The 288,358-nt window shown below is 30.3% G+C and overlaps 5 protein-coding genes, 1 long non-coding RNA gene and 1 pseudogene across 8 annotated transcripts; 1 reads left to right on the top strand and 6 right to left on the bottom strand.

Annotated features, from left to right (window-relative positions):
* LOC132943621 (uncharacterized) overlaps positions 1-936 on the top strand; it is a 5,552-nt pseudogene extending 4,616 nt beyond the window's left edge.
* Positions 937-6,272: 5,336 nt separating this feature from the next.
* Positions 6,273-15,486, bottom strand: LOC132943961 (uncharacterized). The gene is made up of 4 exons (XR_009664398.1): positions 15,460-15,486; positions 15,330-15,380; positions 7,146-7,190; positions 6,273-6,451 (listed from the first exon to the last, which is right to left on the bottom strand). It is a non-coding gene; the product is annotated as an uncharacterized LOC132943961 (long non-coding RNA).
* A 3,705-nt stretch (positions 15,487-19,191) lies between these two features.
* Positions 19,192-33,072, bottom strand: LOC132943960 (uncharacterized). Its single transcript, XM_061013140.1, has 6 exons — positions 33,051-33,072; positions 32,673-32,720; positions 32,066-32,083; positions 24,168-24,218; positions 19,874-19,909; positions 19,192-19,572 (listed from the first exon to the last, which is right to left on the bottom strand). The coding sequence occupies exons 2-6, from the start codon at positions 32,686-32,688 to the stop codon at positions 19,379-19,381; spliced, it is 315 nt and encodes a 104-aa protein (XP_060869123.1). The 5' UTR covers positions 32,689-32,720; positions 33,051-33,072; the 3' UTR covers positions 19,192-19,378.
* Positions 33,073-73,040: 39,968 nt separating this feature from the next.
* LOC132943620 (uncharacterized protein K02A2.6-like) lies at positions 73,041-77,124 on the bottom strand. Its single transcript, XM_061012649.1, has one exon. It carries the CDS (start codon positions 76,989-76,991, stop codon positions 73,041-73,043), a length of 3,951 nt encoding a protein of 1,316 aa, XP_060868632.1. The 5' UTR covers positions 76,992-77,124.
* Positions 77,125-84,759: 7,635 nt separating this feature from the next.
* Positions 84,760-268,314, bottom strand: LOC132944017 (cytoplasmic polyadenylation element-binding protein 2-like). Of its 2 annotated transcripts, XM_061013226.1 has the most exons (11): positions 267,534-268,314; positions 264,756-264,990; positions 264,520-264,689; positions 199,617-199,722; positions 147,582-147,626; positions 93,890-94,084; positions 93,667-93,779; positions 91,533-91,743; positions 91,080-91,261; positions 90,268-90,378; positions 84,760-89,822 (listed from the first exon to the last, which is right to left on the bottom strand). In XM_061013226.1, exons 1-11 carry the CDS (start codon positions 267,957-267,959, stop codon positions 89,706-89,708), a joined length of 1,911 nt encoding a protein of 636 aa, XP_060869209.1. In that variant the 5' UTR covers positions 267,960-268,314; the 3' UTR covers positions 84,760-89,705. The 2 variants fall into 2 exon arrangements, with proteins under 2 accessions (XP_060869209.1, XP_060869208.1); XM_061013225.1 differs by having other exon boundaries at positions 264,520-264,990.
* Positions 98,863-101,102, bottom strand: LOC132943661 (uncharacterized). The gene is made up of 3 exons (XM_061012684.1): positions 100,692-101,102; positions 100,436-100,624; positions 98,863-100,342 (listed from the first exon to the last, which is right to left on the bottom strand). The coding sequence occupies exons 1-3, from the start codon at positions 100,738-100,740 to the stop codon at positions 100,032-100,034; spliced, it is 549 nt and encodes a 182-aa protein (XP_060868667.1). The 5' UTR covers positions 100,741-101,102; the 3' UTR covers positions 98,863-100,031.
* Positions 268,315-275,746: 7,432 nt separating the features above from the next.
* LOC132942937 (alpha-ketoglutarate-dependent taurine dioxygenase-like) lies at positions 275,747-278,670 on the bottom strand. Of its 2 annotated transcripts, none has more exons than XM_061011652.1 (6): positions 278,487-278,670; positions 278,242-278,330; positions 277,884-278,078; positions 277,123-277,364; positions 276,876-277,031; positions 275,747-276,149 (listed from the first exon to the last, which is right to left on the bottom strand). In XM_061011652.1, exons 1-6 carry the CDS (start codon positions 278,492-278,494, stop codon positions 276,006-276,008), a joined length of 834 nt encoding a protein of 277 aa, XP_060867635.1. In that variant the 5' UTR covers positions 278,495-278,670; the 3' UTR covers positions 275,747-276,005. The 2 variants fall into 2 exon arrangements, with proteins under 2 accessions (XP_060867635.1, XP_060867636.1); XM_061011653.1 differs by having other exon boundaries at positions 278,501-278,669.
* Between the last annotated feature and the right edge of the window lie 9,688 nt (positions 278,671-288,358).

Below are 288,358 nucleotides of genomic sequence, written 5' to 3'. Positions count from 1 at the left end.
GATCATAATATTATTATTATTTAATATACCGAGTGATTCACCAAGCATGCTCACCCCATTTAATAATGTAGTTATTCAAAATCTAATTTTTTGTTTGAAATTGGAATTTTTAAATTAACTTATACATCATATTTTCAAATTCTTGAGATATTTTGTATAACTAATTAAAAAGAGTCTCGTGGAGATAATAACTTCTGTTTTTTAAATGATAATCCCCCTTTTCTACTGTAAATCATTTAGAGGATAATTTATCTAAAAATGTTGACGTATAGGATTAACCTATTAGAATCAGAATTTGAACGAGCAGTTTTTAATATTATAACCTAAGTTTTAGGTAACAGCTAATCTAAAAATCAGCTTTATTAGGATCACCCCTCTGTTCTGAGCAGCTGAGAATCTATATTATTTTAATACTCTATATATTTTAAGTTTAAAATAAATTCAATGTCAATATAAGTCAATGGCAACAAACTTCAACATGCATTTCTTTTTTATTATTATAGATAGAATGCAACGAAACCCATGGGAATGGTGTATGGTTACGGTTGTGCATTCAGATTTGAAATAATAAATTATTATAATTCAATATTTCCTCTGAATAAATTCTAAAAACCAAAGGATTTTTATGTACATATATTTATTTTTGAAAATAGTTGTATAAATTATTGTAATGAGAACTGTAAAATTAGGTATTGTTAAACTATTTATAATTGTATAGTTTTAATTTATTGTTATTATTATTTCACAATGTCACCAACAATTGAGTAATACACAGTCTTGTTAATAATACTTGTCAAATGAATTCATAATAATTAATTAAATACATGGTGTAATTTGTATTTAAAATATGTATTCAAATACTTTATTTTAAAAGTATTCAAAATACTTACACAAATACTTTTTTTTTAGTTCAATAAATATTATTTAATAATATAATGAAAAACTCTCTGATACGCTGTCTGTAAGGTTACGTCCTGGAACATCATTACTATATCGTTGGCAACTACGTCAATTCATCGGGTTTTGGGTCGTCCTAGGCGTCTCGTTTTTTCATTTGGGTTTTATTTATTCTGTTGATTAGCACATTTTTAATTAGCTGCCCATCTTCTCTCCATGCATGCCCGAACCATTCTAGTCGTTTTCTCCTAATAAAAGAGAGTAGTTTTTATATTTGCATTTCTTCTTCTTTCGTATGTCTTTATTTCTGAATTAAAGATTGGTCCATATATTATGGTTCGTAACACTTTCCTTTCATACGTGATAAGTCTTCTGCTATCACTTTTAGTCAATGAGCATGCTTCACAGGCGTATGTTATCACAGGTTGAAGGTAACTATGGTATTGTAGTATGTATCTTTGATTCTCTCTGGATAATAGCTTATCTTGCATTGACATCATCATTAGGTAACTATGTTCTATCACTAACAGCTTAAATTATTCGAATACTTCAAAATACTGGTAATACAGTTTACAACTCGTATACCAGATTGCATGAAGAATCTAATTAAACTTCTAATGAATCAATAATCATTAGTGAACTAATGGTCCCTTTAATATGATTTAGTTACCCATAACCGGTCCATATAATTTCATATTGAACAATTAAATCAATCAATTTTTCATGCAACCAGGAATTAGTTAAATAAATAAATATATTTAAATAGTACCTACCTATCTATTTACCGCAGCTTCACTTGTATATTAGTAATAGAGATTATAAAAATAAATTAAAAATAATGTATTAAATATTTTATTTTAATATAGGTAATATAAAATATTAATTTATAATTATATTTAATTAAAATTGTCTTATGTTTAAAGAACTAAGGTGTTATATAAAATAAATTAGTTTTTTAATGATAAAACGTGTATTTCTTTTACAAAATGTACTACTACAGTACTACTTGATATTTCACATAAACATTATAACTGTACTCCTCATATACCTAATATATTTTATTGAGTATTAAGAGGATGTCAACGCACTATTTGTTTTCTCTTTCAGGCCCCCACACAACATAGTAAATTGTACGTTCCTAATAATGATTATAATCATAATAATTTCTAAATTTAGAGTGAAATAACCTCTTATAAAATTTAATGGTAAGATTATTATCTGGGCATCTCATTTGTATTATAATGTATGCTTTTTATTATATTTTAATTTAAAAGTGAATTATGAGTATTTTAAGATGTAGGTAATATAAGGTACCAACAATTTACAATTTTAAGAAACTCATACCTCGCCTTACAATTAAAATACAATAATACACACATGAGATGCTCTAGATCAGAGTTGTCCAACCCGTGTTAAATTTTGATGCGGCCCTCACTTCAATTTGAAAACCATTAATTAATTGTATTCTATAATATATTAATATTATGAGAAACAAATTATTTTAAGAATATAAAACTACAAAATATTTAACATCAAATTAAGATAAACTTTATTAGTGTTTTATCTTTATTGGCTCCGATAGAAATATTCCGTTACCTATGTATTTATCAACAAAAATATATCTGCTCATTATTCAGTATAGTAAAATTATAAAAAATGTATTGTTGTATCATAGAATATAATTTGATCATTCAAATACTCATTTTGAATGTATTATTATTAAAAAGTATGTGGCCCACAACAACTTCTACCCATATGATGTGACCCAGTCTGGATGCAGCCAGGCTGGACAGCCCTGATCTAGATGATAATCTTACCTATAGTGCTCTGACATTCTTTTAAATCGATAATCAATTTAAATAATGGTTTGTTTGCATACCAGTGACCAGTGTCCACTGTCCAATTGTATTATATTATTATGTATCTAGTATCTAGAAGTATTTTATACAGTACTTACCTATGACTACTATTTAATACCTTATACGATATTGCTATACTCTAATAGTCAAATCGAAATTAATTCTGCCAGGTAGGTAAATACTTTTGATACCTATATACTATATATAGGTATCAAAATTATTTAGTTACTGATACAATTTTAGATAAATTTAATCCAATATCTTCAAGAACATTTACAACAACTTCACATATATTTTCACCGATAGTTTAAGCTGGTATAGATGCTAATTTTATAAGTTTTTCACGAACTTCATCGTTAATACAGAAACGAGATATTATTGAAAGACGGGCAGACGATGTTATATCTGTACTCTCATCGATGCAAATAGAAGAAAATGAACTTTGGTTTAAATCGTATATTAATTGATTTTCAATATTAGAATTCATACTTAGTATTCTCTCTTTAATAGTATTTCTACTGATTGACAAGTATTTAATACGTTGCATAATCGCATCTTTATTATCAAAGTCTTGAAAAAGGTTATCAGCACAATCTAACCAGGACATTTTAATAAAATCACCATCACTAAACGGTTTTCCCCGAACAGCGATAGACTTTGCAACATCAAAACTGGCAGACACTAAATTATCAGATTTTTTTTAACAAATTTAATTAATTTATCACTTTGTGCATCTTTATTTGATAGTGCACGTGATATAAAACATTTTAGTTTATCGGCAGATTTTGTTAACAGTGTTTTATGAATAGTTTCAAAATTACGTTTGACAGATGAAGTCCGACATACAACACTTTCTGAACACAGTATACATAACGCTTTATTATTTTTGAATTATTGTCCACCATTCTTGAAAGTTTCGACTCGTTGATTCTTCAGAACATTTCATTTTTTTTTGAAAGTGACATATTAATAAAATACTCGTATTTATTTAATTATCAATAATCACGATAGTTGACGACGGCCGACGGGTAACTAAATTATAAGTTCGTTTGAACCTTGAACGGCTGACAAATGTGCAATTGCTGTTATCGCAACCGGTCGCGGTATCGGTAAATTTAAAATAAACTTCGTAATCGAATGTTGGGTACTTTGTACTTCTATCGTAGCAATAAGAGTACAAAAATCATAAATATTATTTATTATAACATTTATAAACACATTTTATTACAAACTTATAAATTTGATTCTTAAAATTTCTCATACTAAAGTTTTAAAATATAATTTTTTTTTTTAAGATGAATAATATTTGCGGGCCACTGAAATTTGGTCAACGTACCACTTCTGGCACGCGTGCCATAGGTTCGCCACCCCTGCTATATAGCATATTAGTAAATATCATACACTTATACACTGTATTATGGAAATGCTGACGAATGTGGCTGATCGGCATGAACATAGTAACACAAATGTGTACAAATAGAATAACAATCGATAGAATATTTTTTTGACCTATTTAAATACTTGGGTGGTACTGACGTTACGGACCTAATTTGGTCGGGCCAATTTATTGAGCATGCGTCGGAAGCCCCAATAGATTTATAACGCATGCGTCATGAATGAAAAGAAAGGGCAGGATGGGGTAACATAATTGCGGTAATGTTTTAAGCATGTGTAGTGATTCTGCGCATGCTGAATGGTGACATCGGGGCCGAACGGACCGACTAAATCGGATTCAAGATTTTAAACTATAGCTCTGTCCAGTATGTATTATATAAGTGATTATACGTCACTATAATGTCAGTGTTGATTTATTTATAACGTTTACCTTTAATCCAGAATGGAATAGAATTGTAAAATAATTGTGGTAAAAGTGTCAAACCAATCGGTATCCACCAAATGGTGGAAACTCTCTCTCTCCAAGGAGAATAATAAACTAGAGTTCGAACCAGCGGAATTGCTGCCAGCAGATTAAAAAACAACTTAAAAAATGGAGTATCCTTCAAGACACCTCCACAAAATCCGATTGTGTTATGGAATAATACATGGAACACCTACTGAACTGCCAAAGCTGTCAATCTTCCTGTTTGAAAGAAGACCTTGGAGTAGCAAGATTCTGGTCAAGAATAATCTAAAACTAAAACTAAAACTAAAACAAACCTACCAACCTTGACAACTATGTTACCATAAAGTTATAATTCTATTTTTATTCAACCAATTAATGTATTTTATTTTATTATATTTTATTTACTTATATCCATATAGACTCTGACCTGTATATATCTATTTTATTTTATATATTGTCGACTAATGGTTTATTACCATTTGTTCGTATTCATCTAATTGTGGTTGTATGACACGAAAAAAAAAAATAACGATAACATTTTAATGACAGCGTAAGGGGACGGCCTATACTGGCTATAATATGATATTATATACTAAGATGTGGACTGTACACTTACGCTGCCAATTTATTTTTGTTTGATAATAATATAGGCATTGTGCAATAACCTTGTATATGTTATGGTGCTGTTATTGCAGGAAAAAAAATTAAATGGTTTTAAGAGAGTGTGCAGACTGGTGAGTGTAATCATTGAGATGTTTCGCAATTCTAATAAAATCAACTGCTATAAGTACCAATATTTTTTGGTTCATATGATATTTTTGCATTTTATAATAATTGTACTAGCTGATCCCGTGCACTTCGTTGCTTGTTAAATGTACCAACTCTACTATATGACTCAAACTTTGTTCAATTTGTTATTTAATATTCGTTGTATTGTATTCAAAACTTATCAAAACTTATCCGTTACCCGGAATAAAAATTCTGATTTGCAGCAGTATATTATTAGGTAGGCAATCTACCTGCGATAGATCGCGGACCCTGTGCTGTTTGAACGTAAAAGTATAATTTAACTCTAGAGTATCAAAGTTCTACCAAGTTTGTCGTTTTTACTTAATTCCACCTACAGTGGATTAATATAATCAATTAATACAAAATCCTAACTCAATTGTACTAAAATCCGATGAATAAAAATTTAACCCTTTTTAAATTAGCTTATTAATATAAATATATTGACAAAAAATAATAATACAAATCAACAAACGTGCCCAATTAACCAATAGCAACCAATATATTATTATAATACACTATTCTTATTTTATTCTTCAACAATAAACTAATTTTTTTTACTATTTAGTTTATTTTTTCTTTGACAGGTGGATTTAGACAAATGCTATTACGATAGAAACCTTCTCTGTGATAACTCTTTCGTTTAAAAAAAAAACCAAGAAGATCTGATAAGTCCAAAATTTACCCTGTACAAAGATTTTCATTTTACATTTATATAGTTAGAATGAATAATATCATGTTATTAATATATACTGTTATTTGTGTGTAAGTTCTGCAGGTACGAAAGGCATAAAATAGGTGTGGTAATAGGTTGACATAAAAAAAATTGGGAATTGAAAAATAAATCTTGATTTAATATTACGCAGTAAATATACAGTAACTGATAAGAATTTAATTTTATGAAAACCATGTTATTGTTATTTTTAAACATAATTATTTGGTTATTTTTTTTAAATTTTATAGGAATAAATTTAATGTTTTTCAACGTTTTATTGGAAACGTTATTTTTTTTTTTAAAACTCAACAGTAAATTTACACCAATCAAGTGGGCTTTTTGGCGATCCATCTAAAACAAAAAAAAAAACTTAAATATTTGTAAATTTGCGTTGTTTTCTTCAATTATCTAATTTGATTTACTGATTAGATTCATAAAAAAATGTTAAGAGGTATACTAGGTATGAACACTGATATAATATAACATATATATAAGAAAAAACTAGATGTCATTGAAATGTGGTGTTGGAGGCGGATGAACAGGAGAAGCTAGATTGAGAGGAAAACAACTAACGAATAGTTACTTGACATTTTTAAAGAAAATCGAATACACGTGGATGTGATTAAAGCATAAAGTTAGAAAATTGGTGGACATGCGTGTTAAGACACTCAGATTGCTGCATAATATAATATTATAGAAGGCATGATTGAGAGAAGGGAACTGGAGGGCGTCCTCCTTAAAAAAAATTTAGTTTAAGTTTAAGTTCTATACAGATTATAATCATATTTTTAATTTATATTTTTAATTTAAATCTTATGCTATACTTTGTATAATAAAATCATAAAATGTAGGTTTACTAATTTCAACATTTGATCTACTTCTTCCACTTTTATTTGGTCATTGTACATAATTTCTGGAGAATATAGGCAATGAAAACTTTTTCTACAATGACCACTGAAATTGAGCATTGTGCGCAATTCCCAATTTCCTACTTTTCCCTCAACATATATAACGAGTTACATAAAAAATTATAACAATAACTAACTTGCAGGAATATTGTAATCATTATGTTCAGCGTGACTAAATGTATCTGAAACATAGAAGAATATAATTAACGGTAATAATAACTGCGTAGGTTTAAACTGTGTGGCCAAAATATTATAATACAATATTTAAGATGCAAATCATATTTAATAGTCTCAGATCTCTGATTATAACATTTATTAAAACTATGAATAAAACGCATAATTTCCCTATTTAAAATAACATTTTATATAAAATACAACGTTTCGACAAAGATAAAAATGAATAATAAATAAACATAAATGTGAAATCAACTCACTAATAACAATAATTTATTAATATTTTAATAACAATTTGATAGATATAAACATTATATAGGTCGTTTTACAATACAAGATCCAGGATCTCCATCCACTTCACCACTTATTTTATGGCCAGTGGATATCTTTCATGGTACTTTAAATACACGAATTGGAAACTTAATAGTGGTGTGTCTAGAAGTCCCGAAGTTCGTGACCTAAAGTCACATGTTTCAAAATCACGTAGCTTCTATTTGAACATTACATAATGTCCATTTCTTCCGTGGCTTGTCCTGATAAGATTAATGTAACTTGGCTACACTGTCCGACTGATTTGTTCATAGGTTATGTCAGTATATTGATAATAGGTACGCGTTATTTTATATTATATCGTCTTTTGTAAAAGGTTATTAAAGCACTCATTTCCAACGATTTCCATGTGTGTGTTAATTTATTAATTTATTAATTTATTTATTCGTTACACCGACGAATATTCTACATTGGTGACGAAGACAAAATGGTGTACTTTTATTTTCTTGCGTAAGGTAAAGTACGATAATATTGGACATCAAAGTAATAGCTCCAGACAAATTCCACGTGTTTGGTAGTATTGGTACGGTTTCAGAATTTGAGGTGACGGACGACCGGAAATTGTACCAGAAAAGGCTGGAACATTATTTCCTAGTCAATGGCATCGAAGAAGGAAGGAAGGTTCCGATATTGCTGTCAGTGGTTGGCTTAAATACTTACAAGATAGTAAAGGATTTGAGTGTTCCGATTTTGCCTAAAGACAGACCGTATACAGAAATTTGTGAATTATTAGATGGTCATTTTTCTCCAGCAGTTCCGGTATTTCGGGACATATCGAATTTTATGATCTTCAACAAAATGAAAGTGAAACTTGTGGAAGTAGGTATGCTAAATTCAAAAATGTAGCCATCGAGTGCAAATTTATTACAAAATTAAATGGTGTACTGAAGGATAAGTTAGTGTCCAGACTAAGAGCAGGTAAAGTGTTGGACCGGCCCTGTGAAGAGGATCCTGAAACTAAAACATTGAAAACTATAGTAGAGCTAGCGCTGAAGTATGAATCAACAATTAAAAGTTCAATCAGCGATGTAAATGTATTAAATACTTGCAAGGGCAAGAATTACAAAAGCTGAGGACAGGAGGCACCTTAGTACTATAAGAATACGGGCAAGGAAACCTACTTGTGTGAAACTTAAAGATGATGGAGCAATAAATTAACCAGTTGGTGAAGTGGAGATGTTTGTTGATTATAAGTTAGGTTATATAGGTTATACACATATTTACAGTTTTGAAAAAATTAATTTAAAAGTTAAACCAGATTCAAGTCCAGTATTTATCAAACCTAGAACGATTTCTTTTGCGTTTAAAGTTAAGGTAGAAAATGAGTTAAGTAGATTAGAGAAAGAAGGTGTTATTACCTTAGTGGATAATAATGGAGAGATAAGAATTTGTGATGATTATAAAACTACAGTGAATAAGTTTTTAGAGGATGTTAAACACCCTTTGCCCAGAGTGGAAGAATTGTATGGAGCACTACATGTGGGAAAAACCTTCTCAAAAATTGATTTCCGTAATGCATAATATAATAAATTAGTGTTGGGTGAAGAGGCAAGAAAACTTCTAGCTTGGAGCACACATAAAGGGATTTATTTGGTAAATAGATTATCGTATGGAACCAAACTAAGGCTCTACATATAATGGGTATGCTACGCCACCATTTTGTGACCCATTTATCAATGATAAAATGTTAAAATAAAGGGGGAGAAATTCATATTCACATAACATTATAGTCGCAAAATGGCGGCGTCGCATACCTTTAACTATAGTGCCCTAACCAAACCAGCCTGTGCAATTTTCCAGAAAGTAGTTAAAAAAGTTTTGCTTGGTTTAAAGAACACAATAAATATTTTAGATGATGTGATGGTAACTGGTTCTACGTATGAGGAACATATTAATAATTTAAAAGGAGTTTTTAGTAGACTAAAAGAAGCAGGTTTCTGGGTTAATTTAAGTAAATGCAGTTTTTTTCAAGAAGGGATTCATTACTTAGGTTATGTAATTTGTGCTAAAGGTCTTGAGAAGGATTGCTCTAAGATGGAGGCAATTAGGTTGGCCCCTAGACCACAAAATTTGCATGAAGTAAGAGCGTTTGCAGGTATGATAAATTACTATGGTAAATTTATTAAAAACTTGTCAGGTTTAATAGAACCCATTTATCAATTATTAAAGAAAGGACAATAATATGTTTGGTCTGATAAATGTGAGGAAGCTTTTTGTAAAGTAAAAGAATTAATGTGTTCAGATGACATTTTGGTGCATTATGTCTCTTCTATGGAATTGGTGTTGAGTTGTGACGCATCTCAAAAAGGTATAGTAATGGATGCAGTGTTATCTTGTGTTTAACCTGGTGGAATAGAGAGACCTGTGATTTATATCAAGAGTTTTAAGTGAAACTGAACAAAAGTACTCAGTTTTTATTAAGGAGGCATTGGCAAATTTTAGGCGGTCCGAAAGTTGAACAGTATTTGCTAAGAAGAAAGTTTTTATTGAGGACAGATCATAAACCGTTGTTGTCAATTTTTGGAGAGAAAAAAGGTGTATACCAGCTGCCATAACAGGTATCTGTTATGGCAGCTGGTAAGTTACAACGTTGAGCTATGTTTCTGTCCAGTTTTGATTATAGTATTGTTTATGTTAAGTGAAGCGAGAATTGTGTGGCTGGCGGATTGTCTAGACTTCCTTTAGATGTGATAGAAGAGGACCTCGGTGAAGAATATTTAAATATTTTGTTAATAAAAAAGATGAGTTGTACGCTGAAGAAGGAATTATTATGTGGGGTTATAGAGTTATTATACCAAAAGTTTTACAGGAAGGACCAGTGACGGCTCGTGGTTTGGACGACGGGACGATCGCACCCCCTACTAAAATTAATTAAATGAAGACATTTAATTGAATAATATTCTTAATTTTACATTTTTAAAAAATATTGCAAATTTTTAAATATTAAAATAGTTATAAATTACCTACTAGTTACTACTTTACATTTGTCTATTACATTAATTGTCGTGTGCGAACTGGTTATTTATCTCAGATACCAGGAGCATATGGGTACGCCGTACGCATGTACACACGAGAAGTGTTTGGACGACCGGTAGCGTCGTCCGAACAATATTCGTATTACGCATGGATAAGCTATTCGCTGCAATCGTGTGCGTGCGGGTACGTTTATTGTTGCTGCAATGTTATATACGGGTTTGGACGACCGGCAGCGTCGTCCATACAGTAAAATATTTATATATTACTATATTGGGTAATTTATTTTTAAAATTAACAGCGTTGTCGGTTACAAATCGCTATTATTATTATTTTAATTTCCATTTTCTACTGCGACCCTATAAAAAAAAGTAAGACGCATGGTAAGATGTATATTTTCGTATATTAAATATACATAGGTATAGCAAATTATTTAAATTTTAAATAATTTGTTATACCTATGGCTACCGCTATTATATTTAAAGTCACACCCCAACCACCAGCACCCACCAGCCTCCACTGGAAAGTACTACTTAATGAGTGGCATGTTGCACACATGGCTACTGCGAAATTAAAGAATCTGGCTCATTTTTGGTGGCCAAATTTGGATAAGGACATTGAACGGTTTGTGAGTAGTTGTACTCTTTGTGTGGAAGCAAGACCAGATCCACCGCTAGTCAAGTTGATCAAGCGGCCAGATAGTGTGGGTGTTTTCAACAGGGTGCATATTGATTTCTTAGGTCCAGTCCCTGGAAAAATGTTTTTTATTTTAACGGATGCTTTTTCTAAGTGGCCTGAAATTTGTGAAATGCCTAGGACAGATACTAAATTCTTGATCATTGTATAAGAAAAACGATTCTGAGCGAAAACGGTCAGTTAGCCTATGATATATCCAAGTATATTTGATGATATTATTGTGAATAAAGTAATTTATATACAACCTATTTACGTGGAACCTTGTTTTAAATTTTCAATCTTTAGCTATAAAAGTTGAACAATTTATACATTTTTAACTACAAAATAATTAATAAATTATAAATTTGAATATTAAACTTTAAATTTGATAAATTTTCTTAAAATTTGAACTTTAAATTCTTATAAAAAAAAATTGTGCAAATGTATTTTTAATATTTTTTAACTGCTTTTGTAACAATATATCAGGAGCCTTGCATTAAATTTTCATGCTTTTTTACACAACAAATACAATTTTATTGATATTTATAGAAAAAAAAAGTCCGTAGACAGCTCAAAAAGAGTCAAATTATTTTCAAAATTTTATCGTGTATAGAAAATGCTAAAAAAACATCCAGTGAAATTGTCAAGTATCTACAGTCATAAGTTTTTTTATTAAAATAAAATTAGAAAACCGTTACATGAGAAAACAAGTGAATATCAAATGTTGTAAAAATATGAATTTCAAACGCTCATAAAAGTTTAATTTGACTTTCTTGTAGACTTTTTTTTTTTTGATAAAGGTAGACACACTTATAGATAATCTTGTATTACATTTTCAAATCTTAAATTTAAAAAAGAAAATTTTTATGGATACTCAACTCAAAATAATTTGCTAATTTTCGTGATTTTTTTGTATTTTGTCAAGATTTGAACTTTAAATGCTTATAAATAAAAACTGTGACTAAGATTAAAATAAAACCTTGACATTCATAGAAAAAAAGACTAATAAAATTGGAAACCAGAAAATGTTTCTAAACAGTTCAAAACAAATAAAAATATTTTGAAAATTTTATCGTATATAGAAAATGCAAATATAAACAACCAGTGAAAAATTCACAAGCAACCATTTATAAACGAAAATTTCCAAAAAAAAGAACAATGCGAAAAATATGTGCACACATTCACAGGCCGTGGTTCAAACTCGAGACCCCTGTTTAAATCCCTTGTTTGAATAAGAGGTCTAATCTCCCCGGGCATACCTCTTATTTACCTCTTTTCTCGAAAAAATGTAGCCTATATTCTTTACCGTGGTCTAATCTATCTCTGTACCTACCAAATTGTATCACAATCGGATGAACGGTTTAGAATTACATAAAGGACGAAAGTGCAAACATTTTTTGTCTTTTATATATTTAGATTACTGTAGATATTGTTTACATACGTCATACAATTCAAATATATTTAGTCATTAAAATATAAAAAAAAAACTAATATATAATTACAATTACGTCTTATATCTATACATCTATATCTATATATATTATTAGTATATAATTATTAATACAGGGTGATTCACCAAGCCTTTTCACCCTCATTTTATCCAATAATACAATTATTCAAAATCTGGTTTTTTGAATTTTTAAATATACGTAAATACTATATTTTAAAACTCTTGGTATTTTTTTTACTACTTATAGAATAACACAATGACCGTACGGTATCTGACTTCAACACCATCAACTCTAGATTAATGATAATACGTTTGGGTGTTATAGGAGCTATAGCGATTTAAAAATTCCAGTAATTAATATAAATTTATCAACAATTATTATAATTTGTGAAAATAATAATACTATATAATTAAAAAAAAATTCAATATTACATTGCATCTATTTTATATTTTTGTAAAATCATTTTTAAGGACAATTATTCTTATCATAAACATTTTAATAACTGAGAAACAATTCGTTTGAAATTTGAACTAGGAACATCAACATTTAAAAAAAAAATATCCACTAGGTAATTAATTTATATTAAAAAAGGAGCGTTCTTATTTGAAAAACAAAAGTTTGTATCATCACATGACACTTTTTAAGTAGGTAGTACAAAAATAACGATAATTTTAAAATGTGGTATATTGTAAGTATATTTAAAAATCCCAAAAGTGACGAATCATCCTGTACATGTGGAAATGATTGTTCATTTGTTAGGTATTACTCAATGAAGTATAAAAGTAAAATCACTAAAGCAATCGAAGCCATATTCATCGGATAGGTTCAGTTGGGCCTCTTATTTGGTTTTGTGTTGCCATCACTTGGCTCACTGAAGAATTTTGTTGGCTTACTAAAATCTAATATTTGTTATGACGTATATGTAGGCCGAGTTAATTCGTAAATCTCAACAATCGACATCTAAATTTAATAACTGGTTGCAGTCGGCGTCTAATTTGACTGCAGCTAGTTTTGTTGTATCTCACGAAATCATGAAATCTGGATAACCGTTCACTGATGGAGAATATATTAAAAAATGTTTTATTGGTATGTCAGAACATCTCTTTTCTGAATTTAAAAATAAAACAGAAATAATCAATAAAATAAAGGATATTCCGCTGTCGGAAACTACTGTTCGTGATAGAGCTGTTAGAATGGCTGAAAATGTCACAGAACAACAGTTTTCCGATCTGAAGTCATCACCTGTATTTTCCTTAGCTTGTGATGAATCATGTGACGTTAAAAACATCGCTCAACTCACTTTAATGGGACGGTATGTTTCGTCTACGGGTGTTCATGAAGAATTACTGGGTTTACTACCGCTCAAAGGACAAACTCGTGGAGAGGACATTTGCGCTGCAATTACAGAATTTTGTAAAGAGAAAGAAATCAATTTAGATAAGCTGATATCTCTTTGCACTGATGGATTACCAAATATGATTGGTAAATATAAAAGATTTGTTACTCTTTTTGGCCAAAATGTGAAACATGAACTACTTTCTTTTCAATGTATTGTTCATCAAGAAGCTTTATGTGCTCAAACATTTCCAGTTGAAATTAACCAAGTCATTGCACTAGAAGTGAAAATTATTAACAAAATCATAGCTTCAGCTCTGAACCATAGACAGTTTCGTGCATTACTTGATGAAGTTAATGCCCGATACAAGGTTCTTCTAATGTTCAATAATGTACGTTGGTTATCGAGAGGGGCTGTTTTGAAGCGCTTTACAGATTGTTTCGAACCCATAAAAGATTTTTTAACGAATAAAGGCATCAACTACCCCGAATTGTGCGATGATATGTGGCTACAAAAATTGTATTTGGCTGTAGATTTGACTTCATCTCTAAATCACTTAAATAAAAAGCTTCAAGGTAAGGAAAATACAGCACATACACTACTGGAAACTGTTCTTTCTTTCGAACAACAACTTCAGCTTTTTTCAGAAGATATTGACAGCGGAAATCTTGATCATTTTGAATCTTTGAAAGAGTACACGGAAACCTCAGGTTGTATTATTGATTTGGAGTATTTTAAATCAGCCATTCAATCCATGAAAAATTCGTTTAGAAGACGTTTTGAAGATTTTCGAAAATATAAATCTACGTTGAAGTTCTTGACATCACCACTCATAGTGGAGACTTGACAAATTAATTTTCCATCGTTTCCATCTTTCGCCAAAAGACTATTTTCATTGCAATTAATATAATTAAAAACCAAAGATCTTTGGTCTACAAAATTTGAGAATTTGAAAACGGATATTATTGAAAATCTGGAAAGGGAAAAAGGATTTTTAGCTGCGAACCATAAATGGACGGAACTCGCTAAATGTCAAAAAGAAAAGCAAGTTATATTTGATATATGGAACAGTCTTCCCGAAAGTTTCAGCCAATTAAAAATGGGTGCTTTCCGAATTTTGGCCATTTTTGGATCTACTTACATTTGTGAGCAAACATTTTCAAATATGAACTTTATTAAGAATAAATTAAGAAACTGAATGAAATCAGCCTTGATGCTTGTTTGAAGTTGAAAACTACAGATTACTCTCCAGAGTTGAATAAGCTGTCTGGAGAAATTCAGTGTCAAAATCCTTCAACAGTAACTTTAAATTTTAAAAATGTGTCACAATTTTTACTATACTTTTATAATTATTAATTCTTATTGAATATTTCAATACGTACTATTCATAGTTATAATAAAATCCAAATGCGCAGAGTAATCTATGACAAATTCTAAAAAAAAATCAAACATGTTCATAATATAATATCGACATATTTTAGTAGTGCCTTTATATAAATACTATAAACGTACTAGACAAAACCTGTCCACCTGCTTAAAAAAGAAAAAAACAAATTTATAAATTATATATAAATACCAAGAAACATATGAATTTTATTTGTTGTGTTGAACATTTTATGAAGACCACATTAACAATATTAAATACATTAAAGATTAATACTTATTGAAAATTAAAAATGTACCACGTATTTAGATTGAAGGTGGCATTGTCCAAATGTAGACACCTTTGTCATTTGGACAATGGTAACATTTTTAAGAATTGCTAGCTTAAAGTAATAAGCAAAATATAGGAATATATAACTTATTTTTTCGCTAATATCGGTCCATAATACGTACCAACGATATTTTTTACTTAACGACTTGCATAAATAATACGATATCAGTTTAACATATTTGTACCTTTAAGCTATGAATAAAGCGTAGAATATTAATTGAAACGTTTGTAATAAAAATGTCATCGTAATTGTAATCGTTAATTAATCATTTTACAATACGTTTCATAAATCTCATATTGTATTTTATCCAACGACTGTGGTAATAAACTCAATCATGAACCGGAAGTATTTTCTTGGTGCTAACTTTTTTCATAGCCCATCGTATTTTGTTCATCGGACATAATATTAAAAGTTTTTACAAAGCTACTTTTTAATAGGTATTTAGACTATTAATCAAATTAAATTTAAGTTTTATATAATGCACATTTATTTAGAAAATCCCCGTTCATCCTTTATTGCAATTAATGATAGACACTTACTTGAAATTTTTGTTTCTACAAGATCCAAATGAAATATTTTATTAATAACATAACAATATTAATATGATCATGTAGACGGTACTCGTGACATCTTTTTTTGGTATCAAAATACAGTGTACCTATGTATGTACAATATTTTCTACTCCGTATAGAGTATAATATATTATAATATCATAATATAGTCTTTACTCATTCCTGCAATTTGACTTGTCATTATAATTTTTATGTTTGGGGATTTCCAGACACACGGGTAGGACAATATATTTTAATTGTTCCGTTACGTTAAACATTTTACTGAATAACTTACTTATTGATGGTAATACATAAATGTAATTATCCGTAAAATGCTCATCTGAAATTTAAATCAAATTTAAAATACCGCCATACAGATGATAGCTAAACATTCAATTCATCGCTTTTCTAGAGAATTACAAACGATTTGAGTAACATATACCTACCGGTATTTAAATACATACTATTAAAATAATATTTTGTAATATTAAGGTACCTCCTAATCATTTTAAATATAATTCGTTGGCGCATCGAATACTGCTGATTTCATCCAATTTATTTTTCTTGTTATTCTTTACCAGTTAATATAACATTTACACTGTAATTTTTAATTTCTATAAAATAAAAGTTTACTATCAATGAAAACATCGTTGTCAATTTGCAATAATATAAAATGTGTAGATTACCCTATATATTTGGTACAACTAAAAAATATTTTTGAGAATTTAGTGTTGAAATACTTCTTAAATGCATTTTTTACAAAACTAACTACCTAACTACCAAGCTAACTACCAAAGCTAACTACCTCACATATAGATTTTTAATCAAAATCACCATATCAAATAGATAATATACATTATGTCTAAATAATTTATTGCATTTGTACATGTAAGGAAAATCAAAAATCAAATAATAATAATAATAATAATAATACTATTGGGTATACTTACATAGATAACCTGCATTCATTAAATCAGCTAAATATGAAAAAAAATATTTTATAATATATTCAAGTATTGAACATTGTCATAGGTATATTTATTAAATATAGATGATGTTCGGTGCATTATTCATTATTTAGATCTATAATTAACAAAACAAGATAATAATAAAAGACGAATTACTAGGTACGTCAAACATTGACTAGGTAATGAATATACATTATATTTTTTTTGGCCATAAAAAAATTTTAAAGTTTGATCTCAGCTCTCAAGTCTTCAAATCTTGAAAAATCAGTCGATGAACCCAAAATAATTGTAAGTTTCTTTTATAAATTATTCAATGAGTTTAGGTGCTTTATGATATTTTATAATATATAACCTAAGGTATCTAATAAATAAGGACTAACCAATAGGTAAGTAATATTTCGATGATCGAAAACAAACAAATTAGAATAACACCCTATCGCTTAAACACATTTTAAAATGTATATACTATACGTACATGTAATTTACTTATACGAATAATATGTAGGTAATAGGTACATTGTATAATCTTACCGTGACAAACTGCGATGAAACATAAAATATAATAAACACAATTTCAAATATTGTAATACATGGGAATCATCATTTGACATGCAATAAAATCGAACAAATTCTATTTGTACCATTGTATGAAGAAGATAATAATATTAGATAACTATTACTGTTTTACATATGTATTATACGCCCATATATAAAATATTATAGTGTGGATTGACAGATTGATTATTTTGTTTCAAACCATTTTTACTTCTAGTCTTGGTAGAATTATTAATTTGGTAATTGGTACCTGCATGTGTTGGTTCCATCTTATAAACTTTCAACATACCAAATTATAGGTTCAGAATAATCCATTGTACACTCTTGTTTTTAAAACTAGACTGAATAGGCTTTTATTGATATTTTAATTTTTAAGCAAGCTATGATTATTTTAAAATTTAAAGTTTTGACTTGCTTAGTAACTTGCTTCGTACTTAAAATATCAATAAAAGCTTGCGAGATTCTCTGGAAAATAATCTGAGCCCTAATTAGTAATTTGTGTTATGTGTCAAGAGTAAAATGGACGCTGTAACGGGGCAGGTCATAGACACTGGATGACAGCACCACCGGCAGGCGGCGGAACGGACACACGATCACTCAAGCATGGGACAGCAGAGGGCGCTATGGGCTGACGAGGTTTCGGACCGTATTCAAACACACGGTAAAGTAGCAGGATTACGGAACAATAAACTAACACGGAGAGGGACGGAATATCATATAAGAGCCAAATCCGAACGCACCGAGTCACTTTTTCCCTACCTTTGATTCTTGCCTAATAATTAACTTTATAGATTCGAATCAAAGGTGTTCCGAGATACTGGAATATATGTATATAAAATACCAGGTGGCACTTATTAGGTGACAACTTGCGTTGTCTGACTCGTAGGTACTCACTTGTCGGCACTTATTCGAGTTGTCCGTTGTGCAGATACCTTTGTCCCGCAAACCAGTGACCAACGGCGGAGAAGACCAGGACAAGCGACACCAGTCAACTACGACAAGAAGAACCACAGGAGCAATAATAACAATCGCACACCAGCAGCCGGTCCTCAGCAATCCAGCAACTCACGTGACAGGTTCACCACGACTAACCTAACCCATAACGATCGCACAAGCAGAACCATCAAAAGAAGACGAAATCACCATTATCCAAAGACGGATATTGTCATTAGTTATTTATGAATAAATAAAACCCTTTGACTACTATTACTTTAGTTATTTATTTTTTAGGAGATGGGTCTCGTACAACGTAATATTTGATATGTTGTGTATTTGAGAGATGGTGACGACACATGCACGTTTGGCGTCCTCTTAACATTAATTATTAATATAACAATATTAATAAATTAATTATATTATACCTAACGTCCTAACATTCCTAAATCAAATCGAAAAATGAAAACATTTTACATTTTCTTCATTTCAACATTATTGTCGAAACATGTGTACCTATGTGTAATTTACAATGCAATATTTTGTTTAAAGTTTATTAGTGAATGGCGAAAACTGAAGATATATAACTGAAAAAGTTAGGGGGACGCAACATTATTAGGATTTTAGCTTATGGCTGTAATTATAGTAAACAATTAGTGCAAGACTTATATATTATGTTGTACGTAGATATATTATATACATACGACTATTACAAAATATAGTAATTTTCATGATCTGCTATATTTTTCTTATAACTCAATGAAAAAAAAAACTTTTTAATAAAAATAGATAGTTTTATAAACTTAAATTGGTACAGAATTTTATAAGATGCACTTGAATAAAAAATGCGTTTACCTTGAACACCGCACCAATTTCTTAGATATCCAACTTGAATTCCAATTTCTAAATTTGTAAATTATATTATAAGCCTTAGAATATAATACAATTACCATAAAAGTATTATACAAATATACATATAATTTTAAATTTCAATTATGATTAAGATTTCTTTTATTGATCTGGACTTCACACAAATCCAAAATACATGGATTGTAGTATATTTCTTATAACGGACTTCTTTAATACCTATTATAGATACAATTTTATCGAAATTAATACACTATTGTTAAGAAAATATAAGATTGACATTTTGTAACTCGTCTGCACATTTATCTAAAAATCTATAAGCCAAATAATAACTTACGACTGTCATTGGGGTTTACTATTTGATAACGGTCCGCTAAAATCAAAGATAACCGTATAATAACATTACTATTGTGTAAATCAAAAGTTATGTTGACAATCATAAGAGTCTTCATTTAAGACTATTATTATTCTAAATTTTATTTTTACTAATTGTTTCTGTGTACAGTGTACATGATAAGTAGTTGAAATAATGCTTCGATTTTTAACTTCAAAATCTTGTTCGATATGAGGAGAATTTAGTTGGTTCATTTGGGAGGTCAAAATTTAAAATTACCAGTAGTTTTCAAAAACGCCGGGAAAAACAAAAAAAAAATAAGTTAAACTGGACATTTTTACGCAAAATCAGTTTTTGACAAAATCGATTTTGGTTTTTGGTGTAACTCTAAAAAAACTACCGTAGATACATGCAATTTTCACTGAATATTTATATTAGCATTTTCTATACATGAAAAAAATTTAAAAATATTTCGATTTGTTTTGAACTGTTTACGAACATTTTCAGTTTCCAATTTTTTTATGAATGTCAATAAAATTTTATTTGCTGGGTAAAAAAGCTTGACAATTTAATAAAAGTCTCCTAATATATTGTTACAATGACATTTGAAAAATATTAAAAGTCCACAGTCACAAATTCTTTTATAAGCATTTAAAGTACAAATCTTGAAAACGTCCTTAGATCTAAATAATTAATATATTATATTATCAACATAAAGTTGTTTCTGATCCAAAAAGTTATAATACTTAAAAATCGTTATTCATTTCATTATTGAAAAACTAATTTAAAACACCATCGTAAAAATAAAATGTTTATGAAAAACACCGTTACATATCGATAAATGTTAATATTTGTGTTTAATTATTAGGGGGATGCATTATTTTCGATAAAATAAGAGGAAGGATGGAAAATAAAAATTATAAAAGCGGAGGGATGTCATCTTACGTATCTCCCCCCCCCCCCCCTTCAACCACTAAAGATAGTTTTGAGTTCATGGATAATTACTAATTAGTTATGATTATCATGAACATCATCGAAAAATTCTTACAAGTTACAAGTAACAAAAAATTGTCTTAACAATATACACATAGATTTGGCATGACAAAACAAATGGGTATGCCAGCAACAACACAAATTCTGGTACGGCTTCAGGGGCTGGTTAAAAAAAATAGAATGAAGGAGTACTATCTTATCATTTTGTGATCCATACTTCTTAATTATTAGAATTTATGGTGGCACAACAACCATTTTAGCCCTATCATCGCGTTGAATCATTGCGTTAAATAATAATTTATGAACCTACATAATAATAATCATCAACTAACATTAATTGTAAGTTATACTTGTTGAGTGATTTTCAGTTCAGATAAGCGTTTATAGTTTGTTAGAACTACAAATTAAGATATTTAGGATACAGAATGACACCTTACTATATCAATGTTCATTTGAAGTTGGTATTTTCTTAATTTCAAATTAGACTTTTAGCGTTCTCACAGTTTTCCATTAATCAATCATAGTTGATATATAATATGCATATCCATTATCCATCCTAATTAATGAATAGTACGAAAACTATCCACCGTCGATTACCCATCGCTATGAGTCTGCAAATATGAAGAAAAGTTAGTTATCAACCGATAAGGTTTCGTTCCGTATCCTATATATTATCCGATTAACGTATCTTGCTTAGAACGACCAAAGTATATTATATAGAACTAATTGTATTGCAAAATGCATCGTTAGACGTTATTACAATTTGACACTATTAACAAATTGACTGCCTTGAGTATCATATATGATACACGAATAACTATCCAATTTCGTCCTATAAATTTTAACGGATATGCTAACCTTGCCTTGAGTATCATATATGCTTCTCACTTATCAGACGAATCTCGTCCTAGAGAAATATTGTAGTCAAACTAAGTTGGTCACACTACTTTCTTGAATAATATCGATATTTTTCTACACACGTTTATTTATTTCATGATAACAATTCATTATTTGATAATAATTAATCGGTTTGAACTGAGTATCATATTTGATACTCAGGCCCCAGTAGAATTCGTATTTATAGATTTGTATACAATTATTTGTGGTTTTTCTGTTTTTATTTTCAATTAAAGTTGTTTATAGTTATTATATATTAAATAATAAATTTATATATCAGTATGGACAACCTATTGCGTTATCATTTTAACTATTTTGTCATTTCCAAAAAAATAGTTAAACGTTTTTCGTATATTTTATTTAAAAAAAAATTAATTATGAATGAGAACAATATATCAGAGTTACTGGATAATATGTCTGATTGGTCCGACGAAGATGACACGGATGCTGATCCAGATTTTCAATTAGAGGTATATCTTCGATTGTACATAATTTATACTTAGTGTTATATGTATATTATGATACTTTATTTTATACTGTTTTTTCATAGAATGATTCAAGTGATGATTCAAATTATCGATATGACTTGTTCGCACTTGGTAATGAAAATTATGTAAATGATGTTGATATCGAGATTCCACCTACGCCTGATACTGTTCCTTCACAACACAATCAATATCACTGAGATGCATCAGAACCCTATTGGAATGATGTTGATGATGGGTTTCAATCTAACATAGTGTTCAACCCAAATAATGAGCCAGTGGGCATCAATCCTGATATCATTGAAACACTAATCGAAGGTAGTCCTTATGATTTTTATTCATTATTTTTGGATGATGATGTGATACATTTATTGGTTGAAGAGTAAAAGACACAGATATGGCATAAAGATATTCAAATTATGCATTGACAATTTCTATACTGTTGGATTCAAAATTTATGCTGGTAAGGAATCTGCTGTTGGCCAGAGAGTATCAACAAAAATTGTAACTGAAATGGCAGATGAATACCTGGATATGGGTAGAACAATGTACACCGACAATTGGTATAGCAGCTATGACTTAGCCAGTGAACTTTTAAAAAGATCTACTCATCTGGTTGGAACTCTACGCTCAAACAGAAAAAACAACCCCATAGAAGTTATAAAAAAAAAATTAAAAAAAGGAGAAGTTATTGCTAAACAATGCAATAAAGGTATAACAGTATTAAAATGGAAAGACAAGCGTGATGTATTAGCTATTTCTACAAAACACTCTGCAGCTATGGTTAAAACAACTAATAAATTTAAATCAGAGGTAGGTAATTAAACCAAAACTTATATTAGACTATAAAAAAGGTAAATCATTGGTGGATGTATGTGATCTTCGAAACTCATACCATAATCCACTAAGGAGAACATTGAAATGGTATAAAAAAATTGCATTTGAATTACTTTTAAATACTTCCGTTCTTAATGCTTTATCATTGTATGAAGAGATAACTAAACAAAAAATTGATATAACTACATTCAGAGAAATCTTGATTGAAAATTTATTAAGTAAAAATGAAGAGATTCCAACTGAAAATGTACACAAATTAGTAGAAACTAAATCAAGAGGGCGTTGTGCTAGTTGTTATAAAAATATGGTAGAACAAGGTGGACGTTTGTATGCCCAAAGAATCACAAGACAAATTAAAACTAAATGTGCTAGTTGCATAAAATTTTATTGTATTCCGTGTTTTTCTGAAGAACACAAAATTAATAAAAAATAGTGAATTACTTTATTATAATATTATTTTAAAAATTTGTTTTTACATTAAAATGTTATATTTTTATTTGTACAGGTGAAATTTGAATATCAGTATGACACTAATATAATATTACTATAATATTAATAACTATTTGTTAAATTTTTTATGCTGAAATATTTGATTTTATTTGTTAATTTAAGATTATTATGAACATTAATAAGTATAAATATTATTATGATTGTTCGAATTAATGACTTTTTTTTTTTAATTTTTAATTTTTATAATTTATAGAAAAAAAAACTAATAAAGTTAGGAAAGAGGCCAAAATACCATATGATTACAAATATTGTGTAGTATTTTATCCAATTGTTGGATTGACAAAAATTAGTGTTATGAAGTTATAATTTAACTAAATAAATGAGTGCATATATGATACTCAAGGCAACTGTGGCAAGTTGTGTTGAGAAGCAAATGTGATACACAAGGCACAATTGGTAAGATTGTGTTAATTTACATGGATGAAAATGAAAAGAAGACTGTGTATCATATTTGTATCAAGTCGATTTTGGTAAGTTAAGTGAAATTTATAGGGCAGTCAACTTGTTAACAAAGAACATTTGTAGATTCAAGCCTTGTCATAAAAATTTTTGAAAATGTATTTATTGTTACATACTTGGTTGTTTACGGAGATTTACGAGATATTGATAAAACTCATATATATATCCTAAGGCACATAGAAAAAAATTGTTTAAATATTAGTAAAAATCATATTAGTTTTCTGTTTTGGATTGATCAGTTTTTTCTATCATGATTTGTACATCCTTGACTGTACAGAATACTTTCGGTAAGTTAATTAATAAGTTTAGATAATATTATGTTAAAATCAGATATTTTAAAGTAATGTGTAGGTAACATAACATAACATTTTTATCTATGTAGTTCGTTTATTGTATTTCATCAATTAAGGGGTTTTTTTAAGTAAAACTTCTTTCTTGAGGTGTGGGTGAAAAAAAAATCGTAACGAAAAATGAAACGAGGTGTTTGTTTATTTATTTATTTTGCATGTCATGCATGGTGGCGGTGGCGTAAACGTTTATTTTTATTGTATTGATTTTTCTCACTCTCTCCCTAATTCATTTATAATTTCACGGGCTCCAATACTTATGAAAGAAGTTTTACTTCCCCAAGGCTCACACACTCGTAGTTTTTTTTATTACTTCTGTAAGAAATATTAATTTGGCATTTTCAACGTAAAAAATTGTATTCATTCAATTAGATTTGACCAAAATTATTTAATGTCAATTATTTTGTTGGTCGTGGCGTATAATACAGATACGCCTATATGCCTTTATATCTATATTATCATCCAAAATATTAAGGGGATTACACCTGATGATTTTCTGTTTTTGTCCAACACACGCGTGACATAATATTTTAGACGTGTTTTTTACCAAACATACCAATTCTAATGAAACAAAAAGAATCTAAAAACAGATTTTTTTCATCAAGTCAATACTTGAAATCGATTTTCACACGTTTTTATTTTATCCATCAATTTCCTAAAAACATTATATTAAAAACGAGTAATTAAAGAAATTGTCGTATTTCAATATTTGGAGAAGTTAAATTCAAAAAATCAAAAATGTGGGAAAATCTATTTCAAGTAGACTTGACAAAAAATTCAAATCTGTTTTTAAAATTCTTATAGCTTTATTATATCAATGGGAGGATTTTACGGAATAAACGAAATAAAAGGGTTTTTATCAAAACCAGCAAATACTACGAAAGGACAGGTTAAAACTGAACAAGTGACAGATGAAAACCGCACCAAATAAATGCAAACGGCAATACAAAGGTGTGGTGTTCATCTGGATAACCAAACGCGCGGGCCAATCAGCGACTGACTAAGTTATCAGAAAGGGTATATATACCGGACGATCTCGATAACTTAGTCACTACGATTAGTTAACCTACGATTAGTCACGATTCATACCGTCATGGGTAACCACCGCGGTCGGAATAAAAACAACACACCAGCCCACATGAAGCTACGTCAACGGGACGCACATCAGCGACCAGAACCCAAATCTCCAACACCTTCATCTGCTTCTATTAACACCGACGATAGCTCATCATTTATCACGTCAGACTCGGACTCACAATCAAATAGCTACACTTCGGCTCCATCATCTAACCCAACTCCGTCATCTGGGCCGACTTTTCAGTGTGGCGTGTTATCTGATATCAACTCTGAGCCATCTACCTCTTCACCACCACCACCTTCTGCTCAAAAAATTCCGCCGATCTTCATCCAAGGAACTGCTTGGCGCAAAGTCGCAGCCAAACTTTTATCCGATGTCCCTCCTGACAGCATTCAAGCCAAGGCATCTACCAACAATTCCATCAAACTCCAGTGCATCGACATTCAGCTATTTAGGTCCGTTCAAAAATACCTTCACAGTCACGATACTGAATTCCACACCGTTCCATCTTCGGAGGAAAGGACACTAAAAATAGTCATCCGTGGCTTACTCTCAGACATCACCGAATCAGAGGTCTCGGAAGAACTCAAATCCAAAGGATACGACGTCACATCAGTTCGTCAATTCGGCAACGCAACTCGTAAATTCCCCCTCCACATGGTGATTCTTGCTTCTTCTCCTTCCAGCAAACAAATTTTCAATGAACACTCTCTTTTTTACATGGCCGTAAAAATTGAACCTTACAAATCCACCAACCCTGCCCAATGCTTCTCCTGCCAGAGGTTTGGTCACTCCAGCCTTCACTGCGGATACACTCCTAGGTGCGTCAAATGTGCCCAGGGTCACTTGGCCAAGAACTGCCCAAAGACCCTCGAAGAACCACCTACGTGCGCCAACTGTCTCGGTTCCCATACAGCAAATTACAAGAACTGTCCTTCGCTTATTCAAGAAAAGGACAGAAGACGTCCTACCAGACCCAACACTTCAAAAACAGTCACTCAATCATCATCTCCATCAGTCAACCCACTTGCTTCTGCCCTCACGAATCCACCGACCAGTCAACCTGTCAACCTCAGCACATACGCCTCCACAACCTCAAATGGCGCTGCAGTCTCCACTGTCCCAGTATCTCTGGCCTCTCAACTCACTACCATCATTTCCAATCTTGCCTCTAACAAAATGAAGGTTAAAGATGCCTTCATTGCCTTGCTGACAATTCTGCCACTCATCCTCACCAGCCTTCAACATGAATAACACCCGCATATTATTCTGGAACTGCCAAGGCGTCACTCGGAGGCGCCTTGAACTCATAGACTTCGTTCAACAACAAAAAATCGACATCTTGCTTCTCAACGAGACCCACCTCACTGGTCAACGCTCTATCAACATTCCAAACTTCTTCACATACACCACAAATCGCCCTCAAATCCCCGGCCACTCGGCTGGAGGCGGCACCGCTATTCTCGTGCACAAGAGGTACACTCACCACTTCATCACCGTTCAAACCACTTCCTTAGAACAAACTGCTGTGCACATACAAGTCAACAACTCTGTTCTCCGCCTGGTCGCCGCATACAAAAGACCGACCAACATACTCATTCCATCCGATCTCACCGCTTTACTAGACACCACCTACAACACCATCATAGCAGGTGACTTGAACAGCAAACATCAGCTATGGTTCAGCAGGAGGACCAACACGGCCGGAAACACTCTAGCCAGATTCATAAACTCTAGAAATGACCTAACAGTCGCTTCTCCAATCACTCCTACACACTACCCAAACGCCTCCAACCACAGTCCAGACATCTTAGACATCGCCATCATTAAAGCTAACAACATTCACCATCACATCGAAAACCTATCAACCGACCTCTCTTCAGACCACACTCCAGTTGTACTCGAACTCCACTCAACCATGGCATCCTCGTGTCCCCCGGCACCCAAACAAGTCACCGACTGGGCCGCGTTCCAGCTTTTCATGGACTCCGTCACCCACTCACCGTCCAGCGGATCATCCACTAGCTCCATTGATTCAGCGATCAAAAATCTAACGTCAACCATGTCACATGGCATAGCCATTCACACCTCTCCATCTGCACTCCAAGAAGGTTCCAGAGCTCTACCCAAGCAGCTGCAGTTTGAAATTAATCTCAAACGTCGCCTACGATCTCGCTGGCAAAGATCCAGAGATCCGGACGCCAAAACCTCCTACAATCGCCAAACCACCAAAGTTAAACAACTCATGGCAGAACATCGAAATAATCAATGGAGCAATCTCCTCGGCTCTCTGAATGAAGGTCCCAACGCCTGGTCTCGCTTTTTCAAACTCAATCGGGCACTGCTTCGTAAACCTCCACCATCTCGCCCTCTCAAGGACACAGCAGGCAACCTCACCTTTGATCCGGAGCACAAGGCCGCTCTTTTCGCAGACTCTCTGGAAGTACAATTTCGTTCCCCTCCGGGAAACGACCAAATTGACTCATCAGTCCACAACAAACTTATTCACATGCTCTCACTTCCTCCCACTACTACTTCATACTTCACTCCCTCAGAAGTTTGGAACGTAATCAAGACGCTCCCTAGTCGGCGCGCTCCGGGGCCAGACGGCATCAGCAACAGCGCCCTTAAACACTGTGGTCGCAAAACCATCACTCACATATGTCGAATTCTCAACTGGTGCAAACGTGCTGGTTACTTCCCTCTACAGTGGAAGCATGCCATCGTCATCACCATTCCTAAGCCAGGCAAGGATGTCACCAACCCAGTCAATCATCGCCCGATATCACTGCTCAATACAATGTCCAAGGTTCTGGAGAAACTACTGCTCACCAGACTTAAGATCTTCACCACCTCCAAAATCCGTCCAGACCAACACGGCTTTAGAAGCTCTCACAGTACCATCACCCAATTACTCAGCGTAGTCGACGATATATCCTTCAACCTCAACAAAAGAAGGAAAACTGCTGAAATCCTGCTCGATGTGGAAAAAGCATTCGACAAGGTCTGGCATGACGGCCTTATTAGCAAACTCATCGACCTCGAAGTGCCCAGCGACCTCATCACCATCATTACTTCCTTTCTGACCGACAGACATTTCCAAATAAAAATTGAAGGCAAACTATCCACACCACGCAAAATTCTTGCAGGAGTGCCTCAAGGTTCCTGCCTCGCCCCACACTTATTCTGTCTGTACATAAATGATCTACCATCTCACCCCAGCTGCAAAACCGCACTCTTCGCAGACGACACACTGTTCTACGCAACCAGCACTTCCAACGACGCCGCCTCCAAAAAGCTACAACTGCAGATCGACGCAGCTGTAAGGTGGTTCCACGACTGGAAAATCTCAATAAATCCTCTCAAAACCACTGCAGTAATGTTCTCCCACAGATCCACCTCAAACTCCATCAACCCCACCAAAAACACCAACATCAAGTGGTCAACCTCCATGAAGTACCTCGGTGTTCATATTGACCATAAACTAAAATTTTTCAAACACATCAACTCCACTATTAACAAATCCAAAGCAGTCAAACATTCATTATATTCCATGCTATCCAGCTCAACTTTAAGTATCAACACTAAATGCTTCATATACAACACTTACATCCGATTCATTGCCACGTACGCATGACCTATATGGGCCTCCAACATCTCTAACAATAGCTGGACCAAGCTTGAAAGGCTCCAATCCACCTCACTCCGCCAAATTACCGGACAACCATGGTACGTGAATAACAGAGCGATCCGCCATTCCACCGGCTTTGTACTTCTCAAGGATCACATTCAGTCACTAACTAACTCCGTCAAAATTCAAATTCAGCAATCCCCTCACAACCACATCTCCGAAATCAGCAATAGAACTACAATCACAGCAAACTATGTAAAACGACCCATAAACTTTTAATCTACCAGCACCAGTCAAACTAAAATCTTCTGCAAGCTCCTGAGCTCAATTCATCTCACTCCTTCCACTACTTCACTCACACTACCAGAGGCTTAAAGCCTGAAATAGTGCACAACATACAAAGCAAAGCATAACTTAGTCAGAATCAGTCACAAATAGTTCATCCATCTTCACTACTCCGGGTACAATCCAAAAACAAATCGATATGCTAGCAAAGAACAAAGCACCTGGATGGGACCAAATAACAAACACAGCCCTAAAATCTTTGCCTAAAAACAAAATATTACAACTGACAAAAATCATCAATAGCTGTTTCCAACTTTGCTACTTTCCTAATATATGGAAACTATCTCATATAATATCAATCCCAAAACCCGGCAAAAACCTCCAACTACCGGAAAGCTATAGACCTATAGCTCTCCTCTCATCCATGTCAAAAATCTACGAGCGTTCAATTCTCTTTCACCTACAAAATTCACTGGCTGGTAAAATAAGAGAGGAACAATTTGCCTTCCGTCAGAACCACTCCACAACACTCCAATTAACCAAATTCATCGATCAAATTAGCGCTAACCTTAACCAGGGCATACAAACAGCCGCAGTTTTCCTCGATGTCGAAATAGCTTTTGACTGCGTAGGCATGATGGGCTTCTTCACAAAATGATGGAAATGAACATCCCTTTGCAACTCATCAAAATAATTGAGTCCTTCCTATCAGATCGAACGTTTTCCGTCAAAATAGAAAGCCAAAACTCATCGCTAAGAGTAGCAAGGGCAGGCGTACCACAAGGCTCGTGTCTCTCCCCTACGTTTTTCAACATTTACACAAATGACATGCCCACAGAGCCAAAAGCCCATGTATCGCTGTTTGCAGATGACACTATGTTCTACTGCGCCAATCATAATGCGAGATACGCAACACTCCAACTCCAACGCCAAATAAACACAGCCTCAGAGTGGTTCAAAAAGTGGCGCCTCCGAATAAACGAGGGAAAAACCACTGCAATACTCTTCGGTCGTACACAAAAATTGAACATCAAACTTGAAGTAAACAACATCGAAATCTCTTGGTCAAACAATGTGAAATACCTCGGAATTACAATTGATCACAAGCTCAGCTTCACCAATCATGCCGAACAGATAGTCAAAAAAGCAACCAAAATTCGAGGATCCCTCTACCCAGTGCTTAACAAAAAATGCCCAATCCCAGCTAGGACGAGACTAAACCTCTTCAAAATGTACATACAACCAATTTTAACCTATGCTGGTGCATCATGGACACCATTCATCTGCAAATCCTCTTGGAAGAAAATTGAAGCGGTCCAAACTATAGGTATCAGAACCATCCTGGGTCAACCGACCATAGTACAAAACTCAGTTCTCCTAAACACAGCTGGTTTTGACACTGTCAGGAACACCATTAAAAAGAATGCTGCAGCAGTGTTTTACCGATGCTCAAAGTCTCAGTATAATCACCTCAGAAGCATAGGTCAGATCATCCCCCACCACCTGACTTAAGATACACACAACGCCCTAGAGCAAAACTATGGGCAAGCAACTAAAATATAAAAAATAATAAAAAAAAAAAAAAAAAAAACCCCAACCAACCAAATCAATTAAACATCCTGCGACTATCAAAGGCAAACAGCCTGGAATAGTTAAATAGGCAAAAGCCGTTCTACCGAAGGAACTTAGTCAGTCCATTTCATTCCTTCAAACTATCAACATCTACCAAACACGTTCAGATAGAAGAAGGACCAGGACCAGAAACACCAGCCACCGACGACAGACGAAATTACCGCTCCACGGTCGCAAGAAGCATCCAGCCGACGAACACCGACGACCGCGCCGCTCAACGGCAGCAAGCGACGCCCCGCCACAGAAGGCCGACTACAACGCTGCTACCCGACGGCAAGTGTCGTTTAGCCCCGACCAGAGAAGAACACGCCGCTTCCCGGCTACCAGTGCGTCCAACCGCCGACGACCGACGACGCGCCGAACCTCCGACACCGTCAGTGCCAGTTAACCCCGTGACTGCCGCTCCACGGCATAGGACCCGTGTCAATCGATTCGTGCAGTAACAACGCCGGCCAATCCATAACCGCCATTCATATCCCGGGCCTGCAGGATTATCGGACAAACCGACAACTCACGGCGCTGCAGCATCAAAAGGCCCTTGTCAGGGCCAACACATACCCAACCTCGGCACTTATTTAAGTTGTCCGATCCGAGTCTGGTTCGTCGCCGGAGTGCCGCTTAACTAAGTTTGCACCGACGACGGCCGTCTCCCCGGCCAACCATTTTTGTAAATACATTGTATAAACCATAGCCCGTTGTATAGATAAGGTCCGGCAGTCGCCCGACCAGCACCCAAGCACCACCGATTGTGCCGACCCACTTAATTAAGTCTGGTCGGCACAAATCGACGCTTTACTCGTCCCATTATTATAAATATCATTATTAATTCACATAGCAATAGAGAGAATTGATTACCATAAATACAACTGTTGTACTTTATTCACGACGCGGGTCGTCCAATCGGACGCACCGTATCAAGGATATGTTTGGCGAAAAAACACGTCTAAAACACTATGTCGCGTGTGTGTTAGACAAAGACAGAAAATCACGGTATGTAATCCTCTTAAATAAACACCACTAATATAAAATAAACTGACTTACCACCTGTTTCTTTTATGTCTAAGAATAAAACAATTATTTATATTAATAATTAACCTATTTAACGTCCAATCCACATAGCAATATAAATAATATATCAAAACACTGTCATCGAAGTTTGACTACATTATATTATATTGGATTCTTATTACATAATTTCTACGTCTTTAAGTCTATGATGAATATTAAACAATCTGATGCTTCAATCATATTTTAACTTCATAGGTATATTATATTATACTACCTACATTACTATTGTTATTTTTATTATTAAACACATGTTTTTACATTAGTTTAATATTATAGTTCAAGGACAATATTTATTAATATTAGTATATATTGCAGTAACGCCGAATGAAATTGAAACTGGCTGTTCAAATAATTTGATTGCCCCACCCATCCCTTCCAATTTACAGCCCTTTCAAATGACTATGAATTAGTTTTACCTAATTACATACAAAAAATGTAATCCCTGTCTTTAATAAAATTATAGCAGAAAGACTCAGAAGTATACCTATACCATTATTTTATCCACCCACCCACCCACTTAACTAACCAAGTCGGTATGTGTTTGGCGCCAATGACATATTGTGATCTAATAAATACTTACGAAACGTAGGCAGCATGACGTCTTGAATATTTTGTTTAGCTGATACGTCTAAAATAACGGTTATTGGATATCATATAATTGTATTATTATAATTAATAACTGTAATTATGTGACAAAGGAAAATGTTGAAAATTTTTAGTGCTAGATACCGTATAACCTTTAGGCTTCACTAAATTATATTTGTTTACGTGGGAAAAACAAAAAAATAAATACGTTTCACCATCAATAGGTCATAGGTGGGTAGGTATATGTGGTATATATCATTATAATTTATAATATAATATACCTACCTAACATATAAATATAATATTACATATTTCTATATACTATAGTATTAACTATATACTACCTACATGAATAGCACAATTAATTAATTACCCAAAAAACCAGCATTTTTTAATGATTCTGTTAAGAGTTAGAATAACAAATTTTAATTTTATCAAAAAATAGATTAATAAATTAATATTATTATGTTTAACAAACTTTAATAATTGAAAGAATAACAATGTAAAACCCATAGTGTCTTAGCGTCAACATACTACTACAATAAATTAACAAATATCTTACCGTAACAAGCTAAAATAAGAAGACAAAAATCAACTAAATATTTAAATACATAGAACATTTCTATACATAGATAAGAAGTATATAGTTTGAAATTTCATTAGGTAACTAATTATTTCTACATTTTATTATTGTGATAACTGATAAGTGAAAGTGTATGTTATTTGTCTGGTTAGCATTATTATTTAATAAAGACATGATTTTTTTTTTTTAATCGATCAAATAAATGAAGAATTTGCAGTAAGTGTCGACTGTCGTGTGTACCTCGTCATTGGTTAAGTCACTGTAATGTGTTGAATTTGAATTCAATGATATCCAGGGCTTCAAAACGTTTTTATAACGTTATGAGTATAACGTTAAACAGTTCAAAAAACGATTGAAATCGATAACGGATAACATATCGGTAAACGATAAACGATTGAAACGAATAACAGTGTTAACATACCAGTAAACGATAAACGATTGAAACGGTTAACAGATAACATATCGGTAAACCATAAAAGATTGAAAACGGATAAAAGTTAACGAAACAGAAACGATAAACAATTTAATAATTAGTTTTAATAAATTAAAACATATAATTGCCTGAAAAAAAAAATATTTATAGAATATATAACTATCAGTAAAATATATATTATGGTTATTTTTGTAATATTATATTTTTCAAATACTCTGTTTTGTGTAAGAAATAAGCTATATCCATCAGATAACGCCAAACGCTTCATAACGTTCAGACGGTCTGTCACCCAATAATACTACCCAACGTCCTAACCCAATCGGAAATTTATGCATTACGGCAACACTCACAAAGGGCGCAGTAATGCGCCTGTATTAGCTACCCGACCATTGACTGGCCCATACGGGCACAATACTAGCCAAAATTATATCCAGTACGGCAGTACTACACTAGTACTGGAAACTAGCACTAGCAGCCAGCAGTGATTCAATACTAGCATAGGTACTATAGGTGCCGGATGAATGGTGGACAAGGGCCAGCCAGTATATATCGTAGTTTTGCCAAGCGTTGCAGGTTGAGTACTGGTACACTATACTGACACACTCTGTTCCCCTCCACCGTTAGCTTAAGGTTGGTTTTGGATGAGCAACTCGGTGTCAGGACCTATGCCAAAGTTTTGGTTTGACCCCACTGCAAAAGCGGCTCTAGAGGAGGGGACTAGGGGCCGCGGCCACCTCCCAAGCCAAATTTCTAAAAACAGGGAAAATGTTAAAACAAAATTACAAAAAAACCTATATAGCCTACGGTTATGCTCTCTCCTGGTACAGAGTATATTTATGTCAACATTTGGGTTAATATACCAACTTAACGTAGAATGGTATGAATAGGTTCGTGGTATAAATAGGAAAGAGTATAAAATTAATCTAAATGTTTTGAAAATTGCATATAAATTGTGTATATAATAATATAATAATATACGTAAAAGTTTCAAATCCCTACGAAATTTTTTTTATCGACATTTCAAGAGTAAGAATTAAAAAGAAAATAATCGAAACTGTCAATTAATGTCTATAAATAGCTCAACAAGAGTCAACATTTTTTGATAAATACACTATGCATAGAAAATGTCAATATATTGACGATATATTTGTCAAACCTTTAGGGGAAAATCTCAAGTATTGTAAGGTTATTCGTTATTGAACTACAACCAAATACTTAAATAAATCGATATAGTGAAGATTTATAAAACTGGTTTGAAAACAAAGTTTTCTATTTTACCCAGTTTTATTTTTTGTTTTTCTCAATTAGTTATAAGAGTACTAGGAAAGTTTTTATTTTTATATAATTCAAGGTAGGTATCGTAAAACACATACCATATATATTATCGTTACTATAGTGTACCTTTCTTTTAAAATAAAAATATATCGACTCATTATAATATAAAAAATGTGAAACAAGTCAATTTAAAAAAATAAAACATTCAAGTTTTATTGATGGAAAACATTTACAATATTATAAAAGTATAAAACAAAAAATTAAATTTAACTTTATAAGACTTTACTTATTTACCGTTAATCGCGCACCAATTTAAAGGATTTGGTTTGAAATCTACATAATATAAAAAAAGGTAATGTTATAAACATTTGAACTAAAACCAATTTATACTGTAATATATTGGATATTATTGATGTGAGCGAGACAGGCAGCCGAGGGAAGGTGACGCAGATCTTCCGGTAGTCATCTGCCCTCTGCTCGCTAGCAAGCTCTAACACTGTACGCGCTCAGGTTAGGTCAGGTTAGCTCTACGGTAAAAGTACTAATACCGGTTAAGACTAGGATTTACCAATAACTCCTAGGATTCCCCAACTACTGTTGGTAAAACCTAGGATACACAAAATTAATTGGTCAAACCCCAAATGATTTTTGTAGTTTGAACTTTAACAAACGAGTTTTGGTAAATCTTAGGATAAACAATCAGTGTTAATAAAAGTCCAAAATTGTTTACCAATTATTTTATTAATTATTATCATCTCAAAGTAGGCAAGCCTTCACAAATAAATAATTTAAAATAAAATTCATTTAATAATAATAAAAATATTATACTGGTAACTGTAGTAATTAATGTACCTAGTAGCTATAATGTTATACTATCACTGCAGTAATATGTAATAATAATAATATATTAATATATAACAATAATATAAACGTGTGTATCTAATATACTAGTTATTAATGTAGTATCTAATATACTTGAATAATAATTATTTTTAATAATTAATAAGATAATTGTTAAAAAAATTCGGACTTTTACTAACACTGGATGTTTATCCTAAGATTTACCAAATCTCGTTTGTAAAAGTCCGAACTACAGAAATCATTCGGGGTTTGACCAATCAATTGTGTGTATCCTAGGTTTTACCAACAGTAGTCGGCAAAACCTAGGATTTACCGGCAAATCCTAGGTTTAACCGGTATTCGTACTTTTACAGCAACATATATATTATACTATATAATATTATACTATTATACTACCGTCTAGCAGCCATTGACATCCGGAGTGTACGGAAACCAAATAATAAATTAATGTTAAACAATTATTTTAATCTATCTATCTATATATATAAAAATAAGTGTACATTTTGAATACATTTTATAACTCAAGATCCACCAAATTGATTTCGATAAAAAATTCAGGACATATTAAAATTGATATGTAGGTGGTTTCTGTGAAGTTTGTACAATGTGGGATAAGTGGTTCCGGAGTTATGGCCTCTTAAGTGCACACCTGGCGACATGGCCAAAAACAACAACAACGTCTATACAGTTATTTTTATCTATATATATAACCCATAGCAATCATTAAAAAACATTTGATTGTGATCACTTCCCTTTTTAAATTAGCCTATGACACTCATAAAGAACGTGGCTTTGTATTGGTGAAAGAATTTTCGAAATCAGTTCAGTAGTTTCGGAGTTTATCCCGAACATACAAACAAACGCTATCATTTTATATATTAGTATAGATAAAAATTAATGTTTGTGTGTAGATTAGACTTCTGGGAAGAAGATAGGCACATTTAAAAAGTGTTAAATTTGTTTTTTTTTTATTCGTCGGATATTAGTACGGTTGCGTTAGGCTTTTGTATTAATTGATTATATTAATCCTCCGTAGGTGAAATTAAGTAAAAATGACAAACTTGGTACAATTTTGATACTTTAGAGTTAAATCATACACTTACGTACAAACAGCACGGGGCCCGCGATCTACCGCAGATAGATTGCCTCCCTGATAATATACTGCAGCGAATCAAAATTTTTATTCCGGGCAACAGAAAAGTTAAGATAAATTTTGAACACCATACACCATACACCGAATATTAAATAACGAATTGAACAAAGTTTGAGTCATATAGAATTGGTACATTTAACGGGCAACGAAGTGCCAGCGGGATCAGCTAGTTTGTTATAAATGTTATATAATTGTAATTAGGTATTGTAATATGTATTCATTAAAAAAAAAAATTGAGTAACGATAGCGGAGCTGTCAATGAAATGTCAGTTCCGCCAGCAATACCACAAAAAAAAAGAAGATATTATTGATATTTATTCAAAACAATTACAGTAATATAGACAGTAATATTTTGATTAAGATGTTAACGTGGAATAAAGGACATACTCGTAGAATCCTCTTAATTATGTATGTAGATATCATGTTTGTATGTATAAAATTTACTATGATAACTATGAATTATGAATTATGATAATCAGAGAAGGTAGTAAAGTACTTTTTAAATATTACTCACTCTTCCCTGGGAATTTATTGTACATAGTGAAAAAATCTAAAACACAAAATATAATTGAACCCTTCTGTTGAAATAACCAACACTATATCTCAAACTACAAAACTATGTTGACATTCTTATTTTATTTATTCCATTTTAAATTCTGAAACGCATAGTCTGTTGGCTTCACAATAATGAATCTTCATCATGTTGATCTCTCGAAAGTATCCGATCGATTCGAAAATTAATTTTTGGATTTAGCAAATATGCCAATAAAATAATATAAGCTAAAACCACTTTGTGGAGATCATCCGACTTCACACAGTCTCCCAAAATTCGGTAGGTTGGAAAGTGGGTACCGCACTTGATCGCGCCGCCGTCACCGCTGTACTCGCAATGTAATTATACGCACTAGTAAATTCCGCCGACCGACCGACACACACACAACACGTATTCGTTATTGCATGTTTTATTTTTGTACAATTTTGTTGCTGTGTATTGTGTAATCGTAGATTACGCCCGGTGCGTTATCAGCCACCCCCGGTTCACCGGTATCAAAATTTAACACGGCCGCCCAGTCCTCAGTCCGTCAATAGTTCCGTTCCGTAGTGACAACCAGTGTTGGGGAAGTTACTTATTTTTGGTAATTAAATTACATTACTAATTCCTTATCAAAATTGTAACTAAATTAATTTTAAGTTACTTTTTTTTATTTATTTAAGTTATATTACTTTTGAGTTTAAAAAATAACTCAATTACAATAGAAGTTACTTTTTTCCTTCAAATATATCACTGGAGCTTAATAATTATGTTGTCAATACAACAATATATAAACTAAATAGGTAGGTAATGACAATCAACAATATGAAATTATTAACAGATACTCATGTTGCTACACTATTATTATATTATTACTTTTTTTTTTTTATTGAACTTAAACCCGGCAACTAAGGCCATTAGCTGTTGTAAGGGATTATTAACTGTGGTTGGTAAGGTTGGTATGGTAATGTATTGTTAAGGTTGTTACGGTAGGTATGCAAACACGTGCATGTGTAGGAAGGTTTTTACTACTACGGATCTGGATGGGAACTAGTAGCAGCGGACGTAACTTACTATCAGGCGTATTGCGCGACTGGTAGCAGCCAAGCCACACTTTTATTATTATTATCATCGATAGTTCCAACAATGCTGTATGTGCAGACGCCGACGCCGTGAGCAGTCCGCGACGATACAACACAGAGTAAATGGGAGCATACTACTTGCGTCCGAAATTATTATCAGTAGGTGAGTTGCGTCCCGCAAAAAAAAGATTCAAAAAGGTCATAGCGTATTTGCTTCCCGGTATACCTTTTTCTATGACCTAATTGCGTCCCGAAAATATCGATATAATCGATATAAAAATGTACATTTATGATACAAAATATGTAATACAAATAAAAATGGTTATAATAAATTATCAGTTCAATTCAATTATTCGTGACCAATTTAGAACTACACATTTCTTCCATAGCTTAAAAATTCGTATTTTATTAAATTAACTTATTTTTTTTTTTTTTTGATTTGATGAGTGGTAATTGCACAACTATTGGTCTAATAAGACGAATCGACCGAATCATACTGAATAAAAGTAAAATGTGAAAATATAATGCGAGTAAAATACAAAAGATTATCGACGTAATTGCTATATCTTATCGAATCTAACAACCAACAAGATGTATTATGTATACATGTTCCCATACCTTCTTCACATAAAATAATACCCACATAAGTTATTAATATAATATACTATCATAAAGTACCTATCATAGATAAATTGTAAGTAAGTAACGCACGCACTCACACACATGTATACAGTAAAATTTATGAACTATCGATTTTAGTGACACGATACTATCGATTTTAATGATTTTTGAAGATAATATCGATGATAATAATATAGCTGACTTGCGTCCCCCAAAACGGGACGCAACTTACCGGTCAAATTTACTACCTGAAAAATATATTTTTTTTTGGGACGCAAGTAACATGCAGCCGAGTAAATATAGGAATTCCATTCTATTCTCTTTTAAATAGAGTATTTTATTGATTATATATTTTTTGTTATTCTTCTTTTTCGTGATAGTCTTAGTGTGAATTTCGCTATGACTAAATAGTGATCAGAGTCTACATCATCACCTAACATTTTGTATGCATCCTTTCTGTTGTACCATTATATGATCTATTTGGTTCTTTACCACTCCATTTGGTGCTATTCAGGTTTGTTTATAAAAATCTTTCCTAGGAAAGTATGTGTTACCTAAGGGCTAAGGTCAATCCATTAGCATTACAGAAGTTAATTAAACGTGTGCCATTGTCATTACTTTTGTCATGGAGACTTTCTCGACCTATGGTTGGCTGGTACATCTCCTCTCTTTCCAATTTTGCATTAAAGTCTCCAAGTACTATTTTGACACAATGATTAAGTATTAAATCCCGTTAAATTGTGCGTATCAGTAAATTATTACTATGTCGAAGATGTGTACTGTTATCCGTATGTAGCATATGCGTTCATTTATTGCTTTAAATGTTTTAACATGAGGTAAGATACTGTCATTCGTTACAAATCCTACTCCATTTTCAAACTTTCCGTTTTTGTTACCACTATAGAAAATTATTTTATCATTCTTTTTTATGTTTCCTTCTCCAGGCCATCTAACCTCTTGTAGGGCTAGTATAGTAATATTGTAATTTTTAATAGCGCCCAACATACATTGTAACGCTCCTGGTTTATTTAAAGTTCTGATATTCCAAGTCCCACAAATTTGATGCAGTTTTCCGATTCCAGCCTTTGTCCAGTTGTCTTTCAAATCTGAGGCTTCTTTTGTGGTTTCTTAACATTTGGTGTGTTTTCCGATGTAGGGTGTTTAGAACTATGATCAACCTCCCTTAACTAGGGAGGAGAGTAGCTCGAGGCCCCGGGTTTGCCTACCCGTAACACATAGTTAAGTGTTTCACCTGGGAGAAATAGGACGATACGCTTGATAAGTACGGTTTAAAAAACGAGTATGCAATATTTATATAATGTACATTTTAATAGAAACTTGAATTTGGCCATGTAATGATTAATACTCATTATTATGTATTTATTTATGAATTTTAAAACAAGTACGGCATTCATAAAGAACAAAATCATGAAAAATATAAAATATAATCGATAAAATGGATCTAAAAATGTAGGAAATATACCAGTGTATGAGTCTAATAGACACATTTTCTTCTATGAATAATAATTATACAATATGTAAATCGGGACCAGTAGGTTCACTTATTATAACATATAAGTTATATACTTTTATATCATACATTTCCAATGTTTTATTTGGTATACTTACATGTATATTTTAATTTTTTTGTTATTTCTGGAATAATTGTTTTAAAAATTAATATAAAATACATTTTCACGTTTCTTATTTTTGACCATAACATAGCCATTCAAAAATAGTTCACTTTTTTTTAAAATTTAATTTTGTTCCATTCTAAAAACCACATAATTCACGTACACAATTATACATGAACTACCACATGAGACACGACCATAGACATTCGCGACGGAAACTATCCAATTAATATCACAACAGTATAAAATTATCTGATCTTATCTTTGTCTACTCTACTTAGACCTAATATTACACCTGGCTATAAAACATTTGTCTTAATGTCTTATCTTATTATTTGATTGTATTTAGTTTATTTTCAATTTGGCGGTCAGTAGAATGGTAACATAGAGTATTATTATAATATTATAATATCTACGCTGTAACCGCATAGATTCCCACCATACCTAGTGTTTATCGATTTACCGTTGCATTTTCAGCACACGATTTAGCCACCATTTCTAGTTCGTGGCTAAAATCGGCCCATACATTTTTTGGCTCTTTGGATTCGGTCAAAAATTATCGGCTAATTTGATTCGGCCCATTGTCTGCCACGGCGCCACCCATAAAATATTACATGATTTTCCTCTATGTTTCTAAGGTTCTCCGTTTAAAAAACAGTACCTTTTTGTTTTTCTCATCCCTTGGTTTGTTGTTCATAAGCATAACAATATTTTAATACATTATACTCGTCAGCCGGCGTGGGATGCAGGCAATTTTGTGACGTACATCACACCAGTGCCCACCCCCCTCCTCACCATATCATTCAAAATGTGTGTCATTTAAATTCCTTGTATTTCGGTGACTTATACAAACGGTATCCTGCTCAATAATTCCTATGCGGACACGTGTGACTAATTTTTATATTAGCAAACAACGTGAATTTAAGAATTTCAATCCATATGACAACGGATCGTTGATTACGTCGAAGTTGTAATGATCAAATATGTCCAATATAACTATTTCGTTGGTTTTATTGCCTAAACAAAATGTTATTGTAGTTAATTATTTGTATGTGTTTGCGTGCATAGATATTATAAGAATGGATAGGACACGCCTATACTGGCTTCGTAAGAGGTTGCGGTCTTTTTGGGGAAGAGAGAAAGTTCAATATATCTACGAGAGAGATAGACTATAAGAATGCTTTTTGAGGTTAGGTTACAAAATTATAATATTATGAATAATGATTATTAAAATATAATATGCAATAAATTATAATTAAAATAATTAAATTGTTATTTCATATTCATGATTTTATTATTAGTTTTTGTTTTTTTAAATCGTGTTAACATGTATAATTAAGGAACTCTTATAACCTCAAAAATTGTATCACTTTATTCTCAGTTGATAAGCCTGATGTCATATCCAGTCTTATAATATCTATGTTTGCGTGTGCGTTTGGAAGAAGAAAGCTACATCACCCCACCAAAAAATATACACTCAAATCCGCCGCTGATAATTATCCCTAACTATGGAAATAACGAACCACTAAAAATAGTATAAAACAACCATTATTACCAATTTAAAACGTTGTTTCACTTTTTATAGTTTTAAAATTTTAATACGATATCATCAATAGTTATAATATAAAACAAACTGTATTCACTTATAGCCTATAAATTCCAAGCGTATTTTATGAGATAAAAATTGTATAACTATATAACCCAAAACTTACCTCTATGACAAACTAAATTGACAAAAAAAACAAACAAAAAATTATATGTTAAATAAATAAAAATGAGATATTAAATAAATATTTTTACTAGAAAATATTCAAATGATAAGTTAAACTACTGGAAGCATTTAAAACGTCTCCAACATAGACCATATTTATAATTACAATTAGAGCGAGGTCATGACAACTAAACAATATAAAAATTAAACTTTACTCTTCTGCTAGACTATGTAAAAAAATCAAAATTTCATACAAACACTAAACAATACGTCATAATAATAACACTGTCAAATAATAGTTTATCCCTCCCAAAATTGAAAATATGACTATCGAAACACAACCTCCTACAATAATTATCAATACGATTGCTGAATATTATCAAAATATTGTGAACAAATAAAAAAAAAGCAGGTAAGTAGGTGTCGCTCACTAGGTCTGCTGTAAAGTAGGTTGCAAGTGGGTCACTGTAATGGATGGTGTTAAATTTGAATTCAATGATATAAAATGATTCTATATGAAAAACGATTCTGAGAGAAGACGGCCTATAATACTAATAAGTACCTATATAATATGATAATATTATTATGATTTTAGTAATTTATTTTACTAATTGGCATTAGTACAAGAGTAGAAGAATTCATTTTGGCCAAAAAAATAAATATTATATAAGATAGTCATTTATGACTTTTCTGAGGCGTGGTAGATTATATTTTTAGCAACATTAGAACCTTCACAAACAATCAAGTTTGAGAACCACTCTCTTAGTGTATTAATGAACTAAACGTTGAAGACTCTACATAATGACTAAAATAAGACAAAAATAAGTATCAGAATACTGGTCACAGGAACTTACATCCCCCCACATAAACCAAATTTATAACAGAGAAACTTGGATAAAAAAAAATTTCATAGCGAAAAATATTACAAACGTTCGACAAAATATTTCAAAAATATTTTTATCTTTATTTATGTAAATTTCTAAACTTCTATAAACAACAAACATATTTTTAATTAAAATTCCTATGTTAAACTAAAATACAAGTTAAAACATCAACGTACAACACCTAACAAACAAGTTTATGTTTACAATTAATTTAATTCGATGAAAAATGAATGTTTCCCACGAAAAAAAATGTGACAAACTTATAATTTACAATTTTTATCTCGTAAATATTTTAATATTCCAACAATCGTAATTTTAATTTTAATTGTATACAGCCAATACTTTATAACAAGGTTAAATTCATAAACGATATACTGTGAAACTGTGAGAGAGGATGCTAAATTAAAAGTTTATATAATAGTAAAAGTAGTGTTATACTGTTATATCACTTCAATATGTATTAAGTTTAATAATGTGGTAAATGTTCAAACAAGCATTATAATAAAACATTAAATCATAAAAATTCCTTGTTAGTTGTGATACAGCAGATGAGGCTCTGTGTGAACAATAGGTACTACTCCTCTGCTGCCAAAGTTTACAAGATACTAGCTTTTACCTACTAACGTTATGTAAATATTAAACATAATATTAAAAACAGTTATATTATATTCACGTCGAAAACTTAATCATACTACAAGACATGTTAAATAATAACAAATGCATTATTTACCATCTATAGTACGATAAACAAGTGTCTGCTTTTTTCTCGATAAACCTGAAAAAAAATAAAACATGCGATGTCATTCCAACCTTTTCAAATAATTATCGTAAACTGATACAGTTGGTAGTGTCTATATAATATGTTATTAGAAATGCTTATTTAATCTACTTAATAGATATTTATTTCAAGTGATTATTTTCTTCAGATATTATGCTATTTAGGAATATATATTATATTATAACAGCGTATACAGGTCGATTCCAGGGGGGCGAAACATTTTTAGTCTTGAATACCGCTTTTAACAATTGACAAAATGTATAAAATGTATTTATCTATTAGCAAAAACAGAACATCTCATGACTTACGATGGGGGCGGTCCCCCCCCCCCAGGGACGCCTGTATTGTATTATACACATAATATGTATCACAAAGCAGCTCTAATGCCTAACACTCCATAGATTTATCCAAACTATTTATCATACTAAGCATTTAATAATTTGTATACCATAATATATAAAGTTATTATTATAATATTGTGAATTAAACTATACAAGTTGCTGCATGCCTTAGAACTTTAATTTTCAAAAAATTTTGTTCAAGGAGTAAATTATTTGAACTCAAACCTTAAAATTGCTCTCCTAGACAATTTCATAAAAACGATTTAGAACCTTTTCATTCTAGACCCATTAACAGTTACCTATTTCTATAATAATAATTACAATTGAAATGGCAAATATTTTACGTTGGACGAATAATACGACTAAGTGTCGTGTCATGCAATCCTCAGTTCAAATGCATCGATATTATATCACCTGAAATCGGTGGTGTGGTTGCTATATCCCCCGTTGTTCCATATAACCCTTTATTCGTATCTTTGTTACTACCATCAGAATTCATTTAAATGTATTATGAATTATATCATCTCCCTCCCCCATTAAAAATTCCTGGGCATGCCACTAAACATAATCAATAATTATTCATTACAATAATTAACTAATATTATATTATGTATTTACCTGTATCTTTTGCTATACGTCTTAAATATTGTTTATAAATATTATCATCTAAAAAATAATCAACATAGGTATTAATAAAAAAAAACAAAGCAAAGGAAGATGGATCATTTATATGAACTTCACTCATTCTAGTAATTCACGTAGAATATAAAAAATACGATCAATTTGGACTGCATAACATTTTAAAAGAACGATTAAACTAATGATTTAATATTATATTCAATGATTAGGTACATTCAGCTTATTCAATCGTAAAGTTCAGTTATTATATAGCGCGTGTTTTCGTTGTTAGTTATAATTCATTATACCATAATATAATATTGTTTGCATTATAATTTACAATTTTTTTTTAGCGATGAATATTGGTATTTACTATTAACCAACTAACACTACATTGACAAATAAAGTGCCTCCATGGAGTTTTTATTATCTTAGAAATATAATTTTTTTTTTTTATTTTTTTTTATTTATTTAAGTAATTTACAATCTATACAACATTATGTACAATGAGCAAATTGCAAATAGGATATTTAATAATATAAAGTAACAGAATTTAACATTTGTGGGCAGGCACTCAGCAGCACCACCCGACCGAGAACATTTTAGATGTCGTGGTTTTTTTTTATTTTTTTTATTTTAGTAGGTCTCTAGGCCACTGTCTTTTGAGTCTTCTAATTACATTGCCAGGAAGTGAGGTGGAAGAAAGTTGCTTTATTAATGGATTACTGTGAGAGTTTAAGTTGAAGTGAAATTTAGAGTAATGGGCTTTTGCTAATTGATTGAGTGTAGGAATTTTTAGGTCTTTGTGAAGATTATTGTTTGTGAAATACCAAGGAGAAGATTTTATTAATCGTAGGCAGATATATTGAAAAGCTTGAAGCGTGTTGGTGTTAGAGGGCTTTGCAGAGCCCTATAACTGGATACCATATGTCCAAGCTGGTCGAATTATTGATGTGTATATAGTAAGTTTATTGGAAAGGGAAAGTTTGGATTTTAAGAGTGGTCTGAGGATATGAAGTCTAGAGTTAACAGTAGAAATATAATATAAAATTATTATTTTAAATAAATTAAAATACATAAATACTTTTGCTTAGAAATTCATGCGCATCATAAGTTCCATTCGCTATAACGGAAATATAACGTGTATTATAATATTAACTAATTAACTTATAAAAAAAATATCGAATAGTTGATTAATTATTTACAATACAATATATTTTTATTTTATAATTGTTATAAAGCAACTACACAAAAACATTCTATTTATTCTGTTTTTATATTTTATTAATATACCTACTTATTTCAATATAATATTATATTTTAGGAACTTTGTCTATTAATTATGCGAGGTTAATAATTCTCAACTATTTTATTAAACACACAAGAACCTTTAAATTTGTTTTCAATAATAATGTTTAAATGTATTTGTAAATTTGTAATAATTTTACGATGGTAAAAGATTAATTAATATCAAATGTATTATGTATATATTATTTTATTTATTATTTTAAACTTTTCTTCATAAACATAACATTATTAATAAAATAGTTATGTATAATATGCACACATTATGTAACTACCATAGACATTTTAATAAATGGACTGCGCCTCCCACACACCCCACCTATGTCACCGTGAGACCAACATTGTTAGAAAGAGATCAAAGATATTATACATGTACATGGAAGAGATAGAGTATAGTTTAAGAAAATCATAAGAGAAAAAAATTAGACATCATAGAATAATAAGCAAAATTTGGAGGTGATAAAATAATAAATAACACAAGGTGGATATATATATCCACCTTGAAATAACATTATAAATACCTATGTTTATGATGATAATTACAATGTAATTGTCTATTGCAATGTTTTTTACGCCATGATATGTAATTTGTTCTTTTATGACCATCTTAAGCTGTATGATATCTCTTTATAATAATGTTGGTATACGAACCTCTCTTTCTACGATCAGTCCATTAATTAATATGTCTATGGTATCTACTGAAATCGATTTATATCTTAACCAATTTAAAAAAAGAATCGATTCACAAATTATTAAATAATTAAAATATAAATTGAAAACATTTATAATCTCATGATTTTATGTACATAATTCTCGTGCATATTTGTCGACATGCTCTGACATTTAGAATTACATATGTAATTATAAAATATACCAAAACTAAATAAACCATAAAAATGTTACCATGGATCTCACACCAAGTTAGAACTGGCAACATATTTTCTAAAAAGGAAGAAAGAATTTTTATCTGTTCTGTAAATATTTAAACATCGGATTGTAGGATGCAGTATACATATAATACATATATAACTATATTGTATATATTTTATAATTGCTTCTTCAATATAATTATGATTAAACTTTTCAAATTTATTTACTTTTTGTTGTTCAAATGGTACAGTATATTAAATGTGCCATTAAATATTATGAGTATTAAATTGTTAAATGAGAACTATGTGAATAATTTCCTTAAATTTAGATGAACTATCAAAAATTGTATTATATAATTATCTAGAATAGATTTAAAATAAACTTAAGCTCTACGTTACTGCATAAGACAAGTTGAGCACTCAATGGCACTCAACCTACCGATACATTTTTTTTGAAAAAATTATATAAAAAAAATTTTAGAAAGTCAACATATTTTATTAATGTCTGTTCTAAATGTCAGTTTTAACAGTATATATAATATATTTTTTAAAATGCAATCCCTTCTTATGTTTTGCTATTAACAATAAATATTGCAAATTATTGTATACAATTTGAATGTTAAAATAATACTGTTATCGTACTAATTTTTGGGATTATTAGGTTAATTTTAATTAATCTAACATAATGTAATATTACCTATTTACCTAATCATCAGTACGGCGTACCAGCGTAAAGTTTAATTACGTTGTGTATACAATTTGTATATATATACAGAAACTATTAAATATTCAAATATTACCATTTATCAGACATCGCAGTGTTATACAACTAATTTATATTTGATAATCAGATTCTTCGTGCTATATTTGTCCCAAATAACATTCAATATTGGACCACAAAACCATTATGTTTTATTCTTATTAGTTATAATATTATGGCGTCTTTATATTGCAACCGTATCAAAAATGCATACCTGGGTTTAGAACATGGATCGCCAGATGACAAAAATAAGCACTTGCACAGCTTGTATCGTAATACCACACACCTACATTTTTGAACAAATAATTAAGGTTATTATATATTATTATGTATAACCTCCTTGAGCTTTCTTTTGTTCATAAACACATTAAACATAAAATCATTACTATCCCTTCAAAACTAAAATGAGTAATATCACGTATCTGAAACATTTTACATGGTAAATTTGTTGCTTCGTGGAGCGCATCGCGTTATTCATAATTTGTACTCGAAGAACAGGCGAGGATCCAAGGGAGGGGGGGCGGCTGTTTAGGAGGAGCGGGGTTCAGAATTACTATTTATATTCCCTTTATAGACCGTTTTATAACAAAAAGAAATTCAAGATTTAATGATAGGTTCAAAGATATTACTCCATTAGGAGGATTGATCACTGCTAACAATAATAAGTATATAAAACAGAAGAGATATTAAACGCGGCATTAATGTATGATGAAGATATACCAGCTAATCCTCACTTGGAAATAAAAGCTGAATTAGAACTCTGGAAGACGAAATGGACCAACACAGAAAATCCAAAGCCCCAACTGACTAAACAAAAGACTAATGAACTTATTATTATCTTTATATTATTTTTAAATATATTTTAATTAATATGCATATGTACTAAAATTATATATTTTGTATTTGTGTAATACAATTTATAGCCTCCCCCCCCCATTACATATTTCTAGATCCGCCCCTGTCGAAGAACATTAGGTAAGTACGTTTTTTTAATAAATAACTAATATATGGATAATAAAGATATAATGTATTGTCGAAAAACACTTATTTAACCTAAACTACTTTAATTTTGAACGATTTACACTATAGTATATATATATACGCATATTTGCAGCAAATAAATAATTAATTATTATGTACTTAGTACTTACTATATTTTAGTATATTACACCAATATAATTTTTTTTTAATATTATAATATTGTATCATGTACAATTTATAATAAAACTATCAATATTATTTTATTAATTATAATAATTCATATAATACATAATATTTTATATCACAGCATCTAACAGAATAAGATACTCTTAAATAAGAAGTTTATATTATGTATTATTATTTCTTGTAGGTATAATGTCGTCTTATAATATTATTAAGCTTTTCAATGAACAATCAAAGTCCAATAAAGATCTCAATCCTAATATTATACCAAATCAATAGAGTTTTAATGAAATTATTGCTATAGCAACATTTGAATATTATAATGATACAAATTCTGAAAGACATCCTATTAATGTCAACAAGTTTCAAGAAGTTCACCATAAATTTAATAACGCAGTTGATAATATATTATCTACAAATTTAATTTCTAATGATTTTGATACTTCACTAGTTAATTGGGCGTAACTAGGATTGAATAGTTACAACTTACAGGGGCTAGAGTCCTAGAAAACCAAAGTGTAAAATACACCGTGAGGGGCAAAAACTTTGCTAAAATCAAGTATCTATACTTCAAACACTCACAACAATTTACTTTAACTTTCTTGTAAACATTTTTTTTTGATAAAAAAAACAAACTTATGAGCAATCTTGTGTTAAATTTTCAAATCTTAGATTTAAAAAGAACAATTTTTACGAATTTATAACTTACTATAATTTTCACATTTTCATCATTTTTACGTATTGTGTCAAAATACAAACTTTAAATGCTTATAAAAAAGAAAATTGTGACTTATGTATTTTTAATATTTAATACAGACAGACCGAGTTAAAGAAGACCTCAAGCTCCTAGGGATTAGAGAGGGAGAACAACTGGCGAAGAACAGAGAACTGTGGAGAGGTGTAGTAGAAGCAGCGATGGACCTTCAAGGCCCGGAATAAGCCAAAAAAAAAAATAAAATATTTTTCAACTGCTATTGTAACAATATAATAGGAGCCTTGTATTATGTTTTTAACTAACAACATTTTATTGATATTTATAGAAAAAATTGAAAACTAAAAATGTCCGTAAACAGCTCAAAACAAGTTAAACATTTTGAAAATCGTATCGTGTAAGGAAAATGCTAATACAATGCTAAGGTATAAACATTCAGTGAAAATTTCATGTACTTCATTCTACAGCCATTATCGATTTTGCGTAAAAATTACCGTTTTTCGTTAATTTATTTTAGTTTTTCCCGATGCTTTTGAAAACTACTGAGAATTTTTACTTTTGATCACACAGTACGATGCAACTAATATAACTATATTATAGAATTGGTAGGTACACCAATAAGGGTACCTATTTAAATATAATAAAATAATATGTAATATTATGATGGACCATAACCCATAGGGGCGTTATATAAGCTTGAAGGTAATATGTAATAAGCAGATAAGCTATACACAACACGCACATTTCTTCCGCGAAAACTATCACCAATATTACGATAAATTCGTACTTGGTACATCCACGTATATTATATTATATTTTATATTATTATAATATAATAATCATTACCTATTAATTATATTTTCTTAGTTAGGATTTGGGTTTTAACTACGAGCCTATAAGGAGGGGCTGAAATGTAAAACCTTTTAGGGAAGCTAAATACTAATACGGGAGGGCTAAGCCCCATACATACCATCATACTATCAAACTATCATACTATCATACTATCATACTATCATAATATCATGCTATCATACTTCACTGTTTAATTGAGAGGTACCTAAATACTTTTATATATTTTAATCAATCATGTTTTCTATATTATTAATTTTTATATTTCTGGACCCAGATATTAGAAGAATATATAATAATATAAAATTATATAACTATTATTCTACTACTACTTAATAAAACAATTGTCTTGGTCAATCATATTATTATTTTAATACAAACCTACAATGCAATAACTCGTAATTGACAAAAAAATGTCTGTGAATTTCTCGTATCTACGTTAAAATTCACTAAATACTATTTTTCAAAAATAAATCATAGTTCATAGATCTCTCATAATGTAACTAAGATAAAAAAATATCATACAAATTAATTAAATGAGTAATGTACAATTTAAATAGTTTAAAGGCTCTACTGAAAAATGATGAAAATGTAGATACGTTCTATTATGGTTTAACCTAACGATATATGATAAATATAAATTATAGGCATTTAATTTTATTCATCGCCTAAAATATGCGGTATAGTAATAATTATAGTACAATAGTACAAAACATAGCTAACTGCTACAAGTACCTAAGTCTCATTACGAAAAATGTATTTTTTAATTTTCTATACTGAAATGCATGAATTTAACCTAATAATGCAAACCTCTTACAACTACTGAAGTACAATACACTATACTATTTAATTAATAATATCTAACTAAGGTAGTTAGGTACCTATAGATAATATTAATATTTGTTTTATAAAATGTTTGTTGTGTCAATAAAGAATCATAATAATATGATTGGATATGCGTTATAATATTTCTTAAAAACTATTGGCAAAATAATAATAACTTACCTTCAGTTTTATCATAAAATAACTTATACATTTCTAAAAAGAAAGAGACGATTTAATTAATCATGTTTAAAAACACTTCCCATTCATAAAACTATAAAAGCCTACATTGGGATATCTGGCAAATAAAATAACTTACCGTTCATTTTCTTTATAGTAATTTTTTTGTCTAAAACAAATAAATTTAAGGTAGGTAGGTATTATTCATAACCATATTTCATTATAAGCTAAATGTTTAAATGTAATCTCTTTACACTGTTTATTACCAAAAATAATGTTGCGTATTCAATTATCTACTCAGAAGAAATTTGATGATAAATCGACAATTATGATTTGCAATTAGGTACATGTGGCTGGAGCTCGATGTACGTGAAAATTATATCTTTGAAATAAAAAGCAAGTTTATAGGATACATGATCAGGCCAAACCAGATTCGAGTGATTGTGAGAGGTTCTATGCATTGGAAAATCGCTGAGCTATATTTAGACGTGATTGTGAGGACTGAAAATGTAAGTTAATGTCAGTCAGCTCGGTTCAGATCCAGTCCACAGTAACACACCAAATAACGTTTTGCGAGTCATGAGGTGTGTAAATTGAAAGCATTGAAAAGCAATTGAAAACACTTTGTGTTGGTACTTATGTAAAAAAGTTTTAAAACTAATGCTAATTTTGTAAAAACATTGCGACCATCAAGTCACTTCTTAAGAATAAGCAAAAAAATTGTAATGATATCTGAGATTTGAACTCGATACCGTTGTACTAATATTATAAGCATTGTCTTTATAATGGTCTCTATGAACAGACGTAGACTTTAAATATCCTACGGACAGACGTAGTCTTTACATACGATGTGCTATATTGTTATTTCTTTATTTTTGCTCGACCGATTTGACTTGTTTTTTCTGTTATATTCGTAAAATCGTAATTTTCAAGACAAGGTTTGTATGAGAGAAAATTGTTTAAAAATCCACCGGAAAAGTAGGAAACTGCTGGAAAATGCATTCCTAAACCGTTCATCCGATTTTGATAAAACATAGTACAGAGATAGATTAGACCTTTGAGAATACGAAAAGCTACTTAAAAAAGGGTAAATTAGAGGTCCAACCCAGGGAGGTGCTCAATCAGGGATTTTGAAATTTACGATGGAAATTGTTGTTTATAAATGGTTGCTATTGGTTTTAATAATAATATGTAATTATTAAAAATGTGACAAGCCTGTTGTCACATTGGCACTTCTATGTATTTTAGTACAAAATGTTTCATGTTCGAACTACGGGTTCGGTGGACCAATTTTTTGCATTGTTTTTTTCTTATTTTTACTTTTTAATTTTCCTTCCTTATCGAGACAGAGTTAATTTATACACTTACGTTCAAACCACATGCGGTCCGCGATCTATCGCAGGTAGATTGCCTACAAGATAATATATATACCTACTGTTCATCGTATAATCACAAACGAAATTCACGGATAACACCATTTGGGATGGTCGTACATTAAAATATAATATAATTTACACTTAAAATTGCACTGCTTCTACAATGTGTTTCACCCAAAAGGAGTTGAACAATCACGATTTTTTTCCTTGTGGCCTGTGGGGTCTGTGATTGCTTACATGAAAATATACTGCTCATATAATCATGGGCAACGCCGGGTAGGATGACTATAATATAATATAATCCAACGTGTCCTGACTGACTCACTGACTGATCAACGTATTGCCTTAAAATTATAGTTCGAGGCTTGCAATTTTCATAGTACCTTCGCAGCACCATGTAAGTTTACACTAAGAATTAAGAAAGCATAAGTATTCCGAAATTTGCATTTTAAAGTGGTGCTATTGCAATAAGTATTTTGAGATTCAAGATAATCGACAAATTTGTTTAAGTTGCAGTGAACACCACAGGTACGTTATTAAATAACCATAACGAATTGAACAAAGTTTGAATCATATAGAGTTGGAACTTTTAACGAGCAACGAAGTGCTCGGGATCAGCTAGTAGAATATAAACATTAAAATAATCAGTCATTTATTTTATAACAATATGTTCAATAGGTCTGATGATGTTAAGTCCACACTAAACAATACTACGTTATCTGTGATAAGTAAATTCAGTTTATTTTCAGTTATTATTTCCTGGATATCTTAAAATCTATTTCAGTTAGACATTGTGTAAAAACCTTTAAATCTATAAAATAACAAACTTTTTCTTACAATCTTCTAAATTGCATCCACTATTTCTGGGTTCCACATCTAAAAAAATTTTAATTTATATAACAAATTCGTGATGGCAATTAATATACACGCACGTGTTGTTTCCGTGATACAAACGTTCCACGTACCAAATTTTAGTTCAGAAGAACGGGAAGAAGTTGTTAGCTTTCATATGGAAGTGAATAGACCTTGTATAAAAGTTAAAGTTTTCAAGTAAAACATTAACTGTATACGTTGGGTTTTCACGATATTTTAAAACATTTTTAAGCGAGTTATGAGTACCTACTACCTATCTGAAATATGAATATTATTAGAATTTAAAGTTAATACACTCCAAAGTCAGAGCGTTTTCACAATGGTGGTCTCCTTCTTGACGTCATTGCATGTTGTTATTTTAATCTTAAGTTATAAAATATAATTATTGTATATACAATATTACATGTTGTAAATATATTAGATTCTGAGCGAAGCGATGAATGTATTGATTCTACAATGATGTGTGTTTTTTTTTTATTTTTTAATTTTTTTAATTTTTTTTTTTATTTTTGTGTCTGTCATCACCTTTTAGGACAGTAAAAAGGCTTGGATTTTCTTCAACAGTAACTTTTCTGATAGGAAAGTGAATCTAGTTGGTACTTTGGGGGGTCAAAAGTAAAAATTTCCCAGTAGTTTTCACAAGCGACGTGAAAAATAAAAGAAAAATTAAGGAAAAACGGGAATTTTTACGTAAAATCTGTTTTCGAGAAAATCGATTTTGGTTTTTGGTGTAACTCTAAAACAAATGACCGTAGGGACATGAAATTTTGACTGAATGTTTATATTAGCATTTTCTATACACCATAAAATTTACAAAATATTTTGACTCTTTTTGAGCTGTTTACGGCCATTGTCAGTTTTCAATTTTTTTAGTTTTTTTTTCTATAAATATCAATAAAATTTTATCTGTTGAGTAAAAAAGCTTGAAAATTTAATAGAAGGCTCCTAGGTTATTGTTTCAAAGGCAGATGAAAAAAATTAAAAATCCTTAGTCACAGTTTTTATTTATAAGCATTTAAAGTTCAAATTTTGACAAAATACGGAAAAATCACGAAAAATAGCAAATTATTTTGATGAGAATTCATAAAAATTTTTCTTTTTAAATCTAAGATTTGAAAATGTAATATAAGATTACTCATAAGTTAGTCTACCTTTATCAAAAAAAAAATATCTACAAGAAACTTAAATTAAATTTTTATGAGCATCTGAAATTTATATTTTTACAACATTTGATATTTACTCGATTTCTCATGTAACAATTTTCTTATTTTATTGTAATTAAAAAACGAATGACTGTAGACTGTAGACTTGAAAATTTCACTGAATGTTTATATTAGCATTTTCTGCACACCATAACATTTTGAAAATATTTTGATTCTTTTTGAGCTGTTTATTAATTATTTTGTAGTTAAAAATGTATAAAATGTTTAACTTTTATGGCTAAGGATTTAAAATTTAAAACAAGGCTCCGCGTAAATAGGTTATATATAAATTACTTTATTCACAATAATATCATCAAATATACTTGGTAATATCATAGACTGACTGACCGTTTTCGCTCAGAATCGTTTTTTTTTATACAATGATATTATATCATTGAATTCAAATTTAACACCATCCATTACACTGACCCACTTGTAACCTACTGTACAGCAAAGCGACATCCACTTATCCACCTTTTTTATTTCGAAGTTTTTAGATAGTATGGATAAATGATAATATTGTTGGTATCTTGAGTCTGGTCGTCCACGACATAGCGCTAGTTTTAAAGCTAATATTACCTTTAAGGTAGGTATGCATTTTTATTTGTTGATATTTGTGATAAATAATTATTATTCAGTATAATGTAGAAAAGGTAAAATAACCATTTAATTTGGTAGTTTCTTATGTAATGTCTTGTGTTCTGACATATTGTTTCTGTGAATCTCTGTGATTTAAATTTGAATTTAAATTTATGCTTTGGTTCTTTCGAGTCAACGATGGTTTTTATTTCGTAAACTTTGGTTGGTTTAATATGCGTTAATTTGGTAGATAATATGTTAATATAATGCTCTGATGGTTTTAATTTTTTAATTTGTTGTTCTAGATTTGTAATATTAAAATTTGCTCTTAATGTTGCAGTTTTTCATTCATACACTTAGTTATTATGTTTATGATAAGATAGATGCCATAGATATAATATAATGTAATATATTATATAGTTTGTGATTCCACTTTATTTATTATCATATTATATAATTCTTGATTACGCTTTCTTTTGATATATTTTATTGTGGTATAGTTTTCAGTATGCGTAATTGTATCAATAATTTTATTGAATTTGGAATTGTAATTTATCAATGATCTAGGGCTACAGTTTGTTTCATTATTATATGTATATGGAACTATAGTAGATCTGGGCTCTGAATTATATACGTATACTTTTTTTGTTTTATATAGAAAAATGACGTGTCAAAATTATGATCGTTTCCTATACTCATAAATTGGTTATCATGGCATTGTTTGGTAGACACTGATAGTACTAGTAAATGTGTTAAATTGTTAAGATTGTATGATTGATGTAAGTATTTGGTTTAAAATGATCATAAGATATTATAATATCTTCTTTGAAATAGTGTCTGTGTAATGCATTGACAGACCCAAAATATTCGAATATATTTGTGTAACACATGGTAATATTATGTTATTATAATTATTTTTATGTATTACTCACGTTTTAATATTGGTATTTAGGGTAATGGTTTTCTTTGTATAATCTATATTGGCCGTAATAGTTGTCAAAAATTGGTTTTCCAAAATTATCACATTGCTTAGATTTTTCACTACGCATGTGGGTATTTGAAATATTGTATTTTTCAATTTGTGGGTTTATTTTAGCTATGCCTAAGAGTTCACGTAGTATCTTATCTGGACCCGGTAGTTTGTATATTTTGTGTGATGGCCGATGGGCTGATAAGTTTTGGAATTATTAGATCTGGACGAATGCAGTTTATGAATGCTTCAGAATCTATGGACATTTTTGTGTTTTCATTCTTTAGGCTTGCTTTTATATAAGGTTCATTAGTATTTCTATTTTGGTATATTATTGTATGAATTATGTCATTTTTAATGTTTTTATTAGTTGGTGTTTGTTGGTAATATTTTAGATTTATAAGTGTTTCTGGGACCGAATGATAATGTTGGTACCCTTTAGGTTCATTTAACCTGTTTGTTGGTTTTGTTTGGTTTGTTTTAAAATCAATGTTTTTTAAGTTACAATCGTTGGCAGTATAGTATTTTTTATTTCGTAGTTTATACGTTAATTTTCACCTGCATTCTATGGTAAGGTGGTTGAATTTGTAACAGTGTTTGCATTGATGTGAATATTCAATATCATGGTTTTTGGGTATTTTATTGTCATTGACATGTAGTAGTAAATAATTGCCTGGATAGTTTTTCTGTTTATTAACGTCATAATTAGGTTGATAATAGTCGTGATGATTATTATATTTTATGTTTTGTCGATTGTTTTCAAAATTTGAATTTATTTGGTTTTTATTAAATTCATTTTGGTGTAAGTAATTATTATGTGCTAAACGTTTTGTATATTGATCGTTATTTCTATAATGATTAATATTTGAATTATTTACGTAATTGTTATTGTAATTTTGGTTAGAACCTAAATTATTTAATATCGATTCTAAGTTAGAAATTTTAGATGATAATTTTTCTAATTGTTTTGTATTATTGTCATTTATTGCATTTATGCATTCCTTAGTAATTTGGTCTCTGGGTTTGCTAGGAAATGGATTCGTTTTGTCGTTTATAATGTATTCTATTAACTCATATTTTCTAATGTTTCTTTTTAAATCTGTTAAATTATTATTTTCTAAAATTCCTACATATTTGACAATTTTTGGTTTTAAGCCTTTCATTATTGTCTATACTATTTCTGACTGTGACATAAAAGGGTAAATTCTTTTGCATAGATGTTCTGCATCATTAGTGTAAGATGTTATAGATTCATTGGGTAATTGCTTTCTATTTTCCATCAAATTCTTAAGCATATATTTTTCTGCTGGTGACTCAAATTCTAATCGAAAGGCATTTTCTAATTCTGTCCATGTGGTGATTGAATTAGTATTCTCAAAATTGTCTAAAAAGGTGGACGCTGTACATTGTAGGTAGATAGCAATAAATAATACTTTTTGTTCTGAAGTCCAGCCATTAATATGGCTTGCTTTATTGTACTTCTGGATAAATAAGTCAACACTTTCGTTAACAGCACCCGAAAATTTTATCGGTTTATAAAAGGGTAGTCTTTTAGACATGTTCAGGTTTATAATTTTTACAATGTTAATTAAGTTGTATGATACATTTTTATTTGTTATGTAGATATGAAATTTAGGTTTATATTATAGTATAAACGTTTGTAATATTTTGATTTAATATAGAATGGTAATTGTAATATGTTTTTATTGATTCGGTTATTTTAAATTGTTGTGGCTAGATTATTTATTATTATATTTGATTATTATGTTTAGTTATTATTTAATTAATATTTTATTTGTTATTCATTGTACCGTATCGCTTAACATTTTAAGTGATATATAGTTTCTAATAGTATGTATTATTATTCATATTATGTTTGTGTCAAATTGAATTTTTTTTTATATATTATGTAGTTTTTATATTTATTGGAATTAAATAACAGTAATTTAGTGCGTTATATGTTTTAGAATTATTTTTGTTGTAAGTTTTCTGATTAGAAGTGTCCAATGCATTTTTTTTTTGGAGGGGTAGTTGAATATAATATTTTAAACAAATACATTGTGATGAGATTTCAATGGTCAACATTATAATATTTTCGGTGTATTGGTATATGCTTATGTACCTACTTAAGGTTAATTTCTCTTGAAAAGGGATATAGTCGGAGTATCAGGATAAATCCTGTCCGCTTCAAGACTCGAGATTCATTAACTGCAAGTACACTCTGATAATTCAAGATCCAGAATGGACAATGAAACATCAGGCAGCACCTAAGACGTGGGTTATTAATTTATTAGTTTATTCATATTGTGTATTAGTGAATGCTTATGTACTTGAGGTTAGTCTATCTTTAAGAGGGATGGAGTCGGAGTATTAGGATAAATCCTGCCCGCTTCAAGACTCGAGATACATTAACTGCAAGTACATTCTGATGGTTCAACGTCTAAACGATGAATCATCAGGCAGCGCCTAAGGTATGTTCCATTTATAGTGTTTTCTTATGAATCTAAATATGTATTATTTGTTAATTGGAATGGACTGTCGGAAGTGTAGCATTTGGAAGTATTTGAGTAGGAGATTTCTGAACGGTCTGGTGTTATGAAAGGATTGTTCAGATAGTGTAGTAAATGATAATGACATATTTTTTTTAAGTTTGAATAATAAAATGAATAAACCAAAATGAACTCATACCTGGTGTTAGAACAAAGCAATTGTTAAGTTAATTTCGTTGAGAAAGATTAATTTCAGATTAAGAAAAACTGTACAGTAGCACGTATTTTTGCTGTGGGCGGCGTTGACGACGTCATTGTATGTTGATTGTAGCAGTGTACTGCGCCGACGAGGCACATCGTATAATAGTCGTGAGTAGCACCGTCTCGGGATGATGATTGATTGACGTCTGAGTGACTTCCGAGGTACTTGTGAGAGATGTGTGCACTGTGCGTTGCGTTTATATAAGGAAGCTATAAATGTGTTGTATGAACTGCGCATGCGCGTGCATTCATGTTGTGTTTTTGCACATTGTCGATGGTTTTTTGGAAATATTGTTACGATAATGTTGTTTTGCATGTTAGGTGCTATCTTATTATTCTGGTTGCGCATAGTTTTGGCATTGATATTTGGTTGTTTAACCGAATGTCGTACAGTGTGCATATGTGTACATCTTATGTTGTATTTTGGACTATCTTCAACAATATCGATATCGCGAACTTTTTTTCAGAAATTTAGGTATCGATAATCTTAATATATCGATAGTCGAAATATATCGATAATCGATGTACATCAAAACAACTGATTTTCATGCCAAAGCTCTTGAAAAATATATTTCAAGACAATTAATTGTTAATATAATACCCACTAGTTACTACTTAGTACCCAGTCAATTGAGTATTTGAGTATTGGCATTTATGGTAGTCATAGAGATATCGGAATATCGATATATCGATACCTAATTTTTTTTTTGATATCGCGATTCAATATCACACAATTCAAAACGATATCGATATTCAAAAATATATCGTTGAAGAAGCCTATATTTTGCTCATTGTCATTGGTTTTTGGAAATATTGGTACGAGAAAAGTATTTCGTATGTTAAGAGCTATTGTATTTTTCTTGATGCACATAGTTTTGGCACTTATATTTGGTTGTTGGACCGAATGTCGTACAGTGCGCATGTGTGTACATCTTATATTGTATTTTGCACATCGTCGTTGGTCTTTTGGCACTCTTTGCACTATAGAGGTGTTTCGAATGTTAGGTGTCATCGTATTATCCTTTTTGCGCATAGTTTTGGCATTTATATCTGGTTGTTTGACCGAATGTCGAATACTACGCATATGCATACATCTTATGTTGTATTTTGCATATTGTTGTTGGTTTTTGGCAATATTGGTACGAGAAAAGTATTTTGTATGTTAGGAGCTATTGTATTCTTCTTGTTGCGCACAATTTTGGCACTGATATTTGGTTGTTTGACCGAATGTCGTACAGTGCGCATATGTAGGTATAAATATTATATGCTGTTTTTTAATGTGACAGAAAGCCGGTTGCGTAATGAAGTAATGGTGTTGCGTATTGTTCTTTTATCTTTATTATTTCTTTATGCCCAAATATGGGCATATTTTAGTGTGTGTCCGTCTCATAATGTTAATCACATATTGTGGAGATGTGTTCTTATTTTTAAATGATGATGTAATCGTTAAGGAATGTATGGTAACCTCTTATTATTTTATATTTTGTAATCTATTTTAATTTTGTTTGAGTTTTAACACCCAAGTATGTTCGTTTTGATATATTCATTCTATAAGTTTATTTAAGTATATATGAGTATATTATTTATAAATTACATAACCAATTTACTTGGAACCTTGTTTTAAATTTTCAATCCTTAGCTATACAAGCTGAACATTTTATACATTTTTAACTACAAAATATTTATTAAATTTTAAATTCGATAAATTTGACAAAATTCCAACCTTAAATACTATTATAAATAAAAATTGTGCCTATGAATTTTTAATATTTTTCAACTGCTATTGTAACAATAAATCAGAAGCCTTGTATTAAGTTTTCACACTTTTTACGCAACAAATAATATTTTATTGACAATTGTAGAAAAAAAACCGAAAAAATTGAAAAGTGACAATGCCCGTAAACAGCCCAAAACAAGTAATAATATTTTCAACATTTTATGGTGTATAGAAAATGAAAATATAAACATTCAGTAAAATGTTCAATGTTCATGTATCTACAATTATTCGTTTTTGAATAACATCAAAATAACAAAACCGCTATATGAGAAATCGAGTGAATATCCAATCTTGTAAAAATATGAACTAAGGATTAAAATTTAAAACAAGGTTCCACATAAATAGGTAAATATATAAATTACTTTATTCACAATAAACCATCAAATATACTTAAATACAATAGCATTGGTTGACTAACCATTTTCGCTCGGAATCGTTTTTCTTATACAATGATATTTTATCATTAAATTCAAATTTAACAACATCCATTACAGTGACCCACTTGTAACCTACTGTACAGAAGAGCGACATCCACTTACCCACTTTTTTTAGATATTAAGATAAGTGGTAAGTGCCGGAATCGATTGTTCAAACTGTTCAAAGCTAGTCCATTGATGTAGATGGGGGTTAGTTAGCTACCTATATTTTGTGCAGACCAATAAAAACTTTAAAATAATCACATTGCAACAACAACTATTATAAATAAAATAGTACATGCATTATGCGTTATAATTGTTTATTATAATTAAATAAAAACATACTCAGGCCTTTAACTTTTGTTCGAAAATTCTCGAATCCAGTATTGTCTAAAAAAAAGAAATAGACTCAATATTTATGTTATAACAATAATATTTGTATAGGTATACCATCAATTATTAGACAATTAATAAAACCTTTAGATTCGATGATTTGAATTACTTATTCAACATTATCATACACAATACACAAAAACATTTACCATGGTAAAGTGAACTGAAAATGATTAGCTTACATAGTAGATTCGATATTTTGTTTTATAATATCATCAACACACTACCTAGAGTACTCTTATATACTATAGTTATTAATAACTATACATACCTTTATAATATCCTCCATTATTTAACTTATCTGTTAAAATATTTGAATAATAACATTAAAATTTATTATAATTTACGACGACTGATATTGGCATGTGGAATGTGCATTTAGTAAAATCTTTAAGATGTATGACATATTATAATTAAGTAACAAAATCATACTTTTTTATTTTAGATGGGCAGTATTAGTTAAGTCCATAGATACATAATAATTGAGTAAATTAGGAAAAAAGTGTAATTTTATAATAAATAGGAGTAACATATAACATTTGTTCCAAAGTAAAAAAAAATTTACAAAATTTACTAAAAATAATTTTAAATATTATTCAAAATATGTTCGAGTTATAACTTATAACCCGCAAGCAAATATTTGTAACACGCTATTTCCCGCCTGTATTGGGTAAGTTCAGTGTCTTCATTACTCTAGTTTTATGAGTTAGAAGTTGGTAAAATTTTCCAGAATTGTTAATCAGAACAAATTTGAAAAAAAAAATTCTGCGAAGCAATTTGTATCATGTACATTTGATTAACCAATAACTCGTAGGCGTCCCAATGTTAATTGGTAATTTAATATAATATTATTTCTTAGCGTAAAACCATTGTTAATTAAATATGCACATTCTGTACACATAACTGTTATCTTACCAATACACACTAAAACAAAAAAAATGAATGCAATTAACTAATTTTTATTATTAATAATTATTGTAAATTGTATTCAACGGATACATATTAAATCTTATCAAGTTTCTTCCACTAATAAAATTCATTATTTACTTAAAAAAAAAAAAAAATACACGTAAAAAGAATATTGTTAATTAAATATGTGTATCCTGTCCACAAAATCGTAATCTTACCTCGAGATTCTAAAACATATAAAACAATAAAACAAATAATGTTAATTTAATAAAGCTACATTATGTAGACATAATTGTAATCTTACCTTCACGCTCTATAACGCGTAAAAATGGCATATTTATAAAAACAATTAATTCATTAATCATTTATATTGCTAATAACTATTATTAGGTGATTGTATTCAACAAATATACATGATATCTAATCAAATTTTTTTCATTTGGAAAATTCATTATTTACTTTCAAAAAATAAATATACATCTACAAATATTGATAAATAAAGAATACGTGCATCCTGTACACAAAACTGTAATTTTACCTTCAGGCCCTATAATATATATTAAATGGCATATTTATAAAAACTATTTATTTATTTATTTTTCTAATAATTATTAAAAATTGTATTTAACGAATACAATATTATATCTTATCAAATTTTTCCATTCAGAAAATTCATTATTTACAAAAATTTATTTTAAACAAAAAAAAAAAAAATACATGCAAAAAATACATAGTTACGTTCTGTGCACAAAACTGTAATCTTACCGGCATACACTAAAACGTAAAAATGGCATTTTGATAAAAACACTATAATATTCATTTTAATTGCTAATAATAACTATTAATTGTATTCAACGAATAAACATTATATCTTACCAGATAATTTTTTCCAATCATATTCTAAAAACAAAATTAAAAACGTGCATCTATTTAAAATTGGAATTTTAAGGGTAGAGGCGATATGGTTTGATTTTTATTCTCATTTGACTCATGTATTTTTTAAAAATTTTAATAACTTACATAGTATAGATTAAGATTTATGATCTTAATCGATAATTTAGTTTTTATTCAAACAGTTAAACCTACATTATTTTTATACATATAAAACTTATCATGGGTAAATTTATGTAAAATATAGCTTATGATTTTAAAAGAAAATAATCCGGTAGGTATTATTATGGTATTTATTACCTAAAAATTAGAATATAATATATTGAAAGCATACCTTCAAGTGACGCATTGCCGAAAACAACGATTACAGTTATAACAATAATCGTTAAATTACTTATCAAAAAACCCATTTTCATTTTGAAAACTTATACAACTTTAAGAACTGTACTGAAATATAAAATACTCTAATAAAAGACTAACAAATAATTTAAGATTCAGAAAATATAAAATAAAGTATTGTCTTTTTAAACAGCTGTGTACACTAGCTGTTCATAATACACAAACTGTTAATCTTGTAGCTTTTACAACTTAGTTTCGTAGCTGAAGAGGTTTAGAAACATGATATTATAAACTACATAATTTATTAACCTTAATAAGTAAAATTTTTGTTAGTCCGCTCATTATTAAGTCATACGAATAAATATATTTATAAATTCTTTAAATATTTTTGTTTATCATCACTTTAATACATATATTTGACAAATTATTTTATCAAATGTTATCAGTTATCACTAATCAGTTATCATTATCAATAATTCGTATTTAGCAAATAAAACACACAAGTATATATGTACATTAAGTTGGAAGCCACTTATGAGTGGGTGTTTTGAAATTCTAATCTTATACATTACAAGGAACCCACCATCAAAGTAATCATTATTTCCCAAAGTGTTTATTCGTCCATGTTTGTTTGACGATTATTATTTGAACAAGTGGTTGTTAACTACAACTGTTCTCAGCAGTTGTTATGTTCTTACTATGTATGTATTCTGATAAACTAACGTATAACGTTTTACAACAAAATACTGTTCATAAAATAATGTATACCGTGCTCAATTGTATGTATTAGTAAATTACATTATTGAAGTTAAAAAGTACCTATTTATTGTAAAATAATCCTCAAATTTATAATTTGAAATTACCACCTAAGGTTAAGATTATTATTGAAATATCATTATCTGATAAATTTCTTTTACATTTGGAATTGTCGATTATATAAGTGCCTAATAAGAATCCTTTAAACAAAGTACACAATCATGCGTGAAATATGTAATATCTACCTTTGATTATATTCCCACATTTTAATTATAGTAATTGTATATCTTATTAAAATCTGTTGAAACTTCACTAGGAAAATGAAATAAATAGCATAATATTAAGATGATAATTCTTTTCTTTTTTTTTTTATTAAATTAATTTTTATTAATTTATTGTGAACAATATATATTATTGAAACCGAAAACAAACAAAGGTGGACCTGTGGGTACCACTCTGATGTACACTGTACAGTAATCGTCAAGCAAGTCATTGTAATGGATGTGTTATATTTGAATTCAATGACAATGAGAAACCATTGCATACGAAAAACGATTCTGAACAGAAAGGTTGAGTCATCCTAGCATACTTGTATAAATAATCAAATTTAATAGTTAAAAAAGGTGGATAAGTGGATGTCGCTCTGCTGTACAGTAGGTTACAAGTGGGTCACTGTAATGGATGGTGTTAAATTTGAATTCAATGATATAATATCATTGTATAAGACATGCCCTGGACCGTCCCTTTACATAATTGTTTGATTATATGTTTACTTCGGTGTCTTCTTGAACCGGCCAAGCCAGCCGTCCTAGACTTCTCGTTCTGATATTTAGTCGTCCGCAGCGTCTACCGCCTGGCGAGCCCTTTCTTCGACTTCCTTGAGGGTCAGAGTCTCTTCTACCATTTTATAGAAGAGTCTGAACGTCTCTTCTGCCTCGTTGAGGACTGTCGCCTTCTCTGTCTGGTCCGTTGGGAGGTCCTCGAAGAGAGGGCCGCACAGGATGCTCTCGACGTCAGTGGCCTCGGGAGGATGGCCCTGGCGAGCGCGTAGCTCGTCCCGTAGGCCGTCCCAGTTTGGACAGAGGAGATGGTGTGTACCGCTGTGACTGAGCTGCACTGGCAGTGAATGCAGTGGGTGCTAGGGGTCCTGCCCATGCAGCGAAGATACCACTGAAATCACCCGTGTCCGGTTAGCACCTGCGTCATGTATAATATTATCATCGAATCTACAGTAAATCACATCTTTTTATTACCGTTAACCACATGTCATGGTTCTTTTTTTTGCACGTTGTTCTTATTAGCTGTAAACAGGTACGCCATACACCCGACTTTTTCGATCAACCGTTGTTAATGCACTATTTGCACTTTTTTGATTTGGCGGAAAAGAGAATTGGGAGAACAGGGAAAGGTATGGTTTTGGCGGAAAAGGGAATCGAACAATTTATGATTTGGCGGAAAAGTTTTTTCCGAAATTTCCAAACGGCAACCGGGCATGGCAGAAACCTACTGGTGCCCAATTAAAAATTCTGCCAAATAGGCATACGAACTAGGCCTTCGAAACAAGCGCCATACACAAAAAAAAATCTGAACTTTAATAGGTATTAAATTTAATGTACCTATTTGTTTACAAACTATACTTAAGAATTTAGGTTATGAATAGGTAAAATGTAAAATTCACATCTACAATTAATATTTTGTTAATTATTATTAGAAAACAAAAAGGGTTTAAGAATAAATCCTTATTATACATTTGAATATCTTCGAATATTTCCCTGTATTTTACATTTTGGTAAAATAATAAATATATTGTCTGACAGTAGCTTTCACAAAGTTAATGGTAAAAGTGTGGTCACTTAAAAATCCTCAAAAATTCGTGTTGTGTTCATTCTCAAAAAGTGATGATGTCTTTTTGATTTCTTTAATTTAATTTCATATATATATGAATACTGCTCTAGAAGACTCGTTATGGTATTTATGGTTATAGAAAGAGGAATTTAAATTGTATAATAATCTTTTGCGATAAAATGAAACTTTAATATTTATTTCTATTTTATAGCGTAATATAAATTGCATAGTATATTATTAATGCACCTAATAGTAACCATAAGAAATAATTAAAAACTGTTTGAGACAAGACCCTGCAATTTAGTGAACAATTTAATAATTAATGAAGGCCATAAATTACTATAATTTATTTTCATACAAGTTCCTTGAAGTCTTTTTTTTTGTGTGATAAAAAACCCACAAAATATTTACAATCTGAAACAATTTTACCATACCTAACTAAAATCAAATCGATGGTTTATTCTTAGCAATGTTTCCAAAAAATTACACAATTTTGAATCATCCGAAATCATTGTCGAAATTCAATCAACATTCGTTATATCGACGAACAAACGCATATTATGCAACAGGTGGCTAATGAAAAACAAATTTACCAATCAAATATTTGATAGGAATAAGAAAACATTTACTGAAGAGAAAACACACTGTACATAATATAATCAATACGCGTGTTCATTTATATATTATAGCATATTACATAATATACATTGCGAAGCCATTCTTCGATCCCTTGCAATTCCTAAACCATTATAGTTTGACGTTTATACGAAAGAAACCATACGGTTGGATGCATATATTATACAGCATAATATACGGGGTAAACTATTTTATATAATATGAGACACTCATTAAATTAGAAAAAAATAATTTTACATTATTTTAAATCGTTACATAAAAACACTTTTAAAAAACAACTATGTTTTTATGCTATTATTAATCGTATTAATTTTTTGAGTTTTAAGGTCTTTTGAATGACAAAATATACATGTTTGAAATCATATAAAATGATTCACAGTATTTCGATCTATAAAAATAAAATTTTGAACAATTAGTTTATTAGTTATAACTTAAAATATTTAATGTTTAGATGAGCGGAGTAGTATGAACGAACTTTTAGCAGTGTGTCCCTGTGTCACTCCACGCCACTTATCTAAACTTTAAATAGGTGCTTATAAAGTTATAACTGATATACCATACTCGTTATATACTAAAATTTGATTTTATGTAATTATTGAAGTACTCCAAAAAGTATTCAGTTTTCGAATAAGAAATTAAAAATGCATTTTGTCATTCATAGTTTTAAAATGATTAATATGTATGATAATAAATAGTAAAATATCTTTTTTTAAATTGTATTTTTAACTAGGTACTTACTTACATAAAATTATCTAAATAAATATTTAATAAAACCGTTAATATTAAATTTTTAGTGGCTTACGTTAAATAGATCACCCAGTATAATATAATATAAGTAATACTAACAGATGTTGACCAGCAACGGATCGGCATAGGTACTACTGTATTATTCGATATTAATATATTTTCTACCAACACTAGCTACATAACAAATGAGGTAGGGACTAGGTAGTATGTATGAGAGTCATATATTTTAATATATTATGAACGAACTCTGTGTTCGAGCCACCAAAATTATACCATAGCTAATAATAATAAAATCTCTGACAGTATCAAATCATTTCGATACGCCACCGTGGTCCGTGATTGACATAATGTAGCCATTCAGGGTTAGGTAATCGTCGTTTAAACACGAATCCCAAGACTGCGGATACCCACTATGAATATAATCTATTGTGTTGCATGTACGTGAAGTACTCAAGTACCTACAAATATACCCACGAGCTTTTAAACATCTTTTTTTTATCAATATTATAACAATATTATATGTAATTATAAAAATTGGAGGGTTCATCAAATTTATATCATATTAGTATATTACCATTGTTTGCAGAGAACTTCGAACAATACATTGCATTATATTAATTACTATCAATGGATTGTCTACTAAACTTAATAACTATTTAGTAGATATAGGCAGATCATCAAGAAGTAAAAGGAATCCCAGAGTCACCATAGTGATACTTAAAGTACAATACACTCAAATATATCAACTTTAAGTAGATACCAGGAAAAACACCGGGATTTTCTATGGTGTTTTCATTAAACAATTATTAGATAATCGTGACCTAAATTTTATTAAAATAATAATTTGTACCATGTATTTTCTTGTACAATTTTCAGTTTCAATAATACCGACTTGGTAGTTGATACACAAAAAAAATAATATTTAAAATTGCTTATAAAGGTATATCTAAAGTTTAAACTAACAAAGTACATAATATGTGATAGACATCCTTGTCTTTGACGGTGCATGAAACGAGTTCTTTGAAAATAGGTCTGGTAGCCAACGTGTTTAAACGTGCAAATATCTACTAAATGTTTACGTAAGGGCCCAGTGGCGTCATTTCAGTTTTTAATAGAGGGGGCAAAAGTTTTGATTAAAAAAACAACCATTCGCAAGTTCCTTTTCTTTCATAAAACAAGTACATAGACACATAGTACATACACACCAAATCACATGCACGTCCACACATGCGTCTAAATATAAATGTATTCTACTATTAACTAGTAATTTCAAATTTATCATTGTCAAAATAATTTCTTAATACCCGCACAATATAATATTTTCCTATAAATATAGGAATGTTTTTACGCTAATATAATATATAATAAAGGTTAATTGAAAACCACCGGGCACCGGCCAATCGGACTGGTTTTAAAATCAGACAGGGGAAAATGCCTACCTTCCCACCCTCTAAATGACGCCACTGATGTAACGCAAAAACCTATAGCAACTGCTAACTTGACTTTCGCGTACGCATTACATTTTCTACCGGACCATCGGACAATGCAGAATGAATCTAATGTACCTGTCTGCCTATATTTAAGCTACAAAACGATATTTCGTTTGAAAAGCACAAAAGTTATTTTCCGCATTTATACAACAATAATAATATAATATTGGTATCTATATGCATTTACGTATTTTCCTGAGAATCCTCATTTAACTATTGCGACAATGGCGATGTCCTTTTCACGACAGTCTGAGTGAAAATGAACTATACATATATATTTTCATTACATAATATAATATGATAATATTATTCAACGGTGGGCTTTCTCCAGATAGTAAATGTGTGTGTGTGTTTTATATTATATAGATGATACCCGTAACTATAACTCGATCCTATTGTTCATCGCTTCATTGTTTATTGATTTTATATATATTATTATATTGTCTCCTTTGATTCACCGGCCGATTCGTTTCGCCAAACATTATAACAGTTGATGTATATAACAATATAACGGTTTACGGTATAATGATAATATTACATCATCCGAAAAAAAGATGGCATTATAATATGCATTGTCTAAGAAAGGGCCGACAAACAGTAGACCGATCAAAAATAATAGCCATGAAAAATGTTGTTTTCGAATATTATATTTCATAATATATTTGAAGAAATAAAAAATTTAAGAACTACAAATCCACTAACATAAAAAATAATATTACAAAGGACAATACGAACGAAGAGGCTGAAGTGTGCGGAATATCGAACGCTCCGCTGTAGTCTGCACTCGACCTGTTATTTCGTTCACCTGGATGCGATCCAGTGTTTTATTAATATTATATTATACGTTTGAAAGCAATGAGATAAATCATCGTATTCGAAAAACCATTTGGTTTATAGGAGTTTAAAAAAAAAGTTGAAGTGCTCGTAAAAATAATTTATTACCTAGTAAAGAGATTTTCAAAATGAATTGAATATGAATTGTTAATGCTCGAGTGACCTTGTATGGAAATTGAAAGACTTGATAACCCGATAAATCCTATTGGTGGAAATAAATCAAAAATAATTTCTCTGCGAATTAATATATAATAACCTAATAGTAATGTTTTCCAGCTGGATAGCGAGTGAAGAAAATAAATTATTAAATTATTTTTGTTAAATTAGGTAATAGAATTCAGATTTCTTTAAGAACTTTAAAATTTGTGTGGTGGTGTCCGCGTCAGGTCCGAGTGCTGTATCTAAGGTGTTGGGTATGTTGAGGCTGCTGAATTCGTCTACGTATTGGAGTCATTCTGTAATAATTATGTTGTTGACTGAGAGTTTGACACAAGGGTTTAACTTTAATTTGTCTTCCTTTGCCATGAGGTATGTAAGACGGGTGAGGTCATTGCGGAGTCTATTGATAATTACCTTATCTCTTCTGTTCAGAGGTAGGTTAGGCCAGCCGAAGATGGTGTTTTTGGTTTTTCTTTTTAGTGTTTTGTTTGACCCAGTGTATCTACTAGTGTCACAAGCAAATAAAGATAAATTCATTTTAATTTTCATATTTTTACTTAAATTACTAAATTATACAAGGATAGTCTATAGGTGAAAGATTTTTTTTTGATTCGGTTCGGGCTACAGAAATTTCACTTTACATACAAACAAATTTTACCTCATTGGGTATAATTTTATTGTAAGTGTAAGTAAAGTAGTAATAGTATAACTAAGTAAAGTCGTATAGATAAGTCACAAGTGTACAATATGAGATAGTAGGTATCTAGTAATAGTAAAAATCATTATAATTTGTTTAGTACAGTGTGTAATTACTAATTTGAATTGTTAAATTTCGTCGTGGCTGCGACTAATATGTTTTAATGGCTGCATATTATATTTTACCACTCAACAAATATCCATCGGATAAATTATTGTGCACAGACAACTCTACGAATTTCTCACCGTATCTAGGAAAATATACGCGTCCGCACAGAGTATCGATTTAGCATTCACGAGTGATTATTATATTAAAATAAATGTGCCACACATTGTGCGTACATATACGTTCCTATGGTGGGCAAGTATAAAATATATGACAAGAAGTAGACGGGCACAGGCATATGAGACTATGAGAGTACATCGTACCCTTTTTACGCGTTAAATATTTACGACAAATACAACAACTGTTCCACACTTACACGTTAAATGACCTCGACGATATTGTAATACATCGGAGTGTATTAATATTTGATAAGACCCTAACCTAACGCACCTACCTACCGCTATTATATAATACAGTACGTGCACCTACCTATATCGGTGTGGTTAAAGTTATAAGGTTATGATTTCGTGGAGTTTTGTTTGGAACGACGACAGTAGAATATTATTTACCGCCGTGGTTATCCGATTAAATCCCTTCGTGCGTCGTATGTTGCCTAGCGCCAAAGGCGGGTCAAGTATTGCGGGAATGGGTGGGTGGCGTGGGTTAAGTTTTGCGATGGCAAAGGCCACCGCGCAGAGGGGTTCTTGTGGCGTCAATGCCTTTCCGTGGTTAAAATAATTATAACCTTTTTCATTTTATTTATTTATGAATTTAAAAATTAGATGTAAGTACAGCGTCGTGTTTTTACCCGCACATTTTATGTCTGGCCTCAGCTTATACTGAAACGAAAAACTTCACGATTCCATATACATATTTATTATTAATTCTTTATTGGCGGAAAAAAAAACTCCCTAAACAAAATTATCTATATATATATATATATATATATATATATTATAATATACCTTAACTCTTAAGTGTTAATAACATCTATAGCTAGCACATATTCACTTCCCATAAATATAACAAAATAAACATATGGTAGGTACATCATTGTAATAGAACCGTAATTATTAACTGTTACGTATTTTATATATAAGATAGGCGAAGGTACACACACGAGCATTGACAAAGTACGACTGCTTTATTTATCATTACGCACGACGGCGGACACACATAATAATCACATAATGTTGTATATATATATATTTATCGTTACAGATAACATATCGGAGTATCGGACACACCGTACAATGTACATACATAACATCTTTCCCTTCTATATAATTTTAGTACAATAAATTAACTTATACAAAATTCATACAATTTAGAAAATAATAATAATGATTTAACATTTACAATTTTACACAATACATAATAAATATAACTTAAAAATTTAAATAGATAAACAATATATTTTTTTTTTTTTTTTTTTTTTTTTTTTTTTTATTATTATTCAAGTTCCCTTGGATGTACCTCATCATTTAAATAACTCTTTTTCAATTTGTTTACATGCATTAATCTGATTTTATCACCAACCCGGACTAAATAACTGCACGTTCCCAACATTTTCATTATACGTCCAGTTAACCATTTCTGCCCTTTTGAATTATTTCGAACAAGAACTTTATCATTTATTTCGTACTTAGTAACATTAATATTTTTATTCTTTTCTACAATATTTGGTGGTTTTAATATGGACAAATGATTTTTTGGTTTAAATTTATATATTAAATCTGACGGACTACAACCTGTGCTTGTTGTTGGTGTGTTACGATATGATACTAAAATATTATTAATTTTTGATTGTATTCTTTTTACATCTCTCTCTACACACAAACTCTTTATTAATAATTTTTTTATCGTTTGCACTCCTCGCTCTGCCAACCCATTAGACTCTGGATTGTATGGCGGCGAATGTACTAGTTTTATACAATTTTTCTCACAATATGCTTTAAATTCATTTGCGCCAAAAGGTGGACCATTATCGGTTACCATTATCTCTGGGGAACCAAAACGACAAAAACAATTTTCTAAAACTTCGATTACTTTTGAAGCCGTTGTACTTCCCATTGCAAAACACTCAATCCATTTGCTAAAACTGTCAACAATGATTAATAATTTAACTTGATTTATTTCTAGAAAATCGATGTGTATTCTTTTCCAAGAATCTGATGGATTTTCCCACGGAATATACACTTTCTCACTAACATTCTTATCGTTTTGATTACATTGGCATTCCGTACACGTCTTAATAAACTTATCTATATCAATATCGATATTAGGCCACCATACATACGACCTTGCGAGCATTTTCGAACGAACAATACCCGGATGGTTTTTATGTAATAACATTAATACGTCTTCTCTTAATGACTTTGGAATTACTACGCGATTACCTAATATCAAACAGTCATTTACTAACGATAATTCTTCCCGTCTTTTATAATATTGTTGGCAATCTGATTTTAACGACTTTACCCCCGGCCAACCTTCTTTCGTATACTGACTTATTTCTTTTAATACTTCGTCTGTACTCGTTTTTTTGCTCACTTCCTTATACGTTAAAGGTAAATTTTCTAATAATAAAATTGAACAAGCATTTTCCCCAGTATTACTACTTTGAGGTAATCTTGATAACGCGTCTGCGTTACTTATGTCTACCCCCTTCCTATGTTGAATCTCGTACTGATAACTAGACAATATAACTGCCCATCTTTGTAATCTAGATGAAGCTACAACAGGTATATTCTTTGACGGATTAAAAATTGATTTTAACGGCAAATGATCAGTTACTAAAATAAATTTGCGTGCAAACAAGTATTTATGGAATTTTTTTACTGCGAAGATTATTGCTAACCCTTCACGCTCAATTTGTGCATAATTTTTTTCTGCCGCTGATAAGGTGCTAGACGCGAATAAAATTGGCTTCTCCTCCCCATCTATCAAATGACTAAGAACTGCACCGACACCATAGCTAGAACTGTCACACGTAACTACTAGAGGTAAATCTGGATTATACGTGACTAATAATTGACTTTTTATTAATACCTGTTTTATATTTTCAAACGCTGATCGACATTCGTCAGACCAATTCCAAGGTATTTTATTTTTTGTTAAATTGTACAAGGGAGCTAATATAGATGACGACATTGGAATAAAACGTTGATAATAGTTTATGAGACCGAGAAATGATTTTAATTGTACTACATCATTAGGGCACGGTGCGTTTCTTATCGCATCCATTTTATTTCCATCGGGATGTACGCCTTGACAATCTATTTTATGACCTAGAAATTGTACACTTGAACAATAAAACTGACATTTCTCAAAATTTACTTTAACTCTATACTCATTTAAACGTTCTAACACCGCATTAACATTTTCTTCACACTCTGACCTTGACGAGCCGCAGATTATTATGTCATCTAAATATACTTGTACTTTAGAAACACCTCGTAAAATATTTTCCATGACTGACTGAAATATACTTGGCGCTGACGCTACCCCATAACATAAACGATTAAAACAGTACAACCCTTTATGAGTATTAATTGTAAGAAACTTACGACTTTCAGGTGCAACCTGTAATTGTAAATACGCTTCTGCTAAATCCAAAACAGTGAATACACTTCCCCCGGATAACTCATTAAACACATCATCGACTCTTGGTAATGGGTGTTGTTCAATTTGTAATTTTGGATTTAAGGTAGTTTTTAAATCTACACATATTCTAATTTTATTATTTTTTTTTGGTACTACTACAATAGGCGATGCCCAGTCACTAATTGAAACCTTACTTATAACTCCTTCAACTTCTAATCTATTTAACTCAATTTCTACAGCAGACTTTAGTGCATATGGTACTTGATATGCTCTATGGAAAACTGGTACGCTATTTTCTTTTAAAGATAAATTGACCTCATGGTCTTTTATATAATCAGCTGGTTTATCATTTAATTTAACCACCCCGGGAAACTTGAGTTTAATATTGTTAATTACATCTATTTCACTTAAAACGCAATTATTATTATTTACAGAATTCATAATATTTTTCCCGATTTTGCAATCTACATTACTACTTATACAATTTAAACACATATTCGATCTCCAGTTTGAATATAACTTATCTAACCAAGATCGACCTACTAAAACTTTTTTTACAGAGTTTTCCGTTATAATTAAATATAGTTTAATATTTTTTTGATTTGACATCTCGACATTTACAAGTGTTTGACCTAAAACCTTGACTGGTTCACAATTTACAGAACTTAATTGAATATGTTTTTTTTCTAATTTACATGAATTATTAAAATACATATTAAAATATTTAATCGGCATAACTGAAACCGACGCTCCACTATCTACTTCAAACGGAATAAGCTTATTATTAACTTTGATTTTAATCACAAGTGGATTTCCCCCACTATTCTGAGACACATTATTTACTAAATCAATAGACTCTAAATTATTTTTAATTTTTGTCTTACACATTTTCGACGTATGACCTTTTAATTTACATGAAAAACATTCCCACTCTCTGGCTGGACACGTACGGACATCGTGCTTCCTTCCACATCTATAGCATTGACCAAACTTAAGACTTCGTGAACTTTGACTGCCGTGCTGAATTGACTGACCATTTTTTTGACCAGGTTTTGACGACTTCCCAGACCACGGTTTTCCACCAGAATTTCCGTTCCACTTGAGTTCCGACTTCGATGACGAATGTGTTTGACGAGACACATTTTTCCCATTATTGATAAAATTTACTTGTGATTTATTGTTCATTTGTTGTGTTTGATTACAAACCAACTCCGAATCCAAAGCAATTTTACATGCTTCTTCAAACGTTAGGGACTCTATACCAAGTAATTTTCGTTGACACGATTCATCACTTATCCCTACAATAAGCCGATCTCGCAGTGCATCGTTTAAAAACGAACCAAATACACAAAAACTTGATAATTTTTTTAATGCTGTTATGTACTCCCGAGTTGACTCACCCTGGTTCTGTGTACGTTGGTTAAAAATAAATCTTTCACTCACTACAAGACGACGTGGTGAATATATTTCTTCCAATTTGGACACTAACTCGTCGTATGACTTTAATTGTGGTTCCTCCGGCAAACAAGCATCTTTTAATTGACTATATGCTTCCGAACCAATGTATGCGATTAAATAGGACTTTTTATCAGCCTCTTTAACTTTTAAAACGGTCAACTGCGCGTTTAATCGATCTAAATAATTACTGAATGATTCCGAACCCGGTATGTATTGCGAAATATTCGACATTATAATCACAACAAGAAAATTAAATAATATTTTCACCGAATTTTCATCTTCGTCGCCAAATGTTACGTATTTTATATATAAGATAGGCGAAGGTACACACACGAGCATTGACAAAGTACGACTGCTTTATTTATCATTACGCACGACGGCGGACACACATAATAATCACATAATGTTGTATATATATATATTTATCGTTACAGATAACATATCGGAGTATCGGACACACCGTACAATGTACATACATAACATTAACTATCAACCGAAATTAACTTCCATAATATTTTCTTTTCTACTGCCTTTAGTTCTGCATATAAAAGTGACGATCGTAAATATGTGTTAGAAACACTATTAATTAAAAACTGCCTTGATTTCTAGTATATTTAAAATTAATTTGAAAACTTAATCGTCCCAACAAAAAAAGGGAATCAATAGAGTTGTTAAATTATTTATGTAAAAATGCATGATGGAAATTAATTTATCCTTTTATTTTATGGTTCTAAATTTAATATGATAATATACCATCATAATCGGCTAGAATTCCGTGAACGTTTAAGATGACATAAGGACATTTGTTGCTTCGTCTTACAAGTGCGTAGCATAACAAATTTCACGCTCAGCAGATCACGTTTTGCTCTGTTAGTTTAAAAATTAAAATTAATTTACCTCTTATAAAATATAAAGATAAGTTTATTAACTAGGGCATCTCATAGGCTTTTTGTTATATTTCAATTATGTTCTGACATTATCAGTATTATCTATTTATGAGTACTTTAAGATACACAAACAATTTACACTTTTAAAATACTCAGAAATCACTTTAAAATTAAAATATAACAAAAAGCCTATAATATGCCCTACAACTGCCCTAGATAACAATCTTACCTTTAATTTTTATAAGAGATAAATTCACTTAAATTTTTAAACAAACAGAGTTAAACGTGATCTGCTGAGCGCAAAATTGTCTATGTTACGCATTTGTAAGACGGAGACAACAAATGTCGGTGTATAACGTCCTCTCAACATTACATTTTTAAAGATAAAACTCGGGAGAAATTATTTTGAACTCCTCCAAGATTTTGGATTTAATTTTTTTAGTTTCATCACTACATAGTAGCCGTACAAACCAAGATTTTGGATATAAAGTATTCCTTAACCAATCGTACACAATCCATTAGGCTTGCATATTTGTGTATATTACCAGTAATAAATGTGAAATTGGAAGAAACATATCAAAAATTAATGTAAATACTAAATTTAATCAATTTCAATAGCCATGGTCAATACATTGCATTATGCATATGCATTATTCAATACATTAATAAATAAATACCTACATTAAATTAGTGGGAACTAACAAACGACCAGGTTGGGTAAACTGTTTAAAAATAAACCAGTATATCCTACTCAGATGCAGCCTTTTAATTTATGCCAGTTAAAAAAATTGAATAATTATGGTTGCGTTCACTACGTGCATAATATTATTAAGTTTATGAGGAAAACCATAATTATTTATTTAAATTGCTTTACTTTCTACTATATAAAATTCATTACCATTCTCCTGTAGGGCAAATGTATCACATGAGACTTATTAATTTTTTATACATATATTTTGTTTTCTATATAATTTTCGAATGCCGCACATATATCAGTAAGTAGGTATATATACTATGGCATGGAATGTTATGACCATAACATTATTGAGCAGACCACCGTCCACCACTATAATAAGTGGATCGTCAAAAATGTTTGACGTTGGTATTTACATTATAAATTATATAATATTTAGTAATATATTTAATTTAGGTTATATGTTAGGGTAATGTCTGATGTCTGGAGTTAATTGTTATTTTCTACTTGATAAACTCGAATTTAGGTAAGTTCAAATTAATATTACTTACACATAAACATGTCTGAAATAGATTCCATTTAAATTAAAATCACGTACAGCGCGTCGTATGTACTTATTTTATATATAATATGACGTACTATTACAAATATTATTTAACTCGCTATTAATTTCTATAACAATTAATATATCTTTCAAACCACACTTAATTCACCAAAAAATGAGTTTGCACGAAATAAAAATTGTATTTAGATATTGCTGTAGGTATCATAACATTTAAATCAATAATTTAGCTTTATTTTCAAAAAACGACAATTCAACTAAATGTTACACATATTGCCTTTACTATTAAATTATATAACACATGTTACATTATTGTATGCCTCGTTTATATATGTATATATATATATTGTAAATATAACGGTTAATGACATAAATAAATTCCACCAACAAAGAACATCTGCAGGTAGGTACCAAATCGTTTAATATTTCTATCTGTGTTTCGTAGTTCATTGTTAAATACAAACTAAACGCATTACAATAACTAATAACGTATTTTTATATTTTCTAAATGTTTTAATATCATGTAATTATTTTAAAAGTTTAAAGCTTATAAATACATAAAGTTATTATAGAATATAAACACTATAGGTAGGCCAGTTCATAAATCAGAAAGTATCGAAATGCATTTATTTATTTCATGTACCTAAATATTAATGTTTTGGCTATAGTCACTATTTACCTATATAAAGGGACTGAAGAATAAAAAAATATTTATTATAATGATTTAAAAATACATATTTCGTGTAAAATTATCCAAGGATATAGATATGAATAACATTAACTTAATTTAACTTGATGAATTTCCAGGAATTTAAACTGAACGTCACAATATACCTATATTTTAATAAACTGCCTTTTCCCAGGGTCTAAAAACTTTAAATAAGATATTATGGAAATGCTAAAACAAATTATATTTTATGACCATATAGATATTCCAATATAGTAATCACAATAATATCATTATAATTAAACTCCGCTGGGCAGGTAAACAGCAATGTACCTATATTGCCTATACATTGCGCCGTCGTACGTGTTACATTTTTATTGTTACGTATTTCACATGAGTCTTAACAACTAAGCTGAATAAGATAAACCAAACTTAATTAAACCAACTTTTATATTATAATTGTTTTGTTTGAATTGATTGTATTGATTTGACTATCACAGTATTTCGGTATATTAAAATTACCAGAATATTATTGATTTTGTTTAAATCGAATTTAATGTATTACATAATATAATATTGAAATTTGTAAGTGCGTAAATTATTTTCGACATAAATATTATACGAGTATCTTTTTTTGTTTAATGTGTAATCGTATTTCAAAATCATAGTTTCACAAAAATAAAGCAATGAGAAATCGCTGCATTCAAAAATACGGCTCTAAGCGGGGTTTATTATATTTATCACATATACCTAACAGTATAATGGCATTGATGGAGTTGAACGTGTTGCTTACAATTCTTCGACGTTATTCAGCTGCGTTTCACGTCATCTGGGGAACTACAGGGAAAAACCTTTCTATAATAAGTACCTACCTACCACTCGAGTTCGATTTCCAATCTATAGAGTTACAGCGTTTTACGACCCCGAAAAGTGTTTTCCGAAAAATAACTCGTAAAAGATAATAATATAAAGCACACATCATTGTAAAAGTAATACCAATACATTTCTTGCTTTACTCAGAATTTAACGTGAATTTATTGAGAAATGCTCATGCAGACGCGTAAAACGAATATAATATAAGAGATATTCCTCAATACACGGCAATATAATATATATGTAATTAAATAAATATTGTGAACATATTATTCCCGTTCTATTGATTTATATTATTTTTTTAAAGGTAAAAAATATGTTGAAAAATATCAGGCGTGTATATAATATGTTTTTTTTTTAATTTCAACATTCTTAGAACACTTCTGTAAAATGAATCCGTGATTGGTAAAATTTTAACACTTTGTTTTTGTAACAAAAATGTCAATAGAATTTATTTCATATCAAACGACATATAAAGTGATAGCACTAGTTCACTATGCAATATAAAATATATTTACGACTCGTCTGATTTTGTTTTATGTAGGTATACGTTTGTACATCATATCTGTATGGATATTCGAATGTTGTCAATAGTATTCAAGACGAGAATATAATATATTATTACATAGCCACAGATATAAAAAATATATCTAAAATGAACAAACGTTGTTTATTTTATGATCAGTGTTCAACATTGACACAGCTTTTACGATATCGCGACCATAGCGTAGTATATTTTACGTACGCTATTTTATTACAAAAAAGTTTGTACTTAGGCGTGGATCTAGACATTTTGAATAGAGGAGAGGAGGGGGGAGTACATTTGGTTTGACAATAATGGTTAATACAATTATATCTAATTTTAGTACATATTATAAAAATATCCAATGGAGATTATAGATAAGAAATAAGAATTAATAACAATATTAACAATTTTATTTGTATTTTAAATTAAAGGATTTCAAGATGTTTTGAACTATTCATATTTAATAATATAAATAATAATAAGCCTAATAATTTACTATTAATGAAAAATGAAAACCTAAGTTGTACCTACATATATTATTAAATTTAATTATATATTTCTTTGTTAACACAAATTTCTTTGTTTGAAAATTGTAACTATACATTATTAACAAATTATTGATATTTATGTTAATTATTTGAATATAAAAAAAATATTTAAACAAATTATTTATTATTATTTATTTATACATGATGTATACGTGTACAACTACTATGGCCAATAGGCAAATAATATAATAAACTAATAATTTATATAATTATCGTATAATATGCAGCCATATATTTAAATTTTTTATTATTCGTAAAAATAATATAAGTTTTCTGTTACGGATAAATCAGTTCTTAATATCATGATTTGTACTTAAAAGTATCCTAGTTTGTATAAAACGTTTTTAGAAAAAGCCCTTATAAAATGATGTTTTCAGCTTTTACTGAGTGCGGTTAATAAATCTTAGGATTACCGATTGACTATTAAAACCGAGCTTTACCTGTAGGTACCTAGGCATAGTAATCGAGCCGTGTTGATAACATAATATACATCAGATGTGTACCATAGCCCCCCCCCCCTCCCCCCCAACTTCAAATTGCTATTTCACGGAGCTCATATAGAGACAGTGACGGATGTCCAAGAGATTTTCGTAATCTATTGTATTATGAGCACCTATAATATATTATATATTTATATAAACGCACTGATAAGCGGTCGTATACGCGACAACAAAATTAAAGCAGATAGATATGCCAACGCCCATGGTTTATACTACTTACTTACTTTCTTTTGATTAAACACCTCCTATCTAAGATGAAACGTGTTGTAGGAAAAAAGAGCTGTTACAACAACTTGACAAAAAAAGCGCTCGACAAAATAAAAATAAAATACGCGACTGGTATAGTGTTGTAGGTACACAGTATTATACAATTTATAATGAGTAATATATTTTGGGATCTCCTCTGAGATTTTTCGGAGTTTTAACTGAAGTAAAAAATAATCAAACAGACTTTTGTGTGTTTTGTTTAATCAGTCTTGGCACTTTTCCCGACACTTTTCTCTCTAGAGTCATTTAAATACCAAGAATTGCTTTTAACATTAATTCATATTTTGATTAATTTAAAAAAATTATTCAGTTTAATTCGCTCGACGTTGATTAATATTATAACTATCATGCATACAATTTCAAAGTAAAATTAATTAAGTAATAATTATTTTTACTTATTTCTTTCTTAATGAATTGAAGTAAATTACATAATACTGCACCGACATCTATGGCCTACTTTTTGTTAACTTTTAGGTAAATGTACAAGCAATATTGTAATCACAGTTATTGAGCGTACATAATAGGTAATTATTAATAGCTGATACTTAGCTGGTAAGTCTTTTAGAAAATAAAAATTGAACACACACAGTTGTAGGAGACCATTTGGCTCATAACTAAATAAACAGGCATGATCACCAAAAAACCAATTTTTCCTATTACTGCGCATTTTCCCTAGACTTGGAAAAAACAGTAAATGCGACTGGGAGTAAGTAACGGCCACAGCTACTAGCTCCCGGATGGGTGACCACCCGGGTTCATAGTAGTTAAAAACCTTGCCACACATACACGTGTTTGCTACCTACCGTAAAAACCGTTAAAAAAACAATCGTAAAACTAACCTACCATACCAACCTTACCCCTACTACAGCTCATAACCCCTACAACAGCTAATGGCCATAGTCGCCGGGCTCAAGTTCAATAAAAAAAAAAAAAAAAAAAAATAAATAACTATTACGACAAAATATGATTGACATTGATCTTTTGCTTCGTCGATATCGTACAAAGAAAATCACATTAGTTTTCATATTCTTAATTGGACTTTCTTCCACTCAATCTTCTTATACCAATACGTTCGCAACTTCTAGTTTTGAAAAAAAGTGTAGTGTACATGCAATTGTTTTGGGACACTTTTATTTTCTAGCGAGTGACTCTACACTGAAACTGAAAAATAGACGTAAAAATAACAAATATTATGTAACAGCTACCTACCTAATTCTTGCACATATCAGTATCCACTGTAGGGTTTTAAACTCCACGACAACGGGCAGAACCAACACGATTGTAACGATTTGCCTTTTCAGGATAACAGCGATTGACGATTGCGTATAATTTTATTTTGTTAATTAACGAAAGAATCCCCGTTAATATTAATAACTAAATGATCGTGATTAAAATATATGCTCTAACGTTGTCAAATTTATAACCTTACAATTTTGAAAATAAATATCAAATTAAATATTTTTTTATCTGCTTGAAAAAAATGCCAACAATGTTTCAGGGGCAAAATTATTAATTACATTTTATTTCACTTAATAATTAGTCTCGTCATAAAGCTATAATTAAACATCATCGTTAAAAAATAATGGCTCAAAAAAATAAAATGTAATTTAAGAATTGTATATAAATGTAATAAAGTCGTTACCTAAGATCAGCATAAATAATTTCCTTGTAATATAAATATAATACCTAATATGTTTATTATATTTTGTATTTAATTGAAGTTTGTTTAGGTAGATATTAAATATAAATCAAATGGAACTATTTTTTTATGGATACCTACCTTCAAGGACCTGTTAAAGACACATTTTTGTAATTATTGTTTCAACTTGTTGCTCCGTTATAACATTGACATTTACATAATACATGTGTATTGGTGGGCGAGCACTATATATAGTAATACGAAATGCTCTGTAGAACGTTTTTTGGATATTATATTTTCTGTTCTATTATATATATTTGGATGGAATGCGATTGCATAGTATTTACGTATTTGTTGTAGATAGTGCTTGAATTGAGTTAGGGATGCAGGACAGTCTCTTCTTAAAAAAATATGTAAGCGGTTCTAATTATATCCTAGTAAATGTGCATTTAAATATTCAGTTACTCGCATTTTTTTTACACTTTTTCATCCCAATTCAAGCACTTGGTATACGTTAGTAGTTTAAGTTTTCACGCTGTTACACCTTTAAAATTTAAAACAGTGTTTCGTTCGTAATTTTATTTTTATATCTACACAACAAATCGGAATATATTTTCGATGAATCGTATGGACTGGCCAATGGTTGAAGATCGCCAACCGCTATACATGTACCTAGGAACTGGTTATACTTACAAGGTCGTATTAATTTTGTGTTCATTCAATTTGCACCTATATATTATACAACGGCGTTAATTGTGACGATTATTATATTATAAACAACACTGTAAATGGTGAAGCATTATTGGAGCAGACACCTCCTGCTGAGTGCAGTTAGCTGCGGGAACAGTAGTTGACAGTTGATGTAATTATAACAGAAAATATTATACATTATGTACAACAATTGGCCTTAAAACGCGACAAAATGAAATAAAAACAACAAAAGATAATATTGTAATTTTTTTTTTATTATATGGATATACATTATTATAATGATTTTACAAAACAAAACAAAAAATAAAAATAAAAACAAAAACAAAACCATAATAAATTGACCCAATCGAAATATCGGGGCAAGTTACCGGGAAAAGCAAGTTGGACACTGTGTGTTATACATGATATTATATAATATATATATTATTAAAATGAAATAATAAAGACAGACAAATATTTTATTTGACATTACAATAATTTTTTTCTTTAAGAACAATTTAAATTTATGGTATTTGGGTAAAAAAAAAATTTTTTATCTTTTATAATGGATTTGTCCAACATTACTACATTTAAAAAATACGTAGTATACAAAAAAAAATATATATTAGAAAAACGTACAAAATTCATAAAAAATAGGAGTGATGAAAAAAAATGCACACAAATAATATATTTAGCATAGGCTAGTTTTTTTTTTTTTTAGCATTTATCTAAACTAGGTATACTACAAAAGAATATTTTATCATTTATTTTCCATCTCTATATAGTAAATAATTAGGTAATTACGTTTATTATAATTTTTTTTAAAAATATAAAGTTAACAAAAAGCAAAATTATTGAACTCAAGTCTCACTTTCCCTTCCAGCTGGCAATATGATATTATAATTTGTGTCTTTGAAATTAAAATATGCATTTTATATGACATACAAAAAAAAAATAATTAATAAATAAAATAAATTAATAAAACAAACAAAAAAAACGCTAGATAAAAGTTATGTAGAAAAAAAAATATAATAATATAATGAATAAAATAATAAATAAAAATCCCAGGTAAATAAAAAAAACCAACTAATAGAATAAAAACCAAAAACAATATAACATTTTTTTTATTTTTTTATTTTTAACAAGATGTAAGTTACTTTTTTTTATTTTTCTGGACAAGAGATCAATACGATCGACATTATTTAAAAATGTGTTACAAAATTAATTAGACCATAAAGAAAAAAAAATAAACAAACCAAACATATAGGTATCTGTTTTTACAATCATTCTTATTGATCATATCACAGTCCTGCCTATTTAAATATAAAAGAAAAAATAAAATAACAAATTTCTGAATGCATGTTTGTATTTGGATTATACAGAAATAAAATATCCGTTCAAAAAAACACAATAATTATTAGCTTATAGATCCTACAACAACAGCAAAATGGTAATCGTCGTTTATAACAAATTGTGGTAAAATATTAGTTAAACAAATTATACAATAAATTTTACTAAAGTTTGTCAAACAGTTTATAAAATAAATAACATAAATGGTTATTATTAAAATTGATGTTTTGAAAAAAAAAACAGTAATAGTAATAATACTAATAATAATAATCAAATAACAAAAACTAAAATATAAACTCAGAGAATGATTATCATTCCATTGCAATATAATATAATTGATGGTGAATTAAAAGTGGGATAACCTATGTTTTAAGACTTTGTAACCTTTTAATTAAATATGTGCTTGGCTTGTAGCAAATAGCCTATTTGATAGAACATCTGTATGGAAGAAAATATTGAGCCACAGGAAATAAAAAAAATGAGTAGATATAAATTTAAATTGTTATTATTATTATTATTATTATTATTATTATTATTATAATTGTTGTTATTATTATTATTATTATCATTCGAACTGTAAGAGGAACGAGAATAATAAAACCTAGGATTATTAATCAATTAAAAAAATTATGGGGAAAACAAAACAACTTATTTACACAGAGAAGTAATTGCACTATTAAGAAATAAAAAAAACGAAATATATTAAGTGGTAACCGACCCTTACAGAAAACCGGACAAGTTATAGTAATTATTATAAATTTACATGAAAAAAAAAAAGAAAAGAAAAATATATATAGCCATTTTTATCTCATAAAAGAGCAAAAGAAAAGAAAAACGAGTCAACAATTCAATTAAACGAGCATTATGCAGTTAAAAAATAAAAGATGTACAAAATACTGTATCACAGCCATACATGTATGTCAGAATGGCCAGCGAAATAAAAACAAGTAATTACATAATATTAAAATTTGTAATAAAATTATAAAAGATTGTTTTATTTTTAATGAAAAATTAAATTATTTCCCTACCGCAAAAACCACACAAGCCAAAACACTAAATGACAAACAGACATTATTATATAAACACCGATGAACACTTAAAGTAATGCTTTTTTTTACTTAGCATTTAATAGACAAAAAAGTTTTAAAAAAAATACAACTATTTATTTATTTTTGTTATTTTAAAATAACTAAGTCTAATTTTGAATAATATTTGTAATTTTAATTTTAATAATATATAAAATATCAGTTGTCAGCATAAAAAGTAAAATTATTAATTTAAAAGTGGAAAATCTCTTTTGAAAATGTGTACTGTTGAAATTGTTTAACTGTTATAGTAATGAGCAATAGAAAAGAAAAAAAATTATCTACTTTTAATATTTGTATTATTAAATATGGCTCCTGTGCTTAGGAACATAATGGGCTAATGATAATTTGACTAGAAACTAGTAAAATCTGACTGCCAAAATATTTTAAAAATTATTTTTTTTGGTTTTTTTTTTTTTACATATTATCAATAACCTAATGTATATAATGAAAAAATTCGCTATAAATATTTTATATATTTTAGGTGCGATTAAAAAACTTATCGATTCATGATAAAAATTACACTAAATTTTTCCCCCAAAAAAGAAAACAACAATTTGCCTAAACCATAATTATTTTGTTTTTTTATGTACATAGTGAAATTTATCATTACTCTCTAAATCAAGTGCAAGAAAACGCAGTATCATCTATTATTATAGTATAAATCACCATTCTTAAAAATGTATAATTATTTTATTATTTATTATCTTTTTTTATTTTTATTGAAAAATGTATAGTTTATATTTTAACTTAAGTACAATGTAATTAAATTGCTTGTTTTTTGATTTTATCTTCTCAGCTTAACGTTACCAAATCGAATGACAATGAAAACTGAGGTACGAGATAAAGGAAAAGGAGGGCCAAATAATTGTTAATACTTTAATATTGCTGTATATATCGGTTGCATCGGTAGCACTGATGTCAAATGTTATAGGGTGAATGTCCTTAAATGTTTGTATAAATTGTTCTCTAAACATCAATAATTACTGATATGATTTGTTTACCTGAAATTCGATGCTAATGTAACGTATGAATAATGAATAGCACGAGACAATTATGTGCAAATGATACTTATCATTTTGGATGTAACTGGAAATAATTCAGCAGTGACCAAAGGACTTTAACGATATTTCAATCTAATAATGTGTAATACAATATGCTACCGACCAATTGAAAAATGTTGGTAATTCATAGACATTTTGTTAAAACCAATAACATTACATTTGATACATTTTTTTTTGACTGATAATTTAAAACTCCAGGAACATTGTCAATTTCAGTGGAAAAATGAGGGGTAGAGGGGCAGAAGTCCTGCGTTAAGCATGCCTCAAAAATTGAGGTATTTTATAAAAATGATCGGGTTCCTAAGGGTATAGTAGAGTATATTAAAAATATAGAGAATTATTATAAAAAATAAAGGTAGGTTTTTAAAAACTAAATACTATCAATATCAAAAAACAAATAACGAAACATTAAAAACTTTTGAAACTAAATAACATTCAACAAACGTTATTCATTTTTTTTTTACTTAAAAAAAGGTAATACAAATTTTGATGAGAAAACACCAGTTTTCAGTTTTGTGTAATTTCAAGTATTTTTTTCTTCTTATTTTTAACTTTTAACGTTTTAGAATTGGTAACTAGGCTAAGACGTAACGAAGCTGCCTAAAAAATATAAAAAAGAAGTAGAAAAATATATTTAATATCGTATTCTTTTTATTTCATATTGTAATTTAAAACTTAGGCGAAAAACCAGGAAAAGGGCACACCTATTGTTTGCATGGATGCATGCATACATTTAATTTACGAAACATTGCACATTGATAATTAATTTATTTATTAAAGAGTTTCGATTGCTATAGGTAACACCTGTGGTCCACGTCCGCAATATCAATTAGATATATTGTTTATTCTATACAATATTGCCCCCAAAAATATAAATAATTAATAATAAGATAATATTAAGAACAAAATCATGGGAAAATAAAGGTTTACATACCAAACTGATTTAACTTGCAAATTAATAATGTCAATATTTAATTTATTTATATATTTTATATATAAATATGTATATATTTATATATACATATATATATTTTATATATATATTAAATGTGTATATAAAAAAACCATTTTATCAAAACAAAAAAACAAAATTAAAACAATATCTATAAAAATTTTATGATAAAAAGGTGGCAGTAGTCGAAACAATTTGTCTAAAAATAATAAACTTTAAAATAAAATAAAAACAAATTCTTAAGTTAGGTCATTAAACAAAAAAAATCTTTTTGGAAGTTGCATATTATCTAAGTATAAAGAGAAAAACCAACAGTTGAAAAACAATAAAAATAAAATGAAAAATAGTTCTAATGAAACAAAATCTAAGTTCTTTGGAAGGTTTGTGTAGTACTAATACAATTCGTTTGTAGTACTAATACAATTCGTTTTTGCTCGGTGTAAAGAGCCCTATCCATTGTGTTTACCCTGAATTATTTAAATAGTCCTAAAGAATAATTACAATAAAAAAAAAACCGTCAATTTCCCTAAGTCAGTAGAGGCTTAATTGTGTAATAAAGGTAGATTAAAAAAAATTGTAAAAAACAGTTCTCGCATTAAAAAACGACAGATTTTAAAAAGACTATTCAAAAACATTAAATTTTTTTTATATCATTTGTATAAACATGCGTAAGAATAATAAAATAAAATAAAAAAACAAAACAAATAAGTGGATTAATAAAATGTGACTACTCGTTACGGAATCTTACGTTATGACCAACGGAAAGGCACAGTTCTTGGACGTTCTGCTCCTTCTTTAACTAACGGCTTGTGAAATTCCCGACCCGGTCTTGAGTGGATCGTTGCCCAGCATAGTTCGCAATAGTACTGAAAACACATGACATTTTTTAAAAATAACTCGAACCTACCCTAAAATTCCGAACAGAGTTGACCACGATAATATATTATAATGTACAATAACGAAACGTGGAATAGATTTATACTCGCAAAAATGTAAATAAATATATATGAAAAAAAATTACATGGTGAAGACCGAAGACGTATATAAATTATTACGTATATATTATATTATATACATTTAAAAATATTAATTTGGTACTCTTTACACGGCACAGTAGGGCTTACTAACTTATAAGGTGTTCAAAAAGTTTGTAAACGTTTAATTAATGTCTTCAACCGGTTTTGAAATTTATACTTCCAAACTTTATGAATACATCGTATATATGTGTATAAGATAAATTCAACAAATCAAACCAAAATCAAAATAATAATACCAAACTAATAGAATTATTTTGACTCACGGCTCGCTTACTTGTAAACAAGTGACGTTGGCGCAAAAGAATGGTGCGAACTTTCCACCACATCTCTGTCCTTGGCACTCGTCGCACATCTGATCGTCAAGCACGTACGGTTTTACTTCGACCTTGGTTGTAAAATCAAGTACGTTAACAACCAGATCAATAAAATAATATAACCAGACAACAGCGTTGACAATACAGTAAAGAGGAGGTGGGTAACATCAAAAATAATATAATGGGTATGTAAATATACTGAACAGGGTATACCAAGCATCATACTCTGTGGCGTATTTGAGGGTGTAAATGGACCTCTCCTACTTTTGTGAGCTGGGCCTTGGTTATTTTTTATGAATTTATATAATGATGTAACGAAAATAAAATAATTGTTTAAAAAAAATCTAAGAAGTTTATCAACGTGGTATCAAAACATTTTGAACACCATCCTCCACCACACCCAATGGTCGAGCTTCAGATATGTCACAGTATAATATACTGCTATACCAGGGGTAGACTGGAGAGGTTTTGCCTCACTACACGGTCGGTTGAGTTGGAAAGCAGGTGATTATGCGTATGATCCAATTGATATAATAATATGATGTTTATAATACCCACGTATATTTTACCCAAGACGTATCTATAGTTTAACTAACGGTAGAAACATTTATGATTTAAATTTAATACATTTCTGTTATACTTTGATACAAATTCGAAACAACGCTCATGACGCTGCCCCAAGTGTAATCCAGGGCACCTCCAAACCTAACCCAACCTCTACTTCAGCGAATTCGTTCTACGCTGCGCTGTGGACGGGATGTCATATACTCACTCTCTTGTCGATGTCTCCGTGCTGGAGCTGTACGAAGCGGGCGCTGATGGCGGCAATATAGCTCTGTTGATTGCTAAACGCTACTCGGCCAGCTCCTTTCGGATACTTAAGCTCTGGGTCGGTATCGATTCCCGCGTAACACACTCCACCATACAATCTGTCCATGATCATAGCCAATTCGACTGAAAGCAAAAAAACAGGACAGCGTCAAAAAACGAAAAACCCGATTGTGAATCGCAAATACATATAATTAGGTATACAGGGTAATACTATGTATTTCGATGGGCACAATGACGCCTATAAACGGGGGTGTAAGTGGAGCGAGAGCTAAGTGATTCGTGGCGTTAGATCTCCTCTACTTTCAAGTTTTTGTGTGCGATAATATGATTAAATAATGGTAATAAGTAATAACACGTCATGTAAATGTTCATCGTGATCGTTATTAAAACTTACCGGCTTTCAGCGGTCTGGGTACGCCACCCACGAACACGGTTTTCCTAGGATCTAGCGGCATGGACGCGTCCAGCACAAAATCGGCGTCGGACAGACGCCAAGGCCTTATTTGCACCGGTTTGTCTTTGATGGTCGGCGAAGACACGCACAAGTATAATTTGTCGTCATCCTGAATGCACGCGTCGATCAATTGCTGTACCGAAGACTCGTCCTGCAGCAGAAATATATCATGAAAAAAAATATCCAAACGACAATTTATTGATATAAGTAGCTGGTCGGTAAGTATAGAAAGTATTATATAAATTGATGGTATAGTACATATATATACATAAAATATAATATTTATATAATTATATATAATATACCATAGTATATTGACATCGGCCGTTTTGAAAAAAAAAATATTAACCCAAAGACTATATATCTCTCTGCCACTTTTTCCTTTCGTTGTATATTTTCCAGTATACTCGTGAAACGGGTGGAAAAAATGTAAGTTTTGGGCCAATTGGTAGTTTGCCAAATAATTTAAGAACACACACAAACACAAAATGAATCAAATACATAAATGGAGAGAGAATTTAGTATTTTTATTTAAAAAAAAAAACGCTTTCAAGTTTGCAAAAAATAATTTATCAACGAGTTCATTTGTTTGTTTTTTTAATTATATTTTTATTTAATTCAATAATAACATAAATGAGATATTTCGAAGTAACTTTTTCCGTAGGGACAAAGACTTCTTAATTTTTTCCGTATAAACAATTTAAATTAAAATCAGATAATTGCTTAAACATGTTTAATGCATGATAATATGCATTTACCAATTGCCTTTTGTTTAAACATTGAATTCATCTTTAATCCATACTTTACTTCATGGTCAAAAAATGTAGCAGAGTTGTAACTTAATTTTAATTTTTAAAACATTTTTTCATACCCTTTAGAATTATATTAATCTTGATTTCATAATTGTAGAAAAGTTTTAGAGGTCAAGTTTGTTGGTTTGTTAAGTATACTTATATAAGAATTTAAGATATAGTGCAACATTTACCTTGTATGGCGACGGCTAAAACAATATATTTTATAAGTTATATACGCTTCATAGCAAGTTTAAGAAACTTCAACAAATTGAAAAATATGTATCAAGTTTAAAAACAAAAAGTTAATATTCTTTATTCGGTTGTTATTCGTATTTATAAAAACCGAACATTTTAATGGCCAATAGGGCCCTGTTTTAGAAATAAAATGTAATAATTTGTTGAAACTTTGGTCATGAGTATAGACTATTATTGTATAATATATGAGTCACAATTAAAATGATCTCTTCAAAAAATCTATGGGCATTTAAGAGAAATTCACAAATGATTAAATTCAGTAAATAAGTTATTAGATTTTTACGATGTTGATAAATAATTAATAATCAAGTATTTCTTCTTCACAATAGTTATTTTTACGAATACACGGATATCACAACTGTCAAATTAATATTCCATAAAATTGTCTTGTTATACGCTATTCAACAACCGTTAATAGGATTGTCTCAAGGTTAATTTTAAGTAGAAATTAATTATTATTCTTGTGAGATCGAGACGATTCTCACCTTTATACATTAATTAATTGAATACAATATAGTTCAGATGAACTATAGTTCGATTATCGAACTATTCTATTTTTTTATGTATATAATAAATAAATATATATATAAGACAATAGGGATATAATTTATTTAATGACATTTAATCTGTTAAGTGACGGGAAGTTTTTTTTTAAGTATACTGTGAGGTCTTGGTGGTCCATTTAATATTCTACAGGTAAATAGTATTAAGTTTAATAATTTTTAAATTATAAGCACTAAATGTTAAGTTAAAAATTATGAACATAACCTACAAATTAAGAATCAGATAAATTGTATAAATGTGAGTTAAATAATATAGTTTTTTTCTGTAAATTTATACTTCATTAAATACACGTGGTTATAAAAACATTAAATTTCCTGAACACGTGTATATTTGTATTTAAAATTATTCGTAATCTGAAGGTCAATATGTATATCAATTAATCAAAAAAATATTAAGAAAAAATTAAATATAGAGGATTTTCGAATATTCATATTAAATAATTGATTAAAACCAATAAATACCTGAAATAAAAGAAAAGCGTATCCTTTTGGCGGAAAATAAGACTTGCTCTCAGCTTTGTGAGGCCAGTCGACCACCAGTTGACCGAATCTGCGGAAACTAGCTGTGATTTCATCTAGGAGATAAATAAAACACAAATGAGCTTTCATCGAGAAAAATGTTCAAATAAAATCGAAACTGTTTATTTTTTGAAATTGGAGGCAGGGTAAGAAAATATAAACGAACCTTCGTCGATGTCCGGTGGCAAGCCGCCTACAAACACTTTCCTGGAAAACCTTTCGCTGCTTTCCGATCCTTGACTGTGGGGCGACGACCGAGACGGCGATGTCAGAGCTTGCACGGATGTATCGATCAAATGCGAACCAGGGTCGTCTAACAATCCCGTTTGATCTTCAAGTGTTTGAAAGAAGGGCGATTTACCTGAAAAAAAAAATAAATTGTTAAAATTACCTTTCTTACTCACACGTCACAAATATCATGTATATATATATATAATGTACAGGGTGATTCACCAAGCATATGCTTATTGCTTATCCACATTTTTTCATTTAATAATAAATGTATTAAAATAATTACTGAGATTTTTTCCCGAGGTGGTACAAACTTCTGTTTTTCAAACGAGAATCCCCATTTTTAATTTTAATTTATTATTTTGAAAATGTTGATTATATCTATACCTACTTCAAAATTCGAATGAACGAGTAATTTATCAGTTATTTAAATGTTGATAACTAAGGATAATAGTCCTTAAAAATGGTTTTAAATTATGTAATACCTACTGTATCTAGTATATTTATTATATACTTAGAGCATTTTTATAAATTGTAAATATTGATAGATTAATATAAATTATAAAAATTTTCCACATAATATCATAGCCCCCGTATTTTCCAAACCAATATTATCATGGACCTATTATACTTAGTAGACATACAAAGTTAAATAACTCGAAAACTATAAAACGTTCAAATTTTGATTTTGATTGGTACGTCAGAAAAATTATCAGTGTTGTTATCAGTTATAATTTACAGTGTAAAAGAGGTAGGGAGGAGCTTAAAATATCTGAGGAATTTGAAAATACGGTTTTGAAGTACCTATAATTAAAATTTCCAAAAATCAGGTTTTTAATAACTGCACATATTATTGAAAAGGTAAAGGGGGTGAGCATGTTCGGTGAATCATTCTGTAAGTACATGGATGGTATACAATTAGACAGGACACATGAAAAAAATAAATAAAAAAAGAACGGACGTTACACGATTGTTGTCTATATGTTAGAGCAAACTGTTCGTCGGATAAACGAAATACATATATACCTAGCTACATTGCATGGGTGGCCGGGTTTGGGGGGGGGGGGGGGGGCGTGCATATATATTACACAAATCTCCGTGAGAACCGTATAATATAATATATACATTTATTTATATATTTTGTGTACACGCGCACACGCGCATTCACAAAAGTATTTTCGTAAACGCAGCGGAATAGAAAATGTGTAGATCCAATTATTAGCTGGAGCTTCATTGATGAATGAAACGACGTATTATGTCGATATAATATATACAAGCGCACAATAGTATATATTATGTTATACACTATTAATACATAGTATAACCCTCGATTAAACGTATCCAAGACGTTTTGCGGAACACGGAATTTCATCCATACACGGACACACAATATTTGCCTATCTATATATTGTATATAGGATATATTATATTATACCTACGCATTTAGGTATTCACGGTATATGATATCATATTATAATACCTATAAAATATAAATAATACATTTTATAGAGTTGTCACTTCCCGCTCCTCTCCTGGGAGAAACGTTCAAACAGAAAATATTAATGATACACCCGACGTTATTCGACAACGACGTGTGAAGGATCAAGCGATTTTTTTCCCTCTCTCTGCTTATATACAAATATACACGCCGCAGTGTACGAATAATAGGAATACATTACATGGATTCAGATGCTGACAGGTCTCGAGGACAGATCTGCAAGGGATATATTATTATGAGGACGACGAAGACGGGATATCATTCATTCATACATTTATATATATATATACGTATATGGGCACAACAATGCGGTTTGGCTAACGGAAATAATATAATAATAATAGTAATATGTATATGATGTATATCCTCGACAACCTCTCCACAGCAGCACTGGCGGGTTAGTGCGTGTCAAGTGAGAGATGACTACGTATATAAAAAATACGGGTCGCGATGAAAAATTATATTATTGCCACAAAATCGATGATATAATAGCGAACAGTGGGCGATTATTATACGTATAACCATATTATTACTATTTAGTATAGGTATTATGATGATCATCCATAAGTCTTTAAACATCAATAAATATATAAATAAATGCACTTTAAACATTTGACACACCTCAAAATGTACCACTTCCATATAATAGTGCTTGCGCATATAAATATGCCATTGCCTACAACCCACTTAAGCAGCGACGGTACCCCTCCACCCACAATCGAGCAAGAAACACAACGACACGCGTTTTAATCATATCATTATTGGCGCCCAGTTATTTCAACTACACCGCGAACGGATGCCATATACGCATTATTCGTATTGATTTCGTGTAAGTTGTGCGAACATTGCATTTTCATATTCGATTATAATTATAGCTGGTTATTAAAGACGACCGAAAGTATGCATTTAATTAAATTTTATATTTTAACAGGTGACTTACAGCTGCAGCTATCTCCCTCTACAACAATAATAATAATAATCGGGGTAAATCACTTTCAAGTCTAGAATAATTATTTAGTTTGATATTGAGTACGAGAGGCTGACCTCCCTTGCTGTTTGAAAAATGTTTCAAACAGGTGCGTTACCCTGGCACCCCAAGGTCAAATTTTCGACTTGAAAACTGTTGGGTATTATGTTATTTGTTATGTAACAATTTGTAACCACAAAAAAAAATTTTGTAATCACACCGGTACCCCCGAAAAACCACTTTACAAGTTCCGGGTGCCAGGGTAACGTTACCCCGGCACCCCGTACAACAAAAAATGAAAATTTCGACTTGAAAACTGTTGGGTATTATGTTATTTATTATGTAACAATTTGTAACCACAAAAAAAAATTTTGTAATCACACCGGTACCCCCGAAAAACCACTTTACAAGTTCCGGGTGCCAGGGTAACGTTACCCCGGCACCCCGTACAACAAAAAATGAAAATTTCGACTTGAAAACTGTTGGGTATTATGTTATTTGTTATGTAACAATTTGTAACCACAAAAAAAAATTTTGTAATCACACCGGTACCCCCGAAAAACCACTTTACAAGTTCCGGGTGCCAGGGTAACGTTACCCCGGCGCCCCGTGCAACAAAAAATGAAAATTTCGACTTGAAAACTGTTGGGTATTATGTTATTTGTTATGTAACAATTTGTAACCACAAAAAAAAATTTTGTAATCACACCGGTACCCCCGAAAAACCACTTTACAAGTTCCGGGTGCCAGGGTAACGTTACCCCGGCACCCCGTACAACAAAAAATGAAAATTTTGACTTGAAAACTGTTGGGTATTATGTTATTTGTTATGTAACAATTTGTAACCACAAAAAAAAATTTTGTAATCACACCGGTACCCCCGAAAAACCACTTTACAAGTTCCGGGTGCCAGGGTAACGTTACCCCGGCGCCCCGTGCAACAAAAAATGAAAATTTCGACTTGAAAACTGTTGGGTATTATGTTATTTATTATGTAACAATTTGTAACCACAAAAAAAAATTTTGTAATCACACCGGTACCCCCGAAAAACCACTTTACAAGTTCCGGGTGCCAGGGTAAAGTTACCCCGGCGCCCCGTACAACAAAAAATGAAAATGTCGACTTGAAAACTGTTGGGTATTATGTTATTTATTATGTAACAATTTGTAACCACAAAAAAAAATTTTGTAATCACACCGGTACCCCCGAAAAACCACTTTACAAGTTCCGGGTGCCAGGGTAAAGTTACCCCGGCGCCCCGTACAACAAAAAATGAAAATGTCGACTTGAAAACTGTTGGGTATTATGTTATTTATTATGTAACAATTTGTAACCACAAAAAAAAATTTTGTAATCACACCGGTACCCCCGAAAAACCACTTTACAAGTTCCGGGTGCCAGGGTAACGTTACCCCGGCGCCCCGTGCAACAAAAAATGAAAATTTCGACTTGAAAACTGTTGGGTATTATGTTATTTATTATGTAACAATTTGTAACCACAAAAAAAAATTTTGTAATCACACCGGTACCCCCGAAAAACCACTTTACAAGTTCCGGGTGCCAGGGTAAAGTTACCCCGGCGCCCCGTACAACAAAAAATGAAAATGTCGACTTGAAAACTGTTGGGTATTATGTTATTTATTATGTAACAATTTGTAACCACAAAAAAAAATTTTGTAATCACACCGGTACCCCCGAAAAACCACTTTACAAGTTCCGGGTGCCAGGGTAAAGTTACCCCGGCGCCCCGTACAACAAAAAATGAAAATGTCGACTTGAAAACTGTTGGGTATTATGTTATTTATTATGTAACAATTTGTAACCACAAAAAAAAATTTTGTAATCACACCGGTACCCCCGAAAAACCACTTTACAAGTTCCGGGTGCCAGGGTAACGTTACCCCGGCGCCCCGTGCAACAAAAAATGAAAATTTCGACTTGAAAACTGTTGGGTATTATGTTATTTATTATGTAACAATTTGTAACCACAAAAAAAAATTTTGTAATCACACCGGTACCCCCGAAAAACCACTTTACAAGTTCCGGGTGCCAGGGTAAAGTTACCCCGGCGCCCCGTACAACAAAAAATGAAAATGTCGACTTGAAAACTGTTGGGTATTATGTTATTTATTATGTAACAATTTGTAACCACAAAAAAAAATTTTGTAATCACACCGGTACCCCCGAAAAACCACTTTACAAGTTCCGGGTGCCAGGGTAAAGTTACCCCGGCGCCCCGTACAACAAAAAATGAAAATGTCGACTTGAAAACTGTTGGGTATTATGTTATTTATTATGTAACAATTTGTAACCACAAAAAAAAATTTTGTAATCACACCGGTACCCCCGAAAAACCACTTTACAAGTTCCGGGTGCCAGGGTAACGTTACCCCGGCACCCCGTACAACAAAAAATGAAAATTTCGACTTGAAAACTGTTGGGTATTATGTTATTTATTATGTAACAATTTGTAACCACAAAAAAAAATTTTGTAATCACACCGGTACCCCCGAAAAACCACTTTACAAGTTCCGGGTGCCAGGGTAACGTTACCCCGGCACCCCGTACAACAAAAAATGAAAATTTCGACTTGAAAACTGTTGGGCATTATGTTATTTACTATGTAACAATTTGTAACCACATCGGTGCTTCGGAACTACTGTCTTTTTACATTCATTATTTAGTTCGTATTTAAATTAATTGAAAATTGTATGTTTGAATTATATGCTTACCTGAGTCTCAGAAGTTGAATAGGATTTTTTTTCTAAATTAAGATTTTAGAACCAAACTCAATATCTTATGTCCAGTTCAGTTGACAATTTGAACCATTCATTTTAAATTCAAAAAAAAAGTTTTCCATCTATGTTTGTGGTCCCTAAATATTGATTTCTTCCTTTTATATATATTATATGTATTTAGTGTTTTTCAATATTTTGGAAGACATTTATATAGATGTGTTTACATTTCAATTTTCAAGTATCTAGAGTTTAGACCATTGTTTTTGAAGTTATGAATGAATAATTAAAATAGTTTTCATGTTTGGACAAATTTTGAATACAATTTTACACTTAGGTTGTACAAAACTCTAAGTTAAAAAAAAATTGTATCCAATTTTCGATGGATTTCCCAAATTGTTGACAAACTATTGATTATTGCTGAAATAGCCTCATTTTACTACCAATTGAGAAATATGAGGTGATATATTTAGATCTAAAGAGAAGTTTCGATTAATACAATTAATTACAGCAATATAAATGTATACTAAAAATATATACTTAGTAGTATGAACTGACAGACTATCGTTTTAATTTATATTGATTTACCTGTAATTTTATTTATTTAATTTTAGTATACTTTTATATTATTTACATTGAATACAATTTTTATAGTTAAATAAGTTAAACTTATACTTTACTAATTCACTCTAATTTTCAGTAAAGTGTTCTTTAGCATTATTTTTAATTAATTGCTAATAATTGTAGTAAGATAACTATGTTTTTTTTTATTTTACATAAATGTCACATGCCTGTTGAGCACCTCACGTATTAATTGGAAACGGAATATATTTAAATAAAAATTAATTCGAAATGTTGACGTTTTATATTTACAATTTATTTTGAATACAATAGCATTTCAATATTTTCCTTCTTTTTTGTATTTAATGATATGCCATCTCTGAGATCATCATACACTTCCCATTGGTCATTTGATCTGTATGCAAACGCTTTATAGTGTCCTGTGGTCACTCTTAATCCCCACCGGTCTTGTCCACAAAACCCTATAGCTCCTCTCAAAAAATAAATATCATTAATTTTTATTGTTTTTGGAATATCATCTAAATACAAATGGACTTCTCCTGCATAATTGTTTTGGATTGCTCCTATATCACTCAGATTGGATATGCTTATTGATGCTTCTAGATCTGAGAATATAGAACAATGTATAAGAATTAAAATGATTAAAAAACATAAATTTATTGATTTTCTTTATCTTTATTTAAAAATGTATAAAGTACCTGTAGGTAATGATAGTAGTTCTATCAACAAATGGTTTTTTATGCTGGCAGTTATAACTCTCTCACTTTTGCAGCTTTTACACTCAATAAATTCCTTATCTAAGAAGTTGTTAATATTTTCTTGAATGTTTATTTTCCCCTCATAAGCAGTCAATGATATTACTTCATATCTATTGTCTAAAGAAAATTCTGGACAGAAAAGATCGGGTTAGGTTAGGTTCGGAACACCGGTTAACTTGTATGTATGATGGCATACCTTTTAACAGCTTATTGGCTGTTGATGAAATTGTATCCATTGCATCCATTAATTTAATATTGCCGAGGTAATCTTATATGAGTACCTCCTAATTAATTATGACCATTTTCATTTGACCATCAAATATAGCTTGCTCTCCAATTATGAAGCCATGTCCGATATCGTATAGTATATAAAATACTAATCATACATATTGTACATCGAGTTTTTCGGGGGTACCGGTGTGATTACAAAATTTTTTTTTGTGGTTACAAATTGTTACATAATAAATAACATAATCCCCAACAGTTTTCAAGTCGAAATTTTCATTTTTTGTTGTACGGGGCGCCGGGGTAACGTTACCCTGGCACCCGGAACTTGTAAAGTGGTTTTTCGGGGGTACCGGTGTGATTACAAAATTTTTTTTTGTGGTTACAAATTGTTACATAACAAATAACATAATACCCAACAGTTTTCAAGTCGACATTTTCATTTTTTGTTGTACGGGGCGCCGGGGTAACGTTACCCTGGCACCCGGAACTTGTAAAGTGGTTTTTCGGGGGTACCGGTGTGATTACAAAATTTTTTTTTGTGGTTACAAATTGTTACATAACAAATAACATAATACCCAACAGTTTTCAAGTCGACATTTTCATTTTTTGTTGTACGGGGCGCCGGGGTAACGTTACCCTGGCACCCGGAGCTTGTAAAGTGGTTTTTCGGGGGTACCGGTGTGATTAAAAAATTTTTTTTTGTGGTTACAAATTGTTACATAATAAATAACATAATACCCAACAGTTTTCAAGTCGAAATTTTCATTTTTTGTTGCACGGGGCGCCGGGGTAACGTTACCCTGGCACCCGGAACTTGTAAAGTGGTTTTTCGGGGGTACCGGTGTGATTACAAAATTTTTTTTTGTGGTTACAAATTGTTACATAACAAATAACATAATACCCAACAGTTTTCAAGTCGACATTTTCATTTTTTGTTGTACGGGGCGCCGGGGTAACGTTACCCTGGCACCCGGAACTTGTAAAGTGGTTTTTCGGGGGTACCGGTGTGATTACAAAATTTTTTTTTGTGGTTACAAATTGTTACATAATAAATAACATAATACCCAACAGTTTTCAAGTCGAAATTTTCATTTTTTGTTGCACGGGGCGCCGGGGTAACGTTACCCTGGCACCCGGAACTTGTAAAGTGGTTTTTCGGGGGTACCGGTGTGATTACAAAATTTTTTTTTGTGGTTACAAATTGTTACATAATAAATAACATAATACCCAACAGTTTTCAAGTCGAAATTTTCATTTTTTGTTGCACGGGGCGCCGGGGTAACGTTACCCTGGCACCCGGAACTTGTAAAGTGGTTTTTCGGGGGTACCGGTGTGATTACAAAATTTTTTTTTGTGGTTACAAATTGTTACATAACAAATAACATAATACCCAACAGTTTTCAAGTCGAAATTTTCATTTTTTGTTGTACGGGGTGCCGGGGTAACGTTACCCTGGCACCCGGAACTTGTAAAATGGTTTTTCGGGGGTACCGGTGTGATTACAAAATTTTTTTTTGTGGTTACAAATTGTTACATAACAAATAACATAATACCCAACAGTTTTCAAGTCGAAATTTTCATTTTTTGTTGCACGGGGCGCCGGGGTAACGTTACCCTGGCACCCGGAACTTGTAAAGTGGTTTTTCGGGGGTACCGGTGTGATTACAAAATTTTTTTTTGTGGTTACAAATTGTTACATAACAAATAACATAATACCCAACAGTTTTCAAGTCGAAATTTTCATTTTTTGTTGTACGGGGTGCCGGGGTAACGTTACCCTGGCACCCGGAACTTGTAAAATGGTTTTTCGGGGGTACCGGTGTGATTACAAAATTTTTTTTTGTGGTTACAAATTGTTACATAACAAATAACATAATACCCAACAGTTTTCAAGTCGAAAATTTTACCTTGGGGTGCCAGGGTAACGCACCTGTTTCAAACGTATACATAGTGGCATGTTTTGTTCTGTGCACTTTTATTTAACGAGTCACGCGGGTGACACAAAAGAGTAATGCGCACACATGTATTAATAATGCTCGTGTCGACCGTCATCCCTTCCTCGTTCGGCTTTTTATATTAATCGTCATTATATCGTACGCCAGCTACTTCACACGTAAAATAATATTTAGTGCTGGTCAGCGTACATAATTCACGTAAGTTTAACACAGAAAAAAAACCGACAGAAGAACACGGTAACCCATCCTGTATACGAACAAAGCTCAGACTACTGTATAACAACTGTTTACCTGCGGTCCCCTCTATATACCTACAGAATTTCTCGCGACGTACACGACAACCTCTTATATATACATATTATATTATACATACGACCCTTGGCCCGCGTCCACAATATCGCCTCAGGTTTTTTCTTTACCCTTTAAAGTGTTGAACCGTTTTGACGGGTGTTGTCGACGATGTTTTAAATTCTCTTTGGCGAACGTCCCCGGCGCTCTATACCTATACACATCCATCCCATATAGGTACGCGCGGTACACAAAAGGACCGTGTATTTGAATTTTAAATCGTAAACTTGCACATAAATCGATTTCGAAATTTTGACACATCTAAAAGTGAATCCCACTCGTCGTAATATATACCTATACCTATACTATACATAGTATTATGATTTATACATATTATTATGTTGTATACGTGCACATATCGGGTTGGATGACGTTCTCCTCCGTATAATATTAATATAAGGTGTAGCGACGATTACGGCTGTCAACGTGGACGACTTACAGCTGAAGTATGCGAATGCGTATACGATATTTTAATTACGCGTAATATATGAAAGTATGCGCTGAATAAGATAAACAACTATATTATTATGGTTCTAGCTAGTTAGGGAATTTATTCATATTTTTATTAGGTGCCTACATGAGACAAAGATATGTATAATCATAGTGCTTAATCGAATACCTTTAGCTATCCTTTATACACGCTGCAGACAGAAGCACCGTACGTACTACCTATATATTTGAATTTTAAATCGTACATTTTCGCCTAAATCGATTTAAACACTTTGACATAATATGACATAATAAGCGCCAAAGATATAAAAATGTCACTGTAGCACCAACGATATTAAAAATGTATATATAAGCCAAATATTATACCAATACTAATATGTGATACATTTCAAAATATTCAAAATTCGTCAATAATCCATAATATTATAAAATCGTAAGTCAATATTTTTGTTTTGAAACGCATCTATTCGTAATTAATTGTTTTGTGCAATTAACGTTCGCGTATAGATTAAGCGAATGTTTAATATACGTAACTGTAAGTATAGGCACTTACAATGTAATACTATTATAACACTAAACTCTGACCCTCTATCGCAATCAGATAATACATTTGTCGATTATATACATGATAGGTAGTTCTAAATTTAATATCTGGAATGGAGCACACATTATATGTATCCGGGGGGATTTTGAACTTTTGTACGATACGAATTATTTTTCTTGTCTTATTTTGGCGATATATATATAAATATAACTATAACTTCCACCGTTGTGTTGTACTCGAGCATTGGTGACGAACTTCTCAGTAGGTATAATTTTATTTAGGTTCATATAAATGGAACCTGCAGAGCACGACTGTTGACTGCAGCTGTGGTACGGTATTTTAATTACGCATATTATATATAATATAATATGTATTAAGGCATATACGCAGAATAGAGTAAACATACCAAACTATATGGTTCGAGCTAGTTGGGGAATTTGTTTTTCGTATTTTAATTACTTACATGAGATAGTATAAAGGTGCGTATAACCATATAGTGCTTAATCGAGTATTTCGCAACGCTTGATAAAAAAAAAAAAAACGTAAATACATAATATATTAATATATACGAAAAGTAAAAAATAAAAAATGAAAACCATTCCATTCCGAGGCACCATAGATAATACAAAGTAGTAGTAATAATATAATATGTAAATAGGTACACGACACCACAGTGTATTACACTCAGCTGTTTACCAATGTTTTACGTTACCTACGATGATAACGTGCGAACCGGGTCATTATATAGATTGTGCGCGAATACGGCATTTAAGCGCTTTATACATTTTCGCAATATAAATCTAACCGAAAAACTACACATAATGTACACACTATATATAATATATTGTGTACTATTTGTACAATATGTAAACCGTGTCCCAGACAGATGTTACATAATGTTCAGAAATAATTTTCATTTTCAAATCCCGTTCGAGTACTTTCGAGGAATTGTATTGCAATGCGTTCGATACTTTACACTTTAAAATACATTATACAGCGTATACGCGCTATAGTATACACAATCTCCAAGACGCGTTGTTTTAACGGTCCTTATATAAAAAAAAAGAATAATAAAACGTTGAAACAAATCTAAACATTTACGATAGTGCGCAAAACAATAAATAACGCGACACTTGAATATAAAATAAAATAAATATATAATAATATATATAAGCATTATATAAATTATATATTACAATAAGACAATTATAAGTGCTCGGTATTAATATTGTAAAGTTTTCCCATCGTTTTGATATGCGCGGCAGGGGGAAAAAACAATAATTAAATGTAGGTAAATTATTTCATTAAAAAAAAAAATTTAAAACAATAACACGAGGGTATAAAAATATTACGATATATATAGGCCATTTATAACAATCATCTATATAAAAATATCTACCTATATATGGGTAAATATATACCTACGCGAAGAAAATGGCCGTGATTGTTTTTTATTTACGTTTTCAAATATAAGTCGGAGTAAATATTTCACAATAAATATTTATTATTTCATTAGGATGGAATTAGTTCATCATTTATTTTCACCTCGCATCCGCATTATTATCGACGCAGCGGAAGGACAAAAATGTCTTCAAAAGATTCTTTTATTACAGGGAAAAAAGGGAGAAACCAGTATGACAATGCCAGGTCAGCGGCGCCGCGGCTGCGCGTGGAGAAAATTTAAAAGGAAGAAAAAAGTTTATTATATACTGCGAAAACGATTGCTTCCGGTTAGGATATTATTATATATAGTTTTATATCCAGTTGCACCGAAACGTATATATATATGTCCAGGAGCTATGACGCACGCACTCATTACTGTAAAAAAATGCGTTTTTTACGACGGACTTTTGTTCACCATGTCAACCCCTCTTCTCCTGGCAGGGGCTTACTTTCCCACCGTGCACTTACGTAGCAAGTATTACGCAACAACCGTTAAGTCTGTGCATTTATAATTTTCGGTGCATAGGTATACCTATTACTTGGGTCCGGGAATAAATCATTTTAAGTGTATGAGTTGCGTCCCGAAAAAAAGGTATAAAAAAAGGTCATAGCGCAGCCTATACTTATGTCGTGCAGGAGTAATAATATCCTGGTCGCCACTAAGTTTTTAATATAATATCATAAACGATATATTACGTTACGACACATATAAATAAATGCAAATTGCTCGTGTGCATTTTCAGTATAAAGTCGATACTAATACATTTTCATTTATATTTAAATTATTTTTAAAATTTTATATTAGGCAGTGCCTATATAGATTACATTTATTAATTGTCAATTGTCAATTATAACTATAATCACAAACTTTTATTACAATGTAAGGTCTATATTATGAATGAAAATTGAAAATTAAATAAGTACATTTTTAACTACAAATTGAAAAACGTAGGTAAACTATAAAGGGTAAAGTTTTGGGGACGCAATCTCGTTATGACTATAATAATTAGAATATATAGCAGGTAGGAAAAATAATAAAGCCAAGTTGCGTCCCCAAAACAGGGGAACTCAAGTTACCGGTTGAATTTAATACCAGCAAAATATATACCATTTTTGGGACTCGAGTATTCGTGTGCAGCATATAAAATGTTTATTCCATTTAATTTGTCATTATTATTCGCATTGCCCTCATAGTTTTACACAATATAGAACGCGTTATTATGCGTGTGCGCCTTTCGTTGCAGTAACATTATATAGCTGCTACTATTGCCACCGGGCGCACGTAAACCGCAGCTTTTCCAATACGTGTTGTACACGACCGATAATAATAACAACAACTGTAGGTAATAACAATAATAATGATGATAACAATGCAATGAAAGTAAATTTAATATCGTATTATTATATTCATATGCACAAGGAGCGCGCGATAACGGAACCAAAGGCCAGAAGCGGCGACGTTAAATAAAATAAAAATAAAAAATGTTTTAATTAAATGCGGAAAAAATTTTAAAAAAACGCACCTACAATGCAGAACGGGTCTGCACGATTAAGTTTCTCGACATCAATACCCAAGCATAATATAATATGTATATTGTTATCATGACGTATATATTGTAACAATAATGTCCGTGTACGGTCCCTGTGCCCCGAGTAATACAAATTATATTTTCGTGGGCCATAAATATGCACGCAGTTCGACGCGTAACCCGCCGGCTATATTGAAATATTATATAATATTGTACATCGGTACCTATATAAAGAAATATCATTACCTATATTACCTATATTACCTAACCGTTAAAAAGTACAAGTGCCTATGCGTAATTATCCTGTGTCGACGCTGAAATGGCATAATAATATCATGCCGATATAATATTTTATTAATTAGGTAAAGGTACCTACTTTCAAGTATAAAAGGTAAATCATTTATTTTAGGCGCGTAGTGTAATTTTATTTTAAAACAATCTCTGTATAAACAACACACCATGAGTATTGTTTTTGAAATGTAATTTTCGATTAAAATTATTACGTTAAATACGGGAAAACAACGACATATTTATAATATAATAGTCGGGGCGGAGAGTTGTAATAAGTTGGGATGCGTAATAACAATTTATACGACAACACTAAAATTCGAGTTCGAGATAATTAATCTCGGATTCGTTTATAATGCTGCAGTTTCGCATAAATAACAATAATGTTATGATCTCCCATGCAAAATATGTATAACATTAGTATAAACGCACACTATTTATAGTGATTGTGTGTGGCTGTATCGCCGATTCGCATTCAACCGACCGCGTTATACATATTCAGAAATTGTAAATCTATAATACCGACTTACATCCCTTACAAGAATATAATATATATGTTTATGGCGACCCACAAATATATAGTATATTATATACCATTTTAAAGCGTTGTGAGTAATAATAATAATAATAATAATAATAATAATAATAACGTAAACTCCATTACATAACACCACTTTATATTAGTGAACCGTCGAGGGACATTCCGTATATAATATGCTATATATTTTATAATATTTTGAACGTGATTAATTTAAAACGAGGGTTTTTTTTTATATATATAGGTAGGAGATACCTATATTTTATATATATACTCTTTGGAGTAATGAATTTTTCAAACTCGAGATTTTACGACGCAATATCGCACACAGCGGTTGCTACGGCAAACGTTTTAATCGAATTTGTATTGCTCCTATCCGCAGACACACTCACATAATATATATTATATTATAAATAAATAAGCGACGCGTATAGTATATTATATAGTTGAGTGTATAAAATGCGCGTATTTGCCCGATAAAATATTAAGTACGTTCGTGGAGCGAATTATTATTATAACGTAATATTTATTTTACACGTTTCGGAGCTAAGTATATACCTAATGATATAATATGTACGGACTGCGATTATAATCTCAGCGTCAGTCTATGTACATTGTACATACACATAGAGAGAAAAGAGTGAGAGAGAGACAAATGCCGCAGGCCAGAGGAATATAATTTCAATAGACCGCGAGTAAATACATAATATTACCCGTGTATTGTAATATACAATTATTTACGATTATAGAATTAATATAAACGCCTCACACCACGTGTATGATCGACGAAAAAAATTCTAGACGGGTTTCGTGTAGGGCGAAATAATAAAACATAATAATTTGTAGGTACATTTATTGAATTTCACGAGCCAGAACTGTACAACACATTACATAGGTAATGCCTATATTATTATGTAATAATGACTGTATACGCGATGTACTTACGCAAACTGGAAATGTGATAAAAAAAATAAAACCCAAATCGGATCGCTTTGCACAGCTATAATAACAACACGACGACGTCATAGGAAAATGATGTGAAGTATGAAAAAATAATTGTTGAACCTAATAGTATTAATAAATAAAAATAAAATGTATTATACAACGGGTGATCAATTTAAAGTAAGGCACTCCTAATTTCAAAAAAAAAATTAAGTTTTTTGAAAATGTGTTTTTTATATAATCTTAAGTCGTTTAAAAACAACATTATTAACTATTTTAGATTCTGAGCGGAGTGAGGAAGCCTAGTGGTTTTACAAAGGTGTTTATTATTTTTTTTTTTATATCCTGTATACAAAATTTTTACCAGAAGGAGTGCTTTGATTTCAACATATAGTACCATATCTTTTAGCAAATAGGATCAATATGGTACTTTGGAGAGGTAATTTTTCGATTTTATTAATAGTTATTTAATGCAACGGGAAAAACCACCGAAAAATTACGAAAAACATCTAAAAATGGGATTTTAATTTGTAACGCTTTGGATATCACCATGGAAACGAATATAAAATAATAATATTATAATATTAATTTTACTTATAACAGTATAAAATATCCAGACTGACAAACCGTCTCCGCTCAGAATCGTTTTTCTTATACAATGATATTATATCATTGAATTAAAGTTTAATACAATCCATTATACAATGACCCATTTGTAACCTACTGTACAGCAGAGCGACATTCACTTACCCGCTTTTTTTTTTACTGTTATACTTTTACGAAAACGTTAATTTTTATTCTTCATTCCAAAGCAGAATATTTTTGAGGGTATTTCGATGATAAACAATAATCACATTTTGGACGAGTAATTTACGAGTTATAAATATTTCAATTTTAGATGGATGGAGTTAAGTGGTACAGGAATACTTCGCAAAATTCTGGTCCGCTACTCCGCTCATCTAAACTTAAATCACTTAAGTATAATATTAATAAGCTACTATTGTCTGAATTTTGATTTGTGGACATCAAAATACTACAAATAATATTCTATAATATTATTCTGTTACGGATAAGAAATTAAATATGTTTGTTGTCATTCAAAAATCTTAAAAATAATAAAATAATAAAAATCCAATTATGAAAGAGAAAAATTATTTTCACAAAGGTTAGCGTTTTGTTGAAATAATGAGTGTCTTGCGTTAAATGGATCACCTCGTATATATCAAAACATCGGGCAAAGTATACACAGACCGGGAAATGTTTACATTGTCCGATAGTCTACTTTGCCCGTAACATTATATAATATATATATATGTGTAGAAAGATTGTGAAGGGAGACACAGAGAGAGAGAGAGAGAAAAAGACGATCGCGTAATGCTCGCGATTTTATTTTTTCCTACAGAAAGCTAATTCACGTGCAGGCGGCTGCGGAAGCTGCTGCAGTGAGCAGAGCGGGTAGACACGCGCGAGCGAGAGGAGTGAAGAGTAGGAGTGCAGCCGATCGGGTCGTCTCCGGTCCCGTTTCGCCGCCGCCTCCCGTCCTCCCACCGGCCACAACCGCGGCCGCCGACAACGACCAACCCAATCGCGCAAAAGCAGTCTACCGCCGCCGCCGACGTGCGCGCGGCCGTCAAAGACGACGGTATTGCGTGTGACCCACTCACGCGCGCGCACACCCCTCCGACGGCCAGACGTAGCAGCAGAGGTCAATGACACACGCACGTGCGTATGTATACTCTCCGCCACCGACGACGCCGCCAGCCACCGCCCACACCACAACCCCCTGCACCGGGGTGGTGATGGAGCACGTGCCACGGACGATCGTTTCCCCTCTCTCTCTCACACACGCAAAGTTGTGTATACTGTATATTATAATGTGTGTATATGTCAACGACGCATATTCCTACCTGCTGCCGAGCACAGGCACAGACACACCACTTTCTGGTAGAATAATACCTCGTCCGTCATATTTTTTTATAATATTATGTAATATAGCCAGTATAGGTAAGTACATCGTACACCACTACAATTATAGTATAAACTTATAGCTCATCCTTCCATCCACGTCAAAAACTATTTACAGCCACTTGCGCCGGTGGATGGTGACAGTGTTTTTTTGGATTTTAAATCGGTTGAAATTGCTCGTCTTATAAACCGTAACCATATTATAGTACCATATAATTTCATATTATGCAAAAAAATATTTTTTACAGTAAACTACGTCACTGATGAAATAAAACATATCGATCATATTATATAGTATGTATTAAAAGATGGATTTTTTTATCAGTGATTCAAGTCGACAGACGGTGGCAGATGATATTAAACCCTATAATTACGCATTTTTGCAGCACGATCAACTCAGCTTTGAATGATTATGATTCAAGAATTACATACTGCTGATTCCATATTCCGTACAAACATCAAAATGTTGAGGAAATTATTTTGTCTCGAAAAACGAAAGTAAAAGTATCGGTGGCTATTGTAATAATAGTACAAACTATAGTAAACTTTTAATAACTATTATAAGTTATAACTTATAATGTAAAATGTAAAATGTACAGACTATATGAGGCCATATAATTTATCTGGTAAGAATGTAAGATTACGAAATAATGTGTTTAAAAGTATAGCTCCGCAGCCAATGTATGGTGGAGTTTATCAATAACACAAACATAAACATGTAAGTACCAACAAAACAAGTGCCTTTTGTGAATATAAAATATTACCGTGTATACACGTGGCCAAATCGACCGTGTACCAAAAAGTTACCTAATACCGATTTAAGTCATAGCTGGTACTCTATGTGGCGACATGTGACCAACTTGTCAGAAACGTACGTACCCTCTAACAGTAGAGGGGGAAAGGGCCTCTCGTAACATGAAAACTAAATTTCAACAAACCAATTTATGTAATTGATCTATACTTATGAAAGTTCTAAAAGCGGATTTAAATTTACTTTTATGTCTAGTTGATCAACTTTCCCAAATTGTTGATTTTGTTCCCTTAAATTTTGTATTATACAATTTTATAACCTTTCAAAGAAATGAAAATGAAACCAAAATATGGGAGTGTTGATCTTAAGCCGACTATATAGGTCACACATTTGTCACATAAAAATAACGAATTGAAATTCGATTTTAGAAATATTATCGATGAATTGCATACGTTGGAAATGTGTTATCATATTAGAAACGCGAGAAAGCGTCAACTATAGTTTCGAACTAACTTCAAAATCTTAGTGCAGATATGATTATAATATTATATTATAATTTATAAAACCATATTAAACAAAACGTGTAACACGATTTTATTAAAATTTAACAATACGGAGCACCAGAATGCAGTTAAAAGTATGTTTCATATTAAATAATATAAAAATTTTGTAACCGATTTTGTAGTGATGGGCATTTTTACTTATTACCAAAACATGTTCAGTTAAAATCAAAAACGTAATATATGAAAAAATACAAAAAAATACAACCAATAAACTGGGTATACTATAGGTAGGTTTATATATATTATATATTATAATGAGTACCTACGAATATCGTATGAGAAACCGTCATTTTCTCCACTCTGTGCAACCCAGCAGGGTAAAGTTTATTTGAATTTTTTCGCTACCACAAAACTCTGGCACAAGACCATAGATAATATAAGAATGGATAGGACATAAGAACTTATCACATGAAACTTTAGTGATACTATTTTTAAGGTTATATGGGGCAAATATTGATATGATGATTGATAAATAATAATAAATATTAAATAACATAACTTTATTCTGTAATAACTAATAACATTATTGATTAATTAATGATATTTAACAATATTATTCTATATTCTAACAAAGTTTAGAGTAATTTTCCAGGCACAAGTGGCACAACAATCAAAATACAAACTGACAAATATCTAAATATAACTGACTATCATGTTATCATTATTATTTAATAAAATAGTTGTTCACATAACCTTAAAAAGCGCCATATCGTCTTTCTCTATTTACGTTCTCTCTTCCCCAAAAAAGCACACAGCCCCATATGGAACTGGTATAGGCATGTCCTATCCATTCTTAGATTATCTATGACAAAGACAGCTTGAACGTCACTCGAGAATTATTTCATAGAGATCGGTCGAGTTATTTTCAAGATATGCGCACGGCGTGGCGTGCGTTTCCGAGGAGCTTGGCGTAGTATTAATTTAAATAGTTTTGGTTTATACTATATATACTGTCGTTTAATCGTTCAACAACAAAAGGAGAGGAAATATATTTTACCGTGGGTTGTTTTTCGGCAATAACAATCAACGGTTTCTTTGATATACTTGCTGCACATAAAAGTTTTCAGCAAAATCCCCCGGATAATCCCTTTGCGGTAAAACGTTTGAAGACGCCACGGAGGATTTCAGTAAAATTATTCTCGTTTTTAATAATAACCATAAAAATATTGCCACACAGTTCGGTAAACAAGTCGCAATGAAAAGTTTTTCACGAGAACCGTTATCAACCGCAGACACGGTGTCACAATCGTAAATTATCGTTTTATTATGGTTATATACGCATTCATTCAATAATTTATTCGCAATAGAAATCATAATAAATTAATGTCAGACTCGGTTAACTGAAACGAAAAAAAAACGGCAAATTAATTAACATGAGTTATTGTGTTCAACGATATGGTAAGTTTCATAAAATATGCGAATGAAACAACAACGCATATATTATTATACTGGGTCATTTTTGCTAACTCACATTTTTCGGTCAATTTGTGAAAGAATAATGGGTTTGAAACATTTTTTCCAGGAAATTTCAACTCATAAATGTCGAACATTGAACCAATAAGTATAGTTTATTGTGATTGATAAAGGTATTTGGTTTTAAATATTTAGTTGACGTGACAACTGCAAGACAAGTATAGGAGAAGGTACGCCTACTAAAAATGACTAAACTTTCTGACATTCGATATACTAATATTTTAGGTACCTTCATAAAATAATATTAAATACAAATTATGTTTCGCATAGCATACATTAAACAGACACGATAAAAATAAAATGGTATAAACAATATGTAGTGAAATAATTTGTAATAAACCACAACCATTCAATATTATATTATATATGGATATGAAAATATTTCCTTTTTGTCAAAAACATGAAAAATGATCGTAAAAATGTGTTTGGCGTGAAAAAAAATCGCTCTGCAATAATAGTCTCGCGCGGACGACTACGCGCGGTGGTGTGTTCTTGCATCATAAATATTGTTATATAATATTATTATTATCTGTTTATTGTACGAGAAAAACGTCAAACTATAATATAATATATTATGTCTTTTCGGAATAGCGTGCGGGCCAACAGCAAATTGCCGAACTGCGCGCATATTATACACTATCAAGAGAAGAAGATCTAGGCACAAAAATCCTTAACACCGTGCCCGATAAAGGTGTCTTCTGCATGACGTGTCGTGGACGTGGGACGATATTATCTACGTACTATCATATTGCTCTGAAACTTAGCCGAGCCGTTTTCGAACCGATTATATACAAAAATAAAAATACAAGGTATTCCTTCGTACCTTTCTATGTCCTCTATATTATATGACACAATTCCTGAAACCGTTAACTCACTCTACGTCCTGCGTATAATTCATAAGCCTGCGTAATATTATAATGTATATTGTAAAACCGTGTCCTATATATAGGCGGCGTTGACAGTATTGTTAATACGGCCAAATAAAGCGCTTTTCGTTGGGAAAAAAACTTTTCCGGTACTTAAATCATACCCGCGGCGAGAACGTTGCTGTTTTTATGGTTACTATTATTTTATTTTTTATGATTAGTGATCAGGTTCAGGTGTTTATATTCGGAACGACCCATCATAAATCCAATTCGCCGCTGTTTATGAAATTCGGTTACATTAATTTTATCGAACAATGTATATATAGGTATATATAGGTACAAGCGGCGCTCTACTCCGCTATTACAAAGACGCCTAGCGAGAAATAATTAAAAGAAAAAAACATTAATCTTTCGGCAGAGAAGAGAAGAGAAGAGAAGAGAAGATTATATTAAACGGGAGAAAATTAAACGATCACGCCATTTTCAGACGAATAAACTTTAAGAAAAATTCTAAAATTATCAGGGAATTTAAAAGAACTCACACAAGGTTATATATTTTATTATATATATATCGTAAATATTCCGAAAACCATTAAGGATGTAGGCACGTTGGGAAAATGAAAAATGCGATAATTAACCAAACTATTAATTAAAATAAAAAAGTTTTGCTAATAATGATTTAATTGATTATACATTGCATTTACTCCTCACAATTTGTCATTAGGTAAATTAAGCGCTACGGAAAGATTTTGTAGTTTAATTTTTACACCATTAAATCGATAAATAAATTATTAAAATATACTGCACTCATGTTTATGATACATTTTACATAGGTATATATTTTAGAATTCTGTGTACAGAAAAACAAATTTAAAGACAAACATCACGCCTAAATATATTTCACTCATTATTAATAAAAATATTTATATTTTCACGTTATTTTTGTGGAAACAGTAATGAATACGTTGCGGCAGTGCTTCCGTGTATGTACTGTTATTATACGCTGCAGCATACTTAAAAATAATATTAATAAAAATATTATCACTATATATGAGGATGATGGTATTTCCTTTTCCTGTCATCCGAGATAATACATCAACCTAAACTTCGCTAAGTACCAGCATTCCCATTTGCATAATTGCTGGTACGTCGTTTGTGAAAGTTCAGACACTAACGACGCCATTACAGGGTTGGCAAGCATTAAAATGGCCGCTGCACACACAAAAATTCTCGGACTTGCAGATAGAGTGGCGGCTGTTGGAGGGGATAATGGGGGATGTGTATATGGGGATCGTTTTGTTTTCTTTTGATAACGTGCTAAATGTTCATCAAAGTATATACGGGTTTTTTGTGCACATATAAAAACGATTGGGAATATGTACCTACCTTTGAGTAACGTCATGTTATTTATATTATAATATAGTACACATTTGTCAAATTAGATCGTCATGACGCGTACTTATGATAAAATACGTTCTACGATATTAAGTCGAAGTGAAACGAGCGGCAATTCATATACCACGAATTGTCATAGAGAGAGCTGTGGTTCTGATAAAATATACTTATAATAATTGAAAACATAATATGATGTTTGAAAGTTTCATTTGGAACTTTTTAATACGTATACGCACAAGAGATGAGACAATATTTATATCCAACTTTTTTACGTAAGCAAGTATAACAGTATAATAGTGTACCATTATTGTGATCACTGCTCGCTTTATCAATACCATTCGAATTCCGTCTATAAATACATCTATATAATATATTATTAAGAAACATTAATAAGTGGATATAGTTTCGAAATGGGGGGCATTGCAAGAAGAGTTAAAATGTAGGTCAAACAGTTCTTATTACAGGACCCTCTTAATGACGGTGGCCTGCAAACAGCAGAAATCAGACCCAAAAGTTAAAAGTAACAACCCATTATCGAGTGTTTTGGGTTTCACAATAAAATATATATCCACAATATTATATAATATACGACACAATAGCACATACATGTGTACACCACACTACTACTGCGATCAGCACACAAACACATATATAATGTTATAGAGTTTTGATTAATTTCTTGTTTTTCTCCGGGCGAGCGCAGTGTGCTAATAGTATATAATATATACCTACGCTATAAATATATAGTAATAGCAATAAGCTAATAATTTATGATCAATGTATAAAATATTGAAATATGAAACATATATAAAACGTAGAAAGCGATTTTGGCCAGTGCGCATCCCCGGCATCGGTCACTAGGGGAGCACGGTTATATAATTCATATTATTATATAAATCTAAATAAATCCAAAAAAAAAAACAATCTTCGGCAAACGTTTCGACCAGTAGTACTCGGCAGTCAATCACGTGCCTACCTATGCATAACACGCTCGAAAGATAGTTCAATTATTATGAAACGCATTTTAAGCACTTGACGGTGCGCATACTATATAATATACGATATAGTAGGTATATTAAACACGTTCAAGCGCATACGTCATACTTGTAATAATATTACACAGTTGATTTATGTAGTAATTATAAAGTATATTCCTCGAGTTTTGCCCACGCCATATATTGCGGTCGTGAAATACGCAAACACTCTTTTGTATTCAGTTTTGTTTTGTTTTGTTTTTTTTTTTAATAAACGACACGATAAATAATGAAAACTTTAAAAGCTCGCTCAAAGACACACAGTATTAAAAAAGGACCACCGAATTTCCGGTTTTTAAGCTCCCGTCGTCTTCGTAGAAGGTACACACACATATAAAAGTCGAGAGTTAAGTCTTAAAACCCTAAACTTAAAATCGACTCAACTATACACGCACATCTATAATAGGTATATAATATAGTATAAATCGGCGCGGCTTTTCTAAATATTGTAGTTTTTGTTTCGTCTATATCGCAGATTACAAGTTATACAGACAGTTTATTTCTGGTCCGTTCTACCGGGAAAATAAAAAAAATGATGATATACCTATCTGGTATCTAACTTTTGTCGCAAAAGACCAAAACGTTAGAAACAGTTAAAGAAAGATTGTAAATAATGTATAGACTTCCCAAATATATGATGATTTTTGAAAGCAATTATTTTTTTTCTCTTGGATAACTGATTTATTTTTATTTTTTGAACGACGTATAAAATACTATAAGGTAAATTTAAAAATAAAAATAAATACATTTTTATGATATCAGCTGTACCTATATTGATTTAGTACAAGTATAGACTTTTAGCAAGTAGGTCAATCATTATTTTTGATTTCATATATGATATACCGACAGTGTTGTCATACAATCGAGTACCTATTACACCAGTTACACTTTATACACATTTAAATTGTTTAGATATAAAATTTGTGTGGTAGAGACGTCGCGTGATGTTTTTTAGGTATCACTTTTAAGCTTATCTAAACTATAAATGAGCATAAACGATACACTATTGCAGTATATATAACACACGATATTCGTTCAAACATTCCAAAAAAATATTCATAAGGAATCGAAAATATAAATCCCCCAATGCCCCCATTCACGAAAACGGAGGTATAGAAAAGGTTAAAAAACAGTATTGCAGATATGATTGCATAGGTAGGTATTATTCCAAATCATATACAAGCCATATATGTTAATCATACAATGTCAAATATATACCGAAAATAACAGGTGATTTGATTGAAAAACTAAAAATAATGATATTTTACTGTTTATGTTCACGTCAGCTAAACGTGTTGGTAGTCAAGATAGTCAATAATAGAGTCATCGCGTTTATGCTGTTGTAAATAGTTTAGTGTAGTGTATTTAATATAGGGCTTTGTGGGAGGAAATATTTTCGTGCGACTAATGAGTGCGACGATATAATAAATTAATAACGGTTGGATGCGTACGCCATTAAACTATTATTTATTTTGTTTTTTTTTCCATTCCACCCCTCTGTATACAGTAATATAGTTATAATACACGACCGTATATACGTATAATTATATATAAATATATATAGTTGTACCGACTATAGTAAATAATGCACCGACATCGGCAGAAACGAGCGAATAATACCGAGCTACGATACCGATTAATCACGAACGATTTGGCATAATTATTATGATTTTAGTTCGTTTACGACGTGATATATATATATATTATACTAAAATTATGTATAATATCCGTGTAAACACAAATAACGCGATATTCGTTACAAAACAAAAAACTTTTTTCGGGACAAACGGCAGAGAGTATATCGCATGATATATAATATAATATATGCACATGATGTCTAAATTCTATATACATACGAGTTTATAGGTACCTATGCTATATTTTTTTTTATCGGAGCCACTAAAAAGATGGCCTTAGCGCGCCGGCATCCTGAATTCATTTATCGTTCTGACCCCAGAGAAAAAATGTGTGCTTTTTCCAACGTCGTCGATAATTTATGTTACACTGCGTTTAGAGGATAATATGTACCCACGTGTATACACATACATTACGATATGCGTGTGTACAACCCTTAACCTTTTATTCGTATTGGCGAATTTAACGAACGGAAGACCTTATAGTTACGCTGCGCGCGCTTTGCATGAATCGATCATAAATTATTCAATGTCCATGATACCCCTAGAATTTCTTCGTTGTTGCGTCTACAGTAAGCGCATTTTTTTTCTTCCACGCGCATAAACAACAATATTATAATGGTGATGAAAAAAACACAAAACGAAAAGCGACGCGAATTTGATCGTACCAGTTTATATATTATATATGTATATTGTATATTGTATACTGTAACACTAGAGTGCACGCCACGCGTGTTTGGCAAACGAAAAGGTTTTAAAAAGTACCTATTTTAAATATAGGTTCGTACCCATCGCGGTATCGAACGCGAGCAATGGTGATTTTATCGCGCGACATACATAGTCCTTCTTCGGATATATAAAATTATATTATATAGATATATACACAATATAATATTATAATATGTATACTGTACCTATACGTACACTATTATTGTGTTTGTTTTTCTTAAATACTATTATAAACCATGAATTATTATGCTGGTCCAAAATATTAGATTTTTCAAGATTTTTATATATCCGAGCATTCCAAAAAAAATTTCGCTTATTGGAATAATAGGAATTGAAATTGCATGTTATTGTCATCAAGCGAATTAAAAATGATTACGATAAAAAATAGTAAAACTCATATTTTTTTAGAAACAATTAAATTTTTTTATAACAGAATAATGTAAATAAAATGTTTTCAAAATCGTTAATAGTTTTTGAAATAACGAGTGACTTACGTTAAACGAATATGCGGTATATAATATGTAAAACAACAGTAACGTGTTCGGTGAGTTAAATGTCAGGATTGAACGCAAACTATATGTATATTTAATTTGGTTTCAATTAAACATTGTTGATGTATAAATTCATAACCTGTGTATGTGTGTGTCAAATATTGTTGTAGTTACGTCATCGTGCAGAGTTATAGAGGATCGTGATACACGTTTCAATACATTAAGAATATTAATTTAAAGTGATTTTGTACGAGTGATAGGCTTCACCAGCCTTATTTCACTGCACAGTATCATATTATTATCATACTGCAGCCAAATATTTCATAAATATAGTTTACGGATATATATACAAACATGATGGTTATAATATGGCAGGTTGACATGTTATCCGAATATATTATTATATTATATTGTACATACCATCATATATCTTTCGGTACACCTATGAGTTGTCAAACTTTCGCAAGTTTGCGATGTACATGCACGTACCTATATATAATACGTATTTAGTTGATGGATATTTCGAGGTGAGGATACAATTTTATACATACATATATATATATATACTTATGAAAGATTCATTAATAACTCCGAAGTTTCAGAAGTAACAGAACGCGAGGGGAGTTTTCATTTCCATAGAGTATCTATACACATACAAGGCGATTCACCAACCATGATAGTGAGCAGCTCTATTTTCTCTTTAATCATTATTTTATCAAAATTATGGTTTTTGGAATTTTTATGAATATTTAATAGGACCATATATCTTCAAATAGGAACTTTTTTTTGAACATTTTTAATTACAATTTAAGGAGACAGTCCTGTAAATTGTTGAGGAGATTACTTTTTTTCTCAGTAAATATGTACCTGAATCAAAATTCAAGTGATTAGCTTTTGAATTTTGAATTATTTAAATTTGTGTACTAAAAATGTTTAACCTGTACAATAATTTTAGTAATTTATATTGATCTATTAATATTATATAATTTATAAGTATTGTCCAAGTATAATAATTAATAAGTATACTAGGTTAAATTGTATTCATACTCCATAGTATATATATACGTTTTATCCCTACGTTTCAACAACTCGTTAAACAAGTCTACTCGTTTGAATTTCAATTAAGGTGGATTGAAAAGAACTAAAAATAATTTGAAAAAAAAAGATTTAGATCACTGGAGTACATGACACATATAAAATTGTGTACAAAATCAAAGAATTGGAAAATACGGTCGTTATAAGAATAGTTAAAAATCAGGGTGAACATATTCAGTGATTCGTGCTGTATATTATTTATAATATTATATCACTTTTTGAGGTTTCTAACAATAAGTGATTATAAAAATATTTACATTTCAATATTTCATGGTAAATATTATTATATTTATTATTCGTGCGCTGGTAAAAGCAAATGTTTTTCTTAAGTAAAATGTTTGGAATTTGTTGTTTTAATTTGTTTTTAATATATAGATATTATACAGGTATAGGTATATATATTCTCATTGACTTCTTATATATATATAATATAAGTATATGTGTACATCGGTGGATATAATGCACGAAATAAAAGAAAAGTTTTATAGTTTGTATAAACGTACCTATATATACTTGCATTGAGTAGGTATATAATATATATATATATATATATACCTATGTAGACTTTAGCAAATAGTATTTGTATTTACTTTTGTTTCCCTGCGAAAATGGCATTACGTTAATTCCAATAGAGTTTAAACTTCTGATGCAAACTGAAATACTAACCACGTTGGACACACGCGGCTCATATCAGAACACCCATGTGTATAGTTGAAATTTCTTAATATTAATTCCGAAATTGAATTCACCGACTACAATGCGCGTCGAACAGTGAAATAAACGAATTTATTTTCGGTTCAACAGTTATATGTGGAATTATCAGCAAGGACTGATAATACTGAACCATCGCACGAGGTTTTTCCTATTCGAGTACCAGCTGACTAAACATATACATACTACGTCAATATGCGTACAATACAAATTCGACAAGTAAATCGCAAATCGGCTTTTATACGCTTTTCTGTGTACGATATACCTAGTGATTATGTAAATACAAATATTATTATGCAAGTCTCAGTATAATATATAGTACCTATTACAAAATAAAAATTATTATTATCTTATATTTACTTTAAATTTTCTACCAACGCACAGACCATGGTGATGAGATTTGTATGGTTTTCACACATATGCACCTATATATATATGTACATATATCTACATAAATTTACAAAAACCGAATTTAAATACAATATCATCATGAGAAATCTTGCACAAAAGGTGTGACGTGTGAATAAAAACGGTCGAGCTGCAGTGCAGTTAATAATGAGCAATGGCATACAATTATTATTATGAGCGGTGTAGATAATGAGAATATATTATTACACCTCTAGAGCCTTTTATTTCGTTATATAATCATATTTTATATGTATTTTCTACGGCTGTAAAAAATAGTCCTTCGTATAAAATATGTATCAACCTAAGCCATATAATATATATTATATATGTACACAGATTGATTACTATGATTTTGGAAAATCTTTACTGTAAAACCTGAAAAATATTATTCGAACAGAGATATTAATTGTATTATTATTGTAAGTGACGGGGCAGAGGCCGAGTAAATAATGACATGGCTGCGGTTGGTGAATCGGTTAAAAAGAACGACATTTGTTAAAGGAACTTAATATAATGTGATTGGTGGGCAAACATTCTCGACCGGACGACCACTGTGCTGTCGTACCCTAAGCTTTCGCGTAATTCTTACTATATTCGACGGGCATCAATTTTAATCAAATGTCAGCAGCTATATATAGTCTGCTCTGTGTAGCGCCTGTCTTTCTTTTTGATATAATTTATTTAACGATTAAAATTAAGAAGACGTCACATAAGATTTGTTGTCTTAATCTGCCGTTTACGAGTATAACGACGACGACGTTTCCTAATGACATTTTGTAAAATAAATCGATTCATCAAGAAAAGACGCATCAAAAGAACACGGCGATTTAGAGATTATTGTCACTGTACGCGGGATTTTTTGTTTGTTTTTGTTTTTGCAATCCTCTCTCGACGACATTTCAAAGCTAATGTGCGAATCCGCGTAATACCCATACATCGCGTTTATCGTGTAAAAAAAGCCTGAAGGCGTAAATACAGCAAACAAATAATAATAATAATATACCCATTGGGTTTCAACTATAATATTATGAACGTCGTTCGCGTTTTAGGCGGTGCCGTGTACGCAAAAGACGGATATCCACGTCCCGACATAGCCGGTCGGGTTTGTTGACCGAATCGCGGGCAAGATCACCTCCTGCACGTGATTACTGCACCAGCCCATTCCTACATAATTGGATCATTCGGTCACAAGAGCCACTGGTCGTTTGCTTACAACGTATAAGTGCAAAACGAACGTAGTGCGTATAATATACATTATAATACGATGTAGATATAGCAACGGTGTACTTACGTGTTACAAGTGTCATAGACATATTGCAGCAATACGATATATATATACAAGGTGCTGAACATATACACATAAAACAATGTATACCTATGGACAATTTAAATATATACAAAACCGCAATAATCCGGTACATAATCCTTATGTGGTATACATTCTACGCATAGGTACCTATTATAAATACGCATATATATATAGGTACCTTCTAAAATTATTTAACGATATATAAACATCATACTGCAGCTATACTCTATGCCTATAACCGATGAATGATTTCATCGCTTATCAGCAGTCCAGTGTAAATCGAATACATGTACCTAACTATATATACATTGTATTGAATAGTTGGAAAATCTGTAACACTTATAAATTTAAAAGTTATTAAAAGTTATTATTTTTTTTTCGTAAGCCTTAGTAAGATGGAAGCCGTTAGTCATAGATTGCTCTAGAATATTCGTACTAAGTAGTTACCTACATAACGAACTTAACATTGTGGTTACTGACTTTCCACTTAACTAACAAACTGTACATTTAAATACACTATTAATATTATAGATAAGGTACCTACGCGAATTTGGTATCAGATATGAACTCAGAACTGAAATAATAAATGTACAAAAATCAACATTAAAAGTATACCTACATATTATAACACGCGCACACACAAATACCTACTGTATACCTAATCATTTATAATATAATACTAATAGTTGTACACATACATTATATTTAAGAGATGTGTGTATTATATGATTTTGTACAAGCTGCAGTCTTAAGTTATATGTACCACAATTTGAAAAATATTCAGACGATGGGTTACGACTTGAAAAAAAAAAATATAATAATATATTTAGAGGCGCGCTCAAGCTCGTCGTGTATACATTCGCCCTATGGTTAACAACACACAAGTATTTTCATGTGCGTTCCATCACGCACTGACCATGACTGTAAACCCAAACCCTATAACATATAAAGTCTAATAACGATATACCAATAGAATAGACGAACATTTTACGCGCCTCGCACTAAGCACATAATCGCGTTAACGCACGGTTAAAACAAATACACACTACCGAAAACGTTTTTCGTTGATGGTGGCCACTTTGGAACTTTGTATATACAGTAAGATTCATCAGTGTTCAAATCACAGCCCCCCACATGGGATACCTTTATAACCCACCATCATGGATTTATTGTGCTTAGTACACAAAGCATTAAATAATTAAAAAACGATTTGTTGTAGAATTTTGATTTTGATACACCAAAATTGTCAGAAACATTGCCCGCTAAATAATTTACAGTGAAAAATGGTGTTCTCGCTTGTAAAACAGAAATTTGCACATATCCACAGGACATCACTCCTTATAATATTAGTACCCAACAAAAATCATACGAGTTTGAAAATATGATCTTCAAGTATCAGAAAATTCCAAAAATCAGATTCTAAATAACTGCGAGGTGAAACGGGGGTGAGCATATAATATGGCCGGTCACCCTGTATATACCTACGCGTTAATGGTATCTGCGAGCGCAATCATATACCTAATAATAATATAATACAATATATTTATCGAAACGTGTAAAAATGGTCATTCAGCGTACACAGCGGCAGGGGGTCGCCGTGTTCAGATTTGTTCCGAGAAGAAAACTATATATTGTCGTTTTTCACATGTCCGACGACGAGTCGTTTGTCGCCCGTGGAGGCTCGAGTAAACACACGCCGACCGCCCCTCGTGATCCATCGGTTCGGCGGATATTTTTCGGAAGTACATAATAATATACATACTATATAGGTACACACATTTACGCGTATACACACGTAGGTATAGGCAACAACTACAACTACAACATCGACAACAACTATACCCACGGTCGACGGGTGTCGCGTCCCCCGAGTGAGTCGGTGGTCATCGGACGAGTGTCGAAAAATAAACGATTGTTCGGGGGGTCAAGACTCGAGAGTGTATTTTCGTCGGACGTATTATATAGTGCACATACATTTTTTATTCACGGCACGTCCGCGGAAATTGTTCGGCGATTCGCGACTGCCAAAACTCCGAACGGACTATATATACACGTTTAGAGGCGAGTACTGTGTGTGTGTGTGTGTGTGTGTAGTAGTAGTAGTAGAGGCGTCGACGTCAATGGAAAATGATAATATTATTATTATTTCTTCGCGAAACCTCGTCGCACGCACAATACACTCGACGAAAGTGTTGATAAAACTTGTACCTATACGTATATAAACATATATTATTATATAATAATAACATACAGAATACACACACACGCCGCACACGCACACCGAACGCGCTAGTACAGCTCGTGTATCGACTACGGGTGCAAATTCGAAATATAGGAAATGTGTTATATTTTCCAGATGGAAAAAATACGTATACATCACGTCATATCATGAAGTATACCTATACGCGCGTATTGTACTATATCTACGTGCCACCCACGCCCTGACAGAATAAATAAAAAGAGAAATATTAAATTTGATAAACCAATATTATTCTTACGGAGGAATGAAAAAAAATATGTAACAAAATAATAACAACAACAAGAATAACGCATTTCATAATTCTGCGTAATTAACAAAACAGATACTTAATTATAGGTACATACGCGAATAACATTCTACGCATAACGTATTATTACTATAGTACTATGCAGAATTATCATAATAATATTATATATAATATATATCTATAGCTAGATACCTATAAATGTAGGGCTCGGAAGTTATATAAACTAAAAATGGGAAAATATACACGAACATTTTTTCAAATGTGTATTAAAAAAATTCAATAAATATTCATAGAAATTCAAAATTCCAAAGACGGAAAACTGGTTGCTATTTTACTATGAATAGGCATTATTCGAAAATCATGGTACATTAGAATATTAGCGCAATAGATATGAAATGCACATCGCACAGTTGTCGTTAAATTAATATTAGACTGCGACGATAACAATAAATACCTACACTAAATATCTAATAATTGAATTTTATGTTCAATACCTATCATTATTAAAATACACAGTTTAAAAGATCAATTATTTTTAGAAAATATTAAGTATGCATAATATTATGCAAATTAAAATCAAGAAATATCCACTATTTCTTTAGAATTAACGAAATATGTCAAATATGCATTTTAAATGTTCGATTGCAAAGTTCAGATATCTAGCTTGGTCTGTTATAAATCGATAGCATAATCAATAATACGCAGCTCCTATACAACTTCCTAACCTAGTTTAGGAACGAAAAATAAATTTACATAAAATCTGCGACCTATACGTAACACGCGTTTCCGGCATCGCCATGTATAGTTCGTCCGCACCGCGGTACAAATATAATATGATTATTATAAATATAGACGAACCTTATAGCGACGATAAATTAGAGCACACGCACGGACGGAAATTTTATCCGATGGACGACGTGGTGGCCTTATGGAGGTGGCACGGAGGCGGCGATGGCAAGAATCCGAGGAAAAAGAGATATAGTATGGGTTTTTGATACGAATTGCCGTCACCGTCGCCGCGGCGCATTCATCGTACGTACGCACATATACATATTATATACTTTATATATTTATATATATATATTCAGGAAACGGGCGCGTGTAAATCGAGAGCCGTTAATCTTGCCCCGAAAAGGAGACGCCCTTTAATTTGTTTTAGTAGATGGCGTCGTCCGTGGGTCGAGGGACGGGGAGAGAGACACGTCTCTAAATAGACCCGAGATAAATCGTTCGTCGTATAATATGCGGCGGGCCACGAAAAACCGGATAAGACGTCGACGACACGTCACTTCGGAAGAGGTATATAATTTTTTTAAATATCGGAAAATACATCGTCGAAATACGCTGTACCTGCGCAAGGCCGAAAGTAATTCCCTCATCGGTTCTGTTTCATACAGTCCCTACCACTACTATTTCGTGTATATATAGGTATAATATTATACATTGCACGCGAGTATACCACATACCAGCCGAAAACCCTATCATTGTTTGTATAGGTAAATGCATTATTCGTCTTACACGCCGCTCTTATCGTCTGCAAATGGCGGCGACCTTATCTATACACAAACTAATATAGTGTTGCAGAGATTTTTGAGTTTGCGTCGATTTCTCGTACGATTTTATTTTTTATGTACGCACGTGAAAACAAACGACCCTATAATCTATGAAAGTACTTACGTATAAAATATATTGTATTCGTCGATCGTGTCGACGGGTTAACGGAGTTTTAATATAATAATAATAATAAGAGTACGATTTTCTTCGGGAAAATACTTTCTATCCTAGGGCCGTAACAACCGATACTTTTATATCTGTATATAATCTACTTAACGACTGGAGATTTAGTTAAAAACTTTATACGTACTATACGTGTAAAACATTTGTTTCTAAGGCGTGGGGTACTTGCAGGCCAATGATTAATAATAATGTATATTTGTATTTCTCGACAAATTACAATAAATTGCTGGTTCAACTTTGAAAGTCTCTCCCCATAGTTTCAAACAACCACGACTGTGAATTTATATGGTTTAATTTTTGTTTTAACGCGAGTTCATAACGGCTGAAAATAATTATTAAATTATATTATGTATTAGTTGTTAATTACGTGAGGAACTAACCGTCGAAACGTTTACTAGGAAGCGAGCTATTAAGGCACCAAGTATAATATTATACTAAAAGGATATTATAGACAAAGTTATATTCATGTATATTATATATGTAATAATTTAATTTATCAAAAGTCTTTGAAATTATATACGAATAATGTTAATCCAATAAGTGATTTGAGTTTGATTGATTAGATTATACAGATAGGTACTATTATATAAGAGTTATATGTAGAGTTTAACTGATTATTAAATAAGTCACTGTGAATGTCGTAAATTTGTATTTATGATAAATCATTGTCTACGAAAAACTTTTCTGGGCGAAAAACGCCAAGTGGATTAGCATCTATTTCTAATAAGGACAGTTTTTCACAGTCACGTGTATATGGTACCAGGTACTTACGTATATATACTGCAGTGCGACATCCACTAATAATTATAAGGAATGTCCACTTTTTACTTCCGAAAATAACATCTAGATAACATTTTCTACCAGAATTCACCATCATCAGTGTTGAAGATTTGTTGGGATTCAGAATCTAAAACGTTTATTCCGCAGTCATGGGTTTTGAATTTTGTTTGTAATAAATAGTGTAACAAATCTAATTTGCATATTATAAATATATATGGTAGTAAGACATCGTACATATGTAAATGTAATTCTAATTAAACAATAGTAATAATAATAATAAAAATAGTAATAGGGACATTATAGTTCCAACTTCCGCAGTGGAGGTTTTGTGTTACGGTGGAATATTAAAAAAAAATACCCTTCTCAGATTTTCATCCGTATTGTTATTACTGAGTTGGTTTTGTCAGACAAGGTTATAAAATTAATAGTACAAAAAATAATAAAAATATACAAGACTCGGGGGGTTGTTTGGTGAGCGTCTCGTGCCGCAGCCATAGTAAAAAAAATTTACAATTTTAATGGCCAAGTGCCACTTGAGACGTATTCAACGAAAAAGAGTGGAAAATTCGCAGAAATCATGATACGTATCTCTGCTGACGAGACGACGATGTAAACGAGAGGTGAGCTGCAGACGCTGTTTTAAAACAAACCCATATCAAAATATATATATATATATATACGAATTTTTCAATACCCAGTCGGAGTCATTGAGGCAGCGGTAAAAGCTGCAGCGGCAGCATCCTCTATGCACAATAATATAATATATAAACGTATATTATACCATTTGTGCTACACACCCACGAGTTGTAGATACGAAACCGGCAAAACTTGGAATACCGTTTGTATAATCGCCATGCAGATCATTTATCAAATCCCAACATTTCCATGGTTTCACTTTAAACCTTTTGTCTTACTCAGCTCTCTCACTAGACACGAACGACGGGCGGACGACGGCGTGGCGGCGGGTGGGCTCTAAAAGCCATTAGTTAACGCGGCAGGGTCTGTTTTTTTTTTTCACTTTTCCTTTTTTTTTCCTCCCCACGCCGTTGATGTTGTTGTTCATCTCTTACGCCGCAGACAGACGACACTTGGGCGCAGCAGCATCAATTGTACATTTGTACTCTTCGCATACTCACACACGCCGCGAACGAGAGCGCACACAATAAAATACGCAATGTATATAGGTACCATATTACCTCTCGAAACCGAAAACGAACCTTTTGTTTTCCGGACGAATCGATTTTTTAAAATTACTCGACAGAGACGTCCGCCATTATAGTCGCGTAAAAACATTCGCGCACACTACTCGGTCGTTCATACGAAGTGGAGCTACATACTACACACAGACATATATTATATGCGTTGGTAGGTGCAGACACTAACTATAATACGCATATATTATATATAGGACGCGGATACAATGGGCACGCAACGTTTCGTCCAGCTTTGGAGGGTGGGCGCGCGTGGGTGTACATATATATATATATATATATATATATAATATATATATTATATATATATAATATAAGTATATAGAAAATGTATGCTACTTCTGTACTACCACCACAGCAAAGTCGGCGCAAATAATAACGGAGATTTATTATCAGGAAAAGAAATAAAGTACGAAACAACCGAATGGCATTATTCGAAACGTTTTTTCTCTCTTTCTCTCTCTCCCTCTCCGTCGTATACTAAAAACAGAGGAACGAATGCGACAACGAGTGCTGCGGTACGTGCAGGTTGTTATATATATACATTATGTGTGTGAGTCTGTAGTGTAAGGTGCACAGAGAGACAGTAAGCGCGTACCTTCAGCACGCGTATATTAGATATACGTGTAAGCGCACTCGTGAAAACAAAACATGAAAAAGCTGAAGAAAAACTAGAGAGGGAAAAAAGTCCACCCGCAATCGAGTTACGACCTATTTTGTACGCCAACACACACACACACACGTCGGTTTTTCCAGCGGTTATAATTAAATTCCTGCGGGGACGGCGTGGTCCCCGGGGGCTGCGCCGCCAGACGTTTACGACGGGGCGGCGATAGTCGCGAACGCTCAAAAAGCTCCACCGAGTAATTTTTAACGCGCGCGTACAATGAGACGGAGATACTATTGGACACGGAGTGATAGAGAGAGAGAGAGAGAGAGAGACGCACCGTAGGCAGAGGGGACGGAGAGAGTGTGTAAGAGAGGGTGATATAGAGTAGACGGCGCTTCGCGGGCTTCTGACCCCGCGCGAAAACTGTGCCACGAACGACGCCACGACTTTACGCCGCGCGCGCACTATTGACTTTTCCGATACGATTTTCCAGCTTTTTTGTACGTCGTGTTTTTAACCACCACGTCACCCGTCGCGAATATTATAATTATTGTTCTGATAAACTACTATATTTAATAATATATACATATATAACGATGCAAGCCGTAGCGCGTGGCGGCGGCGTGGTGTCTGCCCGACGAGAATACGCGACTATAAAAATGTACAATACAAGACTAAGTATGCCGGGTTGCATAGACAAACACTGAACGTTTAATGAATCAATAGTGAGCTAATGGTCCCTTAAACATGATTTAGTGACCCATCATGATGATTGTGAACCGTCAAATTAATCAATTTTTTATGCAAAACATTGTACAGCAAAATCATAGAAACGAATAATGAGTTATTGGTACACTGCCTCTCCGACACAGTTTTTTTTTAAGTGACATATTATTATTTTATTCATACGCAGGACGCACGATTTACCGTGCTGTATCGTATAACATCGTAATATTAATTCGACTATAATATAATATAATATATTACGCGCGATTATAATGATAAAATTATTAAAAAATTCCAATTTCGTTTTTCCACAGACGTGTTTTACCGTCAACTTGTAACAGTGTTTTGATATACATGCGACAGCGTGATATTATTACATTCTTTCAACGGGTTTACTTTACAGAAATTCCACATACTCATATTTGTCATTGTTGAGCTCGCGTGACGCTATGCAACCTACAAGTACGATCTAAGAGTTCCAGGTTAGAGTACAATTATGTAATTGTTAAACAGTGGAAAATTGAAATCCTAAGAACTCTAGTACTTTGATTATTGTATAATATATACGGGTTTTTTCGTTTTAAAAATATGTGTATTTTATTCATATTAAAAAATTGTAAATATTCGAAATGATAACAAGTAGCTATAATTTATAGACTATTATAGTGTAAAGCAATAGGTGAGTTTTCACTTATCAATATACGACGGTATATATAGGCATACAGATAAAAAAAAAACCATAAAATCAACATGAACAAAATAATATGAACCGACATTTGAATTGTTTAACAAACTGAGAATATTGGATTTATTTTAAAAATGTATATTTTAAAACCTATCATTATATTACAGGTATTATGAAAGTAATAATTCATAAATGTATACCTACATAATATTAATATAGGTATTAATTTGTATTAATAATAATATATAATGAATACTAACAGGGTACATCTATATACTTATATATATTTTTTTTATTGCAGTAATCATAGATAAATGAAATAACAAAAACATGAAGGGTAGTAATTATTAATTAGTTGAAGTTTGTTATGAAATATCCGATTCTTAGACTATAGTTTGTTGCAACAATTCGTTCAACAATCGAACGTAGAATGATGAAAAGACGTGGAGTGTAGTTCATTTTGGAGTTATCTTTAAATACTTATATTGTCTAATTTAAATAAAAATATTTGAATAAGCCATGCTTATGAACGCTTAAAAATAATGTAAAGTAACATAAGTGAAGGTGCCCAGGTAACTGTGACAAAATACATCTGAAATTGGTGCTTTTCCATATTATATTATTATTACACTCTTCCTGACCTTCCTTGGTGGTCTGCATGATAATTACTGTGATGGTGCCCAAAATCGCTATCATAAAAATATAAATTAGTAAGTACCATGGTTATCTCCTTAGTAGATAACCCCGCGGTAAGTACATTTCTCACATTTTATCTTTTCCTAGTGATTAGATTATATTCTGTAATAAAAACAGTAATCGTACAGTGTCTGTCTCGGTAAATCATATTATATATTTCCGATTTATATTTATATATAATATGCATCTCACGTTAATAACTTAAATATAACTCTTACATGTATATCCTGTATTGATGAAGACTACAACATGGTTATAGTATTATGTATTGTTCCACAAATTTCCCACCTGTTATAAGCTGCTATTAATTATCAAGTTAGTTGTTGCAAGTGGTGTATAGGCCATTAAAACCCGTACAATAATGATAAGTTAACTTATAATATTTTAGTTTCTACCCACCATACTTTTAAATTCGTGAGTGCTGAACATATAATAATATTACACCTATACCGGGTGATTATATAGGTAAGGCGCTCATTATTCTAGGTCTTTACTTTTTTTAAATTACAACATACACTATTTCTAAGCAGGATTCGGAATATTTCAATGTAGGTATAGATAACGAATATCGAACTAGTAGTAATTAGTCAAGTACTTAAATATTTAATGAGTGATTGTGGTACACCACATAACGTTGTATATAGTTATAGCTGTTTACCATAGTCAGTATACTCACAATTATACTATATCATATCCATAGTTCAAATACATATAATATATCTAATTAACTAGTCGTTTGAAATTCGATTTGCAAAATGTCTTAGTTTTGATGGTAACAATATATTTATAGTAGATATAGTCCAAATAATCCACATTTTTTCTTTTCTTATAATATAAACATTAAACCCTTAAAGGTTCTTCGGTAAATTTTAAAACAATAACGTTAACATCAAAACAAATACAACTGCGAAAATAGTTGTTTGCCAATCTATTAGACAACAATGCCTATAACCATAATTGCTTAGATGATCCAGTTATCATAATAGCATTTACGTTAATTTCATTTTGTATTCAACCCACAGAAAATCTAATCAAACAAAGTATACAAAAGTACGTTTCAATACTTCGTCAAGTACAATGCATACGCATTTAATACATTGTTAATATAGAACATTTTTATAATTACTTGGGAAATCTAGTAGGCAGGTATAATTAATAACTATAATACAACTAACACAACGAACCACGGACGTTATATTGGAAACATCATACATAATCAAATTAATGACATTATTATTTAAAAACACTAAAACATACTCATTCAAACGACAAACAATCAGTTAAAAACCACATCCACTAATAATTCACGAACTCGTATTACCTAATGGAAACAAATTTGTATGGAATGAGTATAGGTATGATAAAATATTTAAATTAATTAACTATGACAAATAATAAAATTAAAATAATATTGTGTTTTTTAAAAAAAACTGTGACTATCTGGTAACTATACGAAAAACCACGTTGTATTTTTTATTATTATTTCAGCAAGTTCTGTCACATAAAATGAAACGTGAGTGAACCGTTGCTATTGGCAATGACCGATTTTTTTTTCTAGTTAAATAAAGAACTCCCCATGTTGTTTGAACAGTTATTTTTTCGAAGCTCTGAATACTTGCGTCACTATTTGGTGGGCCCTGTTTGCTTTTATGACAAATGAAAAGAGTACGTTAAATATATTTTCCAAAATAAACTATACATACTGCACTAATGGATGGTAGTTTAAAAAAAAAAAAATAATAATAATAATAATAATAAAAAAATAAGAACGTCGACCGAATGTGATTGTTCTCTACCCTTACACTCTTTAGAGTATTTGATTACTTAACTGTAAATTTATTATTTTCAGTATCCGAATATAAAATACCAAATGGAAAAATTATGGTTCCAAACCCGCCAAACATAACCTAATAATAAAATATTATCTACGTTAAGAGAGCCATACTGTTAAAAACGTATTTTCTTATAATATATTATACGTATTATGCAATGCGTAATATAATTTCTCACAGCGGAGACCGTCGACTCCTATAGGCGTACAGAATTTATTTTTTCAATTGATAAATTATTGTACTAAGTATATAATATAGGTGTTAATATGTTCAGTAGACTGCGATCATGATGTCTGCTTATATTCAGCTATATGTGAGGGTATATTATGTATTATTCCGGACGCGATAGTAAAATGAAAAACATTTTTTACCGTCAACGATAAGAGATAAAAATCTCGCCGTGTCGTGCAATATTATCAAAACACGCGCGTGCGTACATTATAATATAATATTATGCAAATAGAGCTGGGTTCATTCAGTCCAATAATCAATAACTAAACGCGCCTACCTGCTATACTTAAGTAACAATGTGTAAACACGACGACAACGGTTTTTGTGGCTGTATCTTATTATAAGTTTATAACATACCCCCGCGGGTCTTGAAATTGATAAAAAAATCTTCTAAGAATTTAGAAGTAATATCAAAATCAATTTTTTAGTGTGTTTTACAACGGTGTTTATTTATTTATTTATTTATTTTTTTTTTTATATCCTGTATACAAAAGTTCTACCAGAAGGAATTCTTCGATTTCAACATATAGTACCTTATCTTTTAGCAAATTATATACCTATGTATACCTACATACATATATGTATTTTAGAGAGGTCATTTTTCGATTTTCTCAATAGTTATTTAATGCCACGAGAAAAACTACAGACAAATTACGAAAAACCACTAAAAATGGGATTTTAATTTCTTTGTTTATCACCATAGCAACGAATAAAAAATTATAATATTATAATATTAATTCAACGTACAGGCTATAATAAATAATAACAATATAAAAAATACAGACTGACAGACCGTCTCCGCTCAGAATCGTTTTTCTTATACAATGATATTATATCATTGAATTCAAGTTTAATACAATTCATAAAACATTGACCCACTTGTAACCTATTGTACAGCAGAGCGACATCCATTTATTTTCATAATGATTTTAAACATAAATATTATATTGAAATCGAAAAAATTAAAATCGATAGTTTGCAGTAAAATTATGTTTAAAATAAAATTAAAAATCAGAAAACGATTAAATTGATATTGTTCAACAATATAAATATCATCCTATACGATTACAAAATCAATGTAATATTTTTAATTTAAATTGGAAAAAAATATAAATATTGTTAAGCAGAATTTAAATTAAGATCGAACGATTTAATTTCAATCTCAAGCCTAGTAGGTACATACCTTTATAGTGTATAATATATAAGAACCTAATATAACTGCGAAATATATAATACGACGACGACGACAACAATATTATAACAACAATACTGCTTCTACCTATATGTATAGTAAAGTACGATATGAATGTAAAATGGTCAGTAAATAAACTATCCGGACGTTTATACTATGTACATGTGGTTAGGTATAATTTATAATTTATTAATCAGCAGCAATCACACGCTCGTACAATGTATGATGCGGACGCTTTGCCCGGATGACGTTTGCGGTACACGACAAAATGACATGGGTAAATATATAGGTAGAGGTACATATTTCAGTAGTTAAAATTTAAATGAATTTTATATATATCCGAATTTCCAAACAATAAAAATTATACTGAGCGAACAATATCGAATTTGTGCTCCGACCCTGCAGCATACTGCCCGGAGGGGATATTATTAATCAAAGCGGCAAATGGTTTTTACTAAATGTATTTTTATTTTTTACTCTATTTAGGATTATGCATTACTTCAGACATCCAATTCCATATATTAATCAAGACTTTAAGCACATAAACTTGTATACTATGTTGTTTAGTAATGTGTTTTTTGAGTGTGAAATATTAGATAATTTATATACTTTTTTAGACTTTCTTACATAAAGATACCGAACAAACGAGTTTAATTTCATGACGATTTGGAACAAATTAACGCGTCATGTTGTATTATTAACTTTTACCGTACAAAAATGATAAAAAAGATTTATGCATTACTAACATAAATAAAAAAGAAATTAGTTCTACGTTAACGATAAATCGAGTTTCAGAAAATTATACAGAAATAACTGAATTTAAAATATGTTGGCAATTTATTAAACGGTATTTTTGAAAGTTGCAATTCGAGGTATATAATAATATTGTGGATATGGATTTAAATAATGAATGTGGTTACAATAAAATATAATTGTTCAGTAACATATTTTAATTTGTTTGATTTCATACATTTTTTTCGTAGAATTTAATAATAAAATTGGGTCAGTGAAAAATGTATTGTTCAATTATAAGTTTTAAAACTACATTTTCACTAAATTTCTATAATTGGAAATATATTAGTGAGTAAAAAATTACAATTGAAATACGGTTCATAAAAAATTATAGGCTTCGATATTTTTAAAAAAAATATTTTTCTCATATTTTAAAATTATCAAATGAATTTGAGTTATGAACTGTGTAACTACATTTATATAAAAAAAAAAATAGTGAACAAAATGTCATCAACTACATAAATTGTTCAATTAGTTTATCGAATTTCACAGTGTGGTGTCTTGCTGACATCCCTATTCCCTATACACTTATATGCACCGATAAATTCAAGAGAAAATACTTCCATTAGATACAACTTCGGATGTGGTCGGATTGAGTTTGCTCTGCTGGAGCGTGATGAATTTTATTTTTTATACATTTTTTCTCCTGGTAATGGGTCGTACAACGTGACGGCTGCGGAAACGCCCAAACGCACAAAGTTCACTATACTGTAAATAGGGTGGGTGGGAAAGTGATATAGAGAGAGAGAGAGAAGTGATAAGAGAGCGAGGGCGCGAGTTGAACGAATAATATCTCTTTCTACACTGTTTACACTATACTTCCGTTATAGCTTCTTTTCTTCTCTTTCCGAGACCTGCAGACTAAAATTCGACAAAGAGAACAAAATATAGACAGTTTTCATTGGAACTTACATAATCGACCGGCATGCAGATATGCAGATGCAGCAGCCGTCAGAAGGGACAAAAAATTAATATTCTTGATGACGTCCAAGATAAAACGAAACGAATGTTCTAAGATTCGTGTGAATGATTGTAGTTGGAAGTGCGTGTAGGTACATATAGAGTATAGGTTAGGTTATTCACACCGTACACGAGAATAACAAACAACATATTATATTATTGTACTCTTCTGCAACATTTAAGTCAAGATAATTCATTGTTAACGTATTGCGTGAAATATGGATTCATGGTTAAATATCGTGAATTAAAATAACTACTTGTCAACAATATATAACATGCATTTTTAAGACATAGGTACAATACGAACTTTAGTTGTCATTTAAGTTTAACATTAATATAGGTATGCTTGATATAATACATAAAAAAAAAATTTAATGAACTTAATGAATAATGATAAAATTAGATTACAATTATTATTATTATTATTTTTTTTTTTTGTAATTTCTTAAATTGTTCGCAATTATGTACCAAAAGAAAAAAAAGAAAAAACAATAAACGCTGACATTGTGAAATTAATTTAATATTCAAAATTAAACAGAAATATTTTATTAAAAAAGAAGGCGTTATGTCATAAAGTTATAGCAAAAGTCACATGCAAATTTAAAATGTCAAAATTAAAGGTACCCCTCCTTTTCATTTTAATTTAGTGCGGCCGTTCTTGGTGTGGCTTCCTGTGTCTGTCTGGTTGCATTAATGATTGCGCCTGGTTGCGTCTGCTCAAAAACAGTCAAGGCGAATTATGAAGAAATGTTGTGCGAAAAAAAAGTCTACGATTAAAAGAATGAACGAGATTTTACATAATTTTAAAGTTGACTTGTAGATTTGTTTTGAATTTTTATGGCAATTTTGAAAATTATTTTTCATGCATAAATGTATTTTGTTGACTAAAGTAAACTTTAAGGAAACGCTTTGATTTTTGAATAATTAAGTAATCATGCGGTTCAATAAACAACTGATTAATTAATAAATTCAAAACAAAGTGTTTTTTTTCAACATAAAACCTTCGTACTAACATTATTTTAAATTATATAATATTAACAATGAAATGTGCTCAACATGAATTGATTTTAAATGACTTCGCAACGCAGATAAATTGATAAATTATTTATTTTTTTTTTCAATAAATTATTTTGCAGCAATTTAAAGGTACCTACTTCTTTCCTATAATTACAGAATATAATAACTTACACACTTTTCTGAAAATATTATTCTAAATATTACAAGTACACAATTCTCATAACAATATTATATAATATATAAATGTATAGGGTTAAATTTAACAGGAAAAAAATGTACAGTTCGTCTGCATCTCAGCCCCTGTCCGAAAACCCTTTATTCTTTTTTAACGGAAATCATATGGTATAATTGTGAAGAAAAATATTGACGATTTAAAACATACATACACCATATATATGGTTTGAATCCAAATTCTTTTTAATAATTTATTCAATTTATTTATACTATATTGGGCAAGTGATAGAGAAAGAGATAGAGTGATAAGGGAACGAGGGCGCAAGTTGAACGAATAATATCTCTTTACTTTTTTTTTTTGCTTCACGCGCCATTCAGACGCTTGCAGCTTCTACCAGAGCTCTCCTAACTTCTCGGTCTTCTTAAAATCTTCTCAATACTCGCTCCATTTCTCAATCTGTTTAAGTCATCTCTTACTCGATCCATCCAACGTTGACGTGACCTTCCCACGGGACTTTTTTTATTTGGCTTGAGAGCATGTCTAATCAATCTACCCTCTGCACGCCATATACATAGCCAGCTCATTCAAATCTTTTTGACCTCAAAAAATCTTGTAGATTTGGCGTATTATACAAACTGCTTGGGTCCATATCTCTTAATTATAGTAGTATATTAAAGAAATACGAAATTAATTAGTAGTTAAAATACAGCAATTATAAGATCAAACACTCTTTCAATAACACATAACCGATGTTCTGGTGTGGTGATATGAAAGAATATCATAATGTAGCGTATTTTTAATTATGTTTAAAAAAAAAATTCAGTTGCAACGTTTTTCAGCTAGTGGTTCTATATATATAGGGAATAATATATTTTATCGTTATTATAATTATGTACATCACCACTGCAGAGGTTATGTAATGTATATACATTAAAGATATATATTATGCACGATTAAAATTGCGCAGGTGTAGTCGAGCTATATACAGCGCGCAAAGAAATTTTTTTCACACATTTTATATACCATTAAAGTCTAAAACGCCTGGGCTTGGGTCGGATTATAAACATATTAATATCGCAACCTGTCCCACTGCCCTCGTTTTGGCATCGGCTTCCGAAGGGCTGCAGCCGTTCAGGCGGCAGCTATATATTAAACATACATATTATATTTATATAAACGCGTATACATGCATATTATTACACTGCATAATATAAACACCATCGTTTAGCGTAATAATCTCGTAAATCGGTCGAAAAGCTGCGCGCACACCCTGCTTCTTCCCCGGTAGCCTCGTCGTTTAACTGCGAATTATTGTGACTTTATCGTCCGCCGACTACGCGCTAGCCGCCCGACGCGATACTCGTCCGGACGAATTTATGGCGCCCTCAGGCCATTGCCGCCGCCGTCGTTCGTTGGCGAACACTACAGGTCCAAAATGTTCACTGAAATTCCGACATGATAATAGTAATATATATTATACATTTTATTATATTATTATACATGTATACCAATACACGCGCTGCAGGTTGACATAGACAAAACGACGTTCGCATAATAATAATAATAATACAATCAAATATTATACATTTTTTTTTTATATATATATATATAGGGTGGTGAACCAAACGTCAACATTCCAATTTTTTTGAATTTTTAAATATTCCTATTTTAAGACTATATTTTCGAACTGTTGAGATTTTTTTCACAACTATTAATATAGGAGTGTCACAAACTTATGATTTTCATACGAAAACTCATTTTTACTGTAAATTATTTAGTTGATCATTTTTTTGAAAATGTTGATAAACTTATTTCAGTTATTTAAATATTTATGCCTATAGGTACTAAGGTCATTAAAAATGGTTTTACAAAAGGTTAGGTAAAATAGATGTATTATCAGGTCTAGTATTTATTATACTTGGAACAATCATATTTATAAGTTATAAAATAAAATATGTTGATTGATTAATATTAATTACTAAAATTTTAAAACTAGCATATAGCCCATATATAATAATTATATATACTCCAAATCCATTACCGTGGATTTATTAACTTTGGTATATTATACAAAGTTAAATAATTCAAAAACTACTCGTTAATATTTTGATTTTAATACGTTAAAATGTTGAGAAAAACTATTCAACAACTAATTTACTGCAGAAGTGGAGAGTACTCATTTGAAAAACTGAAGTTAGTATCTCCACAGGGCACGCTTTAAATAGTACAAACAATCTCAAGAATTTGAAAATATAATCTTTAAGAACCTATATTTAAAAGTCCTAAAAATCAGATTTTGAATAACTGCATTATATAAGATAATAAAAATACGTGCGAATGCTACGTGAATCACCCTGTATATAAAATAATAATATACACTCTGAATTGCATCTGTTTTTTGCCTTCAGAATACACTAGTCACACACCCGCGCACACCCATATACCCGCCACAAACGACGATACATATGCAGATTAATACACACACTAATAAACAACCTATATTATACGCACTAAATGAACTAGTATAATACTGTTAGTATCGACTACATTACTTTATTGTTATTTCATTTTTGTTTTTTGTTTTTTTGCGATTTATTAGTCTCGCGATAATAATCCGAGTCGTAATAATGATAATAATTTAACAAGACACTTTTACGTCTGAAAAACATTATTATAATTAGCAAATAAAAAAATACTTCAACCTATATTATATTATTATAGTATATACCTATATATTTTCAAAGCTTATAAGATTGTGATAAACATTCGAATAATAAGTATAGTTTATGATTTTAATGACCTGGTTTGCAGACAAAAAACCAGGCCGTATTAAAAATACTTAAAAACACTCATGATATATTATAATATTATTTTAAACAATAATCTTACTCCGGGCGACAGTAATAATACTTAATAACAATTAATTTTTCTACTACTGTTTTATTGTAATAATAATAAAAATTATAAAATTGTAGTTTGCGTGCATAACGAACGCGTATATTTTATTTTATTATTTTCGTAATAAATCGTGAGATGGTGCCCCAGATGGGATCAATAAGGGCCAATGAAAACACACATTACCCGGCGTACGCGAGTCCCTATGACGGGTTGAAAAACGCAGACCTGGGGAGCCGCCATTTGTCACCGTGGCATACACATAATATTATTATTGTTTCCCAATGCGATCGCCTTAATTAAAATTATTCACGGTGGTATAACGTAATGATAATGTGGACAATACATACAGCAGAGAGGTCAGAGCCCTCTAAATACAATAATTGACACGTTTTGTTTTTTTTTTTCGAATGTTGTTTAGATAATAATATAGCAATACACATAGGTATATAATAAACATTGTGTATACGTTATGAAAATAGTCGTTTCAATAATACCCGCCCGATTCCAGACAGTGTTATTTAATGCCATTCAATTTTAATCAGCACAGTAGGTACCGACGTGGAAACATGTAATTGTATTTTCATTTATTCTATCAATGCCCGCACATCATCGTTTCAAAGGTGGTTTTTAAAACAGAAAAAATATTTTCTGCACCGTATCGAAAAAATAGATGGTTAAATGTATTAAATATTAATTTATTAAATTATAAATGTGTAAGATTTTAATTTCATAGTTAATAGAGCGTGTATCCACGTTTAAATGAAGTTATGAACATAATTCAATATAAAACATAAAACCTCATGCAAATTCCCAAAACATTTTTAAAATCTAATAATTTAAAATTATTCGTCTATCTATCATGGTTTTCAATTTTTTTTTTTAAGTACAGTTACTTAAATACTGTATAAGGAGTGTCCTGTTGTGATAGTGTGATACTAACTACATTTTTAAACAGATGATTTTTTGACAATTTTAATTTATACTTAAATTAAACGAGTGTTTTCTAGTTACCTATTAAATTTTATGTACTAAGGATAACAGTCGCTCATTCCTATTTACCTAATAATGATTTTACACAATATATAAAACAAACATTTTATATATTTTACTATTTAAATCCAGTGTTTATTTATTATAGGCAGGCACTATACAATTTGAATGTATTAATATTAATTATTTGAATCATGTTCATATCATCATAGTTCAAATATATAGTCATAACAGTGTAAAATATTGAGATTTGTCATTGTAGGTATGTTGTATACATTTTTAATTAAATCTAATTAAAATGGGGAACAAAACAGCTGAATAAAATATAGATAGTACCTACGTAGGTAGTTAATTAACGACGAAGATTGTATATTAATATAAACGCATTTTCTTTGAAATATTGTAATTTAAAAAGGGTTTCACGGGACAATTTTTTTTTTTACTTTTCAAAACAACGAATCCCCGATACAAAATAAAAAAACGCACTTTTTGTTAATTGAAACTGTTTTCGGTGTAAGTTTGTCGTTGGACATTTTTTTTTTTTTAAAGAGTCTCACGACAAACGGAAATTAAAAGTGTGCGTGGGACAGGAAGTGTTGCTACTCCGGGTTGTGTACATAAATATTTCGGATGTCATTACGGCGATGTTTATCAATGTTAATAATTAGACGAAGGAAAAAAATTGATCATAATATTATATGGAGCACTATATGGAACATAACTTATTATTATTGTAATATTATTTACACACGACGACAGCCAGCAGTATATAGTATAACCTAACTATACGGGGTCCGATGGGTCAGGGGGACGGTCGGCCGTGCGTTGGGCAACTGTGTATATGGTATATTATGATAAGTTATTAATAGTTACCATACATAATATATTATGATTTCCGATTGCGGATTTTAATTACGACGAATACTCGTGGTAACACGGTGTAGTCGTTGTTTTCGGTGTCATAACAGTAGTACGCGATATATTTCTCACACAATGTAAATTACAATAAAATAATAAATACATCATGTCATGGCGACCAGCGTGGTTTAACGTACAGCGCGCCGCTACATGGTACGTCGCCGTCGTAGTCGCGTGAAAATATTATAATATAACGTTGTTGTATACATATTTTATTATTCGACGGCATGGCCGTTAAAACCCCGCGGCATAATCAATTCATTCACGACGGTTGATTAACCACTTTGACCGTAACTAAACGGCTGTGAAACGGCAATCGTTATAAATATAATAATAATGACATACATATATTAAACAAAACGCTGGGTTCGGGGCGGGCGACGGGGTGGCACGGTGACGTGTCAGTGCGTTTATATATTTTATATATATATATATCTATATATAATAAATGTATATGCAAAGTCGTCTGCAGGTCTAGCCGCGTTTTAACACAATAATATTTTTTTAACCATGGAAATTCGGAATATGATTATTATTTAAAACCGGCGACGCGCACAAGAGCTGCTGCCGGCGGAGGAGGTTCGTTAGAAAATCGAAGTCGCGTTCGCTGGGATCCGCGGCGATGGGCATGAAGAGGGGTGGCCGCCGCTGTCGAGCGACGCGACGGGGGAGGGAAAAAATGAATAATGCAAGACAGGCGACGTTTTCCCAGATTTATTCGTCTTTTCGGCACACACACACACATATATTATGCGAGTTTATATGCGCCGTTTGAGGAAAAGTGTTTTGTCGGCCGAGAGAAAGGCTGCGATGGGTCAAAAGAGATTGATTCGAAAAGTCGCGTGCGTGCCGCGGATTGGTTTGGTCGGTCCGTGGTAATACATCTAGACAAATCTGTTGTCGGACAACGGTATACTCGAATGTATAATAATATTATATTATTACGTTTTAGAACTCTCGGTGCCAGCGCATCTGGGTACGTTAAATGGGATGTTTCAGAGTATATATTACTGTGTTGGTTTTTTCAAACGAAAATATAGTTTGATCAGAATATCTATTTATCTTACGACATACACGAAAATCATGTTAAGGCGACGACAGTATCTGCCGACTACTGCATGTGACTTCGCAGCGGTCACTGTACGATTAAGTTTGGACAGACACTGTACAGAATATTAAACACCTGATTAACTATTGCCATATTAATTCGAATAAATTAAAGTGATAAAGTCATCGAATGACTTAAACGCGTATTACAAGTTTCATAACATTATAATACGATGATTGTCTACGCGCAAGGTGAAAACAATTCACGGGAAAATGTTAGGTGGTTATCCAATTATTTCGAATAAAACAATCTAGCCGAGCGCCACGGAACAAAACACAAAACATATAATTATTAATTAAAAAACACTTCTAATTGTGTGTTATTTAAAAAATGGCGACTATAAGATTTATAATAAAAATTAAAAAATAAACAATCAGAATGATCAAGTGGAAGGTACTCAAGTAAAATTATTTAGTTATCAGAAAAATCAGTAATCAACATTGGTTTTTAGTTTTTAAGTATAAAATTACCATTAGACATAAGCATCATAAAATATTTCTAAAATTAAAATTAATGTCTACATCAAATACTAACACTCTAGATAATAATTATTAAATAATAATTTAAACTTTTTAAAAGTCAACAATAAAATGAAAAAAAAAGTAATATAAAAAAAATAAAAAAAAAAATTTTAAAAACACACTTTTCCATAAAAACATTTAAAAAAAAATTTTAAAAATTGCACTAAAAAGACAAAAATAATTTTCTGTACTTAAAAATAATGAAAAATTTATTGATGAAAAATTTAAAAGTGTGTGGTGCATCATACAAAACATTAAAAGCCGAGCTAAGTCTCACATACACTTCTTTGTTCAATCCTGTTTATAAGATAGTGACTGGCAGTATATGTCAAGTATAAGAGCAAAATAATGAAAAATTTACTGATGAAAAATTTAAAAGCCAAGGAAAGTCTCACATACACTTCTTTGTTCAATCATGTTTATAAGATAGTGACTGGGAATATATGTCAAGTGTATGAGCACCACACACTTTTAAATTTTTCATCAATAAATTTTTCATTATTTTTAAGTACAGAGAATTATTTTTGTCTTTTTAGTGCAATTTTTAAAATTTTTTTTTAAATGTTTTTATGGAAAAGTGTGTTTTTAAAATTTTTTTTTTTATTTTTTATTTTCTACTTTTTAGTTGAAAGTAAATATTTTTATTAAACGTTTAAGAAATATGTTATCCGGTGTTTTCGGTACCTATATCAGAATACCGGTATAATGTTATTTGGTAATAATTACCGTTGTTACCATAGATATTATAATAATGGATAGGACACGCCTATACTTGCTTCGTAAGAGGTTGCGGTTTTTTTTGGGGAAGAGAGAAAGTTCAATATCTGCGAGAGATATTACGGTGACGTCGTGGGGACAATCCTTTTTTTTTTTTTTGGTCCATGTCCCAAAATGACAACGGATTATTGTATTGTCATCCAAGACCAAGGTCTATACCAATTTTCAGAATTTTTCATCTTCAAAAAGTGCCTCAAATCGAGCGCGCAAGATTTGATCACAGACAGACGTGAAACCAAACTTAAGAAAAGTGTTAAAAAGGTGTATACGATTATATTAAAGCTGTATTCTGTTACTTTAATTACAGAAGTATACAAATAATACTACTGTTTTTAATTATTATTACTATGTATTTATTTGTCGCTGTAAACGATTATGTACAATTACATTTTAAACATCATTTAACTTTACTCAGAAAAAATTAATAACAGCAAAATGTAAACTTCAGTTCAGAATCACGTTGTTGTTTACGTCAAAAATAATGAAAATCCTTTCGGTAAAGATTTTTTCACCTAAGTATGCATAAGGTATTTAGATACAGAGGAGAAGTGCTTGACAAGCCTACATAATACGTTTTGCAATGGATAAAGGTTTTCTTAACGTAAGCAGATTTTCATGGTCGATGTAGGTGTAAAAAAATGTCATGCTTGTCACAAATTTTCAACTCGGTAAAATACAAGTTATACATAAAGAAAAATATAAAAAGCATTTACAGTATAGTAGCATGCGCAGAACATTTTTTTATTTTTTGTTAAACTACATGTATTATAATAGCTGGTATCTATGTAATACCTAGCTTTGGGCTACTTTTTATGTTTTAACTCTAGTGAAAAAATAAGCAGTCATGACCTTAATTGCATAAGTACTTATATATTTCAAAAACTGATAAGATGAGTATGCAATGCAATTAACAACGAAACACTATTGGATAGATAATATATAAATAAACTATAATATAATAAAATTAATGATTCATAAAACATTCAGTACACTAACTATCAATACTAGTATAATACCTACGACTAGTTTTTAAAAAAAGTCAGTTTAGTATTTTTGAAACTGTTTTAAATAATTAAAATTAGTACCATATAGAATATAACTAATAATATATATATTAGTAAGTAAAATTCAAATTCAAATTTTGTGTTATTCCGATGATTTTTATCGATACTATAATGATATATCAAACAACGAACTATTAATCATAATTATGTATTATGTATTATACATTTATAAATAATAGTTAATGTAAGGTATATTGAAATAACTAAATTCTTTATACCTATGACCAATTAATAACACATTATTTAAACAATATACGAATGTGTTTCAAATTTAATTTAATTAAATCTCTCAATCTCGCAAGTGTTTCATCGAAATATTTTGCCACATTAAAACAAATGAAATTAATGTGTAAACAAATTAAAACTATCACCAAGCCAAGCCAAAAAAAAACAGAAACTTCATCGTACAACTCGTCAGTCAGTCAAAAACAGTTTATTAATACTTCATCATTTCGACGTGGCCTTCGGTGTATAATAATAAAAATGCAATACGACGAATAAAAATAATTTAAATAAATTATTAATTGACGTATATACGAATAAAACAAGGGAGAAAAATGTGTAGAACGAAACTCGCAGAGATGGTTATTATAATAATGTGTATATAAATTATTATATAATAGGAGAACAATATTCGTATAAACTGTATATAGGGATTTTCAGGAGAGACAATATGTGTCAATTATAATTATATTTGACTGACGTCAGAGAACTTCATTTTGTATCGTTAGCACGTATAATAAAATTGAGACCTTGTCAAAAAACAGCATGATTTACAACTGGAAAATCTATTTACTGTTAAGCCGATGACTTGTGATGATGATAATGATGATGTGCGTGTACACATATAGGTATATACGACATACTACAACATCATCAATAAACCGGAGAAAAAGTTAAATCGTTAAAAACTGTTTATCCGACAAACTATAAATACTTATAATAGGTATATTCAAAAAAATGCACTTACTGTGTATATGAGCTAGAGAATGTAGAGTGTTCGAGTTGATGAAACCTGAAACAAAACATATTATTTTATTAGTTTATTAACATTGATAACATGCTGATAAATTATAGGAAAGTGCTGTAAATTGTCTAGAATAAAATAAACAATTATCGTACCTATATATGTATATAATATATATAGTTACAGTTATAGTAATACTAATACAATATTATTATATAACGCAGGGAATCTAAAATAATTATATACATTGATTGTCGAAAATGTTTAAACGTGACATTTTTAACATTATTTGTCTGTATTTTTTGGGTGTATATGAAACACGTTTTTAAGAGAAATATTACTTGCACAGACACAAGCACACAACCGTTACGTATTATATACTGCATTGTTAAAACGCACCTTTTTGTGCTGGCGCGTCACGTAATAAACAGTAAGTTTCACAATGTGTTCGAACAATATAAAAGCTGTCGTGGAAAAAAACCAAAGGGATTTGAAGTCTTACAGGCGTGAGCGTTTTCGGCCAATACTATTGCATATCGATACCTACGCAGCGATTAAACTTTTTCCCGTAAATACATTATACTGCAGCCGCACGGGAATAATATAAAACGCACTTACATTTATGCGGTTTGAATTTTATACCATTTAGCAATGTATAATATAATAATATGTTTATATGATGCGTACAGGGTGTACCTTTCACTGGTGGAATTGTGATTTTTACATTGAAATATTATATTTAAATATCACATAATGTCACATACCTACTCACATTTTCCAAATACACCACAAGACCCGAATTGTTTAAGAGAAACGCGTATGCGACCGCCGCCTCGTGTTGCCAATCACCGCAAGCATTTTAAAGTAGGAAGAAAATCTTAATTTGTCGTACTGCCATGTTTCGTTTTATTCTTTGAAACTGACGAATAGGTAATTATATAAATATATATGGACATTCTTTTTTTGAATTCTTATTTTTGGCGTATCCGAAAAAGAAAAATGATACCTCAGCTCTCCGTTGGACAAAATAGTTCAAACACGGCCCAGCCATTCACCCTGTACAGTTAATAATGTTGTAGAAAATATTTCCTGTTTATGATGCAGACGAGTATAAGTGAGTACGGATACTGACATTATAAGTTATAATGATATGGCGTGTGTTGTTGAAACCGTCGTCTGTTTGTTTGCGGAATATATATATTATAGTATATACAAGGTACTCTGTGCGTTTTTGTGAACGTGTTCTAAACTGTTTTAATGAAACAAAACAAATTTCCGCGATACGAGCGGAGCGAACATTGTCACGACGACAACGAGAACCATAAACTGCATCAATATAAGTAACACAAAAATAAGTATAATATTTTAACCGAGATTTTAACCATATTTTAGTATACCAAAAATACTAATACCAAGGTAATGTTATAATTATTATAGCATAACGCAGACAAAAGTCGGAATCGTCGCGGCCATTGTCAATAGCTTCGATTAATATTAATATCGTATGATGGTATACCTATACATGATAAAAATACGCTAATGAAACAGCCTAGATGCAGTTACCAATTTGTAATTTACACGACAGTCTTAAAAACAGTTCAAGTGGGTAATTAATACTTTTTATAGAGTAATTTTACCGTGTAGCCATATATATAAAGCTCAAGTGTCTACAGATGGATGTCAAAACGACAAGTCATCCTTTTCAAGTTGACCGACTTGTCACTGAGCTTCGTAGAGTTGTTCCAACGTCCCGTTGAAAGCGCGGAGAGGTCAGTCGATTAAAATGTATGAGACGGACTTTATATCGAGTGGCCGCCATACGTTATAGTTTCCATTCGTCCGTGATATTGGCTCTATCGGTGAGTTTGGTTATATATGGTTGTTAAACACACAGGTTCTCTAGATTTCAGTCAAAGCTGCAGGTTCTGGTTCGACGTGTAGTGCAGAAGAGAAGTAGGTACTCGATAAGTACTCTGACCGCTCTCGGCAAGTGGTTTTTTTACGACGAATATCTAGTGGTAAAAAATATTGCACAGAATCGGCAGAAATTCTGTGTGCGTCGATTGTACAGTACCAGAGACAATGCGCATAGGCGTGCGCAGACTTCAATGTCCGGTCGAGCCTGGTAGAATTAGTGCCCCAATACTTTGACAGTGCCCCTATTTTTATTTTTTTTACACATTACCTAACATACATTGTTATTGTAAAATGTAAATTTTGTGTAATATAAAAAGTGTAATATTTATAATATGTATAAATATAATCAAGTTAAATATGTACACATCATATTATATGTGCTAATTTCTAGACATATATTTTTAATGTTAAAATTAAAACGATATAAATACAGCTATGTATAAAAACAAAACACATTACCAGTGTGCAGTGACTGAGTGACAACAGTAAAGAGTTAACAAACTGAATAGATTATTGAGAAATGAGAGGTCAGTTTGTTTACGGTCTTCTATTTGAAAGCGACTAATTATTATAATTGTATAGGTTTTTCCGTGGAGCAGTGCATCTACCGACGGTCCGCACTCGGCTTATCTTAATATTAAATAAACACGATGTTTATGTATACTATTTATAACCAACCTATTAACGTATTTAATCATAGTACATAATATTTTGTACACAATGTTTTTGTTATATGAATAAAGAGGTACACACAAATAATTGTTATTTTATTTCATTTTCACTACAAGTAAAATTTTCAAACATATTATTATAATAAATAGATACAATCATTTTACTATGCCCCTAAAAAGATTCCGGTCGAGCCGGGGCTCAACCGGCTCGCCCCGTGCGCACGCCTATGACAATGCGCATAGCTTGATTGGATTGAATGTCGATATTGTAAGTTCGCAGTTTATCCGTACAGGAGAGGTACTTGTTTTCTATCGCGACGTTCTCTGCAGTGCGCTGGGCATTGCCGCCCCCCCCCCCCCAGGTCGAGAGCTCGCTAATTTGTGAATAATATTATTATAACGTGTTGTTATTCCGAGTTTTAACAGCCTCCATGCAATTATTTAGGTACAACAATCACACAGAATACCTGAACGATCCTGCAGCACTGCACACACAATGTTACGGCAAGCTGAGGACGATGATTTACAACGTTTCCTCCGAAATAAATTAATCTGTATCGCGTGTGGTAATAATAATTGGAAACAACCGCTGATACGTTTCAAACGTATATAATAATAATAATAATAATAATAATACAATAACTGCAATGCACGCATTATTGTACAATGCGACACAGAGAAAGTTTCCGAGTGCTTCGTAAATTATTTGACATGTTTATTGTTCTCCGGGAAACTGCGAGTATACGCCCGTGTAAAATATATATAATATAATAATATATATATTTACGGCGAGTCTTCTCGTGTACGATTGTTTGCGAATAAAATACTCGTATAATGTACACTGCGCATATTACACATATCGTACACTGTTCGATGACGTCTAATAATAATAATAATAATAATAATAACAATATTATAACGATGACGATAATGATGATTATTTATTATTATTATTATTATTATCAATAATCGAATAAATCTAATTTTTAGAGGAAGTCTGCGCGAGTTCTCGGGATATACGTGATCATAAATAATTGTTTGAATTAGTTATGCATTATCTGCTGCCCCTTGATGTAGCGTTACGGGTAGTATATTATTATTGTACGTACAGCTGCTATGGTTTCCGGGACGATCAGTATAAATATTTTGCATGCATAATTAAAAACTCGTCGATTTCAATTAAACTGTTTCGTCAAAAAGTCAAATGTAAAGCATAAAATAATAAAACGCAATACACTTGAGGGTCGCATCACTATAATATATTATTTCGATTGATCTGCAGTAGTGCTGCAATCGGACGGTTATAATAATACTAATATATCATGCACATTGTGTCATTGTTATATTACTATATTATAGGAAAACTTAATTTCGAACAAAAACTCGTTTCATCGTTTATTGAAGTTTATTCCATTACACATCATTTGCAAATAATAATTATTGTTTTATTTTGTATTACAATAGTTACATTACACATATCAAATCTAATTGACATTTTGTCTGATGGTCTTGTGAACATTATACACTATTATTATTGTCGATTGATTTGTTGAGCCGTCGAGGTAAATATATTGTCTACAGTCTATACATGCAATTTTCTCGGGAGTTGATGTGATCGTGTGGTTTAAATTTAATCGTCTATAATTTATTATGACATAGCAGCAGTGTTCGAACTTATCTAGATAAATTTATCTAGATGAATATCTAGATAATTATTTGTTCATCTTTTATCTTATCTAGATAAATAGTTACAAGTTATCTAAACGTTCATCTTAGATATTTTTTTACTAATCTAAATAAATTCATCTAGATACATTTTTTATTGATAAAAATTGCAAAATTGTACAAACGCATTTTAAATATTTATACAGATTTTCAAACCAAGTTTATGGTTCATAAATAATGTAATTATTTTTATTTACATTATTTGTATTATTGTGTTCCTAGTGCCCAACTAAAATATACTTAAATTTAAAACCCATTTTAAAAAAAATTGTATCTTTTTTTTATCTAGATAAAAAAGTATTTATCTTTATCTTTATCTAGATAAATATGAGTTAAGTTTTCTTTTATATATATCTAGATACATTAGAGTTGCATTATCTTTATCTTTATCTAGATAAAAAAAACTACTTATCTAATCCGAACACTGCATAGCAGTACCTATATAACCTACCAAACGAGTATAAACCAAATTGATCATAAACATAAAAAGTAAAACATTAAATTTATCACGGACCGTCAGACGAGGATCTATCACCGTAAACCATAATGTTCAATATATAACGTGGTATGAGATAGTATGGAGTACGTCGAAATTGATTACAATTTCAAACTATACAAGCATATTAAATATACAATATAAACACAATTTTACGATGTGTTATCACGCGGACACTATACGTCGTTTTTATTATAATTTTAATATTATATATTCCACTAGACTATAATATATCGTTTAACGATTTCATATTATGTGTACAAATTGCAATACTTCCGATTTATATTATATATTGGGTATCACACAACGGTGGTATGTGGTGCCTATAGGTGCATAATATTATACAGAACGAATTATAATATGTTACAAAAGGCCTCTCAACGTTTATCATATATATTTATGTGTGTAGGTACATGGGGACTACTGCCGATATATAGATGTGTACCTGTATATACACATAGGTGAATAAATACAATAATACACCATTAGCACGAACACCCAAATTGAATGATGGTCTTGTCGTCCACCCTCCACGTCTAAATCATGCACGGTACATTTACCAGTCCTTCGGAAGACGATGAGCTAAATTCAAGGTTTTTTTACAGAGCTTGCTCCTCTCTTCTCCCCCATATCGCCCACATATACATACATACATACATACAAACCACGAACTGATGGTCCCATCCGATATACGGCCCGACCGTAATTTGTGAAACCAATAATATGTTATTAAAAATTATTTTATTATCGCATATAGGGACGGCGTCGTGCGGAATCGCAAATATAATAACGATAATGTACATAGGTATATAATAGCAAGTAATAATATAAGAGAGTATTTAATCGTTTCGCTGCAATTAAAAACATATTAAACACCGTAGTTGCTCGAATAGAGCTGCACGCGGGCGGGTGAGCTTTGGAGGCTGGCGCTGGGCGCAAAGAAATGTATTGAACATTTTCAACTTATGTAACAAATGTTTATATAGGAAAATCCCCCCCTCCCCGAAACCCTGGAAGGTTACCAATATTAAATTATATATTTTTTATCTAGATACTCGAGTTTCTCAGTTCCCCTGAGAATTAATTTTAATATTTGCGCCACGGATAACAAAAATTAAACAATAAATACGATGTTTTTTATTTTTATTTGAAATAGGTACATATTTTATAAACGGAAATTTAATGTTATCGGCGAAGGATTGGGTTTCTTTACAGTAGTTGTGAGGATGCTACGCCTACGTTCTCGCTGTCTTACGAATGCACAGCATAGCAAATTGTATGCTCGGAAGATCACGTATAGCTCTTATAGTTTAAAAATTTACCTCTTGAATTGAACTCTTATAATATTTAGAATTAAGAATATTATCCAGTGAAGTTTATAGGTTTTTTTTATATTTTAATTTTAAAGCTAGTTACTTATGAGTTATGAGTATTTTAAACCTGTAAATTGTTTTTGCATTTTAAAATACTCATAAATTGCTTTAAAATTAAATTTAAAAAAAAACCTACGACGTTCGCTAGATAATAATTTTACTTTTAAATTGTATAAGCGTTCAATTCACTCTAATTTTTAAACTAACACAGCTAAACGTTATCTGCTGAGCGTATAATTTACTATGTTATGCGTTTGTAAGACAGACAGCACACATGCGGTGTATCGTCCTCTTAAACAAATGTAACCATTACATTTTTAGATTTTCCACAACACTTAAACCTCAAATTATATTGTAGACATTATTATTTGTTTCCTACTATTTAGCCTTTAATAGAATATTGAAATCAACTGATTCGAATCGATATAATTTGTGTACCAATCGCGTATTGTGTTTTTGCGGTTTAATTAGTCCAAACTAAACATAAAATTATCAAGACAAACATAATACGATATTGTGGCGCAACGACCAATATTAATATATCTCTCTGACCAGTCGTGGGCAGTGACCGTCAATTGTAAATAGTATTTCAATGATGTACGCACGTGAATCGTGAATACAATAGTATTAAATCATGTTGTGCTTTAAACACTGCCCGACGCTGATAATAATAAATAATAATAATAGGTATTATAATGTATCTATATACCATTGCACACGTCCACTGTACGCACATATATTATAATGAGCCTTAACTCAATGTGCAGCTCACTCACGGTGCTCGATTTTCACGATAGGATGTCATTGTTTTCACTAGGTTCCCGGGTACCATATCAGTAATGATACACCATATAGGTACCCTACAATGGGTAGGTAAATATTTTTATGGTTTTTTTTTTTTTAATTCTAATGTTAAATACTAAAATTGTAGCATTTTATATCTTGTACCTGAAATTTATGAATTTTTGTTATTTAGACTAAAAAATGAAATTATACTGTTAAATTTGTCTTGATAAATTTGATACAATCAAATTTCAAAATCATTACATATCAGGTACCATATTTACACATGAATCGTATTTTTAACCTAACCTACAGGTATTATACATTATGATAATATACTCTCTGCGAAATTGATTGAACTCCAAAACATCACCTTCCTACTCACGTTTTCGAATACCTGGAATATATGTAGAGATTTTCGGATTCAAATTCGATTTTGAGACGGAAAAAATAAATACTATTGCAGATAAAAACTATTATTTAATGCCCGTCAACTGTACGTGCATACAAAGCAGCTGAGGGTGTTCGATTTCCGCGATAGGTCGTAGTCGTTTTCACTATTGGTTCCTATATACCAACACATGAATCGTATTATTTATTAACTGCCCGGGAATATTATATTACTATGATGTACTCTCTGCAAAATCGATTGAACGCCAAAATATCGCTTATAACTCACGTTTTCAAAAACGAAGAATATTATGTTGAGGTTTTCGGATTTGATTTTGAGACGGGAAAAAAATAAATACTATTGCAGACAATAACCATACCTATACATATAGACATACGGTACGTGCTAACTGCGCCGTCGTATACGTCAGCGGTTTATCATTTTGTCACCTAGGCATTAGCATTTACAGTCGATGACTTGTCGTTGATACACTAATACACGAGGAGTCGATAACCTCGTACTTCCTCTCTGGGGGCAATTTATTATAGGTATTATGTATATATTTATAATGCGTTAATTCCATTGTTTGCTTGCGCCTGGAATTCGTTTTCTGTAAATCGTTCACACTTTTCTCGAAACGAAACTGCAGATAGCGACTCGTTCATGGGCGTACACGGCATGATAATATTATAATATATACAACACATGTGTACGAACGGTGTTTTAAACGACTCCAATAACAATTAAACTAGATAGTGATAAATATATTTATGCCAGTTGTAGTTGTTGTCACTACTTACTATCGATTATTATTTATCACCAGCTTAACTGGTTTTAATTGTCCATGTCAATATGTTATAATAATATAAGAACGCGTTTAATATTCTACAATAATAATAATAATGATCTTATTTACATAATAATATAATATTATACTGCACGTATCGAAACTGCAATGACAAATATTAAAATAAATAATAAGATAACGCAGTAAACACCGTCACAAAGGTTTTATTTTATTTTCCGACATATGTATATCATTATAGAAATCATCTTGACACGATTATTGTATTATCGCTGGGATACAATGCCCATGGACGATGACATTTGACTTTTTTCATTGTGTTTAGTCAACAGTATGCCTCTATTGCGCGAGAATATAATAATCGTGAAACGATTTTGACTTCACGCTCATAAAATTCATATAAAATACATAGTCTAAAATTTCAGCACACACTGATTAAATTAAAATATTGTTAAACTTGTAACGCATTTGTGTTTTCAATGCAAATTCATGATTGAGCATTAGGGCTATAATGCTTTCATTATAGTAGTCCTATATTTATATCCATGTAAGTACCACACATACACTATACATAAAGCTATAAATATGCACTTAACAGTACCAATAACGCAGTCGCATAATCAGTTATCACCAAATAATAATGTCTTATAAAGTTGCAGTAATAATAATAGGTAAGTAATAAGTAGTTATAGGTACCCAACATATATCTAATATTGTGTTATAGGCTGTTCGTCGGTTCATCGAGCCGCAATTAGTTACCCGACGGTTTTCTAAGCGTTTTGTTTCCACATTACACTTATCTAGGTGAAGGCGATTAATACTAAACTACACTTCAGTGGTGCGGTAAATTATCAAGTCATTTACAATAATTGCGTGGCAACATAATCCTGACACGATAGAATATGTCAGCAGCATATTAGTCCTCCAAAGGCAAATAATATAATAACAACAATGTCATACGCCCGTTCGTCTGATAAATACGTCCACTGGCTCGTAAACGGCAGATATAAACGATAATCTGACGCCGTGACGGGTGTACATAATTTATAATATTGTGCTCCTGCAACTGTGGCTAAATCGGACGATTACAATAAGTCAACCGGGTCGGGATTCGCGGACAACCGAGTGGGGTCGTCAACTCAGTCAAGATAAATGGTGAAAAAAAATGAGGAAAGATTAAACAGGCGAAATCACAAAAGCACAACATACGTCAACACACGCACGGTAGGTTAGGTATCTAATAATAATATTATGAATTGAAAACCGTTTCTCAGCAGCACAATTATTATATTACCTACCCGGTATAACGTGCTGTTATATAAACAGTGACAAATTTAGCGGTGGTCCAGGAGGCCTCAAGGCTGAGTTTGTTTTAGGGGTCTCGGGTCGATGACCTAGATTTTCTAACTTTGTAAACTGATAAATTATTAAGAATATTGAACAATCGTCAAGAAAAACTGTTCATTTAAGATATTGCACGCACTATCGTTTGTTTTAAACTAGTGTTTCCTACAATTTTCCTCCGCCGGACACCTTAGGGCTTAGAGTATAGTAAAAATTATTGCAGAACCCGTAATAAAAATAACCTAACCTAAAAATAATAAATAATAATAATTCGCAGACCTTCTTCGATATACATGCGGATCCCTAGGGGTCGGCAGACCACCGTTTAGGAAACAGTGTTTTAAACTGTATTATGATGGACAGGTTATTCATCACTATAAGTGTTTTGATTTAAAGGAACACAATATGAGCTATGACGAGTATTTACTATTTAGTTGAAATGATTTCTTTTTTAAATCCATATTCACTTTATCTAATACAAAAATATATAATATAATAAAAATATTAAACGACTTATACATTATAGCAAATGTTTTTAGGGCATCCAATATTAGCTGCACTCTGGCCTTTAAAACAGAGACAGGAACCTTACCGAAAAGAACCGGTTTTGGAACCGGAACCCTTTGAATATTGGGGAACCAAAACCTCACCAAAACCCTTATTTAAATTAATTTTAATACCGGAACCATTATTTAAATTTATTTAAAAACCGGAACCTTACCGGAACTAATACTTTTACTTTTCACATTTTTTTACATAAGTATAAAACCAAAGCAGGAACTTAAAGAATTTTTCATTTTTTAAAAACCTAAAATAAACCGAAACCTAAATTTCAGTTTTTCTGGGAACCAAACCGGAACCGAAACCGTAAAATCGCCAAGGCTCCAGTCCCTGCTAAAGACCTTAGTTCCGGCACAGGTGATATAACCTGCACAACGGTTATAGCGACGTAGGCGACGACTTGTCGGACGATAAAAAAAAGAAGAAAACCATTCCTTTTCGATATAATACGCGTGTTATCAGAGTGAAATATCGTTCCCCAATTAGGTTTTATCAAAATAATAATAATAGTAATATTAATATTTCGAAACACATTATTCTGACCGAGTAAAGTAACCAGAACATAATATACGATATGAGCAAAAAACACGTAACATATATAGGCGATACGTACATTTCACACGTCGTTGTAATCCGCGGTACCTACCTGCTACGGTGTGTGTGTATATATATATAAATAAAAAATCATAAGCCCGCGAGTATTCAAAAACTTTCCCCGTTATTGCGGAAAGATAAGCTGTATATAATAAACTGTACGAAAAGATTTTAAAACGAGATTGTATAAATTAATAACAATAACAATTCTAGGTCGTTTGTGCATGCGGTTTTGCGGCCGCCCGTCGGCAACGTTTCAATATAATAATAATAATAATAATAATAATATTATTATTAATATAATGTGCATATAAGTACGACGCGCGCGATGTCGTCTCACTACTTGCCCCTCCTACCACCATTATTGCACCTCGCCGTGACGTTTATTGTGAGTACCTACCAACCTATATATACCAATAACAATTGTGGGTCAATTTCCAAATACTCCCATGATTGCTGGATTAATAATAGTAATAATAATAATATCATGATTGAGAGTCAAATCAAACAACTGCAGCACAACTTAATTAATGCGTGTATGATGTAGGATCGAAGGTTGTTTGGTCCAAAATATCATAATATAGGTACTGCCATCACTAGGCAGTGAACAGTATATAAATCGGTACAATTATTGATTTTTCCCATACGTTATTTTCATTTATCAAAGATTATTGATTTATAGTAGTTATATTGTCTTAAATTAAATACTTTGAATTTATAGGCTATGTTATAAAATAATAATAATATGTAAGCGGTAGTGAATTAGGTAACTAGTTTAAAAACATCATATGTAAGTGAAAGTAGCTAATCTACATTTTTCATTTTGGAATTGCGTCCGACCACTTATTAAAAATACTTTAAAAATACTTTCTGTCTAAATAATGAAATTAAAGTCGTATTGGTATTTTAGGTATTTTAAACGACGATTCGCAAAAACGTGTATTGTTTGTACCTACTGCGATGCCTTAATTTAAAAAACAAAATCGAAAATTAATAAGGTATATTATAATTTATTTTTAATACCGACTGTTATAGTAGATAATTATTAAAGGCGGCATTAATATTATGGGCAAGTATGTACATAATAATGTTATTATATTGATTTTGAATATAGTTTTATATTTTTGTTCAACCATAACTATAACTCAAACAATAACTACCTACGACTATTATTACGCAGTGGGAATTTAAAACTTGTGTTTTTCCTACACCTATAATACGTCATGCGCCGACTGTAAACATTAAACCTTGTCACATCAGCGCCTTAACAATTACAAATAATGATAACTAATTGGTTTTGACGGTATAATGACTGAAATGCGTGTATAACGTCATGTACGTACATTATGCGAGAGAACATTTAAATATGAAGAAAAAAAAAGAAGACAAAATTATACTCCAGTCGTTGGGTAACGGTAGATTACGCGAGTACATATATGAGAATAAAATAAAGTACACACAAGTTGTCAATAATTATTACACCTGCAATAACGTGACGTGCACACGACTGACCTTGCACCGAATGCCCTTGGCCGCGGTACAGTTTCGTTTTTCTGCGTTCAACATAATTTATAAATATACGTTTTTTTTTTTTTTCACAGACGCTTCAAATTTATAATACCTCGTGTACATTGTTCGGAAAAAAAAATGGTAATTTTTCCACTTAAACGCCAAACTGAATGGTAAAAAAAAAAACACGTAAGCCGCAATAAAGAACGCGTATTGCTATTCATGTACACATTATATTATGTACCAGTACCACCACCCCCACCCACTAGTATTAAGGGCCTCTGTAAATTGTTATCGATTGCAGCTGCAGTATATACGTACTTCAAGCATTTTCACTACAGTGACATAATAATAATATAATCTAGTGCTAGGGAGGTTGATGTAAGAAATCCACACAAAATTAGATTTAACTTAAAAACTACTTGTACACGAGTTTTGATTTTGATACGTCAACATTTCGAGAATAATTATCGGCTAAATAATTTACCGTAGAAAAGTGGGGGATTTGAAAAACAGAAGTTTTTATCTCCACAGGATGAGGATACTAATCCGTGTTATTTAATCTGTATTATCTACTATTAGTAGATATACAATACTACTTTATATCTAAGGGCCCGTATTATAATCGTTAAACTAAGGTTAAACCACCGAATTCGGCCGGTAAAATCAGTGAGTTAGGCGTAACCGAGGTTTAAACTATGATTGTAAGACAGGCCCTAAGTAGTACAAAAAATCTCAAGAATATGAAAAAATGGTCTTAAAGTGAGTACATTATTAAAAAAAAATCCAATTATTAGATTTTGAAAAAATTGAAGAAAATTGGGGGTGAGCATACTTGGTGACACTTTGTATATTATACGAATGCGTACATATCATATAATATTATATTTTACTTGTTTCAACTGGTCTGCAAAACATTATATATAATATGCATCACGTTGGACGACTGCGGAGTCACTGTAGAATACCGAAAACGTCTTAGAACTCTGACCAAATTGTCACCACCAGACTACTAAATTTTAGATTTCATAATAGAAGTGAGTCTCATGACAGTGGTATATAACTGCAGCTGCACGCCTGCACTTCAACTTGTAGTTCATTATACCGAGGACCTACTGTGTTTCGTAGATACATTATATAGATAGATTATACTATACAAATATTATTATTATTATTATTCTATAATTGTATTACTATAAACTATTACAAGTATTACAACTATTATGATGATATTATAATGCAAAAAGGGAAAATCTCCGAGGTGTCGTCTGAAGCCTGCTGCACCTGATTATTTATTCAAATAGTACCTATGTGGCTACCGGGAGGTTTTTCTATGAATATTTGTTATAGGCAAGTTGAATATTTACATTTGTTATTTATCGAAACGTGAAACGATTTCGAAAGACTTATATTTGCATTTCCTTATTTGCGACACTTGGTATAATAATTATGGTATATATAATATTAATTATTATTAGTTTAATGAAAGCCAAAAATCGTTTCATTTTTTTTTTGTATTCAATCATACGTAATTCAAATTAGCTGGTTATAACTTACATTTTTGGATACAACTTAATATTAACTGAATAATGGCTACGAACAAAGCAGGGTGAATGAGACGTACTGAATTAAATTGTATATTATTATAATCTCGATTTTAATTGATTCCAAACCCAATTAAAGTCAACAGAAGTTTGTGTGTAGTAAAGGTACACACTTAATTATATCAAAACGGGTCGGTATTGTTGATCTAAAATTATTTGTTTTGTTCTCTTGTTGTACTCTCAAATATAGAAACGAACAGTTTTTGTTTCCTATGTTACCGAAGACCTAGCGCAAACCATGTACCTACGACGATAAAATAATTTGTAATTAAATATTAAAACCTAAGAAAGAAATCACAATGTATAACAAAATGTACATACGTTAGGAACAACTTTTACCTACAACAGTAATTATTAGGTTGTTGTTTATTTATTTTTTAGTTTCGTAATAGTTATTAGGTACTTATTACCTACCTATTTGAAGCCAGTATATTATAGAGACGTTCAAATCATGTCAATTCATTAACAACAAAACTATTCACCCAAGACGACGGTATAATACATAATTATACACATGCGCGGTAAATGTGAAAAGCTATATTATGCACACGGAGCCAAGCATTATAATAACCGTCACCTATCATTTATTCGCGGTTTATATCAATGGGCAAAAAAAAAAAATTGGTATTAAAATCGGTATGTGTGTAGTAGTGCTGCTGCTGCCGCGGAAAAAAGGGAAATGATTTATTAATGTGTACGCGAATGTGAAAATGCTGAAAACTGTAAACAAAACAAAAAAGTAAAAAGGCGTATATAGGCAGGCGCATATATATATTATATAAATGAATAATGATCGATCTTTTGAAATTCGCGAAAATGTTTTCACATACACCCCCGTACCCGCCGCGGCATTTGGATCCGGATGGGGTTATACACGCCGCCGTTGCAGTACACGAGACAAATCTCAAGCCAATTCAGTATAATACGTAAAGTTTTCCTATTGATTTTTCGCCGCATTTCCATATCGCATTTATGTGAAACAAGAAATAGGCACCTATATATACAACGTAAACACACTATTATACCGACTACTGCCGCGCCGTGTATTCGCGCACATTTGACATTATTTCCGATTCAAAAACAGTCGCGTTATTTATATAGGTAAATCTAAACGATTGCAGCACATAATTGTGTATGCACTTCGGCTCACTGTACCGCGATGGGCAAACAAAAATAGTACGTAGGTACTCACTAAAACGTTCACAGAGTACCCACACGAAGTGTATCGAATATCACGCCACACGCACTCATATTATTTAGGATATTGGTTGTGGTAACCGCGTCGTACGTATGAAGCCGGATTCACAGCTACGTCGTGTGCCGTGTATAGTGCATGGGAGAGTGTGCTATAACTATATGGTTACGACTGGTAACCATAATGGTTTAAGAGTTGGGCTGTTGTCAGTCCTCGGTATACTCGGTAGTTAGTTGCAACTTGGTTACTACACGGTACCAAAAATATAACGTCCAATAACATGCGGTTTGATCGACACGATACGACACGACACACTGTGAACACGTCGTGATACGTATACATTACGTGTCCGCGAAAACGGGGTACACTGTATAATTAAATCAGCCAAATTACTCGGCATTTTTGAATTGCGTTTGCGGGACACGGAACTAGACTATCGGATCGTCAATCTCCCGCGGACAGAATTCTAAAATACGTTTGGGGTGCTGAGTGATGTGCGTAACCGCGTTGTAGAGTGCACCCAGTTTTCGCGGTATATTGTAAAATAGTGAGAAGAATAATAATTATTATTATCATAACCGCCGACGGGATTTGATTTTAAAACGTTTCGGAACTAATCGCAAAACCGCGACGTCGTATCAGAACGTATTATTATTATTATTATTGCGTATAACGGACAGATAAAAGTACAAAACTCTCACGCGATTAGTATTTCAACGTATGGCAATATTATTCTGCGCCGAAAAATAAAAACGACATGTTTTCGGCGAACACACACGCCGGACAAACCGTTTTTGTAATATTTTTTTCCGGCGCGACACACGCAGCGCGGCGTATACAATATTACGCGCCGGGTCCGACCGGGTGTGTAATATTATATTATTCTAATGTGTCGTGGAATGAACATGAGATAGTGGTGCACGTTTTAAACCGTCAAATTATAAATGTCCACTGATAACACATAATTTACAGAATGCGTGGCGGATATTTCGTTCAAATGAAACGTGCCGCAAACGAGTTGAAGTGAAAAAAAGACCAAAAATACTGTGTGCCTGTGCGCTATTATATCTAAAATATTTTAGGGCGTTTTCTTCAAAACAGCCACACACACACACACACACACACACACATAATATTCGAATATAAAATAAGTAACTCGCTACCGTCATTATGATATTATATTATAATATTATAGTGCACATTTCAAGCGCATAACGTTAAAACGGTTTTTGTACATTAAAAATGGTTTTTTCTGTTTTTTTTTTTTTCGTTAAGCACTTAAGTACCCCGCATTACTAATAATAACGATTATTCCGCGCATAAATTATCTCGCTAATGATCCAAAAATATGAATTGGACTTAAGGAGAGAAATTTTAAGCACAGGCGGCAATTAACTCCGGGTGGCGGAAGGGGTGGGGTGTTTGTAAAATACAGAGTAAAATATAAATGCACATTTATGTTCGACAGTGGGTTGTAAAATATTACGTTACGGTGAGCGATTTCCGAAAACATCCATAACGTACGTAAGTGGACAGTTGCCCGCATGTGTTGTCACCGCGTCTTGTACCATACTTAGGTCGTACAACAAGAGAAATTTGCAAAATTCGGCGAAAATGTTACACGAGAACATTATAAAAAAATAATGACGTCAAAATTACAGCGAACCGATCCTTCGCTATAATCAAACTGAGGGCGAGATCATAAATTATCCGGGGCTCCGCGTAGGATTTATTATGATATTTTAATTTTGAAGAGTAAGTTATGAGCATTTTTAAACTGTTTGTACGTTTCACGCATGCGCACACGTGACGTCCTCTGCTCAAACAAGATTAATTATCCCGATAACGCTATCACATCTACGCGCATTTGTACGGATAATAATATGACGTTTTGTAACAGGGCTTAGACAATATTAATTATTAATCGTATACCCACAATCGCGTATTCCGAACGCGCACTATAGAGTTTGGACCGGACGACGCACAATAAACACACAAAAACTGTTGGCGAGGAACAAAAAAATAGCGTTTAATACGGTTCTAATTCGACAGATTTGCGGGTTTAATCGATTATGCAACGAACTGTATTTTAATGGAATAACTGTGCTGCGGAATAATAAAACTTTGGTCACCGCTAATATCATTTGAATTCATAAAACCGTATTCGCTCGAATAACAGTACAGCAGGCTGGTAATATTAAGTCCTAAATCCTAATATTATATCAATGAGCTTGCGTGATAACGCCGCTGGCCAGCCAAACGCCATTATAACAATATAAAACACTGTAAATCCGGCGACGACGAAAATCTGAGGCCTTTCGCGGGGGTTTTGTGTACGAATAACAACATTATAATATTATACCGAGAATGCATTTCGTTTGCATAGCAAACGGGTTTCCACCGAGAGAGTGGGAAAATTATCGCAATCATTATGGGACGCCGGCACGCGATGATAATATTATTGCGGCCGACAACTCATGTGAACATCCTCTTTTCGATCTATTTACAATTGCCACATTGTTGCGCTATCGTCTGTAGTCCGTACTCTGTGCGTAGCAGATAATAAAGCAAAATATAATAATAACAGCACAAATAATAGTAACAATACAGCCGACAAAATAAAAAAAAGAGACTGAAACGCGATCGCTTGTCGTTGGCAATAGCGCGTGTCCGACAACCACGACGTATGAATCACGCATTCACGCATGCCGAGTTTTTGCGACAGTTTTTCGATTTTACTCCCCCCCTCCAAAATAATACGACGATGACGTGGGTGAGAGTACCTCTATAATAGTGACTACTGGAATATTATTATGTTGTGCTCGTTTGTAGTGCAATAATATTAATACGCCATAATAATAATACAATTTACTCCAGAAAACCAGAAATGAATCGTCCGCGAAAGCCGAATGAAAACAGGATTGTTATTATAGTATGATAACATAATATAGGCCAGATTTATGGTGGTTGAGAGGGTTGAAGGTACCGCGATAACTATAAACCGAGTTCGAAACGGAAGGAGGAGAAATTATATTATGTAATGTTTTCATCGTGTTTCAAAAAAAAAAAAAACTTGTTAAAAGTAACAATTAGAGATTTATAACGAAAACAATTCCACTATGGTCGGTTAGATTCATAGATTTCATAGGCATAGAATTTTTTTTCAATAATTATTGTTTTTTACCGCACTACGCTTAGTTAGTCGAGGAACATATTATGGGTCCATCAAACCTTACATCGATTATAAATTTATAACCATTAAAAGTAAAATTTAAATTAAAAAACTAGATGGGAACATAGCCAAATTTCTGTTTTTCGGTTTCCAGCAAGTAGAAAAAGTGTTTTGGTGCAGCAGACGATGGTGCCTTGAACAGAATCGATCACGGATATTCATAAAATTTAAAAATATCCCAACGCACTACAAGAGTACCTATTATTTATACACGCTAAAATATATAAAAGTGATAAGACTAATGACATAATGATAAATTGATAAACAATAATAATAGTAATGATGTGGTTACTGGTTACCTACCGTTTATCTATAACAATTTTCAATTTTAAAATGCACAGGACTCAAAATTAAAATTGAAAAAACCTTTCGAGGTGTACTTGATAAAATTCTTACTTATAAATTTGACAACAGGTAAATTCACTTTAATATTAAAAATAAAATAATAAAACGTATTCTTCGTATAATTTGATATTAATATGTTCTACGAATACGTTATTAAGTCGGAAACAATTCTGGTAACAATTTATTCTGGAAACAATTCTGGAAACAACAAATGCGGGTATAAAGTCTCTTAGTTATATAAGTTTTATTTAGTTCTAATTTATCTTGGATTTTATTTATATAGACATAACTATTTTTGATTGGTTCGGTAAACGAGTCAACACTGTCAACGGTAAGTATTAAGAATGGAATTGATTATATTCTATATTTATGATAACTTTTGAGCGGCAGACTTATTAAAACTATAAGGCTCCGCTAAACTTAAGGCCGTCGCCGGGGCCAACTTGAAGTCAGCGTCGCACAGAGCTTCGCGGCCAATCGGAAAAAAAAACAAAGTGATTGTGCACTTATTGCTGGTTGACAGTTTGACACATATTTTGAAATTAATCAAAAACAATTAATCAGTCAGTTATAACTTATTATCAATTAAATACAATATCGGTTTTATTATGATTTATGATACCAATACCGAATTGGTTAATAATAATTGATCGAATAGGCCGTATAATTTAGTCTTCAGACCCGATATTGTCACCGATTCCCGGCCCAATCCGTCCTCAAACACGCATGCGCAGGTGTATGAATATAATATTATTATTTTGCCTGGGCACCAAGTTAGATATTATGATAATATTAGTATAATGTTAACACGGTGACGCGCGCGCGATACCAGTGCGGTTACGCGGGGTGCGGTCGGTGGTTACCTCGGTTGAACACGTTGAAATTCCACGCGGCGACAGCCGCAGCGTGCGGGTACACCAGGCTCAGGTCGCCCGGCACCGACACCATGTTGCGGTTAGCGCCGGTGTCCACGGCTGGCGCGGCGGCGGTAGTGGCGGTGTTGCCCTGGTGGTAGGCCCGGAACATGCTCATGGTTGACGACGACGAGCGGACAGTAGGAGACAGTAGGAGCGTCGAACAAGCGGACGCCGTTTTCGCGTCAACGGTCGGACGGAAGGCGGTCGGCGAACGCGGGTTTCCAAACGGTCAACTATAGTATTGTAATAACACTATACTGCGTGACACAGGTGGCAAGACCGCAAAAAAAAAAATAGCGAAGAGATATAGAGAAAAAAAACAAGAAACAGCGCGCGAAACCGTTGGCAATATTGTTAATAGGTATTATGATGATTGTCGTCGTTATCGGTTACCCGCACGCGTCACGTACGTCGAATTCGAATTTTTTTTTTTAAATTTAATATTTGAGGTTAAAACGTGTCTCGCGCGAAATGCCAGGCGGCACTAGGATCGTGGAAATCGATCAAAGATTTCCCGAGCGTTTTCGACACACGTAACGCTGACGCACGCACGCACACACACACAGACACACTAGCGCGCGACGGACCGTCGTCGGTGCGGAATACGAAAATATAATATTAATAATAATATTAACAATAATAATAATAATAATAATAATACGAAGAAAATCGACGTCGGCCTACGAGCTGACTGACTGACTGGCGACGTGCGGCGGCGCGGCGGTGCAATGCGTGTGTGTAAAATACTAAAATGCGTGTGCTTGCGGTGCCGACTGCTGCCGGTGCGCCGATGGTGATTATAAAAAAAACCGCTGCCGCCGCCTCCCCACCAAGACGACGACTATGTAGACGTGACGTATAGTATTATCGGTCCCACCGCGCGCCGCAGCCGCCGACGGATAATAATAATTACTGTTGCGATGATAACGCGAGCGCGACCCGCGTGTGCGTCTGTTTTGTACAATAATAATAATAATAATATAATATTATAATATTATAATATCGTGTGTGCCCGAGCCGAACGCGAGTAGTGTGCAAGCCGAGAGCCGCACTCGTTGTTTTTGCTTTTCGTTATTATTATTATTGTTTTTTTCGATAATACTAAGCGTAGGTACATTTCGCAGCTGGATGGTATAATAATAATATGTATATATGATATGACTGTGAAAACGGTCGTGTGTGCACAGAACTATGACAAACACACATCGCTCGACTAATATTTAGTTTTCGACATTAATATGTATTTGGCTGCCGTACTATGCACATCGAGCCCGGTTCGGTGGTTCCGTAATGAATACGATGGAATAGAGAGAGAGTGAGAGAGAGAGAGAGAGAGAGAGAGAGAAGTGATTGATGGTCACCCATCCGCGTCGACGGTGACAATAATAATTATTAACGACCTTATACGCACAGGCGGCGCTGAATCGAAACGAGATACACCTCTACCGCTTTGACGCAATCAAACATGTCAAATCGTGCGAGGTATTTATCGCGAAAAACGCCAAAAGCCTATAATAGTGATGTTAAAATGTTATACAAAGTGTTTGATTTTCGAATCGAATTCGAGGGGTGGTTGTTCAGTTGGAATTTAATTTATGGTTGTGTACACCTATTGTATTTCAATTTCCCGACATTCTACGATATTAATTTATTCCGAAGACTTGATATTTTTATTACTTAGTAAAATGGAGTTGTGTGAACAATATGAAAACAATAAAATATATAAATAACGTATTTACAGTTAGCCAGATAGAAACATCATTTTTCAATTTCTCAATAGTTTGATTCGGTTCATGTTCATTAAATTTAAACACTATTTGTTTCAGACTTTAGTCCTCAAAAATCACATGTTAAAATCACTGCATTTCTCTAATATCAACTATCGGCCCAGACACGGTCGGCGTCTATTATTTGACGCTGTCAGCTTAGGTTAGAACGGCTTTCTCAGTTTCTTAAATCGCATAGATAAAATTGTTCATATTTCTGAATCGTTTAAGGCGTTGAAACCAAGTTGAGCCAATCTATAGGAGTGGTTAAAAGTTAGATTTAAAAAAAAATTAATAAAATCATTCTCAACTGTAACTTCATGACATTCGGATCCGCTTTCAGAAAATTTCTCCGCGGTTGATATGTATACCGTCGTCGCTTTTGACCGAATCTGATCCTAAGTACTCGGGAAACCGGGACATCCTATACACTCCTACCACGTATAATCCTACGACGGTACAAGCAACGTCGGAAAACTTCAACGGTGGAAACGAAATACCTAATAAATATTTATATTATAATATTATTTCAACAATAACGCGTAATTTGTATTAAGTGCGTTGCAGACAGTTCGTGTTCACTGAACAAGTGTTACTGCTGTTGTTGTTGCACTCACGAGTATAATATACGATATTATAATATTCGTAACTGCGCCAGTTAAAACGTTTGATTTTTGTCGGGACGACGCCGTAAAACTAAATCGGCCGGATGAAACGACCACGCCGGCGACGACGTCTACAGTAAAAATAAGTAATAACTACTTTTTTTCTTAAAATGCAAACAATTTTTTTTTTTAATAATTAACAATGCATATCATGCAGTTGACGGGCACTGAGTAAATGCAGAATGAATACGTCAGTGTACATAATTATATCATGGACCATAAAACATTGTAGCAGTGTTATGAAAGACGAAGCCATAAAATAGTTACACAGATTACAATATTATATTTATATCATATTATGTAATAAAATAGATCGCTAACTACTCATGATAACGGGTAGACGGTATTAAGTCGAAATGCGTCATTTCTGTGAGTGTTCGCACATAGTAATTTGGTACCTAGTTTTTTTACATGTTTGATATTTGACATAGTTGACTAATATTTAAATTATGTGGCCACTGAGTTTATATAAACTCGATGAAAGTGTTAAGGCACCCGGTGCCAATGTAATTTTTTCAACAAAAATACGCTCTACGGGAATGTCGGGAATAATGAACCTGTTCTCGAGAATCGAACAAATTTGATAATTTTCTTTTTAACCAATAATGGGTTATCTACTGGCCGCATTAAACTCTGTTTTTCAATATTTTAACCTCAAACTTTATAATATTATGTCTTCAAAAGTAATACAATTTCAATCTATTTTTTACAAATAACATTAAACAATTATTTGAAATAAAATAAAAAATCGAGGTTCTGTAAGAAGTCTTTTTTCGGATAAAAAAAATTGTTAACAAAATCCGGCAATTCCACTGGAATTATTCCTGTGAAATTTTTTTGATATAATACACCATAAATAGGTATTGCGCAGTAGCTTGGTGGAAAAGTATTATAATTAAGGTGGAAATTAAAATATAAAATATAATTCTCAAATTTTCAAATTGTATAGAATTGCGGCAAATTTGAAAAACCGGCACCGCGGGTTCTTTTACTTTATGATAACAATAAGGAAGATTCACAACAAATATTAACAAAAACAAAAAAATACTGAAAAGTGCAAACATATTCCAATGTTTGTAAACAATTTGTTATTATTATTATAATATTAATTTTTGTTTATAATACTTTTATAATTTTACTTTTACTATTTATTACTATTTATGTACATTGATTATTACAAATACTATGAGTAAATATTTATCTTATTTTCAATTAATATTTATTATACATTTTTATGAGTAAAATGTATTAAGTTATATTACATCTTATACTATAGGTCGACTTGCCCAGTCTATGTGTTTGATTCAACTTACAATTAACTTCCATGAAACAAATGTTTATTTAAATATACATATACCATGTAATTGCCTTGAAAATGTAAATTACAGCGTGTCTGTGTAAAATTAAATTAAACATATTACTAAATTTAATATCCAATTGTTTAGTACATTTTAACAAATAATACAATTGAGCATAATCAATAATCGTAAAAAAATATTAAATATTTTTACTTTAAAACTTAATAAAAGTCGTAACAACTACAATTGAGCCTTATAGTTTAAAAATAACTTGCTAATATGTATAATATTGACAATATTTGGTGTTGTATAATTACAACAGATTTCTATGTGTGATAAACGATTTGCAGTCACGGTAGAAGTTATCAGGTGTGGTTCTTATCAGTCATCACTTCACATTTGCATACGTTTGTACATACAAATTCACCTGCAATTCCCACAAAGATGGCGGCAAACGACGGCAATCAATCATGATTTTTAATTACTTAATACGAACATAGGTAATACTTATGCATTTATATAACATAATATTATAATTTGCTGTGGGGAATTCACACTTTTCTTGTGAAAGCAATTGAAATATTTTTAAATTCTTCATCAAATATGATCAGTCATGCATTTGCATCGAACATTCAAATGACGTGTATTCTATTCATTTTTTTTTATAAAATGTCTGCAGTATGAAACTACTCTAATAAGCATTTGATAATAAATATAGAGTTTTCTGACTCGAAATGTCGGCACACAAGCATAATATGTAACAGAACATATGATGTTATTAAAATTTGCTCAAAATAAATGATATTAATATAAATTATTATACATTATATTGTAGATAAATATATGCTATTGCTAAATTGTATTGAACAATTTTTTCGCTGTAATATAAAAAGCTGCAACCAATAAGCGGAGAAATTATATTTTAGTTTACTGCAGCAGGTAATATATTTTTGTTAGTTAAACGTACATCATTTATATTACAGAAAAATTAATTACATAATGAAATGACCTAATTATTTTTTTCCCGATTTTATATCATATATAGTAACCAGTATTTCAGTTGCATGTTGGTCAGCTAACAAGACGTACATTATACCTACCTTCAATAATAATTATTAAGCAATAACTATACCTACTAAACTGTATTTATGCGTGTATCGTTATTTGTATTATGAGCAAACAATATAATTCAGACCATGTATTTAAAGGGTAGGAATTAAGGTATATGAAGAACAAGTATAGTGGGTTAGCTAATGGCTTTAGATATTCTCTTAGGCGGATTTTATGAACTTGGTATATGGTTAACTTTCAAAACTTAATAGTTAAACGGTTATAACTGCAGCGAACGATTGTAGGTATCTAACAAATACACTCTAAAAGGAATGAGTAACTATACCATGTTCCTGTCTAAGTTTATTTTATGATAAAAAAAAAAAATTGTGTTAGTGTGTAAAACGGAAAACTCAAAATATAATGTACATTTGAGTGACACTAAATTAAACTACAGTACTACAGCATAATGCGTAAACCAATTAATGAAAATGTATTTTAATAATATAAATTATGTGAGACATATCTTTATAAACACAAACAAAATGTACATAGACTCCCGGCCACTGGGCGGCATTTTTCTTCGGGCAAGTCACGGTGTCCGGAGAACAAGTGCCGCCATCCCCCCACCCCGGGGCACGGCAGAAACCTACGGGTGCCCCATTAGAAATTCTGCCAAACACAACACACACGTGTACCAACCTACCCAATATAAAACCTACCAAACCTACCCAATATAAAAAACCTACAGTACCCTCCCCACACCCAATGGCCTATGTTGCCGCGGGTTACTCAATAAAAAAAAAAAAAAAAAAAAAATGTACATACTTATAATGTTTCCATCAAACAAAACTGTTTTTTTATTATTGCATTATAAATTATAATCATATAATATCATACTGCAGAATTTAAATACATTGCCTATCTACATAAAATACCAACTAAACAACAGTAGAAAATTACACGGATTGACCTAGGTTTCATAATATACTAAAATATGTTTATTTTGTATATATTATAACGAAATACCTACCTAATATAATAATATAAAATTGAACAATAATTTAAACTTATAGTAAATCTAAGCAAAACTTTAAAACCTTACACGACCACCACGAAAATACAGTTAGAATTTGAAAAGAAAATTATTATACCAAGCAAGTTGACTAAACATTTTCTCCGAGGAAAAGTCATTTTGGGCATAAATAATTCCTTCACCACAAAAGAGTTTCCTTAAGTCGGAACATGATGTGGACTTTATTGACTATATTGTCACGACCAAAGTAGATTTTTATCATGTTTGAAATAACTGTCACAGTACGTGTCTAGCATTCATATGTAATATATATGTGTGTGTGCTTTTTGTGTATATAGAGCTTCAGAGTTTAATATTTTTATATTTTATATAGAACAATATAATATTTTCAATGGAGAAATTTGAAACCACGTCAATGTGTTTTTAACTTTTTTTATTTAATCACCGACAGGGGAATAAAGGCCCTTTTCATAAAGTTTAATTTCATTACTGATCAGCGTATGGACAGTGATCAATGGATCATGCCAAATAATATTGCACATAAATATCACACAATATAATAAATTAATATATGTGGGCTGAGTGATAGTATAGTATAATATAATAATATTAAAATAATTGTATTTTATACATGTACGAAAAATAAAATCAATACGACGCTTTCGATTTAACTATAATCGATGACTGTGCAATAATTAAATATCGTAACTATATACTTTATATATAGTACTGTTTTAATAATATAGGTACCTTACTATATAGGCTTGAAAAGGAAAATCTCGACCTTGCCACGAACGCATATAGTTAATTTTTTTGTGCGTTGTCCTTCCTTCTATTATTATCCGTCTTATTACTGTTTTTATTTAAAAAATGCACAAAATGCGACTATGTGCATTGATGAAGGTTACTGAAGACAGTAGTTTGCCAAAGTTGTCATTTTAGATAGATACATATTATTTTGGTTGCACATAAGAAACGAAATGTTGTACCTATATCATTAATTGTGAATTTTATTTATCTAGGATTATAGGTAGTTAATACAACAATCAACTGCAAGAGGTGAAAAATCTATAGGTATAATATTATTTACAGCATTCTACTGCGGTATATTTAGTCTATTCCATGAAAAATATACCTATACTATAAGTATACCTATGTTATATATATTATGATACCTACTAATAAAAAATATTGGATTTTTTTCATTCAACAGTTTAAGCTTTATAAAATTATAAAACCCAGAAATTACAAAATATAGAGACTCTAAAAAACGGACGTCTGGTTACTGCATAATAAAAACGAGCTCATTAAAATGCGGTGAACATTCAGTACCGATATAGTACCTACTTATTATATTGTATTCAAAGTTTAAACATTCGATATGCGCAATGTGATATTTGTACAAAATAAATGTCTGCCGTAAACATTATATATTATACCACTGATCTTCTGCACGTAAACGATTCATTTCTATATGCCTAACATTAGTATATAATTTTTTTGCGAAACTGTGACGCTTAAAATTATCTTACCGAAATCTGTATTAACGTGTACCACGAGTACCTGTATTTAAACTAAGTTTTAATTTAACTGACACATATATTTGTTTTTTATACACAAAAAAAAAAACCACCTCAACAGGTAAACTTGTTTTTTTGTTTTTAATTACGCCGCGCTATCGATATGCTTAGGTAGGTATAGCGAAACCTATATAAAGCGAGTCGAAATCAAATTAACTTTTATTATTATAATATAGTGTACTCCCTAGAAACGACGCCTGCAGAACAAATGGAACGGCTTACACTGGATATTATGCAGACTGAACGTAGTCTAACTGAGATTGTAGCAACGATTCGCATACGCTCCGGATTTCCGTTTGCCGAGTCGGGGGAATCGTTGGTTTATCTTTCGTACCATATGCGTGAATACGATTACGTAACCTCTATCTCATTTTCCAAGTTTATCCGGCACCCCGTTGGCCAAGAAGTACGAAATATTTGTAAATAGCAATACGCACGAACGTATATAGCCATAGCATATATAATATATATATATCATACAGCCGAACGTAAAACTTTGTAAACTCATTTTATGTTATTTGTGGAGTACAATACGACTGTATTATGTGTATAATATTAAGATTTATTTTGCAAAAAATGGAATTGTCATTACAATAACATTGACTTATATATTAATATAATTAATATGTTGACAAAATTAGGCAAGTTGTATTTTATATTATGAGGGCAAGGAAATTAGTACCTCAGAATATAATATATTATATGCGTATTATATGCGTTCTAGTGTGATTTGTGCACAATTAGATTTAAAATATTTTTTAAGATAAAATATAAGCACAAATTCGCACAATAATTGTACAAAAATGGAAATTGTAGTAGGTAAATTGTAGAGTGAAAAAAAAAATATTGAACGTGGCAGTTGTTATTATAATCGAGCAAGGTTATATGTTTCCGTTATAGTAGGGTAAACCACATAAATTCTGATCTATATAGTTATTGATAACTATAACGAGAACGGTCGTGTTTGTATGTATAAAGTTGGCTTCACTAAATTTAAAATGTACCAATTAAAATATATTGCAATAAAACGAAATTTTAATTTTATTTAACTATAACAATAATGAATAGCAAGTGCTTAATATTTAATGGTATAGTAAATAATCGTATTTCGGTATGATTCACATGGAATAGGTATTTGGATATAAATATTGTAGATATGCACAATAACAATGATGTGACAAAAGAAAACATTGCAATCCTGATAATTGCTAATTGAGAATATTTTCTCGAGATCTGCAAGAAATTTGAGAGGAAAATTAGTACCTATATTTGTTAATATATTTTACGTAATTAAAATAAAAATTTCAATTGTTTCTTTAAATAATTTAAATTAATATATACATATACGAATAAAAAAATAAGTGCGCTGTAGTAATAAAACTATGTATTTGTAAACATGACACTTGTCATATAAGAATATCAGAATATCAGATCATAGTATCAAACTACAATAAAATATTAAATAATTTTGTACATAAAATGATATAATTATTGTTCGATTTCTGAGGATAAAATGAAGAGATGAAATAAAATGTTCAAATACACGACGAATTAAATTATTTTGTTCCAAAATATTTACAATAGTTATTTTAGATCGCTGTCATTAGACGTTTCTAAGTAGTTTACATATATTTTGTTTTATATAATATACTTATTTTTAATTTAGTAGTCGCTAACCGACTGTCCTTTAAAAAAAAAAAAATAATTTTTATACATTTCATTTAAATATCCATAAGCGACCATAATGTAAAAGCAAACCACAGAAAACCGGTTAAGAAATTTTACAGATTTTTGTTTAATTGTATAATAAGGTCGCGTACAGTAGTTATTATAGTTATTAGGTTAGGCTAATATAATTTTTAGTCACTATACTCGCTACCATATAAAAAAGTGTACCCACCGTTAATTTACAATTTCAAAAATTGTAAAAGGAAATAATTACCTTAGGGTAGTTTTATATATTTTGTACGTTTTCTTAAGCTACACTGAATAGAAGTGTAAATAATATGCCTAGTACATATTGTATACAATATTTCTAAATATATTATTATACATACTCGAAAGGGTTTTGCCTAAAGGGTAAAAACATGTGTTGTTATCGTTTTTCAATCTTTCTCGAATTAATTAATAAAATGCTGTATACGATTATTAAAACTTGCTCACAGAACTTTTAAATTAAAAAAAAACGTTCCCATATTATTATATAACTAGAATAAATTAAAATACATTTTGAAAGTTACCGAAGATAACGGATTTGTTATTAAGTAATATTATAGTATTTAAGCTATTATAAAAAATATATATAATAATTTTGTTTGTTTATAAAACACTTGAATATAGATCAAAATATTATATTCGATCGATTTGCAACTTGACAAAATAAGGGGTAACCTATACATCACAGAATTGTAACTTTGAAAATCAAATATACGATAGGTGCCACAATTGAAAAGAAAATATCGCATCATAACCAAAAATTATAATAATTAAACGAAACATTTTTGCTTTTTTTAATTGTAACACGGCATTAATATGCGGTTGCGGATGCTGTTTATCATTATATCGTGTATATATAATATACAACGTATATGTTTAACTTTTCTCAAAACACACAATTAATATTATGTCCCCTATAATATTATGTTGTAATTATTTATGCCCTAAGGATATTGAAAGTAGACTGAATTATAATCAGGTTTGTTTTGTACTAAATATTAATTGCGATTACTATAGTAATGTTGATTAAGTAAAAGCATATTATAATGTACAGTGTAAATATATATATACAGTAGGTAATTTATGGTTGTATGTGTCACAGTTTTTTTTCAAACATTTTTTTTTTCATTTTATCGACATGATATTGGACAAACTATACATCAGATGCAGCCACGGGCCTATCACAGCCAGACCTCCGCGGCAATTGGACGATCAATCACTGGAGTTTATCCCTTAACACCGACAGAAAAACTAAACTTACAGAAATTTTGAAATGAGATAAAGTGTCAGTTTGATCGACTGTTCGTAGTTTCATATATAATACATTGACCACTTCTGTTCACCTCTCGGAACGAGTTTATTTTCGTATATATATTATATATGTAGTGAATAATAGATAATACCGCAATGATGTGATTATATCTTTATACTAATAATAAAGCCACCCATTTAGATATTGTATGTTTAATAATAATATAAATTGTTGAGCTTACCCTGTATAATAATATATTATATTATATTATGATACATAGAATATATAACAGGGAAATTGCGTGTGTTGTGTACGTGGAGTATTTTAACAACTGAATGATAATCGTCTTAGTGACATTTATAATAACGGCCTAATAGTGAACCCGTACGACACCTCTTAAATGTAACACCTGCTCCTATGTTATTATGTATAGATATAGGCTTAAAAAATTATGCAAAAATATATACAGGGTATATACTATATACAGGGTGATTTTTCAACAAGTTTGCTCACCGCCATTTTCCCTATCTAATGATGAATTTATTCAAATCTTCATTTTTATGCCTATATTATCCTATTATGGACTTTATTTTAAATTTAAATTAAACCAGAAATCGTATAGGTAGTTAGTATTTTTGAGTTATTTAACTTTGTGGGCATTATAACTACTAAGGATAATCGATATATGTCTATGATAATAGGTTTGGTAGCTATGATGATTTAAAAATGATAGTAACTCATAAATATTGATCTATAAAAATATTATAATTTGTAAGAATTTAATAATATATTTTAGATTTAATAATAATTCTATTTTACTTTTGTAAAACAATTGTCATGGACTATATTATCCTTAGTAAACAAATTGTAATTAATCGTTCAAATTTTGATTAAGTTACATCAACATTTACAAAAAAAAACGTATGCTTAACAATTCACAGTAAAAAAGGTGGGTTCTAATTTGAAAAAAAAAGCTGAAATCGCCAAAGAACTCACTATGGATCTACTCCTGTAGATCCTAACAATTGAAAACATGGCGTCCTTATTAAGTATATTTACAAATTTCATAAATCAGAATTTATATAAATACATTTAAGATAAAAACTGTGGTGAGCACATTGTGTACCACCAGTGCAGTACAATCAAGTTTACTTAAACAGTTCTGTGCGAGAACTGCAAATGGATGTACAATTTTTAAAATCTTTTTTTCGAGCACAATATTGCTTCTCCGTACATAGTCATATAAATATCGGTTTACGATCCATTTTCATTTTTGGAACCAATAGACTGTGGGAAGATTACAAAGATACATTATTCATAAAGTTGAGTGGAAAAAAAGTATATCATATTATTGGGGCGTTTTCGATTATGTTTACGGTCTGATAATGTATTCAGTAATATATTATATATTTTATTACAAATGAATTGAAAATTGATTTGTTTCATTTTACTCTGTTTGAACAGCGTACAATGAACTGTAATAATATTCTTATTACTTTTACATGATTAATCATAGGTAATATTATATAAAAAAAAACACGTAACATCAACTTGAGAATTGATATTTTATTATAATAATACCTAATTACTCTGAACCTAACTAATATTTTTATTAAATAATAGTAAAAGTTAAATAAAAGTTTAAACAAACGTTTCAAAAATATAATTAAATATGTAGGTAATCTAAAACTAAAACTTCATTGCAATGATCAAGCGAATTATACGTATATAGCCATATAGGTACAATATGCATTGTGCGTATCAAAATAATATACCTAGTAGATTTAAAACAATTAAATTACATTTTAATAATTGTGCACCGAATACATTGTGTAGAATAGAACAGAATAAATACAAAAATTGTCAAAAATGATTTGGAAATCAAATTGGTGCAGATAAAAAATTATGTCAAACGTGTATAATCTATGCGGTCGACTAGCAAGAGTAGCAAATCAAATATTTCGAATAAAATTAAATTTAAAATAATACCTAACCCCGCCAGACATTATTCTTTCAAACAAATGTATATAAGGTGTAACAGGACTATTTAACAAATTGCCTTTACGAATGTTGCTATATTTGCCAAATAGTCCCCGTTACGGGCTGTATATAATAATATTTGGTTATCTATAGTTGGACAGGATATTTTTGAAATAAACAAAACACACGCAGGTCTATCTAGGAAAAAGTATATTATAACGAAATCGTGAAATCGTCAGCACTGTCGCAAACAATGGGATTAATAGGAGTAAAACAGCATTCGTCTACGCAGTAACAAGACATTGATGCCATTATACATACATCCGCAGGCCGATTCTACAAACTTCGTCGTTGTATCTTAGGGTTTACGGTTAAATAAGTTATCTTTTTCCCCTGGTGTTGTTCTTCTTTTGTCGGGGCTACTGTCCCGGTGAAAAATGATGGTCACAAAAACACGATATGATTTATGACGCAAAATTATTGTTCCAAACAAAGTGCAAGAAAGGAAAAAAAATATAAATACTTGACAAAGAACAAGAATTATACGGCACCAATTCATTTTTAGTGCATGGAAGTGTGAACTATGCATGAGTAATGAAATAGTATAAAAATGTAAAATGCAAATCAAAAATGATTAAAACATAATGTAGAATTGGTAATCTTATAGATATTTATTTAACTAATATACGAAATGCTCTCTGACAATAATTATAACTATATTAAATTATTGAACGTGAATAGAACAAGAATTATACGGCACCAATTCATTTTTAGTGCATGGAAGTGTGAACTATGCGTGAGTAATGAAATAGTATAAAAATGTAAAATGCAAATCAAAAATGAATAAAACATAATGTAGAATTGGTAATCTTATAGATATTTATTTAACTAATATACGAAATGCTCTCTGACAATAATTATAACTATATTAAATTATTGAACGTGAATAGTTTAGTAGATAAATATTTCAATGTCCGTATAACTCGTAACTGATTAACGTTAAAATCTAATATAATAAAAATGAAAACAGGATTTATGTCCAAGACTAAACTCTAATGACGGTCGTTTTGGTAAAATTACATCTATAATATGGCTCAGTAAAAAATGTATTAACCGAATGGTTCGTAAATTGATAAATATACCTACCTATATGTATATATATATATAAAATAATGTATTCCGGGTAATCACATTCATAAATACAATATATATAAATAAGAATCAGACCATATTCTTTTTAATACAACTATTAAGTTACTTCCCTACCTTTAATATGATGTTTATTATATTATTATTTACATTTATTATATTATATAATTATAAACAGTGTTGTTATACGTACTTATGCATACATTTTAAAACTAAATCAAAACTATTAAATAGCGGCTTATATTTTTAATTTCATACTCTGAGAAAGAATTTCTAAAAAATGTGTTCAATGTTCATACATTATACATTTTCAAAACAAATGTTTGATAATACAATTAGGTACAGCTGGTTTAACGTAAAAATTAAATGTTAAAAACTATTTCAATTAAAATGTATAGAAGAATAATTCAATAGAAAACATAAAATAGTAAAGAATTTTGAGAAATGAAAAGTTTTAAATACATATATATATATGTATATAAATGGATTAACCACCATTATATTTTGTATGGTTACATTATAAACATTAATTAAAACATAAAATGTATTTTTACTAAAATTTCAATATATAAATATATGTTGTCTTGGTTTAAGTATCAAAATATTAAAAGTACTTTTAAAAGAAGTGTTTTTAAATATAGGGGGCCTACTAATGAAAAATGTAAATAATTTGATGTAAGATTAATCATTACTCTCTAGTGTAATTCCATCATTGTAGCATAGTTTACATAGCATAAATACCATGAAATAATAATCGCCAGAGATTTCAAGAGATTTCATTAGACCACAAGACACGGAATAAGTTATAAACAATGTATAGATTTATAATTTATTCCTTGCGAAAACAGAAAAAAATCATTAGTGCACGTTTCAAATTGACGAATGATGACTAAATGGATGGAGGAGAACGTCGATGTGTAAAAAGTACGGGAAAATGGATTTTGTGGAGTGGATTTTGTTAAAAATAATAAAAGAAATACCTACCAAGTAACTTTTTAAGTCATGTCACAAAGCATAAAACTTTTTTATTGTAAAGGTATGTAGGTGTGTTGAAAGAATATTTTTTTTCTTTTGAGAAAATAAAAAGCTATTTTGATGACCTTGTTTCTTTATATCGCGTACTTCAAGAAGATTTCAAAATCACTTAAATGACAAATATAGAAGGGAACACCACTCGTATTAAAAACATACCGATTCGTTTATATTATATACACACATAAATGTTACAGACATTTCGGATTATTAAGTGACGAAGAATACATTTTGAAAGGGCAATTCCTTCTATCATCATTATAATATAAAATCACTTAATCTATACTTACAGAAAATATTTGGGTTGACTATTTTTTTTTTGACTGCCACATAAACTAATAATGAATATAATATTTTATACTTTATTATATACAATTTAAAATTAAACGCATATTATGATATTGTTTCTCGGACTACAAGTAGAAAATAATTTTGTTCCCGTCATACTACGAAAATGAGTTATTATTTATTTTATAATAAAAATAATAATAATAATAAGAGCAATATAAGAATACATTTATTCAATCCGAGAAAAATCGATTCAATAATATTTGATATTGAGTGATATGAAACTTCAACTAAGGAAAACAATAATATAATAGTGTATTTAAATTCCACTGAGGCAATTGTTGGAAAAAAATAAAGAATTTCAATTTATTACATCACGAAGATATTATACTTATGAGATATGACAAATATAAGCGTAGCAAAAATAAACAAATATTATAAAATAATATCGGTAAACAACTGAGTTTTCAATTGTCTTCCGTGAAAAAACAATTTTTAAGAAAATTAAATTTTTAGTACTTTAATTTTATTAGTACTCGCCTGCATGACAGCATCTTTATATCAAAAGTATACATACAAAAAAAAAATCAATAAATGTATAAAGGTATAATATCTAAACTCGTAAAAAACATATATTCCTAGATCTGAAATAATAAAAAGTTCGATTATGACCAACCTCTATTGGCTCTATTCCATTTCCTAATAAAAACACTATTTGAACGTTTTATATTTCTATATTATAGTAACGTTTATTAACATCATTGGACTATGGCTATAAAATATAATATAATTACAATAATATTATCAAGTACTTATATCAACGACGGTATTTAATGAACCAATTGTGTTTTATTAATAGAATATAATTCAAAAAAAGACAAAAACAACAATATATTATAAATTATAATATACCTACACTTAGTACAAATAATTTGCATTAAAATATATATTATTTTCAATTATTGTGCTTGAAATAATGAATAGTAATAAACGCATTATAATATTATGTAAATTAATATTGTAATAACGATTTAAAAAAAATAACCTTACAAACACGCGTAATACATATAAAATAAGAAATTGATGGAATAACACGAATAAATGTTTTAAAAGTAAAATGTACTACCTAACTCTGGTAAATAAATATAACATATATTATGCTTGAAACACTACAAAAGAGGTTCGAATATTAAAATAATTTCTAATGAACATGCATCGTTTATGAATGAACAAAAAATCGTAAACATGCACAATATACAGGGTATTCCATTTAACGTTATTTCAAAGACTATCAACGTTTTTGAAAATATTTTATTTTCATTATCGTTGAAAACAACATTTTTCTAGAAAAATATATTTTTTACCGTTATCATTTTTAAATATTTTATATTTTAAAGACAACATATATTTATAAATCCTTATTCTACTGCGGAATATTTTTTAAGTACTTCGATCCTTATGTGGACCAACCTTTAGCAGGTTTCACCTGTACCACTTCACTCGCCTCATCTAAATTGTATAAGTACTTATAACTTACTCATCAACTACTCGTCTAAAATTCGTTTTTTATGTACCTATATTGAAGTAATCCGACTAATATTCTTCTCCGAAATATGAAATCAAAAATGTATGTTATCATTCAAAAGACTAAAAACTTTAAAAATAACAATGATAAAAAAAGTGAAAACTATAGTAGTTTTGTAACGACTTAAAATTATGAAGAAATATATTTTTCAAAAACGTTAGTGTATTCTGAAAAAATACGAGTGTCTTACGTAATTGGATTACTCTGTATGTATATGAAGTGAAACAAATAATATTCGAGCTCATTTAGCGCACAGTCATTTATTAATATTAATGTAATCTATTAAAAATTGTATTTATTCAACACCAGATGAAAAAAGAATATGAGATGATTGATTAAAAAAAAAATAATGTATGTTATAAATATATATAGGTATACATTATTACATTGATGTATATTATCATCAATGCGAAACGATATTTGGGCCTTTCAAACGAAAATTCAGACACAGTCGATAAATTCCGAATCCAGTTTGATTGATGTGAAACCTAAAAAAAAGGCATCAATCTCTGTGAGTAAAAACGTTTTCAGTATTATCCACTGTAACGGTCACCACCCTTAAATTTCTCATCCCAGCAAAGTTCTTATATCGAAGACATTTCGCTGTTTTTCTCTACTTCAAAGAAACGACCAAGCTATACTCTACCAATCAATATGACCTAGTTTAACTCTGACATTTTCCATTTGCAAGTGTTTATCGTGTAAATTTAAGAATGCACAAGTGTACAACAAACACTTAATTTTTGTGAAAACAACATTTATATAACTTATTACTAGAAAACCACAAAATAATGCCTACGTAATTGGTTTATGTAGATAAATATTGTAAAATATTGAAATATAATATAGGAAACCTCCAAGACGCAGTTTTTATAATTATTTCGACTTCCGAATAGAAAGTTTAAACTAAAACCATATGCATCATCTCCGCCACACGATGGCTACTTAAATGAATGAATTATTAGTAAATAGAGAATTGATTGATAACGATTGATAAAAACGATGGGTGGTAATAACAATAATAATAATAATATATGAACCATCAATCGAACAAAAATAATCAAATAATAAACATAAACTGCAGTAGTATACAATGTTAAATTCATAGTTTCTTAATTAATTAATTTTCAACTACTAAATAGAACTGATAAATATCGATATTTAATTAAATCATTAATTGGTATATTGACGCTAGGAAATTTGAAACAAATGTATAGTAATATTATCATGGCTTTGTATGTTCGTGGATTAATTTTGATTTAAAGGCATTTACACAACAATAATATAATATATTGCGTATATCTGAAACCAATGTTGAAAACTTTCAAAAAAAACAAATGTTTTCTATTAAATCTATATTTAAAATGTGTGCAATAATGTGCAATGTGTTCGTAAATAATATCGTAAGCTAATCTTTGGCTATCGTTTACATGTTGTATGATATTATAAGCTGTTAAATTAGTTTATCTATATTTAAATGTGTGTAACGTGTTAGTGAATAATATCGCCAACAAACGTCGACTGTCTTTTAATTATTGTTGAATTGCTGTATATTATAATAATATAATCTGTTAAAGACCTAACTGATAGAACGGACATAGATATATTAAACATTTAAATATTAAGTGATGTAATATGTGAAATAATCAAAACGTGTCTCTATAAAATAATGTTTGAGTTATTATCTTTACAAATAGGTACTGCAAAATTAAATAAATTAATGAATGTCGTGTACAAAAAAAAAAAAAAAATAAGGAAATACAATAAAAAAAACGTTTACGTATTTTTTTTTTTTATTCAAGCGGTATTCGTGTACAATATTAAAACAATAATTATACAACACACCGTTATAAATTAAACCAGATTATCAATTATTCAAATTATTTTATGTGGGTATTGTTGCTTTTTATACCTAGTAAATTTCAAATTATTATACGTATCATAATAATTACATCATATCATATTTTTTATTACATTATATACTACATACACAACAGAATAATTCAAATATTAATTGTTTCGGAACTTTTAATTCGAGTGCAAACCACGAGCCACGGATTTGGAGTAAGACATGGGTTAAGACCAAAGTGGATATTCGACCCGATTAATTGAAAAGTGTAAAATAAAGGGAGGGAAAAAAAGAAATTAACAACCGGATGCGGAAATTGATTATAAATACAATTATTTGATATAATTAAATCGTATTCCTACTTACCAGGTGGTATTATTTTCAATAAGATAATTTTTGGACGTAAAACCCATCTCATCTTCTATTTGTAATCAAAATGTCATAAACATTTGGTTGTAAATTGTAACAAAGTGAAGTAATATTCTACTTAAATAATTATTGTCAATCCCATATCGTTTCAATGAATACACCAAAAAGGAATTTAGTATTCAAATAATTTCGTAATTGTATTGTATTATTGTAAGAACAAACCCGATATTCAAATTATAATGTAAATAAAAAAATGTATAGTTTATAGGAATCAACATTTTTTGTAAAAATCAACGAATGGAAAAATCTAAATAAATAGATGTCATTTAAATATTCGATGTATGTAGAATAGTATAAAAATATTTGAGACTTGATATTCATAAAAATATCGTAATAAAAGTCAGAAGTTTATATATTACACCAAATTAAAACTATCTTATAGCTTAATAACAAGTATATGATTGTTACGATTCCAACAAATATACTATGAACGAATTCAACTATTAAAAGTTACATCGTGATTATTGTTATTAAACACTAACCTAATAATCTGAAAAAAAAAAATATTATTATCATGTGTTCGGTTATGTTCTTTTAGTAAAATTATTAAAATATTTACCAACTATACAAACGATAAACTCTTTATAAGTTAAAATCTAAGCTAACCTCATTGTTATAACTTAATTAATATTCCACAATAGTGTCTACTTTTTCATAATTGTATTTTGTTTGAAACAGATTTTAATATTCTAGTCTCAGGTAATTATTATAATTCTATACATATATACCTTATAGCTGGTATATATTTAGTATATTGTACTAATTTTGATAAATATATATCGTATGTAAGTACTATGGATTCATAAAATAAGATAATCAATGGTAGATATTGCTATACAAATGAAAGAAGATATACTTATATATAATTTTTTTTTTTTAAATTTGTAAGCATTTATTCAAGTTGGATATTAATTTGTATTCAATAACATTTTTAACGATACCAATATAGTAAATGTAATTATAATGTAGTATTATAACTGAAGATTCCATACGGACAATAGATATTGTTAACCAGAGACCATCAATATTAATACAATAAGAGAATGGGTTTTGGAAATTGGAATATATCTCCGACCCGACAACTTATAATACAAATCATTAAATTACTGGTATTTTCATACGGAAACTATGCAACGTTATCCTAATAACTAATAACTATATGTCCAATCCTAATTTACTTAAAAATTACTTTTGAATCAATTTTGAACCTTAAAACTGATATAGTATTATAGAATAGCGTAGGATAGAACATCCGAACATATACAATATTACACTGTAATATTCTAGGAAATACTGGCTAAATTTTAATCTAAAGAACAGCTTGTTTCTCTTCTCAAACTTAGCGTCGTATTTACTCATTGCCATAGTGGTTGCAACCACAATACTCACTCAAAATAGTTCTACGTACTTCGTTCAGCATAATTATGTATACAACCTATAGTTTTCTTGGTAAACAATGAGATGGTACCAACTAACAGAAAATAACACTTTGTGAACCAAAACGCATTTTTGGTTCTCAATTAATTTTATGCAATATCAACCGAATATAATAATAATAATCCTAAAACGAGTACACACCATGAGGTGTGGGTGTAATATTAAAGCCATAAAACAATTATTATTCGAACCCCAAAGTACCCAGCCGAGAGGGAGAAATATATAGCGTGAGAGTCGAAGGGAGATGGAATGGAGGAAGAGGGAATGCGAGAGAGATAGAGAGGTAAGAAGGTCTAATCCTAGGGAACTAATAAAGTTGAAGTGAGTACGCACCGGAAACCAGGATTACCGACTACCGACTAAAGTCAGCATTTGGGTACGCAACGGTTTCAATTTACATAGCGAAAACATAGCGTTGTCTCAAAATATGAAATTCAACAAGAAGCGAAAAACAGAGGACGAATATTTCTATACGGTAAAAAACAAACGTTGTACGGTTAGACTTTGGAAAAGTAAGAAAATATACAATTTTGAACAATGTTACAGGTAATAGAAAAAAATGCAACAAACTTCTATTGAATAATTTAAACGTTACCTACCTAAGGTTTATATTTTATAACACTGTATAGTATAAGCAATGTTTTTAAACTTTTTAAATTTTTCATTGTAGGTACTTCAATTTAATTGCGTAAAAATGTATTTTTTTCAAGTTTAAAGTGGTTTTTAATTTATCGTACATAACAAAAATTTAATAATATGGATCATTGCTTATCATTACAGTTAGAATAGTAAATTATACTACAGAAGGGATGGACAAAATGGTTATTAATAAATTCGAAAAATATATGATGTATATACCTACGCATATCTAAGTACAATTTAAAAGTACCTAATTCCGTTTAAATTATAAATATGAAATATAAGTTCATCTTCTACAATAAAAGCTTTATATGCTTAATAGTACCTATATGTGGTAGGTATTTATAATAGTATATAAATTATATAAATTTAGGCTACTGACCAGCATTAAAAAATTCAAATATTTAATTTGTTATTAAACACAGGCGAAAAGCTAATAAAGCTAATGAAAAAACTTAAGTAGTAAAAACCCAACAGTAAGATAAAAAATCGGTAAAATAACTAAGTACTACATTAGTAATAACTATAGATCAAAATGTGTTCATAAAATCGAACTATATCATACTTAGTTAAGCATTGATTATTTGCATATTGTGAAACTAATTTATGAATTACCTAATAATAAAAATTATCACTTTTAATTAATATAAAATTTATTGTATTTAGTAGTTACCTACACATTTTATAATTAAATAATATTGATTATTATTTATTACTATGTATAGTCTATGTGATAACACATAGAGTAATCGTTTTAATATGTTCAACTTTATTTCAATACGATAAAATGAAACCAAACAATTTGAAAGAATATAAATAGGTGTATTTCCAGGTTTTTTATTATATAAATTTATTGTCCTCAAAAATTAATCTAAATGTAAGCCATCCATAATGGTAATGATCAATTTTGAGATTAATTTCCGCACGGTTTAATTTTATGTTTTATTCTGGAAACCTACTTTGTTGAATTTAAAAAGCCAAAATAATAATAATGAAAATTATCATTTTTAAATATAAGACACAGGGGAATGAAATACCTATGTTCATGATTGAGTGATTTTATCTAACGACGCAGTCATTCATTGAAAAAACAACATTATAAAAACTACAGTTTAAATTTAATTCTTTTAATTTTTTTATTATATTTCTAATGATAATATAACTACAGATTTAAGAAGTAGAGGTTCAAAATATTTCAAATTGTTCATCTAATTACAATAATGCATCAAAAGAGAGTATTATACATTACTTACCGATATAAAAAAGGTTAAATTAAACTTTAAAATTCATATATAACTATACATATTACATATAGATACCACCTAGAAATATTACAAGAACTCACTTTGTTCAAAGTGATATAAGTATTTCACTTTCATTTAACACCAATGATATGTTTTTACATAAAATTAGTTTAATAAAACCATATAATTTGTTGATTATAAATTGTATTTTTTTTTTTTAAATAATTTTCAATTAAAAATATTTTAATGTAATTATAAAACAAATAGAATGAATAGAGCCTTAAATAAATTGTACACTGTCTTTAATTTTGGGATTATATAATATTACTCCAGAAATAATTATAAATTGGCACAAAATAAAAATTAAATTTTAGTAATGAAACAAATGTTTTTTTTTCTTTTTTGTCTTATACTTTAATTTAAAAAAAAAAACCATTATATAACACTTGTCGATTTGATTAAAAAGGTATACAATTATACCAATCACGATAACAACGAATGAACCATAGTAATTATTTTAAAACTAAAGTCAAACGTATACGTTCAATATGATGATATTTTGATTGTATAATGTGGGGTAACGACTATTTAGAGAATATAAATTAATGTTAAATTATTCGATTATTTGTATCATATTTTTAGCAAACAATAAACTTGAACAGTATATCATTATTAATGATGCGTATTTAATTTGAAACATCAGCTAAACATATCAAACTCAAAATTAACTTAAGTGACACTAATTTTGGACGGCCAATAAAATCCCGTGTCCACTAAATCGGTGACAACCTGGTGGCATAAACGCGTATAGACAAACCGTTTTGCATCAGCCAGAAAGGGGTTGATGGGATCTGCAAGCTTAACGGTTTACATACAAAATCAATGGCCAGTGACCCGAATTCGAGGTATGCTAGCTACATCTGCAGCCGATTCGCACACGTCAGTGCGTACAATGTACAAAACACATTAATTTGTGCAAATAATATTTTTGTGTTTTATAATTTTTACAGCATCAAGCGAATTTTATTTTGTAATATACCGGATTACAATATTGAATGTATTATTAAACACAACATTAATTGAGTAATGATGGTAAACAAACCAATTTTTAAATTTAATTAAATTGTTGTTTCATATTATAATGCGATAGAGTACCAACATATGGATATGGGAACTAATTATAAAGACAATGCAAAAAAAATAATATGTATGGAATGTAGTTACAGGATTTTTTTGTATTGTGCACTTGCCTTGGTTCAATCATCCAGGCGCTAGCATATTATTATTTTAATTTGGAAAACAACGATAGCCGTTGTAGGATAACCGGATTACCGGAATTGGTACCTAGTGAAATGACACTGCACGGGAACTCGGTAAACTCAAACGGTGTTTATACTGTTTATTGGGAATTTTAAGTGCTCTTAAATTCATGACTTTAGAAGTATCTATTTTGAAATATAATTGTGTTAAGCACAATGTGGACATCCTAAACATCCTTTAATAATACCTAACGGCTTACAATAAAATATAATATGTTAAAATAATAACGCGAGACATTAGAATCTATTAATAATTAATGCGGTCGTGTGGGGCAGTTGATGTTCGTGAAGTATTGGACATATTTAGAATTTTAAATCAGTTCTACCATTATTAAAACTAAAATTACACATTTTATGGTAATATGCACTTCACTACATGTTGTTGTGGTAAAATAAATAATGTATATTACTGTATGTTACTGAAAGAAATATATTTACATTATCATTAATAATCGATATAAAGGAATGATGAATAAATATTAATACGCAAAATAAATAGTTAGTTTTTGTTGATTGTTCTGCCAATTCAATATACGACTTTTAATTTGTAAAATAATTGTTTTATTAGGAATAAAAAAAAATATACTAATGTTATTAGGATTTCATCGAACTCCGGATATAAAATGCTTATTGAATTCAGATATATTATTATTTCAATTCATAACAACGAATAATGTAATTCACTGTAAACAACAACTATACTCTAAGAGATCTGACCTAAATTCGAATTGCCAACATTCAATGTTTGATGTTATACGCACTAGAGTTTATAATAATATAACTACTAGTCTACACACACACAGTAAGTCAATAAATGTAAAATTATATCATATTCGAATTGACTTCGTACAACGGCCGATTTGACGGTTTGCGAGAGAACATCAACAGTAAAACGTCGTAGGTAGGTACCGTGGCCGCCCGCTTGTTAAGCTCGCACATACATAATATTATTATGTTTATGTACAGGAATAAAGCAGTTTTAAGTCCCGAAAGTACGATTTGCATTTTCCAAAGGTAATTTTAAACGTAATTCCACTTGTTATTCATTATCCGGCCGAAATAGGACGTGCTGGGTTTAACGATTATGAGGAGCCCGAGCAGGATTTGTACGCCATCAGATCTAAAAAGGACGGCCAGAGGACACCGTGGCTCACAGTAGTTTATCGGAGTGTTTTATGATAGGGGTAACCGATTTTAATGTTTTTCTCAGTGTGACAAGATCGACGGAAGCGCAAGAATAACAATATTATATTATTGTTACGATTTGGAAAAGTCGTCACGGGACGTGGCCTGTCGTGGATTTAAATAATTGTTTTAAGCAAAATACGACACCGCTATAATCGTGCCGATTGTAAATCAAGATGGTTCTTCAGTATTTGGACGATAAAAAAAACCAGCCATAGCCGAAGTGGGGGAGGGGTAGAACGAAAGCCCCAGGGCACGACAAAAAATATTTACAGTCTGGACAGAATTTTCCACTAGAACATTTTATTCTTTCGCGACTACATTTTATATTATATTACGTCAAATAAATATGGTCTTTGTATTATATATATTATTATTTACAATTTTTTTTCTTTACACGGTTTCTATGCGGAATAGACGACATCTAAAATATTTCCCATAGACAAACATTTATATCGAGTGTCGAGAATACTATAGAAAAAATGTGTTTTCCACCGAGTTAGCTTTTAACGAAATAGACATAACTGCTGAGTGGACAGTACACCACCTTGGGTATAAGATCTATTCAAAATCCTTTATATTATTAATATTTATGTAATATTATTATGTAGTTCGTTTGATAAAATCGTTTAAATTTTTTTCTGTTCATACTGGCTACTACAAAATAAAATTAGTTTCCTTTGAATCAATAATCTAATCTTACAATCATAAATTCCAATATTTATATATAATTCTTTATAAACAAAGCTGAGATAAAGTTATGTTTCCATTAAAGACATCTTAAATCTTAATTAAAGGTATAGTTATTGAAATACAAACATTTATTAATAATAAATATAAATAATAAATTTAAACAGCCACCCACGCAGTAAGAACAACATACAACATATAAAAGTCACTTAGATCAAAATATTATGTGAATAATAATATACACACATTATAATGAATTATTATCTATTTATTTTTACATCGCGTTAAACTTTGGTGAATACAAGTTATTTCTATTAATAATAATGTTGGCGCATAAATATATAGGAATTTGCTTTTAAGTTATTATGTTATTGTAAAGATAATAAAGTTTTAAATGTCTAATTTATCAACGCTGTCATAAGTTAAGTCTAAAATAGGTTTAAATCGACTTGAATAGTTTCTAAGAGAACTTTATGTTTAATATTGGTTATTGAGGCTTTACCGAGATTTTCCATAGGATTTGAAGGGTTTTCAAGAAGAAGTGAAAGTCTATTATTATGATTGAAGAATGTTTGAACATAATATAAATCAGTAATCCGGATTAGAGGTATTTCAAATACCCATACAAAATGTTAATACATAATTATATACATTTTAAAATAATAGTTATTTCAATTCATTATTTACGAAATCACTACTGTAATAAAATGTATTTTTACTTTTTAGATAATTCATTTATTATTCAATGAATTTTTTTATTCAGACAATAGAGTTTTATAATTATACAGTTATTTTCAGTTTTCAACTAACCGTATATATTATTTATAGGTTTATATATCTACAACAACATTCCGTGGGATATTTGAATCAAGTGCATTAATTATACAGGCAAATATTAATTGCTATTATTAAAATTCCATTATTCATTATACCTACTTAATTCATCTGCAAGACTATATTACTTATGCATACAAATCAATTATTGATAATTAACTTTTTAATGATAAAATTATACTTTTAAGATGTTCTTCATTTAATACATTTAGCGAGAAATTTGTTTTACACTATATTACTCCGACTCATGAGAAGTTCGAGACAATTTAATTATCGAGGACGGCCTGCAATATTATTTATGTACACATATTATTAATGTTAAATATTTAAGGCAACACGATTTCAACAAAACTGTATAATATGTATAATTTATTATGACACAGCTTATATGCATATGCGATATGTCAACCGATTTCTTAAGCCATACAATAACGGAATATATATTATGTACGACAATATATCATGTCACGAATTATAAGAGACTTGCAGCTGATCACCATACCGCACACGATAGTATTTCACACGAAAGCTCATCCTGAATAGATTATAGTTTTATCATTACATGCATATATTATGCATCGATTAAAGTATCACAAATCGATGCATATATTATGCATCGATTAAAGTTTCACAAATCGATTGTTAATTACGTTTTTAACGCTATGATGACGATGGTAATTAATATAATTACGATTTGTTAATGATTTCCTAAGATATTACATTATGAAGCTGTATTTTTTTTTTTTTATACAAAATATATCTTCCAATCCGATTACAATCCTCAGTTAAATTATCAAAACAAAAATGTTGTATTAACACTCAAATAATTACGTAATGCAATCAAACACGTTAGACATTTAATTACATATTATATATAGATGTAAAGTTAAGACCATTGAAATTATTGTAAAAGCTAAAAACGACTTGTTTATATTTTGTACAAATATTTAAATCTAATAAAAAAATATTATGGCGATATCTATCTTAATAATATTATAAACTAGATAAATGTTAAATATATTTTATTCTTATTTGTATCTATTTTCTCAACACTGACTATATTAATAGTACATTGCTACAGCCAATTTATTATTTTATATAATATTCTTTCCGGGCACATAATATAATAGTGAACGTGCGTTTTATGTTCAAGACTTGTATGTACCACAATTGCCTATACAGTAACGCCTGGTAAAACACGCGGATATACGTATCAGCTAATAATAGTAAACCACGTTCAAAAACAAGAGAAAAGTTAAACCTGTCATCGTGTGACACTGATGAATGAAAACGAGAGGAGGTGGAGGCAGGTTTTGGTCTTCGAATCCGGGTCAAACTATTCGCACATAAAATCAGACCGAGGGGTGGGCGCCCGGGAAAAGCATTTGTCCTTGTCGCCCTCCTCTCATACATATTCCGCACTATTAGACCCGACATAAATTACCAAATGTCCCCCTCATCCACCAGCCACAAATTTTGAAAGCGTACGGACCGAAACCTTATGATAAATATCTTGTGGAGAGCTAGAAATAAAAAAAAAAGCCTCGACTGTCATTACATGATTGTGACGTCACTAAAAAACGGGTAAACAAATCGAAAACGGTATACATATATATTTAAAAAAGAATATATAATATTAAAGATTTCATCTGAAAAGAAATTTAATAATAAATACAATAACGAAATACCCGGCCAGAACAGAATACCGCAGAGACCCGGTTATAGTATAGTACTCATATCTGAGATAGGGCACTAATATCCCTAGTACACCTCGGACCCAGGTCGTGTTGAATTATGAGTTACACAAAATAAAAAAAATCGATGAACTCACTATTACACGCAAGTAATATGTGTCTATTTTTAATACGAATTAATTAATAAAATTCAACCTTTTATCTTAAAATCGAAAGAATTAGTCTCGATTCATTAAACAGTTTTTATTTTTTGTAATTAACAAACAAGGGAACAAAATATTCAGTAAACAATTAATGTTTATTTTTAATTTTATGATTGTGTTAACTGTATATTCAAAGGCGTATGATTGTATTATTAAAGAACCATTCATTGAATTTATCAAAGGCTAAAAAATTGTGTACGATAAATAAAATTAATACCTATATATGTTACTATTTTTACCGTCTGAATTCAATAAAAGTTGATTAAACAAACTTGAAAGTTTTTGATTGTGAAGTTCATGAATCACAGTAGTCGTATAGATACAGGATTTTTTATTTTTATCAAACGAATATGGAACACTTGTAAGTGTTGGTAATTGTAGTTATTTACACTTCATAAGCCGTCTACTGAATCAATGAATACAGACTGCGTAGTAGGTAATTTTTTTTTTAGAACACATAACTTTTCAACTGTTGTATTCCTCTAGTAAGCGTTCCAACCCTCTACAGTTTCATTGTTTTTAAAAAAAAAAAACCTCCTCACTATAATAATTTCCGTCATTTCTCTTATACTTTTATTATTATTTTTTTTTTGTCCTTATTGTTGCGACGACTCTTTTGTACATCCGGGTCGACGGGTCACCCTCGTTCCATTTTCTTTACAATTCCTTGTTGTAGAAAGGGTGGAGAAGAAAATATTCCTGGCTCTTATGGCGTATTATTGCGGGAAAAATCTGAACGACAGGTGGTGGAACACACAAATAATGTTCAAGAGAAAATGTAACAAAATAATAATAATAATAATAATAATAATAATGATAATAACAATAATGTCATGTAGATAATCAAAGAAATGGCAGTCAGATTATGAAATTAATATAACAACATATTGTACAGCTCAGCTGGTATAACTAGTATAAGACTAGAGAGACTTTATCACGTTTCTATAAAACTTATTATTTTACCCTCAAACAATATTTTAAATGACAAAACATTATAATAATATTTTGAAACTTTTTAAAAAACTAATTATCCAAAACTGAAGATATAATTCTGTTCAAAAAAAGTATGCGTGTCGATAAAAAATATTGTCTTTATGTATCATTACATTACAATTAAAATTAAATTTATTTATATTAAAAAAAAACATATCGATCCATTAAATTGAAAATACCTTGTAATTAAATTTAATGTATATAACTATAAAAATGAAATTTTTTTCTTATTAATAATTTAAATCCAACATTTTCATTTGAAATGTTATTTATTTTAAGTCCAAGATACGCAAAAAACGGAATTGGTTAAATTCTACGAAAAAAGAAAATATACTCTATAAATAATAATAATAATAATATATAACTATAAATCTTACTTTGACGTATTAGATAGGCAGAAAATCATATTTTTAAAATCAAACTTCAATATAAAAATGCATAAAAAAAATATCCTAGTTGTGATATTGGTAGGAAGGTAACGCAAAACAGTCATAAGACGGTTATGTACCTAAATTGCCTATTTAAAACGCCGTCTTATCAAAATCTAAAAAAGTTGAAGTTGCGTCAGGCGCTTAGTCGATTGTCACGGTTATAAAATATTTTATACCATAGCTTTCAACAAGACTGAACCAACTATAAAACACAATACGTATAGTTTAATATTAATAAGGGCATAAGGACACTTTTTATTTATTCACCATATACTATACACCCAACATAATAATATGCAATCATCTTTTTTTATTCTTACGAAACTTCCATTATGGCATACAATTTTCAGTGTATTTAGTATCATGTTACGGATCGTTTGAGTGTTTTATACTGCGTGTCAATGGGCAACCCACAACAAAGTTTTCTCAGTAATAAACGTTTTAATCTGTAACGCCGAACGTTTTTATAATTTATTTTTTTAATTATCGTTTTTATTATTGTTATTATTACCTATCTATTGTTATGTCTCTCTGTAAATTGTAATTATAACCCAACGATTTTGATGATTAAAAAATTTATACAACAATTGACGATTAATAAAATCGAGATTGCTAAATAATACAGTTGGAATGGTACACGATTACAAGAATAATATTAAAAGAGTTTAGTCGGATTTAGTGGGATGAGACAACACATACTTTTGTATGAATATTAAATATAATTATATAATTATCATTTAAATATTAAAACGTGTATATTCTTTGAGAATAATGAAGTGTTATCAAAACATTTTGTTTAAAATTCAGGTTTCAGACTATTTTATAATTTGTTTGGTCACTGCTATAATTATAATCAAGTGGATGCTAAGTAATATAAGCATTGAGCGAGGATAAAATAATAGCAGCAGTATTCCGTCGGTTCAGATAATGTCCTACACGACGTCCTCTGGGAAAACTAGTGCTAATCAGGCGGTGACATAACACAGCTGCTTGGAGTTAGTATAATTCAATTCAGTTTCAAGAACATTACTCAAATATTACACAAAATATAAAATAACATAGCATGATAAACAATTATAGTGTTATGTATTACCTATTCGGAATAATTATTAAATAATTTAATTATTTTTTTAATTCAAAACATTCATATAAAATATGTATAAGTGAAGAAAATAAATAATATTATCTATTTACAATATATTTAATGTACAAAAGCAGATGTACAATGTACCCTATAGAAGTCACCAGCATTAAAGAAATTACAATAGTAATAAGTTCAATTTTTATAAATAAATAGGTAAGTATGTTATTTTTATTCTTATACTAATGTAATTCGATAAAAACATAAAAATTGTATTCTCTTAAATTAAATAATTCTAAATTTTTTAAATTTATAAAAAAAGAAAAATTTAACTTTCAGAAATTTAAAATTTATGACACTACCTAGTCGCGAACGCTATAGGCGACAAAGTGGAAAAAATTAATTTAATTTTTATTCAAACCTAACTTATTATACAAATTTCAATCAATTTATTACTGATAACGATTTTATCCAAAAAGTGTTAATTCGTTTTTGTTTTCATATATTATCTAATTGACTTTTAAATCCAAGCATTAAACCTGATCGACGTAGAAAGATCTCATAGAGACATAGAAAAAAAAGTAGCCAAACTGTGAAATGAGGCATTTCAAACTATTTAACATATTTCGTATAAAGGTACCAACTATGTTTACATATAGTTACATGTATATATATAGTTGAAAATATATTACCACATAATAAGACCTTGTAAACATGATTTCGTTATCGTTAGAAAAATAGAATCAATTGAAATTTTGTATTTTTACATATAATAAATTATGCAACAAGGTTAAATAAATGTGTGTGATCGATACGGTGGCGAAGCGTCGGAAAACAACATACAGTAGACGATTATACGTCGACAACGACGGCATCAACCATTATTCAAATTATTCTGGGAAACATTAAATTTAACGTTTATTGTTCCAGAACTAATAGACGTTTAGACAGGTTATTAATTACTGGCAGCTGGCATTGTACATTGCTGGCGAACACGGTAAAGGTGTACGGGAAAAACGCACACGGAACGTGAGTAGGGTACACTCGCGGCGTGGGGTTGCCAGATAGAAAGGGACCATAACAACTAGGACGAAGTTCCGTTTGGGGATTCGATCGTGACGCGTTTACAGTGGTCTATGTGTGTGCGTGTGTGTGTGTGTGTGCGCGCGCGGGCGCGCATGCGTGCGTGTGTGTGAAGCACTATTGTGCTAAATCCCCCCCCCCCTCCCGCAGCCTGTCCTTATTGGCGGTTTCGACGAGCCGTTATTAATGTCAACCATGCGCGGGTGTAAGAGAATTCGAGGACGGATAGGTGAAGGGGGATTTAACCAACCACCTTTGGACCCAATTCCGTTATAGGTTCTACATTACCACCCCGTGTCTTTCCTGTCGGCATTATTGGATTTTCGCCAATATCGAATACACACACAGAGACACACATGCACAGACACAAACAAACAACACACACACGCGCAAGCATGCACACACTCGGATAGATAGATAAATGAAAGGATGGATGGATAGGGCATTGATAGTGTGCTCTGAATGAATGGAAAAAAAAACACGAAAAGAAAATAGAATACCATATAATATACTATATTATATTATTAAGTATATTATTATATTCTAGTCGGAGTTGTGTATTATTATATAATGGTTTCACCACGTTTTGCGCATTATACATTCATAAAACGGTTGTATCTATGACGGAGAAATAGCTCCGTGAAAAATCACGTTTCAAATAGACTAATGGTATAATCAATATACACTTCAGTTTCGTTTACCATTATATTACAAAATATATTTCTCACGAGTAACAAAACACGAATCGATAGCGAAACAATACAATATTGCGCCTGTGATGAACACAAAGAAAAGGCATAAATATCACGATGGAAGTTTGTGTACAAACATAGTCGTTTAAATTAACGAAGCCGGTATACGTATAAATATATAATATATATATATATATGTAGATTATTGGTAAGTAACGTTTTAAAATCATTTTCTGATGATTTTTCAATATAATTTTTATATGCCATATTAGTGTAGCACATCGTTCATGTGACAATGTGACACACATTATGTGTAGTGACCTTATGCCATACAAAAACCCTAATAACAAAATATAACACATTTGTAAAGGCTTACCTTTCACGTGTTCTGGATTTTCCGTACCAGAACGCATAATATCGTTTAAATAGTGTTCAAGGTTGCGCATGTTGTCCAAAGGTCCAGTACCGTTTCCGCATCGTTCCTGAAACACGTCAAATACATCAAATTCAAGTATTAGTGTAGGTATGCTTAGATAATATATTTTTTTATATTTAGGGTGAACTTATTTATTTAATACTTTGACTAAGATAAATGAATTTATTTTGCAAACAATATTGTACATTTTTGGTAAGTAGTTAAAATAGGGGTACAACTATATAATTATTTAAATCGTATATTTTAAGAATAATAAATACATAAACTAAACATTTTTTTTTACATAAACAAATGAATAAATCATGTTTTAACTTTGAAAGAGAAAAAACAGAAATAGTTCTATACATAATATTATATATAATACGAACAGCAGAATAGCTAATTACTTCATGAAAATTTCAATTTCGTATTGAAATACAAAGGTTACTTTATACCTGAATAATTAAACTTATAATGATAAAGAATAATGAATATTTGAATTTTGAATAACTCTTTAATTGTAAATTATTAATTAAATTTTCATTGAAACTCGAATGCCATTTTAAAGTTATTCTATTGTCTATCCTAAATAATTTGAATTATATTTATAAAGTTTTTTTTTATTTTAAAATATCAACCTAACTTAATTGTATGTATATTTAAATATGCTAATTGATTATATGTATCAACAGTATCGTATTTAAAATGTATATAGATATGTATGTTTCTAGTCAATTATACTCCAACCTATCCAACTATTAAAACAAAACATAATTCAAAAATATCTAAACGATACGTAGTTAGTTCAACATTAAATAATAATCGAAAGTTATAAAATTAATACAAGTATATCAAATTATTTAGTTCATTAACTACACGAATGTAATCCATAGTTTTTTTTTTCTTGTACCTATATATTTTATGTAAGTCAGTACCTAACGCATGCAGAGTGTCCACTTATTTTTCTAACACCTCATTAAATGTAAACAAAATGTTAAGAAACATGTTAAATAAACATCTGAAAATATTCAGTACTAAATAACTATGGTGAAAATAAATTCTTGTTGGTTTGAATAAACAATTTACGATCTTTGTTCGAGGTAGTGATTCATTTAAAGTTGGATTAATTATTCAAGTAGAAAAAGAAGGATAATTCACATAAAGTGAAGTTTAAAAATGTATAATACATTATGGCAGTGTAGTGTGATTTGGTGAAAAAAATATTGGTTAAGAAACAAGACCGCAACTAAATTTTCAATTTAACTTCATAAATATATATATATTATATATATATATATAAATCCTTAGAAGTAGTTCGTATTTTATACATTAATCAGAACAGAATTTTGGACCATTTCGTATTAATTCATTCATTATATTAATTTAAAATATAATTTTCAGTTATATATTACATAAACATCGTGTATAGTACATGAAATATTTCCGTTTCATCGTAACTCATATAGGTTAGGTTAGGTGCATCGTATATAATATAATCAAATACAATAGGCTTATGAGCCTAAAATTAATTATGTTTAACAACAACTAAAACTTGATCAGTTTGAAACATTTTAATTTCATTAAACTTTGATTATCATTTTGCCCCTTGTATTTGTATACTTAATTATTATACTTGGATTAATATAATCAAATAATAATAACAGTTTTTAATTGTATATTGTTAAAATATATACATATATATATATAATTTCTTTGGGGTTCTATTTATGATTTTTTTGGTTTGCTAAAATTTCATTAAAAAACGAAAGGAAGTCCCAAATAGCATCCGGTGCCAAACCAAAATTCCTGCTATACTGTTATTGTAACATAATAGTTTGAGAAGGGTGCACAAAGTTTTACAAACCCACCAACAAATTCAATTTTTGTTTTCATCACCACAAGGTTTCACATTAATTGGTGGAATTGGAAAAAAACACCACTTATTTGGCTGGTGTCCATTAGTATAGAGTTTATAAGTTCACTCTTCTTAATGGTCAATGGCTAGCTTATATTGCAGGTCATCTCTTGCCTAGTATGTATAATTATAGTAATGAATTATTCCATATTTAAACAAAATCTTGTTTATTATGTCATATAAAAACAGTTAAATGGTTACTATACTAAATAGAAATACTTCAATTGCTTAAAATATGTGTCAACAGAATTGTAGTTGATTCGCCAAATTTAAACATAATACGAAATTTTATACTTATATATTGGTTGTTACTGGTTACTTAAAACGAAGTTTGATCAATTAAGTTTAAAATATTAAGGTAATAATATACACCAAAAAAATATCGAAGTTTTAACATTCAATTTATTTATATGGTGATTCATAAGATTCATACCACGATAAATTCTCAAAACGAAATGGCACGACAGATTTTTGACACTTATAGACAAATATATTATACTACAGAATTAAAATCATAAGCTTGTATAGCAATATACTATAATATATTAAGAGGATGCCAGCGCAGTATTTGTTTTCTCTCTCTGACCCACGCTTAACATAGACAAAACGCATTTACGAAGGACCATTTTTAGAGAAAAATCACCTATTACAAAAAATATAGAGAATAATATTTTTAAGGGAATGATATATCGATTTGTCGAAATATTGTGCCAAAACAATTTAAACATAATTTAAATTTACAACATTTTTTGTTTATTTTGAAAGTCGAATACAAAGTCAAATAACAATAAAATATAAAATCGATATGTCATTCCCTCAAAAATATTATTCTCTATCTTTTTTGTGATAGATAATTTTACTCTAAGATTATTTAAAAACATAGAAAAAATGTTTCTGCGTTAATAAGTTTTGTACATGTTGCGCGTGGGCCAGAGAGAAAACAAATAGTGCGCTGACATCCTCTCAAGCACGGATCTAGAAATAAAAAAAAGTGGGGGGCTAAATGAACAAATTTACTTCAAGGACATAAAAATCATAGGCATAAAGTTTAGGTTTTTATAGTGAATACAGTTTTATAAAATAATAATAATAACAAACTTTAATAACAAAATTACATTTTATTGTATTTATTAGATAATTACATAGTCAAGAGTGAAATTTTTAAGTACCTAAGGCCTAAGCGGGGGCTTCAACCCCCATAGCTCCTCTCTTGTATCCACACCTGTAATATATTATATATTATACCTAGGTACTTATACATACAAGTATAATACAAGGGCAAATTACTAAAACCATTGCAAATGGGGGGGGGGGGCATAATATAAGTATATTATATTTTCAAATGATATGTGACAAAAGCGGTTATAATTCGATACAATTGTATTATTTACATTATTTAAAAGTATATTTAATTAGTTGTTGGAGATCAGTTTCATTTACACACAATAGGCAAAATTATGTTTTAAAAATAATCAAATTATGATATAATCACAATAGAAAAGTATTATGAGATCAGAGGAAGACACTTTATATTATATATATCAAAATACTATTTCAAAGTATTAAATAAACTATTGATTAAGTTAGAAAATTGTATAACCTAATTCATAAAATTAATTGCAACATGGTTGTTATTTGAATGAAAACCATTTTAAAGTTCTATTCCATTTGTAGAGTTTTATACCTTAGGAATCAGTAAATTTTATTGATATTAACTATTTACAATGTGTTTTTTTTTAAACACGTCTACAGACAAGACTATTTTATAAAAGATTATATCAACGTTTAATATAATATATAACCACTTCGTTTAAGAAGACATTTTTGAAGTTTTCCTATATATTTCTAGAGAAAATGTAATAAAACCATAAAATTAATTTTAAAGAATGGAGAAAATGTTTTTCTTTTGACATTTAAGTATGGATAACCTCTCAGGATTGCTTTTTAAATGTTCAATTTTTACTAATACTCTACTCGTACTAAACGAGCCTAGTTCCAAACGACCATATACACTGTATACATTACTCGTACTTATTTATAGGAATAAAAAGTTTATAAAGTTTATTAAATGAAAAAAAAGGAAAAAGAGTTCGAGAAATATATCAAACATATTTAAGCATGTCAATAAAGTTAGTTTTTAAATTTATGCTGGGAAGTCCATAGTTAATCTAGATTTCAATAATTTCACTTATATTTTGTTATAACAACATTTTTATGGATAAGTCTATATCAACTATCAAGGTTATGTCAATGTTGGTTTTCTAATATATTATTACCAATAGTAATTGAAATATACTAATTATTTCCATTTATAACATTTAACACTTTATACGTCATATAACACGACGAAAATATTTTTGATGATTAAAATAAATGTTTACCTCTTTCATATGAAAGTACTATTATCCCATATTTAATTTAGGACTGATAACGAGTTTGTACCACAATCAATATATCTCAATCTATTAAACAATATAAGTACACCCTAGACATATATAAATTAATAATTATAAAACTGAATTCAGTTTCTATACATTAATGTCGGACAACTTGGAATGATTTAGAAACGAAATAAATTTTACAAAGATACTGGAAGTTGACATATCTGAGTAATCACGAAGGGTAGGTATACATATGTTACAGAACTTGCTACTGAAATTGAAGAAGGTGTTGAAAATAATGACAGGTCATCTTTCAGCTTTCAATTAGTCCTCACTTGATTACTTGAATTGGTTGCAGAAGAACTCAAGACCATAGAGGAAACGACCTAGTGCTCGTGTAGCACTTTCGGACTCAGTATAATATTTTGTTATAATGTATACTTATTTAACATTATATTTTCAAATATTTTCTATTATTTATATTAATATATTTCCTAAATTCTATGATATTATGATACTAAATTCTATGATACTATCTGAATGTTTTAATAACGCGAACAATTAGGAAAAAATATGGCCAGAAATAAATTGAAAACTTAAAATTTTAAACTCTTAAAATAAAAAGTTATAACGTTTAAGTCAATTTTAATAATATATTTTAAATGCATTTTAATGGTTAATTTACGGTTGGACCAACCAAAAAATGAATACTTAAACAATATAAAATATACATTTTATTAAGAAATTACTTTGATAAGTTGGTAATATCAGTCTATTCAGTCTAATTTAACATCAATTGTATTACAAATATATTGTAAATACCTATATAGTATATACATATAATTTAAGTACAGGATGATTTTTCTTTTGTGAATCAGGAAACATTGCTATAGAAAACATAAGGAATTTTTTTTAAAGATTCAAAACTTTTTAGGTATATTCTATCTCTTTTATTATTAGGTATTACTATTTGTAAAGAATATTACATTTTTTTTTTTAAGATATCACATTATGGTTTATGGTAAAATAATCCTTTAAGACCTTTAAATAAATAATGCTCATAGAAATAATGTTGTAAGTAGGTGAATAGACTATAAATGAAAAATTGTATTCTTCAAAATTAGTTAATAAATTCATATTGATACTCAATAGTATAATATAAGCATATCAACGTATGATCATATTAAAGGCCATCAACTTAAAGATTTAGAATTTTTATATACCTCACTAAAATAGCAGATTTTTATAGCATACCATGGCAAAAAAAAAATATGTAAATTCATTTCCTTCTGCTGAAGACAGTCAACAGAGTAAGTGGAAAAAATAAAATACCAAGACACAAACGGTAGCTTTATGAAATTAGTTTTCAAACTATTTTCCTACCCATCAAGATTGGGATGAAAGAATTATTAAATTATAGTTGTGGAACCTACATACCAAATACGGTCCAAATCTTATTTTTAGCTTTGAATTGTCATCATAATTCTCTGCTGATCAATTTTGAGAATGCAATTTGTATACTTCAAATGCGATAACTGATAATAATTGATGGTGAACTTAATTGATTTAAACTTAATTTTCGTACCTGTAGCCTTCATACTTTTTCTTAAATTAAATTCCCTCTTTCAAGTTATCGGTTTAAGTTTTTCATTACTATATTCAGTTATTGTTGTTTTGATAACGAGTTTCACAACCGAAATAACAAGTAAAACTATTGAGTTATATTTAATAATAATAATAGAGTACCTATGTATTAAATTGAATTGTACAATCATATGCTGCAATCATGCTACTGGGAATACCAATTTAAACTTATTAACCAAATAAACCAACTAAATTGTATGAAAATACTAAATAGACAATTAATTTTATTATTTATATTTTATAATAATTGAAAATACAAGTGACAAGATACAGTGAGAAAGTATTTAACATTTTTTTTCTATTATTATTATTATAATTGAATATTTAAAATTTAAAATTTTATAGGGAATAACAAACAGAAAGTTTTGCACATAATTATATTTATTTTTTCCTATTATAATATTATCATCAACTATACAATTTGTGTTATTTAAACTGAATCTGATTATAATCAAAGGTTCTTTAGTCTGGAGTTGGTTAATTTATTTTATGAATTTAACCACGATTATAAACAAACATACAATGTCCTATCTGATTTCATAAACATAATTTTAGAGATATTCTCAATTTTAATTTCGACGTCAGTGATCATTTCGGCTAAAGATTTTTCTTAAAAAACTTATAATTAAATTTGATAATTATAGTTGTCTTGAATAGAGAATAATACTACTAAATGATACAAACAAAATAATATGAATAAAATTGATAAAATGTAGGTATAGACAGATACATAATTCATTATACGACATTTATGTAAGAAACAATTCTTATAAGCTCGTATACAGTGTGATTAATTGAACACAACAAGGTTGTATTCGATTTTAACTATATTATATTATGGTAGGAAATATTATTGAAATAAAGTTTAATATTTAAAAACAATTTACCGTGATAATATTAAGAACCCATGTTTTTATGTTTTTATATTTCTAGGCACAATGTGTTTTATGAAAATATAGATAAATAAATAATTATAAATATTGAATTGATGTTTTTTTTTTTACGACTTATGAACAATCTTAAGAATTTCCCGGGCTACCGTTGCTGCCCCCACACCTCCAACATACACTTTCAATGACTAAAAAAACTGTGGCAGCGATGACCGATATATTATTTTTATAGCAATAAAATATAATTAAAATTATTGTTACATAAATATTTTTTTTTTCTAAAAAACAAAATTTATTAAATACAGATTGAAAAAAAAGCTAATCAATAATCCTCATAAAATAATATATAGTTAAAGTAATCTGATTTGTAAATGAAAATGTTAAATATAAAACATATAAATGTACTAAAATAGTGAGAGTTTTAGTTTTTAATAATCTTCTTGTCTAAAAAGTATAGGTAGGTATGGAACATAAAATAATTATAGTTTCAACTTATATATTATTTTGAATGTCTGTAGTTTTTTTTAAAACAATAATAGCGTTATTTTTATGATAATGAAATAAAATAATATTCAAATGTTATGAAATGATAATAAAAAAAAACATTTATTTAACCTAATTATGAATAAGATCCATAAGCATCATATTATTATTACATAATGTAGTCATAATATGAATGCATATAGTTTAAAATAAATCGACAACATAATAAAAATATAAATGATTTTAACATTTTTTTAAAATTATCATAAATTACTATGTTATTAAAAACCTCTTCACACACGCCATCGCCGTAAATGGTACCAACCTAAAGACCAAATGACAGATTGGTTAAGAAAAATTGTGTCTTAAAATGATTCAATCATATACCTTTATGCCTTTACGTTTACTTTGTATATATCGTGAGACGTAAGGTATTTTTGTGATTGTTATTTTAGGTAATTTTTTATGTAATTGTTTCATTTGTATTATAACGAACCATACCTATATTTGGCTATTTACCGGTAAATGTCAAAATATAGCGTTAAGATATTCTACATGTGGTACTGCTGTCGACTCACGTACAGTTGAGTGTGTGAAACACGTAAGTCTAACATTGAGCATAATATCTTATTAGACATTTTAATAAGTTATACAATGAACATATCTCGATTTACCCATAATATGGAGAAGATTTATAGCAATCAAAAAGTGATTTTGTATACTATACAATGCAGAGGTAATTTCCTCAAGAAATATATTAAAATCGTTTGGTATATAAGGTACCTGCCTTAAAATACATTTAAATTAATCCCTAAAGTTTGTTAAACATTGATGAATTTACCGGTTACATTAAACGTATTGTTATTTTAGTCAGTCCACTGCGTTAAAAAGAAAATTCCGATTCACATTTGATTGAATGGATTATACCGCACAGTTTAATTACCTATATTGTGTGTTTCATGATATGCACATTATGCATATACACGTTTTCGTGTACAATTTCAGAGGTAGGCATATAAAATAGTTACACGGGAGAAAGAGAAAACGATAATCCTTGTCATGTATATTATACTAAATTCAATAAGAATTATAAGAATTTTAAACCATAATACTCTTATTCACACACACATATATTATTAAATGGGTCCTTATTAAATAATTATTATTACCACGCCAAAAACGCCACAACAACACTACAGCAGTAAATACAACGTATATATTCGATAGATACTATATTATATCTTGTGCTGCACATAGACGCAATATATATATCATATTGTTATTATGCTTATAATTACAATACGAGTGTCTTAACAGTTATAACAACATTTTTTTTTTTTTAAATCGGTCAACGGATCACGATTTAAATACTATAACAATTATTACTTTTTACGCGCAGTAATGGATTGGACCAGGAAAGACGTGTGTACGAGAGTGTGTGTGTTTGATGGTGGAGGGGAGTGGCATTCCGGCGAGACGTGCGCCCGTCATCGTTCCCGTCGGACTATATTATTATACACACATCCGAACTACGTTTCCGGGAACGATGTTAGGGGACGTAAGTAGTTAAATAATTAATGCCGGCGCACAATGTCAGAAGGCGCAACCGTGTTGCAAAGCACACGGTGCGTAATCGCAGCATTTATATACAGAGTGTTCGCGTCGTGAGGTACTCACCTCGTCGTCCGAACAGAGCCGCGAGGACTGAGTCGAAATATTTTAGAGATCCTCGTCAAGACTATCATATAATGTAATTTATTTTATTTTATTGCACACTATTCTTCTTCAGAGCCGATCGAAACACGACTACGATATATATATTATATGGCATCATGTATATTAGTAACATATATGTATGTACTACCTAGTGTACCACGGAGTTCCGGAAATGCGCCACCGTTTCCGGTCTGACCCAAATCTACGCTCTACCTATACATACACCGTACCTGTACACAAAAGTTGGAGAGTTGTGCAACGCACGTTTAAACTGTGCTAAAAAGACGACCGGGGCGGTATGGGGGCGGAAAAGACAAACTTCGTCGTGGCGTGTGTCTCGTGTATGTGCGTGTGCGTGTGTGTAGCACCGAAAAGTTTCTGGATTGCAACATGCAAAAATCGCGGTGGAACGAATACTGTGACGTTTAGTTTAATGATTTTTATTGCGCACGAAAAAATAACTGCAAAAAATAAAACTTTGACGCAGCGACACTAGCAAAAAACTATGTGTGCATCACCGTGTGTATGAATGACGCGCGTTGACAGTAAGAAAAAAACGATGCGACGACGTCTTCGCGAGACGCTTTTCTTTGGATCATGTTTTATATACGCGGATGTTTTCCGCGACTTTCACCCGTGCGCCAACCGGCGATAATGAAAACCCTGGACGGATACACACCGACAAAGATGAAATCCACAGAGTATACATGTTTTACCCGCAGCTATATATGCGTGTGGACGCGTTCAATATATAAGTCGTAGACACGGCGGTGGTTTTAAAAGACAATCGGTGGAAAAACGTTGTTTTTTTTGGTAAAGGTACGAATTTTGGTTCCCGCATCAGTACCCACCGAATAACTAAATAAACACACACACGCGCGGAGTTAACACAAAATAATAATTGCGCACGCGATATGCACCTATACGCAGAACCGTAGGGTTATTATATTATTATTTATTTATTTTTTATATGTAGCGTCATTCGCTTCTATACTCTTATAATCTTGTTATAATTTATATTATATCATATGTTGTAAAAGAAAAATTCAACTACGACAAGCATTCCGGGTCAGACGACGACGAGAAAACTCTGCCGAAGTACGACGTCGTTTGCGAAGGGCGTATACACATTATTATTTTCATTCGAGAATTATTATCGCCGTCGCCGCTGGTAATTAATAGTGCGGAGCGAGAAGACGAAAACTCTGTTTCCAGACCAGTGGAAAGACTATTTATCACAGCCTCCGTCGACAGAACGCGAGCACACACGTTATTATATGTATATACATTATACAATTATTATATAGTTAACAATTATTAAAATATGTATACGCGTATTTTATAATATATTTTATACATGCGGACGCAAACATATTATACCACCGCGTATGATGGACCATCTTCGAAAAATTAAAAATATTTAGAGAAGTACTAAATCCCCGAAACCAAACGTTAATGTTTTTATAGAACGTTTTCGAATGGAAAATTGGTATGCAGCAGCAATACTCTCCATGTAAATTCCTGCAGTGGTCTCGATTTTATAAATCGAAAAAATCGTTTAAAATAAAGCAGAAGGTATGAAACAACACATTACTATACATGTTATTCTTTTCCCTGCAACAACGCTGAAATAATAAGCTTTTTAAAATAAAATAATAATTGTTAGCCACCGAATTTAATTTGAGAAACAAATTCATAAATCAGCAATTTGTATTCTATTTGGAATCATTAAACGTAAATAAGTATGTATTATATTATAGGTACTTTTGATGAATTAAGATTAAATTTCATTGGGTTACATCATTTATTGAATAACATATTTTTTGTACCTATATATGTCGTGTAAACGTAACATGTTAATTATTAATATTACAATCATAGAAACGTATTAAAAAATCCAATATTATATGAAAGGAGGTTGTGTGGTGGCCAGTGGGTGGTGGTGATATTTCGGACTAAGGAAACGTCATAATATCGTTACCTTCATATTGTATTCACATGCACACCATAATATGGTCCACGCGAGTAATATTCGTTTTAATAATATAATGCGTGATCCCACGGCCGAACGCCGCATGCCCGACCGTCTGAATAAGTAATAAAACATTCGTTTCAAAAGCCGTCGCTATATATTATATTATATTATTATACCGTAAAACACACCATATTATAATATTATACTATGTTAAGAGGACGATGCTGCGTTGTCTCTGTTGTTACACGCAAGTAACACACATAGCTGAGAATCAACGTACCGGATTCTTATACTACAGTTTAATTATAGTTAATATTAGAGTACATTTACGTATCATCGAATTCGTAGAGGAGAATATTATTATACAAACCGTGCACGAGCGAAGAGTTTTTTTTGCATATTATATTTATTTTAAAACGAGTAATAACAATTTTAAAAAAAATGAATTATTTAAGTGTAGGTACCTTCTTGTAACTAAATTTAAAATGAAAATATGAAGAAAAAAACTCATCGCTCGAGCACAGTTTGTATTATAATATCCTACTCTATAAATTCAATAATATGTAAATTTGCTCCAAAATATTTATGAATAAACTGAAAATAAACTGCAGTAGTTTCAGTCATGTACGCAGATTTGTTATATGTTAAGCGTTTGTAAGACAGAGACAACACATGCAGATGTAACGTCGTGACGGGAGCACATGAGTTTCGTCCCGTAATAAAAGTATATAATATATTTAAAGGTACACAGTACACACGAATTGCGTCCCAAAAGATCCGGGACGCAATTCCTGTATTTTAATCAGGGGGTTCTTAAACAACGAATAATTAAATAAATAATAAATTACAATTTGTTTGTTGAATGATTGTTGAATGATGTAACAAAACAGCAAATATACGATATTGAATCTAATCAAAAGTCAATATGGTCAATAATATAATATAGATAATAAATAAATAAATAACAATATAAATATACATAAGTCAATCAAAAATTTGTTTGTCGAGAGTAACAAAAAATCCTATAGGTGTAGTTACGTTGAATCTAATCAAATATTTAAATATCAATATGGCCAATAATATAATAAAATTAATTAATTAATGATACAAAAATATAATTATAAATTAATCAAAAATGTCAGTCATAAGTTAGGTTTAAACTTTTAACATAAATATGTTTTTGGGCTGCATACAGATATATTATTTTTCTAACCGATTTTTTCGAACACTTTGTATATCAACCATAGAAACGAATAAAATGTAAAAATTATCCAATTCCCAGCAATAGATATATATAGGTGCAAATAATATGGTTACTTATTAATACATAACTATGATTCATAAATTTTCTTCAAAGTTAAAAATATCAAGTGGTACGTTTATGTCAAACGATCATCACTTTTTTTTGATAAGCTTTTTACAAATTCTAATATTAACTAATTTTACTTGCATTTCATTTTTTAATCCAATTTTCAATAAATTATATACTGTTTCGATGGTGTTTCCGAAATCGACGTGCATATATCAGCTATAGATTTAAATTAACATTACCTATACAGTATGCGTTTGAATTATTTTTTAAATTATTTTAAATAATTAAAAATGTATAAATATTTGGATGGAAAATATTTAGAAAACTATTAAAAGTTTTGGAAAAGACTCGCAAGCATACGTCGTTCGCTGTAAACTTGAACTCCCTCTGCCTATATTGATAGAAAGAAGAGTGATTCTCCTGAAATATAATTGTTGAATAAATAATCAGCCAAATCAAAATTTAGAATCGACAGGTTGTGTTTTTGATAATTCAAATGAAAAAAAATCACAAACTTCCTGAGGACTTAAATTAAATATAATCCTTATTTATATGTAACTATTTTTTTTTGCAAGGTAATAACCTAGTAGTTGATGCTGTACCATGAATGAAAAAAATAAATATATTTATAATTCAAAAAAATAATATGAATATTTTTTCCCTAACTTCTCCATCCGTCTCATATTCTTCAGCTAAGTCCAGGTCTCAATGGGTTTCTGGGTAAACTTGCAGAATTCCCTACTGAATAATTACTTCAAATTCAACATAAATTAAATCAGTTTTAATTTCCCATCACAATTTTAAGTAATCTAAATAGATATATTTAAATTCTTCCCTGCTTAGGTAGTTGTTATAATAATAATTGTTGAAATGAAATCGAACTGTAAATAGTTGGCAAACTAATTTTGTACAATATTAAAATGTGCCATCAATATAGCTACACTGCTTTAGTTTTAATTAAAAATTCTAAATTTAATTTGCGTGTAAACATTACTGCGTCATTAATAGAATCATTTAAAAACAAAAATGGTTCATTTTAGTTTGTATTACAGTCAATTTAATGCTGAAGGAAGAGTTAAAATATTCGTTGGAAATTTTGGTAGTTTTTCAATTCAAGATTGATAAAAATTATATTTTATACAGCAAAATCTGTAATATTGCTAATGTATTGTAAACACTGAAATCAATATTTTCTTTTGAATGTAGCAGTTTGGTTTTCGATATAAAACTCTTGTGTACCTTTTCGTTGAAGAGAATACTACTTACAATTTGTCGATTTATTATTGCTTCAGATACTGCATCGTGATTGTGGATAGTGTCGCTGACGTTCATTAAAATACGATCATTCTCATTGATTTAAAAATATACTATAAACGTTTTTTAATTCAAATTTTTCGAATCTTTAAGTATACATTAAGTATAAAAACCTTATCATTAAACTCTCAGATTTTTTTGAGACGATATAAACTTCTTTTTATCAAATAAGAACTTCTCATTTTTACTGTATACATATAAATTGTCAAACAGAAAATAATTATGTAACTAAATCAAATATCAAACGAGCAGTTATTCAGTGATTAAAGTTAATGTAATATGAATAGTAATATGATAGGTAAAATGGATTTAAGTGGAGTAATGATTGTAAAAAATATCATACCTAATCAATTTAGGTAGTAATCTGATAGACAATAAATCTTCCAAGACGTGGAAATAATTTTAAGATATAACAAGCATAATTCAAGATCAAAAAACCAGAACCAAAAAAAAAACACAGTACCTAAAACGATAAAAATGAGTGACCCTGGAGTGAATCACCCTGTTTGGATAAGGATTTTATTACCATCGGCACACACTCGCGTAATTTTTCGTATTTACCGAACCCCCTAGAGTATATATATATATATGAATTAATAATATGTATTAAAACGGACATAGCGGTGCACTGTTATTTATTTTAATATTATACTGTTGTGTTATTTCGAGATATCTATGTAATTTAATCACGGTTAAAGGGGACTATATTATATAAAGTAGACAATATAATAAACGATATAATATGCAAAAGCGTTCGGAATAAAAAAAGTTAACATTACTTTGTAATGAACATTAAACATCCGGATGAACTTTTTTCCCGGCGTAAATAATTATTGAACAACGCAAAAAAGCAAAGATTTGTTAATGCATTTTTAACGTATAAAAAGGTCTCTGGCGCCGCCGCCTCCGATATTACATAGTTTAATATTTTAAGCTCGAAATCGTATACTGTTATTACATTTTACTTGTAAATATAAATAATATGTAGGTATACACTATACAGGGTATGATCCGTTAGACATACTACGATAATTTTTTCATTCAAAATGTTTTATTTAATTTTTCATACATAAATAAATCTATTATATTTTTAAAATATGAATTATAAATTATAATATAACCTAAATAATATACACTATACAGGGTATGATCCGTTAGACATACTACGATAATTTTTTCATTCAAAATGTTTTATTTAATTTTTCATACATAAATAAATCTATTATATTTTTAAAATATGAATTATAAATTATAATATAACCTAAATAATATAAGGCATTTATAACAAAAATTAAATGGTCGTCCACTGTTATCCTGACGATATTTTAAATGCTCTAGGTATACTTTTTATTTAAATGGCATAACAAATTTTAGATTTTAACTCGAGTAAGAAAACAATAATTAATTCAATAAAAACAATATTATGTTTATTTTGCCTGTGTACAATGTTTAGGATGGAATGAGTGCAAGTTTCATGTTACCGTGTACCTACTTCGTCGAGATTCTGATTCAGTTTCAAGAATACTATGAAATTACATTTATCAGGAAAAAAAATTGGTAACATTCAGACTTTTGACTCTGATAAAATAATTAAAATCTGCTTATTTTAATTATAAAATCAATAATTAACTTACCAAACCCGTTTTGGGTAAAATAAAAATATGATTCGACCAACAAAATGTGTGCAAAAAATAACCAAATACCAGAATTCCACCATTATGAATTATGTTTACAATGAAAAAAGGCTCATTCAGAGATGTGCAAACTGAAGCAATTACAAACATTTTAATTCGAGATTAAAAATAATAATATCGTTATCCAAGTAATAATATATTTTTTATATTTTTATTAAATTTTCATTTTCATTCCACAATAAATAAAAAAATGCTACAACATAAAATACATTTAGTTGAATAAGTATATTCCATCATAGATTGTTCTCGGAAAATCAAATAGTTAAAATTGAAAGATTAATTTTTTTTTATTATATATAGGTAATAATATACTGCCTCATACATTTTTTTTCAACATTTTTTTTCCACTTTTACTCTTAAAGGAAAAACTTTAATAACTGCGTTAATTAAAAGTTTCTTTCAAAGGAAAATGGTCTTATTTATGTAATGCGTAAAGAAAAACTAATATTTTTATCAATTGAATACAAATAACGTTTAGTTTTTAAAATAAATATTATGATTAGAAGTGAATTAAATAGTAATATAGTATAAGAATAAAAAATATAATACAACTTATCATTGGTAAATTTAATGAAATAATATAAATGTATAAAATATTAGAACATAACGCGTAAACTGTATAGGTAATGAATTCAAATGGGAAATTAATTTTAAAATAGTTTTACCTATATAAACCAACATGTTCGTAACTGCGTTCTAAATTCATTAAATTAAATGCGTCGTGCTTGAAGACAAAACGTCACCTTGCCTGACTGTAAACAAGAATTTATAGTCGTAGTAATGTGGGTACATCAATGAATGCATACGTATCGTTTAAAATAACCAACAAATAAAGAAAACAACTAGGTTTTCATACTAATATATAATTTTAAAAAAACAAAACGATGCCGTAGGTACGGAAAAGGGCATTTGAAATATCATTGTTGTGCAATTTTAATGTTATATAAATTAAGTTTTTAAACTAATTCATTTTTATTTAATATGATTATTACTTATATAATATATTCGACTAAAGGAAACGGACAAGTTATAATTCTTTATCATGCATTTTTACAATATTAATTATAATTACAATTTAAACACTATACATTTTTACACACTGCAGTTATTTTCTCCCCATTTGACCCATATTGAAGTTTGTTACTTAAATGCTTATAAATATTTTTGTATGAACTTTCAAACTGTGCTTAATGTGACGTACTTAAATATCCTAAAGATTCAATTAAAAGTAGTAAATCAAATAGAAGAAGAAAAAAATGAATAAGCTAATGAGCATATTATTATTATACGCACATTAATGCGTAAAATATTCACGATTATATAAACAAGCAATAATTTCTAATAATTTGCAAAATAATTGTTTTACTGAAATATTTGTATGAGCTTAATTAAAGTGAAATTTATGTTTTTTTTTGTGTATATATCATTATAATGATTTAAATTGTAATTTTCAACAGTTTACTCATCTTAGGTCAAATCAACAGGGCTGGGTTCACATTACTATTTATACTGACTTCTAATACGAAGTTAAGAATTTCCTCACAGGAATAGTATTTCCTTAAAATAAATTATCTCTTGCAAAATTAAAGATAACTATCCCAGTGGCACTAAATTTATTATTGAAACACGCGGACACGATAAATCATGTTTTCAATTTCCCTTACCTTTTTATTTTAATGTTGGGTACCTAGGTACAGTAGTTAAACCGGATAGAACACACCATATTTGAATAAGAATATTATTTAAACTGTTAGCAAAATAAAAACACTACAAAACTGGAAACAGAAGTTATTACTTCACTATAACATACATTATACATACCTTGCTACATACGTGGTATAATGTATGTAATATATAAATATATATATATTTATATTTATGTATAATGTATCTATATTGGTAAATGGCCATTTAAATTTTACATTTCTAGATGAGTAAGGATTACATCACATATTGAAGTAACCCCTTCCATATTTTATGAGTTAACATTTTAAGTATCCTGTATATTATATTATTATTGAATATATTATATATTAAATACATACCAGTCAGCAAACAATTGTATTCATGTTTCATAATATACATAATTAACATTCAATTTTAAATTAAAAATAATTATAATGCATAAATATCACCGTACTAATTGAATCCATGCAACTTAAATGTATTTATTATCAACTTTTAAATAACGTTTATTCGATAAAAAAAACTGGTATACCTATATATTATACAGCTTTAGTTTATTCAACAAACCTTAAATTAAAAGGCAATGTAAGTGCTCAAACATTTGCATGATAAAAATTTTAATACATATGAAAACTCAGTCAGAAGATAAATTAAAATCGTGTTGTCTAGGACCAGAAATGGCTCACAGCATTTTCTCAATATGCTCAAAGAAAATTTGATAAATAATGTAAATTATCGATAGAAATATTTATGTACTCCACATTAACTAATTTTGAATTGCAATTGATTTGAGTAGGGTTCGACGGAAATTTTTCTTTGCAGCATATTTATTATGATTGAATTTACTTTAATTCCAATTTACACAATACGAATTTGATTTGAAACAAATGCAAAACAACGCATGAAACGAAATGAAAGACTATAGGTTTGAAAATATGTATTCATACTTATTAGTTTTCATAGTGAACATTATATTTTATATTGTATTGCATATTATCTAATATGAAATAACACAAATACGCCGCCGTGTGTATATAGGCACGCACTTAAGTACATTAAGTAGGGTCGTATTACTTGTACTAAGCCATAGGGATAAAACCAGGAAATTTCTCGGTAGGCCGACGGTTAAACACGACGCAACCGCGCTGCGATATTAATGCATATTATATTTTGCTTATGCTGTGATGGGTATTTGAATATATCGGCCGGGCGTGTGTTTTTTAATTTTCCCAATTACCCACAAGTACAAAAATAACCGTAAAAACGATCGATATACCTAAAATGTAATTTTGAAAAAGGTGGTTTTAAAATCACAATAGTTTTTTCATTTTTGTCGTGTTTGCATTAATTTATTAAAATTAAATGTCAGCGAGAATATACCAAAACTTGTAATAACTAAAATCGTGGGAAATAAATAACAACAATATATTAATTTTGTTTTTGCGTATCTGCTATTTTTTCACCCTAGGGTAATTTATGGAAAAAATATAATATACATATGAAATACATTTTAAATATGAGACCTGCAACACCACAAAATGGTACTTTATGGGAAAAAATAATAATTTATGTGCAATAATCATTATGCAACATTTAGATAATAAATAACAACTCAAGTCTAGTTATATGAATTAAAATAAAACCTATAACGTATAAAAGGAAATCGAAATAAAATTAAATTAAAAAGGAAATTAAGAAAAACGTTTCGATTTTAAATTCTTAGATGAATATCACGTATGTATGTGTTGGCCTAAAATAAAATTAAAGGGTATTCTATATTATGAAGTAAGGATATTCCATAAATTAGTAAATAAAAGCTCATATAATTATATAAAATACCAGACGAATAAATTTACCTTCGTGGAAGGTAGACTAATAAAAATAAATCAAAATTATATTCATTACCATCTGTTAGTAAGTCTGCAGTAAAAGAATTATTTTCACCGATATAATTTAAGCTTTACAAATACATTGTAAATGTATACGTTTTTAGCTATGCAATTTTTATTTTAAATATGACAGACCAAGTACGGGAATTGTATATCCAATTTGATAAAATATGCAATTTTAATTTCGAAGACTAAACCGAATTTATAGGGGTAATTTCTCAGGTTTTTTGGTAGTATCCGAAATAAAAAAGGCAACAAAACCTTGACCATTTCAGATTAAACAGTTTTTTTTTCAATTGTTTCTCAATTGTTTATACAATAGTCGCACACTCTCATACATAAGAAATGTTTGAACTTTTTTCGTTAATTTAGTGTTGAAACTGTATGGTTGGTAAAAAAAAATAAATATTTTCTAAGTTAGACGTCGCACAAAAATATTTTTCATTAAATTCTGATATTTATACTTAACGTCTAATTAATTTTTTTCAGATAAGATGGTATTTGGTAAAATCTAAAAAAATAAGAAAAGAAATAGTGTGGACAAAATTATTATTGCCTAAAATACTTTTTAGAAAGAAATATTTCCTGCAATATTATTTTCTGTGAAATTTGTTTATTTCTATTATGATTTTAATAAATGCTTATAAGCTGTGTAGAAAAAGAACAGATCTGTCAAAATTGGTAGCACTCAGACGTAAAGTACTTAGTACAGATCATTAGATCATATAGTATAGTCATTGGATAAAGGTGACCAATAAATGAAACATAATATGCACTATGCACATTATATATTGCACAGTTTCCATGGAGGAGCACAATGGGAAATCACGGATATGTATAACATATTTTTCCATAATCCATACCAGATAATGATAATCTGTGAAAAGTGAACGAACATTTTTAAAATGTTCCATCAGTTATAAATAATCACATTAAGTTTATGACATAGAACGAAATAAGATATCCAAATTTAAAATACCTAATAAAAATTACACACACAAGATCATAAAAAATATTGCTCCAACATTTTTAGATATTGTCGTGTTCTGATATAAATATAGAACTGTATAATAAGAATCTTACTCCTACGGCTTTAGTTTAAATGAATGAATTTATTATGGAAGACAAAGATGACAAATATCGGTTTACCACTTTGAACAACGATAACCACTGATCAAAAATAAAATAAAAATTGAATTAACCATAGACGATTCACACATTTATAGTACTTATTTCGATGTTAGGTATACACTTTAATAATTATTATTATTAAAAGTAAATATATCCCATTATTATAGCTGAATGCTTTAAAATGAATAATTATTCGTCTTAAATTATAATTTTAGGAGTTTAATTATAATAATAATTAAAGCACTGCAAGCATACATACCCTTATATGTATAATGTATATAGTTATAGTATAAAGTATAAGAAACAAAAATATAGTTTTCATTTCGAATTTATAATACGTAATTTATAGTCCAAGAAAAAAACCTTTAAAATATATATACATACAAGCAAGCGAAACGTTTGGAATACATTTTAAATTTAAATCTCATCCGGCCGGTTTCACAATACCAAAATATAAATTCAATTAGTGGCAGTCCTGCGGGGGATTATAATATTTCTGTGTGACCAACTCCATCAATCTACCCCGGACGTTATCGAAATCCTACAGTGTGTTCAGGATTTGTTCTTATTGACCCTGTTACGTAGAGTTTCGACTGTTCGCCCCGTTGGTTAAATACAGCCACCGGACGGAATGTATTAATGTTTAATAAACCGCATTAAAGAGCAGTAGGAATGGCAGGAAATAATCGTTTAATTAGTCATTACACTCATAACCAAGGCACGTTGAAAACGCACGCCAAGCTACTGCCACCACGACGTACCTATACTGTGTAAGCTCCAGGTAACTGGAAAAATCTCTCCGTGAAGTCAAACTTATTTCGGAAAATTTGACGACGGCTCCACGCGCGAGCGGTGCAACAACGACACACTAAAATATATGTAGGACTGTGTATCGCGTTTGCAGGTATTTGACGAACCAAGTTTCCCTTATAGAAGTATAATTATATACAAGTATACTATATGCATGCAAAACGATGATATGACATGTTCCTTTTGCATAGTACGTCACAACTATTTAAAGGTAGTTGATAGATAATCTTGTTAAGAAGTATTGTGCAAATAATGAAATATGAATGAAAAAAAATTACTAGTAATTTTAAAATTGGTTGAAATGTTAAAGTTAAGTTAAAGTTAAAGTTTTAATATAAATAAAGGCTTATACGAGATTCACAATAACTTTATTTAAATTTGATAGTGTTGTACGTTAGTAAGACAGAGACAGTATAGGCACATGCGTGGATTCAGCATCCTCTTAAAATATTACATTTTATATTAATTGTAGTTATTAATTTTTATAATAATGACTATTAGAAAAAACTCTATTTTGAATGTAGGGGAGGGTTTGAGGGGCTATATGGCACATAGCTATTATAATAGTTTCTGCCTGACCAAAAAACTCTAGTGACAAGTGCGCTGCAGCCTTAACATAAACGTATATAATATAGCATATAAACCGTATATACCCACTACATAGTAAGATGAAAATCGACGAAAGTCAGGCAAACGGATAATCGAAACAACAATCGTCGGATATAACATCAACTACTATTTATTGCGTTATGGGATGAATTCGGGAAGCCGTTACTCCTCCCCCGTCCCCGAGGAAACAAAAAGCTATTGAAACTCTTCCCGAACAGTCAGCAGATTATTATACGGCGAACGAAAAAAACAATTGCAAAAGCGCGTGTTATATATCCGATTTACCGTGATTCGGCGGCAGTGACGCATAAAATTTAAACACATCACGATGAGCTTTTGCGTTGAATACGTTTCGTTTACGCGTATTATAACACAGGCACAGTCGTGGTGGTCGCGAATGTGTTTGAAACGTGAAATTTAAATTTTTGTTCGAGATAACCGTGGAATTGCGCGCGCGTGTGTGTGACGTCCACCTGCCGACCGTCGTCGTCGTCGTGGCAAAAAGCTAGATTTGTTAATGCATAAGTATTATATACAAATAGGTATAGGTACCCACAATTTACATATAATATTAATAACATTATATGGGGGCAAACAGTTTCGTTATACGATCCCACAACAGACGCACGGCAACGCGTATATTATATTATATTATTATACGTGCAATTAGTGAAATTCATTATTTAATATACGCGAGTTCTTTTTATTTTTATTATTATTATTAATATTTTATTTGCGTCCTCCCTCCAGCGACCGTGCAATATGCAGCCGTACAAACAACGCGTCCAGGTGGTCGATCTTCGTAGGAGAAAAAAAAATATCATAATATTATGATACATACCTACGCTACCTACGTATTACGTATACATTAAGCAATGCTATATTTCACAGTGATTTTCTACCGTACACGATTGACGGAGATATATTATATAATTCGTGTGCGTTTTGTATGCATATTCAAGTCGCGGAATATAAGGACACGGCATTTAATTAAAACGTAGGTGCGGATATACCACATGAGAGTACAGGAACGGACAACGGAATAGGGTACCTGCACATGTATGTTTACGTATAAAATATATACATAGGTGGTCGTAGACAATTCAAAAGTACACAACCCGTGTGTACGTCAGAACATAAGTGCAAAATTTAATTTAAAAACAAATGTGAACTTTTTCGTCTACCTATATAACACAATATATAAGCACACCGCAATAGTGTAGACACTGTATAGGTATGGTACTTGACAATAAAAAAAAATATGAATTCGGTAAACACTGGAAAAACGAAAATAAATAAAATTGGGGTATACCTAGGTACCAATAATACGAAAGTTTATGTTTAAAAAAAACATATATTTCAAGTGAAAGTCAAATACCGTGAAAACAATATAAGTAACTTATAAGTTATAACATATATAATGGTCAACAATACAATATATTAGTGTTTGTGCTTAAATAAGCCATACTTTACTGCACATTCGACAATTATTAGTTATGAGTTTAAACATGCCCGATCCTTGAGATATATATAAGGATAGGTACGCCACGCTACATCCTGCAGGCGTCATAAAGAAAAATGTCTTTACCCGCCATATACCTACCTGCGTGTTATTATAGTGCATTAATTCAAAGATAAATATTTACACTTAATGTTATATAATTGGAAAGCACGTTTTATCGGGGCTGAAACTTTTCCAATATCAGTTTTAAAGAAATTATTTTCCTCGAGTACGTGAAAACCTTGCGAACATTGCAATTTAATCGACCACATATAAAATATAATGGGAAACTAACGCATCCATCAAACGTGGACGGTTAAAAATTCGCCCGTTAAGACTTAAGACACGAGACGAGTTTTCTTATTAATAATTATACTCACGATTTTTGCGAAAATAAATGATATAACAGCAACAGAAACTCACCTGAAACAAAATAAAAACAAAATTATAAATAAATAACAATTGTTTTCCACTTAAATAATAAAATACTAATTTAAAATATTGTCAATATTGAAACGATTATATTATTATAGTGACAAAACGAGTAAAATGTAAAATTAAATAACATCTGTCATCTGTGTAACGTTAAATGTAGGTACGCAATATTACACTGTTATGAAAATGTATTTCGCGCTACATAAATAAAATACTCTTATCATACAAATAACAAAAGCGGATTGTATATTTATGCGTAAAATAAACAAATTGTTAAAGGTGAAAGAAATAATTTTAAAAATAAACATTAATACTATAACCAAACCCAAATATAATTTAATATAATACTTCACAGTGCTTATTTTATAGAAGACATAATCGTAAAACAAAGCAATTAAATGTCTGTGTACTCGGCTATAATGGAAACTCGGTACTTGGGTCTATGGGAGATATATTATACGAGGCCAATAGTTGCTATGCAGGGCAAGTTTTTTATTTGTGACACACTAGCCTCAAAACAACTTGTTCAATATTGACTGTACTTTACGCAGGGTGTATGACCTAGTTCTTTGCCGTTTGTAAACTATAACTTGTACCTACCTATATAATACAGGAAAACATAATATTCAATACCATGTTATTGGGATTAGTTATCTCAATAGGATATGGAACATAGTTTATACGGTTGGACGTGTGACGATAAGGCCAAAATAGAAAAATTAAAACATATTTAATGAAACAAAAATTATACCAGGGGTAGTAAACTATACATACTGCAGCAGTGCATCCCAACCGATCGTGACCTGACGTTGGGCTCAAATTTTTTTTTTGTCGGACCACAAGCGTATAATATATTCTAAGATAAAAACATTAAATTATATAATTATACAAGAACTTATTACAGTATATATTTTTATTATATAACAATAGAACTAAAATGTGTTTTATGGGTCACGTGGCAGAAGAAAGGTCTAATAATGGGTCCCGACATCAAAAATGCTGGGAAACACTGCTGTACAGGGTGTCTCGCCACGTGTTTGTTCACGTTCATTATAATATTATAACCACCCACCTAAACTTAGAAACTTACATAACTATTTGAATATTTATCGAAATTACATAACTCAACTTTTAAAATATGAACATAAATTATCCCTATGAATTGGTCATTTCAGATATTCCATCGATACAAAACCCACAATTTTTATATTTTTATTTTGAATTCCGGATAACCAATGAATAATTAAATCGTCGTAATAATAAACATACATCTTAAAACTATAACACTAAACACTATAATTTTGAAAAATATTAATCAACCAAAACGCTAATGATAACAGGAGCAACACCACGACGAGACTTTTCGGTGCAGCACTATTATAATAATATATCGTACAGGCTACTGACTGTAAAATATAACAACATAATATAATACTATGGGTAGGAGGAGGTCTGGCGTGCGGAATAATGTCGACGTAACATTTTTACCAAAAATACTATGTATCATAATATATACTAGCGGATATTATAGCAACCCGGTCCGTTTTTCGGCTAGATCGAACGCCGCCAATAAAACCTCAGATACTATATACCTATACCTACAAACATATAAATATATCGTCAGGTTTTTATCAGTGTTTTTGAACCGCAAACACATAATGGACCGTGCACGTATTTCCGCACACTGGGTTTCCTGTTTGACTTTTGGTGGTATGAAGAGGAAGGGGGTTGAAAAGGCAAAAATGGCGTTTTATTTATACGCAACGGAAATCACGAGTTTTCGCACACGCTGCACGCCCATGAGTATGCGCAGAAGTATATATTATAGCTATTTACACTATATACATTGGCACATTGAACACACACAACCTTAATCCGATACTAATACATATATATATACATGCATATAAAATAAACACCAAGGATCCGGACGTTTCGTAGTTTTCGCTACGAAATTCGGCGTAGGTACCTATTATATATATACATCAAACCACCACCGCAACCCGGTTCCAGGTCTGAACGCCGCCGATGTTAAGTTGGGTAGGTCGTGGCGCATAAAAGAAAGAAAGAAAGCACATACGTCATGTGTGTGTGAACGAGAGTTCGGTATAGAGCGGTTTGGTGGGCAAGGGGTGGACCACAAAAAGCCAGCTGGGTGGGGGTTGAAACCTCACGCGCGTGGTCGGCGGTGGCTGAGAAAGATTTAAAGGTTGGAATTTTGCCCGGAAACGTATATTGTATATAATAAGGGATGAGACGACTGAACGGGGTCGTCTTCGGCTTCATCGTCATCATCGTCGTCGTCGTTGTCGCCGCCGCCGTCGCTGCAGTCGTCGGTGGAACGTGGCCAACAGATTTGCCCCACTGCGATCGGGCTGGGATTATATTTGGCAATTTCCGGAGATAACGTTTTCGATATATAACCAGACAAAAACGGCATTTTTAAACGGTTTTACGCGCGTCCATGTTTGCCAAACAAATTTTAGTGTCAGTCTATCACCCGTATACGAGGTCTGTTTAAAAAAAGTACCGGGACAATTAATGTTCTTACAGCTAATATTTAGACATGGTATCGCTTAAAACTATAAATAGATACATAGATATTGTGAATATTTTAAACAAAACCCAAAGCCCCTATCTCATGTCAGTTTAATGCAACACACTTCATGGTTTAATCAAATCAGTTTGTTTCGTTTGGCGATTTTGACTTGTCTGAAATTAACAAACAGCATCAAGTTTTGTTAGAAACTATATGGGTAAAAATGCAACGGAAACGAACAAAATTCAAAAACACTTTTGGAGCTTATGGTTCTTTAAATCATGCTAAAACTTTCGACTGATTTAAAAGTTTTAAAGATCTTCGGCAGTTAACTGAAAATTATCCACGTTCTGGAAGACTATAAACATTTAGAAACAATGAAGTTTTTGCGAAAAATTGTGAAAAAAGTTCGAAATGGCCGTAGATTGTGAACCGTTTGTGATTTGGCATATGAAACTAAAACTCGGTTGGGTCTTGTCATCAAATTATATTATATATAATATAATCGTTAATTAATAAATGAAAATCGTTGCTGCCAATTTTTTTTCCACGATTATTGATTTCAGCGCTGCCAATTCGTGAATTTGTAGGTTATAAAAGATTATTGCGGTCCCACACCCTCGCTATTCTTCTGACCTGGAAATGTCAAAATCGCAAGACCTCTAAATGTCGTATTATGAAAGAGTGTATTTTCAAGAAGCTATTTTTAAATAATGTGTAACATAATTTATCAAAGATAAAACCCCAGTTTATATTATTATTTATTATTTTATACATTATTTATACGTTTATATAGGTACAAAATAGTGCCAAAAATGGGCCGAATACGGGAGCGCAAGCGTATAATAATCTGTACTTTGTCACCAAATCAGTTATTGCAGAATTGTTTTTTTTTTCTGGAAACGAGCCGTTCTAGTTTAAAAATATGAACATTTTTTATCTTTTTCGAAAAATTGCGACCGAGAAAGTATGCATATTAAATTATGGCGTAGGCGAGAGGAAGATTCGTGTGCGACAGTAACACGGGTATACAATTATTAATTATTACTCGCATATTGCATACATTATTATATTATACAGCTGGTGCGAAACACGTCAATAAACATTACATATAGGTAACAGTATAATGTAGCTGATTCTGTCTACGGTTTAGTTTAATGAACAATCGGCAAATAAATTAACAATATAATACGGTCGTCCGAACGATGGTGAATTGTTAATATAAATCGTATTACGTAAATTAACGTGAGAAATGCTGCGTACCTATCGCGCGGATTGTCGAGAAACATTTGGCAGCCGGTTTCCGTTTGTCTGTTATCAGTTTTCGCCAGACAAACTGGCGATGGCGGCGGAAAATTATATTATTATTTATTCGTAGGTAACGATTATGTCGAGTACGGGCGGAGCGAGGATAACACGATGACGATAATAATATGGTCGATGCGAATAGAACGCCATCGCCGCATACATTGATTTACCAGAGTTACCTCTATAATAATATATCGTCCTCCTTTCTATGAGCGCACGAATCGACAACGACAACTTTATATATTTTATCTAAGTTAAATATTTTACCGTAATTTAATGCGGTTTTATAGAAAAAAGCGACGTTATTCGGACACACCGTGCAGTGCCCGACGTCAATGTCAGCGATTATCTTTGAAACTATAAACAAAAACACCGCGGATATTACAGCGGACGAGTTCAGCAACAGTGCCTTTATAGGTATGTGCACAATAATATTATTACCAAGTCCATATACGAAAGCTCCGAGAAATCTTTAATCACGACTCATGGTGATTCTTAATCGCATACAATTAATACTATATTGATTATTGTTTTTAACACTGAAACAAGTCGAGACCGATATCTGCAGAGGAATATTCGCCGGACAACGATGACTTCAGTCTTCAGGTATACCTACGTGTGGTCTTTGTAGGTATAACGTCAGAAAGATGTCATTATTGATTTTTCTTTGCGTGCACGAACACACAAGCGGTACCAGGAAATGTCAATAATATTTGAAAAATGTGTTTGTATACATAGGTATATCGCCGTTGCAAATTGAAAAGTCAAAAGTTGGATAGATAAATTGTATACACCTCACAATAACTCACTAGCCCACTAAACGTCTTTAGATTTTAGACGGGGCCGAATGCATCACCTTAACACTTAAGTGCGCACATCCGGCATGCCAGTTTGGATTCATGCAGTGATATAATAGCTTATAAATCGCACTTGCGACCACTGCGAAGGGATCGCCGATGTGATAAGTTTATCGACAATCGTGCGATATACACTATTCCGTTTTTTAAATTATGATTTTATTTATTAATAAAATAATATAATATTACATTTAATGTTAAATCAATACAGTTAATTTCATATATTTTTACTAACCCCAATTGATTCATCGACATTATGAATGTATTATTATTATTATACCTCGTACCTAGAATATATACGTCGTCTACGTATAGTTTTACCCATCATAATATATTATATACCTATTCGTAAATCACGACTACCATATAATATTATGACACCTAGAAGTATTTTAAAGTTCCATTTATATTAGTATTCCGCTAAATGTCGCAGTCAGACGACCTTTGTCTGCCCGTTTCGTATTGCATGAGGCGTGAGATGACGTCGAAATCTACACCCCCCCCCCCTCCCCCACCACCATATTAATGCCAAATTATTTATAGTTGATAAAAAGTCGTTTTAAAAATGCATTGTAAAATCTAGAGAGTGTCTAAATCCAATATAATATAATACCAAAACTACGGTATTTATTTTCCCGGGGAACGATTGTAAATAAAACTGATGATAAGCGAACAGCATTGGTCGCAGCTGATAACGACGCACAAAAAAACCTGTGTAACATTATTGTACGGATTTTAATCAAACTCGGTAGTTCACGCCATAGATATTGTGCCGTGCGGGTTTTTTTAAACGAGCTCGGAACTTTGTCAAACCTTTTTTGGTAATAAATCACAAACCAAGCGTTTCCGGCCAACAATAAATGTACGCGTGTGCCGTCCAAAAAAAAAAATAAATAAAATAACGTAAAAGATAACATATTATTATTATATATTTTTAGGGGGGTTGGGGGTAGAGAAGTGTAAAAAAAATGTGTCGGGTCCGGTAACGCGGGCCGAATTTGTTTTTATAAATCGTTCAGACGCCGTCTGCACAGCTCACGCGTGCGCACATATTATAATAATAATAATAATAAGACCTGCGAAAACTTATAACCTACATGACGGTGGCGAGAGGAGAGGGTCATACATCATATTAATATAGCAGTTCGCGGCGGCCGTGTACAAGACTCGTGTGTACCGAACCGTGCACACGCGTTTAATATGTATATATATATATATATATTAAGGTATATATACGTAGTTTATATAATAATATATATTATATTATACGAGCTCTGAGCACGTGCCGTGAAATACGTCGTCGTCGTCACCATCGCCTCCCCCCAAAAGCTCGAGACTGTGGGTTATTATTTCGACGCTATAAATGTGTATATATATATAATACAACTTCTGCTTTAGAAAGCGCAGCGGTGGACGTGAAATACATTCGTTGCCGCAATCACGAAGGATCCGGACGGGTTGTGGGGCACGGATAAGGTGGCGGCGTTAGTCGGCCACCCGTTCACCCCCTCACCTCCCCGCGCAAAACATCACCGCCAACACACATCGAACATAATTATTGGTGTTCGATATTAATTACGTTTTATTTTATTTATTTGGTGATTAGTAAACAGTATGTGTTTATATATAGGTAGTATATATATATTAATACCGTCATAGTATTATTCAGACCAGTAACGCCTGTTTCAGCTGCAGCGGTTTTCGAAAGGTTATGGTAAACAAAACCATACGACCAAAACCAAAACCAGCGACAAAACACCAAGCTCTTATAATAGGCGTACGCATGAATTCCTGCACCTCCTCATCGGACTAATGAATAAATTTTTTTTTAGAATTCGATGACTTATATATGTATATATTATTTAAACGCAAATCAATTATAAAGGGGAGTAAAGCCCATCACTACAACTCTCCCTCCATGCGTAAAACTTATCGATTAATTTTATGTTTATACCAACATCTGTAATAATATGTTTTGTGCAACTCTTGTCCTCTCCCACTATCCCAACTTCAACCAGTAAAAAAAAATTCTAGATCCAGTCCTCAACTGCAGCGATGAACCTAACCCGAAGACTATATTATATAATACATAATATGTACCTACTGAAATGTCAAAACTACGGTGTATGCGGATGACATTGCAGAACGGACTCGAAATCCATCGCGCACATGCAGTGTAGTGTGTTTGCTATACATATAATATTATATAGTTTATTTTTTGTTTGTTTGTTTGTTTTTGTTTGTTTTTTTTTTTGTCGGAAAAAACCCGAATGCCTCGATACCGGAAATTACGGTGTCTCTCGAAATGAAAAAAGCGAAACGGTCGCCGGAAAAAAAATATATATTTATATATGAAGGGACGGTCGTCGCCGCGATCGACCACGGCGGCGTCGCGATTCGTCCGTCCAATAACATGTGTAAGGCGGGCTGCAAACACTTTAATGAAACTTTTTGAACGCGTCGAGTTTATTTTGTATACAATTTAATATACGCAAACTAAGCTTATCCGCCACCACGGAATGGTATAATATATATATAAGGAAAACGTTGTTGTTGTTGTTTTAGATTTTGAGCGGAGCGATGGATGTATTGATTTTACAATGATTTGTGTTTTTTTTGTGTCTGTCATCACCGTTTGGGATAGTAAAACAGCTTCAATAGCTTTCTTTAATAGTATATTATTCGTTGGGTAAGTGAATCTAGTTGGTGCATTCGGAGAGGTCAAAAATTTTAAATTCCTAATAGTTTTCAAAAACGCAGGGAAAAACAAAATAAAATTTAAGGAAAAGCGGGAGTTTTCGATCAAATTGATTTTGAATTTCGGTGTAACTCTAAAACAAATAACCTTGATAAATTACATTTTCACTGAATGTTTATATTAGCATTTTTTTCTATACACGATTAAGTTTTCAAAATATTTTGACTTGTTTTGAACTGCTTGCCGCGGATATAATTTGAAGTTCAAATTTTTACAACTTTGGATATTCACTCGATTTATCAAATAGCGATTTTCTTATTTTGTAATTTATGTCATATGTTTATCTTATCAATTCCTATATTTGATACAATTTTCAAAATATTTTGACTCGTTTTGTCCTGTTTTAGACATTTTCAATTTTCGATTTTTGTTTTTTTTCAATAAATGTCAATAACATTGTATTTGTTAGGTCAAAAAGCGAGAAAAATTAATACAAGGCTCCTGATATATTGTGACAATAGTACTTGAAAAATATTAAAAATACATAAACACAATTTTTTTTAAAAGCATTTAAAGTTCGATTTTTGGAAACATTTATCAATTATTAAACACATTTTTTTTATAGATATTTTATGTTCAAATTTGGACGAAATTACTTATTAATTAACCAAGAGTAGGTAACGATTTTAGTTATTTTGTTGTAATTTTATAATATTAATTTAGCTTACCGACATCCACATACCCCCTCTGGGGGCCCCCCTTTTTTTATTTAGTCTGTATGAGTGTAAAATTGGAGGCGTCACTGACGTACGTATATTATACAGAGTGATTCTTTCAACATTGGACTGCACTCGTCTCGGTCACTAATTCATGATGTTTAAGATAAAATTAAATATTGGCAGACTATTATCATATTCCAGAGCAAAATGTATTAAGAATTTATAAAGACACCTCAATCATTCAACTTCAAATACTGTAGTAAATTATAATAATATTGAATGAAATTGTATTTTGAAATATACAATATAGGATTAAAAAAATATAGGTTTACGAAAAATATATATACCTGAAATCACGAACACCATTACGATAATTGTAAAACAAAACAGAAATTTTTTTAGAAATGCAGTACATTTGTGTTGAAAATGCAAACACTTTACTAAAATAAATATTACGTATATACTGATAAATTTGGGGGCACATGGCGACATGGTGATTTTTTCGATTAGAAACACGCATGTCATTGGTGTCGGTTGACGGACACGGTTTCCATAACAGTGTTGACGGAGGAGACTCGACAGATATTCGATCGATCGATCCAAAGATTGTTGTATTTTAATATAAATCAACGACGAGGAGTTTTAAAATATATAATTCATGTTATCGCATCAAAGTTGTTTCATATTTTTTGTCAGCATTTAAATTTTTCCCACAATGCATGTATTGGCAGGAGGTTGTACCTAACAATTGGCCAAAAATGTTGGTACCTATTACAATTTCAAAACTTGGAAAAAAACCATATGATCGATTTTATAGCGTATAACATACTATGTACACCGTACACGTATCTATTGATGTATTTTGTGTAGAAATTAATTATCACAAAAAATCGAGGTCAATTAATCAGTCCAAAATGTTGTATACATATATATATACGTATCACCAATATTAAAATTATCGTTATTGATTTTCATAATTTTAATTTGGTTAATACTGATCGGTGCAAAAAAAAAAGAAAATAAAGGTAGTTAATATTATTTATTTATTCTTATTGCTAGTTTATTATATTATATTTCATGAAACTATATAAATCTGGCAACGTTGCACGATGTTAACTCGTTTTTCATAAAAAAAAAAGTTTCGGGTGCTCACGAAAAAACCAATTGGGACGCAAATGGGTTGCACCGGAAAAAGGGAGCTACTACTCACTTATTAATTTATCATGTGTACCTATACAGTTTAAGATCGCTGATGGTTTCGATATTCATTTTATTCCATCGCGTATAAATATTTACAGGGCGTAGGGACGACGGTGTATTTCGATGAAATTGCATAGGTCCATTATAACGTTATACTATCCTAATTTGCATATTATTTAAATAATTTAATAGCTCGCAAACGTACGTGACTCCGTAATTTGTATTAAATAGCACGCAGCTTAATCACACTTTGGGAACAAAACAAACTTTTGTTATTGTATAAAACATTCAAATGTAAAACTGAAATATAATTTTCTATTGCTTTTGCGCGTTTTTTTCTTCCGTTACGTCCCATATAGGCAACACCGTGACCGGGATTTTACTTTGGGCGGGCGGAACGCATAACCCGACGGCGATTTCAAAGGTGTGCCTGCAGGTGCCCGCCGCCGCAATCTACGGCCTTTATATGTAAGTATAATGTACATAATATGTATTATATAATAAACACATCGTGAAACATAAACGAGCGATCATATTAATATACGTTTATAATGATATACATTATTATAATTATTGCTATAGACGCGTAATTTATTAGAGGCAGAATAACTGCGTACCTGTGTCAATGTATGCGTATATTCGGTTCAATGCACTTTCTTTTATTTAAATCGTTAAAATTCTTCGAAATCCACGATAATACGATATTATTATAAATATTAATAATAATAATAATAAGGAGCGTGTTTTGAAAACTTTTCAATTTGCTTTAATTAAAAAACAACTGAAAAATATTTTTTACACGTGTAAAAAAATATTAGTCTTAAAATAAAGAAAAAATAAAAACAACGGCACGATGACGTAGACGTGTAAACTAACAATAACAATAATAATATATATATATATATATATATATACCTATGTGTTTTATAAGGCACACTAACGCTGATTAAAACCGTAATTATTATACGACAGTTATAATTATTGTGGTCACCGCGGTGTAAGTAGGTATATAGGTTCACGTCGTTCGGTCTATAACGTCGCTCAGTCATTCGTTGCTTGCAGCACACGCATCCGCAGCATAATACACGTGGAAATGATCGACAACATCGCCCGGCTCCTGTGACCCACTAGCCGATCTATTTTTACCCGATGACACTCTCGTAATATATTATTTTGTAATTAGAAAATAATAATGATATATAATATTAGGTAGGTACATGTATTAAATATAGGTAAACCCGTACGCGTTGTAGCGCGAGCCGGTCAGTTCACAGCTGTGCATCTACAGCGTGCAGGCGTTCGTTATTATTATTATTATTATTATTATTATTATTATTATTATTGATATCACTACGACTCGGGTCGCGTGAGGATTAAAATCGATATCAGTCGAAGTGAAAAAAAAATTGAGTGCGTGCGTGATGTAGTGGGTAGGGGGTTGTAGGGGATGACAGGATGGGACGGGATCGTATTAATTCGAAAAACGAAAAGTGTGTGCGCGCGCGCCGCGGAAAACACTCTGCGTAAACGGAGAGCAAAAAACCAGTGCACCGAGTGAACCTTGCACAGTGTATATTATATGGTATTATTAATTATCATAATTATTCTTTTCGCGGCGCAGCCAGTAGGTACACTAGGCATATTAAGATCCCCCGACCGCAGGCATTGTGAAAAACGAAAAAAAATGGAGCAAGATAAAATTATGTCGCGCTTATTAGGTATTATATTATTGCCACACATCGGCCATCTTTTGAGGCTTTAAAATTGAAAACCGTTCGGTACTCAAAGTGCTCATCTAAAGTCCACCAAATACCTCCTACTCCGTATATATAAAGGTTCATTGAAATAGTGATGAAATAGTTTTTATTATACGAATATATCTCAGCAAATCGTGTATACATATATAATTAGATTATTTAAAAAAAATTAAGTAATCCAAAGTGAGAGTCCGGAGAGTCTCTAATCTTTAAGATTTGTATATATTTTTATCCTAATCCTACATCCACATATTATGATTTCGTTTTAAGATGCAGAAGTGATGAAAAACTTTTCTTACATAATATTATATATAATATAAATATGGGTTGTACGACGCGTTGTTATTTTATATCTTTAACGGGAAAGACGAAAGTATACATCTTCGCCGAACCGGAAGCAACCACACGAACCCCCGCAGCACTCATCAGTCATCACCACCACCACCACCGCCGCCGCCGACCTCTAAATAAATCTCAGACTATGGTACGAGCGCACAAAAATATCATGATACTGCTGTGGTACAATATAGAGATGACCGGTATCGACTGTCGCGGACGATATATTATATCACACGGTATGTAGTAAAAAACAGCTAAACAAATACGAAAACACTGCTGGCTATTGCAGAAAGAAGTAAAAAGGTGACGTTTAAGAGGATGCTGCTGCTCCTTCCGAGGAGGTTAAACTAAACGGGTGCATGTAACATGTATATAATATACCAATATATATATATATATATATATCACCGTTCATCGTCGGACCTGCCAGACACGACGACGATGATGATATTATCCGTCGTATACGCACTACACGGCACGAGCGAATTGCATATTATACACGCGCACACATATACCCCCACGCACACGCACCCCCGGCGAGCGCGTTTCGAGAGAATTTTCCCTAGGCCTGGGCCGCCTCCGCTACTGCCGACGCCGCCGCCGCCGCCGCCGCCGTTGCAATGAATAAATCAATACGGCAACACGCGCACACCGCAACACCGTCGGTTGCATAGTTGGCCCCGTTATATTATATAACAGAGCCGCGCGTGTACACCCTCCCGCCGAGCCGTCACGCAGTTACCGACGTCGCTGCCGCCGCCGACTCTTCTCTCTCGGCTCGGCGACGAATATTATATTATTATTATTATTATTGTGACGAGCTTAGGATAACAAACACATTATTGTTACTATCACCGTCGTTATCATCATGCGAACCAATATAATAATTATACCATTATACATAATATATAGGTCGGCGTCTCTAGCAACTGCAACTGCTGCAGTGTGCTACTTACCTATGTATTATAATATATTACGGGTAAGGATATGTTCCTTTTAAATACCAGAAATGTTCGTGGTGTCGGATAACGCGGAAAGCGCGAGTTACTCCGTCGTCTTAACGGCGTTACACGCATTTTCAGTGACTTCATAATATCATATAGACATATAATAGAAATATAATACCTTCTGCGCATTCTATATAAGTACTTCTTCCCGAACACGTATCTAAGGAATAAGGATAACGGTGTTGATTTTACGTCGACCACATCCGCGAAGTTATAATGTCTCTGAGGTATATAACCTATACCATATGTGATGCTTATTACCGAGGTATATATTTATTTTTTACTTCTTACAACCCATATAAACTCATCGGAAAAATTAAATAGTTCATTTTTTAAACGACATGGCTGTATAGATACCATATTATTATAATCGTATCAGCCAAATACATCCGGTATGTTGAAGAAAATCCATTCTATATATTTTTTCGAAAGCAAAATCCTTTATTGTCACTACAATAGTGATTTTCCTCCTCTCGGGTATCCCAATTGCTCTGACCAGTATAGAGACGGCAGTAGCCTACAGATCAGCGAAACTTTTTTACTAAAAGTACCAATTTCCAGTCCAACTTTTATACATACAAATTCAGTATACGCTGTATAAGCGGTACAAAAGTGAACAAAATATACCTACCTACCTGTGATAGATCTGAACAATTTTCCGCAAAATGGTAATTTTGTTTGAAACGCATTTTTTTTAAAATTTTATCGACCAATATGTATATAATGCCATCATAACGGGTGTTTACTGTTTATAAGTAATAATATTTATACCCGAGCCATACTAAATTATACATTTCACACAACTATCAAAAGTCAAACGTATAAGGTGTACATAGTACACCACAACTCCATGGTAGGCAAGTAGGTAGAATGGAGATACGCAAGGCGGACGACTAAAATTAGGTAGTGTCAATATCACGCACCGCAGCCCACGATGATAATACCGCGGGCGTCCAATTAAAACACGTCCAGACATTTGTGTTCAAAATTCGGTAATTTATTATCGTCCGCGACACCGTTGTCAATCGACCTGCAGCCAATCCCAAGTATATATATCACGATACGATGTTTTATACATTATTTCTTCAATTTCACACGATAAAAACTGTTACAATTTCGAAAAACCGTCTTAAACGAATCGTACACGCCCAGGATACGCGTATTTTTTCCTCGCCCTTCGACTATATAGATAACGGTCTATTGTTTTTACTTACGCGCGCGCGCGCGCACACACACACACAAATAAACATGTACACATTATACACACATGTGAATCGCCGCCGAACTACTCGAAATCGTCGCAATAACACTACACACATATTATATAGGTAATATATATATATTTATTATACAGTGTAATATTCTGATGATTTGGAAACATCGTAAATATTAATCTACACGTTCCTCGCGGCGAGTGCCTCTACCTACAGCTCTAAATGTGAATAAAAAAAAAAATAAATACTGTTTCCGACTATTGTTTTCTCGTGTTTGCTACGACGCCATTATAACATATTAATATATTATATATATACATAATATAGGCGACGAAATTAATCCAAATTATTATACCACGTGTGCGTTGTGCACGGTTCTCGATCGTTATTATTTACTCGTTGTATGTTATACATATTATACGCAAGGCTATCGACAGAACGGTTCAATATAATATGTATATATATATATATTAAAATAATTAATTGCCGAATACGTTTGTGTCCGTCATTAATATATTGTGCACGGACGATAAATTCGGACGAAACGCACAATTTATAATATAATACAGTGTACAAAATGAACATTTATATATTATATGCGTATAATCTGCAAAATATCAAATAATTAAAAACAGTAAAATTTTAACACGTTTCTTGTACCAGCTATTGTACCTATATATATATATATAAATACATCATGTTATTAACATTTTTTTTTTCGTTTTAATCAAATATTATTTCGCTTAATAATGCCGAGTCTACTGAAGTATCGTTATGAGCATTTTTTTTAACGTTCGAATACAATTTAATTCCATTAACAACCAATTATATATTATCATCATACACATACTATTATAGTATACAGAATTAAAAATCGTCACTGCGAAGATATCCCAAGAATAAGACTTCATTCCACTATACACCAACATACTGTATAGAATATTATATACAATTTTATGAATTACACTCAAACAAACCTTTGATACATTCATCAGTCAGACGATTTTACAACTCACTCGGAAATTGAACTTTATCAAGTATAGATCCCTAACTGTATACGCGATCCCTGAGGACACGGCCTTCTATACGTAGAACGGGATAAATAAAAAAGAAAGAAATTTTAAAAGCAAAGATGCGTTGGAAAAACATCTATAGAAGAAAAGTCAACACTTTACGACATGTGAGACCGAAAGCAATCGGTGCCAAGTTTCAAATTAAGCGTTATATTGTATTTGTGGAAGCGATTGTACTCTTATTTTCCTTAGAGCGAAAAAATCATAGGAACGCTAAGTATTTTGCTGAAAATTGGTTTTAGTTAGATTATACATATATAAGTTGTATGAAACAATGAAGATGGCCAGTACCTATACACTTTAGGTAGGTATACAAAGACAATTGAACACCAGATTCTAAATAACTCAATAACACTTTTCGATTTTGTAATTTAAAACACGCACGACATTCGTACAATACTCCGTATTACATGTATCTTATATTATTTAATTAGCTGCCCACATAATATATAAAAGCATTTTTTTGACTACTTTTCTGGTACACAGAAACAAAAATTAAACCAAACACACCATTGTAAAATCAATACATTTCTCGCTCCGCTCAAAATCGAAATAATATTTAATAGATTATTAATTATTATATACAACGCAACGAGTTTCAAAATATACACATAATAATATAATACTGATATTATAATTTGGCCATAAGCTCTTCGTTGTTTTGTAGGAACGTTGTAGTTTAACACGCCCTAAGTAAAATCTGCATCCAATATTTGATCAACTACAATACTAATATACATGAAACGTGTGGGATAACACAGTCATTAAACATTACTTTATAAAGTGTTCTTACACAAAAAAAGAAATACATCATCATTGTAAAGCTATTAGCTTCCTCGCATAATTTGGTAATATAATAATCTAGCTACAATTTACTTGGATTTTGTGTTATATTTATATATTGTTCCAAACTACGCTATGTTACATGCCAGAATATTTTAAAACACTTTTTAATATAAATATCTCGTATAGTAAATTACGTTAATGACAGAAATTTATGCAATATGCATTATATAAAGATTAGAATACACGAGTAATGTCAAAAACTGTACCTATATTTAAATCATAATACAATTTTAGTTATTTTCGGTCTAGTAAAAATAAAACTATCCATTATAATTTTCAGTTAAAATGCGGCACACGAACAAATTATTTCCGAAAACACACATTTATTTGCTTAAGCGATACAATTTAAATAACATAAAAACTTAACATGGCACCACTTTATTTCTAGATAATGAAGTTTTAATAATTTATACAATTATCTTTTCAAGTGCAATGAAAGGAGTAGCTGGTATATAGAAAACAACTCACTAATATTCATGGCGTAGTTTCTCAATCAAAATCCTATCTTACACAAATATTACAAGTAGCTATATATAATATTATATAATAATACAATCATAATTATTAATAGCACTATAAGTGCGTATATAAACCTCATAAAAAATAATAAGAAATTTAGTAGCCTAATCGATTTTTTCGATTATATTGTGTAATATAGTCTGTATAATATTTCGCAATAAAATGAACCGATGATTATCGTCATTCATTCTGTATGGTAAACGTTCAAAGAAAAGTAATTAATTGACTTTATACAATGGCACGCGGTACTCCCCTTAGTTTCTTTAATTAGTCGATTTTTCAAAACTCGACCAAATTCAAAGATAAAATATATATTACAGGGTTAATAGCCATTAAAATAATTATTACAGAAAATGATTTAAAAGTTTATTTTTTAACCATAGCAGAGACCATAAATTATGCCATTTTGAAATAACATAGTTCTCCAGAGAGAAGTCCAGTGAATTATACATATATAAACCGGTAGAAAAATGCGGTTTATGCTCGCAAAATCTTTATAATTGGCTCCCCAACGGGCACGGGAATATGTCAATCCCCTAAAGTGCCGGCAGAGCATCCTTACCATATATATTATACGAAAAACGCAAAACACGTACGAAATTTTATTTAGTATTGCGTCGTAACCGCGAAACCGATAATATTATTGACATGGACATTTGGACATGTAAGGGGACAAACGAATATATCGTAGATCACACTGTCAATCAATTCAATTTAAGTGTTTCGGGATTATCTGCGTATTACACGAACTGGCATTTCTAAGCGAATAACCGAACATTGATCAACGCCAAACCAAATAAACTCTAATAATATATCGTATCGAACCCGTCGCCGGTCTGGTAGCCCCCGCTAGGTTTTAGATTTCTGGTAAGTTTCATTAAGAACAATGAATCTGTCATCGCGTCAGCAAAACGGGCCTAAATCGACAGTTTCATTTAGCCAGTTGATTATTGTGTGGAGGGGATTTACCCTCGGACGGTCGCCATGGTTACGGTTTAAGAGTTTCAGTGAGAAATCCATTCAAGAGCCTCGGGCCTATACATTGTAGTTTCTCATAGGATATTTTACACTTACTATATGTATACGTGTTGTACAATTTATAATATGACATTTAAATCAAAAATATATTAATAAACAATTATTAAAATATACTGTTTGTAAAACTATGCAAGAAATATCCAAGCCGAAATATAACACGAATACTTGGTATATTGAATATTATTCTTGAAATAAAAATATTTTTTCGATAAATACGAACATCAAAATCATATACTTTTCATAATGATATTCACGAGATGCAAAAATGTGTAAAATGGCAATAAACGTGCATTTTAGAGAAAGCAGTTGTACCGCGTCACTTTGCGGGGGAGTGACGAATGGCCTGAAAACTTGCATATTAAATTGGTCGTATGCGTATAAAACGATAGTTGATGGGCTATTTATCAGTAAACTTTACTCCAAATATTAAATTCTATTTCAACGCCTCTATAAAATTATTATAGTTACTTATTAAAAAATAAACAAACATATCAAGGTACGGATACACATTCAAACATTCTATATGGTACATAATACATATTAAAAGATATAAGTACATATTTATATTACAACAGTGTTAGTGTGACTGAAAGCTATTGGATATATAACAAACAATATATATTAAATGGGTAACAAACAATTTTAAAAACAAAACATATTATATTATAATATAAATATTATACATAACAATTATACTATATTCAACATTGTTCCTACAGAAATGTACAAGACCTCCAACAGATAATTTTTTTTTATAAATATGCAACTTGCTTGTAATTTATTGCTGCATTAATAAGTCAAAGCTGTTTTGTGTCACTTTGTTGCGTTAAAATATTTAGCTGTAAGTATACTAGTTGTTTTTGAATGCTAACCAAATATTTTGACAGCCTCTACTTTAAACTTTAAAATGTCAAACATCTTACAAATATTTAAATTTAAAAAAAAACTTATTAAATATAAACCTATTATGCCTACATATTTTAAAAATAATATAGAATAAAGACAATATTTTATTAAATCAATTATTTTTATTATATTAATAATTAGAGCTAATATTTTGCTATAGGTAAACGTACTTAAATACTGTTTTTTGTAATACCTATATTATATATAAATGCTTTTTAATAACTCAGATTAAAAAATATATATGCTCTCTTAATCCCTATTAAATTGATGTATAGATAACAAAAATGTATTTTATCCTTAGATTACTCATGCGTATTATGTATTATTGTAACAACTGCTGTCAAGTTTATTAAATTAAAAAATATGCTTTTAATTTTCATGCCCTCAAATTGTTCAGCCTTCTGATTGTATATATATTTTAAATAAGCTTCTAATCCTTTATTATTATCCAGAGACTTAATAATAAAGTATAATTTCACGGATTTTTCATTTAACTTTTACTGATTTTTATTTATTATTTACCTAAATTGATGTGGAAAATGTTCCTTGTTAATAAATATCATAAAAAACCAAATTTCTGAAATAATTTCTATGTTTTTATAATCACAAAAGTATTAAATAATCACTACGTACCAATTATATTTTAATCCCTACAAGAAGTTTTAATATTTTATAAAAAAAGTGATTGATAAAATAGATATTTGTTTTAATTTTAAACAGACGACACAGACACATCTATCGGAGAATAAAAAACATAACACACCATATTTTACGAAAAAACACTTATGATAATTATTTAATTATTAGTTTTAGTTTAAATATATTTAAAACTTAATATAACTGTATGTTATTTGCTAGTTTTAAATGTTGAGATTTTTTTTTTAGTTCCTTTGAAGAATTAAATAACAAATCAAATCTATTTATTATTACTTTGTTTAAAATTTAATTTTTGATTTATTATATCACATTATAATTTATAACATGATCTAATAGTTTTAAAATATATGAAAAATTAAAATAGTTTTCTTAATTTTTTTAAAAATGTCCTTTCTGAGCTGTAGTAATCAATGTATCAATAGTATAATATAATTGCAATATCAAAAATTAAAATATTATTTTAATGCTACGTTGATAAATATAAAACGATAGTTTTATAATATACTAGGAAAATATAAATCCACATTAAAGTCTGCGAATGCAATACAACGCTCAAATATGTAGTCCAATTAGTTAAAAAATATTACAAATATTACAATCCAACGACATAATTCAAAAAAATAATACATTTGTTGTTACTTTTAGGAATATTTTTTTTTAGATTTAAAAATAATACAACTATGCATAAGTTTTTCAAAGATAGAAAGTTCCTATAAGTTTAGGGCAATATTTCAATACTTATAAAATTAAAAATACAGATCGCATATAATGAAAACATTACAAGAATATAAGCAAACATTTAAAAAATAATAATAGGTGGGTATGAGTTAAGACTGAAATTAGATTAAATTAATTTAACATACACTCTTTTGTTGACACACACGTTTATTAATACAACCATCAAAAAATGATTGTGATTTATTTTATAAGAAGCAGTGAACCCTTTTGTAACCCGGCAGTATTATTATTATTCTATCTACATATATAAAACTGATCCTAATAGCTATTGGGGAAATGTTAATAATGTTGATTTCGACAATTTCCAATAATCAAAACTAAATCAATATATGATCAAGTAAGGTAATAAATTGGCCAAGAAAGAATTGTCCACAGTGGGCAGACATAAATAATACAATTAGAATAACACACTGCACTAACGCCGGAATACCTTACATAGGTATAACAATGGATGGACGAAGCTTTAACGTTAAAGTACACGTGCCAAACCACAAAAATAAAAGTTGGTGCACAAAGCAACATACTAAAAAAACTTAAGCGGAAGTGATTCCGCAGGAGGGTGGCTTGTGCCGGGCCAAGAAATAGTTTGTTTCACTACATAAAGCATATATACTATTACCACGCCTTATACTAACTGGGTGCGACGAAATTTCAAATCCTATTCAAGATCACGACCACTTCACCGAAATTCTAAGAACCCGGCCGCGGCAGTAAGAAGTAAAGAGACAAGAGAACAAAAGCAAACAATAAACGATGACAGACACATTTTTTACTGGCACCAACCCTCCAACAGACTAAGGTCAAAATCACATCGATCTTAGAGGAAAAAACATCAGTAAAAATTATAGCTTAGTCGGCAATAGATGAGACGACAATGGCAAAGACGAAACATGATGTACCGTACAATATTTCTATTAATACAAATATAGTAATTACCGACAGAAAGTATAGGTGAGAGAAAAGGGGAGTGTGGAAAACAATAAACATATCAAGGACCGAAGTTTCTTGAACTATATAACTACCTATATATACACATGCTTTAAATAAACGGAGATTCATTGATGACGGACCAACAGACTGCGAAAAACAACAACGGGTGAGACATGCAATACATTTATACATGGTGCCTATACACGGTGATTTACCAAACGTGCTCACTCCTGTTAAATCTTTAATGATGCATTTAATCAAATTTTGACTTTTGGAATTTTTAAGTAGGTATAGTAGGTTCACTTAATAAAGAGCATATTTTCAAATACTTTGATTTTTTATACCATTCAAAGATTATCATGAGGCGATACAAAATTTTTTGTATTTAAATGAGAACCACCGTTTTTTTGTTTTACTGTGAAATCGAGTCAGATAATTTTTTTGAAAATTTTGAAGAATCTAAATCGAAATTCGAACGATTATATCCTATTTATTAAATTTTATATACTTAAGATAAAATTAATAAATAATGGTTTTACATACATTTTTTAATATAATATGTAATATTGTAATATATTATGTAATGTTCAGTTTATAATGAAGCAATTTTTACAAATTATAAAATTTAAATAAATGTATATTAATAATTATAATTGTCAAGTCCTCGTAGTCCCCATATATTCTAAACCTATTATCATGGACCATTATACTCAATAAAGTTAAATTTTAACAATTTCAAATTATAAACATCAATATTTTCAACAACAAAAATGTTCTTCTTTCAAATTTACAATAAAAAAAGGGTGGTTCACATTTAAAAAGAGATTATAGGTGTTTACAAATATGGTCTCTAAGTGTAGTGTAAAATCCCAAAAATCAGAATTTGAATAATTGTATTAATAAAGGGGAAATTAAGATGAACATACTTGGTGAATACTGTGTACTGTATACTGTATACTGTGTATACGTGGCATATATCTGTATATGCATATCTACGTGGTCTAACATCTGAAAGATATGCAAATACACACACACACACACGTTATACGTGCACAAACATAGAAACAAGCGTGCTATTATATATAGTGTGGCCAAGAGACGGGAACGAAGACTTGGACGCACCTTTAAAGGTGGCTACGATAAGGAGAAGAAGAGTGATCGATAGATATTATATAGAAGTATTATACAGTAAATTTATAATCTGTGAATATTTAATTAAATTTTGTGTATACTAGCTTGGGTTTATATTATAATGAAATATTGGCGCAACAACAAACAATGGATTTTAAATAAGATATTCATGTCATAGTTTAAGTATTATTCTCTTTTTGTAAAAGTTTTCTTTTTGAAATTATAAACAAACATTTGGTTCTAGTTAAAACTTATCTTTTATACCATATCAGACAACTATATAATAAACAGAGTATTATACACAATCAAAATAGTATTTATTTTTCATACAAATTTCGTAAAAACTTACAAGACAACGAATGCTTCAACATATTATACAAAGTTAAAAGTTAAAATCGATTTTTTTTATCCACAAAAAAGCATTCCCCGAGGAAACACAACGAGGGCAAATTTTACTTGGGTAATCATTTACAGTCAAAAACAGAGGAAACTGGATTTTCTTGGTTTTTTTTAGATATTGCGCGAAATACGAAATGATTAACATCCTTAACTTTACGTCAGCTTTTAAGCCCTTAGGCACGAGGAATTTCATAAAGGACGAAACTAATTCAATCGTCGTAATGTCTAAAAGTGTCTCAAAGGTTTTCGTTAACATTATATCATATTATAAAATCATGAGTTTATATTACCATTATTATACTTTTCTAAATATTTAATATTATATTGTCCATTTGCATTCTATAGTAGAGACAATAACCTATATAAGTAGTAGAAGAAGATTAATGCAACACGCAAATGCAACACAATATATAAAATATGTTTCAATGATGTCTTATACATGCACAGTGCACACTACAAACAACCAATATTTTGTTCGGTGAACAAATATATTCTTAGCATACACAGGTAAAATACAGACGCACAAACACGCACACATAAAATGACAATACCACGTACATAATATCTCGAAACGTTGAAAATGTGTAATAATCAAACCTAACCTGGAAACGCAATATCGATTGTAAAATTACATGTGTTCTATTGTCTTAAAAGCCATCGTTCGCTTTCATAATATACTCTAAGCTTATGTTTACAACTGTAATGAATTCAACAAAACCCAAGGAATAAAATAAAATATTATCATCATTATTATTATTATTATAATGTATTATTATTATTATTTATTATTATTATTACCTACTATGTATATTCTATAGGTAGGTATTGAACAAAACTACTAAAAACCACAAATAAGCTGTAAATAAACCCACGTAACCTAATACAATTAAACTGTGTCAAAGTTGGGACGTTATAACTATAAAAAAAAAAGTGAATAGCCAAATAAAATACATGATTAGCGTTTCATCTACGCGCATTATGTAACGTATACAACAATATGATGGTGATATTTTTTGTTTTTAATTTGGAAACTATTACAATACCTGTAATTATATAGAAATTGATACATTTCAAACGAATTACATTAATGGACTTATTATTTGTATTTATTGTTATTAGGTGCAAATAATTGATAATATTAAAAAAAGTTGATTAATGAAATCTAATATTGTATGTTTAAGATTTTAAGAGTATGAAGTTCAATATTTATAAAAACAAGAAGTAGGTACAAACATAACAGAGAATAGCCGTGTAATTCATATTATTGTGGTTTTCAAAAATAATTACAATTAAAACATTACAATATTAATGCATAAAACAGGATCCTCTGGGCAGTTAATCACGAAGGATGTAAAAAAAAAGTTTTAAAACTGAATGATACCTACCTATACATAATTTATATTCAAACTGATTTCTACGCGATTCCTCGACTTTAAGCACGACATATGTCTAAGAAGAATAACTCTAGCGTTATTTCCAAACACGTTACTATATATTATTATGTTCCAAAAATTAAGCTTACAGTATTTTATATCGAATTTTAGCCAAGACTAATGCCCTGATTGATACATATATCATGACTATCGGCCTATTGATTTAGTTCTTCAGGTCAGTGTAATAATATTAATATGACAGTATCGTATATTATAATATGGTTACACGCAATCTCATACTGCAAACTTAAGCGAGTTACGAGGGACGACCATGAAGCAGTGAGCACAATATGTTGTAGTTGTTGGCTGTCCGGATGAAATTTATTGTGTGATGATAAAACACATCAAGGACTGATCATAGGCGGAAGGAGGGGAAGGAGGGACCGGAAAGCCTAATAGGCGTCTATATACGACGTCACTGCCGATGTCGGGCACAGGCACAAAAATATTCTCTCCGCCGTCCACACCGCGGAATTTAGTGATGATTGATAATAAACATCGGAAAGGACTTATATACGCACGTAAACAAACACACAATAACAAACATAGGTTTAAAAAAATACTAGGCCATAAACAATCAACATCATCGCTATGCTTCGAAAAGCGCGAAACAATCCACGTGCTAAGGAGACGACTGATAGCCGCCGAGTACATACCGTCAAAATGACGGACAATAATGCAAAATTCCACTATACTAAATCGAAATTGTTGCATCTGTATAAGTCAATATTAGAGTTCAAACACATAGGTAGACCAAATTTTTAAGAAGAGTACCTACCTACGTTTTGGAGTAATGTCGTATCCTTTTTGTAAAATATTGTCTAATGAAGAAGTTACGTTAGCTGTATAATATAGAGTAAGTAGTAATCGAGGTAGTAATGTAGTTATAGAATAAGAAAACGTTAAACGTATTTTTTATTAGACATTATTTTACAATTATAATCTACATATGACTTAACATCGGAAATATCTTCCACTTTAAGTTTTATGATAGGTGTTAAGGGGATTCCATACCGTGATTTTCTGTTTTTATCAAACACACGCGCGACATAGGATTTATGACGGATTCTTTGCCAAACATATCAATTGATCTAATGAAGTGATGAGAATTCTGAAAACAGATTTGAATTCGTCGTCAAGTCTACTTGAAATCGACTTTCCCACAATTTTGATTATTTGATTTTAGCTTCCCCAAAAATTGAAATACAAAAATGTTTAAATATTCTTTTAGATTCTGAGTGAAACGATGAATGTATTGATTTTACAATGATGTGTGTTTTTTTTTTAATTTTTAAATTTTTTTTTTTTTGTGTCTGTCATCACCTTTTAGGACAATAAAAGGGCTTGGATTTTCTTCAATAGTAACTTTTCTGGAAGGAAAGTGAATCTAGTTGGTACTTTGGGGGGTCAAAAGTAAAAATTTCCCAGTAGTTTTCAAAAGCGATGTGAAAAAGAGAAAATTTAGGAAAAATTAAGGAAAAACAGGAATTTTTACGCAAAATCTGTTTTTGAGAAAATCGATTTTGGTTTTTGGTGTAACTCTAAAACAAATGACCATAGGGACATGACATTTTGACTGAATGTTTATATTAGCATTTTCTATACACCATAAAATTTACAAAATATTTTGACTCTTTTTGAGCTGTTTACGGACATTGTCAATTTCCATTTTTTTTTAGTTTTTTTTCTGTAAATATCAATAAAATTTTATCTGTTGAGTAAAAAAGCTTGAAAATTTAATAGAAGGATCCTAGGTTATTGTTTCAAAGTCAGATGAAAAAAATTAAAAATCCTTAGTCACAGTTTTTATTTATAAGCATTTAAAGTTAAAATATTGACAAAATACGGAAAAATCACGAAAATTAGCAAATTATTTTGAGTTGAAAATTCATGAAAATTTTTCTTTTTAAATCTAAGATTTGAAAATGTAATATAAGATTACTCATAAGTTTGTCTACCTTTATCAAAAAAAAAATGTCTACAAGAAACTTAGATTAAATTTTTATGAGCGTCTGAAATTTATATTTTTACATTTGATATTCACTCGATTTCTCATGTAACAATTTTCTTATTTTATTGTAATTAAAAAACGAATGACTGTAGATACTTGAAAATTTCACTGAATGTTTATATTAGCATTTTCTATACACCATAAAATTTTGAAAATATTTTGACTCTTTTTCAATTTTTTTAGTTTTTTTTTTCTATAAATATCAATAAAATTTTATTTGTTGGGTAAAAAAGCGTGAAAATTTAATATAAGGCTCCTGATATATCGTTCTAATAGCAGTTGAAAAATATTAAAAATACACAGGCACAATTTTTTTTTATAAACATTTAAAGTTCAAATTTTGACAACATTTATCAAATTTATAATTTATTAATTATTTTGTAGTTAAAAATGTATAAAATGTTTAACTTTTATGGCTAAGGATTGAAAATTTAAAACAAGGCTCCATGTAAATAGGTTATATATAAATTACTTTATTCACAATAATATCATCAAATATACTTGGTAATATCATAGGCTGACTGACCGTTTTCGCTCAGAATCGTTTTTCTTATACAATGATATTAAATCATTGAATTCAAATTTAACACCATCCATTACAGTGATCCACTTGTAACCTACTGTACAGCAGAGCAACATCCATTTATCCTTCTTTTTTTAATATGACGTTTTCTGGAATTTGGGGGATAATATCAAAAATGTGGGAAAGTCGATTTCAAGTAGACTTCAAATCTGTTTTCAGAATTCTTATCGCTTCAATAGATCAATTGGAATGTTTGGCAAAAAACACGTCTAAAATACTATGTCACGAGTGTGTTCGACAAAAACAGAAAATCACGGTATCGAATCCCCTTAAACTTGATAATAACCTAGACGTCACAATTATGCTTGGTAGACCTTTAGATAGATGGATACAGTATACATATAATATATTATTTAAATGTGTGTATCTACCTATTATATATCTCTGCAGTTGGTTAAGATATCGTTATAATTTTAGTTTGGCATCCAAAAACCTCTCGAAGTTATATTTTATTTCATTTTGCAAATTGTTTAATTATATACTGGTTATGTTTTATTAGGCAATGGAAATATACAAGCCGGCGTAGTCACTGGTCAACAAAATACTATAAGTAGTAAAATTGGCAATGTAATTAGAAGACTCAAAAGACAGTGGCCTAGAGACCTACTAAAATAAAAAAATAAAAAAAACCACGACATCTAAAATGTACTCGGTCGGGTGCTGCTGAATGCCTGCCCAAAAATGTTAAATTCTGCTACTTATACAATATTAAATATCCTATTTGCTCATTGTACATAATGTTGTATAGATTGTAAATTACTTAAATGAATAAAAAAAAAATAAAAAAAAAAAAAAAAGTAGTAAAATACTTCAGTACATGAAATTCTATCAAACAATAACCGTTCACCTATAAAGACATGAAATTTATTGACTTATTGTTAATAAAACCGGGATGTCATATTCATTTAAAACAGTAGATTAGGTTATTATTATTCAAACATCTAGATTAAATTATGTCTAATGTATGTCACAGTGTTATATGCATTGTAGTAAGAATACGAATAATGCGATTCACAAAATATACTATACGACCATTTTACACTGAAATACGTACACTTGAACTGAGAATAACTGTTATAACAATTAAAAAAAGTGTATTTATTCAAGTGTATTCTGGTTTACGTGAGCTTTATAGCCAATTACATACGTAGGTAAGTTATAGAATATACTTTGGTACGGTGTTTCCTGTAGAATAAACCGTCTGAACTGCGTATTTGAAATTGTATACTACTATTGTATATTACTATGTGTACCGTGTTGGCTATCGACTAAAAGCTTAAACGGGTCTATATATTTAAACCGGAAAATGAAATGTTCCAAAGTAATAGAAATATAATTGAAACTACAGAACATAGCTGATTACTTAACATTAAACAAACAATCATAATATGTTTAACGTTATCTCATAGCTTAACTATAGACGTAAATTTAGATTTATTTTTTCGATAAAATAAATGAGAATGTTCGAATCTAATAAATGTGGCAAAAACTCGTAAGGTAGTAACTAGTAACACATCAATACTTGTATACGTATTAAACTAAACGTTGTTAAGCCATCCTATAACAACGTTATAGGATCCGACTACACTATATAGTTATAAAAGCGTATTATTCTGTACCTGTGCTAGTAATTAATGTCTGTTTATGCAAACGTTCTTAATACATAGGTATTTCAAACAAATATAATTTTTTTTAAGATCATGTTAATTATTAATTGTTACTGCACCGTTCCAAATTATGCATGATTTTGTTTTACAATATTTATTAAGAGACGTACAATTTATGTGTTATTCATTATTCTAAAAACTGCATTAATAAAATAACCGTGTATGTATTACTTATACAAAAATGAAAATGTATCTATAAATATTTATCATATTTTAATAATGTAAAATATTTCACCACTTATATTTAGGTACTATTGGAGTTTTTTTTTTGTAAGGCCTACACAGATTGCATCAGTTAACAACAAAAACGTGACCCTGCAACGGTACAATAATCAGGGAAGTTTAATTAAAACATTTTTTTCTATTAAACTTTTGATAGTGGAACGGGACAATGTTTAAGACTTACGTGACTCAGTGCATAGCTCGAATAATGCAAACAAAAACGTGTTTTACAGACATATTTTAATTATTGGAGTAAAAAACTTAGAGAATAATAACACTCTGTTCGGACGTTCGGTAGGGATGAAAAATGTTCATAGGTGCAATAAACAGAGGAGATGGGAAAGAATTTAAACACTGAAATCTGCAGTGACGAATAATTTTTGGATATGAAGATGTTGCTATTGCAGTTTAATTTAAAAGCGATTCGAAGCAGCGTATAATTATAACATGTTTACCTAATTTTAAAATTTAAATTTAAATTTATACCTACCTATATAATCTAAATATATTATGAAAATCCAAATTTTTATTTTTTGTAATATTAACACTATAGCAGAGTAAAGTGTTTGAAATATTGTATAGAATGGTGTATATTATAAGTGGACAGACTAATTTAATTAAAATTGTGTTGAGAAACTACTTGCATAGCAAGTAAACACGGGAATTCGTGTTTAAATTCTATTCCACTTTACTTCAAATAACTATAAGATTTTCTGTATGTACCCATACATTTAACCAAAAATCAAATTATAAATCAGATTTCTCTATTGAAGAAAAAAAATAATATTATCTCTTGTTTAAAAAAAAGAACATCGACAATTTTTACTAGAAAAAAACAACAAATGTTATTTAAAAAAATACGAATAGGTATTGGATATACAAAGTATTTGGGACACTTGTCACGCTTCGCTCACTTCAGCATAAGATACTATTACTTTATTATTTTTAATTTAAAAGCAATGATAAATCATGGCATTTGAAAACCGATTCAGAAAGTGTTTTCCGGAACAAAACACATGGTTATAAAAACCAATACCCGATTCCTAACAACTGTGCTCGCAGAATCTAAAACCTAAACGAATTTCATATTTCCAAATCCAATATTTTTATTGATTTTATCTCACCTATAGTATAATACATAAGCGTATTCAAATGTGTCATTGATTTATATACATTTTTTTAAATTTCATTTTTTGTTTACCATTATGATAGGATTGTTTTGAAGAGAACATTAAGGATGTTATATGGTTTTTACGACCAGTTCAGTAAACGGAATGCCAGCTAATTTTTAAATTTAAAGAGGTACTTATGTTTACTTTAATATACTCTTTAATCTTTATATTGTATGCTAAATTAAATTATAATAAACAATTTAACCGGTGCATAATATGATCAAATCATAACAGACGACAATTACGTCGTTAAATTTTTAAATTATGATACTATACATTTGTATAGTATTATATTTAATACATAAAATACCTATGGTAAATACCTCAGCTAGTTTAAAATATTTTTATTTTTTTGAAATTATATTATTATAGATTGATTACAAATAGTTTTATTAAGTACTAAAAAATCTATACATAAAGTTTAATTGTTTTACATAGCACAAATATATAAAAAAGAATAACTAATAGATAAGAATTAACGTTTGTTTGTTATTTTTGCTATTTAACATATTTTAACTGATGAATTTCAAATTAGCAAATTGAAGGAAAAAATAAACTCAACTGTGACATAACTTTTTTTAAATTTAAAATCTAGTATATTATTCAATAGTTATTAAAATAAAATAATTATTTAACATTTAAATAATTTACAACCATGAAGGAGTGCATTTTCGATAGAAGGTATTGTATTGAATAATGGCTCTTATATAAATACAATATAATTTAATTTCATACGATAAAAGAAATTATATTACGTATACTCGTATAGTATCATGAGAAATAAGAAAACGTGTCGGCCGATTATACGACGATACACCAATCGGATTATAGGCGCTCCTCCGGTGTCATGAACATTATTATTAAACGTCCAATATCCTTGGGGATGTCCGATTCCCTAGATTTACTATTGGGCCTGTCCGGCTATCAGTCTATAATAACTACCACATAAACACCCTATCGACTTACTAACATTCAAGCGAACCATCAAATTCGATTTTGACACGTAAGAAATATCATATTATATAACTTCCTAAGACAATATTATATTGAAAGTAGATACTACACTATCATTTATCTTAATATGTATCTTTGATAGAAATACATATTTGTTTTAATTAATAAGAATTCAGTTTCTATTTTTTTTTTTAGATTAAATTTATCTATTAAGTGCAAAAAAATATCTTAAAATTTCATAATATTTATATAGTATTAATTTTTATAATTTAATAATATGGAACAAGTATAAAATAAAAACTGGATAGCGCGGCTATAATATATAATATAATATTGTTTATGATTGTTATTATTTTATAATTTTAACTGCGTAACATGCTTTTTACGATTTCTTTTATTTTTTTAATTTACCTAGTTATGTAATATTAATAATGAAGACAATTTTAATAACTTATAGAAATGAAAAAAAAATTTTTATAAAATGTTACTAAAATGTTACTAAAATAAATCAAATCAATAGAATACAATAACAGGAAGGCAATTTTAATATAATTTCGTTCTAACTAGAAAATATTCCTTCATATTTAGAACTTCTTAATATACAATTATTTTAATATTTCTCAAAACCTATTCTAACGTTTTTTATCTATTTCAGTATTTTACTATACAACCATATTAAAATATATTTTCTAAAGAAAAATAATTAATTAAATAAAACCACACATTACCTATTTTGTGATACGATTGAGACTATCACCGCAGAATATAATATAGAATAATATATAAATTAATAATTCTTATGATGTGAAGATATAACATCTAAATTATGTGGACATGTGACTTCTTAACATTATTTTGGAAAATTTCAAGATAAACTTACCTACGAAACATTATCTAACTTTATATAATATTTGAAATTCGAAACAGTCCATAATACTTTTTAATAGAAATTTATCACTAAGTATATCAGAGGAACAGTTGAGGTGTTATTATATAACAGTCTATTCCCTGTGTTGGCTTAATCCTGAAACATTGAATTCTGTGCGCCCACTCCTATTTTAAAAATCGTTAAACCACGAGTGCGTGTCCACAGCGCTTGACCCTTTATTCTGGACGACCACTAATTACGTCCACCCTCAGTATGGTCTTGCATTATTAATTCTACCCAGGACGCATATAATCGTGTGCATGTAAACTGCTCTCCGTTCCTAGGATTATCTTCAAACCACTAGGTCTACGCCTCTATAGTCTAAAGACTATAACATTCCGACCTCTACATGCACAAACCTTGATGGGAACTATGTATCAAAATCCATTTTAATAAATTAAGTCAAGAAACTGGTAGTCTGGTACCTATAACAATTTAAAAAAAATGAAATACTTACCAGATAATCCATTATTGAATCTTTACTGATATTCCTGTTTGATAATTAAAACTGTTGTTTGATTTACAAAAAGAAACAAAATAATTAAATTAAAAGATCTTTATTTTTAAACAAAAAGTAATTTTAGTAGTTTAAACTAATATAAATTAATAACCTAATAAAATAAAATGAGTTATTGAAAAACAAATTGAAAATAAATAGTTTAGTATTTTAAAGTAAGAAAAAAATTAACTATAATAAAAAATGTAGGTATTTAATATTTACTTTAGGAAATAGTTCCAATGATTTTTTAAAAAAAAAATTAGGTAATAATATATTAATTGAAATTTAAAATTTAGTAATAGTTAATATTTGCCAGCTTGTATAAACTATAAAATAATAGAACAATACATCTATTTAAAATTAAATAATAGATGTTTTTTTAATTTAAAGAAAACCTTCCTATATATAAAATAAACTTATCAAGTTATAACTGCAGATTATACTTCTGGAATATTTTAAGTGATGATTCAATGACAATAAACTACAAATAAAATATCAACATTTTTTTTTTATAAAGATCTGTTTAATTTAATTTGAAATTGTACCGTTAATATTAAAACAGATTAGGGTTTAACGAAAATGATAAGATTGAAATGAGTCCAAGTACAATAACATATCAGTATATCAAGCATATTGAGCAATACGTAAATTAAATTGCTTAGTAATAATTATATTATGTTCTACTCGAATTACGTATTAAGTAATATACCACTACTACTACATTTTAACTTTTGTATAGGTACTAAACAGCAAAAACTGTAATAAAATAATTATAAAAACGTATTTTAGTTATTTATAAGAATCAATCATCAGCTAGTTGATAAAATTGTTCAGTGACGAATTAAAGAAATAATTGTGTGTGAAAACACATTAAATGTCTAAATATACGTCATTATATTATATTTACATTCACAATTTGGGAACTTGGGAATTTTATAATTAATTAATGAATATTTGACATTATCTAGTAAGTATACGGTAAAACTTTCAATAAGATCTCAAAAATATATAATTAAAAACACCAAGAAAAGATTTTCGAAAGTTAAAATTTGATCAATTTATCAATGGTACCTATTAAAATAACAATAATAGATTCGTAACTACGGTAGGTGGTTAAATCTAAATATTCTGTAAGTTTGAGCACAGAAAGTATAAAATACAAAAGCACGTAGAGATATATAGTCTTCAAGCAATTGATTACATGATTAATGACCACTTCCTATAACAGGACCACGATTAAAGATATACAGGTTGCACATCGACTACTGATAAGGTGAAATACGAAATGACTACCAATAAGTTCAGTGGCACTCCAAGCGGCAATATTACAATTAACCGATTATAGATATATAGGTGTAAAATTAGTTCTAAATGTCGACACATATGATTGAGTGTTGACATCAAGCGCCACTAGTTAATTATTAACAGCTGATTTTTATAGCCACTTTGTAAATCAATCTGAAAGCCGTTTATTATAGGGCGATGTGCAACCTGTATATCTTTAATCGTGAACAGGACTAATGGACTGTAAATAAATCAGCGCATTTCCACTAACAATCATAGTTTGATGCCTAAGGTCATTACTACTCACGAAATGTACTGTATTCGTAGGATAGCGCTGTAAGTGAAAACCCAATGCATAACACACAGGAGATGAAATAACCGAAATCAAATGTTTATTTACATACTATAATATATCTAGGACCTAGGTACTAGGTGTGCACACACACATAGTATATATATAAATTATAATTATAAATATAATATTTATTTCCCAGAACTCATAAAACTATAGAATCCCACACATACTCAAACATTGTAATACTAACAGTAATAATTATAATATATGAATAAAAAATAACTTTAAACCTGTTATAGAATAAACTCAAGCTCAAACAAATATTATCAGCCTTTTTAAATCATGAAGCCATACCACAATTAGTGGTAAGCACGACGGTCGACGAGCCAAATATATGATTGAATATCCATCCACAAGCAAACTCAGAAAATCTAACTCGTTTCCGTCCTGTTAGGTTTAGACTTAAGAAAAAAAAACCCAGGGGTCACCCAACCATAAATACTCTAAGGTAAATTTCGAGCGTAGGTATCTCATAATTGAGTAGATCACTGTAATGACTAATGAATTTGTTGAATTTGAATTCAATGATAAACCATTGCTTACGATGAAATGATTCTGAGTGGAGACTGAGGTGTGTCAACCTTCATTTCTAAGGATATTTTAGTAATTAGTAATTACAGTATGTTGACCTAATTTTTGCCTAAAACATTGTGTATAGGTACAATATAAAAAACCATAAAAGTCAATACCAACGTGTCAAATGAACAGTGTGAACAGTGTAAGTTCGTTTAATAAATTGTAGCTTAAAATTAGTAAAATCGTATATAGAAAATAATAACAAATATACGAAATGACATTAAAAGTCAAGTCCTTAAACAATTAATATTTTTTAAATTACATCATAATAACTTTAATCATTTGAAGAAGAATATATATACGTTATAACGTTATATTAGGTATACGTTTAAATATCCAATGTAGTCAACATTCGTACTTTAAATGCTTATAAATAATATATATGTAGCTTTACACTAAACTTTTTTTTTAATTTCAGCAAGAAAACTTATGAGATATTCTTGTATTAAATTTTAAACCCTCAAGTTTAAAAATTAAAATTGTATGCATTTTGAACAACAAAATAATTAACAAATTTTCGTAATTTTGAAGTATATCATCAATATTTTAAACACATATCTTTGATATGTTTTAGTTGCTGGATGAATAACTTATGAGGAACCTTGTATTACATTTCCAATCTTTCTGACCTCTCTATTAATATATATTTAAAAAATAAATATTTCAAGTCTATAAATAGCCAAAAAGGTAAAAAATATTTTAGAAATTATAACTTGTCTACAACATGATAATATAATTATTTGGTAAAAATTGCAAGAAAGTAACTATAACTAAATTACCAACTACATCCAATTCGTTACCAGAAACAACCTTCAAAGTTGAAGATTAAAAGCATTTTACTGCTCTTAAAGTGATGTCAGTCGAACAAAAAAATAAACATCATATAGTGTTGGACCAATACATATACCGCTCCAAGAAAATATAATATATCAACTTTTATTTTAAATAGATCACTACAAAAACAGGTACCTAGTAATTTTGGCTTAAACAAAATACAAAAATGGATAGCATTAAACGCTATACCTAGACACTTATACGATGCTGTTCAATACTCTATACCTAATCCATCATTTGGTACATGTTTTATTATTTGTGAAATTAAAACGTCCTTAAAAACCAACACTTAATAATTACATAACTAACTATATAAAATATTAAACTTATTTTTAATCGTTTTTTTTTTATTTTCACAAAGAGATATTGTAACATTGCTATACAATTTACGAAAAGTAAACGAAGATATTCAAGTATAAAAGAAAAAAAAACGTTTAACATATACTATAAGGTAAAGAACAACAATAATTTACAAAAATTGGAATGCAAGCTATTTTAAGTTTAAATTTAATAGTTTGATATATTTATATACATTTTCATTAGTGACATAATAAAGGTAGAGGAAATTAAATAAAGTCGGGAAGGTTGAAGTATATTATGCATAGTGTTAGCATTAATATTCTTTAAGGTACTTATACAGTTTAGGAGTAATATTCGAATAAATTAATCATTAAACATCACAGATTATTTAAACTTTTATTCCGCTTTTTAACTTCCGTCTGCCAACTAACTATGTAAGGATGAATCAGATAGTATATGCGCAGATAAAAAATAACCATCTCGATTAATGTATTATAATAATATACTCAAGTCTAGAAAGTAAAAAAAAATAAGTAAACAATTGAAAGATAACAACAGAAAACCCACATTTAATTAAATACCTACAGGGTATCATAGAATATGTTTATGTAATAGATATAATTTAAAAATCATAAGACTTACTACATCACCTACCTATTGAATATTTCGATGTTTGAGTTAAATATTTGTAATATTACTTTTATTTTTAACAAAAATAGAAGACCTTAATTATATGTAAAATAATATTACATATTATTTTGCAACATAATAAATTCAGCTTTGTATATTTTGAAATCAAAGTTCAGTTATTAACATTTACATTAGAAAACATACATTTTAAGTATTAAATTTATAACGATCATATAATATAGTATATACATATAATATATAACATATTATGGTCCATCGATAATGATAACTGGCTGCTTCTATGCTACTTAAATGCAAATTATACTTATATACTATTTGTATAATCTTAGATCATCGCATAAATACAACTTGAACTACAAATCAAAAACTTGAAACAAAAATCATCATAAATATTAATAGAAATATGATGTACCTATATACCTATACATTAGTTAAATATTTAAACTATGTCAAATGAAAACAGTTTCAAATAAATATATGTTTGATTAGAAACTATATTATTTTAAGGTTGAATTTTATTTTGACTAGCCAGCGAAATGTCCTAGTTGAACGGCCGCCAGCACCAAATACGTTCATACGTCTAGTATGTCCAGGCGTATAATAATAGCTATTGCCGAGAAAAACTTGAGTAAATGAAAAATTTCATCCCCACACTTGGCACAAGAGTCGCATGGTTTTTTTTTTTACGAAAACCCCCTCCTGGTTAAGTCTCGAACAGTGCAATCGGATTTGGCATAAACAGCACGTAGGAAAAAATGTGTAGCCAACATTGGAATCTAGAAGCCACCACTGTTCTATTTATATGCTCGGCCGACATAAGGATTTTAAGAAGTTTCTTTGACCGCTACTCATGACACACAGCCTACCAATCTGGTAACTATATAGTTTAATTTTCTAGCAAACCAATTTAGTGTTAATTTATCTATTACAAATTAAACATTATTATGCACTTTTTTTAACTTATTATAAGCTAAAAAAATATGGTTTTAAATAAAATTAAATATACAAATAACAATAAAAGCTCTACAATAGTAAAACTTATTTCTATATTTACCATAACTATATTGTGTATAAAATTATAGATAAATAGACGTAATTAATTGCATTACAAATGACAATAAAACAGTTAACATTGTACCTATATTATGTGACTGATGCCTATATACTCTATATAGGAGTATTATAGGCCGTAAATATTGACGTCAAACAAAAATTATACAGTCAATAATATTAATGGTAAATGACAACGAAAGTTGCAGCGGATGCATATAATATGTATATACCTACCTATATGTCGTGCATTTGATACGTAGCATATTATATAAACCTAAAATTACGTACGAGTCCTCCTACCTAGATAAGAAACAATTAAATACTATAATAAACCAACAATATAGTTTTATAAAAATAATTTTAAATAATCTAGCTTATGAAACAACATTTAACTACATATTTATAATTACCTACATGATAAATACACTAAAAAAATAATTTAAGAATAGAGTAAAAAATAAAATAGTATGCAGAAATAAAATAAAATACGTTTCAAATTATATTAAGAATTAAAAAGTAATTATCGAAAGAAATTTAACTATGAAAGTCGATTCCCCGAAGCCATGATCATATTTTCCTGCTAAGAACCTTTGAGAGTTTGACTTTTATTTAAATAAATAGGGTAGACACTAGTCATCAATAATTGGAATAAAAGTATTATTTTCCTTGGTAATTAAAAATCGAAGAAGAATACTGGTTGTTAGGTTTTTTTGGCTTGGGATAAATATTAAATATTTATCACTGTTCAATAGCTGCGTCGCTCAACTCAGAATCTAAAATGTGAGTTATTGTTTATGTCTTAATCGTGAAAATAGTAAGCGCATTATGTCAATAACGTGTAAAGGTAATTAAAATTCAAGATTTAAATGTCCACACGAACCCACGAGGTTTCTAGAATGCATTACCACTATACAAATCGCGTTTTACCAGTAATTAACTAGGTCTCTCTTTTATATTAGATCGCTTTCACGTCGTTTTTGTCCTTTTTAGGACAAACTACTCATATTATAGACAACAATATGATGTGTTTAACTAACAATTCTGACATACAAGTGACAATTCTAGGTAAAAAAATTTAAGCAGGACTTTTTATTTATGAAAAAAAAAAGTAATAAGTATTTATAAATAAAACTTTATATACCTACTAGACTAAAATTCTCGGAAATAGGTGCTCATAGATCCTTCTTAAAATGAAGTATAAAACACAAATATATTTTAATAAATTATGTACCTACTTTACAACATACCTAATATGATTCACTTCATAAGTTTAAACTTTTTAACATACTTCAATAAAAATTCATGGGATTAAGAAAAAGATAAGATATTAAGGTAAAGATTGTTTGGAATTAATTAAGTATTTAATTATTAATACCCTACAAAACACATTTTGTAAACGAAAAAATTAATTCATTTCATAAGCATAAAAAAACAATAACTCTCAGTAAGTTAAGATATTTAACAACAAAATTGTATCAATTAACATAAAAAATATAATTAAAAAAAGTCTTTGCCGGGTATTTTATCAAATAAAACAATACACCATATAGATATAAGATGACCAAAATCAAAACATATTTGATATTTAATCAACAAGTTTTTTATTAAAATATTATATATACCAGATACCTAAATAATATATAAAATAAATATTGAATTTCAAAGCCGTACAAACTAATTGAGACCTTATATAATAAATTTAAATGTATGAATAAATTCTCCAAAAAACGTTTTTTTGGGAGGTTTACATACGAATTGACCTTTTAGTGTTATTATTTTTCTTTTGACGTGCATAAGTTAGTACCCTCTATATATCTATGGTCTGTACACCCGCCAGTCGACATACACTCCTGTGTCATTTGCCAAGCGCGCGTGTATGTGCACATTGCAACGTGGCGAACCCGAGAGGTTATTCGTAGTAAAGCCGCCCGTCGTCCACGCGCCGCCGGCGGGGCCACTATTTTTATTGACCGTACAGCCGGAGGGTCTTCTTAACGCCTGCGTCGGCTACCTTTTGAAACAATGTATCAAAAAAAAAACCCCAACGACAACGAAAAAATATTATATCAATATGACAACCTGGTTTTCATTTTTAGATTTTATTAGAAATTAAAAATATTTTAAGTTATACTTCTTATACAATATGTAACTAAATACTATTGAATACGTTATACGACGAAACTATTTGAATTACTTAAACAATTTAATTTTGTCGTTTATTTATTGCTATAGCATTTATAACACAATTCACAAAAAACATTTGAAAAATGACGGATTCTACTTCAACGAATAATAAATAGTTTCAAAATAAATTAAAATTCAGAGATGTGGCCATTGTAATAAGACTACCAACATTTAAAGAGGTAAATCTTCCAGAGAGAACTTTTATGTGAAACTTTACTGAATGGAATTCAGTTTATAAATGTATAGTATTGTTTTACCTTACCACAATTATTACACAAATTACTAAACTCTTAGGGGAGGAGAGGTATCTACAATAAAACGTGAAGGAATGCCTGGTGTGAATATGTGATAATTTTGATAAAACACAACACAGTGTACGTTGTACGAAGTAAAACCGAGGTTGGGGTAAAAAATAAATAATAATTGATTATTTTTTTAATACCCGGTAAGATAACACATAATGTGATATATTAAAATTAGCAATATAAGGATACCTGAATAAACTATAAAAACAATAATAAGTTGTAATTGTATTCATAAATTAATTTAATAATTGCTTTATATTCAAAAAAAAAAATTAAATACAGTAGCTTATCTGAGATTTTTTCGCGTAGGGGATATAAAGATTTTGTTTTGTTGTGTACAAATTTTGGTCTCCGGGAGGGGTGGGGAATATGACCCCAAATTGGCTATTTTGAAAATTTTTTATTTTCAGTATTAAAAAATAAAATAATTTTTTAATATACGTTTAGCACAAGTAACGATAAATTAAATATAAAAAAAAAATTTAATATTGATTGGAACAAGTTATTTCATCTGTCAGGTCTTCCTGTTACACCCTGTATACTATGAAGTGTATATACAATATATTATTAATTATGTAAATATATAGTACACATAACACCTTTAAACATTGAACAATATTCGTGTGCCTACTCCTTTTTTTTAACAGAATACATTTAATTTTTTAATTTTTTAATTACAACGGTAAATACATTTTGAATTAATGGTTTATAATTCATATAATAAAGGTAACAAAAATAATAACTAACAGTTTTAAGCATGTCATTTATTTTAACAATATCCCGCAGGGTTTCTGATAATGGTATGGAGGATTTAATATGGTGTTTGTTTAAATAGGCAAGAAAACCGTGTTTAATCGGCAGTGCCAAAGGAGTATTCACAAAAGATAGAAGAGAACGGAAGAGGGTTTGTTAAAAAACAACAGACTTGGCATAATGCCGCCATTACTCATAACTCATAAGAATTGTTTTCCTAAGTTTTCCTTAGAGTAACAAATAAAACAACAGCACAGGATGCTTGGACAGTTGGACCTTCCTAATCGGTCTACCGATTAATTAGATGGAAATAATTCAATTTCAAGAAAACAAAATTAATCTTCGCTAAAATAAGCGAATAAATGTTTTCATTTTACCAATAAATTAGAACACTGATATTACTAAACTTTGTTTTAGAGTTAAGAATGAATAATATCTTATTATATTTATCATAATTTCTGACATCTTGAAAAAATACCTGTTTAAATTATTGATAAATATTATAATATCTTATTTTGTAGTCTATTAGCCATAATTTGAAGATAGTTAATAAACATTTTAAATTATTTATAGAAAACGAATATGATAAGAGAACTCTATTTATTATCATATTAAAACATATGGTAATATATACTTAATAATATTATGTTCTACCTATCTATAATATAATATCTTCTGTTTTTTTTTTTTTATACCTCTGTCCTCTATCAAGTATCACTATTATACATTTATTTTATACCTATTAAAATTGAAAAAATTGTTGTAACTTGTATTGTATTTTAATTTAAAATAATTTTGGCAAGTTAATAGTTATAGAAAAAGAAGACTTCAAAAATATTTTGGAACGGAAACACAGGTCGTAGACTACATCATTCGACAATTATAACTCCCATTTGTGCTCTGAACTGCATTAAAGATATGTTTATTCAAAAGTTTTTATCTACGTGATTAAAGTTTAAAGTTACGGAAACAACTTTTGTATAATAATTGAAAACTATAAATTTTATTGTATAATAAGAAAGTGTATTAAATGTTACTCAGTGGTATTTGTATCCCTATTGACTATTGTTAAATCCATATTGGTAATGTATTTTATATATTATATTCCCTATATTGATGTGGATGTGCATATCAACATCTTGATAAAAAAAAAATTGGATACATGATCAAATTATTAATGAAGTTTACATACTGGGAGTTCCATAAAGGTTTACTAACCTAAAGGCGGTAGTGTTATAGACGTTTCAATTTACATCAACCATTTATTACTACCATTTTAAAATAGTAAGTCTTCTTTGAAATTTATGCATATTATATAAAATATTATACATTGACTGGAAATTTTAAAATAATGTAATTACTAGGCATTGATCAGATGTCAATGGCAAATAATCATGTGACATTTTGATTTTAACAGACACAAAACATATTGTTATTTATATTGCTTTGACTCTTTGATCTCATTGTAATGCAAGATTGTGGTGTGTTATAAATAAATGTAGTATTTATTTTTAATAATTTATTGTAATATAATAATTGTAATACATAAAAACATATACTCTGTTTCAAAAGAGAACATACTGGTCGGCGACCAATTTATGTCCGGCGGCGCGCATCCCCCACCAATTCCCCATTGTTAGAGTAATCATGTGGTTCCCAACGCACCAATTGAATCATTCGACATGCACGGTATGTTCTCTTTTGAAAAGGAGTATAGTGATGTTTTAAATATAAGTCACAGGATCTTCTTCTGATTCCTAATATTCTACCCTGACAATAAATACTTAACTGTCCAAGTACTGAACTAAATTATAACTCATAATGGTTTTTAAAATCTTACCTGATAACTCATTACGTCTGTCTCATCGATGTTGTTAATATCAAAAGTTGTAGAATTTTGATTGAATAATCCTTTTCCTGGATACGAAGTACTACGTCTAAATTTTGATGAATTCATAGGAGTAGATTGATGTTGATGATGATTGTAATTAGTATTTGGCTTACGACCAGCTAAAGCATGCATTGGATTCAAATTAGGTACAGAACGACCACGATTCCACGATGAACCGGCTATACCACTTTGATTTTGACTAGAGTTAAGCCACGAGTTCTGATGTGACTGTGACCAAGAGTATCCCTTACTGGCCATGTACAGGTTCTGCGGATGAGCTGACTGTTGCAGTTGCCTAGACAGATTGTGAGGGAAATTGTGTGTGGCGCCAGATGCTTGACGTCTATGATGATGTTGCTGTGGTTGCTGTTGCTGGTGATGAGGTCCCAGGCCAGTATTGTACAAAGTATTTGGGAAATTCTAAAAACATCAAATATTAAAATGTTTAAGTTGAAAATTAGTCACCTACCTATATAACTTATCACCAAAATTAAAATTATGTCAAATATTAATTTAATTTATCATTTTTCTTGAGTATAGGAAAAATTTCCAAGACTAACAAAAGTTTATAATAAATAGGTATTGTTTAATTCTTGAATGAGACTGGAAATAACAATGACAGTAATTTACATAAATAAGCAGAACTTTCTCAAACAAGGCACTTAGTAAATATGACAGTGATTGGTGCTTCTTTTTCATATTTCATAGACAATAAGAAATATTTATGAAAACTTTATTGGTTGGATAATTATAATAAAAAGACAGTTTAAAATTGAATACATATTTATTAACAAATAAATGAAACTAAATTATAAAAAGTTGATAAGCTTTATTTTCCTGATGTATTTTATAAAAATATACATTTATTAGGTATTAAAAAAGAAATTGTTGGCCTTTTGATAGTAGATATTTCTTATAATTGTATAACACTTCAATACTTCATACTAATTTGGAAAAGAAAATTATTTTTATTAAATATTTAATAAACTAGGTACCTAAGAAATTAGAAAAATTGAAAATAATGATTTATTTAGGTTTTAATTAATTTAATGCATTTAATATACTTATTAATATTTTATTCAAGTTGGACAACTATTGATTGCATTTTAGTCAATATAACTATTGATAACTACTTAGTAAATCAATCAAATACCTACCTACCTACCATAATTTTTAAATAAATCATAAGGCTTGAGTACAATAAAATGTTTAATGAACTAAGATTGTTGAACAATTTAATTAGGTATAACATATTTTAACTATTTTTACTTAATAGGCAGTATGCCGGTACCTATATAACACGAACAAATAACAGTGAATACCGGGGTGAATACTGAGGAAGTTATTTTTGAAATCTTTAAGTTTTCTAAGGTAAGTACTAAGTATACAAAATTATAAGTATTAGTGTGTAACCACACACACTAAAAATCATCTGTGTTTAGTAGTATATCCATCTTTCCTCCAAAATTTAAACACATGGTTAAATAATAGAGATAAGTAAAATATTGTTGGACATAACTATGTATACTTTATTTAATATAGTTCACAGATTTTTTAAAAGTAAATAGTAAATAGGTAGGTATGTAGTAGAGATAAATATTTATTAGATTCACAATTTCTATTTTTTTTCTTTCACTTTAAATAAATAGGTTCTAATTTTTTTTAGAAATGCTGAAAAATAATATGTTAATTATTATCAAACTTAATACTCAACAAGATTATAAATAGCCAATATGGGTATATTTAAATGAATATTCTAAAATAATGGTAAATATTATCTACTAAAACTTACATTAAACATACAGGCAGAGATTAGGGGGCTAGAGAGCTTAAATAAAATAATAATAAAATGTGTACTTCCAAGTATTGTTTTCTCTCTTTGACCCAAGCGCAACATAGACAAAATGCATTTGCGCAGAATCGTTTTTTCTATGTTTTCAAGTAATCTTAGAGTAAAATCACCCATTACAAAAAAGGTAGAGAATAATATTTTTGAGGGAATGTTATATTGATTTTAGATTTTATTGTTATTTGAATTTTTATTTGAGTTTCAAAATAAACAAAAAAATGTTGTAAATTTAAATGATGTTTAAATTGTTTTGAAACAATATTTAGAGAAATCGATATGACATTCCCTCAAAATTAATATTCTTTATCCTTTTTGTAATGGGTGATTTTACTCTAAGATTACTTGAAAACATAGAAAAAACGATTCTGCGAAAATGCGTTTTGTCTATGTTGCGCGTGGGCCAGAGAGAGAAAACCAATAGTGCGCTGACATCCTCTTAAGCTAATTTTACAAAGACACCTAGGTAACATTAAAAATGAAAACAAAACTATACAACTAAGAATGATCTATACTTTATATTATTAGAGAATATTAAATATCATATATTTAACATAATGGCGTATGGCTATAGTTACTAATAGGCTACAGTTAAAGAATTTTTCAACTACTAGTTTTTAGGAACAAATATAGGTAGGTATACAAATATCTTAATATTTTATTTAATGACAAAATGTTTGTTTTTCAAAAATGTGTACATACATAATGTAGGTCCAATTACTAATTGCAGTGTAGGTATACACAATACACATTACAGATAAGCTTGGTAAAATAGGTATTAACTATTATAATGCTAAAAGCTCGTAAAAAATGTTAACATTATTAAATTATAAATAACTAACCTAGGTAGGTACCTAATGTTGTACATTTAAAACAATTCTTATAGAAATAGGTATTCCCTGAAAAAAGTTCTTAAGAATTGAGCGGTATTGAGTAAAAGAAATTTACAAAGAATAGGCATATTTTTATTTATTGTTTTATCATGAAAACAAGTGAAAAATAAATACTAAATTAAACAAATAGAGGTACATAAAAACTTTTGGTTTGTGAAAATGCATGACAGAACTGTTAACTCTACATGGTATAAAATCATCGTATTTTTTAATGCATAACTTACAGCGTTGTTTGCAGCCGCAGACGCATTTAACCCATGTATCAATGTATCATCAACAGACGCTGACCATAGACTAGACGTAGACGAGTTGGTCGACGAGTTTATCACATTAAGACTAGCTTCATTGTTGTAAGATGATGGTAACTGCATTTGTGGGCCGCCCGATGATTTATCACCACCACTACCTAACGCTGCCAACACAGAATCTTCTTTGACAGTGCCTTTGGTAGAGGGCAGCTGTTGGTGATCGCCGTTGACCGGTGACGGTGAGATCTGCTGTTTGACGGCGACGTCCTGCAGCTGCTGTGGGCTGTCGTCGGCAAAATACGACTGTGACGACGACGACGACGGCAGCCCGGACGTGTTCACCGACGATTGGTACTCGATAGAACTTAAACTAGAATTTACACTAAATTTGTACTCCCCCATTTATACAATATCACGAACGGCCCCGTGCGGAATAATGGTATGCCGCGCGAGAACCTCTCCTGTTCGAAAACGCACACGTCTGAGTATTATATTATTATATTATATTAAATAGTATAACAGCGATTTCGACCGACCGACAGAAGACCGCTGTGGAATATTATTTATATAATATATATATAAATATATTTATAATTGGGAATATTATACAATATATTGTATTATATTTTTTATGTAATATAATAATATACGGTGTTTTGCGCTTGAAATTTTGATTTAAAAAAAAAAAAAAAAAAATTTAACTAGAGCTGCGGCTGCAAACGGGCACGTTGGCCACCCGCTGATAACACGACTGCACGAGCCGAAACGCGATAGCAGCGGCGGCAGCAGCTTGTCGGCGACTCCCCCACCCCTCCGCACGACAGTCGCCGCGCGCGCGTTCCACACCGCCAACGGAAAGCCGCCAATCATATGTTTATTGGCAATTTTCGGATTCGACGCACTTCGCCGCTGCCGAAGCCGTCGTCCGCGCTCGGTGACTCTCGACTTTTCGTCGTCGGGATGATGTATTGTTATTATTATTATTGTTATGACATTATACTTATCTACTATTAATTATTATTTACTATTTAGATGACTCCGTCGCGTTGTCGCTTGCTTATTTTTCACGTTGTGCTTTTGATTATAATATTAATTTATAGTGTAAATAAGTTATGATTATTGTTTTTTTAAATAAATTAATAATTACAAAACGTCAAGACAAATTATGATATTTTTATAATATATTAATATGCAAAGGTGCCTAGTAAATATTATTACTATTATTTATTATAGGTACAGTTACCTATACAATTATATTATACATGTGTGATGTACTTATAATAGTTATTATATGTTAAATGTTTATTCAATTTAATCAAATAGGTACCAGTGTAATTTATTATTATTATATCTTTACGGAATTACTGCTTTACTTATGTAAGTACTAGTCTACAACTGTAGATACCTACTATAAAAACTGTTCACTGTAGACTACGTCTGTACTGTAATAAAAAAAATACTCTTATGTCTATATATAGTATACTGTATAGTACTCAGTACTCGCGTCACACAGTATAGTAAAGGTACGTTAAACGACTGCAGCAATAAAGTATATTGTATAGTATATTATGTATAAAGGCAGGCAGTTGGTACCTACCTAGTTACCCGCAAATAATTATTATTTATAATAGTTTACCTACCTATAATATGATTACATTATATACATGTGTCTATGTGTTTATGTATTCATGAATTTTCTTATTATTTCGAGAAAATTCGTGTTTACTGTTTACTTTAAAAAAAACCACGGCTCTGTGTAGAGTATTCCTATAGGCAATAGGCTAATCCTATATTATTAGGTTTAGTAATAACTAATATAAGTACATACCTATTACCTACCTATGATATAAATAGTTATATTATATCTAAATCGTAATACATACTAAGAATTTCAAAAACAATTGACGTTTTTGAAAATATTTCTATTTCTTATTTCAAATCAGATATATTTTTGTGAACTTATCAATGTATAAAAGTAAAATGTTTGATGAGTACCTATTTCATGACTTATAACTTATAAGCAGGTATTTAAAGTTTTGATGTGTAGAGTGGAGAGGCTGTACAGAGAAATGTTGGTTTCCGCTACTCCAATCTCATCTAAAGTTTAGATTCTCAACTTCAAATACTTATAAGTTATAACTAATAAACTGCTTGTCCAAAATTTGGTTTTATTGGTCGAAAATCGAAATAATCGAAATAGTAATCTACATCAGAATACCTATGCAATTAAAAATGTACCTACTACCTATATTGTCATTCAAAAGAGAAAAAACTAAAAAATGTTAACGATAAAAAATAATAAAAAAATATAATTGCGTTCTGAAAATGTTGTTTTGTAACGACTTAAAATTATGTATAATATAGAATTTATTGAGAAATATTTTCAAGCATTTACTAAAATCAGGGGCGGATTTATAGGGTCATCTCCCCCCTTGGGCTTTTTTAACGATTAAATTACAGTTAAATCTTCATTGTACTTTATACATCACTCATAAATATTTCTATACGCCCCCCCCCCATAAACAAGCTTTAGATCCACCCCTAACTGAAACAATAATAAGCTAAATGGATCACCCCGTATACTACGTATAAAATGTAGACTACAACTATTGAACTATAATATGATAATAATACAGTAATATATTTAAGTATTATTAAATAGATACCTATATTGTGTTCACTTTTAAGTATCGCGATTGGTACCTATTCATCGTTATTATAATATAGTCGCAATGCGCAGTTGTATAGTATATGGAGGCATGAACTACCTATTACTATGTTTTCTATAGACAATAACACATAATACCTATAGGTGGTAGTATAATATATAATTGTCCCACCCGTTAGTTCACTTCAAACAGATTTTAAAATAATCGCTAGCTTATAGTTGTTTTAACTTTTATATTCTTATAGTACTTGGTGGGGCGTATTGCGTATATACAAGAGGGAATGTAGGGGTCGATCCCCCGTGGTTTTTATTTCTTCTTATAAGTTTTGTAGGAAAGTCAACAATTATTTAATATCTATTAACCGCGGCACACAGATATCTAGGATTTTGGCACTTTCGTACGATATACGATTTTGATGCGTTCGTACGATACAACTTTTTTTATTCTTATCTCATTTTGGCGCTTATGTCTTCCACCGTTCTAAATTACGGCATGAACAAATTACAATTAGATACTATTGTTGACCTTGTTTTATTCTTTTTATATTTTACACGTGAAATAATATATTTTAGAAAAAACTTAAAAATATAACAATGTTCGTTTTTATAAAAAAAAAAACGTACTTAGTTATTTCATATTTAGGTACTAATATAAAAAGTACCTAATACATATTTGATATTTCACATATTACTATGTATCTACCTATAACACAAGTGAGCAGTGGCAATACACGAATTTGATAAACCATAATCATATACTCGGCAGTCAGGGCCGGATTGGTTAGGTGAGCTACCGATAAAATCTCAGTGGTCGCTAAAAGTTTGGGCTGTCGTGGTGTGAGTATGAGTGAAAATAAATTCATGTTTAAAATACGATCGGCCACCTATAAGCTCGTAACAATTTTAGAAGTAATTTTGGCCAGTTAATATGTAAATGGACCGCTTAAAAGTAAAAATCTCAATGGGCCGATACATACCAATCCGGCCTTGTCGCCAGTTGTAAGTGTTGTTACCAGTGCAACCAGTGCTCGAATTGTTGGGGTGGGGGTGGGGTGCGCAAGGGAACGGTGCTCTTCTATTATTTATTATTTGTATTTTTGTTTGCGTTGGATTAAGCTCCTCTACTTAATTTTTCCCAATTAGAGCACTGGTTATAACTCTATATAGTACCTATATAAGTGTGAAAGTTGTTAAGTAGGTAAAACTATATAGGTATATATAATTATATAACTATATAACTATATAACTATATATGTAGATACGGTACCTACCTAATTTGTATAGCTGTAAATGTAGGTATTATATAAGGTAAGCTAAGTAAGGTTAGTAGTTCATATTTTTATATAGGTTCCTTTATTATATTATGCTAAAGAATGAATAATATTGCCCTATAGCATTATTTCATAGTTTTTTGATATTTAAATACAATCCTTACTATAATGACTTTTTTCCGGTATATTCGGAAAGACGGAAAAAAACCCTAAAAATAAAAACCCAGAAAAAATCCCCAAATCAACAACTTATTACTTATAGTATTTAAGTTGTAAAAGATAGTAAGTAACTATATTAATATTAATAAAAAAATATCGTCAGTCAGTGTCAGAACTAAGAACAAGTTGGCACTCGCTTACAATTTTTGGAATAAATAATAAATAGTTAATACATTTAATAAACGTAAAAATAAATAATAACCTTAACCTACATTGATATTATGATATTTTATAATCTGTCGATCAGTTATAAAAAAAAGTTATTAGTTAATTTGTGGATAATAATATAAATATATAGGAATAAATTCTTAAATTTATTTTTATTTTTTTTTTACCTCTTATTATAATTATTTTTGTTTTATCCACAGGTGAGCTGAGTAACTTTATTTTATAACTGACTGACTGACTGACTAAGATATTATAATTTTATATTTTTATACTTGTTTATTACTATTTATTATTATTTTTGACGGCTGCATGCCTGCATTTATCCAACAATTTCCGCAAGCGAGCGATAACTTTATCTTATACTTTATACTGACAGACAATAATTGCATTATTATTATTTTTCTTTGTTGTATTATTATAAAGGTACATAATTATTGTATTTTATAATTTAAATACTAAGTAGATGGTTTGGGAATTTTTTTCCAGGGATTTTTATTCTGGGGATTATTTTCCTAGATTCGACTTATGTATACGTTACCGGTATAGTGGTACGTGGTAGTAACAGGGGAGTTTCATCCAAAATTGTAATGTGCTTCAATGTCTTATCGAGCCAATATTGTCGCGCACTATAGGTCGTGGGCGTTGTGGCATAATGTGCATTGTAAACTGTAGAAATACGTATAGGTATAATATTAATTATTATTGCCACAAATTAAACTTCTTCTTCTTCTTCTTTCTTAGCTTGACGGTCCCTGTAGGACCTGAGCTGCCACAAACAATTCTCTCCAACAAATTAAACTTAGATATCAAAAAATAAAAAGGTGGGTAAGTGAGTGTCGCTCTGCTGTACAGTAGGTTACAAGTGGGTCACTGTATTAGATGGTGTTAAATTTGAATTCAGTGATATAATATCATTGTATAAGAAAAACGATTCTGAGCGAAGACGGTCAGTCAGCCTATGATATTACTGCACATTTTATGCACATTAGTATATTTGATGATATTACTGTGAATAAAGTAATTTATATATAATCTATTTACGTGGAATCTTGTTTTAAATTTTCAATCCTTAGATATAAAAGTTGAACATTTTATAAATTTTTAACTACAAAATAATTATTAAATTTTAAATTTGATAAATTTTGTTAAAATACGAACTTTAAATGCTTATAAAAAAAAACTGTGACCAAGGATTTTTAATATTTTTCAAACGTCGTTGTAACAATATAGTAGGAGCCTTGTATTACATTTTCAAGCTTTTTTACCCAACAAATAAAGTTTTATTAACATTCATAGAAAAAAAACTAATAAAATTGGAAGCTGAAAATGTCCCTAAACAGTTCAAAACAAATCAAAATATTTTGAAAATGTTATCGTGTATTCGTGTATAGAAAATACGAACATAAACAACCATGACAATTTCATATATTTACATTAATTTGTTTTAGAGTTACACCAAAAATCAAAATCGTTTTTCCCTTAATTTGTATGTTGTTTTTTCCGGCGTTTTTAAAAACTACTTTTGACCCCCCAAAGTACCAACTAGATTCACTTTCTTATCAGAAAATATACTGTTGATGAAAATCCAAGCACTTTTACTGTCCTAAAAGGCAATGACAGACACAAAAAAAAATAATAAAAAAAAACACATCATTGTAAAATCAATACAATATTCATCGCTCCCTTTAGAATCTAAAATCGTCCCAAACTAAAGCTTACATAATGGTTCAATACTTCAATCAGTGGCGTCCCTAAGGGAGGGGGGGGGCAAAGAGGGCGACCGCCCACTCCATAAGTCGTGATAGATGTTCTGCTTTTGCTAATAGATGAATACATTTTATAAATGCTGTTAATTGTTTGTTTACTGATTATACAGACCGTTGATACAAACATCAGACATATCACATATTATAGATTATAATATAAGCATATAGATATAATGTTTTTGTTTAACAAAGCGGTATTCAAGAGTAAAATGCTTTCGCCCCCCTCCCCATGGAATTGATCTGAAGACGCCCCTGGGTCCAATTTCCATTTACCAGGCCTGATATAATATTATCTGCAGCAGCTGTATGCATGTAGGTATTCACTTCTAAAAATTAATTTATATAGGTACACATATAACACATACATGCGATAATGCATATCAGCATATTATCTATATACTATATTACTATCTATAACTATAGGTGTGCGCGGATACCTACCTATTACTGATTTCTAATTGCGACTTCTACATATAGGTAAAGGTTAAAGCTACCTATATTATTCGTTAGGTAGGTAATAATGTAGTATAATATAAAGTAAGTAATAGTATGTAATCTGACTGCTAATTTTTGGTTTTTAATCATTGAATAAAACGTGTGCACTTTTGGTGAGCGTCTCCCCCTTATTGAATCCACGCTTGACGGAATGCGCTCGATCAGAACACTATACAAACAATATACCTACCTAGAATTTATTTTTTAAAAAATATACCTATACACTGACCTACATTATTTGTCCATACTCCATACCTATAGCCACCCATGCCTAGGGAATTGTACGTCGTTCCGTAAAGGCGTAAAGTATGGAGCCTTCAGATAATTGTGTTTTTTTTACATCATTCTAAAACTACTGGTGTTAACGTAACAATATAATATAGGTACCTATATAAATATATATATTTCTATATTTGCATGCATGTATAATAAGTAATAACTAATGACATAATAGTGTGATCAATCATCCAAATATATTTTAAATACCTACAACAACTTTTTTCTGAATTATTCAAACTTTGTCCGGGGACCCGAAATTAATTAATAATATATTCAAGTAGATAGGTACAGTGGAGTAACCAGGGACCAGGGGGACGCTATGGATGTTGAAAGTGTTGAACCACCTCCCCAACACTCGCAAATTTATTTTTTCAAAAATATAATTGTTATATGCTTCAGATTTTTACACCAAATGATTCTATTTCATATTCGATATTATATGAATATGAATATTGATGACTACAATAGTGTGTTTAAAGCCCCCATAAGTTATATTAAATATAAAATTAAAACACAACCCTCGTACATGGTTCTACGCAGCCGAGTAGGTAGGTATATCTGTTAATTATAATAACTATTAGTTTTACGATTATAATAACTGAAATAAATAGAATAATTTTGTGAGTTAAATAATATCCGTGGATTTACCCTGTCTTAAATTCCATTAATTGTAAACTACACAGATTTACTGTAATTTTTAACACAGTCATTTGGGTGGTTTTAATCAAATTTATAGTATAGGTCTAAAATAACCTATATATAATCATAATAACTATTTTATTTTATATAACCAACCCAAACCTATTAATAAAAAATATGTTATTTGCAAATCAACAAATCCATATGTCAGCCACTCTGTAAGACGTGAACTTTAAAAAATCCTTTATTAATACATCCTTGCATGGTGGTAAGAAGGTGTCATGACAATTTCAAGTCTCAAGCTATCTAAGTTTTGGTTGTACTATGAATCAATCAGTCAGGACTTTTTCTTTTATACATAGTTATTATTCAAAATTAAAACAGTAAGTAGGTGCCAATATTTTTAAACCAAAGATAAAAAAAACTACTACACAAGCAACAATTAAACTATTATAATTATTAAGAATCTTATTAATTATTTTAGAATATTATGCAATCATGATTTGTTTTAAATAGGCACATTACCACTTGCATCAGTACAATATCACACTTGTTGGATTGTAATTATAAGGATGCAGTTTTAACTTGTAATTGTTTGTATATAATTATCAACTATGAAAGTTAATGTTACTAAAAATATTAAATAATAACTATTGTACACAAATAAATAATAATATAACAAAATAATAAATGTAGTTTGTTGTTTATTTCAATAATATCCTACAAACTAAAATATAAGTAATGCCACTTGCCACAGTATTGGTAATTATCATTGATTTATTCACTGGTGATTATGCAAAAATAGTATAATGGTTTTATTATAATATAAAAAAAGGTACCTAATAAAAAATATATAAAAAATATACATTTTTTGATAGAATGCATAACAAATATTTAAAAAATTAAAGTTACAACAATAATTATGTTAATAAAATAATGTATTTTATTTCTTTGGTGGAGTTGTTCCTTTAACAGTAGTTCTATGTAGTACTCTGAGGCCAACTTCACTTCTGGGTGCCTGTGTACTTGAATGAGCGAAATGTCCAACAGCTAAGTTGTCAGATATAATGAAATCGCCAGGTTCCCACTAAACAAAATGAAATAAAATGAATATTATATTATATTAATGGAGTTTTAAAATTTTTCGTATAGTAATATACAATTTTTTATAAAATTGTTTAGTCAACATTACAAATAATTTATTATGAATAATTAAAAGACACTGTGTTTGAAAAACATTGTACTATAAACATAAAGTACATTTTTTAATTTTCTTTATTTTTAGAAACAATGTCAACAATATAAACCAGGGGTCAACAATTAATTTTTTGAAGGGCTATTAAGAATTCAAGAAGTTTTTGAAAACCATAATAATAATAATTAAACAAACACATTTATTGTCTGCAGATAAAATTTGTCTAATTGGTGACCCATTTCATGAAATCACATGTCATAATTTTAAAGAAATCTTAAGTGTTAGGTAATAATATAGATTTTAAAAAGTAACTTTATCATTAATGTAAAAAATATAAAAGGTCTAATTTCTAAATTCAGTTAAATATTTATTAACAAAAATGAATACACTATTTATATTACCAAACTAAAATAAATCATAAGGCCAAAATAAATTGTTCTAATTTATATTATAGGTAAGTACCTACAAACTTTTTTAGATATATTTTATAATTTTTTATAACTTATAAGTTATAATGCTCTAACAATATTAGTGAATAATTTAAAAAATATATGTTAAAAATCGGCCATCACCCTTTAAAATTATTATTTTTTTAAAAATTCAAACTAAAAACAATACCTTGTGTACATATATATACTTTCCATTATCTTGATTGATTTTACTGTCTATTGATTTTAAAAGTGTTTCGTATTCTTCATGGCTAGCAGTTGCTTCTGTAGGAAGTTTATAGTTCCAAATAAAACCAGTAGTCATTCCCAAATGAAAACATAATACCTATAGTTATGATTTTTATTATTGTTATAATTTGTTACAAATAATAAATATTATAATTTCAAGAAAATTATTAATAAATAATAATACATACCGGTTTGCCTGTTTGAGGATGACTATATATCAGTGGATGGATAGGTGATGATCTTCTATCACTGACCATCCAAGCTTTATTCCAAGTGTCATAAGTATCTTTATCCAAACTTTCAATTAATTCGGTCAGTGGAATAAATAATGTATGTCCTTCTTTAGGTACTGACTCCATATGATATAAAGAATAGCTAAATGGTGCTGGTTGGAATGTTCCATCTATGTGCCAACCAGATCGCCCAACATCTTAAATAATAATAAATATTTTCATAATGGTGTTTTGGTATACATTTAGTTATATATAAATTATACTTAGATGAACACACATTTTGAATTTTCCTAATCGTAGCAACTTTTTTTATGATTTGTAGCAAAAGTTTTAAAAAAAACCCACCTTCTTATTATTAATAATAATAAAGAGCTGTTAATTCTATGAACACTCCAATATATTATATAAACATACTAATTAGTAATTATCGGTACCTACTTGTTACCCTAACGTTTAGAAGTTTTCTTCAAATGTATGGTTTAATGATATATTCATTTCGAGATTGATGAATGTGAATATTTTGAATAATTGTCAATACGTTATAAGCATAACTATAGGTTATCGTGGGAAAACGATTTTCATGAAATTTAACTAGTTAAATGCATTTAATAGATATTTAACAATAATAATTATTGATCAAGATTAGATAAAAACAATAAATTAAACTATCTAGTTGTGTAAAAGTGTATGTTATTAATATTTATTGACAGATTTACTTGTGCATCCTTCATTTTTATCATTAGATACTCGAAAAACATCAGGGTGAGGTGATTTTGGATGTTTGTAAAATGTAGATTCTAATTCTCCAAACCAACGACTGATCTCGACGTGTCTATCACCACTTATAATTCCTTGATCTTTAAATATTAAGATTCTATGTTCAGTGACATCTTCCTGTATCTGTTTGATAACTACAAAATTAATGTACAACATGAAAATAATATTATAATTTAAATAAACTATATAAGTAGATATCATGGAATATGTTACTCTATGGTAAATATATAAATGTACAGTCTAAAAAATGCATCTAATGATACACAGCTATTGGTGATTATAAAACAAAAACATTACTTTCAGGTCTATTTTCAGTTTTTAAGTCAACTCCACGCACTTCACACCCAAGTGGCTTCAAAATTTTTTCCATCTTATTGAAAATATTTCTAAACACAAATTAGGCAGACTAATTATTATCCTATGCTAAAAAGCAAATTATTATAATATTAAAAGAACTTTAGTACGAAAATGTATTACTTATTATTAGGTGTACAATGAGTATAAAAAAAAAAAAAAATATCTAGGTACAACAAAATTATTACTTTTTCATTCTTACTAATAATTATCCTCGTTGTATATCTATACTCGAACCATGAACCAAGATAAAATTTAATTATCTTAGTTCATGTCGTTCACGACCATGAATTATAAATTATAACTATTAACTTCAATCCAAATCCGTAACTCAATTTTAGTCGAGTACTCGAGTACAAAAACAATATCACAATTCACAATCACAGAATAATAATCATTAATAAATTATTCATTGATAATATTATGTGATATAAGTGATAAGACTTATCAAATATAAGTACTTTATAAACAGAAAAAATATATATTTTCGCCCAAAAATGAAGGAATTTTTTGAACATATATTATTATGAATTACGATATCACTTTATTTTATAGTTACGAGGTACCCCTATATGCTATAATACTGTAAATAATAAGGGCCGTTCTTACAATGTCCGGTTAAAGTTAACTGACACTTAACCGGCCGAATTCTGCCGGTAAAAAAATCTGTTATCAGTCGGTTAGCGTTAACCGACACTTTACCGGACATTGTAAGAACGGCCCTAAGATTATTATTTTTAAATTACAATAGGTTATAACTCATAGGTTATAGGTATATTTACCCAACTGTAGCCTGTGGTAGCAGGTACCCAACTGTAGGTTATTAAGTGCTAAAGTATAGTCATAATATTATAACGTTCATTTAGGAATTTTAATGTTTTGCTATGTCAACATTAGCACGTAATTTGAAGGATTTAAAAATCGCATGACCAAATAAAAACGTTTTGAATTTAATAAATTTTTTTTGTAAATAACCATTATGTATTACCTATACCATTGATTATACATATTATAGTATGTACTATAATCAATAGTATTACTTATTTACCTACCTACCCATTGCAATCAGCATAATATTATACTTCCTCGACCTTCACCCTGATTCACACTTATCTACTGGGCGTCTGGGCCTTACTTAACACCAAAGTGTTTGAAGTTCAAATCACAACAATTTTCAAACTATCTATGTTTTAATTAGGAATTCATAACATTTTCAAATTGTATCTCTAAGGCCTGAAAACGTAATACACAGTTCCTCGTCATAAGTTATTCTAACTACAATTAAAATATTTGGACAAATTTTAAGCTACCTATTTTACCGCAAATGCACGAACCTATATTACATTCACACATCTCACTATTCTACAATACGCAATTATATTGTTATAAACTCATAAAACAAAATAATATCAATATTATCTATAGCAATATGCCAATATAGAATCATAACAATTATCATATGACATAATATAATACAATCATATAATTTACTGTATGATATAATATATTCTGATATAAAAAACTGCCCATAATATACACTATTTTATCAGTCTTCAACCATACCTGTATCATTAAGGACTAATAGGTAGTTCTTGTTATTTAAATTTTCTGAATTAATAAGTTTTGTTGATTTAAAATGTATGTAGGTACCTACCTACTTCGCTACCTCGTACCTACTGTGTAACTAAATGTTAATTTCCGAGACTCATTGTTAACTCACCGACTCACAAGTTGGATAATTTTTTAATAATTTTTTCTGTATTTTCGATATTTTTCGATGATAAACAATAATGATTATCGTTGTATAAACAACACTAATTAGTAATTACTTTATTATTATTATTTTACTTATGATGTACCTTTATTGTCTATATATTTGACTATTAAATTACCAATCCATAGCTTATAATGAATCCAAAGATTTCGTTGTGTATAGTGAATAATAACAATAGATATATCAATACCTGTAATTTTATTTTGTGTGTCTACTCACTCTACTCTCTATAAAGAAGTTTTAAAAAAAATTGTAAGTTCTACTGTATTTTTGAAATTTTAGATTCTGAGTGGAACGATGAATGTATTGATTTTGCAATGATATCTGTTTTTTTTTATTTTATTATTTTTGTGTCACCACGGTTTGGCGCAGTAAAACTGCTTTGATTTTCTTCAACAGTATCTTGTTCGATGGGAAAGTGAATCTAGTTGGTGCATTCGGAAGGTAAAAATTTTAAAATTCCCAATAGTTTTCAAAAGCGCCAGGAAAAACAACATAAAAATTAAGGAAAAAACGGGAATTTTTACGCAAAATCGGGTTTTCACAAAATCGATTTTGGTTTTTGGTGTAAATTTAAAACAAATTAACGTATATGTATGACATTTTCACTGGTCGTATATATTTGCATTTTCTGTACACGATAAAATTTCCAAAATATTTAAATTTGTTTTGAACTGTTTAGGAACATTTTCAAAAATGTATAAAATGTTCAACTTCAATAGTGCAGGATTTAAAATTTAAAACAAGGTTCCACGTAAATAGTTAAATATATAAATTAGTTTATTCACATTATTATCATCAAATGTACTTAGTAATATCATAGGCTGACTGACCGTTTTCGATCAGAATCGTTTTTCTTATACAATGATATTATATCATTGAATTCAAATTTAACACCATCCATTACAGTGACCCACTTGTAACCTATACTGAACAGCAGAGCGACTTCCACTTACCCACCTTTTTTAGTTTTAGACTTACGAGCAACGTTGCATTAACTTAACTAACCAATTCAAAGTTTTATACCTTTTTTTAGTTATTTAGTAATTTTTAGTTATTTCATAATTTGCAAAATTTCGTGATTTTCACGAATTTTGTCAACACAACATGAAAAATAATATAAAGAGGACGCGTTTGTTGCGCGGAAAACCAAGAAGACTACAATCATAACTAAGAAACGAGATTTTCATCACATAAAAAGGAAAAATTTGGTTGTGCAACGTTGTTTTTATTTTTTTGATAAAGTTTATATGAAAAAAGTTTTTCAAGTTTGAAAAATACAAACAATAACGGTTTTTGAAACAGTAAGAACTTTTTTCATATAAGTGATATCAAAAAATAAAAACAACGTTGCACAGCCAAAATTCTCCTTTTTATGCGGTGAAAATCTCGTTTCTTAGTTATGACTGTAGTAGCCTTCTATTGGTTCTTTCCCGCGAAGAAAAAAAACAGTTTTTGCTATGTTGTACATTTGTAAGACGGAGACAACACGTCATGTGGGTGTAGCGTCCTCTTAACTGTTTTAATGTATACGTTTGTAAAATTTACTTTGCAGATTATTTATGTTGTTATCAAATTAATATGATATAAATAATGTGAACCACAATCGATGCTAGTGGCTTTCTCATAGTAATGCATAGTGGCCTCTCACGATCTAGGCTGACCCATCGACCACAGTACTAAAATCCTGGCATACATCTTAATTTGTTGTAACTATTATACAGAAGGGGCGTGGTATGCAAAGTGTTCCTTTACCTTTATCCAATAATTATCATTATATTACATATTTTACGTTCCTATTAATCGCTTACAATAATATAAGCTAAAAGATTAGTATAATTATATACAATAATTAAGTTTCCCTGCTTATTATTGTTCATTGTATGTAAGATAGCAAATTGGTAGACGGTAGCCGCATCATGCATTCATGAAACTTCTCTCGAAGTGTGGGTATCCATCTAAACGTACTCTACTCTAAAAGTTCCCACAATGAATAATATGTTATTACTTATTAGAGTATACACTATACTGTCTATACTATACTATACGTCTATAGACTATTGTTTATAGACTATAGTTTATGTAAACATATTATAATATTGCGATAACATAAATCATGCGTCTAAACGAGTTATTTTATCATTTCGACATTTTGTTCGTTTAAAAACGTAATATTATATAATACATATATAAATATATTATTTGAATAAAAAAAATTAGTACAACATATATAATATTTACCAACCTATATAGTATATACAGAGAAAACGTTTGTTATTTATATGTAAATAAGGCCGATAAGGGTATTATAAGCTTTAACGGTATGTTATGTAACAATAATACATTACCAGTATATACATATGGCAAAGTAGAATAAAATAGTCAATTTCTAACAAAATTGTATAACCTTTATATTAAATGTCCATAGTGGCATGGTTAATGTTCACGACGAACAGATCTGTCATATAAATTACTATACAATAAAATCTGTCCAAAACAGACCCAAGAGACCTTGCAAACTATTTAGTTTGGAATTAATTTTGTTCCCTGGCATATTCTAAACTACAAAGTGTCATTAAAAATATAAGCAAACATTTGATACTTACTACTAGGGACGTCTCTAGACCTATTTGCAGTTTCCGGAGGAGAAGTACTGCTAACGCGGTTAACTCGAAAAAAAAATTATGATTTATAAGTATTTTAAAGTTTACAAATAATTTAGAATTTAAAATTTCCCATAACTTGTTTTAAAATTAAAATATAAAAAAAAAATCTTAAAAACGTAAATAATATCTTTAACTTTAAATTTTATGGTATTCAGCCAAATTACTCTAAAAATAACAGAATAAAATATTGATTATTCGATTCTTGTGAGCCATCTTATATTGTTTAACAACCTATATTGGTTTAAAAACAAAAATGATAAAAAATATAGTTCATTGTTGCAGATTAAAATAATAACAGTGTATTATATATTTGTTGCTATTGGTCAATCGGTCATGTTGGTTTGTAGAATTATTTATTGTCAAAATATACATTATATCATCTATACTACTGTATAAAATGTAGTCGGTTTTTTTTGTTTGGGATTAACTCCGAAATTACCGAACCGATTTAGCTGATTCTTTTTTTGTTGTGTTCGTAATTTTTAGGACAAGGTTCTTATGAAAGAACATTTTAGGAAAATCCACCAGAAAAGTAGGAAATAGAGATGTAAAAAATACAACAGCGCCATCTGTCCAGAAAAAAATAAACTAAATAATAAAAATTTAGTTTATTGTTGCAGATTTAAATAATAATAGTGTACTATATATTGGTTGCTATTGGTTAATCGGGAATGTTTGTTGATTTGTATTATTATTTTTCGTCAATAAATACATATATATATTATAGGCATATATAAATGAATGTTTGTGTGTAGATTAGACTTCTGGGAAGAAGATAGATTAATTTAAAAAGTGTTAAATTTGGTTTTTTTTTATTCATCGGATTTTATTACGGTTAGGTTAGGTTAGGATTTTGTATTAATATTGATTATATTAATCCACCGCAGTTGGAATTGAGTAAAAACGACAAACTTCGTATAACTTTGATACTTAAGAGTTAAATCATTCATTTACGTATACAAACAGCACGGGGGTACACGATCTGCCTACCTGATAATATACTGCTGCAAATCAGAATTTTTATTCTGGGCAACAGAAAAGTTAAGATAAATTTTGAAAACCATACACCAAAATATTAAATAACGAATTGGACAAAGTTTGAGTCATATAGAGTTGGTACATTTAACGGGCAACAATAAGGACACGGGATCAGCTAGTATTTCATATTATTAGGTGCTCATATATTTGTATAAGATTATAATTATTAATTTTTGGGTTTTTTATTTCATGTATATATATATATATATATATATTTAAATAGCCAAATAAATGATTATGATATGGCAACGTTGCACGTAAATACTAAATTCGTTCTCAATCGTATTCTTTTTTGGGGTTTTTTTGGGGGGTCAGTGGTAAGTTTTTTGTTAATTTTAAGTGTTCTCAATCGTTCGGTCAAAAAGGTATGTCTATTTCAATCGTTCGATACCCCAAAAAAAAAAATGTAAATTCCATAACATGATGGAGCCGTGTAAATTGTATTTACATGAGTACAGAAAAACGATACGTGACGGCGTGGCAAATTATACGATATAAGGTACACCCGTTGGGGTGTGGTATAAGTGCCCGAGTTAAGTGAGAAGAACTGAGATTACAAATGAAACAGATGGAAAATGTTATACCTAATATTGTTGGGTAACCAAAAAATAAAATGAACTAAAAACTAAATGCAATTAAATGTTTTATTCTTTATTAATAGTTAATATTCCTCGTAAATATGTATTACACACATCGATAGTCAATATATTATGAAATATGAATAATAATAATAATATTATGATTGTTAAGGATGCTTATATTCAATTCGTACTAATATAGAATAAAGTTTGATTCAAGGTAGTATAGTAGTTAGTAGCATACTACTTTGATATGATGCTACATTGCTACGAGCAATAATAATAATAAAAAAATAATCATGTTTTAAATAAATAATTTTAGGGACAAAGAGACTAATATAGGCAATTTTTTTCCAACGAAGCTTAACATTCGGTGGCCTATCTACGACGCCGCGTAATTGGAATTTTATGGTTGAAACAATTTATTAATAATATCGAAATAACTATTATTATACACATTATATAATATATTTTGATAAAAGAAAAAATCGACCACAGACTTTATTGGTCCTTTAGTTGCTTATCTATGACAACCACTCAAGTCTTGGGAATTAATAAAAAAAACCCTTTTCAGCAACTATTGTTTTTTTTTATCAATGTATAATGTACATTGTATATTGGTAATTACATAATTGTTGTAGTTCGACTGTAGTCACTATAGTCTATGATGATCCATTGATGATTATTATTTTTTAGTAATTTTCAGAGTCAATATTTTGGATTGTACTTTAACACCCACACAAACATTTCTTTTTGAAAGAATAAAAATATAATTACTTTTTTATTTGTTGTTTGTGATTAAAAATCAATCTAATCGCGTATAATTTCTATTTATATGTTGTTATTACGAGTACATGAAAATAATTTTACAATTATTTTCCTACGAACTGATCGAAAACGAGTCCAACTGACGGATACAAGTACCGTTGAACAGAAAAAGTATCTTAAAGCAAATCGGTTTATATCTAATATAGTGACCGTTGCTAATGCGGCGGAAGATGAATGCTATAGTTATAGCCATGCAGTTAGGCACCAACGTAGTTTATAAAACCTATATTTATACATCGTATCACGTCATATAATATATTATATACACATTACTGGTACATGTAAAATGAGAATGTTTTTCCTTATTATATATATCATACAGGAGTTTGGATACTTCAGTTAATGAATTAGGATTGCAATAATTTGCAGCTAACCAACAGTCAAATGTGATTCTAATGATCTTATCCACCCCTTACTAGGTAGTTGGGTTAATGTGACGGATATTTAGAAATTAATAATTATTAGTAACATTTGTCGATTAAAATTGTTTGGCGAATACTTTGATGAATTGTGCGTAGAAAAATCTGCTATTTTATGCTAAAATAATTTTTTTATATGTATTACAGATTATGATTAAACCAACAAAGATGTTGTTCGGAACACCAAAAAACAAATACTCAAGTAAAAACAAAATATGCAGTCTTGGGTTTATAAACATGAGTTTAGAACATCTTATATTCCCGTTGTGTCCGTCCGTCCGTCCGTTGGTTACTAGATTGTTGATATTAATTTTTCCATTTTAATATTAGTATTCGTAATTCAAAATAGAAAACTATAAAATGTTAAATGTAAACTAGAAATACTTTTAACCGGAGACTTATTGATATAAATATTTCAACTACAATCGAATAAGTACATCAAAATATTAGCAGGTATTTAATATACCTATCTAGATTCATACTAACCAGTGTTAAAAATAAAATAGATACCTAGTTACCAAATTATATTTAAGTTGTATATGGAATTATAGTTTAATGCGTTGCATATTAAAATACGTCTAGAAAATTTAGCACGCTCGCCGAGTGTGATTTCCTAACTTGTTTATTCATAAAATAATATAATTAATAGAATAGTATGATGACGAACTAATTACCAAACGTTAGTACGATTTTTTTTTTAGCATAGTAGGTCTTATCGTAAATGCATAACATCATCATATTAATATCGTATTATACGGTATACACTATACAGGGTGTACAGGAAGACTTGACAGATAAAAAACTTTTGTTCTAATCAATGTTTAAATTTTTTTTTTATATATATATAATTTATAGTCACTTGTGTTACACATAAAATAAAAAGAAATTATTTTTAGTTTTTAATACTGAAAATTTTAATTTTGAATTTAATAAAAAAATTCAAATTAATCAAGTTGTAAATCTGATTATAAAAACAACTTGAATAAGTCAAGTAGTTTATTTTTTAAATTTCTTTTAAAGATCAATATTTTTTTGAGTAAATTAATTTAGATGGTAATAACTTTATTCAAAATAATTTTTTGGAAAATTTCTTAACATGAGTATATCTCTTAAATTATTTATTAAGGGTCCCGGTGCCAGTTTTTCAAATTTTCCACAATTCTATAAAGTTTGAAAATTAAATTTTATGTTTTTGTTGCCACCTCAATTATAAGACTTTTCCACTAATCTATTACCCTATACCTATTAGGGGGGGGGGAGGTTGATAGGGTGTATTAAATCGCAAAAAATGACTTTACGGGAATAACTCTCAAGCTTTGTAGAATTGTCGGATTTTGATGACTATTTTTTTTATCTGAAAGAAGAAGTCTTCCTATAGCCCGCATCGATCTCTGATTTTATATTTTATTTCAAATAATAGTACTAAAAAAATTGTAAAAAAATGTTTTTTATCTTGTATTTTTTTAGACATATTATAAAGTTTGAGAATAAAATATTGAAAAACGATGATCGATGCGGGCTGTAAAAAATGTCCATATAGCAATTAAAAAAAAAAATTATGAAATTTGGTTGATTCTACAAGGCGGTATCGTTATTCCCGCAGAGTGTAGTTTTGAGGACAAAATGGTATCGGCACCGGGCGCCTTAACCATATAATTTTCACAATTTTTGTCATACGTTTAAGTATCAACAATTTTTTTTTTGTCAGGTCTTATACTGTATTACACCGTGTATAAGTACGACCGTGATTCATGTAGTGTATTACGTCACACACTGTAAAAATATTAAACATCTATAGAGTTTTTGCGGAGTCGTATATAATGCTCATTATACAATTAATTGAGAATCGAAACCGTGTTTTTACAAGGAAATGTGTAATGATATAATATATTATATTATGATATTATGCGCGTAGGGAAATAAATGGCCGAGGCGCCTGCAACAAAAAAATATTTATACATAATATATAATGTATTAATATGACGTAATATATGATTATCATCTTCGCTCATCGTTCATTACTGTAGATTAGTACTGCAGTATAGTCAGATGCCTTCGTATAAATGCAACCAAATTAGTACATTACTAAAAAATTCTGTATCGCGATATCTTAATATTATTTTTTATTTATACCTCAACAAAGTGTAATAACAATAATAATAATATTATTGAAAAACTCATCCGCGCGTGATGTCCCCCAATAACGAATAACCGAAGATACTTGAAATTTACACCAAATGTTAATTTTATAATTTTCTATATTTGATTAAATTTTCAAAATATTTTGATTCGTTTTGATATTTTTACGGATCGTTTATAATTTTTATTAATTCGTTATTATTGATTAATTCGTTTCAACAACAAAATATGTTCTTAGCGTAAAGAAGTATTTCTTGATCTGTTTTTTTTAAATGTTAAATGTTTTACTGTATTAGTAGTTAATATAATTCTAAAAGTTTAGATTCATCGTCATCATCCACACAATTGACGGCGTGTGTTGATTCGATCGTCAAAATCTTGTGGATCGATGCACAGGTTGATTTACTTTTACGTAAACACTGCAATGTGGTACAATGTGTACAACAACAACAAAACTATAGTTATTGACTATATTGTCGCAATCCCGGAGAACTTACTGGCGACTTACCGCCGATCACCCCAAAAGTGCACTACACGTACCTACCACGACCCATGTCATCGCTTCACCTTGTCCACTGCCCTGAGCTAGGGGGAGACTCTTAAATGTCAATACAATTT

Source organism: Metopolophium dirhodum, chromosome 4 (genome assembly GCF_019925205.1).
Source record: "Metopolophium dirhodum isolate CAU chromosome 4, ASM1992520v1, whole genome shotgun sequence".
Lineage (NCBI taxonomy): Eukaryota > Metazoa > Arthropoda > Insecta > Hemiptera > Aphididae > Metopolophium > Metopolophium dirhodum.
Note: the sequence above shows the minus strand (reverse complement) of the source record. Positions and strands in the feature narration are given on the sequence as shown.

Coding starts and splice junctions, on each gene's coding strand:
- LOC132943960 (XM_061013140.1), bottom strand. Junction 19,910..24,167: donor AAATCTCCGTAAACAACCAA/GTATGTAACAAT, acceptor CTTTGATTTTAG/CGGACCGTTATCAAATAGTA. Junction 19,573..19,873: donor AGTAAACCCCAATGACAGTC/GTAAGTTATTAT, acceptor TTACAAATTTAG/AAATTGGAATTCAAGTTGGA.
- LOC132943620 (XM_061012649.1), bottom strand. CDS start 76,991: ATGCTCGTGTGTGTACCTTCGCCTATCTTATATATAAAATACGTAACA.
- LOC132943661 (XM_061012684.1), bottom strand. CDS start 100,740: ATGGATGCAATGGATACAATTTCATCAACAGCCAATAAGCTGTTAAAA. Junction 100,625..100,691: donor AGCCAATAAGCTGTTAAAAG/GTATGCCATCAT, acceptor TTTTCTGTCCAG/AATTTTCTTTAGACAATAGA. Junction 100,343..100,435: donor ACTACTATCATTACCTACAG/GTACTTTATACA, acceptor CTATATTCTCAG/ATCTAGAAGCATCAATAAGC.
- LOC132944017 (XM_061013225.1), bottom strand. CDS start 267,959: ATGGGGGAGTACAAATTTAGTGTAAATTCTAGTTTAAGTTCTATCGAG. Junction 94,085..147,581: donor TTCTCTAGCTCATATACACA/GTAAGTGCATTT, acceptor TTTTTTTTTCAG/GTAAATCGCCCTTCTTTCAA. Junction 91,262..91,532: donor ACCCAGACCGCTGAAAGCCG/GTAAGTTTTAAT, acceptor TTTTGCTTTCAG/TCGAATTGGCTATGATCATG.
- LOC132942937 (XM_061011652.1), bottom strand. Junction 278,079..278,241: donor AACTGAAAATAGACCTGAAA/GTAATGTTTTTG, acceptor TTAATTTTGTAG/TTATCAAACAGATACAGGAA. Junction 276,150..276,875: donor AGTATATATATGTACACAAG/GTATTGTTTTTA, acceptor CATTTTGTTTAG/TGGGAACCTGGCGATTTCAT.